This window comes from Neocloeon triangulifer, unplaced genomic scaffold (assembly GCF_031216515.1).
Source record: "Neocloeon triangulifer isolate White Clay Creek 2 clone unplaced genomic scaffold, ASM3121651v1 ptg000014l, whole genome shotgun sequence".
NCBI lineage: Eukaryota > Metazoa > Arthropoda > Insecta > Ephemeroptera > Baetidae > Neocloeon > Neocloeon triangulifer.
The window spans coordinates 9392894-9675822 of NW_026775556.1; the positions used below are offsets into that span (position 1 = coordinate 9392894).

Below are 282929 nucleotides of genomic sequence, written 5' to 3' on the forward strand. Positions count from 1 at the left end.
GCACTGATGAATATGCAAAAACTATGTAATAACATCGGTGCTAATTTGGTACGAATGTTTTTGGAAAGCTGTGAACGTTTAAATGGTTATAATAGCCACTGCAGAGCCAGACTTGTTATTAAAGCGAAAGAAAAATTCGTTCTCGCGCACGTGTGTAATTACAAAAAGAGCTTTTCTATATAATTGCAGTCCGCCCGTAATTAAAACACACAGTTGGGCGGAGGCGAGAGGAGCAAAACACGGACGGCAAATGGGTGCGTGGCGAAATTCAAATGTGCGAGGAAGGTGCGCGTATTAATGAACTACTCCATTCACGTCGTCGCCGGCAAAAGCCCTCAATGATTAATTGCCGTGAGAAGATATTCAAATGCGAACAAGCCCGCCGCCGATCACCAATCGGTGATCGCAAAAAATCCAGCGTGCTTTTGCGCAACTAGCAGCCTGATTGATTCGCGACGGTCCGAGGGTTAATGAGATGAAATTTAGCAGCAGGTGGTGTCACTGCTTGCGATTCGGCCAGAGGTGAATGGCGTGTAATAACAAGTGCCGCGGCCTCTCGCACGTTTTAATGAATTCAAACGAGGCCTGTTGCAATTAATCATCGTTGTTCTCTAGACCCAGCGCGAGAGAGACGTGCGTTCGTCAATCTGCGGCAACTGCGCGTTAATTTATGTACTTGGTGTGATCTTCTCAACTGCTTTTTGCATAATAAATCTAAAGGTTTAGAAAGCATACAAAATACTAAATATTTATGCATGCTTCCAAATTTTTTAATGTATCAGTATTTTGCTTATAGTTTTAATTTATAATTTTCCATGGTTCTAAATGGCAGTCTAATTCAAATGTTCGAATTAGCGATATGTAAAATAAATTACAAGAAAAATTAAGAAACAGGATAAATATTGATAGTTAGGTAATTATTGTAAACATATTGATTGCAATTTTGTTTTTTAAATGTTTTTTACTCTCATGTTTGATTTCAATGGATTTTTTTTTAATATGTATGATTCATTTCTGAAGTAATTGCCTCCTGATAAATCAATACACACACTTTGTAATTAAATAAAGCTATTTAAAGCTAGTATTATTTTTTTCATATAAATACTTGAATTTGATGAAGGAAAAACAATTTAAAACATTTATATAATAATTTAAAACACAGCTTTATGATATATTGATTATTTGGGGAGAGAGGGGGGTTAATAAGCGGTCAGGATTCTACTTGACGAAACAAAAGCTTTTGTCCTTGACCTCGTTCCTGCGATTTGACGACTCAGCGTGCAAATCATGTTGACGACTGTGGCACAAAAATCGATGTGCTCCGAGCCCTGCTTGCACGCCGACCGCGAATCGGACAAAACCACAAGGGAGAAGTCCAGCCGGGCCAAATCACTCCAACCCTTACTGCCTGATGGGATGGCTCTTGCAAATTCGTATGTATAATTTTGAAACTCATCATGCTCGGAAGTCTCGGAACGTGCTTCAGCTGCAATCAATGGGAGGCAGGGAGAAGGGCAATGAAGAAAAGTTTGCTTTTTAGAAGAAGCATTTAAAAGTGCTACCAGGATAAAAAGTTAAAGAACATTTTTGAGCCAATAAATTTCTCTCTCAATATTTACACGATATTTAATCAGACATAAAATATTAATTTAAACAAATTTTTTGATCACATAAAACGTTGAATGCATTTTTATATCCACAAAATAAAAGATGGGCAAATTTGGATAATTTTGAGTGTTCTTATGAGAACAAAACGTGCTTTAAGGACTTACAGCGAGTTATTTGGTTAACCTAAATGCACACCTCGACGTCCTCTCCATTCTGCACAAAATAATCGTCACAGGTGCAGCTGCAGAGAGGTGCAAAGAGTGCAATTATTTAATGGAGCAGTAACCTGTGGAGTGGAGAAAATGGCGAGCTTCTGAATTATGCAGACTATTTGACAAAGAACAACCCCGTGCAACCCCGGTGTGTGCGCCACCACCCTCCAGCCTGCACATCATATTGCTCTGTGTACTCAGCTATATGTGCAGCTGCACGGCATTAGCACACGGTCATAGCGGAACAGCGTGTCATACGTTTCGGTGTAATTTGGCTCTTTCTCCGTTTGATATTCACCGGCACCGAGCAAAATATATCTCGCAAAAGGCCCCCGCTCACCTAGCATAAATAAATAAATGTACCAAGTGGAGTGAATTATGCAGATGATGCGCGGCACTCCCTCTCTCTAGCCGTGGGCACCTTTTCATCTCGACCGCGCAACTTTTTGACTCTGAGTGAAGCGTTTTTTGCCTCCTTCCACTGGGCAAAGTGGTCTCGTGAGCAAATATTTTGGCCAACTTGTCCGAGAACTTCATTCATCTCTCCTGCTCAAAAACATACTGAACTTGATTACTTGGATCTTGGATGTTGTTCTGAATGTTTTTATTAATCACACAAATTGATTATTACTGCTTTATAAAAATTTATAATTGAATTATTTAAAAAAAAAACAAAATATTCATTTGAAAAATATAATTGAATATAATGAATGTTTAATCAACCTCAATAGTGAACTTCTACTACAAAAATAAAGAATAATAATTTAAACAATTATATAAAACTAATTTATTTTAAATATAATAATTTTCAATAAAATTTTAAATTTATAAACATTGCATTTCTATTTTTATTTTTTATATTTATTTTAAATTTAAGTATTTTAAAACAAATAATTATAATTATTTATTTAATAATATTTGTGCAAAAGTGGTAAAAATTAAATGAATTTGATTACTTTTTATACGTACTTAATAGGCAACAAAACCTAACAGCAATCGAAAGTCACAAAGACGGTGCTCGGCGCACGTTCGCCGGAATGCAGCACGGCAGTGCCATTCTGGCGCTTGACAATGAACACGCCGGCGCTATTACTTCGCCAAATGTTGATTATTGCATGTTGCGAGCGAGTTTGCGAGTGAGAGAGACGCAGCAACTCCGCATTACAGCGTTTAGTCGGAATGACTGACAATGAAAGCATCCCGAAATACTGCGCCATATGTTTAGTTGCCGGTGTAATCTTCGGAGCTAGGATGCTCTGTTCGCATTTTCTGTCCTCAGCTCCATAATACACGCACGTATTGTGTACTTGCAAAGGCTTATGTATATTTGTACTCTGTACTACGCCTAAACAACATTGATGTACAGAGCGGGATTGCTTATTTAGCGACGGTTCGCTGCGAAAAACGAACACACAACGTTCCACAATGGGAAGACGACGAGGCCTGGAGAAAAGCGGTCGTGTGTTTTGCTTGTGAATGGAAATGCGGATATATATTGGAAGTCGGAGGGACGGACGAGTCTAATAATGCCTAGCTGCTTTTGTACCACGTATCTCGGGTGAAAAGCTGGCAGGTCTTTTTGGAAACATGAACTGGAGGCGACTCGAATTTACGCCCTGGCCGGGAAAAGTATATAAAAAAACCAGACAAAGCGTTGTCTTTCCTTTACTCGGGAGTCGTATTTCAAAAGGCGCATCCTCGTTATTTTTCTAATTTTGTCTCTGCGGTGTATATGTTGAGGAATCAGATTTTCCACCTTCAAAAGAATATTGCAGGGGCTGGTCATTTTTTAATCATAAAGTGTCGGGTCGTCAGACGCGCGGCTTAATCCACTTACTGGCAGCTGTCGCGTTCTTTCATTTTCTCGGAATTTTGATTGGGTAATTTCCGCGCCGGGGGGACAAGAATCAAAAAGGCAATTTTCTCTTGGTATATTTGCATAAAATGAGATGCCCGTTTTGGTGAAATGAACAGAGGGATTAGCATAAGAATGTAACCCTTTTTCAGTGTGCTTCACTGTCTCCTTTCTTAGGGCGTGCTTTGAATTTTGGCGTTTAACAAAAGCACCGCATTTTTAAATTTCATATCTTTTATACGGAAAAATGTTTAAAAATTAATTGCACCCAAAGGCTGAATTTCAAATTTTAATGCTGATCGTTTATAATTAATGAGTGCAAATATTCACAAATATTTAGAAAAATAGAAAATTAATTGTTTTACGTCGTGATCTTTTGAAAACCAAATCAATATCTTCTGTTACACTGTAAACTATAAACTTGGGAAGGACGCCTCTGCTTTTGACTGAGCAGTATATTATGTTTGAAATTTAAAAGTGCGGCTAGTTTATTGTCAAACAGCGCGATTGAAATTGGCTCTGAATTCATGTCATGACATCGGACTCATTTACAGGGACAGGAATAGAAGAACAATATTGAGTGAAAAACTGCGGATATATGGATGGCACCCTCACTGTTGGCAAGGTAGGGAGCAACAAGAATAAAAGAACGTCACAGAATCTTAATAGGAAATTTGACGTCAGTCTTTGAATACAAAGGGCCTCCAGAATGAATTTAACGCCGTCCATCCATTTTGTAGTGACGTAATTGTCTTATTAAAATTGGATCAATATCTTTATTCTTCATTCGAATGACGTAATTTAGTTTTATGAATGAAGAAATACGAATTATTCTAGGACCGTTTTTAATCAAGATTAAGCAAACACCGGGCTCACGTTTTTTTTCTCATTGCTCGTCACAAGTAAATCCGCGAAATTGGAATTTCGCGTGGCAATTTCTCGCCCATGGTGCAGAGAAGTGCGTGCTGCTGGCTGGGTAATTAAAGTGTGCACGAGAGATGATTAAACTATCAACTTTTTATAGCCCAGTGGCGGCAGCTCATTAATAAAGCTCAATGAGAAACTGGCTTAGGCGCGCCTCTCTCTCAAATAAAACCAAGAGAGAGTCACTCGCTCCTCTTTGTTCTCCCAGTTTGTTTTTAATAAACGTGCATTTCACAATAATCCGCTCACAGGGCTGCGCACGTCAAGCAAAGCAAATTTCGCACGTTTGCACCAAAATATTTGGTTGACGGGCAAATACTTGGGAAGTTTAGTGCCGCCCGCGCATAAATAGTCCCGTTTGATGTGCCGCGCCAGTGAAACAATTCATATTGAAATTGAATACAAATTTGCACTCGACCGGTGATACTGCATTGTTGCATGCGATCTGTCGCTCGGATGGGGCGAATCGTTCCTGGCATGCAAACCCTTTTTATTTTTTGTCACTCCAAGTGGAGCACCACTGCATTGGGGTCTCTTGCCAATTTCAGCACAGGGCTCTATTGCGGCGCCGAGTTCAACAAACGGCAGCAATGACAGTGGTTTTAAAATAATACTGCAACACTCTCGCGCAGCAAAGAGACTAAAGAGTTGGAAATTTCTCAGCCTGAATGTTATAAATTATATTTTATTCCAATAACCTAAGTCTTAAAATTTTTATAAAATCCCTAAAATATAAAAATAAAATAAAAATGTTATCTTTAAGTACATTTGAAAAAATCTTAAAAACTACTAATATTGAACTTTACAGTGTTCTGTATACAAATAAGCAACAATTTAAAATAATATGTTTTTCATTTCTAGTTCATTGAGTAAACAGTATAAAGTTTTCTTAATTCCTTTGATAGAGAATTTCAGTCATTTATAAGAATCACTTATTTAAATTTTTTAAATTGATCAACAAGATCATCATTTTCAATAATGTCCCTATTCTTTTGAATTTATTTTTGGTTTTGCCAAAAAAATTCAGCATTATTCATCTCTAAAAATCAATGGCTTTGACACACCATTAAATTTCAGAATCAATTCCAAAATGCAATCACTCTCTGCCCGTATCACCGGATCAATTTGTGCAATTTGCATTTTTATAGCTGCCGATCTGCAGGAGGGCGGAAAATGCCTCGCCGTTCTCTCGAAGAGTTGCAACACTCGAATAGACGTCGGGCGATTTATTACGCGAGGGAGTTACGTTTTTTTACGTTCGTACGCGCGCGAGCTCCCTTTTCCCTTTGCTGAGAGGCGAATTCGTGTTGGAAACGCCAATAAACGAGAAATGGCCTTCATTTCTTGGCGCGCCAAACCACCGGCGCGAAGAAGAAATTAGGAAAAGCCTAATTCGTTCGTTTCTCTTTTTATGGCGTTATTCCGCATTGATCCGAGCGTTTGCGAATTTATACATCATGTCTCAACAACTTGGCTGCCTCCCCCGTATAATATGTGCGCAGCGAGCCAGCAACGAAATAAGAATATAAAAAAATACGTAAGGAGAGAGAAAGGGTTGCGCTCACTGCCAGGCTCTCTTGTTTGGAAAAACTGGCTAATGGCACTCAACCATTCGTATTTCCATATAACGCGTGTGTGTTGGTGCGCAGAATAAAAAGAGACACCCATGTATGTGTCGTGTTTATTTTTGGCACAAAAGGAGCAGCCTTACATGGCCGGCGAAAAGATGAATTTGTTTGTGGTGCGCATGGAAATCCAGCAACGAGAGTAAATTAGATTATGCGTCATGGGTTTTCATTTGAATTAATTTTGGTATGAATGTAGCCTGATTCACAAGTCTTGACTCACAGTTATCTTCATTACATTTAAATAAATTATATTATTCAATTTAAATAATTAAATCGAGTAAAATAATACAATAAATATTGCTTTTTAAACATTTTTGTTTATTAGATTGTTGATGAACTGCGATTCAATACCAATGAGGTGTTTTGCTATCCAAATTGTAATAATTTATTTTTAGCGATAATAATGGTTAGATTTTGGGGTAGCAAATATTTTGATTCTAAAAGTATGTTCTTAAGACATTTCAACTATATTAAAATAATAAATAAAAATAGTAGTCAAAGACATTACAATCATTAGAACAGAAAAAACCCGCACACTAACAATAATTTGAAAAAATATTAAAAGTTGAACCGAAAAATAAAAATAAAATAAATAAATAATTGGGTGGTGCCTTCTGTAGTTGTACCACCAATAAAGGGCACAGGCCGACAAGACTTTGTCTTGGCCTGACCCTAAAAAAAAAATCAGTTTGAGAATCTCTTAAGGGGAAAATAACTTAACTTTATAAAAATAAACTGAGCATATTGTTCAGATATGTTACAAATTTAACGGAATTCTATTATTATTTAAATAATTATAAGAATTTATAAACATTTGCTCATCCAAAAAAATTTAAATAATTTAAATCAACTATAATTAATCTTTAGCACTAACTAATACTAATTTGTAATATCTCAAAACCAAGTAATAAAAATAAATGAAAAATACTGATAAACATTAAAAAAAGGAATAACTAAAAGGCATAACACTTTAAGGGGATTTTCTCCTCCATAAATGAATGTGTCAGATCGTTATAATAAATTTCTTCACTCCAATAGCCGTCATTATAAATTTACACTTGGCACCTTAGGCCGAGCGAACGCTTGTGCACACCATAAAACAACAGCGAAAGTGCGTGGGCGGTTAAAATGAATCACAAAAGCGCAATCTGAAAATAGCCGCGGTTCCGACTAAGCCGTTTTTCTGAAAGCAAATATTTACTGTTTATAACGCGACGCGGCTAATTTATTTAAATATCGATTCTGGTGTGTGGTGGCGGCGCATTTCATTTTCTGGAACGGCTGCCTTCCGCACGGTGCTGAATTTTGAATGAGCCGACCGCCGAGAGTGGAGTTGCGAAATGAAAAAGGCATTTAATCGGCCCTTCGAGGAGACGCCGCGCGCCTCTAGGAACTCGGCCACATTTCCTTCTGTTTTATTCAAACGAATCTGGACGAGTCCGCAAAAATAGCCGCTGAATAAACGGACGTGTGCGAGCGGTTAATGTGCATGCAAAATTTCCTCGTGCATCACCTGCTGACTCGGCCCTCTAATGGAACACCAAGCCTCTTCTTCTTCATGTCAGACGCCCACTGACTCCGTGAGTGAGTGAGTCGGAGTCAATTTGAGAAAATCGAGATCATTCTTTTCAGCTGTGATTGCACTTTTCCCTGCTTTCAGATTTTTCGCTGACCGCGTGAATAAAAAAACTGTCTGGTTATATCATATATAGAAAGTGGAATTTTTTCGTTTATCTTTTCCTAGAAAATTATACATATTTTGTTACTGTTGGTGTTTTCGTTTGCATTTCCTTATTTTACTAGTATTTCACTCCTAACCGGAATTGGCTATATTTTTTCTAGTCCTATAGGCTCACAAAAAAATCTCATATTTTTCCAATAAATCACAATAAATATTATAAACTCTCCAGCATATTGAGCTGATGAATTTTCAAGAATTGTCAGGTTTTTATAACTAGCAGGGGAAAATTATATTTAGATTTTGTCTTTCCAGTGTTTTGAAAAATGTAACAACTTGGTGGATTTTTTACTGAAGGAAAGTGATCTCTTTTGCACGCAGTGATTAAATATAGTTTCATTTTTACGTTTACGAGATTTAAATTTTTGATTGTTGAATAGAGGCCGTGGTGAAATAAAAGTTTTGGAATTGAATTGAATTATTAATAAGATGAAGTTAAAAATTAGCACAACTGTGTTTGAGCATTCATTGTTTATAGTTGGTAGCTACAAATAATTAAAAAATATTATTAATTACATTATTACAATTATAAAATTATAGTATGTATATCAATTATATTAAATCGTTTAAAATTACTACTTTTTAAAATGTGCACCTCGAGAGCCCAAATTAATCTTTCTTCTAGAGGAATATTTACGGGCAATTTTAATGCGATGGATGGAAATCTGCGTCATTCAGAAGATCCAGAGGATGATGAAGTTTGATGGCTTATTTAGCCTAGCCATGTGCAATTGAAAAATCTATCAGGAAATTTCAAAATCTTGATCAGCGCCTCAACCATTTTTTTTATCAAAGAATTATATTGAAATTTTTGTTGATATATTTTTATATCCATGCATGATTTTCGCTTTTGCTATAGAATGTACTGGAATGTACTTTTTGCAATGCAATGAACGTACAAACAAAGAATAATCAAATTAATAAACACGAAACCCGTGTTTATTTTCTTGATGTACATAATTCTAATTGGCTTTTAGAATATTTCGCAAAGTCCAACAACTGCTGTATATGGTTGAGGTATAAAGGATTATACTTTATTATATATATTTTGCAAACGTCCAACTGCGTCAAACTTTGTGATATGGTATGGAAGTAGCGGTATAAAGGAAGTGAATAAATTAAACACAATAAAACGTCGAATCACGTTCACTATAATACGTGGTTTCATAGGAAAAAATTGTTTTGCAATATTTTTTCAATAATTTCCACAAAACAGATAAATTGAGGGAAATGACGTCAGTTAATTTTCATCAGCCATTTCAATTTATTAACTGTTTTTCAAACGCAGCGCTCATTTCAGCAATAATCTAGTGCATCATTAATTTGCCAACTCATCAAATCGATGGGATTTCAAGATGATATTTTTTAAAATACTTTTGTTCTTGGTTTTATTCGCTTTGGTAAGTGGCTGCTGATATTCATTTGACAATAAAAAAGCATGATTTTTTACCTATTTACAACTTTCAGGTTTTAGAGGAGTGCAATGCTGGGTCAGTAATTAAAAAGAGAGTTAAAATCTCAAATTCTCAAGGTCAGCTTTATTTGTTATTATTATATAATATTGTTGAAATAAATATTTAAAGGCTCACTGAGAGTGATTTTCAAGCAAAAAGCTCCAAGACGGGGTCAGATTATTAGATGTTGTGGCCGTAACAAGTGCTCATTGGAAAATCTTTCGCCTGGGAAGCAGAAAACTTCCAACAAGACTGCAGGCACTGACGGATTGCTGGATGTAATTTATGTCATTATTAAGTGTAGCTGATTTCCTAATCAAATAAATAATTAATAAGAGAGCATCAGTATCTCTAACAAATGAAAACGTGCAAACCAAGGTAAAATTAATAAAAATCCTTCAAATAATAATAACAACTTATCGGAAAGGCAAATAATATTGAAACTGGGCCAAGCGAAACTGTAACTTTAGACGGAGCAGCAGAAACCACTACAAATGCAGCAAGCCCTGAAAGCGAAACGGGCTCCACCAATATTCCTGATGGACCCACCTCTCAAATTTCTGATACTCCAGCAAGTGTTGAGCCGTTGACAACGATTGCTTTTGGAAATTCTCCAATTCCTACTCTAAACGATTTACAAACTGGATCAACTATTTCGCAAACAATTAGTAAACTTTTCGAAATAAAAAACCCAATCTTAACCATTTTAATTTAGCCAGTTATTTAAAATGCATGGCTGGATGAAGATGAAATCTAATATTTAATTCTTTTAAGCAGCAAGTGACTTACAAATCACAGAATCGCCTTCTGCACTGACCACTCTATTCCAACAAGTTGCCTTACAAACCTCCACTACAGCAAAGCCTGTAACACCTTCAGCTTCTTCTGGCACTCAAGCTACTTCTGGTGGTGCAACTAATAATGTGCCAACAATCGCTGGTTCAACAAGTAGTATGCAAGCTACTGGAACTACTGCTGCTGCCGCAACTACCTCTAAAGGTCCAACCAATGCTGTAACCACAATCTCTGGTTCTACAACTACAATACAAACTACTGCAACTCCTTCTTCCTCAACTACCGTAAAAGTGGGGGAAAAAACATAATAATTATTTTAATATTTAAATATGTCTCGAAAAAAAAACGATTTCTTCATATTATATTTTTAATATTGGCTGAAATGTTTTAAAATATTTCAGGCTTTGTGTTTAAAATCCTCGTGTGCCACGTATGAAGCAGCAAAATTGGTCAATATATGCCCGCATTCGGTGCAATTAAAATAATAATTTTATGATTTATTTTTCCGTTCGTAGGCGTTTCAAAGCGCTTCTAAAGGCGGTATGATATAATTTTTTCTTCTCCTATAAGGGTATTTTCATTACCAAGCTTCTGAAATAAGTAGCTGCTGCACCGACTGGAAAATTCACATCGGCTTGTGGTAGAAACTTTTTCGTTGGAGACACTGGCGTAATTATATATAAATATTGAATCTGTGTGCTTTTACTTTGAAACCAGGGCATAAAATATATGTTTCATAGTCTGACGTCAGCACGGCTGCGACTAACTGCCTAAAAATTAATCTCACTCTTCTCTCCATCGATACGATCGTCAAATTTTCCTGCATTTCAAAGCTACTACTTGGTTTTTTTATCAAGATTTTTTGCCTTTATTTTAATCGTACTAATAGATTCAACAAAAAAATACTGGACTTCTGGTTCTAACGAGGGAACTGGTTGCGAGATTGATCGAAAGTACAATTGGTGTTCCATGAATGGGTCCAGTTTTACTGGACAAATTATGAACACTTCACTCTGGTCCGCTCCTTCTGCTACAGATGCCACACTTGAAAGATGCATTTCATACGTTTTTGATAGCCAGAAAATTGGAATGGCGCACACAGCGTGCACAGAAAAGCTTTTGTATATTTGTGAGGTAAGAGTACTTATAATAAATTTAATACTGTATAATGCATATATTTAACATTTTATCTTAGCCAACTTGTGCAATGCCCGAAACTACTTGCACGCCAAATGTAATTTGATTAAAAATTTGAAACAATAATTGTACTCAATTATACATTATACTAGGCTTCTTTGTTTGATGTGGATGGAAAACTGAAAGGTAGCACAATGTTGTTACTGGAAGACTAAAATGTTTTCAATTTGCATTTAAAACTCTGTGCAGACCCTAATCAATATGGATTTTGGTCGGAAGCGTGTGGAGAAATGATCCTATTTGGAAACCGTCCAGTAAATACTAAACAATTAATATAAATTTGTGTACAATTATTCTCTTATTAGCTGACGTGGGAAAATAATACGCAAATGTGTTGCAATCTTGGGATGCAGTCATTTTACATCAATTCCAAAATTGACCAACTATGCATTTCAAATCTGACAAAATTCAAAACATGGAAATACAATTTTAATTATTGGCTTGGTGGTACGAAGCAGGGTTGTCGGCAGCAGTGGGCTTGGGGTGGTTCAATTACCGCAGGAATACCATCGGACCTAATTTGGGAAAAGGGGCAGCCAGACAATAAGGGAGGCAAGGAGGAGTGCCTTCACTTTAAGGTTAAAAACAACACCGAAGGGGCTGTCGTCACTGACAGGAACTGCACAGACAAGTACATCATGGCGTGCAGGGTACTTTAATCAAAAACTTTTAAGTTCAGATGAAACTAATCTGAAATAATCCAGGGAAAGCCTGCGTTAGGATCCTTGTGCCAGAAAGCGACCTGCCTTGCAGGGGACTGTATTAGAAACGTAATAAAATATTAGTGCCAGCTCATTTTAGTTGGATGGCAACTTAATGTAATTTATCCTCCAGGATTCCCTGTTTGCATTTAATGAAAAGGGAATTGAGTACTTGGTTGGTGGGTATATATTGAATTCAAAATGAAACATTTTTTTTTTATTAATTTTTACGAATTTTTATACAGATTATAGTAATTATGGTTTCTGGTTTGAAACATGCGGACGTCAATTTCTGTTTTCTACAATTCAGGCAACTATAAAGACCTTAAAAATAATTGCAACTAAGTTTTTTTTGCAGTTGAATGTGACAGAGGCAAAAAAGTACTGCTGCAAAATTGGCCTCACCATGCTGTCTCTAGAATCTTCAGAAAAGCAAATTTGCTTGAATAATTTTGCCAAAAGTTTGCTTCTTTTTAAGTCCCAAATTTTAATATTATGTTAATTTCATTTCATTGCCAAGAGCAAAAGTTAAGAATATCTGGAGATTACTGGACATCAGGAACAGACCAGAACTGCCCTGATAAATTTCACTGGTGCTCAGCACAAAAGAATTTTCTTAAAAATGAAATCAGATGGAAAAGCGGTCACCCTGATCCGAATTTCGACTGCGTGATGGCAAATTTTAACTCTTCACTTGCAAATTTCACCGAGTTGGCGACTGCCAATTGCTCAGTTCCAAAAAAATTTGTTTGCGAAGTTCGTTTGCAAAATTTATTTGAAAGTTTCATTTAATATTTCCTCTCAATAGATACGTCAAAAAAACACAGCGAGGTTAGCACTACAGGAAGAGTGCGCCGCACTTTGGAACGTCACTCCAGGTTCCAACTTAATTACAAAATGCAAAATCAATACATTTTTATTTCTCTAGAGGAAATTCTGCTATTCCAACTCGGACTCGCTGGCACTGCTTCATACTCTTACAGATTAAAGGTTGAATTGGAGCAACTCATTTAACACATGCTTACAATATTTTTTGTTTTCCATTTTAAGTGCTTCATTCGGTGCATTGGCATTGAAGTGGGAATGGTCAGTGCGCGAACCGCAATAGGTCAAATGGAGCAATTCAATTTTGTTCTGATTGCAGTTTGCAGACAATGCTCTGGTGACCGACGAGATTCTGCGGAAAATGGAAATTGCAGCAAACGACGACCCACCTACATTGCAAACCGGATTCAATGCTTTCGACGATTGTAGCCCATTGAGTGAGTCATTATGGTAAATATTGCAAATAAAATACAAGTTTTTTTCTTTTTGGAAAAAGGAAACAATGATGAGTGCATCACTGCATCTGAAATTTACAAGTGCGGATTGCAAAAAGCGCCCTTGCTGACAAACAGCATGGTCAACGAGGGGAGCACAAATTTATCTGTGGTAATTTATTTAATAATGAGAACTTGGCACAAAATATAATCATAAAAATTAATATAAAACATCTATAGTACGGTCCACCATTGGATTGTGTGCCTATTGAAAACTATTGCTTTGCCACTGGAGTGTTTCCCTGCGTACTGAACGTAATGAAAATATTTCAAGGAGATAACTAATGACACAAAATAATGTTTGAATAGTCCACAAAACGAACTATGCTTTTGAATGGAAACCGTAAATTTGCATTTAACATAAAGTTTCAAGAAAGCTTAAATATTTTAAAACAGATCCTGATCTAACTTATTATATCAATGGTACCCCCGGAATATCCTACGCCCTCTCAAGAAATTTCAGATATGAAAATTTAGTATTTTATTATAATTTTTTTATCAGTTAATTTTTTTCATTTTTTCATACTAGTCTTACCCTGATGCTTTCAATCATTGCTGTAGTGTCGGCATGAGACTAGCTCACCCAATTAGTGCAACAGAGCTATCAAGACTCAATTCCATTATGTTCACGAATGGTAAAGCACTTAAGTTTTCTTCGTAATTATTTATATTATATATATGTTATTAATTGCTTCACTTCAGGTTTCAACGAATATCTTCCTTTAGTTGGAGACATGTTCAAATTGAACCAAACTCACAACGCTTGGTGTGAAACAGGGAAAGTGGTGGATGACAGTTTGTATGATATAGTGGGACCCCCAGCATCATACGACAATCAAAATTACAATCCTGATTGCTATGTATATGCATATGGGTTGCATTATACTACGAGGAATCTCGCAAAATATGCACTCGATGCTAAAAACATTTATGGAGCCACTGGCGCTCCACTGTTTTTTTGCCAAGATCTTTAAAAATCCGAATCATATTTTTGAAATTTAAAAAATTCCAATTTTAAATACTTTGTAAATATTTGACAACGGATGTAAAGATAAAGAATATGAAAAAAATTCCTTCTCAAAATCACTCTAAATTAATATCAGCGGTTTCTCATTGGACAATCTACAACATTTAATCCATTTTGGGCTTTTTGATGAAGATTACTAAGATCAGGCAGACTCTTGCATTTTAAATAAGATAATGCTGCAAAATTTATGTAATCAGATTGTTCCTGACGTGATGACTGTTCAAAAATATTTTAGTAATACATATAATATTAATATTTAAGGGGCAAACTTCAACATCCTCATACACGTTTTGGTTGTTAATCACTATTGAAAAGTTGTTGGGCGTAGCACTATTGATTAAGAAAAATTTCATTCACGTTTTTTTTTTATAAAAATTAATTTAAGAAATTTTCCAATACTTTATTAATGTATTTACTTGAGAATCCTGTCTCCCTACCATAATGTAGCACAATAAACTTAATAATTATTCACTTATTTTTAAAGATTTTTGTTTCAATATTTTTATTAATTGTCAAGTGCTTATAATATTAAAAATAATTTAATGAACAACTGCAAATGAATGCTTTGCGAGAATTATTTTAGTTTTATTTATTTCTCAACTGAAATCTTGAAAACATTATAAATTTCTTGTATCATAATTTGACTGACACGATATTCCAGAATGTATTAGAAATTTTGATTTCATGGGTCCAGGGGCGCTCTGCAGTTTCACTTCTTGATGAAACCAGGATAAAACGTTGAGTTCTCTTTTTTTCAATATTTCAACTACGTTTTAGTTGAGACATTTCTAGACACGCAAACTTCGCTATTTTTTTCTAGGAAAATTTCTGATTTGGAAAAATACACACCCCTACTGCGCTGCATAAAACTTTATTTGGAGTTACTTAGGAGACCCATGAGATATGAGCAGAGAATAAGAGGAGCTTCTTCCTTTTTTTTGGGGGGGGGGGGGGGGTACATTTCGCTTTAAAATCTTCAAAGAGGCAAAGTTAGAACTCTTGTCTTTTTGAGAAACTTTCAGTGCGATTTAGAAACGACCACAAATGCAAATTAATGAAATTATTAAATAATGTTATTTTTTAATTCGGAGCGATCAGTCCTACCTAATTTTTACTTGGAAATTTAAAACGGTATTTAATTATTTTTGCTTGGCTCGCTTTGCTCGCAGCTTTTTCAAGTGTTATAAAATATGTAAACAAAAATTGAATAAAAGTTTTGTATGTTTTTTTTTTTTTTTGTGATTGCACAGTTGGAGTTCTTTATTGGGAAGGACGGAAGGAGTATTGGATTTAATGAAATTAAAGTAGTTTAGATACATATCATACTTTATGTATTGCGTAGAAGTGCAAATTAATTATTTTTTTTTTATACGTTTCTTACATTTTAAAATATGTTATATTTGATTAAGTATAAAAATTCTTGTAAAAGAATTACATTTCAAAGTTTTTATATATTTAAATAAACTTTGTATTTTGTAAGAGCTGTACAATTGAATTCATCTTGCTTTGTGAATTACTGAGTGCACACTCTGCGCCAAAGCTTTTGCGGTGGACAGAGAACCAGAGAAAGTTTTCGTATAATTGTTTTATTTAGCTGTGCGGTTCGCAGCAAAGTAAGTGTTATATCTGCCGCCTATATCTCTATGGGAACGTTACTGAAAGGGCCACATCGATTGCGTATTACATCCATCAGCGAATGCTAAGGATGATAAATCTTTCTCGGCAATATCCTTCATCATCGGTGGGCGCGCGCGTCGCGTCCATTTTTCGCATTAAAGAAATTGCTCATATCCATTATCTGCTGCTGCCGACGAAAAAGATTGCTCAAAATAGATAAACAGCGCGGTGGCGGGCGAGCGAGCGCCTCTTGAAATCGCCGCAATTACCTCATCGGGAAGGTATTTTTTTTCCTTTATGACGATGGGCTCCTTTATTGATCGTGCATAGTGGAATCGATAAGAAAGTTGCGATCTTCAAGCTTTGCGCAATTTTGTCTTGCGAAGAAGGTGCGGGTCGCAGCAGATTAGATAAGTGGAAGTAAGAAGACGAGTGGTGCAGACGCATTTTGGGGCTGTCGCTAGATTGGAAATTTGCACTGACTCAGCAGAGAGAACAGCTCTTGATTGATGATTGACGCCAATTAAATATGAAGTTTCCTCAATGGTTAAAAAAAATTAATAATTTTATTGCTGAATTAGACGGTTCCTCGAAACAAGGAAAATATTTTTTAATTAAGGCAAATCAATTCTAAAGAAATCCAATTAAAAAATATCTTGTTTTTATCAGTAATTTGAAAGTAAATTGATAACATTGAAAATAATAATTTTCACTTTAAAAACACGAGCATCAACTTGCTCCAGTCTTTTTTTTACAATTTCATTCATCGGTAGATTTACCAAAAGTTTATATAAAAAACGGCTCATTTATTCCTTCTTCATGAAATGAGCTGTACCGCATGCTTGGATTGTTCCACCCCCTACATTTTTGCTACCACCCTGTTGTTTCCAGGAGTTTGTTGCAAACCGTGACGTGGAGTAATTTTTGTCGCAGTTTCCCGCACCGCTCTGGCAAAATAACCCCTCATTTTTCCTAGAAAATCTGGCACTTTATTATTAGGACCGGCGCTGGCTGGAGGAGCAAAAGTGGTGCAATTCGTCTCTTTCCGAGGGCTCAACTCACACACGCCATTTGAATAACGAGCCAGAAAATGGATTCGGTGCCGTCATCGCGCACACAATAAAATTAAGGCAGCAGCAGGGTCGGTTAAAGACAAATTTCTTGCATGTTCTGCGCCTGCTGGCAAAATAAAGCGCACGTCAAATTGGTGCCGTACTGCGGAGACTGAAATGTTGTTTCTCTCTCGCTCTCTCTGTCGTCTCATTTCACATGCTCACTGATGCTCAATTTTTGCTTTCGCCTCTTGACGACCTGTTCTCGGCCGCCTGCCATGTGTTGCTGCTTGAAAACTTGGCGAAATGTACCGAGTCGACTACTTTATTTGTGCAATGTACCGAAATTGCAGATTTTTCAGCGACCAATAGTCATTTTGTTTGTTTCTACATTCACTTGCAATGAGTCAGTGAAATAAGTAATTAACAAAGTCGGCTCCTTTAATAATTATTTTGAAACTGGGTTTGCTAAATATCCAACCTATATTTTTCCTAATTTTATCTTAGTTAGTTAGTAAAATAATGTTTTATTGCCAATGTAATGCTACAATTTATTTTGTTTAAACCTTTAAACAAAAGGTCCATTTTTGTTTTCAGCTTTTTATTAATATCTTTACAGCTGGTCTGTAATTCTTGTTACCAATTTTCATTTTATTTTAAAGTAAGTTCCCAAATTGAAAAAGATTATGTCCTGAAAATTTTAGTTTCAATGTAGCAAAAAGTATTGTTACTTAGAATCACTTAGAATCAATCGTATCTTCCTGGTTTTCTGTTGAATTAAATTATTAATTTATTTATTAGCCTCATCATTTAAATTTCAAAGTAATTTTTTTATAAGTAGAGTTTTTTTTTAAATTAAATTTACTCTTCTGATTGTGAGTTCAATTTATTCAAATTTTTGTGTCTTAAAATTTTGTGCTTCTATTTCATTTATCTATTTTGTTAATGCGAATAGCAAAGAAATAGGGTGAGCGTGAAATAAAGCAATATTAAATTTAAAACACTATTAAGGACGACCCTCCCTTAAATATTGTGTGCCCAAAATTTCAAAAGTCACACAAATGTCAAGGTAAATTAGGATCGGGCATGGTGGGTGCATTTTATTAGTGTCCAAATGAAGGCCCGCAGCTGGCACTCGGGCTTAAAACGACCACCCTAGAGACCGTGTGTTTCATTTACGGCCCGAATGTTTCCAGGGCCGTATAATTTACTGGGACTCCTCCTTAATATTTCCCGAGTGCGAAACGTGCCGAAAGCCGCAACTGCACCCGCGGGCGTAATTTGATCAGACCCCGCTCCATTTGATACAACAGATGGGCGCCGTCGTTCGCATTTTCCAACTTGATTTGGGTCAATTTTCCATGATTTGGCGCGATCCGTCCTGCAGCGCGCCGATGAATTTTTTACTGCAACAACTCTTTTTTTGCACGTGGCAGAGCAAAGTAAGGGAGCGTCCTCTCGTCCGAGCTAGAGAAGCTCTGTGCGAAATGTTTTATTCAGCAAACGACACTGAGCTGCTCAGTAAATTGTCTGGGTCAGGGAGGCAGCCCCGCTATGCGAAGCTAAACTACACTCGAGGCAGCCTTTTCAGTGCCCACTCTGCTCTCTCCTATATACTCAAAAAATTGGCCCATTTCGCTCAATTGAACCGCGATTCTGGCGCAAAACTTAACTCCAGCAGGCTCAATTATCCCTGTAATATAGTCATTCTGCGGTTTCCTGCGTCGAGCTTCGGCTGGATTTTTTCAATTATATACTAAAAACGACTTCTTGCTGCTTGGATATTGCTCATTTACTTTGATGATGCAGCTATGCGCGCGGCGCCGTTTGTGGTTCCAGAAATGCTTTTTTTAAGTGCAGACTCGCAAACAGGAAAGGCGTAGGAAGAACCTTTGAAGATGCAAATTGTGTTGTATCATGAAGAGCACTTCCATAAATTGATTTGCAACACAAATGTAGATCAATATTATACCATTTTATTTTGCACGATTTCGATCATTTTATTTTCAAATTTTATTTTATAGCTTCTTCTGTACAGCTTGGATTGAAATTAGTTTAAGCAATTGATTATTAGATATGGAATTTAAAATACTAGAAATCAAACCGCACAACGAGTTGTCTAACTAACTATTTAAATGAATTAGAATAAATTTTGTTCGAAATTATAAAAGAATTACACAAAAATTAAATAAAAAAGTGAATTATTACAAATTGTACCGTTATTTACTTGCATGCAATTTTTTTTTAAAGGTATGAAAGTATTTTTTACTCTTACTCGTTTAATTAAAAATGTTGCCAAAAATGCTTTTCCTTATTTTCGGTTTGCCCAAGACAAAGCACTTGAGAAAACAATGTGCCGTGCTGGTTGCAGTACCTGGCGCTTCAGGCGATAATTAGTTTTTGTTCTTGGTCTCAAAAGCGTGCGCCACAGTTTTGCACTCTTGAATTAGAATTTAGCGTAATTTCTACCCACCGTGTCCTCAAGGGATGCAAGCAGGGCATTAGCGGCCAGTTGTCCTATAATTTTGCCGCATTTTCATCGCGGTTTTCTATATAATGTCAATACATACTGTACATTATTTTGCCTTTAAAGCCGCAATAAAAGAGAAAGATAAGCTTTTTTTATTCAAAATAAAAAGTCCCTTGTGCTTATACAATCATATGATTGAATAAAATGTCTCACTCGGAAGTGGCAAGGAATTGTTTTATCTCTATTGAAATAAAAATAACTTTTTTAATTTCAAATGGGTTCTATTTCTTTCTTTTTAAAATAAAATTCCTAAGCCAATTTTAAGTCGCTTCCGCTCATCAAAATTCCAACCCAGCGTGCTGCACAATTTGGCACAGTTTGATTACTTTTTCAAAAAGGTATGTTTCCTCGCGGTGGTAAAAAAGGCAATCGGAATAATTGAACGCAGTCCAAAAAGCGTATAAACACACACGATGGTGATGATGATGTTGGAGCAAATGTGCCGTCAAAAGAGTAAATAGACACCGGCCACTTTTCATCTCTCAATTTCAGCGCTCGACTGCTGTATGTGTTCTTTTTTTGTGATACGTGTATTGCGACGGTCCACCCCGTAATAAATATCAGCGGATAAAAATGCCCAGCAGTATCAAATGTGATTCAGAAGTCGAGACACACGCTCACATTTGAAACAATTTCGCCTCGCATGTGTGCGTCTCTTACATACAAATACATTTGTGTATATGGAATAATAAATGCGTACTCTGCCGGCTCGCACCAGCGGCCGTCGAATGAAGTATAGATTTTTCGGGCGTGCTCTTTCTCTGTTAGCACGGCGCGTGATGACGGCATTTAAATAAAAAATAACGCCGTCTAGCGCTCATGCAACCGGCGTCTGTCTATAATTCAAAGCGGCCATAAGAAGAAGAAAGAAACCGACCGACTAAGTGGCTCGTCGGTGAAAGTTAATTAAACAATGTGTAATCCCTTAAAGGCGGCCGGCATTAATTTTAAAATATCGTTATGATGGAATTCGAAACGTTAAATAATACAAGAAAGAGATTTTTACAATTGGATTAAATTTGCATAATTTCTTTATGCTTTTTTTTTAAAGTAAATTTTTTTTTTTTGTAAAATCTAGAAGAGCCGATTCGTGCTTGGGACATTTCCAAAAAGAGGTTAGAGGTTATTTTTTCCAAAACTCTCAGGGTCGGGGCCGATATTCGACGAGAGCGGTATTCCGCTCCCGAGGCGCATCACCAAGGCAATAATGCGCCTTGCCTGACCTTAGATTTCTTCAACACTGCCACCCCCTCTCAAATTCTCCAGTATTTTCGCGGCCTCCGCAATGCAGATATAGTGAGACCAATTGGAGGACGGTTCTCTGAAAGGCACCGAGTGTTCCGGCCAATCGAGGCGCGCCTAACAATGCCAGCTCTGTGTATTATATTATTTGAACTGCAGAACCTACGCCAGCTCAAGTAGATCCAATTTCTGAACACGTCGATTTCAAATTTGGAAATTTTATGACTCGGCTACCGTCGTGTTTCGGGGTCGGAACAAAATTTTGAGTTTTTCAAAAGATTGATCCGGTGCGGCAGCTTGCGCCGCATTTGGTGCGCATTGGAGCACCGGCGGAGGGATCGCTGCTTGATAGTACACCAAGAGGGAACTACTGTGTAGCTCTTTGAAAATGTTTCAGTAGAAATTGTGCAGAGCTTGTGACAAGTCGCTCCGGCTTAGAATATCTTAAAATATACAATGGTAAGAGCAACCATCCGTTTTTCCATCTAATTTTTCCTAACACTAGAGTGATCTTTCTAACGTATTCGGTGTATAGTTTTGACTTTCTGATATTCTAACGTACTAAAAATATTCACTAAATCGGACACTGTTAAATATGTAACCCTTGATTTCTATTTTTGATGCCTGTTGATTAAAAATAACAGGAGAATGCTCGAATACTCACTCGACATTGAGCCAAATTCGAATCCCTCCATATATCAGCCACCGTTCCACCTACTTTCGGTCCAGTTTTAATTCAAAATCGGCGAAAACTCTTCAACCCTCTGAACACCCCTATTTCGTTATTGAACCGACCAGTACCTAGAATTCTCGCGTTCCCCGTAACAAAGAGTCCCCAGCAAAAGCTCCCGCGAGCGTTGTCAAACCCATTTTAGCAGGTGTTCCGATCCATATCAGGTAAACTCGGAATAAGTGACTGGTACCGGTAACTGCAGTCCGACCACACACTCAAGCGAAAGTATGAGTCAGCTCGGAAAATTTCCCCGCGATTCTGTTGTGTCGGCTGCGATTATTATAATTTTTTTTTAACCCTTTTGTACTTTTACTCGCCAGAGCATATTAAATGTCAAGAGCAGGTTTTCGGTTTCACGGCTGCTCTTTCTTTCCCATTCCGACAACTCGCAGGACGAGCGATGAATAATAAATAATTAAGGCAATTATGCGCCGTGTTCCATTGAACAAGGTGTTTCGGTTAATAATTGTGTCATAGATGGCCGCATATGCTCTGCACACACACATGTGCGAGGCGGTCCGTTTAATATATCTAGGGCATCGCCGTATAAAACAACAACTTTGTCAGAGACTTTTAACAACACAACGCTGAGTAATGAGAAGGACTCGTTATTCAAAATCTCATTAATTTCATGTTCCCCTCATGTTTCGTTTTCTTTCTGTCGAAAATCATTTTGTCTGACCATTGATAATAATGCACACTTTTTTGCTCCTTTTTCTCAAACTGTCAAAAATGAAGAGTACATTGACAGTAAGTACACAGTTTTCCTCATCGAAAAATCTATTTTTCTCGCATACATTTTTTACGTATTTTTGTATCTCTATATATTCATTTATGTTCAGCATTAAATTTTACGACTCTATATATATTTTAATGCCTGCCATTTTTTCCGTATATTTGTGACTCTACCATATTTATCTCCATTTGAATATTTATACAACCCTATTCTGCTGTGCACGCAACAATTAAGATTATATTTTTTTTTACTGCTACGTTGTTTCTCTTTTTCTTCCAAATATATATAAACCGCCGTCGTTATTTTTTAATTTATTTATTTTACTCGAGCAAATTGCTCTGGTTTTTATTTTAGTTACGTACAATCGGCCTCTGCAGATTCTTTATAGTTTTATTGCGATATTTCCCTCTCTTTTTTTCTGTCTATATCTCTTGAGCGCCCTGCCGGTGTATACTTTTAGTTCGCAGTATAATCTCCACCCATTTTGTCCCGGTTTCCTTGAGTAAATATTCAAATTAGCTTATCAACTCATGATTAGCAGGTTATCTCAAATTAGAAACGTGGAGAACTGCGTACCCTAAACGGCTGCCCGGAAAAAATGTCCATGTTGACTTGCACGTTTTTCTTATCAATCATCCAATTAACCGTTCGGCAAGGAGAACATATAGTGCTTCTTTCAAAACGTATCTCGCCCTTAATTCAATTTAACCAAACCACTCTAGAATGATGGCAACCTTTTAAAGTCAGCTAATTGCACCACTCCCCTTTTTTTATTAATTACGGAGCCTGTAATATTTTTTCAATTTAGCACTAGAGTTACCGGTACCTCATTTTGTTGATAACGAGAGTCAGATAATTTTCGCATGACGCTCTCACATCATCATAAAATATTATTGCTATCTCGCAGAACCCATTGTTTGAAGTAATTACTGACACATGCCGATCCATGAAAAAAATTTCCATATTCACATCTTTAGTTATTATTTCCCGCATATATAATCTGTATATCATTACATCTCTCCTTAAAACCAATGGTGATTGTTTGTCTGCCTAAAATTAATATATTCTTGAATGACTTTTGTGGTGATTGCCTTGCATGATGTTTGACAAAAGCTTGTTAAAATTATCTTATATAAAATGCAGATATATTGATTAAATAATGATCTGATAAAAAAGCATTAGTCCGCCGTGATAGAAATTTAGAATACAAACATATTCAAAGGTTTTTATTATACAGCAGAAAAGTGCCTGTCTCGCGGTTGTGGAATTCGACGAAAAGTTTCATAGAAATCGTGTGGTTTTTTGTTCGCTATTTTTCTCGTATCAGTCGCGCAGCGCTCACACTCAGCCAACCCCGCGGGGGTGAAAATCCAATTGCAGTAAAAGCGAGAAAAAATGGCTTGGTCGGTGCCAGGGCGGCGAACCCGCATAAAATCGGGTGGAAAGTGATTGTTGATCGGGGCCAAAAGTCCATTCATTGCGTGCGAAAGCCCACAAAAATACAAAGCAGCAGCGCCAGGCTCGCGCAGCCACTGGTAGAGCTTCGGGAGCACGTGGATTGGAACTCCCCCTCGCAGCGAGAATGGGTCAAACCAGTGGGACGCTCTAGAAACCCCCGCGAGAGAGAGAAAGCAGCTCTCCGCTTTTTGGCATGCCCGCGTTTGTTTTTGCGCGGAATTCGCGACAATATCGGCCACTCTTTGGCGAATCTCGTGCCGAATGTTATTTCGCGATTTGTGTTTTTATTCGCGTCGGGCGCCGAGCACCAGGGGTGTGCCAGCTAAATCTGCATGCTCGGTCGTGTATCGATTTTGTGCTCGTCGCTAGCGGGCGAGCGACGAGCGAGCAGCGTTCAAAGCCTCAAACACACTCGCCGCCTCACCTGCTGCTGCTGCAAATCCCTCGACGCCGTACTTGCATACATATGGCCTTTTTAATCGCATCCACTGTGCTCCAGTTTTGGAAGGGACGAGACTGGTGTTATAATTCAATCTTGCCTAGTTTCTTTAAAATCAGCATTCAAAATTTTACAACTAAAATTGACAAATTTAATCGCCATTTAATTAAAAAATTAATTAATTTGTTATAAATTTATTTTTATTCTTATAATTTTTTTATTAATTGTTTTATTTATTTGTAAATTTATAATATTTACATTTCCATTCTTTTAGAATATTTTTGATTTTTTTAATGATCAAATATTACAAAAAATTTCAATTACGTAATTTTAAATATTACCAAATCAATTTATTTAGACCTGAATTAAATTTACATTAATTGAGAGTTTGTTCAGTTTGGCTTCATAATTATTCTTAAAGGCCAATTTTTATTAGAAAATGTGAACTTTACTAAAAAAATTACCTCAGCTATCAAAACTTGAGGCGCACTTCTTCCCCGGGGCAATTTCCTCCCTGCCTTCCACAAATGTCGCGTGTGTCCCTGGCCAAGAGTCGCCCCGAGACCCTATCTTGCCGCATGTGACAAGAAGCGACAAACAAGCAGTCGCGCCATGGGACTTCGACCGTCCTTTCTCTCTCTCGCGTCACATTATTATTATTACCATTATTTGAAAAAAAAAAGCGTTTGAAGAATTGGCAGAGCCCGTTCCGCGTGTGCTGACGGTCGGGGGGTCGTTTGCACGCGGCGGTTTCATTGATTAAACTGGCAGCGGCCCTGGCTCGCGGAGGACAAGCAAAGAGGCTCCCAACCCTGGCTGCATGCGAGTGCCCGGAGAAAGGCAGCGCAGAGCAGTGCAAACCTCATAAATTTTGCAACAAAACATGTAGAGCAGCGGGAGAGGAACACGGCGGGCTGAGAGATTTACGTCCGAATGAGCCTTTGCGGTTCCGAACAATAACAAAGAAAAGGGTTGGTGAAAATTTTAGTGCGGGCTCACCGCGCGCGGCCCCCGAGTGCTCTTTGCTGCCAGCCAGTCGTAATTGGGATCGATAATCCGCGTCTTTTGCATATTAATTCGCGCGCTCAGGAGGCTTTCAAGTAGCGCCTCTTTGCTATTAATAAAGCCGCAGAAAGCGAAAGAGCTTTTCGCGTCCATGTGTGTATTTTGCGGGCAAATTGATTCCGAGTCGATTTTTCTTCTTCCTCGTTCGTGGACGCAATTCTTCGTGCCGGTGCATTTTGGCGTGGCGTGCATAACGAAATTATAATTCAAATATTATACGAAGAGCGGCTTGCGTGCGGTAAATGTGCTGAATGCAGATGAGCCCAGCACTGCGGACAAAGCTGCTCAATGGGAAAGAATCAAATAAATTAAAATTAATCCATGAAGGAAAACAATTTGTTACTTTGTGATTTCGAATAAATATAAACATTTCTATAATTTTTTGAGAATTTTTTAACTGAAGTCATTCAAGTCATTCATATTTCTTGAAATTTTTTAATTCAACGCCTGTCTGATTTTTATTAGGTTTTCATTTATTTTAAACTTCATCAATTTTCTTGTATTCTACATAGCGGAAAAGGATGTTATTTCTTTTTTGGTTCAGATAAAACTTGTTATTCTATTAGATTAAATTTTCTAAAAACTCATTTGAAGAGCAGGGTAATTAATTCTCACTATAATCAACTTTGTTCCACTCATTTTCGGGTCAGGTATTTATAAATAGAACAAAAACAAAAGCGAGCGTTTATTGAGACCAATTTTTCTAAATAAAGAACTCTAAATTTAGAATCGAATCCGCTGGGCTAAGTAAAAATGAGCATTTCTGTTGTTTTCCGTTGCGATTGCAAGAGGGCAGGGTGAGATAAAATGCAACACTAAGACCATAAAGATAAGGCAACCGGAGCCAATTACGCAAATGAAAAGCGTCAAAAGTGGTGTTCCTGGTGGAAACCGCATGCAAGCAACGTAAACACGCGGCGGCCGCGCTCTCGCATCCACGCAGAGTCGATTTCTCGGCCTTTGACGTTTGCATTTTGATATTCGCGGATAAAGGTCACGCTAGGTGGCCGGCCATATAACACACACAGCGCGATAATGGCGGCAGGAATATAAATTTATTCTCCGGCCGGGCCTTATATAATAAATTGTTATCATTGCATGATGATGCAAGCGCCGATAAGCGCCGGCCAGGCAAACTTATGGTGCCGAGCCAAGGTTTGTGCGTCTCTTTTGAACGTGCATTTCCATATCCCGCGGCGCTTTGTGTGCGGGTAATTTCTCGTGCTAATAATTAAACAGCGCTCAGGCCACTCTCGCCGGTTTTTTTTTTATTTGCCTTCGTCATCTTTGTGCTGGTTGGCTAAACAACTTGCGGTCGGGAACACTATGCGAGCGAGCAGCGGCATTTTTCGGCGCTAGCGTCATCCAGCTCGGCTCGACGGCGACACTAATTCATCCACAATGTGCTTGCATTTCTCGTTATTATTATTACACGGCCCAAGGAAAACGCGCGCAATTTGGTGCTTATCCCACGCTGCGAGGCTTTCGTGGTCTCGCAGCTGCCTCGATAAACTTTTTGAGCGAAATTTCGGCATCGAGTTTCGCCGTCAGACACTGGCTAACCTTCAAGATAAAACAATAATAAAGGAGGCAGAAACTCGTTTTTTACACATCGGATTTATCTTATTTGCCATTTGGTAACGCTAATTTGTGAAGGTCGCTGGGCAATTAGGTAAATGAGAAGGACCTTTGTTGGGATTCCCAGGTTGTTCAACCGCATTTCATTTTTTTTCTGTCCTAATTTATTCTTTATTAAAAATGTATTTAATTTTAAATTTTAAACTGAAAAATGATATTATTTTATTACTGTGCAAATTAAAATTTAATTCCAATCATTCATATTAAATTTAATCAATTTCCTGTAAGCCCAGCACTAATTTATAGAGCTGTTAACTTTTTCCTTGAAAATTGTCCCTAAAACGACCTTGTTCTCAGTTTGAATACGATGAAAGGGTTAAACTACTTGTAAAGCCTCATCAAACCCCTCAACTTCGTCTCTCCTAGGGCGAGCAATTCGTCTCAACTGCCAAAGTTTTAATTGAAGGCGCGCTAAACGAGCGTCTAATTGTCAATGACTCGTCGGGGCGGTCGATTCTCAGTGTAAAGATAATCGGACGGCCTGGGCTTCCTTATCGCCGGCGGATATCCCGCAAATAGCACAGCGCCGCCCTCACCTCTCCAATGCACACACACCGGCCGCACAAATGATCAATACAAAGTCACACAAATCATGCGCTCGCTAGTTCGGAAAATAGCAGGTCAAACAACGCAGCGGTCCCTCGGCGGCGGTTTCGCGACACATTGCAAGCAAACTCGCGGCGAATTGGGTTTATAATTACTGCGGGCGCTGCATGAAAAGGGACCGACACGCGGCTCCGGCTCTATCTTTAGCCGGGGCGAGCTGCATTCGTAGAGAGGCGAGCGCAGCTGTGTGAAAAATAGAGCAATCCTCTCTCTCGCGCGCGCGGCCGCGGGTCCTCTCTTTCGCGTCACTCGATTTTTGATTCCGTCGGTGCTGCGAGATGCAGACGAGACCGCGCTGATTGATTTTTCCTCACTTGACATCAATCTCCGACTTTTGTTTCGCGAACCCTTTTGTTTCGCTTGCTGCATATTTGAATGGGATCACTCGAGGGGCTCGTGAGCCGCCAGAGATAGCGTCGGTCGCAAAAAGCTGTCCTGCCGCTGGATCTGCTCCAGATATTGCAAATCGCGTTCACTCGGGCGAATGAGATTCGATTTTTATTACATTGTAGAAATGTGTGAAAAGGGAAGTGGAAATCGTTTTGGAGAAACCAAGAACTTTTATATTTTCTTACTTTTTCATTTGTCTTGCAAATTTGCAAACTTTTTAATCAAAACTCTTGCAGTTTTATTCACTTATAAAACTCGGAAAAAGTAAAATCCGGCTTAACCCCTTTCAAAAAGCAGTTTTTAATCCGCGTTAAGGCAGATGGCTAAATTCCAGCACTCAGCTAATCTGCCTGAAGCTAACGGTTTTTACGTTTTGCTGAGTGAATTTTTAATGACTCTTTGACCTTTTACGGATTTTTAGAGGTAAATGATGGAATAAAGTAACAATTTTATGGATTTAACAACCTGTTAAATTATGAAAATGTCCAACCAAAAAATCAAGCAAAGCGTAATTTATTAAGCTCTTCCAGCCAAATTTGGACTGGTGCAAAAATTAACAACCATTTTAAGTAAACAAAGTCCATCGAAATCGGTGATTCAAAAATATTCAAATCATTTCTGCCCTGGAGGTAATTCCTCGTTTTAATTTTCAAGAGAAACTCAACTCTTGTGCGTAATTTATTCTCAAATCCTGGCATTTTCCAAAATCCATTTAATGGGAAGCGAAGCTGCGCGAAGGCTGCGGGCGCTCTCGCATATTTTCCCTTTTGCCAATGGAAAAAGAAACAAGCCCAATAAAGCTGCGGAAAACACGGGCAGCATGGCCGCGAGTGCGGCGGCGGCACACGTTTTCCCTCTCGCACAATGGTGCTCCTGTCAAGCATCCTGTTCCGTTTTTGCGTCGCAGAGGGTGCACGTCCCGGCCTATAATCCGAGTGCGCCCGAAATGCAGCCGCGCATTCGTGTATATCCGAGCCAGAAGCAGCCCTGTATGTGTACAGAACAGAGCAGGCAGGCAGGCGAATTCCGTGTTGGGGGGGAATTAAGTTGGAAAAATCGATATAGGCTTGGCTGGCGCTCTCCTTTGCTCGGCGGGTTGCACGATCGCAGGGGCACCACGACGGCGGCGGCCTGACGATGATGGGGCCCAACCCCTCTCGGCCGTTGGGTGCGCGCGGCCGGCGTGCAACCCTTTTTACGCGACGTGGAAGCCGGCCAAGTAACCGCCAGCATCATTTTGAAAGGCTTCTATGCCAAAGAATTTAACTGGTTTCTCTTGAAAAAATTCACACACGACTGCTGTTCCTCGTGATGCTCTCAACGCGGCGCGAGATAAATTTATATCAAGTGTGTGTGTGCGTGCTGGGCCCGCCACTGCCTTTGTCTTCCTCCATTCGCGAGCCTTGACTCAGCCCGTGAAAATTCTCGTCACTATATTAAAAGTTCACCAAGGGTGACGCACACTAGCAAGGCGCACCTTCAAATGCTAATCAATTTACTTTGTCTTCAATGATTTCACTTTGAAACGAAGATTCTTTGCAATTTTAAGCGATTCTCTAGATATTTATAAATCATAACAGGAAATTTATTTATAAATTCACAAATTTGTCCTCTCTCATTCCTTTTTAAAGCATATAATTTTATGTGAAAATATTTATCTAAAAATTAAAATAAATTGCATAATAATTATAATTTTTGCGGGCTTATAAATAAATATTTTTATTCTAACTAAATTTTTTATATTTTTATTGGAATATTTTTGTTTTTCTCATTTTATAAAATATTTCTTCATTTTTGCGTGTTACCTAAGTAAGGGTGGAAGGCCTTTCAAAACAGGTCCACCTCAGTGGCGTAGTCCTCTGGGAAATATTTACGAAAGTCGAAATATAAAAGCGGCTTTACTGCCCCAAAATTAGAAGTTAGGAGGCTATTTTCGCAGCAAGCCGCGCGACCATGCTCGTAAAACTCGCATAATTCAATATACGCTGCGTACGCGCCCCGTCGGCGCGGGCGAACAATGCGCGCGTACCAAGCGCTGCATTATTATTGTATTTTTAGCCGAGCGCGTGCATGCAATCATAACTGTCGCGCCTTAAATAATTGATCGCCCGGGCCGCGACCGAGGGAAGGAAAAAGTGGCCGAGCTCGTTGCTCTCGTTTGCGGTCGGGGCCAAATCGCAGTTAATTTATGTTGTAAATCTGCTTTTTATGATGTACTCTGGCGCGGCGGCGTGAATGAGAAAACGTATGGCGCGGATTATGGCACTTTTCTGTCTTCATCTTAGTTAGGCGAAACGCAATTAGAGGCAAAAAATGACCGGCGAATGCTGAAAAGCGAGCTTTGACTCGGCAGAGCGACTGGTTTATGTCTAGGCCAGCGTACGTGTTTATGAAATGTAGCCCCACTTGATCCCACGCACACCAAGATTAATGAATGAGAACTCTACACTTGCGACGATCGCTTCCTTGTTAGAAAATAAAAAGTTATGTTTTCGAAAATAAATGGACTAATGTTTGCATCTTGACTAATGTTGTATATTAAAAATTAATGGAAAATATCTGCATGCGAGTTAAAAATGCTTGCTGTCGACATCTTTTTACCCTTTTCTACTCTTCCCCTGACCATGGCGATGATGACATTTTGCTATGTTTTTGTGGTGCTCGTTTTACATGGTCTCGTCTCCTGCTCTATCTCTTTTCTTTGCATGAAATGGAACAACCCTTTCTCCGGTGGCGCCATTCTTTTATGGCCACTCGCCACCTCGAGCTTGCTCTCCAGCCCAAATCGAATCAAATCACCCCTCTGTTACAAATCCGTGTAGAGCAGCTCAAGCTCCTTTAGCGACCAAATATTTACTCTCTCTATTTTAACTCTTCCTCTCCTTTATCTCTATCTTTGTGCTCGCCCCAATTCATATACTACGCAGTTTGCGCACTTTTCTAATCGCGAATTTCGTTCCGCAGGCGGATCAGTTGACCGAGGAACAAATCGCCGAGTTCAAGGAGGCGTTCTCCCTATTCGACAAGGACGGCGATGGCACCATCACCACCAAGGAGTTGGGCACAGTCATGAGGTCGCTCGGTCAGAACCCCACCGAGGCCGAGTTGCAGGACATGATCAACGAGGTCGACGCTGACGGTACGAACCCTTCCCTATTTTGTCTTAAGATGAAGAGCAGATTTGGAGACCCTCTCGAATCTTCATAAATATTCATACCACCCCAGTTTAAAGTGGAACTGCTGAATTTGCGACGAGCTTAGGCGACCCGCCGGAATGGCGTTGCATAAGTAACAGGCGGCTGCAGTCTGATGCAAAGCGGCAGCTTCCGGCTGGATTTGCGTCTTTCATCAGCGGCGAAACGCTGCCGGCTGCTTTTATTCTGCGCGACGCAATGCAGCCCAGGAGAGATTATATACCCACCCCTTTAGAACGACGGGGTTGTTATCTCTCGCAGTGCGATGAAGTGCATTCTTTCGCAATTTCGCTACCTCGCAGCCGTCCTTTTTTTTCTTTTGAAATCCCCAGCTCTGCTCCACATTGCAGACAAAAAAAATTTTTGCTGCTCTTTTCTCGTCGAGGGTGTGTATTGATTTTTGTTGAACTCGCGAATGTTGCTTGCAGGTAACGGCACAATTGACTTCCCCGAGTTCCTCACAATGATGGCCCGCAAGATGAAAGACACAGACTCAGAGGAGGAAATCAGAGAAGCCTTCCGTGTCTTCGACAAGGACGGCAACGGCTTCATTTCGGCCGCTGAGCTCAGGTAACCACCCCTTGCTTACTTGATTAACTCCACACGGTGGTTGGAATAGAGGCCGTTAAAATTCAAATTACTCCCATAAAGTGCGCGCGGCCCATAAAATGCATCACCTCGGGCTTAATTGTTATTCATTAGGCGTGCTCATTGTGCCAGTGCCACGGTTAAAGAGCTGTTCAGATTTATTGCACGGCCAAAGGACCGTACCTGACTGAACGAGATTGTTGTAATTTAGTGGGTTGGCTTTGGAATTAACGTGAGGCGGCCAGTAAAAAAACCACCTCCGACTGATTTATTTGTCCGCACACCTGCCATCTAATTTTTTTCGCCGGCCTAAAAACGCCAGTGGCTCTTGCGAATTTAATTGGACCGCTTTTGACGTGGTGGTGTTCTTTGGTTTTGCAGGCATGTGATGACAAACCTAGGTGAGAAGTTAACAGACGAGGAGGTGGACGAAATGATCAGGGAGGCTGACATTGACGGCGACGGACAAGTCAACTATGAAGGTGAGAATTCGCAACTTGTTTGTGTGCCGAGTGCTTTAAATTTACTGATTGGTGGTTATTCTTCTCTTTGCAGAATTTGTCACAATGATGACTTCAAAGTGAACACCTAATTCCTAATGAATCAAAACTAATTGTATGCAAGAAGAAGCTTAAATGATTGGTCAGAACAGAATTTTGACAAATTCTCCTTCACGTACACGGGGGATCTTACCGTACATAACAAAACAACACCGAAATATAAAAGTGCTTATTTCTTTCATCTAAAATGCATCAAACAAGAAATCACAAGACAAAACCCCCTCTTTGAAATATAATATACTGATATGAACTTTTTGTATAAAATACGTGTCTCTGTGTATATTAAATGTTTTATTATAAATGAAAAAAGCTATACTTTAAGTTGTTCTCTCCTTATTCTTCTACTGTGTGTAGATTCGATTGATTCACATTGTGTATAAATACATTGATAAAAGAGAACTTTGGATTTTGTTACGAAGTGACTTGTTATGCGCGGACTACTTGTACATCACTTTTATGAGCAAGTCTGTGTAATTTTTAATTGCGAAAGTCAGTATTATATACTTGGACATAATAACTTTATTATAGTCAAGAAAATTTGGTTGTTTGGTTGATTGCTTCTGTTTGTTGATGAACTTGGAACAAGTAATAATTATTGTTTGTTCACACTTCTCGAGGTAGTAGCATGTTTAAAAGATTGATTACAACGGCAAATACGATACAATGCAAACATATAATTTCAAATTTCCCAATGCATCATCAAACACAATAAATTAAAAAAAGTTACAGATGAAAATGAGCGAAACAACATCCCAACAAATGCTTTGCCCTTAATCACTCTATTATACTTTGATTGTGTGATTGTGAAATGTATTTTGCAATCGCGGACACCCTCTTCATTTTTTCGATAAATTAATTAAATTGATCTTGCGAAGTTTACAGAAAAAATGTGTATATCAAACAAGCATATTGTGACTACGTGTAAGACGAAAGGTAACTTTTTCAATGCATTTTTCATCATTGATCGCAATCCAATGGAAGTAAATTTGTAGTCTTAAAAATTAAGAGGGAAAACAATGATAACCTAAATCATAGGATGCCTATAAATATAAAAACAAAAAACATTTTTTCCAATTTAAAAAAGGATACATTAAGAAACCTCCAATTAATTAACATTCCACTGTGCTATACTTTCAGCACATTTTTATTTCCTTTGCTGTTTGTGTGATTCTTCAAAATTCAAAGAAAAACCAATCAACTTTGTATTTGCACAATGCAAAGGAGACAATTGATTTTTACTCTGTACTTTAAATGAAGCATTCAATGATGATGACATAAAAAATATTGTTCGATTGCGTCTTGTTACTTCATTATGTACGATCATTCTTGTATGCTGTTCTTGAATAAAACAAAACTGTTGAAAACTCTGTGGTGCTGTCTCAAGAAACAACATGTTGCAAAGTAAAAAGATGACTTACAAACCATATAATACAATTATACGCTTGGTTGCATAAAGAGAGGACAAAAAAGGCGTCACTCTTCTTGTTGTCAACGACGAAAATTGCAAGCAATTTTCATGTCGGCTCTTTCGGTAGAGAAAACTGAGAGAGCGGCATTGCGTTGTGTTCTTGATTTATTTGCAGGGTAAAATTGGTTTGGTTCGCGTAAGAGAGCTCTGAACGAGACCAGGCGGTATTGAGAAAACAAAATTAAAGTCTCAAGTCAATGACAGACAATTTTCACGAAAATCCGAAGTGACAAAAGGATGACGCGGTCGGCCAAGTGTTTCAACTTGGCGTCCTCGGATTTATTACTTGTGTATGCTTAACAAAAATACTACAAAATTATTGTACCATAATTATTTATTATTGTAGATTAATTTTAAAACAATTAAAGTGTGAAAAATACAATAAAAATTACAAAAATCTCCAAAAGGCCAGTTTATTTTTTCTCTTGTATTCCAGATTACACAAATAATTTACTGCGCCGCACACCAATTTGGGATTGTGCAGCATGTCCATTTTTGGAGTATTAATTTTCCGTTGGCCATGAGCGCCGATTCGATCTAATCGGTGCGTCATTTGGCTGAAATTGCAGCAATTATTATTTCATTCTTGTCTGCACTGCTGCGCATTAGGACTGCGGCGAATAGAATATCGTGATGTCAGTCTTCAGAAAGCGATTGACTTTGAAATAGGGTCGGCATAATTTATTTCTCGTATTCCACGCACGCATCTAATTCAAATTCAATTTCGATCGACAAATTGGGGAAAATCCGGTCATCTGGATCTTGATCCATGAAGCGGAAAACCGTAAAGTCTATTACGTAATTTTTATAGATTAAAAGTTTCCTCTGGGTAAACCAAGAGAGTCATAAACCATCGCGATAAAAATTTGCTGGTCAAACTAATTTAATTTTATATATATGAATAAAAAAACCTAATGTTTTTCTATCATCATCCGCTATCCGGTCCATTCATTATTATTTCCTCCATTTAATATCTCTCTTCTCCGCAGCAAAAAATCGTCCGGCATTCTCTCTCTAATTTCCCCAAAATCCCATGAGCTCAATTCGACTGACCCGCAGCTTTTTGTCGCCGCGAGAGATAACAAAGACGATCCAGCAGGGCGGCCGTGACCTCTGCCCCAGCGGCGCATATAATGTGTAGTAAATCCCGATCATAAATAAGCCTCTTTATCAATCGTTCGCTGACCGACTGACGGACCGGAAACCTCAACAAAGTAATTTCACTTCGCCCGACGAGGAAAGAAGAGCAGCCAAAAAGCTCGACACACGCATTGCAGAATCCAGAAGATTTGGCAACCAACTAGAGCTATTTTATTGTTTCGCCGTACTGTTTCACTTTATATATTTTTTTAACTGCAAGAGGAAAAGCGAACGAAATGAGGATGAGCGACGTGATTTTCCGACTGCTGGCGGCGGCGGCCTGCTGCTTTTTTGCATGCGGTAAGTCGGTTTCATTTTGCTATTTACTTGACCCGCACTGGGTGTAATCCATCAATTTCACCGCGGAATGTGTCAAAACACGCCCCGAGCCGAAAACACTTTTGATATAGCCCAGCGCAAAAACAGGCTTTCTGCGCGGCGAAATCATTAACAAAGATTTTGTCTCGACGCGGGCGGTAAACAAAGTAATCGTAAATCATGCTGGCCTTGGATCGCTACGGGCCGATTTGTGCGTTTCCAGAATTTTATCACCGCGGGGAGGAAAGCAGTGAATTTGCATGCATTTGGGCCGAGCGTGTGTCGACAGCTCGTGGTGCTGCATGCAGGTGTATACTGAAGGTGCAGAGCTTAACATAAATCTGCACGCACGGTCGATTTCCCTCTCAACGTGCGTTGGTTCCTGCAACGGGTACAAACACTGGAGAGGGTTAGCGCGTGGTTAATCTTGAGAGTGTGGGAAGCGAGCAGCTCCATAAATCACTTTATTCACTTGCAGAAAAGTGGGTGGATAATTTGCTTTCACGATAAAGAGACGAAGGTGCTTCAAGATGAATTGCGCTGCATTAAGCAAAATTTATCTTGCAGCCCAAGTGCTTTCAGCTAAGATCAGTCAGTTTTTTTTCGCGTTTACTCGCACCTCTTGAGCCGTGGGCTCAAAGAAAAACAGATTCAAATTAGCATGCGCAAGTAATAAATTTTATCATGGATACACTTACAATTAGTAAATAATCATATTTTTCTAACGCTTAACATAATGAGTGTGGCAAATTTGTTTTTATTATTTGTTCATAATTTTTATTACTGAGAAAACAATTATGTATTACATGAGTGTATAATTGCTTTCAATGACGTATATAAGGCGCATAAAACGGAGTAAAAATTTATTTTAAATAGTTGTAATTAACAATAATACATTAAAATCGAGCACAACTTTAAAAATAAAATTTTCATTACTTTATAAATTGAATGTGCTTAAAAAAATTGTTAATTTTTATTTCATGTCAGGAAACAACTCACTAACAGAAAAATTTATAACCCCTGAAATTTCTTAATGTAGGCAACCTGTCAAACTCTGAGGACACGCATGTTGTATACACAACCATGATCCCTATTGTATTCATGTATCATATTTTCAACAAATTATTTTCATGCGTGACAATTCATAGAATTACTTTTAAAATAGGTGCAAAAATACTAACGAACAAAAATGTTTATGGCATATTCTGCAATTACGTCGTCCATGTAACTTCTTCGTACCGCATCTTTTTCGGTGACCTAATTATTTAAAAAGCGCTTTGTTCTATTGTTTCAGGCGTCGCAAATCCAGTGGAGCCAGACAGACTTGAAGCGGTACGTAACTAAAATACACGTTTGCAGACTATAGTAGCGTAATCCTGCAGACAAAGAAAGTGGCGTGTTCCTCTCCGGAAACTGATTAAACGGAATTGTCTTTTGCAGTTGTGCCCGGGCCACGCCAATCTCTCCACTCTGAGTAAGTGCAAAAACTTTCCCGGCCGCCGTCGCCGACGTTACTTTCCACCAGAGTAATAATGAACGTGTGTGTCTGCAGAGCAGCAAAATGTGCTTACTCGGCTCGGCGACAAATTTTACTACATCAGCTTCCACGATGCAAATCAGGGCGGCCTGGAATTTAAGGTACACATAAAGATTTTTCGCCGTCCTTTTACTACTTTTGGAGAATGTGAAATAAAGCGGAAATTAAGTACAGAGGCATTTTATGACGCAGAACGTCTGCAAATTTTTGACACACATACACAAAATACTACGCCTTTAACCGCGACCCAACTTTTTTAATCTACGCAACGTGTACCCTTTGTGAATTATTCCAACCCCAGCCACTGGCAAATGTAATTAATTTCATTCGTAGAGTAACTGTGAACTTTTTCTTTTTGTTTACTTTTATTGCGGGAAGGAACTTTTTCGAGGGAAAAAAACAAGATTGGAGAAGTTTTTTCTCCATGCAGGGGTGAAATAATATTTGCATTTGAGCGGAGATTAGATTTGCTGGCGAATTTGGAGCAATTCAACGCCTCCCATTGCAACACCATTTCGCCTTCCGGGGGATTTATGAGCTTGTCTAATGTTTCTTGTGGATTTAGTTGAGCTGGAAGGAAGCAACAGAGTGGTGTCAGCGACACGCCATGGAATTAGTCAGCGTGGACTCGCACACCGAATCAGCCCTTCTGCGGCAAGAGATGCTGCGATACGCCGAGAATCTAACAAGCCGTGAGAAGAATTAAGTTAAGCGGAATTGAAATTAATAATCTGCTTTCAGCCGTGCCCGATTTGTACTGGAGTAGTGGACGGTGGGATTCGGGCAATGATTTACCGCAGGTCGAGATTGGGGGCGTTGTGCGCGACAGGTTCAGGTGGACAGGTAGCGGCGACTGGATTAGAGACGCTGAGATCTTCAAAGCCACAAAGCCAGGCGAGTGCATCGTGCTCAATACTTACTATGTCTACATCAAGCCCGACGGACGGATTAAGAAATACGCAAGAGACTGCGAGCGGAGGTCTAGCTTTATTTGCGAACTGGAGAGGTGGAATTGTCTCGATTAGCAAACAAACACCTGAGTCCGATTCAAAAGCATTTTTCGCAATTTTTTATTCGTCAATAATATTTTCCGGCGAAAAAATGTCAAATATACAATCATAATCAAATCCTGTCCGGTTTTAGAATTTAGCAAATAAAATTTTTAATTATTTCTCCTTTTGACTCATCCTTCATCAACAGCAATACATTGAGTAATGAGATAGATCAATTAATTATGGAGGTATTTTAGTTCTGCTCGTACACTGCTTAAAAAATTACACATCTCCTGCCAGACAAACTTGGGAAACAATAGAGTAACGATCACTAATTTTACGTTTCTGGATCACAGATACTATTATATTCTTCAAAATTAATTAATATTATTAATTTTCTTTTAAGTTACGTTACACATCTAGGAAAATTGCTCATTAAAGAGGACATTGCATCGCTTGGTTGTGTATTAATCTGATACTGGCGATATTAATTAGATACAGTGATATCTTTCCCTACACAACAAGATTGAATATTATCATTATGTTATATGGTTTATGTACTCTTTGCATTTTTTTGTATATAATTTTACTTCGTTATTTTCATAATTTCATAACATTTCACTCTTGCTCATTTTTTTTTTTTTTAATTGATAATTTTAAGTTTAGTTAAATATTTCCCATGTTATAGCTCATTTTCAATCAATCGGATGAATAAATTGTGAAAAAATATAGATAGAGTGGGGGAGATTCAACATTATTTTCACTTGTTTTTTCAATCAGCTCAAATTGATACATTTTCCGGCATGATTGATTTTATGGTTCATAAATTTAATCGGTTGATGGTCACAATATTGCTCTTTTTATGTATGAACGCGCCTAGTTTTTGTTGCTAGGCCTACGTACTGTGCAATAAATTATAACAAGGACATTGAAATTTGTTTTGATTATGCCCTTAATGCGTTCTAGGCAACGCTCCAAAGCTTTTAAAAAGCCATTTCGCGAGCGCTGGTGTATATGTTTAAAACAACCGAGCGTAGAAATACATTTATACCTTGTAAAAGTTCCGTCTCTAATTGTTTTAAATTCAACGCACATTAAAAACACAAGCGTGCAACAACTCTGGCAGGTAATTGGATAATCGATGCCAATAGAATTCAAAATTGCACATTGCTGCAATTAGTTACATGAAATACATTTACATGTAATAATGTGACCTAATTCTTGTCTATGTTAATAAATAACGTTTATCGACAATAAATTTCATTTGCAAACTGTAATCTGCAATAATTAATTGGAAGCAGCTTATTTTTATTTTGTTTTGCCCTCACGCTACTGTTAATATGATATAACATTAAATATAGACAAACAGGCAAAGAGTGAGACAGGGATGAGTCTAATGAAAATTGACTCGCTGCTCTAATCGACGAACGATAATAAAGTGTCCTTCTTGCAGATGCTTACTTGGCATACCTAGCTTAAATTATTCTCAATACATCTGATTGAGACCGATATCAAGTTGCTCTTTTTCAGTGATCACCGCGTGGTAAAGTTAAAATTCACTTGGAGCAAAAGATGTTTTTGACATAACTATTTTATTCTACATTGTGAGGTTTAAATATTAACTGAAGATCACAGATTTTGTAATGCTAATATCACATGCATGTGAAATTAGCGCAATTAAAATTTGATTACTTTTACGTTTTAACCCTAATTGAACGCAAATATATAATCGAATGCACTTTTTGATGAAAATTGCCATGTATCATTTATGGCTTTTAGAAACTTTCCTGCTTATTTAGCCATTCAGAATTCCAACAGTGGAGTAGATTCTAAACTCATTAAAATACTGTCATGGAGGCTGGAGGAAAATGCATAACACTAGATAAAGGTTCGTTTATATGCTTCAGTGTTTCAGATCTTTTGAATATTAAATTACAAATTTGTAAGAGAATTGAGGAGATAGATTCTTTATACAATGGTTATGACTCGTTGAAGTGAGCTATATTTTTAAAACAAATTACAGTTGTAGGACTAGAAAACAAAACTATTTACAAGAGATTTCTCCTCAAAACTTCTAACATGAAGTCCTAAATCAAACAAAAATCACAATAGAAATTAGCAATTTTTGTATAACTAATTTAAGATAATATCAAATATAGCTCTCAAAAACAAGGACAACGGGGCCAAAACTGAATTGCTTATAATTAGCTTCACAAGTTTCTCTAATTCCTCCACCTAAGAACATACCTTAGTTGGCCACCTGAAACTGGTATACTGGCTGTGGCATCGGCATTCGATCAGCACTCACATTCCGGAAGTGCTGGACTACCCCCTGAACAATGGTCTCAGCATCAATCTCCGAAGTGTGGGTCAAGTAGCAGACGTCGTTTTGCTTCTTCCAGTGCATCTGGTAGCGCAGTTCGGCAATGAAGCGCTCTTCGCCCAGAGTTTGGTAGCGAAAGCCAAGGGTGGCGTAGTCGTAACCAATGGTTAGCAGGTCCCACTTGATGCCACCAGCAACCTTCCAATTGTTGATGTGGGCGACAAGGGGTTTCATATACTTGGACTTTTCAATAAGACGGCGCTTCCATTCGACATAGTAAGCCATAACTCGAGGAGTGTAGCAGTAACGTTGAATCTACAAATAAGTTTTTTTTTATCAGCAAAATGGAATAATTAAAAAAATTGTTTTCTTATGAAATGTCGTTTTCGAACCTGGGGGATGTTGAGTGTCAAGGGTGATCCAAATGCAGTTTCCAAAAGACGATAAACGGCCTCGGCATCGCTGGCAGCATCATGTTGTTCAGTCCGAGGTCCAACGATTGCCGTGTAAAGTGACTGCAGGGACAGCACAGGAAATTGTCCCCGCATTTCCATAGAGAAAGGTCCAAAAGAGTCGCCAAAGCCGATTACCTATAAAAATAATAATTTAAAAATTAAAACCCAAAATGCACATTATTTAAATTCAAACTATTTACAATTTCAAAAAATTTGCCCTCCAGTTTGTGCCTGGTGAGAGCCTGCAGGAGTACCGGGACATCCAGTTTGATGGTTGAGTGGCTGATGAGGACCACTCCGGTGTGGTTGCCCTTGGTGGTGTACAGCCAGGCCATGAAACGCTGCAAGGCCAGGCGCTCATCCACAGAGTCGAGGATTTGACGGGAGACGGTGTCGATAAGAACGCGGCGACCTTCATGCACCACCACCTTTAAGGAAATAATTTAACATTATTTATCACACACACACACACACACTCAAAATAAGTCTCACCTGAAGATGAATTTTGCCAGCGGCCTCATGGTTAATTGATTTGGCTGGCAGAACGTACTGGTTGAAAGGGTTGTGGCCCAGACAGAAGGCTCCAATTTGACAGACTAGATCGTCAAAGTGTCTGTCTGTGGTCTCTAAGTCCCAGGTTACAATGGCATAGTCGCCAGGCCTAACGGTCTCTTCAGGTGGTGGGAACATAAAGTCGCCATTCATTTTCTGAAAATAAAACCAAAGGGGTTAATTTAATTAATTATTTTTTATAATTTCACTTGGGCAAAAAGTATATCAAAACTTAAAAATAGTAGAGAATTTTGGCTTTTGGTTATTGATGAATAAAAAATACAATGTCAAGTAAATGTATCCAGGTAGAGCTCAAATCAAAACCACAATACGAAAAGAAAAAAGGTTTTAAAATAAAAAGGAGAGAAATATTAAATTCATTCTTGTTCCATACAACAGGCAGAATTTTATTTCTGTCAGACAAAAGTCAGACTATGTATTGATCGACTTTTCTGTTTGTGAAGAAGACGCAAAAAGAGCATTGAGCAATGTGTACACTTGGCGCGGAAAAAATTTCATCAGATTCACATCTGCTGGGATTTACACATTTTTACGAGTGCTTTTCCGTAAAAAAGCCATCACGCGTTTTATGCACACCGGAACATATATTTTTTTTACGACTCGGGTAAATTAGTCTCAACGAGTGTCCCGAGCGCGAGATCAGAGGCACGTGCGTCCTCCGTCCTCTCTACTGGTCCACATTCACTTGACGGTCAATTATTTGCCTGTATCCCATGATCAATATATTCTCTCCGCGGACAAACCACGCCCTACCATCGTCGCAAACAACATCAACAAACCCTTGCCAACCGTTCGGCACCTTGGCCGACGATGGTCCCGAGTCGAATTAGGCCCGAAACCAGCCAGAGAAGAATCGGCCCGGCCGGGAAAGCCGCGGTTCTCTTCTGGCTTGGAGGCGCTCGCTCGCGTGGGAGGGCATCGCCCTGGACCAAAAGCACACTTTTCCAATCGCGTTTACTCGGCCGGAGATTGCCGAAAGGTCGAAATTTTTCAACATTTCAGCGGAGGGTTACCTTGGGAAGCGGAGGCCCCTTCTGTAGCCGCCTTGTAGTTCGTCCGCGAGCAGAAAATCAAAAACAAAAAGGTCGCCGGCAAATTAAAATGTGAACTGGCGACAGTGGTGTTACCAGCTGTTCTCGACGGGTCTGGCCGCTGATTGGCTGGCGAGCAGCCGAGCCCGACTCTGATTGGTCGGCACAAGAGACGAGCACCAACTTTCAAACGTGCCTGGCTGGCTGCGTGGTGCTCTGCCCTTGCAATGCGTGTGGGCGAACGAGATGGGAAATAAACTCGTAACAACTCTGTGTGGCGCACTGCAAAAGTGCGACGAGACGCAGTTCTGAACAGGAAAATGGGTCGTTCCGAGTGCAGGCAGATAGATCACGTAACTTGCTGGCCTCGTTGCACTGGAACATTTGCACAAATTGCACTTTTGATTAAAAAAAAAAAATTGATTACTCCGGGATTACTGTTTTCATGACGTAAAAAGAGGATGAAGGCAGAAAATAGGATAATATCCTGCATTTGACCGTTTGAAAAGCTAAAACAAAATATTTAATGCGAGAGGAAATTTTATCTTAAAAAAATTCCGCACTCGTAAAAAACACATAAAGATAGTTGACAAGAATTTTGTATTAAAATTAATTTTTATCGCTTCATGGAAATAAAAAGTTTTTTATTCTAGTCTACAATCGGCTTTTCATTTTTAGTCATTTCTATGGGATGTATTGTTTTTTCTCTATGAAAAAAAAACACGGAGGAAAAGCTTATTTACTAGCTGTATTAACAGTAAGTAATGAAAAAAAATTGCGAAGAAATAATTTCAAATTTCTTTGCTGATTTGCAAAAAAAAAAAAAAAATTAAAATTTTTAATTCAATAATTAAACACAGACTGAAATAATGTAGATGAAAATAATTTGGAATCTCAAATCTCATTTTGCTTCATTTTTTTAAATTTATTCAAAGTTGATAAATTTTTATTTTACATTCTATTGTAGATGAACAAATGTTTGCAAAATTTCATATTCTATCAATACTTTTATTAGATTTTGCTGAAGTTTAGGTCCTTCTTTCCAAATAAAAACGTATTGTTTAGACATCAGTAATTGGCACCCACTTTATAGCATTGGTACCACTATTTTTTCAAGTTTGATTCATCACATTATCATCATTATATCTTTTCAATTATATCAAAAGTATTACAGTTTTACAATTAAAAATCATATGACATTTTTGCATTAATTTGAGATAAAAAGTAAATCAGATATATAACTTTTAGCCTTTTAGGAGTTAAGCTTTCGCGAATTTATATTCTTTTCGTAATCCAAAAATATCAAAATTACACATTTTAGAATTTTTTGATACAATATTATTTAAAAATGATTAATAAGAAGAAAAATATTACCATTTTTTTTTAAATGAGTATAATACACAGAGCAAATATGCTGGTGATCTCACGTTGAGTCATTTAAGTTAAAAATTTCTTTGACATAATTATTACATTCACAATAAGAGAATATAGTAATCGTAGGCCAGCAACTGTGGTTTTATCACAGATTGCGGAAAACGTTGGATTTTCCTAAACTTTTTCATGAACATCTTTTAATGATCGAACTTTAACTTTTTACTACATATAACTATTAGCTAATTACTCTAAATTTAACGAATTACTTGGTTCAAGGGCAGCAAGTTCTGTAAATTACATATTATGTTAAAATGACATCAAAGAGAACACCGTTTGTTTTTGCATTGGAAATTGAGGACATTTTAATTTACCGGGTCATGAATAAGAATTGACGTTTGCAGTCACATATCATTGGATGATAGCGGTACTCAATAGGGAAGTATATTTCTCTGAAAACATTAGCCTTTCTTCCCTTCATAATTTTATGGGTTTAATTCCAAATTGGAATGTTTCTAACTGGATAAACAATGCAATAACTTTTCTTGCTAATCACAAACTCATGGATAACACAAAACTTGAAATTTCTAAGAAAAAGGAATAATGTTTTACCGCTATTTAATTTTTTGCCTTTGACTTGATTGAGATCTTTGTACTAGATTGGGAAAGACTAATTTTATATTAAACTTTCAGATGCTGAAAAATGAAGAGTCCAACTAGATAATAACATAATTATTGCTCTTCTACACGCTAAATAAGTATGCACATAACTCAATAATTATTAAAAAATTGATCACTTTGCTTTGTTGATGTGAGGATCAATTTAGAATTTCAATATAATATCTAAAATTATAGTCATAGACAGCAAAAAATGTTTTAACAAATACCACGTGAACCCTCAGGGTGTACAAAAACATCCTTTACGAAGGAATAATTAAAAAGCATCAAAAATCCAAAGTGGCGCAGATCTTGCTAACACAACATGAGTGACTAGAAATTTTGCTGAATTTGAAAAATCAAATCGCAATAACTTGCGGGAACATCAATTACATTTCTTTTCGTGGTGCTTTCGAGCGTAGTGCAAGGCGATCTCCAAATGCTGGAATCCGTCACCAACGAAGGAGCAGAGTATGAAAAGGCTGCTGGTGGCCAAAACCCACATTTGGAACCACCACAAGTTGAAGATGGCGTAAACGGAGAACAGAGTGAGCGACGTCCATGCCAAGAAGGACAAGTGCAAAGAATTCACAGTCTTTGCTCCCGCCGGCCTGTCATGGATTCGCGGGCAATCCTAATGAATGAACAAAAAACATTATAACGAATTAAAAAACCTCTTAAAAAATAAACTCTTATTGTTGAAGTTAATATGTGGAATGATAAAAATAAAATAAAAAATATTAAAGAAATGGCAACACTAACGAATGATGAAATGAAGACGCACGAGTATTAAAATATAGGCTTTTTTTAGTTTTTTTACAAAATCGAGATTCACAAACTTAAATCTTACAATTTGATGGTATTTGAGAAGAAATTTTTTTAATCTTTTTTTTCACGAGACATGAGCATTTATTTAATTAATTTTTTACTAGAGAATTAGTGATAACTAGCATAAGAAATTAAACGAAATTATGATCATGAAATTGCAAGATAATTTTTAAACATTATTTGTTTTTATTCAAGTAATCAATTTTTGTTCTTGGGAACATGGGAGACAAGCAGGCCAAGCAGCCAGATTAGCCAGAAAGCAGACCAGACAGACACAGAGCGGCGGCGGGAAAAGATGGAATTGGCGTGGGAGGGGGAAGAGGGGGTCGCGAAAGAAGAATGAGCAGGAACAAGCAAGGTGGAAGGCGAAAACCAAAACAAACAGGACCGATTGACTGGAAGTGACAGCTGCGGACGGTCATAGTTAAAATGTCGCGGTTGGAATGAGCCTCATGCTCAGGTGAATGAAAACTAGAATGCCCGACATTTGACATTGAGATGGAAATCGTTCCAGTGATGCACCAAAACCGCAGTGCAGGAGGGAATTGGCTCGAAGCTCGGACCGTCCGCAGCTTTTCTCCAGTCGTTTAACGTCGTTGAAACTCACCTGCGGAAAACTTTGCGTTTTGTGGAACTCTTTGAGGCTCTCCTCCTTGTCTTTCCACACCTGGCACAGCCATTGTCTGTAGCCAACTTCGTCGAGAGGTAGCGAGTCGATCGGGTGTCTGCAAAATGAATATAAATCAGAGGTGAGATTGATTGAATATTTTTTTTTGTGGAATGAAAATTTTTATGTCATGCTTTTTATATTAGATATTGCCCTAAAATTAAAATTTTGCTTTTTCTTTCAAGTTTATTTAATTCTGTATTAAATTATTCTGCTTAATTTTTCCAGTGACATTTACATTCGTCTGGGGGATTTAATGGTGCCCACAGAATTGGACAAAGCCCCAAGGTATGTGAAAATTCCAATATTTTTTCGTCTGATTTCATTTTTAAAAGTCAGCTTAAACTTCATGTGATGATTTTCCCCATTATTTTTCGGCCCAATTTATTTTGCTACCTTTTAATTTTAAAATGAACCTCTTCTGGGAAAATGCCCTTCAACATGTCCTTCTCGGTTTGGGGCACCGTTTTCGGATATGCGATCGTCAAGTCGTAGACGGCATCCAACTGGCCATCTGCAAATGAAAATTCTCAATCAAATTCCCGGCAAGTTTTCACAGCGGAATTCCAAACGCACCGCCTCGCAATCGCTGGCCGAGAAATGCGAAACCCGTGGTCTTTGGATGAAGAACCTTCTCATATTTTGGGAGGTTGTGCTTGTCTGCATACCTGTCGCTACTCGCTTTGCTTTGGCGAGTCAAATCGGTGCCCTCGGGGAAAATCAAAAGCTGGAAAGAGATAAAAAAATATTATTTAAATTAAAAATTATCTTCAAAGTTTATTCCATCAAACATTAATGTTCATAAAAATTCATGGCGTTTTAGAAATCCTATAAAATTAATTAACATAAAATTTAAATAAGCGCCGAACCTGGCATGTGTGGCCAATGTCTTTAAAGTAGTCCAGCACTTTGTTCATTAACTTCTGATCCATTTCCCACGAACGGTGGATGTAAAGGAAGCAAGTCATTTGCATGACCCAGCCTGGAAAAGAGAGAAAGAATAATAATAATATCTCATCAAAGTGCAGTGATCACTCACTCGCGTGTTAATAAAGCATATTATATAAATGAGCAGAGATGAGAAATCGATTGGCTCGTTAAACGAATTCTATTTGGTCGAGTTCAAGCGACGCCAAAAGGCTGTTTGTAGTTTATCACGCTTAATTGCCGTCATAAATATTTTATGTTGAGCAGATGGGAGAAGTCACTTATTTGATCTATTAGGGGACATTTAGTCGATTTATTGTCTTTAGTCATTCGATTGATTTCATCCATTGGCATTTTTATTACTACGTGGCCTTAGAGATCATTATTTAATAAAATGCCTTTCTCAATATCAAGAAAAGTTGCTTTGGAATTTTGCTAATATTAGATTCATGTTGATATGCATGATACCATTTCAAGGAAAGACTCAATCGATGCCTAGCAAGAAAAATATCAGTCTCACGCCTTTGAACTCGTAATGAGGATGCTTTGATGTGCATATTGCAAATGAGCAAAGAGCCTCTGAACACAAAAAGTGACGCTCACCTGGCCCTGGAAAATGCCGCACAGCACTTTTTAGCACGAATTTGAGTCGGTGGGATGGCGGACTGGAGCCGTGAAACATGGCTGCCCACAGGTAGTTCCAGTCCAACCGGGTCCGGTGGTTCATCACAATTAGGGCCCGGTCCTCGGGGTCTACTTTGTCGCCTACGACCACTATCCTGGTGCCCATCATAATTTCCATCAGAGCCTGAAATGAATAAATATGGAGAACACTTAGCAAAGGACTAATTTAATTAATTTTGGGCAAATTATGAAAATAATCCGACAATTAGGTATCTGTAAATTTATATATTTAATTAAATTTGGTGGTTGTTAACAGCGGAACCAGTTTCAATAAACAGAATCATTATCCAAAAATAAATCAAGCTTGCGACTAACAAGTGTTCTGTGAAAAGGCGATTTGCTGGCCGAAGCGGGTGGGCAAATAATGAATGAGTTCTGCGACCCCTAATTGGCTCCATTGTGAATTGTCACATGCGACAATCAAGTATATACGAAGCGAGGACCCAAGAGCATTCCTTCTTTAGCCGCTCGCCGTCCAATAAGCTGACGAGAGATCCTTATTTTCTATCGAGGGCAAAGGGAATTCTCGTCGAGACCAATTCAATATAATAAATGAGAGGCAATAAAATTCTTAATGGGAGATCCGACCGCATCTTTTAAATTTAGAATTAATTATTATACTTTGTGGTACTTTTGGGTTTATTGTCTGTGCTATTGCTCGATTTATGTGAATAATCATAAGCAATCATATAAATCCTTAAAAAAGAATACATGAAAAAATTGAAGTTTCTCTTAAAAATTATTTTATATTTGTAGAAATGTATATTTATTCTGGTAGAATCTTAACTTAAAATTTGTTTTAATGCTCCGTTAAAAACTTTAAAAAACGCATAATTTAAACAAATTAAATTTTTATACATGAAATCTTGCTTTTTATGTTTAAAAATATTAAAATCTTATTTTAAAGCATTAGACTGATTTTCGCAAGAAATAAATTTGCAGAGCAGTGAAGTCACGTATTTTTTTTTTTATCTTAAATCGGATCGTTTTCGACGGACACGTCCATTATTATTTATGGTCATCCTGTCGATTTCAAATCCCCGCATCCCGCGCAACACACAGGTCGGGCAGGTTGCATGGCTCGACGTGGAAAGGGGTTATTTATTCGCGCATTTTTTGTTGGTCTCTTTATCTGCGTCCGGCGTGATTTATTGGGTACTCACCGTTGGGTAGGTTTCCCAAGCACCGAAAATGATTTCGGTAAAAGCTCTGTAGTGTCGCGGAGATAAAACCAGTAGCGGCAATAATGGGCAGTAGAGCAAATAAAATCCAGCCAAGATGCTGAGGTACCACAGCAGGCAGAAGGTGACGCCCCGCAAGTACCCGAGCGCGCCACCTGCTCTTGGGCCGGCTGCAAAGAAAGAAAGAAAAGTCGTAAGCGTTAGATAAGACACCGTAAAAAGCAAATCTGCACGTGCTGCACTGCGGAAAACATAAGAAAATGTGCACCGCCTGGCTTCTGGAAAAGCGCCTTGTCTCTTTTGTGCATTGAAGGCGGATTGTAGAGGTTTTGTGCCATATTTTTTCTTCTCATAACGTTTCTATCGCACTGTACAACAAAATATAAGTAGAAGCTGAAGGGCTTGTATGCTACGTTCAGGAAAGTTTAAGTTGAATAATTACTTTTACCATTTTTTTATAAAATTAAGATGTCTTTACCGCCAGAAAGCAATTTTAGCATTTCCCAGCAATGCCAACAATAATTTTGGTATCGCCAAAAATCAATAACTTTATTTTTCTTATAAACTTTATAAGATTCAAGATATTTTGAAAAGTTCAAAAAACTTTTTCAAATCTGCAGTCTGCACAAAAATATTGCTTGAAATAATCTAAATAAATTCAATGTTGGTTGGCCGTCTCGCCTTAAGTGTTGGCGTTCGCTTTCATCGAATTTTGATTTTTCATTCACGGACCATTGGAAATGGATGTGGGCAGAGTGATTGATCAAGCAATTGGCGCGGGCGCGATTGATTTCTTGAAATATCTCAGCACTGGGCGTGGCAGCGTATTTATTCGTGATTGATGCTGTTCAAAATTGTATCAAACCTAAAATTTCTGAAATAAACCTTCCATTGGCAGTTCATTGTGTGCGGTAAATCATCATACAGTGAATAATTAAAATTCCCCGTGTGACATTTTGCACACCCTGCATCCCTGCATTAATTAGCTTCGGCTGTTAACGGACTCCGTTTCAATTAGGCTGCAAACGACACGCGGCGGTAACAGCGAACAAAACCACACGATATGTTATTACCCGCGGGAAACCGCACTGTCAAACAGCCAGTTGTTGCCGTTCGAACTTCTCTATTCCTGTATCGGCGATATAATAATTCAAAATCGATGTAATCCCTTCTCGCCCCGGCCTATTTGCGATGCGCCCTTCCCCGCCTGGGGCTTCCTCATGTCCGCTCTCCCATCCGCCAGACCAACACGCTCGCAGCGTTTTCTTCGTGATTTCCCACTTCTTATGATCTTTCTTTTTTACCTGCGGAGTAAAAACGTGCCGCTGTATAAAAGCGGTGTTGAAATTTATGATGATCGCGGTCGCTTATCTCTGCGAATGTAAGACTCTCGTTAAACCACCCACCGTGCCAACGATTGCTAGCAATGGGTGCTAGTGAAATTCTATATCGCACCTTTTGCAACTGAATCCACACATCTGCATGGCTAACCAACCAACTTTGCGGACGCTAAATTCTCTCGCGTCACTGCTGCTGGAGAAAATGGCGCTGCCTGGATTATGAAATAATTTATTCCCACCAAGGTTGTTCTTGCGTTATTAATTCGCAACGCAGGGACAAACTTGTTGAGATGCAAACTTTTGTTTATCACCAGCCAACAGGAGAGAAAGTTGAAAATTCAATTTTCTTGGAAATCACCTACAGCACAACTGCGGCACAAAAGCGTTCGGTTATTGAGTTGGTTACAGAATTATTCAATATAATACAAAATTCGCAAAATATTTTTTATATTTTATCACCTATAACGCAGCTACAATTTTTCCTTTAATAATGGAAAATTCCGTAAGAAAAATCTTCTACCATATTAAATTTTGAATTGTCATGATAATTTTTATTACCTGACATAAAAATTTCCAAATGGCACAGGAATTGAACCTAATTTTTATATATTTAAAAATTTAGTGATGTGATTTACATCCTGCTTCGACAATTATATAATTCAATTCTGACTCATTTGATGTTCTGTTCAATTAATTTTTCTCAGTAACGTTTTTTGTTGTGCTACATTTTCATAGTAGTTCTGATAGTGCTGCAGTTATTGATTGTTAAAAAACGAAAATATTGACGGTGCAGACTTTTAATTACAGTTGATGAGCATCCAAACAATATTGATCCTGCAGCAAAAATCGAACATAATGGACTTTTCCACGTCATCAATCACGGCTCCTTTGTGCTTTTGTTGTTGTGCATGTCTGCTAGCCGGTCAGGAAAACACGCGCTCTCGTCCGCTCGTTAATAAATGCCATTATTACTTTTGCCTTTGGAAAACCAAAATACAGAGCAGGAAAATGAGAGAAATTTCCCCTGGAAAGAAGTGATGAAAATTTTCCGCGCCACCGAATAATTTGGCTCCTTGAGCAACCACGTGCGTTTCAGCGCGCGCGACGATACCACTTCGAAAATAATATATATGCAAAAACGTTGATGAGTCTATTTCTAAGCGTTGCCGTCTCGAATGATACCGACGGCAACGGACGAGACCTTTTTTCCGCGCAAAAAGCTTCATAGTGCGTCTCAAGTCTTGATTGCTAAATCTAGCAGACCCGCCATGTCTTGGACGTGAAATGACGCAAACATCAGTGAAAGAGGGATTGAGGTCGCAAATGCATTTTGAATGAGTTCAAAAGGGTCACGGTTTTGTTTCGAAGAGCCAACTGGAGCATGGAAAATTGTCTTGACGTCCAGGAAAAATCTTTGAAATTTCAACTAAACTCATAAAATTTATCAGCGGAGTTGAAAATTCTTGCTTTATTAAATTTAATTTCGCTTCCATTTAATCAAATTACTTTTTGTACTGATATTATTTTGAATCATACATAAAAAAATTCTGAATATATGAATATGATTAAATAAATATTTGTATTGAATCTGTCAGAATATTAGAAGTGTGTTTTTTATAGTGGATAATTCTCTTTAATCTGGTTAAGTAATGACTAATGAATGAATGCAAACTTCTTTCTTAGATTTTCATTTAAAAATTATAAGAAGAGTGAAGCAGAAAGTTTCATTTCTCTTTTCTTTTTTGCAAACTAGGAGTTGAATAACTTTGTATGGACAGAATCAGGTCATACTGCGGGTATATTGAAGAAGTATAAAAATATGCCTCTGTTTGCACAAATTCCATCAACATCCTATTCACTCTTCACTTTACTAAATGCATCAAGCAACAAATTATGCTCTATTCCTGGATCGCCGCGCTCTCCGAGAGTAAACCGAGAGCATTTAAATATGTGCATGCACGTAAGCGCACTTTGAAAGACTTGGGTACATAATTGTTGGCTGTAAATGCGATGTTTTTTCCTCCATTATCTGCCAGCGTGAGCACTACTTGTGCCAGTTTTTTTTTGTGCGGCTTCGTTCAACTTTTAATTTGATAAAACGCTTACAAGGCAGAGAGAGAAATTCTATTTTAAGCGCGATGCTTATTAAATAAAATAGCGGAGCCAAGCGGTCTCGTTTGGACTCGATCAAAAAGATCAGCCAAGCCAGTTTCAACTGCGAGCCAGAAACGTCTAAATTAATTGGGCGTGCACATATTTCTCTCCTTGTGGCACATTTAATCCCCCTTATCTCATCAAGCGGAAATTTTAATTCGTGTACTTTTCAGTGTCAGATTTTTTCCCTTTAGTCCAAAACGCATTTCATATTTGATTAAAAATTTATATTCCAATAGGAGCAAAATACAACCCGCCGATCCCTTTCCACAGAACGTTTCTTTGAGTTAGAGTTCAAAGGGCTTGCCGATTAATTATGAATGCAAAGAGCGGCGAAATTTCATTGCAAAAAAGCTCTCATCACCGCGACACCCATTCAACACCAGCTTAATTTCTTTTCCGGCTCCACTCTCGTGCAAATGGAACGGTTTCGTTTACGGAGCGGTGATTGAGTTTAATGCGCACCAAACAATTAGCACCAGATTTCACGCTCGATTTTGCACAAGTGTCGCTAATCATGAAATTAGCACTAATTTCTCCTACTGAAGGAGAACGCGTTATTGTAAATACAAATTTTTCAGTTCAATTATCGTCTCTAAATATGTTTGCTGTTGCAGGTCGCATAAACAGTTCATTGAGTCAATGACTTCTACCATAATCGATCGTACTTTTCAACTGTGAGCTGGTTTATGTACACAATACAAATTACCTAAAAGTAAAAAAAAATCCCATTTAAAACAATCAATTATTGATGTGTACAATTATTAATATTGTTTTTATCAGTTTTCTTTTAGGCAACTATTTAAACACGTTAGATTAATGCTGAAATAATTTCCATCATAAATTTTACTATTATTATTTGAAAAAAAACTCCTTTTTCTTCCTTTCTTGAATTATATAATTTGGGTTTTATATCATTGTAAAGCCCCTTCTCCGTGCTTGAGCTAAATTTCATTGCTTTATTACCCCGAAAAATCAAAAATAAATTTGACCTGCAAAAACGCAAATAAACGCCCTTGACAAAGAAAACTTTTTATGCAAACTTTCGCTTTGCATTCTGCACAAATAATTAGCCCGGGCGCTACTTTGCTGAAATTTGCAAAAACGGCGGAAAGTGGCGCGACACTAATTTGGAATCAGGCAGCGCGAGCAGAATTCGCAAACCGGCCGGTCGTGACGAGCGTAATCAGCATGCAGAGCTCATTAAGGCCGCCGATTTGCATAGACCAGCATCGACTCCCCAATCGGCGCCCGGATTGACCTCCAAGGGCTGCAACCGACCCGCAGGGAGCGAAATCACAACTCACCCATGCTGCTGGGCGATCAGCGTGTCATAATATTGGCGAATTGGGGCGATCAAATATCGCCCCTTGGTCCCGGCGTCTTTGAACTTGTTCGCGAGCTCAGCTGCCCGCCGCTTACTCACTCGGTGAAAGCCTCTCTCTCTCAGTTCGGGACGGGGAGCGAGCGAGCGGGCCAGCGAGCGGCCACCCCTCCGCGCAGCCATGGCGACCACGCTCGCTTCCCCTCCGAGTTATACACCCCGCTCAGCACGATTCCCTATTTTATTCGTTCGGCCCCGAGCGGGGGCGGCGTGCGGGAAAGTTGGAAAAGCTCGTGCGGAAAGCGACGTGCTTTTGCGCGATGCTTCACGGAAAAAGGGTTGCTTCTCAAGAGGGTGGCTTGTTTAGACTCGAGACGAGGCGTGCATTTTGCCCGGTCCAGTGCTCTCGTGATGTGAATGCTCTAATTTCTGGATTGTTTTTACTTACACTGGCAGAGACTTGATCTGCTTCGCAAAGTCAAGAAGCGGCTTTTTGCTCAACAATGGCGAACTGAGAAGAAAGGCTGTTAAATTTTATTCTCGTGCTGCTGCGAGTCACTCTTTAGAAAATTACCCCACTTTTTGTCGCGGACCATTTTAGTTTATTTAATTAACTCCAAAAGATTTCTCATTTTTTTTTCTTGCGATGGAAATTTTCTGAAGTCTTTACCACACAAAATGATTGAATGTATTATATGAATCTAAATAAACGTAACAAAATATTTCGTGTCTCAAATATAATAACTTTTCATAACAATTTCAATTTTTTTTTGTTTTTTTTTTTAATATATAGCACAAAGAATATTATATTCTCTGAGGGGCCATTATAGGAATTAACAAACTTTTCGGCTTTGACATATCCATGCCCTGGCTTGTTCATGCAGAACGACACCGTGCAGAATTTTTTTTTAAATAATTCTAGTTTTGAGTCCACTCAACTTTGACCCACTTTTTTCTGTATTCCATTTTTTGCGCAAAAATATTTTTGGCAGCTCTTTGTGCATCAAATTCGCGAATCTATCCCTCTTTTCCTCCCTTGCATGCATGGCGAGATGAAAGTATAATAACAATCATTCTCTGCTGGCACACAGCGTGAAACTGCAAAAACTAGCCGCAGCATTCAGCCCATTGTGTTTCGCCTGTCCATTGACGTGAAAAATGCGTTTTTACGAGTTCACATTTGTCGGCTGAATAAAAAGGGGTGCAAGTTTATTCGGCTTCTGAATGCTCGACTGTTGAAGCAGTTTTGGCAGCTTTTCTCGGAAGGGCGGAACAAATTTGCCCAGCTAGAGAAGTCCATTAGTCGGATGAATTTTGAATTTAGATCTGGGAGAGCGTGAGAGTGTTGCAAGTGTTGAAACTATATTATGAATTTCTCATCTGCGCGTCCCTCCAGTTTCTGGTTGGGTTGGATTATTTATTATTTCATAGAGCCTGAGAGAGGAAGCAGCGAAGCATTCCTCAAACAAACAGCCCGAACCGGCGGCGCAACTGGTGCCGCTGAAAGATCTCGTTTGATCGCGCTTGGTATTATCAGCCGGTTTTGCTCTCGCTCTCGTTTCCTATTAACCAAGGCACCTCTTCCTTGTAGCTACACAGACTGATGATGACGGGCGAATTATTCTCTGCCGCCCCAAGCAGTCGTTCAAGGGAGCAAAATTAATGGTCTCAAGAATTTGCGAAATGAGCTGTCTGCTGCGGAAATGGAGGAAGTTGGACTGCAAAAAATGTGTGCGTTGATAACGCGAACGGGTGCTTTAATAAACGCGTGATTGATATGGGACCTCAAAATTAAAACTTTTCTAAAAAAAAAAAAAAAAAATCTATATAAAAGCAAAAACAAAAGTAGGTTACATTCTTCTGCATTGGAAAATTAAACTTTTTATGTTTTAATACTTAAATAGTAAAAATTTATTCATGACCTTGCCGCTTGAAATTCAATTTCCAGGCTGATATTTCACCGTCTAAAAAAAATGCCGCCCGCCTTTACCTGCACAGCACAACAAATGGTTATGTGGCGCGCGCTCCAATTAAAAGTATATCACAATGGAAAGTGTGCCAGACCGACCAAAAGTGTGCCGAACATGCACCAGTTCAAGTTAACTGGCTCACGCGGGAGAAATTTCACTTTCATCCTTAAACTTGCGCCTGCTAAGCTCGTTATGCAACCGGCCAGGCTTCCAGCTCGCCGCTTTCGTGAGAGCGCAATGAAAGTGAGAGTCGGGTGGGCATCGCGAATTATCAAACCGCGCGAAAGCTGGGCTTGATTTTTTTTATTCCATATCCGGCGTAGTTAGGAAGATTTTTGTTTGCATTTTTTCTCATATTTGACCGTGCCTTACCAAAAAATGGTCTTTTTCTTGCTGAGACGCTCTCAATGGGAGGAAGGAGACTCATGCAAACACACGGAGGGATTGCGCGACGTATTATTTTGGCATGTTTGCAAGAGACGTGCTTGTCTGTGTTAGACCGACCAAATCTTATGGTCGGCTCCGTTCGGCCGCAAAACGCGCGCGTCAAAACATTTTGTGACGCCATCCGCACATCACCCCACGTCTTTATTGTCGCCGAAAGGGTTATTTCTGGAAGTGTAGTGTGCTTGTGACACCACCTTCCAAATAAATGTTTGGCAACAACCTTAGAATAGTTATCCTCAATTAACTCGCAATAGGAACTGTTGAAATAGCGCTGTATTTGCAACAAAACTTTTCTCTGTAAAGTTATAGATCTCAAAAATGATTTAAAAATCAAAGAAATGGCACTAGAAAACTTTATGTAAATGGTGTATATCGAAAATAATTTTAGCAGCGGTTAAATAAATAAAATTGTCATATATCATGTACTTTTATCAATAAATAAAAGAGATTATCTGCGAAATTGAGATCCCCTTTCAGAGTGGCTGGATTATTGAAAGAAAATTGATGATTTAAAAAAGATTTATTTAATGAAATTTGCTCATTTCTTGACCTCCATTAAATTTTTTATTGTTAAAAGTTATATCTAAATTTTTTAATTCATTTTTTACTTTTAAAACTAATCTGGAAAAAAATCAAATTTTATGATTTCAGACTTGTCAATGTAAGCTATGACATTCAACATCCCTATTGGCTGGACACACTGGAATTGCCAGAGGTGTCAGCTCAGTACGATGAACTTCATTCCAACTACGACCTTTGGCGCCGATTCTCTGACGTTGCCTCAGATGAAGAGCACGAAGAGGTTAGCATTTACTTCTAATACCAGATTGATAAAATTTTCTTTGCCCCCTATATATTTTTTTACCGGGGCGGCCTAGTCTCTTTTGATGTTGGGTCAGGCGTTTAAGCAGACATCTGATATTAGTTTTAAGCCATTTCTTCTTCTTTTATCAAATTAATTTTTTTTTGTATTGACCCCAAGAAGAGTAAATAATCATAGTAAATTTTTTAAATGAATTAAAATATGCTGAAATAATTCATATTAAAAAAATATTATTCTTACCTCTCATCCGTTTTGATGGATGTATTGCTGTTCTAGCTGGACTTGCCATTGGGCACCAATAAGCGGCGCAAGTTGCACAAGTACCGCCAGGTCTTAAAGGAAAAAAGCAAGCGTAGCCTTCGCGCAGTGCCAAAGCACATCAGAGACTACAGTAACCGCAAAAGGCTCAGTGAGTTTGAGAGGGAGGAGGAGCACAGAAAGAGGTTCAAGCAGATGCACAGGGTCCCCACCGTTCCCACCTTCGGAGAGAGCAACGAGCTCGTCTATGATTCTGACGACTCAACCAAAATTGTCAACGCCACTCAGCAGACAGACTCGGCTGAGTCTGAGATGGAGATTTCTGACCACTCTGATGCTGATAACGAGGTATCCAATGATGAAGATGACGAAGGGATAGACGACGAGGAAGATGATGATGGAGCAGAGTAGTTAGGAAGCGCGGCACTTCCTACATTTCCCCACCTGATATTTTTGCTCACGCGTCAGCTCAGTATCGAGGTCGGGTGTTGTTTTTTTAACCTTCCGTTCGATGCAGCAGGTTCGTAGCTGAACTTGCACTTTTAATTTTTCCTTTCTTTTTGCCAAATGTGTAACACATTCACCTGTTTATTTTAACTTTTCATTTCTAGATAGAGTTTATAATTGATTACTGTTGATTAACTTAATAGTTTATCACTAAGGTTCACAAGACTCATGTATAATGACTTATGCAATATTATTTCAGTTACCTCAAAGATGCAAATTATTGTTAACTTAATGAGAATTTATCTACTGTTAATGTATTTAAAATATATTTGTAAGCTGCAGTTAATGACAAAAAAATTATTATCAGTTTTAAGGCCAAGCGCATTCAGTCAATATAATGTGTGATGATCCAATAGCCGGTGTACCTCAATAAGTTATGCTTAATAAACTTATGCACAGAGGAAACTTATAATATCAGATAATATAATATAGCATATTTACAAATAATTATATTTGCAACTAAGCTGATTATAAAGTAAAAAGTAATAAAACCTATTAATGTTAAGTTTTTCAAATTCATTTAACCTAATATTAAAATATTAAGTGAATAATGCAAAATATTATTTCTGTAATGATCTGAGTGAAAATCAATAAATCAATAAAACTATATTGAAGTTTTGGCATTTTTCTTTTATTAAAAAGAAAAAATCCATCAATATAAAGAAATAACAAATATCTGAAACATCTTCTCAAGCTGCTCCAGTGATCAACTGCTTAAAATTAGAGGAATTTCGAGCATGACACGTTCATTGCCATGTTTATAGTTAAAATCTTAGTATCAAGTCTGTCCACTTAGCAATTTTAAACCCGTCCTCTGGCAATAAAAATATGAGTTGTTGATAGAAAATGGCTGAGTCAGCAAAAATAATTGCACCAAGTATGTTTTGGGTCAAGAACAGTCAGACTAGTGGTGATGGCCCACAGCTAACATCAATGGCAACAATGTGCCGACAACAAGGAAGAAGAGTTCTCGAAGTCTTAAGGTTTTGCCATGGCTTGCCGCGGCACCATTCTCAGGGCTGACGGGCTGATAAGCGTGCGAGTGAGATCGCTGAGTCAGCTCGGGCAGGACGTGCACTGTGGCCACATAGAGGAAGGTCCCCGCACTGAACAGCATCGCCAGACCAGTGGCATTCACAGAAGACAGAGTTTCTTTGCTGTCCTGCAAACGATAAATAAATAAAAACTTCAAATTTGAGCCGAAAATGAGGAAATTCATATTATAGGGTATTCTTTTACCAAAACCCACCAGCTCTTTCTTTATCTGAAAGGATTGACCCTTATTTATTTGTATGCCAATTAACTGAAGTAACAATTTCAAACTCTATATCAATCCGTAGTAATTCAGCATATATTCAATGTTGATGAGACAAGAAAAAATGTCCTCGTCAAAATCGAGGAGTTTACGAACCTGTCCTAGGCCAAAGTAAGTCACAACAGCCAGGAGTGGCGCAGACACTGAGAAAATTATAAGATGCTTTCTGATTCTGTTTCTCTCCAAACCCTCATGCATTAGGAATGTAACAAGTCCAAAGGCAGCCGGTGCCTGATGGGAAAACAATTAATAAACTAATCATAGCTCATATCCTCCAATTATATACCTTGTGCAGCATTATTGCTATGAACACAATCATTTCAACGTCTGTGTGCGCCGTCGTTGCTGCAGCTCCCAGAGCAATACCATCAGCTACGAAGAGAGTTAAAATTTTAGTAGCCCGAAATTATATTTAAATCAATTTCTATACCTGCTGCGTGGACAACCAAACCAACAGTTGCTGTCATGCTCTTTTCGGTTTTGTTTTCCGAATCACCTGAAGGAGGACAAATAAAAAAATTTAATAAAAAGTAAAGGACGAATTTAATTAAGAGCACCTCTTTTGGCTGAGAGTTGATCTACTAGTAACATGAAAACAAATCCAAGCACCAGAGAAACACCTATTAGGGAATGGACATCGGCTCCTTCGTCAGAGTGCTCGTTAAGATTTACAACTCCTCCCGAGCCTTCGTGATTACCCTCGTGGGCTAGAATTTTTGAGGATTTAAATTAATAAGCTCTCTATTTTCTCAAATTATCTGTACCGTGAGGGACACTTAGTAGAGACCTGACACCTTCCGGGATAATAACGGAAAGAGCCGTTCCGACCAGAAGACCGGCCCCAAGAACAGACACCATTTGAAGACTCTCCTAAAAATAATATTTAAAATAAGACAATTGTACATATTTATGTAGTTTCTGCCGGGAAGAAAATTCACCTGCGAGAGTGACATGGTGAGAGGTATGGAGCCGGACAAATAGCTGCCCACCAGCATCAGCAGGGAAAGGAACACGAGCTTCGTGGTCTCATCCATCTTGCAGGTGCGAAAGGTCTCTTGCGAACTGTTGGTTCCAGGACTCGAGAATCGAGAAATAGAAGTTTATGCGCACATTGTCTAATAAATGTAAAGCGTTGGCAAATTCCGGCTTGGTATCGCGAAGCGCTGTTATCACGGCTAAAGACTAAACATCTCTGTTTTGCTTTTTGTAAAAAAGTTCTAACTTGCAGAACACAAAACAAAAATTATTTACATCCGACTGTCCTTTTTGCCACAACATCGATCGAGGACAGCTGACAGGTGATGAAGCGCTGCCAACTTAACAAAATAATTGCTGCAGTTTTACCAAATTAGAGTATTATTTATAATAAAAAATACGGATGACTAATTTATAATTTATATCCAATATTATTGCGAATAATGTTTAAATTGAAAAATATAAGAAAAAAATAAATAATATATCCCATGGTGTGGTGATTTGAATTTAAAATCGGCTTTTCCTCGATGGGAAAGCCGATTTTAAATTCAAATCACCATGAATCAACCCTCGATCGTGAAATTCTACCACAATATATTTCCCATGTTTTCATGATACGCTTAGATTCAAAAATATATCTCAAGTTCTTTGGAAGTTTTCTCATAAAAAATTTGTTACTTAGGAGAAATAATTATTTTTATTTGAATTGATTTGCACATGATCCTATGATTATGGACATTCACTCAAACTGCTCTGGAAACTTGTATTCAACTTCTCTCATGACTCTCACTGCAGCCACACATCGACTTAAACAGGTCACTTCATTATAAATATACAGTGTGATTCTTCCTAAGCTAAAAATTTAATCCTGAGCCAAAATAGGATTTTTCTACAGCAATATATGTATATAACACAAGTTATTTATGTTTTAAAGGCGGTTGATGAAATTTTGCTGCATGAAAACAACTCTGTACTTCACTCATTATCAATTATTCGTCCAAGGTACTTTGGGTGTGTCGATATTGTTAACGGTTGCGTATTGACAAACATGAACTAGACTGTGTTTGCTTTCAAAACAAAATTAATTTTGCAAAGAAAGATTGAGATAATAATTAGAGATCATTCCATTCCAATGCCGTCAAAAATTTAGTTTTAGTTGTTGGTTTTTACAGTCTTGTTTTATGAAAATCCATAATATTTTTATAGACACTAAAAAAAGTACAGCCTACTCTGTGGCTTCAGAAGTTAGACCAAATAAGATAACTTCATCCAAAAAATACAAAAACAGTACTTATATACCACCATTCAATTATTTTCAATCTTTCTTAAAGCATTATTTACATAAAGCATCGCTCCAATATAATAATATGAACTGCAGCTCTGCAAAAATGCAGAACTGCGGCATTTGTGCCGAACATTATATTTACTGGTAAAATCTGCCTGTCGTTCTCTAAATAAATGATCAAACATTCATCTAGAACTTAAACAATAAAAATCCAAGAGAAACATAAGCTTTCCATGGCGTGCAAAGAATTCTCTTTACCTCACTGAACAAAAATTGGACACCTTAAAAGAGCTTTAGATAAAATTCTCCCACAATCACTCGGCCCATACGTGCAATGAATACACACAGGGGTATTACGAAGACGTAGCGCAACCACCAGCTGGTTGTGCAAATTTTTGGTACAAAAATGTTGTTTCTGGCTTGACACAGGTAGACAATGTTCAACTCTAGTCCCACTCACACAAATCCCGATAACTGTTTAGTCCGTATAAACAATATACTGTGCATCGTCTGCGCTGCCTACGTCCACACTGACAAATTGAGGTGGCGTTATATTCTGCACCTGCATTGCCACTGGTCTGGTGGCAAGACTGTTTCTCGACCTATAACAAGTAAGTCAAAATTAGATAAGAAAATGAAATGGTTTAAATTTAAAACAAGAGGTGTGTTTAATTCATAAGCATAATCAAGGTACAATAAATTTTAAGTTAAAAAACACAATTTGTTTCTAACTAATCTATTTTTAAAATCCAGAGGAAAATAAATTTGCAAAAATTGAACACAACCTCCGACTCTTTTTCAATCTCACAGTTACTTGATACAAAGAAAGTATTGAATATTAATTATTACTTGGCCTTGGCGTGAGTTAGAATATGGGACTTCAGGTTGGTTGACTGCGCAAACTTCTTGTTGCATCCATCAAATGGACAAACGTAAGGCCTGTCACCGGTGTGAATGCGAACATGCGTTCTCAGGTTAAAGTCTAGGGAGAATCTCTTTCCACATCCCTCAAATGTGCACTGCAAGAAAGTTTGGTCTTAATAAATATTTCTTTTCAATTTTTTCCCCGATTATTACCTGGAAAGGTTTTTCTCCAGTGTGAACCAGTTGGTGCCTCTTCAGTTTGGAGCTCTCGACAAAAGCCTTTCCGCACTCAGCGCAGACATGAACTCTGGGACCGTGTGTGTGTAGATGCTTTCTCATGGCCGAATTATCCCTGAACATTTTTGTGCAGCCTTTGTGGGGGCAGGCTATGGTGCGGTCAATGCTGTCCTGTGTGGCCTTTTTAGGTTTGACCTTGTGGCCAGGCCTGTCACAATTAAACAATAAAAAGAATGGCTGTTGGGAACTAATACGCTTAAGTTATTTTTAATAATAATAAATTAAGAACAAAAACAAAATAAAATTATTAAAACGAAGCCAAAAAAACAATTACACTTAATTATTAGCCCTTAATTAACTTGCTGATAGTTGGCAAATTATAAAAACTTAAAAATATCTTACAAACTAAAAAGAAAATAAAATGAAACCTTCCGTACATTTCATACCTGGCAAATTCTGCCAGTTGTTTAGGGTCGCTGAGGTCAAGACCAGGAATTCCGCCTGCCTGGATCTTTTTGCCAGACATATACTCTGTGTAGTCGGGATCAGGCTCTGGGTTGCTGACATCGTCCATGACATCATCTGTAGAGAAAAATGAATGGATAAAAAATGTTCAATTTTTTAACAGAAGAAGTGATAGTACAATAATATAAATATGTCAAGATAATAGCCAAAGTTGCCTTTCTGCGATATTTAAAAAAAAAATTGATTGAAACCTGTCAATTGAATGATTGCATAAATGAGATAATTAACTTTTTTATATGAATGATGCATTTGTATTTGTAAATTTATATTCATTGCATAGCCGTTAACTCTGAAATGAAACGTATTAAAAATAATTTTTATTTTGATAAACTGCTGAAAGAAACAGTGTTTCTGATTTTTTTTTTCATTTTTGCTATATTAAAAAAATGTGTAAATTTGTTATTTAATAATAATAACAAAATTATTGTTTTTTTTCCACAGAGCTAGTTTTTGTAGTAAACATAATTTATGTATGGAATTATTTCGGTGGTGGGAGTGGGAACAACACCCTAATTTACGCGGACGGCTAACCTTCGGGGCCACAAAAACACCGGTCGACCTTGAAGAGCTAACTTTCAAGAGATCGCGCCTCGCCGGAAGTGACGTCACGTACTGGCTAAGCAATTTAATGGCGTTACCCGAGAACAATGAACAAAAAAGCCAAAACGAAAGCCGAAAATCGGCCGAAACAATAAAAACCACTTTTTGGCGACAGCCGCTTCGGCAGCGAATGCGCGAACGATCGAGTTAAGACGGGACGTGTTTTATTTCAAGGTCAAAGGGACACAAAAGTCTAGCAAGTCGGACATCGACGGCTCCTTTGCAAGCTCGGCAGCGACCATTGTATAAAAATGGCGTCTTCGGCGGCCATAGTCTCAGTGGCCATATTGTATAAAATATGGCAGCCACCGAAGAGTTTACCTATGGCCGACAAAGAATCAAAACAAACACCGGGACACCCGGTAGGGCCGACGATTAGGCACGGAAAGGTCGGATTCTGAGGCGAATCCGGCCTGGCCGACCCCCTGGGCGTCCGCCATCTTGAATTGCCGCCGCAGTCCGCGATAAAGCCAAGCCCGAGCTTGGAAATACCCTTTGCGCCCAAAAGCCGGCTTTCACCGACGTAAACAAACCCTTTGCACAGGCCGAAGTGGCCGAAAAGTCGGCCCGGATAATCAATCGGAGTGACAAGACCCCAATTAAACGGAAAACCGCGTTGGCACGATCGCGAGCCCCCTCGGAGCCCCAGAGGCGCCTCCTCTGTTGCTAGGGAACCAATTTCGGGCCGAATAGGCCGAAACTCACCGTCGTCAGTACCGGAGGCCCACATGGTGACCGAAAACTCGCCCTCCAGCGTCTTGATTTGCACCTGCTTCTGCTCCCACTTGCGGTTTTTCGGCTCAGAGGCGCCAAAGTCGGTGATGATTTCGTTGGCCCGCAGCTTCACGGCGGACACGGCGTTCTTTTTGCCCTTTTTCTGGCCGCGCCGGGATGGTCCTGGGCTCGATTGTATGTAAATGTCGCCAGCATTAGGCACCGGTATCTGGTCGTAAGCCGACAAATCCCCGCCGACGATTTCTTCCTGCGTTTGCAGGATGATTTCCTCGCGTCCGGGCTCCGGCATGGCCTGCAGTGATATCATCGGCTGCCCGTCCATGTCCGTCTCAACTGTTTCCAAAGGAATTTCAACCGGCACGGATTCTATTTCCACTTCTTGCATTTCCGGCTGAATTTCGACTTCAGAGAGATCATCTCCTGATGCCATCATCGTGAAGACTGAACTGAATTTAATCGCTAGTGCGCACGTTTTCTGCGCATAGTGTGCTCGCTGCATGATTCCCATTGGCGCTCTCGGGTCACATGACCAGCAGACCAATTGAAATTAGGAGAGCTTTGAATCCTTGCGCGAAAAACACGCAATTAAAAGTATCCGTAATATAACGCGAGGAGTTCTCAATATGAGTTCAAAGTTCAATGTTCTATTGTGCGACTGCTGCGACTTATAAACAAGCAAACAGGTATACACACGCGACACTTAATTATGGGTTGAAAACCGCATGATTTGAAAGTGTTAAAAACATAAATAGTTTCCATAATGTATCTTTACTAAAAGTTTCAGTTAATGAGTCTTTTCGTTTTTTCTATTTTGGTCTAAATTGAAATAATAATATTTTTCAATAATCATCATAATAAACAGTTCATTAGGAGTGAAATCATGAGTGATTTCTTCTCGGATATAATTTCTTCCCAATCTCTTTTATTTTATTATTTTTAATTATTTTGATAATTTGCCCTAAATATGGAAAAGAATCCTCCGAGGAAACTCCTTTATTTTAATTTAAATAAAATTTTTACATTTTTATATATTTATTGTATTTTTTTATAACCATTGATTTTTTTAAGCTTGAAATTTTTTCATTTTGTCATTATTTTATCCTGTTTCGCACGCTGGCCTTGGTTTCGGTGGAAGTGGGTAAAGAATATTTGTGAGTGGTGAATTTTCCCACTCTCCAGGAAACCGCTCGCCGTTGGACTGATTGCACTGCATGGACAAAGGTGATTCCAAGTACATTTGATGAAGAACGTTTGCTCTGGCAGGCGTCCAGCGAATCGAGCCGTAATTCTTAGATATTGCACCTTGAGGCTCGATTTTAGATTGACCGTCCCAGCTAGCAAATATTAAATAATAAAAGTTTGTCAATAAGCTGATTTATTAAAATTCTTACTCTCTCATGAAACGGAAATAATCCCACAGGCTTTCGTAGCTGATGGCACTCTTGCAAACTTCTAGCCGAGATTTTGGGTAATAGTGAACGTAGTTGACGCACATTTCATCGCTTATGGAAAATCCACCCAAAGTTATATTTTTCCTATCCTTTGTATTGTAGTAACAGGTCGTGATGAGAGCGTCACCCTTAAATTAATTTATAAAATAATAAATTAAACACTTCTAAACACACGAATATAAATTTGCATAATAACTGTTAAGCAAAAAAAGTTAATGGAAATAATAACCCTATTGCGTGTGCAGAGTTGTTATCCACATGCACAGCACTCCAGCTCTACAGGTTGCCTATACTCACAGGCAGTACGCGAACAGGCCGCTTGAGTTTGCGGATCTCTTGGAAGTGGGTGCTGTAGTGGCGGTCTTGGTTGAGCAGCGGCAGCTCCCGTCCGTCCCTGATATGCCTCGTTTCTACCCTGGTACCTGTCAAGTGGGTGTGCAATTGGGATGCAAAAATCACGATTCCATCTTGTTGCAAACTCTAAAATTAAATATTAAATGAAATTTTTAAGTTTCTCGTTGAAAATTTTTAATTGATGACTGAATAATTTTTATTTATAGCATTTAAATTTTACCACTGCAGTACACTCGCTAATACAATAGCCAGAAAGAGTGAAACTCGGCTGCATGGGTGGAATAGCCATTTTATCGATATATTCCAAACCAAGCTCCATAACACCGGCGTCTAGTGGGCGCAGTGTTGGCGTGACGAGAATTTTAATTCCTGAGCTATCCACCCAGTCTGCGGAAAGATATTATTTATTCGATTTAATAAATTGGTGAGATAGTATAGCTTGAAATATAAAATTCATACCAGACTTAAGTTCTGGGTTATTGTAATGAACCTCGAGCATGACGTAAGGATTAAAATCGGGCCCACCAATAGGCAAACCAGCTTCCTGTAAATAACAATGGCAAACATAAAAGCTAAAATTTGTATCTTATTATTCAACTTGAGGGTAATCGAACGGCTGGGCTCCCATTGCCCACGCTGAGAGAACCCTTTTGCAGTGTTCGAGAATGGGTGGCTTGTCTTTGGCAAAGCAAGGGCCTTGGTAACTTGGCACTTTTTGCTTGGCAGGAAGTTCACAGTGAAAAAGTTCCATGTGGTGCACCAGGGGCTCATTTCCGTCTTGGATGGCAGCACCAAACTGCGCAAAATTTTCAGCTCGGTATTTCCACCAAAACTAAATTAATCACCTGCAAAACGTGATGTTTCTTTTCCTGTAGCGCTTTTGGCAGCAAGTGGATGGTGCACCAGTAAGTCGTTTCGTCCGCGGGAACCTTGGCACGGTCCGAAGTGAAATGCAAAGCGCGAGCGTCGGCTGGAAAATCAGGCTCGGGCAGAAGGGCTTTTAAAAGCTGCGTTCTTTGAAAGCCATTTTTTCCTGTAGCTATATTGAGGCCGTTCACTCGATACAGAGGTCCTTCGCCTACTGCCCAAACCACGTGAGTTGTACCGTCCTAGTTTATTTAATTTAAAATTGATTTCAAATTAGACAAAAAAAGTGAATTTTACTTCAATAAGGTAATCTTCCTCATCGCAAGTGTCAAATTTGCGACTGAATGAAAATTTAATTATTTCTCCGTGGTTGGCAATTTTAAAATTGGCACAATTCTGCAAATCATCTTCGTGAATTTTACCCGACTCATCAGACCAAGTATCCTTAAAATTCATTTTTTTTTAAATTAATATATATTATTTAATTAAATAAGAAGTAAAAAAGGTTGTAAATTTTTATTTTTTACCGTGAGATGAGGGTTTCCTTTCCAATCGACCCAGTACAAACAATAGTCTGCAGGAGTAATTTCACCGTAATTGGAAAATCCGAGCGCCAACCACTGCCTAGGGCTCTCCGTCCTGAAATGTATCTCAAACGACACCTTCTCGTCAGGGTAATCGGGCAGCCAGTGAAGGGTAATGTTGCCTGACGGATCGAGTGGAATGTTGAAAACTTTTCCTGACGCCGAATTAATTACTATGGCGATGAAATAAAACACGATCCTCAGTCTCATCCTGGTGGCTGCACAGCTCCACTTTGGCAAATGGAGATGCGAAAATGCGGGGGCACCCTTTTATAAAGCAGGATGTGTATAGGGTTGGTGGGATTGAGGCACGTCGTAATCACCCGAGGGCGAACAAGAATGCGCCTCTGGTATGTCTTCATATTCGCATTCCTTAATCGATTCGCGGCCTCGGTTAGGAATTAATAAAAAGTGGAGCACAGAAGAGAATTTTGGTGTTGCAGTAATGACGAAAAATGCAATTAAGAACGGTGTACATTCTGAAATTTTTGTCGTCTGCATATGCAAGAGTTTCGTGTATGTTTGCCTTGGGGTGAAAGCCCTTAATGGGTGTCATGTTTTGCGGCACTCGCGATTTCACTTGCTCATGAATTATGCATGACATGGATAAGCGGTGCTTCCTGGGAGGGGTGCAATAAAAAATGACGGCGAGCAAAAAATGAACAAGTGTCAAAATTTATTCTGTGACTGATAACAATCTTGTGTTTTGGAAATATGTCAAGTGAATAAAACTGTAAAATTAATATTTATAACTTTAAAAATATATTTAAAAATAATTTCTGCAAGCACATAATGAAATTAGGATATAAATTAATGAATTTTTCCAGTTAAACAAATTAATAAATAAAGGAGCTCATTTGATTTGAGTAATAAAAGATGAAACTATATTTTCCACTGGTTTAACCCACTTCGATGTTCGAGATAATTTGAAGTGCGCACACATTCCCGTACACAAAAAAACACCTATTAGGCATAATAAATTACTTTCGCCTTTTCCTCTCCTTTCCGGGGCGCCAATGTAGGTTACACTCTGACGCAACGCGAGATACTATCTACTACCTCGAGCTACAGCAGCCATCGGACTTTCCGCGGTCGCTGTATAATGATAAAGATTCGGGCCAAAAGCACCACCAACCGAAGACTGAAGTTAGGCAAATTGTTGGTCAGCCGTGTCACGCACGTCACATAACTTTCATCGCTAGCGCTTGGATTGTGGCGCCCTCAATACGGTCCTCTCGCGCGGTGATCGCACCTGACGGTAATTTAATAATTTATAGCGTGTAGTAAAGGTTATTGTTAATTACACGAGTTTAGCGACTCGTGATGCTAAATGGAGGCAGTTTGCTATAAACTGCTATAAACCAATGATGATAGTAAAATTTTAAGGTGTGCGAGACAGAAATGAGACTTTTTGCGTAAGTGGCAACCTCATTCAAATAAATTTGAAGGTTCTTTTGGGAATTTGTCAAATTTATTATCCAGTTTAGACACGTTTATTTGTTGATTCGTTTTAATGGAAAAATATGTTTTAGCAATATTATTTTGTTAAATGGTTTAGTTCAGTGGTTTTTATTTTGACCGATAATTATACAAAAGACGTTAAAATTCCAGCGTACGAGGAGAGTAAACAATCAAGCTATGATTTCGGCCTTTGTCACTGAATGTCAACAGCTTGTTGAGGGAGCACGCAACAAAAATGACAGATTACAGCTATTCTCTCCGGGCCGTCGATACCTTATCAATAAAGGCGTGCGCTGGATACACCTGCCCGACACAATTCCCATTCATAAAAATGCACGGCCCGCGTGAAATATTTACTTATCGCCGCATCCCCTGCGGAGGGGGCGCAGGCGCTTCAAAGCAAACAACACCCCAAATACACGTCCATCTAGTTGCTAGGTGACCGGGACACCAAACAATGTGCTCTGAAGATGGCAAAAAAACCTCTTGGCCCCAATTCTCCACCACCACCTCGAGGGAGGGGTGAAAATAAGAGTGGACATGACTTGACCATTCTCAAGACCGAACTGGAACACGAAAAAAGACTGAGGTAAAATTGCTTTATTGAACGGCGGGCCGTTTTATCGCATTGCTGCACCGAAGCCCGAGCCGAACACGCGGAACTCGTTAGCTCATTTTGAGACTCACAAACGGTTTTCAACAGGAGGACAATATTGTGGTCCAACCGCGAACTGCAAAGGATTGTTTACGAATTGGAAGATGAGATAATTCAATTGGATTCAGAAGGTACTCGCCACTTTTTAACTAAGCATTTTTATTAATTTATGGATGACTTTATTTGTAATCCGCACTTTTCCCACTTAAAAGAAAATATTTTAAACTCGTGCACATAGGAGAGCACAATTTACTTTTCATCATATTAAATTAAATTAAACAAATAAACGTAAAAATTCCAGTTTAAAATTGATAGGCTCTGGTATAAAAACCTGTATAAAGCGAGATAAATTTCTGTGGTTTCGCAATTTTAACATATTTCAGCTATAAGAATTTAGCAGACAAACCCAGAGTCGACACAATTGTGCACAATTATCTATCTGTGATGCTCAATTGGCCATCTGCATGCCGTGCTGTGTTTGTTTATGTGTGTGCGTCGTTCAAAAGATTTTCTCACAGCACTCCCACGATTTTGATCGGGCCGTCATTTCATTGTGTGTGTGCTCAAATTAGACTATCCTCCTCCTCCGTCTTTGCTCTTTTCATTCCGCCTCGCTTTTTATCTCAAACTCAGAGCCTGTGCGAGAGAGAAGAAGAGGAACAGCGATGGGGGAGTCTGCCGTGTTCCATGCCCTCTTGGTTTTTCTCAGTCGATCTCGTGCATGAACTTGGGCTCAATTTAACACAATCGCCCCTTCGGGCAAAACTGTCATTTATAATAACATATTTGGGAATATATAGACAGAGCGCGGGCAGCCCTGTGATGAATCAGAGCCATTAAATTAGGCTATGTCTAGCAGAGTTTAGTAGTTGTAAAATATATTATGCTGGACGCAAATTTTTGTAAATTTATTTTAACAAGTTTTAATGATGTATGTCTAAAAAATGTGTTTTCAGAAATAATGGGAATTTCACGCATGCTAATTTTTTTTTATTATTAAAACGGATCTAGAATAAAATAATTGTAAATAAAATACAAAAATTATTTGTTGTATACATTTTACTGTGGAAAAAACATTAGATTTTTATTAGAATATAACATTTTAAAAATTTTTAACAATATTGTGGTCAAAATGGATGTTCAGCTGAATAGTTTCCAAATGTAATGTTTGTAATGACAAACACGTTTGAAACTTTGACGGCAAAAATACTTTTAAAATAGCAAAATATACTTCGAGTTAAAAAAAAGACAATTATATTGTGTTAAATATTAATTATAATTTTTTTCTTAATAATAAGTATTTCTTAAAATTGAAAAAAAATTCTTCTCCTTGCTGACCTGATCAAAATGTTGCTTGAATCAGCAGGATGTGAATTTGGCCTGGGGCGTCAAAACCAATCCATTACGCATTGTGTCAAAGAGAACAGCGCAAAGCTTTGGGCCGTGATATCAAACAAGCGGCTGCGCGTTCGCCCCGAACTCAATAATTATCCTTCTTACTTTTGCATATTATTTCTAACATAAGTATAGAGGCACAAGAGGCAGGGAGCGGATATATTTTCCCCGAGACATGGTTGCGTGCAGATCGGGCGCTTCGTACGCAAATTCCTCATGGATTCCAGACGGAACAGGGCCCTGAGCGATCATTTTCGAAGAACCATAAGCTCTCTCGGTCGGCTTGACAGACTCATGTCTGGCAGAATTACTCGTGTGCTGCATAGAGAACAATCAAACGCATTAGGCAGACCAGTGAATTTGGTGTTAAATTTCCGTGGGAATCGCCGCTCTCGATTTGCGCTATATAGTTAAGAGATAGTGGGACGGCAACAGCGTTTGACTTTGACACAAACCTTCCTTACCTTGCTTTATGGTAGTTCTCGCATCACACCAATTACAGACAGCAGCCATGCAAAAGCCGGAAATTGTGCTAGCTAAAAAGGCACATATTGCAAAGAAACTGCAAACTCTAATTATTTTATTTGGAATTACATCAGATTGTTGCTGATAAGTAAATCAGCTGAAGGTTTTCAAATTTATTGCCATCATTTACAATTCACCAAATCGGCAAAGACCAAAAGAGCAAAGTAAAACATCAATCAATTATTGTTATTATTGCTTCATGAAGAGTAAATTTAATATTTTTCCCTCTTGTGTAAAGAGACAGATTTCTGAATTGAAATCTTACGAGACTTTATGTTTTATAAGCCTTCTTCTTCACCGTCTCGAGGCAGAGCTTCTCATCGTAATTTATTTTTACTTCGAAGAGAGAGGAGAAACATCTGCGTTAAGCTTTCGGCGTGTACGCGAAGGCAATATTTTGAAAGACAAGTGATTCTTGCAATTTACCAAGCCGAGTACAGTTTTAATGGAAAAAGATGGAAAGATAGACGCAATGCGAAAAGAACTTACAGGAGGTCCACGCCGAGCATCGAGGGTCCGCTACTTCAAGATAATAATTTAGGAATCGTAAGAAATAAGTTAAAAGCAAAAAACGTGATGCGGCTGAACTTGTTAAAATTTATCCCTGATGAAATCACGCACAATTATAGAACAAATCTACGAGTTATTATGCTATTTACTGTGAGCTCATTTGCTGAAAAAATAGAGAGAGAATAAAAATTGTACTAGTGCTCAAGAGAGAAAAAAAGGAAAAATAAAATCGCGGTGTGTGTTGCCGAGAGAGATATAATATTAAAAACAGGCTGACTATTGATTATGCAAATTTGACCTCCATGATCCAAAGGGGGCTTCCTGAAGCGGCACATCCAATTTTATTATCTTTTAATTCATCACCCCAATGGAATTTCTTGCTGGCTGCTGCGAAAAAGAGCCCGTGCAGCCATTACTCCAGCAGAGGGCCTATATATTTTAAACGCGGCGGCCGCCACCATTATGTGTATAATTTGCCATCCTCTTTTGATAATTTTATGCATACGTGCGTTTTAAATATTATTTATTGATTTCTCCTCTCGCACACACCTGCGGCCAGAATTAAAATTACAAAAACGAGAATAAGTAATACCACGGACGGCAAGTGGCAAACAATTTTTGGCATTCCCGGGTGTTTTAAAATAATGTGCGTTTTCCTTCAACTCATAATACACGTTGGTTAAAAAAATATCTTAGAAATACACGCAAGCAGCAGGCCCGTACGTTTATAAAAAAAACACGCTGCTTTCGTGATACAATTATGTGCGATACCGCGGTCGAATTATTCAACCGTGTAAACGTACATTAAGTTAATGTCAAGTGAGCTATTATGCTCTGCTCGCGATCATCGAGCGATCTTTCCTCTCTTAGTTCTCTCTTAAAAGAGCTCTTTTTCTTTTAACGTTTTAACTGAACGACGAGCGTGGATAGCTAATAAAAATAAATCCGGCCTCTCTCCTCGCTCTTTCACGTGGCCATGCACACGTGCACTCATTTTATTGTTATTTGAGCATCAATTTATCTCCCGATTTATGTTTATGGCCGCCGTAATTGGCGCTCTTTAATTTATTCACATCATTACACGCGCGATGTGTGCTGCGTGCGACATGGGTTTTATTTAGCTCTGCACAGAAATGGCGGCGATTTTTGTTTCTTTTAAAGACACGTTTTAACACACCGACAATTTCCAAAGCTGATCCATCGATTTTAAATTGATATTCATGAGATTCGTAGAGACGAAATGTATTAATAAATTATTATCATAATGTGACGAGAATGACGGATCGAAGAAGAATGGTACAATAAAACTAGCGGGTGGCTTATCTTGATTTAACAGGCCTCAGTTTTGTGTGTGTGTTCTCTGACCTGGAATATAGATGGGACCGTAAAAAATCGATGGAATATTAGAACTGTTTTGCTCTTCATGCTGTTAGAATTTTATTTTGTGCTAGTTTTGTACGTTTCCAATGCCTTGAACTTTGGTTAACTCCACAAGCACAATAGCACACGTTTGCACAACGTGGCAAATAATGGTGTCACAAAATTATAGATTATCTGGAAAATGCTGCGTAATAATGTCGTGATGAATTACTTTCTTTGGCAGATCCAGATCTGCCCGACCCTGGTAATGAGTGGTGGGTTAGATTAGTAGCGCAGAACGAAATCAACAAACAACTAGAACAGCAGAAAAAGTGGCTGGAGCTGGAGTTAGAACAAATAATTAAACAGAAAGAAGCCCGTCCTCCTAAAACCATGAATTTTGACTTAGATTTGCTCACTGAGGTAAAAATTTCAAAAACTATTATACCGTGAGATTTTTATATTCAAATTAATTTTTTTCAGACTGAACTAATTAGATTAGTAAAACGGCTTGAGAGGCAGCGCACTGACATGTACAGCACCTTAAGAAATTTAGAATGGAGACTTGATCGTGAAGGGAGAGTGAGTTAAAATTAAGGAAATAAAAATTTTACTATTTATTTACTTTTGTCTTACAGGAGCATCAGCGCTTAGCAGAAATGAAAACGATGCAGCAAGCTGAGCTCTATCACTACACGAAGACACTAGACCGGCTCAACAAACAGTCGCAGAGGGCAACAATAAATAGCAATTTTGCACCTTCCATCAAGTTGATATCTGACCCAAAATTGCCTCCATTAGATATAGTTCAGCCTCCAGCATCAACTTCAAAATGGGGGTACTTACAAGACGTCGTTAAAAACTTCCATAAATACCAAAACAAATTAATAGTCTTTTAGAACGCACGTTTTAGTTTCTGCATTATTTAATTTGAAGAATTTTCCACTTATCACACCAAATTAAATCCACCTAATATAAAGACAAATTAAATATACATATAATATTTTATAATTAGTTCCTTATTTATGTGTGAAATTATTATTTTAATTAAATTACTCTTGTCCGTTCTTGTAGTCTAAATTTGATGGCACTTGTAAATAAAATTTATGATTAAAAAATTTTTAAACTTACCAGTCAATCTTCTGAAACAAAGAGAACGTTCAACCCAAACAAGGGACCAATTAGAAGAACCGCGGGAGTTAGAAATTTGCCTAAACTCCAAGATAAGAAATCAATTATAACGACACCCAGGGGAAAAAGTAAGAAATTAAAATTACTGCGAATCAGTTTTTTAATATCAAGCAATTGCAGTTGACAAAAGAACGCGCAGAATTAAGTCGGGGAATAAGCAGGAAAAGAGAAAGGAAGATTCAAGATCAGCAACCAAAACCAATGAAGAAACCCCAAAAGCGGAAGAAAGCAACTCTACCAAAGGCTCAGCCTCAACTAACCGAGAAAAGTCGGATCAAGGTGATAAGGAAAAGGGCAAATCTGAAGTTGCAGATGCGGATCAAGAACTATCGAAACAGTTATCGGAAAAGCTAGAAATCACGGAAGACAGTACAAAAGATAAAAATAGCAGTAAAGAGGAAAAGTCAAATAAAGCTGGCGGGGATGGAAAGAAAGGTGGGAAGGATAAAGACCAATCGGGGGAAAAGAAACAATCAAAGGAAATTGAATGTAATTAAATTTGCACAATTAATGAATTTATGTTATATTTAAGTACATACAAATTATTGACCTTTCAAAATCAATATCCTTGATTCCTTTCAAGAAAAATACTAGAGGTCATGATGTGATTAAATTTAAACTTAACCTGATGAGCAAATCAACACAATAAAAGAGGGAATTACTTCGCATATTTTTACTCAAGGTTGTCAAAAAAATTGGCTTCCTGCCCCCAAGCAAAAATGATGGAAAGTATGTAGGAAAAATACATTTTTACTATGAAAACTTGGCCGAATGTCTTTTTCTGCAGAAACCCACCGGTTCGAACTAGCCATTCCACATAATTACACCCTAATTAAAACAAAACAACAAATTGGAATCTCGACTTTTTCGCCGTAAATGCCTGGGCGCAGGAGAAAGAAAAAGGCCGCGCGCTCTTTTCGGAGACTTTTTCGCCGTGCGTTGATATTTTTCATAAGAAACAAAGAACGAGTTTTGAAGGTATTTTTACCTGTCTGGAATTTATGAATAGTTTGGAATCGCGCTGCTGCTGTGCGAGAGCGCGCAGAGGCTGTTGCCGAGAAAAAGTAAGGTTTGTTTTTATGTTGTCAAAAGTTGTCTCCGATTCTGCTCTTTATATTCGCGGGGGGACTCGGCACATTAGGCAAAATGAACTGGTTAAAAGCAGCAGCGAGGCTGATTTTGACTTAAATTACACAGCGCCCATTCAGACCCCCAATTCTGCCAAACGCGACGTCAAATTAATTTTCTCGGAAGCTAGAAAACCTATTTGTGGTTTTTATCACCAACTCATGTATATGCGTTTTTTCGAGACGTGAAAATTCCACTCTATTTCAAGAAAGAAAGAGTGGACGCGCGGAGCAGGAATTCCTTTCGGTGACGGACAAGTTTGCCTCCCAGATCGATGCATGTAACAAAAGTGGAATCGTTACTCTTTATTTGTGTTATAAATATCAAGTGCGCGCGGCACTCCATTCTTTGTTTGCCTACGTGGCTCTTGCGGTGATGTAAAACCAGAATGTGGAATGCGGACGACTCTCGCGATTTTTCTCCAACACTCTTGTGAGCGGCAACTCCAAATAAAATAAATAAATCCTGATGGTACTAAAATTTTGAAAAGTTTCTCATGCTGCTCAAAAGAGTAGACAAATTAAAACTTTTGAAATTATTTTTTTTACATTGAAAGGTTTAGACGATTCCTTTATTTTTTTAAATGTTCTCACCAAAAAGATCCATTCATGAAAATTTCGTCTCAATTTTTGCGTCATTATAGGACAATTACCAGAGATTACATCGGCACGTCTAATCCGCAGAGATCAGAGCACAATAAAGCTCTTGGTCCTCGCTGAGGCACTTTTTCAGCTCAACGGTGGCCGATTTTTTTCGACCAGCTCGCAATCCAGCACTCCCAAGCGAACAATTCATCGGAATTTTAAGAGTTTTTAACACACAATAAAATCATAAACCTGCTGAGAACGCGGAGAGGCTCAAAAAGCTAGTCGCGTTTTTTCCCTGGGCAGTTCTGTGTTCGCCGTCCCCGAGTCGCTCGGATGGCATATTATGGTCTCTTACTTTAGCAGATCATTAACTACATTGTTCAACTGGTAAGTTCATTTACTAATATGGTTTCATAAAGGCGCTCACCGCTTTTGGCCGAGCTGCTTTCAGGCGGCCGCATCGTCATGAGAATATAATTGTTATTGTACCCGGCCGGGCTGCTGGGCAGCTTCGCCGCTGGATTTATTCATTTTGAACGTGCGCGCAAAAAGTGCACTCGTCAGCAATGACACCGAAAGTTAAACTTTCTATTTCGTGCCTTTTGAACTGGTCATTGTTTGCAAAACAAGGTCAAAGGAACTAAGCGATTGAAAAAAACCGATGGGATGCGTTAATTTCACCTCTAGAAAAAGTGAAATTAAATCAAATTCTGCTATATAGCATTTCAAAAGTTTTCATCAATAATCTTAAAGAAATAATAGAAATTGGAAATATTATTAAAAATTTAATTTTTCATTAATAAAAAAAGTCATATTCATATTTAGAATTGCAGATTAACAACTGGAATGATTTGAATATTACCTTTTTGAGTATTTATACTAAAATTATATGTTAGCCAAGTTCTTTTAAATTCATCTTCTAAAATAAATTTTTGTGTCATTGAAAATTAGGAAATATTTAAAAGGGAAGTTATTTACTCGATGAACCTAATTCATCTTGTGAATTTGTGTGAAATTATTGACAATTCATTGGTGAAAACGCTAAACAAACACGCGTGTGAGAACATCAATATGCTGACAATGGAGCCGGCGTGATCACTTCTTTTGGCAAAAGTGGCGCAAGCAAAATACAAACTCACTCCGCGCATCAGCCTGGCCCGCCAGCAGAAACAAAAATCTTATTTATCTCTTTAAACGTTGTCGAACACCGAAGAATTCATGTTCTCCATGAACGAGCGAGAGAGAAAGAAAGAAAGATGCTGGTAAAAAGTCGGGCGATCAGGTTTTTGACAATGGCAGCCGCCGCTCGACAGACATGTGACAAAAAGTGGACGGACTGATGCTGCTCCCTCGGCCGACCAGCTAGATCGCTCTCCTCTCTCTCTTTTGCGTTGCTTGCGTTCTTCTCGATCGGCAGCCGCACCAAACCCGTAAGCCACCGATCCGAACGGGACCGCCAGCCATTAATGGACCACGACTTGTACATAATAACCTTCACTTTTGGCCGCTTCGATCCTATCTCGATCGCCTTTGATCCACTTTTCATGCTAATACGGTCAGGAACTGAATTTCTCATTTCCTTGAAGACTAAAATAGCTTATTCGCAGGAGGAAATCAAACTTCATGAAAAAGCTGAATACTGGCTCATTCTCTGAAATTGCATAATGATTGAATTTCTCAGTCTCATAACCAAATACAACAATAAATTGAACAAAAAATATCAGGATAAAATTTCAATATAAATATTACATTTAATGGAAATTGCATTAAATCTGTAAGGATTATCAGACTTGCCCTTAACCCCATTCAATTGCTCCACGGCAACCAGCTCAACAAGAGTGCGTGACCGGTTGCCTAACTATAGTTGACAAGGGGTTCTAGAGGTCTCTCATGTAATGATTATATAGTATTGAAAACACAATGTCATTTTAAGAATCCACAGTCCATTATATCCCAGAGCTTCAGAGGCTGAATGTATGTTTTAGCTTCCTATTCCTGCCATTGCATATTTCATTTTAAGTTACATTTAAAAGTTGTGGTACATTAAAAACACAATTTGCAACTAAAAGTTGTGTAAAGGAGAATAATTATTATTTATTAATTGATACTTAATTTATTTTTTAAAATATCATAATTATGAGTAACATTGAAATAAATTTGTGTCCTTTTGTATTAAAAATTATTTATGAGCAAGATAAGTATGAGCATTTTTTGAAATGGTAATTTAGTAACAGGGCATTTTTATTTGTAAAAATAACATATTTCCAATAATATCATCTTTCTTTTAATTTTCCAACAGCAAAGAAGGACCACCGATGCAAGGAAATGCCAGGAAATAAATAATGCTCAATTTGATTTGAATAACTCTCTAAATAAATCACAAAATTAGGCGATGCCTTCTGCAACACCCATAAGAGAGCAGACTTCCCACTGACTTCCCACAAACCATATATTTTTTGGAATTTTTCATTTATATTATTTGTAAAGAAAATTATCAGCAAAATTAAACGTTTTGGCAAAGAAATAAGCAAGAAATAACTGAAATGAGCATTCTGCATTGTCGAAAATATAGATTCTTATAGATTAGAAAACCACAGGCAGGCTTTTTTGAGAAACCGATTGCGGCAGGTGCGGTAGCAGATTAAAAAGGCGAGAGATGAGTCGGAAAGACTGATATTATGCTAATATAAAACGCGGCGATTGTGCGGCAAGCCGAGGAGACACCGGCTCGGCGGCGGCACTGCTGCGTCAAAAAAGGGTTGATATCGAAGTCAAAACCACGCCTCAGGTGGGTGATGTGATTGGGCGGTGTTGTGGACACGAATAACGAGCCAATCAAAATGTTAAGACCACTTCATTTCCTGTCTGACTTGTTTTATTTTCCAATCCTCTCTAATGTGTAAGTACACCCATCAGAGACAGAGCGCAGAGACGGCCTCTATAGTTTAATAAGCCCCTTTCGTGCAAAATTTATTACATATAATGCGTACGTGTTTTACGTGGGCTTGTTCCTGCGACTCGGCCAAAAGCATAAGATTTATGCTCTATTGGCCAGAATATCACTGTGTAATTTGATTTTGAAGTGAAAAATGATTCAACTTAAGTTATGAATTGAATTTTTATCACGGCAGTGTTCGTATGCGTGCATAACCAGGCCGCGGTCTCTGTCATTTAAAACACTTATTAAAATTTTATGACTAGGACTTCTGGGAATTATGCTTTATTGAATCTCCGCTCTCAAACGGTGAACTGCAATTTCTATGCTTGGTAAGTTGGTAGCTATTGAAATTAATGCAATTTAATAATATCACAATTCGTTGGTTTTATTTTTCATTTTCACTGAAATTTTTGGCAAATTTTTTGTGAATATTTACAAATAAATAAAATTAAAATGTAATTTTAAGAAGACACTTGTTTACTGTCAAATATGTATATCTTTGGATTAAATTAATTTAGGTTGAATGAGAAATTATTTATTTTGTAAATCTACAGCTTTCATTTGCAAATATCCCAAATATCAATACTACTATTTACCTCTATATAAATTTTAAAAAAATCTGAAAGCATCAAGAAAAAAAAATATTAATTTTTTTTTAATTATTATTTATAATAAGATTTAAAAAAAAAAATGAAAAGTAAAAAAAAAATTATAATACACATTGTAATAGCTCTAAATAAAACAAAAATTTGTTTCATGTTTCACGTGTTCTGATGTAGATAAATATAAAAGCTTCTCTTCTATCCAGTTTTTAAATGCAAAATGCAACAATAACAGAAAGTGGGTAAGAAGTAAAAATTTACTACTGAAATAAATTATTACATATCTGTGAATGTATCACCTAAAGAGAGCGAATTAACACTAACTAAACAGCTTCCATGGAAGGTAACAAATTTTACTTCTACCTATCGACAGATCTTTAAAACTGTTCTTATAACGATGAATTATAACATAACGTTTTGCGGTCGAATTATGTTTGATGACTGATTGGTAGCAAAGTAATTACACAAAACCAGATCAGGTGAGTGATAAAATGAAGCCAAGGTCTTTAACAAACAAAACTACATCATTAATTTACTAGTAAATCATCACCAACGAGAGGCTGCGATATTAATTAAATTATCTCTCAGCCGGTTGATTAGTTTGTATATTATGATGAGAGAGAAAAAGAGAAGTGTTAATAGCACCCACCGTTCCAATTGTGCAGGGCAGCTAATCCCAAAAGGTAAGAATGTTTTGCCTTTTGAAAGTTATCTTGTGGGTGGTTATTTCACAGGCTGAAATATGAACAATTAATTATCAGTAAATTGGTATTTGTGTTGGTTCAGGACTCAAAGGTTGGGAAGTTCAGGTGTTACCTGTCAGGTTAAGTCGGATCTGAGACGACTGGTTATTAATGAGATGTTAGCACGGTCACAATCCTATCAACTGCAATTCATTATATCTATTTGAATTAAAAACAATATAATATATGAGTTTGAAAATTCTATTTAACACAAAAGGTGCACAAGTAAACCCATTTATTATTTTAAATTTAAATTTTTATGAAAAAAGAAACAATGAAAATATTAAATAATATTGACAGTAAAGGTATAAAGGTACTTGATCGTTGCATATTTCGCTTTTATGTTGCAAATAATAAAAACAAAACTGAATGGCAATAATTCTCCCTTTTAAGACATTGCAATTTTACTGCAGGCGGGAGAGCGAATCCTGTTTTTAAATGCAATAAATCGTAAGCACATCATAAAATATGTGAATCGCATTACACATTATGTGAGCAAGCAAGCGCTCCACTGCACAAAACACACGACAGTATTAAAGATCAGCGGGGAACTCGCGCGGTGAAATTAAAATAAATTGTCAACCGCGTTTGGTCAAGTGCGATTGACTCCACTGACCCTTGCATTAAAGGAACACGCAACATTTGTGCAAGAAATGTGCTGTGCGGCGTGTGTAAAATGTGTATGTGATGATTGTCTCCTGTGCAGCATTTATTTCTGCCGCAAAGCTGACGCGAGAGTGAAGTAAAATTATAATGATTTATTTTGAAGCAATATAATTGGAGGAACAACGAGCGGGATTATTTAAGTTACAAGATATTACACATTGCTAATTTTATATTATAAAAAGATTTAACACCCTAATTAACAATAATTGTATAAAGAATTCAATCTAAACACTAATTTATTCTACAGTGAGTAAAATGGTATGTATTTACAATTGAAAATCTATGCAAGTCAGCAAAACTGAATTAGACGAATCTTGAAATCACTTGAAATTAATAATTATTTAAATAAATAATAATAATAATAATAAAATATTTATGTATTTGAATTAATAAAATAAATATTATGCTATAAGTAGCAAAAATATTCACGTACAAATGGAAAAATTCACAAATATTGTTTATAAAATATGATTTTAATACAAAATTAATTAAAATAAATTTTAATATGTACAATATAGAAGCCAATAATTACTGCATACATGATCCGGATTTGGCGATCTCCTTTCTCATATGCTATTAATTCATTCTCTCAAATTTGGTCATCGCGGCACACCAAACAGGGTGGAGCTGCAGCCTTTGCAATTACGAAATCGTTTCGCGTCTGCAATAATGAGCGACTGCAAATTATTATCTTGGAATTATATAAAGAACCAAGCATGCGCTTCGAATGACAAATGCATCGGGAGCGTTACCGAGAACTGTGGCAACAGCATTTCAGCGTCGGCTCAGCAGCAGGGGAAAAATGACGAGAAACGACAATTTCGAGGCGAGTTTGTTGTATTAAATAATAAACACGCAGCGAGCGTTGGGCTTTTTTATTGTGTCTTCACGGGAAATAACTAAATCAGGTTTTGGTCTCTCGAGTGCGCCGCCGACGACGACGACATCGGCCAGGTAAGTTTTCGTTTCTCTCCTTCTTCTGCCGCGCGCACTTGTTTTTCTCGCGGTGGAAAAATTAATAGTGTATTCACACAATGGGAACACTATCGTTCACAAAACAGAAAGGCTGTCAGTGTCAATACGGACACACTGACGGCTCCATATGTATGGGACCACTTTTTCTGACCGCATAAGAAGTGCAACCTTTTCGTATGTATATTTAAAGCAGATGCACTCTCTCGGTTCTTTTCTTTCATCTTTCTTCGGCTGCAGCGTCGACGAATGACGCGAGTGTCCGATCGGTTTATTGATGTTTAATTCATCGAAGGACGGGTTTTGTCTTAATAATCAATCACAAGCAAATGATAAGATGGAAAAAAGTAGTCTGTGCAGCGTCGGATCTTTGCCAGTTTCCATATTTGGCGTGATTTTGCTTATTAAAAGTGCAGCAGCTGCAGGTCTTTTGGATTGCAGCTTTTTCCAAATCAAGCAATGTTTCATGAAGCCATGATCCTTTAATATGTAATATTTTTACAAGCAGGCTAATTTTGTTGGTAATAAAATTTCACTATAGCTGCATCAAAGTGAAAAATATAGTTCACCAGAATTAATGAAAAAATGTTAATACTATAGACAATTTTTATGGAAAATATGAAAATAAATCAAAATTAGTAAAATAAATTGAAATAAATAATTCAAGACAGTGTAGTTCACAATATCATTTTGATGTAAATTTTAAATTTCAAAATGTTACATAAGAATGATTACTGGTTTTAAAAATGATTATTTAATATATGGTTTGAAGAATTCAAGAAAAGCTAATGAGTTTTTGGAATTTTGGGTGTTGAAATCAATAAAAATAGAGCAAGTATGATTCACTAACAATTAAAAATCATTTTTCCCAGTTTGATTAATTAATTTCAATTGGTTCTATTTAGTGAATCTTTTTTTTTAGTAATTATTCAATTCCATATTGGCCTTATTGGATGATGATATCTATAATTAACGCTTATAAATGCATTTTATTAATTTAATGAAACATTTTGTCAAATCAATGTACGTTTGCACTTTGTTATTGATTGTTTGTACGACAAGAATAAGAGCACTCGTAAAAATATACAAATAATACAGGAAGATAATTTTTTTTAATTAAAAATATGTATAATAGTTTTATAAAAAAAAAAATAAAGTAAAAATACATTCAAATTATTATAAAAATCAATTTTTTTTATAACAAAAATATAAAACTTTGTTAACAATACTTTAATTTGATTTGAATAACAGTGTTCATTAATAAAGTCCATTTTTTATTTAATAAAAAAGTTATAATAATTTAAAATAATTAAATAGACTGAGATGGAGACTTCATAGCGATTGCTATAAAATAAAGTAGACGGCGGTGAGAACACGGTGACTTTTGTTCTCAGCTACACACTATGTACCTCATCAAACGCTTGTCTTTTCGCGTAAAAGCGCAATGAACTTATTGCCGCGCGGCGCAAATGGCTTCGTCCTTTGTCATTTCAATGTTCGCACGAGAAGAGAAGCCACTGACCAGACAAGTAGGAAATTACATCATTATTTTGCAAGTTGTGTCCCGCCTCGCGTGAAATATCCCCGAATCACCGTCGCGCCGCCGTCGCGGCGAGAAAACCTGTCATTCAAATCGCTGGCCGATTGAAACGTCCCCCGCAAAAACGACGCTGAGAAAATCAAAGAGCACTTCCTTTTATGGAAGCGGCGCGAATAATATGTCTCTCGCCGCGACTTCGACCAGCTACGAGTGAGGAAAATTCAATCTTTCAAGCGTCATTAGCACGTCCGGACTGCGACTTGCAGAAAAATTGGCTTGCAATGATTTATATTTTGAAATATACTTGAGATGCGTTGCGAACAAAAGGAGGATATGTGGTTGAATTCACCTCTTCTAAAAAAAATTGTTCCGCGGTTCAAATTTAATTTCTTGCTTTTTTTTAAAGATGCAATGTATTTCATTATATTTGCACGTTTTGCTAAAGAGATTGTGTTATATCTCATTGTGCAGTACAAGTTTTTCATAAAAATATTTTAAAAATCAAGGGCTTTGGCTTAAAACTTCCAACAGACTAAAAATTCCTCGATGCCAATTCAAAATCAAATTAGTCGCATTTCATTTTGCTTTTTTTCCTTTGCAGAGATTTTCATCACAATAGTTCTTGTAAAAATTAAAGAGAAACTTGTAAAAGTAAATTTTTAAATCAAACAAATTTGAACTGCAACTTGAAAAATTTTAATTTTATAATGTGTTTTATATAGCCAAAAATTATCCAACAATGCTATATTTAAAATACAAAAGTGGGGGAAATATTCTTGTGATTCTGCAATTTATGGAGAAGGAAATTTTAATTTCAAATGTTTGAATTTTATCTCATATATAGTATTCACACTCAATTTAAATGGAGATGATAGTGATAATAAAATGCAAATTTAAGTAAAGTCTTAATTAATTATAATCTGTATTATGGTTATTTCTCATATCCCTATATATAAAAATAAAAAAGATTTGTTGCATAATAAATTATTTAAATCAGCCCCTAAATATTAATTCAGAAAAGTTTGGTTTAATCGGGTTTAATATGATTCAGTTTGTGATACCCAATACAAAACTCACGTCAAGTCGTTTGAATGGTTTTAAAAGATCATCCTCTCCAAAAACGTTAAGCGTTTTTTTAGCAGATGCGGTTTCCGGCTCTTTGGCTGATCTTTGGCGCGAAATAATGTTTGCGTATTGCGCCCTGCGCTGCAAAATGACGATCTAGCCATGAGTTTTATTTATAATCATCTCTCATAAGTGGGACGTCGGGCAGGCAAAAATATTTTGGCCTTCACACTGGGCGACACAATAAGTACTCACTTATCCTTATGCATTATTTACTTTTAACTCGCCAGCCGTGATGCGCGGAGAGTGAGCCGTGCTGGCCGCGCGGTGTGTGTATTTTATACGGTTTGAGAATTATAAAAAAATTTATTTATGATACAATAAGAATAATAAAAGGTGTCTGGCACCTCTTTAAAATGTTCGAGTGCGGATGAACACCTTTCAAAAGTTTGTGCAAGTCACTTCGCCACGGCCGCGTGTGTGGAGAGCCAAGAGTGCGTATGAAATCATTAGAATATCTGTGAAAGACCTCCTTAAATAAACTGTTGTCTGCATGACTGGATGAATTAAATTTATAACACACACACACTCTGCAGCAATCACGTAGATTTTTGTATTCAGCGTTTATTTTGTTGTTCCTGCTGCCGCGGCGTGGCTCATCTTTTCTTTTTCCTTTCCTTTTTTGCCTCTTTCAGTTGCTGCATGGTGCGTGTCTACTTAGACAAATGGGTGTACACCCTTTGATTTCTTGCAGAAGCCACTTGAGTTGGGAAATTAAAAATCAGTATTTTCACAGGTGGCCTTGGAAGATCTCTTTTATTATTGCGATTGCAAGAAATGAATTTCGCTAAGGCCATGCTGGTGTTTCAATAAAATCAATTCAACAAATATAATAAAACAATATTTTGCAAGAACTAAATAAATTATTTTTAATTGAACCTTTTTAATAGAATTTTTTCATTTATTTGATGAATTGGCTTAAGAAGGTATAATGGTATAATGTATAATAAACAAATTAATTTCAAATTCCCAAATTTAGATTTTTTATTGACCAAGAAGATAATAAATAATACTAATGCATGAAATCTAAAAATTTATTTTGTATTTTTGTAAATTCTTTTTCCGATCCTCACATTTTTTACATTTCCATCAAGAATATTAATCAATTTATGCATTAAAAATAAATATAATACAAATGGTCTTCCATCAGTTCTATGTTGGTTGAGCATTTAAATTTATTTTCTTTTTAATTAAATTAAACGACATGCTTTATAAAACAATTTCAATCATTCCTGCATTTTTATAATGTTTTCTTTCCACTTCATTAATCCTTTAGGATGATTCGACAAATGTGTATCATTTTCTACTTAAGCGTAATTGCAATGCAACAAAGTGATCCTGAATAACGTAATGAGTGGTTTCGTGCGCCGGACAATAAAGTGATATCCAGCAAACGGAGCTCGGATGGGTTTCGAGGAAAATGACAGTGTTTGTGGCCGGTGCTTTTTACCTCTCACCATCTCTGGCAGGCGAATTTATTTATTCCCCTCACACATATCCACAGCCGTAATAACGTCGCGCGCGGCGTATCATTGTAAGGCGGGTTCACAAACGCAGCCAGCAGAAAATGTGTATCTCTGTCGGCGCAATTATGGCGGGCGGTTCGGTCGAGGAAGGATGGTCATTTTATTTAATGACAGCCTTTTAGCAAAATTACACATCGCGCAGTGGCAAACAATACTGAGCGAGGTGATTTTATTTAACTTTTTCACCATCGCCACGTGTTTGAGCTCTAGGGAAAATTTCTCCTCAAAAACATTGGAATATCTGTAAGAAATTGCAAATTCTCTCCATATTTTTAATTAGTGCAAATTTGGGTAAATAATTAAATATGAATTAATGGTACATTTAACACTGAACACTCAAATGCAACAAAAAAATTCACAAAGGAGAGAGCCCCCCCCCCCAAAAATAATCTTGACCTGTTGTGAGAGAATAGACAAATTGAAGTACGTGTTCTTTTGTTTTATATTTGCTGCTTTTACAACAATATGTAATTAATTTTAATAGAATGTTAATAAAAATAAATAACTTATTATAATTACTAAGTTTATTAAAATAAATAAATAAATACCTCTGCAATAAAAATTGTAAAAATTAAATTAAAATAAGTTTTTAACATTTTTTATAATAATGTTGTCTTTGAAATATTAAATAAAAATTATAAAATTTAATAAAAAAATTAAATATAAATTATATACAAAAAATATAAAATTCTGTTTGTTATGCATATCAATAATATTTTAAACTTGTTTTTAAACAATTTTTTAAAATTTTCAATCGTTGAAGTAGAGGCACAAACCTACGCATTTATCCCTCTTTAAAACAAGTAAAAGCGTGCTGTGCAAAAGTAGATCAACAATTATATGGGACTTATGAGACAAAAAGAACAGTTAAATATATTGGCAATGCCCTTAGTTAATTAATTTCTCATTAAAATTAGGTTAGGTTTTTTACATTATTTCAATTACTTATTATTTTTAATTTAGAATTTTTAAAGATTCACTTTATAAAATTGATAGCAAACTAATTTAGAGCAAGGTTGTTGAAGATCTTGACTTTTAAGTTGAAAATTAAATTCTTTGGCTTGTATCCAACAGCCCCCATGTGCGATAATATCATCCACACATTCTTGGACTTGTAGTCATCATCTGGGAGTCAATGGTCACCAAGTGACGTCACCTGGAGTGAGGATAAATTTTTTTGACATTTTGCTGCATAAAAAATTCTATTTTGTGTTCCTCACATTAATCTTCAGTTGATTAAAAAAAACTTACATTAATTTAAATGAAACAAATACACATAAATGTTACTGAAAGTGAATTCAGTGGAAAGGAGACGTGGACAAAAGGGCACCTGGGAAAAATGTGAGGGCATACAAAATACCGAGGCAGCAGAGAAACGATAATTCGTCTTCTTATTTTTATTGCCGCGCGCTCCTCATATGTATATTCATGAGCATCTATCTCACGAGAACACAAATAGAAAGAGTGAGTGTGTTTTTTGTGTATCGCTGGGCTGCGTAAGGTGAGTTGAGTGACTGCAGAAGAAGAAGAAGAAGTAACAAGTTTGGTTTGGAACATGATCGATTAGGAGCCGTTGTGAGTATGACACATGGAACTGCCCAATGTATAAAAATGGCCCCGGCTGCCTTTTTTATTCCTGGCCTCGCTCACTGCGAGATGTTGCGTGTTTCGCTCGGTTGGGGGTGGCACTCTCCAGACAATATGATAGATTTGTGACACAAAGCGTCAGAAAAGCAACACGCAAATCTTATTACGGAACAATTGGAGTCGCCGCGGCGCGAAAGTGTTGCCAGAGTCGCGCCCCGCGAGCGCCGAGCGATTTTCGGGCGATGCTGCAATAAATTGCCGGATCGGTTGCTCGCCCGCCGCGACCTCCGACCCCCAAACCTCGCGAGCGCTCTCGTGTTGATGATGTATTGTTTGTTTTATTCAAATGTGTATTTTATTTGCGCGCCGTGCCGTTTTGATGTGAAGGTGTTGCTTTGGTTCGCGGAACTTGTCAGTTTTATCGTCCGTCGTGTCAAATATATTTGCATTATTTGCATCTATTCGTTCTGCGGTTACCTCATTGTTACATACAAAAGTTGAAGTTGACAAATGCTTGCTAGGAAATTTTGAAGTTTTGTTCATTTTATAAGTGAGTTAGTTTAAAAATTTTAGATTGTATGCAAATAGTTGTCGAGTTAAAAATTGGATCCGTGTTAAATGAATCATAATATTAGTTAGCTTTTTTTACTTTGCCGAAAAGAGTAATAAATATATTGATTTATTGTCTATCGAATTAATACACTTAATATTTATCTCCATGTGATGGTTGGGTTGATTGGTTTCAATTTTTAATTTTATTTAGCAAGTATGTGGAAACATTGCCTGATACTTGAAAATCATAAATTTATATTATATGTATTATTTACTGCTAGAATAATCTTGACTTTTCAATAAAAATTTGGATTTTCTTTTAATTAAAGGGCCTCTCATTGACTTGTTTCATTTAAAAATAACATCAATGTCCAATGTTTTTTTACATCTTGGCCATCATGAATAAACCCTCGATCGCGAGAAAATTCTATATAAAAATATTTAAATATTCTTTGGCGGCGTTGCATAATACATATATGTGCTATTTTCAATGTTGTCTGGAACATTCGCAGCCTCAATAACTCATCATGACCCAATTCCGCCGGACGTAATAATTCAACATGCAGTCAGAGAAATGCAGTTTTGCATTTGGAAAGTAATAAAACCGCGAGATAAAATCTTTGAGCTAGATTTTCCCCATTTCCTAATGCCATAATTTTCAATGCTTAAAACAAAAGAAAAAGCTTGACAGGAGACTATATAAGTAAGTTGTATTTTTCATGTCATTCATTCCATCAGTTCAACGTCGATCTGATGTATGTAGCGATGAAGAGCCTAATATTATATATGTTATCAGCACAGGTAAGATTTTTTTTTATTTTTACTTTAATTTCCATGCATGTCTATTTTGAAAATAGTGTACTTCTTTTAAAGAAGTTTAAAATCAAGAAATGTGGTAGATAAAATATTGTTTTCCCAGGGAAAATTTCTCCTGAAACAGTGAATGTCATTTTCAAAGAAAAATGAAAAATTGCATTATAATCGGTAGTTAAAAATGTCAGAATCAATGAATAAATGGAAAATAAAAATAAATAAATCTGGAATAATTTTAATTAAGGGATATCAATGAGCTCTTAATAGAGCGGAATTTTTTTAAATTCGCAATAAAATTGAATAATGAATGTTTTTCGTCGCAATTTCAAGCTGGCTGTGCTGGCTGTTACAGCATCTGTAACAAATCAGCAAGCCGTAAAAACCGATGATGGAGCTATGTCGCCTGACGTAAAAAACAACTCAAGAGCTATCGTTTGTAAAGACAAAATATTTCACAAAGAGTCCTCAATATTGAGCTATATTACCTTAAAATCACCGCACGCGTCAACAGAGTTATGAGCTAAAATTTTCATCAACCAAATCTCGTCCTCCTTTCTTGCGCCTTGTATGCATTTCTTAAAAGTTTCTATAAAAGAAACCCAGATGCAGTTTGGCTTGAAAAATTGAAAATTAACTTGATTTCATTTGGGTCAAGCCTCAGATCTATAGCCCGTGATCGTTGACGCGTGATGGATTTTGTTCAAGAAAATGGATACTAGATTAAACTATTATTATTATAATCAATATCAAACGTAATAATGATTAAATTAAATAGCTCCTCAAATCGTTGGCGGCTCTTTGGCCACCCTTGGGCAGTTTCCATGGTACGGCTTACTCCGCGTTTACGATGGTGTAACTGGGGATAGTGCGGGGATGTGTGGAAGCTCACTGATTTCAAGCACATGGGCACTGACTGCTGGTCACTGCGTTCCGTAAGCTTTTTTCGATTGAAACTTACTCTGTAAATTAAATAACTGTATTAAAAAAAATCACCAGTTGGGAAATCGACACAAAGAAATTTGATCTCTTTGTTGATTTTGGAACGATAGTGCATTATCCAACATCCCCTGGATCAGTTACAAAGAAGGTCACTCCTTACCGGCACGAGGAATTTGTATCATCGGCAGCTTATAATGACATTGCACTATTGAAATTGGAATCAGCTGTCACCTTTACCGGTTAGCATAATATATAATGTTTTAATTTAAAATTGCATGTTTCACCAACAATAACTCAAATGTGATATAAAAATGGCAGCCAACATCAAGGTGATTGCACTTCCGTCAGCGTCGGTATCGACTGCTCCTGGAACAACTGCCGTTGTCAGTGGCTTCGGTTGGGTATCAGATACTAGTACAAAAATATTTTTTTACAAATCCAACAGATTTCATTACTTATGTTCCAAATTTGAAAATAAAGCTCAGGCAACCAGTAACGACATGAAGTATGCCACAGTTCTAATTATTCCTAACGAAAACTGCACCGCCGAGTACAAAAATGCAGATAAACCATTTGAGCCTGCAAATATGATTTGTGCCAGAGCACCTCTTAATGATCAAGCGCATTGCAACGTAAGTTAATTTGGCAATATCGCCTACTGTTTTTGTGATTATTTTAGCTGACAATTTTGCGATACCTTTTTTTATAAATACAGCCTATAGAAAAAATAGTCAAAATGAATTTTTTACAATTTCCACCCATATGACCAGTTTTAGCCAACTTTGTAACTCTCTCTGCCAGACAATCCTTCAATTAAAAACAATCACTATTAAACCCCACCAATGTAAAACATATTGGAAAGATATTTATATTTTTTTCATTATATGAAAATGTGCAATCTTCTGCATTATTATTTGGTTTAAAAAGAAATGTCAAATCCGGTTAATCAGGATTAATTAGGAAATTGAATGCACTTTTGTATGCAAGACTAACATTTCATTCCAATCAAAGTTTTGCAAAATCCTATCATCAAATTTATACATCACTCATATAATACATATTTTTAAAATGGCACAGATTATAGCAATATTAGTTTTAAATTAAAAAATAAATTATTCCTTTGAATAAAATGTTCTTGAGGTAAAGCAATATTATTTATAAATAAACACTTTTGTCCTAACAAAATAAATTCAGAGCTATTTGAATGCTCATTGACTTTGAATCATCAGCAAACATTTGAAATTTTTTTATACATCATTATGTTTAAAACTTACAATGTATTATTAAAGGGAGACAGCGGTGGCCCATTTGTTATAAATGCTGCATCAAGTAGTCCAACCCAAGTTGGCATTGTGTCCTATGCAGGAGTTACTTGTATTGGGACCTCATCAGTCTATACCAGAGTCAGTTCATACACATCTTGGATTTCAAAGACAATGGCGAAAGGTAAAAACGACGCATATGAATAATATAATAACAACCAAGTTTTTTTACTAAAATATCTTGATAAAGTCGATGCTACCAAAACAACCACTACCAAAAAGACCACCACCAAAAAGACCACCACCAAAAAAACCACCACCAAAAAGACGACCACTAAAAAGACTACGACTACCAAAAAGCCAACCACCAAGCGAGCCTAATTGTAGTGTCGATTAAATTGAAAAAAATTTGCAAAGTATGGATATTTTTGTTTGTCAAATAAACTTTTTCGGTATTAAAGGTTGGCGTAAACTGTTATATTTTTACTTCAATTCCTTCTTGTATAGCAAATATTGAATACACAGGAGAATTATTATATTGTTCCTCTCTTTTTTACTTCTTCACGTTTAAAATTGTTCTAAATGTTAATGAGTTGTAATGAGCAATCCAAGTTTTACTTCAAATAAAAAAATATTATATTTGATATTAAAGCAAGCAAATTTAATTCAGGAAAGATTTTTCAACAAGAAATTGTTGCAGAAAAACACTCTAAAACTTTCCATTTTAATTTTTTTTTTCATTGCATGATAGTTTATTCAGTAAAATCTAAAATTATTTTTTGCCAATCATTTGCACACTGGCTGTAGTTATTCCAATATTATTTCAGCGAAAAAAGTTTATGCCAGCGAAAATAAATGATGCTTGATTTCAATAAAGACAAACCCAAAATCAAAATAAAATTAAAAAAAGACAAAATTGAGTGGCGCCTTCTGCGCCACTAAAAATGGCACAGGCCGACAAGACTTTGTCTTGGCCTGACCCTAAAAAAAAAAATAAAAAAAATTCTAAACATAGGCAATTAATTTGAATTGATCGTATTTTTCAACAGCTTCTGAAAACCTGAAAACAATAGCAGTTTAGGATATATACATAAACTATTCATCCTTTTACAATGTTTTTTTTTTATTTCTTTAAATATGCATTCTGAATTTCATGGTAAAATTCTATGCAACGCACAGCTTCACAGCAGTTTTTTTTTTAACAAAAACTAAATTTGCTGCGGAGCAAAACAAATAAATGTAAGATTCTTCCTGGTTTCAATTGAATGCCTAAAGTATAGAAAGTCGTGGTGCTGAACACAAGCAAGATCCAGCAGCAGTGCAGTCCCCCAGGGTAGTAAAACACACACTCGCTCTCAGCTCTTCAGACAAAAGGCAAAGAGCGTGGCAAAAAGGAGGAAGCAAAGCACATGCAGCACATTCAGCACAAAATCGGACGGACGCGCGCGGCGAGAGGGCCAGCCAGGCAGCCGCAGCAGTTTACCTGCTGCTGAATAAATTAGTCTGGCTAGCACAAAAGACGAGATTCACAAAAGATGTTCCACTTGCAGAATTAGTCATACAAAGAGAAAACGAGAGATTTATTACTCTCTCTCTCTCTGGGGCTTATTTTACCTGGGCTTCTGCTTGGCCGATTGTCATCCTTGAATGTTCCCTGCTTTTATTTTCGGAGTACTCACGTGTTAACCGTACTCCTGAGAACAATATTTTCATGCGTGTGTCCTTGCCTGGTTGAGAGCCAACCCAAAGGGTTGTAAATCAATAGCGCGAGAGTGGCCCTCGCACATTTTTAAATTTATAAATCTGCGCCGCGGTTGGAATGCAACTTTTCATTTGTGGAGGAGCAGAGGCCACCTTGTGAGATGGTTGGTTTTTGGTAGCTATGCATGCCGAACTGCTGTCGTTTCGCCTCTTTATGCCGTGAATAAGTGGCTGGAAGATAAATTATCATTATTTGCCTGCGCTGCCTCTTTAGCTGCCGTGAGAGCAAAGCGAAATAAAAAATTATTGCATGTTTAGGCTGTTGACCGCTCAGAACTTAAATTTTGAATTAAAGAATCTTTAAAGAAGTATCATATTATGAATTTCATTTTTATACCTTAAATAAATCAAGGTTGTTTATACTCAAATATTTTACGAAATGGAAAGATAATGAGAAGATTAACTGAAGAATATTCAAAATTGCAGTGGTGACAAATTTTATATTGAAACTTTGCATAAAATTATTCACAAAATATATGGAGTGTTTTTGACTTAAAATTTAGTTCATTCAACATCGTGCTAAAGTTGAACATAATAAAAATTACAAGGAAAAATTAGGAAGCATGAAATCTAGCGTAACATTGCACAGTGTGTAAATTAATTTTCCAAAATTTTGGATTTATATTAATGTAGTATTTGTTACTATTTGTAGTAAATGAAGATCGTTATTCCCGTTAACAATTATTCAGCTTAAAAAAATTGATATTTTAAAAAAGTGAATAATTGTTAAAAAAAATTATATGGATTTTTCCCCTGTATTCACAACTTATATTTTAATTTTAAGATTTTAATTTTTATGTTAGGATGTGGTTTTCAATTTTGCTGATTTTTTGTTCTTTCTTGCTCATGAAACAGGCAGACTGACCATAACTGGTAGAGCCATTTGTTTGTGAATAAAAACAATTTTTGCAACGAGGAAAAGCCTGGTCCCTTCATTTCCATCAGATTAGCAGATTATAATTTAACATTTAATGCAGGGGAAAAGAAAAATTTATTTTAAATTTTAGTTGTAATTATTTTTATTGGCATTTTCCCAGTTTTTCTGCTGCCAGTTTGCCTTAGCTCTATATATATAAAATTTATAACTTTAGATAAGAAGCTTTAAGCATTTCATTATACAAATATAGACACAAATGGGAATGCGTGTAATAATTAAAAGGAATCCCGCCGAGGACAATTCAAACGTGTTCGTATGCATATTAAAACGTTGTTGCTCATCTTTACGACCGCTGATAAGGTATCTGGACGCAATAAAAATGATAAAGTGACTGTATATCGGCCAATAAAAATGTCTCCGCGGCCGATGAGGAGCGCGGCCTCACCCTGAGCAGTTTCCAGGGCTGCGCAGGTAGCGCTCGGGGACCTCCCACATGAGCTGGCAAACACACACATGCATGGGAACACGCGTGATTTATTGTCGGGGAACGTGAGAACTCAACCATCTTAGCCATAAGAATTCTTCCTCCGATATATAATGCAGCTTCAGTCAGCTGAGCTCTATTATTGCTGTGTTGGTGCATCTTTTATATTATGCTTGCCTTTCACCTCTCACGGGTGCATTTCTGAAAAGGGAAAACTCCTCGGAGAGTTTTGACAGGTCGGGATTGATTTGCATAAACTGGTTTGTAAATAAAATTCACCGTTTTACTCACAGGCATAAATACATTATTTTGTAAAAAATAAAGGATTTTTAACGTTTCAATGAGCAAGGAATTTCTGGCACATTTTTGTGTGTCAATGTAGGTGACAATCCGTGAGAATCATAATTTGTTACAAGGACGAGTTTATTAATAATTCTGGATTTTATCAAACCAAATTTGTTTACACGTTAACTTGCACATTAATTAATATAATTTTTTTAAATGTCAAAAATTCATTTGAAAATATGCTGTGCTGGTAAGCATGTTTCACAGGAAATTCATTTATTTTATTATTCAATAATAATTTGATGGATCCTTTATATAATTTTTTTTTAATTCAGTGAAGAATCACTTTTTTATAAGTTATAAAAAAATTATTTATTTATTTTCTATTTAGATATACAATGAAATTATGGTTATAATTTAGTAAAAATAGCACCTGAAATTAATTTTTTTGTGCTTAAAAATTTACATATTAAATTCTAAATTTTTAACTTTATTTAAATAACCAAGTAGGTATGAAAACAGCTTTTAAGCCTCATGAATTAGCGCCGTTTATTGCCTACTGAATTTTATATCTTTCTTGATGGATATTATGCTTTGCAAAAATGGGCCTCAGAGCGGCAAAATCTGCGTCTACTTCCTTATCACGACTGTTCATCATGGCCAAAATATGTCGTGGGCAGTGAGCAGGCCAGAGCTCACGCTATCCACCCATGAGGGCATCACAGAGCTATTCGCGTTTTGTATTGAAACGTCGTCTGAGAGTCGTATTCACTTTGTCAGTCAGTGGGGCACACAACAGGCTTTTGATTTTTATTTTTTAGTGCTGCGCTTCTTTTTAGTGCGTGTTGGCCGCGCCGGCTAAAAGGGAAAGTCGCCGGTTTTATTGACAAATTTGAAAAAAAAAATAACGCTTCCTCCTCTTGGCCGAGCATAAATTCTCAGGTTTACGAGGCCGGATTTGTCACGCTGCTCGCCGGCGTGCAGTCAAAGGTTGCCCATTCGGCGGCGATGCGTTTTTACGGCGCGGCGACATCGCACCGCGCAGAGCTGCTGCCATCCGAATATATAATCTCATTTCATCTCTCTCGCGCTCGCGTTAGTTGTACACATTTTTGATGGCGCGCCTCCTTTTCATCTAATCCAAAAAAGCAGCAGTCAAGGTAGCTGCGGAGACATTAAGCAAGACAGATCGCCCGACGAGAAAATCGAAAGGACCTGCGCTCTGCGTGTAGCTCTGAACGGAAAAAGGGTTGCTTCAAAGGACGACGCAAACCTCCAAACAGATCGAGAGAGGCGGTCAACCCATCTCATAATTCTGGTTTAGCAGTGCGGGAAAAAGGGAAATATTAAAATTATTATATGAATACCCAAAGATCCTTTACGGAGCCCCTGTTTCTTTAATACATTTTTCTTTGTATCATTATCTCGTGCCTATAAAAAAGGATCCGCGCCACACACATTTCGTTGTAGAGCTTTTCAGTCTTTATGGAAATCTTTCATATAAATTAGGTATATTTTATACCATCATTACATAGTCAAGATTTAGACAATAATTGCACATGATAATTAACCTTAGGTAAAGGATCTTCACAAATATTTTATCTTTTTTACCGAGAACAAACACATAATTTAATTTTTACTGAAAAAGATATGAGACTTACTTAAGAAATTAAATATCAATTTTCTCTGCTTCCATTGTTTACTTTTAATTATATATAAAGATTGGTATACATTAATCAATTGATATAAATATAAGACACAATCATTAATCTACAACTTTAAAGGAGGGGTCATGCACATAAAGGAAGTTTCTAACTTTTATAAACATTTTTTAATATAATTAAAGAAATATATTTGTGCAATAAAATTATTAGAACAGAAATTTGCATCTTAACAACATCTTGCAAGGATGCGTTGGCGTTTTGCCTTGTACGCAAGATTAAATTTGTAATTATAATAAAATAAAAATAAATTTTTAATTTTTTAATAATATAGAAATTTTTAATATTTGAGAATAATCAATGTATCTTAATAAACACACATTTTTATGTGTACTAAAAATGTTAAAATCAAGAGAAATTTTTCCACCTATTTGTGATTTGCGACCATAACTGTTTCATCAACCTCTCTTATTTGCTTGATGAGAAAAATGTGTGCAAAAGATGAAACGTTTTTTCTCCACTTGCGCTCGTCTGGCTCTTTTTTTACCCATCACTGCAAGTACGTGTTATTTTGCTTTATCTTTATCGTCCTTCGTAATTTAATTAATTGTGTTGTCTGTAATTGCGGCGTTCTATGATGGGCTGTCGCATAAATACAAGGCACGGCCTGTTGCTGCCTGCCTACCTGCGCGCCGGTGCTGTTCGGGGCCGGTCTGCCTGAGTGCCTGCCGGACCAACTTCTTTTTTATCAGCCAGATTCATCTCAAATGTTTGTAATACGACATCACTACGACAAGCAGTTTGACATAGCGTTTTATACATAGATTTTTCTTGTTGAAAATAGCGTGCATTAGAGCAGAGAGACGGACCGAGCTAGGGTCGTTCTTGCGCGCAAGAGAGGAAAAAGGCGCGGTCGCTTTTTGATTAAAGTTCTACTTATATCATAGCGCAAAAATTTGCCGCTTATTAGCGCAGACCATATTTGAAAAATCCAAACCATTCTTTTATATATTCTTTATATTTTCTTGCGAAAGGAAAGGGAAAAATATTTGACTCTGCGCTTGGGATCGAAATTATTATATTTTTTTTGCCCTCTCTTATTGAGAAAAATGCCAATGGCCTGCAACGGTATATAATATCCATAATGAAATTTGATTTGGTTGCGCATAAATAATTGCAGGATTTTATATACAGAGTGTCGTTTGAGTTACGAGTTGTCCGGCCGGCGCTCCGTAGAAACGAGCTGTTGTATTAGCTCCTTGATATTTAAATGAGCCAAAATTAATATTTCTTTTTATCTGAGCGGACGAGGAGAGACTCCTCTCTGGTGCGAGTCGCGCAGCAAAAGAAAAAGCAACATAAAATATGATTGGTGTGTGTAAGGGTTTTTGATGGGGCCCTCCTTTTCTTGTAGAGTGTGAATTTACAGGCACCATAAAAACATTTTGGACAATTTTAAACCAACCGGTTTATTCGTATTGATATATAAATGATATTATGTGAGTGGAGTGCTCTTCGGAGTGTGCATGTCACTCTGCACGCAGAGAATATTATTTGACTGCTGGAATAACTGCGATCCTTAATGGGGCTAGGTTGCTTCCCCTTTGCTGCAAGACTGAAAAAAGCGTTTATATTTTTATTTTATTTAATCTATGATATGATTTTCTTCAAAAATTACCTATTTGCAAAATCTCTTAAAAGATTTTTTATTTTTAAATGGAACGTCTTTCATTTCTTGAAAAGAATTCTTCATAGCTGAATCACTTGCCAGACTTTTTTCTTCTTGTTCAAGAGTTGAAATTTTTAATATTTTTCCTTCTCCGCTGCTCATAGGACAAAAATGCCGCATTTGATGCAATTAGCGCCTCTTTCCGTTGTCGCCCTGTGTCAAAAAGTCTCTCTCTCTCTTTCACGCAGGTCGACTCAAAGGTATGCGCGTTAATTTTTGGACGAAAGGCAACAAGTACAAGATTTTGGGACTTTTGCCGGGCGGTTCCGTGGAAAACGACGAGTCTCGTCACATAATCACACCAACTCGAAAACAAACACGCCGCGTTTGCGCAGCCAATTAGCACTTTAACAATCATCCTTCAGGGTGGGCATTTGACCCGACAAATTTTAAGCCTGTGAAGTTTCCAAGGAAATATATTAAAAAAAAAAAATTACATTTAAAAATGCCTTTGAATGAAAATCTCCTGTAATATTCTCAATTTCAAAGGACAAACAAACGAACCACCCCCGCAGGAGAAATAATTTAACCCCTTTTTAAACTCGCTTGCATTGTTTAACCCAGCATGTTAATGCATAGAAAAACGTCTCACTTTTCTAATTCCAAATGCCCGCACCTGCTGATCGCGTTATTTACAAGCTGAGGCATTCAAGGGTTGGGAGACCCTTATCAGGCAGCGCCGCATATTTAAAAATCGACTCCTCGAGATAAGGGAACAATGAGGTGGTCATTACCATTCAAGAAAAAGGAGGCAGCAGGAGAATAAAAAAAAATGTATAATATTTTTTCATCCACGTCAAGAGAGCGCGGCAGCGGATAAAAATATTTTCCGCCCCTACCTGCATTTTTATTTTGTGCAGCTCAGTCAGATGTGAATCAGCCGCGCGTCTCTTACTAATACTTCTTCTTACCTCAGGGTCTCTCTCTCTTCGAGTTTTCTTTCTCACTCTTGCTGCTTTACTCGCCAGTGTGCATATTATGTGTCCGGAATAAAAATGCAGTGAAAAAAGCAGCACGCGGGCATAAAGATGTTTGCCCTGCGCATTCCGATTGATAAAATCCAGGAACGACGAAGGTGCGCACCACCTGAGTGAATCCACCTTTGTATTGTTGTGTGCATGTCACTCTGGCTGCAACTATTTTAATCCACCGTCCCAAATCTGCTTCTATATCTGTGGTCGACTTTAAAAGGGCATTCGACACTTTTTCCTAATCCCCTGAACAATTGGTTCAAAATGATGCTAGCATTTAATTTTTACGTATTTTTTGAAAGCGTAAAATTAAAAATGTAAAATAACATTTAACCAAATAATAAAACTTATATTTTATTTACACGGTTTATTTAATAATTTAATTTTTATATTTTATTTATCAATAATTTGTTCATAATATAGTATTATAATAAAATTAAAAAATTATCTGTCGTATTTGATATAAAGGTTACAATTAACTTACTATAAAATAATTATATATAATAAATTAAACCCAAACAAACAAATTAAAATATCTATGTTTTATACACACTGAGTCAGCAGGTTGCAGTTTTCTGCATTATTGCATGAGAGATTAAATCATATCTTATTTGAATTTTAGAACGGATAATGGATTTGAATTTGAATTTGACAGCCAATATTAAGCGTTAGGCGGATCTATTTTTATTTTTTTATGAAACTTTCAAAACATGTAAGTCAGATCTATACAAATTAAAAGTCGTTCTTCTTTAACCGTTTAAAAAAAAGAAAACTATAATATAAAATAATTTAAGAAAAATTGAAAATTGAAATCAGATCTGATATATACATATTTTAAAAATTTAATTACTTATTCTTTTTTTGTATAATAAGTATGGTACATTTTACCGCATAATTAAATGTGCGGTGTATATGGTTAAAATCTTTGTAATTCAGTGCAGATCGAGTGTTAATTTCCTGCCATACAAGTGGTGACGCTGGTGACAAATATAATTTAATTCCAATCGCATTTCTCGGCAGTTTTTTGTTTGAAACAAACCGCTCTCGTTCAGCACCGATATATCGCCTGCTGATTTATTGAGTGCCGCGCCGCTTGTTTAGTTAATCACTGCCGCGAGAATGCATGCCCTTGCATTGATATAATTATAATGTGTTAGGCGGGCAGGCTCTCTTTTTAATGACCACTTGTTGCCTGACCTATGATTACGTTGCGCCTTTTAAACTGCATTTGCCCACGCCCAAGTACAACACACCATATAAACCCGCTCTCTCTCTCTCCTTGTGTCGCTCTCCCGCCGGTAATTTATGGTCATCTGATTAACAATTAAATTTTCCAAATAATTTCAATAATAATAGGCAAAAGACCTTACGATAAAATTTAAAGAAATCAAATATTGAAAATGATTTTTATTTAAAATATTTTAGAAAATAATGTTCAATACTTTCAAGAAATCTTCTCATTAATTTGTTCTTTCATTATTTATTTCATTTAAAGAAAAATATTAAATTTTATGAAATTTTTAATTTGATATGTAATGCTGCCGGATACTATTATTAGCTCCCTGGAGAAACTGTTAACCACCTACATCAATCAGTTTCATGCGCGCTAAATTTATTACACTAAAAGCATTATAGGTGATATCAAAACCTTTCTACCTTTCAGGGGTGACCTGTGACCTCATGCGCCGCGATTGTTTGCACAGGGAGCTCCATTAGGTCCCCTATACACATTTATGTGATGCCTCATGCGCGACCGAATTATTCCTATTCACTCCGGCGGCGCTGTTGGCCCCTCGCTCGCGGCCGCCGATATCTGTCGGAATATTAATAAAATCAAAAGGAGAGAGGCGCGCAGGTAAAGATCTCGTCCGTCCAGACCTGATTCTCTCTCTCTCACTGTAGCGGCCGGCCTGAAATTTTTTACGATCCGCTCACACAATTCATTTTATTAAAAGGTATATATGCGTGTATGTGCGGCGGGGTTGACTTTGTCTCTTAATTCTTGATATGATGTCCGTGGGTCGGGGAATGCGAGCCCTTTTGCTCCGCGGGCGGCCCTGGCAGTCACTTCTTCTTCTGTGTGTATCGAGAAAAAGGAGCCCCCGCTCGGGAAGAACCATCATTACCGTCAAACTGGGCTCTACCGTGAAAACAGTAATATGATAGAGTGAAATGGCCAGATTTCAATTATTTTTAAGTTGTACCAGTTTTCCAAATAAATTAACTTAACATAAAATATTTAATAGTTAAATGTATTAAAAATAATAAAATAAGAAATTAGTATTTATGTACATATTATATTTTTGTTTGTTTTATGTTAATATTAAAATAATTTTAATTTAAAATTTTTGCAATCAATTATTTTTACAAAGATGATCTGAGATTAAAATATAGTTAAAATCTTGACAAATTTTAACAAAATTCAAGTTGCTGAGGTTAAAAATGTATAAATAATATTTAGAAAATATCAAATAATCAAGTGTAGATATAATTACACAATAAATTGTCTGACAAAGTTATTTTCTTGATTATTTATTAGTATTACAATAAAAATATATCACAAATAAATGGACTATTTATCGCCAAAACTAACTTGAGATAAAATAAACAAGTGTTTTATAATTAAGAATTCTATTATGTACCAATTTTTTCTAGAAGTTAATTAGAAAACACGGGTTTTTAATTTACAGTAAATTATGTAGCTATTTTTGATAAACAGGTATAAATTGGTGATTGGTGTATTAATTTTACTGGCTCTAGTATGACATGCAAGCTTCTCTTGAAAATTCTAATCTTTTAGTCAACTCAAATTAATCTATTGTAAGAAGAAGTTGATTTTTTTTTAATAAAATTTATTGTTTTTTTATTCTTAATTTATGCCAAAATATTGATCAGCTCAAACCGTTTCCTACGGTAGCCGTGCAGCTGAGCTGGGCTGGATGGTGGCTCGAGTGCCGGCATCTGCACTCAACATCCCCGCCAGCTTGTCTGCGTCAGTGTCCCCGCTGCGCTGATGGCCAAACGCGAGGCTGGCTCACTTTTTTCAAAGCAGCACCTCGGCTCTCGTTCGCTCGCTAACTCGCTACGGGTTTTATTCTGAGGCTCAAAACCTCCGGATGGGAATTGTTACGTCATCGTTCGTTTTTCAAACCACCTCGCAGGTATAGAGAGAGAAGAGAACAGAAAGAAAGGTGGTCATTGTGGAGGAGCGCAGCAGCGCTGCTGCTCTTTTCTTCGCTGCGCCCCCGAAGATATGCATCGAGCGCAGGCCATGATGCTGCTGAATGAATGAAATTTGATATTTGGTCCTAAATGAGCAAGCCGAGGAATGAAAAGGCGCGGTGATTGAAAATTATAGGCAAGGGCCTGACCAGCGATGCGCCTCTCCACTGCATTGTGTTTGGCCAGGGTGATTTGGTGGAATGCACCTGGAATGCGTGGAGCGCGCTTCCTCCCGCCGTATTTGCTTTTGGGCACGACCCACGGAAAGAGACTTCAATGACCGAAGCAGCTGGAGTAGTCAATGAGATCATGAAAGTGCTGCGAGGGCCGAATTAATTCAGACGAAAAAGACGATCAAATTTTAAAATTAGTATTGAAATTTTCAAAATTTCATAATGACTTAAGTATAGTAAATACTAATTTGGAAAGTATATTAAAAAAATTAAAGAATAATTTAGGAGGTAAAAAAAATGTTTCAAATCATAACATAATAATAATTTCCTACACATATCATTCATGCGTTAAAAAAAATTGCACACTTTAATTTCAACTAACTGTATTAAAAATTATGTGATAATTTTTCTTAACTCTTAAAGACCTTTTGGCACTGCTCGCATATAATTTATTAACACATGTGCTAGCAGTCAATAAATTAATTTGAAAATCACAGCCGGGATTTTTAGCCGGGCTCAAGCATTCAAATAGATTCTCTTAATGATAATTGTTGCGCGACACGCGATCCCCGAGCCGACGAGCGCCCAATTACATGCATCCTCACTCGCTCACACACGTGTTCGAGCGTTTGGAGAGATATACGAGAAAAAAAACGTACACACATCAAACTAAACGGCTATTAAATAATTTCTCACGTCACGAAATCCAAGTCAAACCGCGAACGAGCATTAATTCCAATGCGCGCGGACGAGTCATTAGTCTCCGCGCGCGGCGAAATTAAAGCTGGAAAACGTTTTGCTGCCTTGCACCGAAGGGCGATATAATATATAAGTACTTTTGTACACGGTGAAAATAAAGCATGCTCGCCCGCGGATAATAAATCTCTCGGCGCAGGGAAAAGATGCCAAAAACAATTACCGGCCGCGGTGCGAGAGCGCTGCTGCAAATAAGCTGCCGCCGAAGTAACCAAAACAAATTAGCATGGCGCGGAGCTGCTGCTTCGTAAATTTAAATCCGCTAAATGAACACATACGTATTATTTAATTCAGCAGAGTGCGCACCGCCGCCGCCGTCGAGAGAGTTATATAAATTTAAACATCAACTTGCGAAACGTACGAATGTAAATTTATTTGTGTATACCTGGTGCTGCTGCCGGTGCCCGCGCGCTCTCTGCCATTTAAATACAATTGGCTGTGTAAAGAGATGTACACGTTTGTGCGCGTGCTCTTTTCGCTGATCCCGCAGGAAAGACTGGTTGCTCTTTGAAGTGCGGATTGCCCGCGAGAGAAGAAGCTGCGCGATATAATTCACCCTCGCACTCTGCCCGTGACTGGAACAATGTTAATCGCAAGTCTGCAGTGATGCTCCTATAATAATGACTACTGCTGAACTCTTTTAATACGCAACTGATGAGGGACTTCGCTGACACTTATTATACAAATCACACTCTTCATATCTTTTTATCTATTAAATCAAAAATATTTAATTACTATTATTATATTATGAATAGATTATATTATATTTTTTTTCTTAGACTAATACTTTTTTATAATCTTCAAAAACTATATAATTTAATATGAATTTAATGTCAGTGTTCATTTATTAAAGTAAATTTTCATTTTAAAAAATTTTTCATTTCATAAAAATAAAAAAAAATAAATTCGATTTTGGTTTTGGAAGAGAAAAGTAAACAATTTTTTTTTGCTAATTAATTATAAATATATTGTTCATCTAATCATCCATTTACATATGAATACACTCAATGTAACACAATTTACAAGGTCACACAAAAATCATTAGCGGAAAGATGCATAATTAATTATCGTTCACATTTCTATTTTTTGTTCAATTAAATTTCTCAAAAGTTGAGCATAACACAACAAATAATGATCAACTAAATGGAATCACGAGAATTTTTAAATTGTGCAATAAGGATTGAAATAGATTTGACAATAAATCGTGATTCTTCTCTTTTTTTTTTGTATCCATTCACATTTTCTCGAAAGCAAAAGACTAGAGTTTCTTTCTTTTTGCATCAATAGCTATCGGCGTGTATAGCCATAAAATAAAAGCATCGCGTAAATCTCGCTGGGGAAAATGAGTAGGAAAAAAATATGATCGCGCGCTGTGATGGAAATATGGGAGAAATGAAGTGGCTGCGGCTGCCGAAATGAACAACAATCTGTATGAAATGAATATAACCGCCGGGGCCGTGCAGAAAAAGAAATTGAAGCAGTTAAGTGCGCAATTTATGTGGCGATCGGGCCGAAAACAAGAAGGCTTGCTTGAAATTGGTACTGAAAGAATTTTCCTAGCGAGAGAGTGAGTGTCTGTGCGCGATAAATAAAAGTGCTCTTCATACAAAGGCCCCTTTGAGAAGCAAAATGTACGCGGGTTCAAAGAACTTTCGTTGGCTACCGCGCACGGTATAGGTAAATAAGGTAAAAAATAGCGAAAAAGAGCAATGAAGAAAAAGGAACGGCGCGCCGTTCTGGGGGCAAAAAAGAAGAAAGAGAGGCCGTGAGAAGGAGGTGCGCGTGGTGTTAATAATACATAATTATATATTAATTAATTTCACGGGGGGTTGGGTTTGTTGGTTGATTGATTTTTGGTTATCACAATTGGTTGTGATGTACTCACTTGTAATCCACCCAGAGTGACATTTAATTACAACAATAGTTAAAGTCACGCACATCAACATTTTTTGTTTTAACTAATTAAATTTCCTATACACACTTTCGAAGTTTATATTCCTCTCTGTTTTTGTAAAATATGTCTCAATATCACAATCTTCCGCGTTGCCGGGCACACGAGTCTTTGATGAAAAAAAATCTGCGCGTTCGCAAAAGTTCAGCAAAATAAATTAATAGTCACTAATTATTTTTTGCACTCGATCACGTCGACTTGTACATGGACTCGCACTTGACGATCTGTTCGTGCACCCGGGCAATGCGTTTGTTCAAAATTTTCACATTCTTCTCGGGCAGGGAGGGCAGAATGTCCACGAACTCGGGGTCGGAACTTTTGAACGCGCTTCGCAACAGTTCACCAACATTGTTCTGTTTATAGAGGCGCTTGATGGCGTCGGCCGTCGACCGCCGGAAGATGCACACCGCGTTCAGGATGGACTTGTGGTAATGTTCGTACTTGTCCAGCAGTCGGTAGCCGTGCAGCAGGCCACTCTCGTTGTCCAGGAAGAGCAGCAGCCCCGTGGACGCGTCCTTGGCCAGGTTGTGCGCCGGCGCGTCCATCATGGTCGGATTCCACTGCAAATTGTACATGTTGTTGATCATGCGGTCCATGTTGGCGGTGAGGTAGTCGAAGACCACCAGGTCGGACCACTGCGCCAACTCAGACGCGTCCACGTCCGGGGTGTCCTGGACGTCCGGCGGGTGCAGCCGCCGGTCGTACGGCCGCAGGAAGGTGGGGATGTAGGCGGACAGCAGGAGGGGCACAAACTTGGTCATGACCACGGCCTTCTCCTCGGTGGCCCACTGGGCCAGACTCACCTGGGCCTTGACCGAGGCCCACTGTCGCGACTGCGGCTTCACCCTGGACAGGGTGGTCGGCGTCAGGTTGGGCAGCCCCAGGATGTACCTGCCCAGGTAGAAGCCGAAGATCTCGCCCTGGATCTGGTCGACGTTCTGCCGGTACCTGCAGCAGGACGTGGAGCCGTTGTCGAAGGTCACCAGCCGGTTCTGCATGCGGCCGCAACCCTCCTCCATCTTGATGACGCGCGCCTTCCGGACAAACTTTCGCCACTCGGAGGCCGAGGTGGAGTCGTAGCCCTGCGGCAGGGCCATCTCGACGGTGTCGCTCCAGTAGACACCGTTCGCGATCAGTGACGAGTTGACCGCGGTTGACTCCGCAGACGGCTGAGCGGCCACGGGCGGCTGCTGCACGGCCGGGACGAAGGACACGGTGTCGAAGACTGTCCGGTCGAGCACCACCGGAGGAACTACTGTGCTGCTGGAGGAGCGGTTGAGGGGCCTGCTGCCGGCGGCGTGCAGAAGGGCCGAGGCGGCCGACGGCGGCAGCAGGTACATGGGGATCATGAGACCGATGATGATGCCCATGACGAAGGCCGAGGTGGCCGTGCAGATGCACACGAGACGGAAGTAGCGCGGCCGGTTCGAGGCGACCAGTTTGTGTTGCAGCTCGGCGTACCACGACGGTAGCACGCCAGACGCGCACATCCTATGCAAATTGCTCCGAATCAGGTGGGCAGCGCCGGTGTGCTTGTGTCTTTTGCCTCCATCGTACATGGCCGCACCACTACATGATCCGCGTCGGACACTCGCGGGACGCGCCACTCGGCTTTGCTCTGCTCGCTGCGAACGATCGGTGTCAACTGGCCGTCTCTCTCTGCGCCTTCCCACCTGGAATTTTTTCGGCTCGAGCCCCACCACCGTTGACTGCTCTTTGTGCTGCGTTAGTTGGCCGGCCGGCCGCCGGTACCTGAGTGGCGTTCCAAAGGTAGCCCCTGCCGGCTCTACCACCGCCGCCGCCGCTGCTTTCAATATCGCGTTTTTTTTATCCAAAAGCGAGGAGCGAGCGTCGTGCAAGTACAGCACAAGAAGAAGGTACCACGATTGGTTGCCAACTTTTGTGGTTTTGCTCCCACCAATATTGTATGAAGATAATTTCTTGTCTCTCTCGCTGCTGCTTGGTCGCTCCGTGTCCGGTGTACAGCTATTCGGCTGCCTTCTCTCTCTCTCCTGCTTGCCTGCTTGCTCGTGTTGTTTTTATGCCGATGTAAAAAAACTCGATGTCATCTTAACGTCAGCCGTATCTTGTAAATCTGAAACAAAAATTTTTTATTAGAACCCCGTTGTTTGATTTTGATAGTTGATATTCTTGTGTGCACGACGTATGCGGAGGAAGGTGCGGTCGCGATAATTCCCTTCGTGCTCAAGCACCAAATTTTTCATGCAAATTTGCAGCACCACATTGGCCATGTTTAACAAATATTTTTAGCCTCTCAACTCAAATATAGTTTGATTCAAGATTTAAATTTAAATAATTCGATAATTTAATAATTGCATTTTACACATAATTCTAGACTAGAATTTCTAGTTGTATTAATTTTCCAAATAAAAAGTAAGAAAATTAATATTTTAATGTCTACAAAATTTTTTGGTTATTAAAAAAAAAATAAAATTAATTAATGAAAAAGGGTTTGAAGTTGCTCAAAATAAATATACAGAGCCTTTTTCTATATGAAGATATCTCACTGCTAGCCGTTTGAAAAATAATCCAGCCGCGAGTGTGCTGTGCATCTCATTGTCCGCGGCACACTCGCACAGCATCAGGAGCAATGTTTTATTGTCTTTGATTTAATCTCAATCTGCTGCTTCTGTGAAACCTCCAGCAACTGGAATAACTCAAACCGCTGTGCTTGGTGCGACCGCGTGTTCCTCCATACGACTTTAAAGAAGCTGCATGCACTTGAAATAGCCCGACGACGACGAAATTCCCCGAGCTCAAAATAAATATTTTTCCTCTCATTGTGTGCTGCTGGCCGGTGGCTCCAAATCCTCTCGGCCGCTTCACAGTATTTAAGTGAAAAATATCTCAATTGTATTCTTTGTCCAATTGAATAAGATGATTATGCACAAAATTATTTGTTTTCCGGGCTCCGTCTCGGTATTAGTGTCAAAAATCCTCTTGGATTTATCCTCCAAAAGCCAAATTTATATTTATATTTGCCGCATCCGTCCGCCCACCAACGAACTTATCATGTGCATATGTGCGCAAGAGGTGTTTTAAGAGTTAATCTCATTGTCGGTAAACAAGAAGTCACCGCGTCTCTCTCGTATATTATAAGCAGCCGCCGCGGGGACATTTAAATATTAAACACAAAGTCGCGCAGGAAGTGACGCAACCTTACCTACCGCACGCACATCTCACATAATCTGCTCTTTGTATCCCGAGAAAAGGGAAAAATGTGAAAAATGCTGTCGCCCTAGCGAGCTCGGTTAGCTCGATTTATGTTCAAAGCGCGAGCGGCACAGCAGTCACCTGGCCCGCAAAGGATCGAAACGCCGCTCGCTCTATTCAAGCGCAACACACAAAATCTCCTGTGTGACTCGTGCAGAGGCGGACAAATAAATGAATTACGGGTCCGTGACATTTTCTATGAAATTCTGCCACACGGAATCAGCCGCGCGCTTTTTAACTCGCAGGTCGTCAGGGTCGTTTAATCGGCAGAATGAATTCCATTCCGGCCCATGGGGGAAACATAATAGAGCGCGAGGAGATTCTTGTGAAAAAAGTAGCAGCAGCAGCAGCACCACGGCACACCAGTCAATAAATATTCTAGCGGCGAGGAATCCGAATAATTCTGTTCTAATGAAACCCTAATTGCTTCTACAAGCACTCAAGTCTTTTATGTTATTTAATATTTGAACAGGCTTTTTCTTCTTCTCTTTTTCAGACGAATTCCACGCGCTTTCTCTCGGCCCGCCATTCATGCGAAACGCTAATTAGCCTGGCTAATTATCTCGGAGGTATGCAACCGGCAGAGCACACATGCGTCGTTCGCTAGAATTGGCAGGGTGGTCTAGTTTTTGTTCCAGTGCTCGCTGTTTCCCATAAAGCTGAGAGGAAAAAACTGACCGCTGCGGAGAGACAATATTAAAATGCGTGTGCTGAGGAGCAGCAAAATAAAAATGTGGTCAACAATGCGCGCTGGTGGCCCTGCTCTCAGGAGAGCGGAAAGAATGGGCATTCCCTCCTTTTGGCCGATGCTGCTTGGGAAAGTTTGCATTTCAAAGAAAAAAGGATTTTTCGTTGTAAGAGGCTTTTATTTTGGCCGTCAGGTATGTAACGAATGCCACAGGGGGTGGTTGTAATGTGAGAGTCGCTCAGTTACTCCTTTCTTTCCTTTTTATACACAATTTGTTTTTGACGTTTACGTTCAAAAGAGCATCCTTCTGGAAACTCATTTTTACTTGAGCCGCGTGAGAAACCGCGCGTTTGCGAAAGTAGTGTTGTTTATCGGTGGGTGCATTGAGAAAAAAAACACTACCTGAGATGCTGTTTTGGTCTCTGCTATTTTTGAAAAGCAACATGGCAAAAACTGTAAATTTCGAGATACATTTCAGACAGCTACTTTTCTGTTCTTTTTGAAATAATTTTTGATTTTCTTTCTTCATGATTCACAAATTTCTGTTCCTATATTGTTTTTTCTTCTTCTATAAGTGAAAAAAATTGTAAATTGCATTGCAAACTACTACATAACAGGATCAATAAAGCCTGCATGGATTACCATCATGACAGGGCCCCAACGTATGCTTAATACATTATGGAAGGGATATGGACTATTATTCATTATTTGGCTAGGTTCAATCCATCATGTTCTGAGAAATAGATCATGACAAATTGACCCAAAATAAGATTGTCATTACACAAGATTTAAAATTTATTAGAGAACTTTTAGCAGTACATAAATTCTGAAACTAACAGAGTAGAAAAAGCAAACAGCATTTAATGAAAATAATGGCAATAACATTAAATTATTAAAAAATATATTTAAATTATAATCAAAATAAAAGAATAAAAATTGCAATAAAGTCTTTAAAAAGTAATAATACAATTATTTAATTTTGACAAACTTTTTTATGCTCTTTTTAAATTAATTTTTGAAGCACATCATATTTTTCTAGTTAATGAATGCAAGCTTTTCACTTTTTATATTATTGTTGGCTTTACAAATAATTTCCACCTTCCCAACATACTCCAATTTACAACCCACAATAAAACTCCATAAAGCATTAACCACAAAACATCAAGCGCGTTGAGCCACAGGTATAAAAATATACTCCACAGACACAAGACAGGGTGAATCACTTTATTGCTCCTCTTGAGAGCACCATGAGCTCACCTAAGCTTGTTTTCCCCGAGAGAGCCGCGAAGGTTGGCCCCTTTTGGCTATGCCACGGTTATAGGGACACTGGGAGTCTTATGTGAGCAAAAGCTAAGGTGGAATGTGCGGAATGTTGCGCACAGTAGGAACCTTCTCAGACTTCATAAGTATAAAAAAACGCGTCTCTCTCATGATGGGTATTATAGTTGTATATTTTTATAATTCAGATTGATAACTATTTAATTGTTGCAATCATATGTTTCTTTATATTCTAAAATAACAAAAATAGAACTTTTTTTTTAACAAATGATCAAAAGATTGTTGGAAGTTATAAATTAACGAGACCAGACTGGATATAAGCATAAAAAATGAATGCAAATTGAAATATACTTTAAAATACTAAATTTTTAACAAAAATATTGCCAAAATTACATTGACAATTTTTATTTTTCTGTATGTGATATGGGCTTTGAAATGATTTAAATTAGTATACATATAAATTAAATAATTTACTGACTTTTAAGGTTTTAAGAAACTTTTCAAACACAAGTTCGTAAGTTTCTTGCAGCCGCAGACATGTGCGCCGGCACCGTATCAAGAAAAGAGAGAACCCTATCCTTATAGCAAATTAATACAGGCCTAGGGCATTTTAAATAACTGTGCTGCACGCGGCGGCCGGCTGCTGAGCAGCACACACGGTCTATTCACTCATGATATTGGACCAGATCTCTATGAAATGCCTATTCTTGCATTATTTAAATACCAAGCGCCCTTTTTTGTAAGGCCGGCGTGTATCGCTCTCACATTAATAAACAGACGTCAATAGAATTCGGAGACGCATAAATAGACGCGGGCATTTAAATCTCCACACAGATGCATCTCTCTGTTCCGAATGATACTGCACTTCTAAAAATGCAGCGAGGGACAGGAAGCCGCGAGCTGCAGCTGGAAAGTTTTCCCAAAATGATTTTTCATCGCGCAAAGGCGCATGAATGGCGCAGAATCATCCTCTCCTTGGATAAAGGAAATTCCTCGGATTTTTCTCGTCTAGCGGGGGATGAAAAAATAACACACCCCTTGTGTTTTCTCACCTGGGAGAACGTGCGCTTCTCTCTTATTATCTGTGTATCTCGGAGGTGTTATTCTTGAATGAGTGCGCGCGGCTCTTAAAGAAATCCGGCGCGGATAAAATATATACGTGTGATGCTGTTTGTGTCGGTGTCGTTTATAGTATTACACAAGCTTTGCACACTTTTCACAATGAAATATTTTCTTTCCTAATATTCCACCGCCATATAGTATGAGAAGTGACCTTTATGCTTTTGAAAAAGCGTCTCGCTCTGGTGTATTAAGAGTGATAGATAAATGGCTTCCTCCCGTTCCGTTTCTTTTCAAGCAGAAAAGCTCCTCTCTCGCTCGCTTGCCTTTTCAAAAATTCACAAAAGCCGGTTTAAATAGGCGTGTTTTTCTTTAATTTCTTTAAACTGGAATGAGGCTCGGCTCGGCGGCGGCTGTGTTTGTGCGCGTAAATGCTGCTGATTATTTTGATAATGCGCTTGAGAAAAATTTGGCTTCTTGAATTGAAGGACAGCGCAGTAGCGGCTTGTTTGACAATTAAGCGTCTCTCGCAAACGCTCATGGTAATGACGATTCTTTGCATATTTGAGTGGCGGGTATGAGACATTCTTCAGCGATAAAAGCTGGCAAGAGTGCGTTGGCTTGTATGCACCGCCGTCTCTTTAACGTCAACCAAATTCAAATTTGAAAACTGGCACAAGAACAATTTAATAAACATTATTTATTAAATTTGTATAACAAAATTATTATTTTTTGATTTATTCAATAAAAAAATTAAATATTACTTAATATTTTTACAAATTTAATAAAATTCAATATTTTTTATTATTTTTGTACTTAAAATTATTGTATTATGTTATTTGTTTTAATCATATAATTACTTAATTTAGCGAAAGCATAAATCATAATATTACAAGTAGTGACTACTAATCTCTGCAATTTGAATAATTTTGCAATATTTCTCTTCTACGTGGATTTCTACTAATGATAAATCAATACAAATAAGTGTATTTGTTTGCATTGACTTAAAGAATAATTTCATAAATTTTTTGAAACAATAAAAATACATTGTTATTATGGCTTTTCCGCCTAAATTTTCCCTGCTCCAAAGTGGGGCGCCGTTTTTTTCACTGAAATTAGGCGCGACGAAAGCATCACGTCAAATGCGTTTTGCAGATTTATCCAATTAAAAACTTAAATTTTGGGAAGTTTTTTAATAAATTAATTATGATTATTTTTTAAATTTTATCTCCGTGCAATGAATAAACGTGGATGGCGAATCTTTTTAATTTACAACAGCATAAAAACGACTAAATCTATTTTCCTCGAAGCACCAATCAACAATTTTTATCTATTTTGTACCTGGTCTATTGATTTCGTTTGGGAATTTATTTAAGCTAAACGGCGGAAACCGTTTTTTACGCTGATGCCTGCGAGTTGTTTTGTGGGCATTGAAATCTTGCAGGATTGCTCATTTTATCCATCGACCTGAAAGGCGCGCAGCCCTATAGGCAATAGATCAAGATTATGGCGCAAGCAGTCCTGACATTGGCTGCTCGGTTTGCCTTTTTTGAGGCTCCTCTCCGCTGGCTGTCAGAAATAAGAGAAATATCTCTGGAAAAATTAAAAATATAAAAAAGCACAGCGAGGCTTGCTGATCGTGTCTTTCCTGCTTTGTAAGAACTTATTTAACAGCCTAAGCAGATTAAGTTCAGCGCGCAGCAGATTATTTATTTCTGATAAATTCGTGTCAAAAGAGGGTGCTCTTTTTGCTGCGCGCGGACAAGTGAGTGTTGGGCCAAACTCGCTTACACAAAGGGAAGAGGCGTTGAGAAAATATTTACCGAGAAAAGAGCAGTGAGATCGAGAGAAGGACAAACAGGGATTTGAGGTGTCGAATGAGAGGGCTTAGTGCTCCTCTTCTCATTGACAGGTGGCCCAAATTTGGTCAACACAAAATTTTCCAAGCGCCATCCGTCACAACTGGACTAGTTCATTTGAGCTTCCCTGGAGACGCAGAAATTTACTACAAATTCCCAGACGGTTAAAAACTAACTAATTTTGAATTGATAATGAAATGAAATTGATGATCATGTTCAATTAGACCAAAATATGTTCCATCAAAAGATAACAAATGGATTTTTGATGAAGTGCGGTAATGCTTCTTTTTGTACATTATGGTTCGACGAAATTCTCATGGGAGTCGAAAATGAACCCAACAATGATTTCCATTTTCGTTTTTGTGAGGCTAGGGTTTTTGTTCGCTGCTCAAACAATGGAGGTCACCGGAGTTAAAGCGCACACAATCAAGAATTTAATATCTGTTGTTGGGCATAATCAATCATTTGTTTACGAATGTAGGTGCCTGTGTAGCTCGCGGACTGAATGTGTGTGAGAGAGAAAGAAAGAAAGAAGAGCTCTCTGGTATTTATTTTTCACCAAAGAGGAGCTCGTTGTCCCGCCGGGTTGCAGCGCTTTCATATCATCACACGGACGCACAAAGAGAAACGCATTTATATAAAGTTTTATATCAATAATATAGATAATTAATTTTGTTACAGTATCATGTTTGGTGACCTCCAGGTATGTGACCTTTGTAGCCTTTTTATTATACTGTATCGCTGCTGCATGCAACTCACTGTCAAGCCAGAACCAACCAACCATATGGCATGTGGGCTTTCAACTTAGCATTTATAAGGTTAAAGATATTTTTTTAAAAATTTGAAACTAATAGTTATTTTAGTTTCCTGTGCCTATTGTTAGCGTTTAAGCTATTTTTTTTTATAAATATTAAATAATAATATTGATAAAAAGTACCTCCGTATATGTCTGAAGCATACTTTTATAGTAAATGTTTGATGAAAGCTTAGGTTATGTAAAAAATTTATTTTTTCAGAGTAATATATACGAGCAGCTATGATTCTATCATTCAATGAAATAATCAAAACACGGAAGTTTTTAATGATAAAGTAATTGAGTTAGTAATTTACAATTCGCAGTTGAAATTGTTAAAATTTGTTCATTGCGTCTGTGTCTTGTCTCTATTATTTACAACACTCAACGGCATCTAATAAAATATTTAATAGCTATCAATTTTAAAATATTGTTACAAAATATCATTTTATAAAAAACTTTATTGCTAAATCAAAATAATTGTATAAATATTATTTCAACTTAATAATTGTTTGGTTATTAATTTGTAAGCAAAAATAAAAATAAAAATTTATGTTGATGAAAAAAATATTATTACGTATATCCTTATGTATTACTTTTTGTTGTAATTGCTTTTTTTTTCTTTATATTTGATTATTCTGATATTGCATTATGATATATAAATGCCTGATTGTGAACTCTGGAATCGAGTTTGGCGATGATGAATGTCACTCAAACGCAGCACCTTTCCAGACGTAAATCACGCGGCCATTATTACATTGTGTGTTATAATAAATAAACCCCTTACTTAATATAAGATGGATGATACTTATCATTTTGTCCATTATGGTGGCCCAGCTCTCTCGCGCGCAGCGTGAGCCAACCTCAATAGTTGGCAATTAAATGCGGCTAATAAATTGATAATACTCTCAATTAGGTAGTTCTTGGTCGACCCGCGGCTGCACGGCCACTTTGTGATGTCATCCCCGTTCAAAAATCAGCCGGCCATTGTTTGATCAGCGCGGCATCCGCACCGCCGACCTTCCAGCCGAGGAAAATCGCGTGCCAACATCCATCATTCCCGGTAGGATGTGCATTGTTTACCCGCGGAAATTCCTCGCGAGTTAATTTAATTACGCGCGCATGCAAACGAGCGGAATTCATCAATTGACGTGATGATGAAAGAGCTCTCGTCCGTTTGTCTTTTATTTTTCGCTTCCGAGGAAATTTGTCGCTGAATGCGGTGAAATTATGCAACACACTTTGTATTGTGCGAGCGAGCGAAAAAGGAAAAGGTCGGCTCACAATAATAATCACCTGAGGTTGAAAAACTTGTTTCGCGTTGGTTCCTAGAAATTTCAGACTTGCTGAAAAATTTCTTATGTGTTCGTTGCACTTTTTCGGCACGGTTATATTTTGTGTTGCGCAAATGTTGTGAATTATATGAATATTTCATGTAATAATAACGCAAGTGAGCGCAAATTAACATTCTGGATAGACACGTGATGTTAGAAAAACAACTCCTGCAGATCAAACAAGCATTCTTTTTTAACATCCGCCAATTTAGGAATTTTTGTGGATTTTAATTTTTTTTTAATGATGGAAATGATTTTTAAATACCCTATTAATATGCACCCTTATTGTTTTTATTGTTAAATAATTAAAAAAATTTAATCCTGAAAATGTCTCTGAAATAACAGACAAAATGTGAAATTTGCTCACTTTTTTTTATTGAGACAGTAGAAAGCACATACTATTATTCTTTTAAATATTTCTGCGTGAGTGGAATCCACAAGTTGAAAACAGTTTTAAACTTTTCGCCAAAATATGCGGTTCAAAAATATCTTTTTGTATAAATCCATTAAACCAAATTAGTGTAAAATAATCAAGAATATAAAATTCACCACTTTTTCTGCAGCTGGCGGGGAGCTGAAAATCTCTCTCTTTTTTAAATCTTAACCCTTTACCTCAAAATTATAAGCGGAACTATTACAATTTTTCCTTTTTGGCGAATCCTCTTTGACCTTCTCTGGTTTCAACCTCCTAAACGTTAATGGTTGATCCCCGAGTATGGTTGGATTATTGCAAAAGGCTCTCATAACTCATATGAAGTAAAAACATTTTGGAGTGGCGCGCGATTTTGCATGCCGCGCAAAGCAAATAATCAGCGCTAATTGTTTCTCTGAATAGGCGCCTCTGTTTAGTTTCGGTGCTCAATCCAGAGGTTTCTCGCGTTTGGAAACGCTAAAATGTGCTGTCGAGACTTTTGAATGAAAGGAAAATTCCATCTTTGTTAGCACGAAAACGCCTGCTGACAAACAGCAGCTAGCAGACACTCACTCTCGGTACAATTTTTGAGTCAAGGCTGCTGCAATTATCTCTGCATGCGTTACTTTGCCAAAGCTATAAAACAAACAATGCTAAGGACACAAAACTTCCAAAGGTAATTTCCAGTTTTAAGTTAAATTAATACTTATTGATTGTTGGGAGTTATTTTAGTAATGTCATTTGAAAAATTGTAAAAAAGCATACAATATATTAATTAAATGGAGTGAAAAGCTAAAAAAAAAAAAAATACAAAAATTATGCTAGGTAAATCCACATTATTTTATAATTTTATTTATTCTGCTTTGTCAAAACAACGTCACAGCTGCAGGCGGACTTAAAGTGATTTTGAAAGGCCTTCAAAAAATAAACGATTCCAAAGAGAAATAAAGGACGATTTCATTATAATAAGAGAAAAGAGCTGACCGTGAGTTGAAACACAAACAGTAATAATAATACACGGCGAGCTAAGGAGAGTGGCCATATGATTTAAGAGTGGCTATATTCACAAGTGTTGGGGAATGCTTAGCATGGGGTCCGTCTCTGCGCGCCTCATGCTCCTCTCCGCTGGCTGCCGTAATAGAAGAGGCCCTTCTTTCTTAATATTTAAAATACATTTATTTAACTATTTTGTACGGCGCGCGGCTTTGAAAAAGCTGGTTTTTCACTACCCGGGCATAAATCATGGGCTAAAACGCACGGCGGCGGCACCAAGTTTAGTACTCTCGAAAGGCACATAACAGAGGTGTGTTTTCGTGCAATAATCATCATAATAATGAGGACAGAGCCGAGACTGCTCGCTGATGTGAAATGTTTTTGCGGCACAAAATTATAACTGTACCCGGCGCGCCGAATGTGGCGAAAAGAATGGCCGGTGCATTGCCTGTCTTTCTGCTGCTGATTATATGCTTTTTCTCTCTCTCGCTCGCTCGCTCGCTTTGATGATGGAGCACGTTGGTTCGGATTGAGGTGCTATTATTTCGTGTAATACTCGCCCAGCAGCCTCTCTTTCTCTCGTCCATTTTGGAACGGAACAGAATGTGGCAATCGCAATTGGTCATGCGAAAGAGGGGCAGGCTCGGCGGCTTTTTGCCGGCGAATTCGCCAATTTCGCATCGCAGCCGCCTCTGCGCTGGGCAGGTGGCGCGACAAGTTCATTTGAATATTATGCAAATGCGCCGGTGGCAAATTGATAAATGGAACTAATTCTCTAATGTTGTTGCTGTGACAACCGCCTCTGATGCGAGAGAGATAATCTAATTTACTTGCGGCGAGCCTCGTGTAAATAAAATGAATTCTGCCGTACAAATTGCAGTAATTGTACAAGAAAACTGATGTATTTATCCATCACCAGCTGCTGTATACATAAAATATTCAAGATTTTGCTAAAAAAGAGTGTCATTCAAAAGCAGCACTGCTTTCTGAATACAAAAATAAATAATAATTAATATTTAAATCTTCCTAATGTTAAAATGATTATTTTTATTGTGAAAAATAGAAAATAGCGTTTAGAAATCGTATAAATATTTTAATTGATTTTTCACATGATATCACTTAATCTCATCTTCTCTATGCAACTATTTAGAAAAAAAATGGATGTAGAAAATTAAGGAAGGTTTATTTTTAATTTCTCATCAATCTGTACCTCACATTGATTTTTTTTTATATTATATTATTTTGTAGTATTACTTTTCTAGTTTAGAATTGTAAAAAGACTCTCAATCAAAATATCTGGAGGTGTATAATCACGAAACTGAAGTTCAAAAATGGTGCTCTTCGCCCCACTGACATTGCATTTTCTATTTTTAAACTCGATGACCCCTTCAAAAGAAGAAACTGTGTGTCCTGAACGCCCACACGGCTTGTTCTTGAAAAACAGCAACGTCTTGTTGTTCGTTTATTCGCGTTCGTAGACGGCGGAATATAATTTTTTCTTCGCGAGAGAGAGCGAGGAGGTTATGTTCATGAATCATTGGCTATGGTTTATGGATGCGATCATCATTATCCACTTCACAGATGCCCAAAATCAATGTGCGGCACATAAAGCATGCGCTTTTTGCCCATTTTTTGCAGCGCAGAAAATATGTATACGATCGCTTTCCATTCTTACGTATTTTATGTGAACGCGGAATAAAATTATGCGCAGCGAGCGAATAAAGCAAAGGCAGGCGGAGAGGCAACCGAGCATGAACAAGCAAATATAAAACTGCTGCATGGCATCAGCCGGCGTTTATTTATTGGAATGCGCGGTGTGTAAATAAATAAGAGGCAATTTATATAGATGTAGTGGTTTGAAATTATGGATGTTTTATGAAATAAGAATAAGTTATTGCACATTTGAACGGCTCGTTCTTTTTATTTACTGCATGCGCTGCCTTTGTCGCAAATCGCGCATGAATTAAATTAATCTGAATGAGAAATAATCGCTTGTGGATTGAGATTTCACATGAGAATATTTTAAAATTTTCAAACCATTTTTGAAACAACAAGAGGGTATAATATTTTGGCTCTGCAGCTGGTGCTGTTTCTTTTATTTAATTAGCAGCGTGGGAAATCATTCAGCTGCTTGAGTGTTTTATTTATTATAGGAATTCACTATTTTATTTTTCTATTGAAAACGTAGCTGATTAAGCTATAAATTTTAATCTTCACCATTCAAAATCACTCTGCTGACTTTATCAATGGTCAATTAAATGTTACTGCTTTGAAAAAGGTTTCGCTTGAAACTCAACCAGGTGTAGAACGCACGAAGCTCATCAGTCATTTTGCGAAATTGAATGATCTCCAAAAAAATTGAATTGAACTGTTTGGTTTTCCCCGGCTCATTTTGTTTATTATACGCGTATGGTTGAAGGCAAATTTTTGACTGTGGTCAAAACAATTTGCATTTTTCATAGTTGGAGGGGCATCACCGGATTCCTGAGAAAGATAATAACACCGGACAGTCTCTCGCCGTTTCGAATTCAGAGTACCATTAATTTTGTCTCCGCAACGTCGGATAATAAATTTTTGATAGCAGAGAGTGCGCCTGAAAAATATCAAGTATCAACGTGCCACAATATTTCTTGCCGCGTGTAATTGCTCAGGAGCTGCAGCATCCTGCGTGACCGTGCCAACATAAACAAAGATGCAATTTAATGGGTAAAAACTAAATGTAGTTTTGATTTTTTTTTTTAAATAATTAACTTGAACACAAAATCAGGAAAGCAATTGCGAAACGTTTGGAGTAATACTTAAAATTTTAGGGGAAAATACTTTAATGTAGAACAGCTCTCAGCAACAAAGATTATAAAAGGAAAAAAAAGGTAAGCAAAAATTTTTTAATTGACAATTACTATTTTTATTAATACATTTTTTAATTTTACGTTAATTTACTTTTCTGAAGCCTCATTGATAAATGTGTATAGGCGCAAAACACTTTTTCTCATTATTTTTGCAATTTGCCACACACAGCATCGCGAGAGAGGTCATATGACGGCCAGCCGGGCGTCTGCGAAGAATTCCATTGTGTGCGTCGACTAGAAAAGAGAAGCGGAGCAAAATGTGCAACAGCGGCGGCGGCGAGACCCGATTTCTCACAGCTCCTCTTTTTCGCGCATCATCTGCAGCCAGCAGAGTGTTGCGTCGGCCCATAATATAGCAGCTTCCGCCAATTTCGCCGCGGCCGAGAACAAGAACTAGCCGCGTGGAAAAGCAGGTAGCAGCGAATTTCGGAGAGCGCACTCTATTTTGGCGCGCCATCTTTGTGCTCTGGCTTGCGCGTCGCTCTCTTCATTATTGTGCCGCCGTGGTGTGTGTGTGTTGTTTTTTTATGGAGCAGAGAACAGTTTGATAGCCTTCGGGTTGAATGCACTCACCTGCTATCTGTATATAATCTGGTTAGTTTTATATCATCTCTCACTCGGCCCGCCGCGTGCACGGGTATATTTTTACACTCGTCTCCGCCGGCCAGCTCGCGATTCATTATGCTGATCATAATGAAAGTCCCTTGCATGGAAAGAATGTAATGAGATGGGTTTCGCAACATTCGCAAGAATAAGTTTTCAGAGCACACTAAACGTTTAAACATCTGGTGTTTTGAAATAATATTCATCACAGAATAATCAACAAAAAATATAATAGGGTCCTAAAAGAGGAAACATTTTGATGGCTCTTTGTGTTACGATGACTGAAAGGAACTGATGACAGAGTTTAACATCGAAAAAAATTATTTAAATTTTATTAAAATTCATTTTTATAATAAAAATTTAAATTCCTGCAATTGTTACAACAGTTTGGAATTAATTAATATCTAGTGGCTGACAAGAATCTCAGTTTTCCAGAGCCAAGGCCGAAATTAATTAATCAAGAGTCGAGTAGCAGCCGAGTTGTGAATGGCCGCGCAAGATGAAAGGTCGGGGGCTGACGTCAGGAAAGGGCTACTGTTTGCCCGCTCCGTTGATTGCTTTTACGGTTTCGACGTCTCTCTGCTTTTTATTTGGTGCACACCGCGCGCGCGACTCTCTCTATGCTCAACTTATATTCTCGACTCGCTGCTGCATGGTGTGCTACCCAGCAATTATTCGGAGATTATTATTATTTGGTACCGCCTTCTAATTGCAGGTTAGCTCTCGCCAGGCCGCTTTGTGGTCAGGGAGCTGTTCTTCCTGTGTCATGTAATTGGCTGAAATTTCGCCCGAGATGCGCTCGCCGCGATACGGATGCACACACCGTGTTATGGGACTCTCCATTTGTGCGCGCCAGACCCCCTCTTTACTCCTCGCGATATGCGCTCCCACATTGCCTCTGTGTATAAAATAGTGTGAGATTTTTTACTGTATCATTATAGCATCGCTCGTTTGCCATTTCGGTGCTCAATGTAATTGTTGAGGAATTAGAACATTGGAAAATATGGCAATAGTTTGATGAATTATTAAATAATTAGTTTTAAAAACCACTTTTTTATTTTTTTTATCTTTGAGCTACTTATTTAAATATTATTTACTTTTATTTCTATTTAAACTAGGAATAATATTATTTTGTGTCAAATTAGAATTTATATTAAGATTCATACAGAGTCTGCAAAGTCATTGTGAAGTTAATATATCAATAGTCAGATTATACATTCATAGTGACAAATAATTTTTGCCATAATAAATTTGAAGAAAAAAACTTATTATAATATCAAAGTCTAATGAAAAATGCAGTTGCCTCATCTGTTGACACCTGTTGCAAAGACGGTAAATTTCAAATGGCTGTAGCTAGACAAATATAATTATATTTTTTTTTATTAAGTTTGTCTAATTCAATTTTTAGTAAAATATTTCTTACAATAATTTTCTGAACTAACTCAGTTATTGCTAAGATTTTTCATCCTTTTGTTAATGACTGATGCCATTACAAACACCTCTCTTCAAAACAGAAAAGCGTGCGCTCTTCACAGATTGACACGCGATTGCGAGTCATAAAAAGTTCCAATGATAAGTGGGTATGCCGCTGCTGGGCGCATCGATTATCACCTAATGTCATTTTTAAAAACGCAATCGGCACGCGATCCTCTCGCATTTTTTTCCTCCACACGCCGCCTGCCAATTTGAAAGCTCTCATTACTGCTTATTGCACCTCCCAGGCACTAACGTGTCATTTGAGTAATTTATTGTCTTTGCAGAGGGGAAATTATTATTTTTTTTTTTTCAAAAATTTTCACTATTGTCAGAGTGGCTTGTCCAGCAGTTAAATCTGGTCATTGCTCTGTGGTGATGAGTGCTCGACCTCCGTCGCTCATTTGCTCTTTTTATATATTTCTGCAGAGCTCTCTTTTTCCAGCGAAAAAAGCGCGCGGCGTGTGAATTGAAAAGCCGCTTTTGCCAGAATGCAACGTCCTGTCTCTCTTCTTTTTCGTGTTGTCGGTTAGAGACTTGAATGCATGCAAGGAGCACTTTGTACATAAAGAACGAGACACAAGTGCGCGCGCTGAACGTGCAGGAAAATCGCCGCCGCCTCTGCTGTGTGACCCTTTCGCGAATATAAGAAGCGCGCTCGTTTTTATTTACAAGAGAGAAAGAGACACGGTGCATAGTTGACCATGCATGAAGCTCTCTTGATTAATTGCACAAAGCGTCTCAGACAATTGTCTGGCAAGAAGAGGCTAAATTGAGGAAACCTTTGTTTAAATTTACAGGGAAAATCTAAAAAAAAGTAGCGCGGGTTGCAGGTAAAATCACGAGAGACTGGGAAAAAAAGTGTCAATCAAAAAATTTGCGGAAATTATGAAATTTTTGGTGCTTTTCTTGCGAAAGCCCGCATTTTGTGTTGAAAATAATGGCAAAAACTCTTGACATTCAAATATAAAATATCACGGCGCGTTAAGATACAAACGCAGCAGTGCGCGGGCCAGCGAGGCGGGACGTAAAAAAATTAGATTACGAAGCTGGATAGGAAAAAATTGGCGAGCTATAACCAATTTTCGTCCGCTCTCCACGGAGAGCCAGAGGTATGATGCGATAACGGGGCGTGCTTTTTATATAATAATATCGGGTAATAAAACTCGGTCTCTTCTCGTCTCTCATTTTTTTCCTCCTCTCTGAGCGCGAATACATATGCGATCTATATAATATTTTACACTCTCATTGTATACCAATGCATGTGTTGCTCCTTTTTTCTCAAGCGCGAAGCATATATTGTGGCAATTTTCAATTCATTTTCTGTTATGCCTATCCATCAAAAGCTGCGGAGCAGGGCACCTTCTCTTTTCTGCGCTCTTATGAGGACAAATCATTATTATTCTGCCGGATTTATTGGTGCGTGAATCTAATTTAATTTGGAAATCGAGTTTCCTGCTCGCAGCGTGCTGCGCTTTTGTCCCAGGTGCTCTACCACTTTTCCCTTTTGTCCTTGGCAGACGTATTATTTGCATTCGAACCGATCACAGTCGCGACTAACAAGAGGAAAAGGAGATCAAACCAAAGTAAATTGCAAATAATGCCTTGGATCACCTGGTGCGATTTTGTAAGTAAAAATTTTGCTGTGACATTCTAATTTTGTTAAGATCTAATCTATCAAAAAAATTTTACTGATAGTTTCATTTGATTTGGTTTTATGAAAGTTCATTTAGTGTGAAATCTATATTAATAATATAAATTTTATGTAAAAATTTCAAATAACATTAATTAAGATGACGAAGGAGACATAAACTATCTTCTTTTTTTTTAATTATTATAGCAAGATAGATTAAAAAACTTTTCATAATTCAATTAGATGCAACGATCTGCGCTCAGAATAAATAAATTACCAAATTAGTTGATAATTGCCTATTGAGACAAAAATGTCTTATCATCGATATCGATCTTTTGAAACACGGTTGTCAGTGTATTGTAAGCGAAGTGGCCGCCGAGCACAAGGGAGAAATTCAATAATTCGAATTTATCTTGATAGGCGCGCAGGCAACAATTGCGGCGACCGCGCGCTTCGGTGGTAACCAATAAGCAAAAGAGTGTTGATTGAAATGTTCCCATTGAGAGGTGGAGATACGAGAGAGAAAAGGGTTTCGGCGGCGGCCGGATAGATTTCATAGGTGAGGCCATCAAGTCTAATGAAGTGACCGAGTGCACCTTTTTATGGTGCCGCCGCCGCCACTTCGAGAGATGGTGTTGATGAGAAAAGGTGATAAATAAAACAGGAGAGCGGCAGAGTATACGCCGTGCGCTGCCAGACGATGGTTATTTCGAGGCCATATACCTTAGACCGGGATATTGATTCTCATCCAAGTTCCTTACTGGTTTCCAAAAAACTTTTTATTTTCTACTTGACTTGATCAATAAGGCAAGATTTTCTTTATTTACATTTGTGTATATTGAAATTTTACACTATATGGAAGAGATATAAATTTTTCAATGAAAAATGATGGTGTAAAATTGGTGAAATTAATTATTATGATGCCAACTTTGTTCTGCAGTTTGTTGCAGTTTTATGCTAAATTTATGAAATAAAATATTTTCTACATTAAAAGTCTTGTAAATTCCTAATTTAAAAAAATATAAATAATATTTTTTTCTTTTGATTGGCTAATTATAGGTTAATGGAGATTTACGGGCTCTTGTCCAGTTAATGAGCAGTTACGAATATGCTAATAAGACCATTAAACAAGCTTTTTAATGTGCTTGAAACGGGATTTAGTGATCAAAATGTTAACGACGAGATCAAGCCCAAAATCATTATTCTCACTGCAGAATTGTTGTTTAAAGTCTGATTTTTGATAATGCGATTTTAAGAGGATTTTTATAGAAAAATTCTTAGTTCTTTTGAGTGGATTTGAGTAACGAAAATTTTAGAAATTTGTTTATACACAAATCTTTCCTGAAAAAAAAAATATAAATAAATAAATAATGCTATGAGGCCAACGCAGATAATTTTTCAGTTTTGTTTGGGTCATTCTGCGTAATTAATTACTGGTAAAAAGAATTCAGAAAAATGTCCACTAAAACATAAATTTTAAACTTAGATTATTTGGTTATGTATAGGCATTGCAAAAGTCAGCTTCAGCAGGCAAATTGTTGCATGTCACTCTTTTTTCGACGCGCCCTTTTCGCTTAAAAATGGATTTGACTGCTTGTAAATTGAAAAACAACAAGGGCCTGGAATGACCATAAAAACTGTATAAATCTTATAATGAGAGGTTTAAAAAGAGGTGTTGATTTGCTTGTAAACATGCACGCGGTCTTGAGCGGCGGCGGCGGCGGCGGCGCGAGCACAGAAAGAGTCGCTTGGGTTTTATAGTGGCGCGCCGCTCGCCGGTTATTAACTCCTTAATGATTAAAAAATAAAATGGGAAGGAGGCTCTTTCGCTCCATCTCGTCTCACCTGCTACTGCAATTTACAGCATGGCCCAACAACCAACACACACACTCCGACGCGGCGCGCTCCTGTAACAAATGGCAAGCACGCTTAATTAGAAAAATAGGGCCAGATCACACACGCGCCAACTACAACACCTGAGAGCATGCTCATCAGCAACAGTAATTTACCGAACAGGTAGATATTGCCTAAGGTATATAATTCATTGAATTTTAGATAATTATAAGCATTTCTTTAATTATATAGTAAACAAAATTTATTTATTTTCTCTGTTAATAAATAATTTTGTATATTTTTAAATATGGATAATAGTTTGTTTTCAACTTTAAATTTTTAATATTAAAATTTTAGCTACTTTTTAACAATAATTTTGAAGTATTATGCATTTATGAAGGGGTTCTTAATTTTTCATGAATTATTTATTCAATGAAAGAAGTAATGTTTGCTGGATTTTTTTGAAGCCACAAAATTAAATATCATATGATTTGCTTTCACTGAAAGATAATTGCAAGCAATTGGGCGTGTATTTTTGATACCCTCCTTACCTTAATGGGAATCGAGGGCCAGAAATAAGTTAGAAATTGCTAAAGAAAATTAAGATTTATATTATATTAGATTCAAATTCATATTATGTGTTCATATGCAAGATTATTTCATTTACTCAATTTTTCTCTTTAAGAATTGAACTAAATAAATTATTTTATGCAATAAAAGCTGCGAATATTGTTTGGTTCAGGCAAAGATTATAATACATAAATTTTGCGACTGAGCAATGTGGCGGTGCTGGTATTAACATTATAATGACTCTCAAGCGAAAATTTTTCAGATCACGGCAAGTTTCGATTCACATAAATATCTTTCTTGAATTTTGTTTTACATATTGGCCTGTGAGACGTGCAAGAGAGCAGTGCGAGCACCGAGAGAATATTTGGAGGCTTTCAAAATATTAAAGGGGGGCCATCGAGCGACTCACTCTGCTTTATAGATTTATTGGCCCGCGCGCGTGTGACAGATTTATTGCCCTGTATGACGAACCTTAACATAATCATAATAATTATCTGTACATTATTTATACCAACGGCGCGGGGAAAACTCTGCTCTTGACGGACCATTCGCAGGACAGCTCCGCCGGCCAAGATTTTCTCTCTCTTTTTGATATTTTTGTTTTTTAACATAATAAAGATCGCATGGGGCCCTCGCGCGTTACCAAACATGCAAAAATTATACACTCGCCTTTGCTTAATGCTATAACTTTTCATTTACATTATCCGCCGCTTTATTATATTTATAATAGCACGGTTTTTTTGTCGGATTCTTCGGCTTGGTCACCACGAGACGCGTATTATTGCCTTTAATTATAGCTGCACACAACAATCATCGAGCGAGAGGAATTTCCTCTTTTAGTGCCGGTTCGGAATCAAGGCTTATGACGGATATTTGCAATATTTTATTATTCTTAAGCTTGAACTGACTTGCCTTATTTAGGAAAAAAATTAATTTAATTTAAATCCATTTAATTTTTTATCTTTTTAATTTTTTTTCTTTTGAACGATTTTATGACAGGAAAATATTTAATGTATTAAACATATCACTCGATTAAATTTTAATGTTTTTTTTATTGTGGATATAAAATAATGTAAGATTATAAATAATTCACTATCATACAAATCAGACAGACTTTGGTGTGATTTTTATTAATTCCTTTCATCTCACTTTTGGGTTATTAATAAGTTTTTTCAATTTTTAAAGGGCCTCTGAAGTCAAAATTTTTATGGTTTTAACGTACCTATTAATTTAAGTAATCCGAACATCACATTTTGCTGGGGGACTGAAAATTCCGCGCTTGTATCGGAAATTGAAAAAATCGACGTTGGACTTTCTCTACGCTTTCGCCATGTTGGCCCACTCAATATTGCACCAGAGGAACAAAGTCTCGGAAGCCTCAACAGGAAGACGCGCAAGAGGGGTAACATGTTACCTTGGGGCTGTGGCGATATTCCCTGGTCCGTTTAGGGTTATCGGTAGGTCGGCGAAGTCCTCCGTAGGCTCAAATTCGGCGAGGGCCGCCGAGGCACCGAGAGGTGACTTTTGTAATGCACAGCTCACGCCTCACAGCACACTGCATTCTCGCTCGATTATGCTGGTGGTGGCTGCTGCTGCTTGTGCCCGAAGCTCCAAGACCATAGCGAACAAGTCAGGACGTGAATGAGAGACGCAACGCGAGAGGCAGGCAGATAAATAAAAATGACATCGTGCCTAATCTAAAAATCATTTTTGGCGCTGAGTTTAAAGCATTGTGTGGACTTTTTTTCAAATAAATATTTCTTACACAAGGAACATTTAAAAAAAAAAAACAAAAAAATTCATAGCAAAATGTAGCCAATTAAATTATCTTTTCTTTTTGCTAAAGTAAATTTTCAGAATTTCAGAACATTGCGCCATTTCATCGCCCTTTATATGCTGCTAATATGAAGATTACTCTAAAATGTTTAGTGCAGAAAAATGTTGTCTAGTATGAATGTAAAATGGAAACATGATTGCGTGACTTGGTGCCTGCAACTTTGTATATTTTACTTGTGTTGCGTTGCTTCCTTTGCTGGTTTTGTATAAGGTCCAATTTTAAAACGATACCTTTTGCTACAAAGCTGAACGTATTTATAATTTTATTGCGGTCGCTGAATGGGACAAGAGGTTTTTAAATAATTCATTAGATCTCCAGAAATTCTGCGTGGAGAGAATCGAAGCGAGCGACATGCAAGCAAAAAATGCTTGGCAGCGATTTGCGGAAGAAAACCAACAGCTTTATATAAAAATTATAGCGTTTCCGTGTGATTATGGAATTAATGATCCCTGTGGTTTTATTGCTGAAGCACCATTCGGTATATTTTGGATCAGAATAGATCACAAATGATCCCCATTCTCAGAACATGATTGGATTTTTATGATGGCGTGTCAATAATTTTGCATATTTATGCTTTTACTGAGGTTTTGTGGCCACCGTTTCAAAATTACTAGAGCATTCCAAATTGTTTTTTTTTCAGTTGGCAATTTTTTTCCTTATTTTGAAATATAATAAAAATGATTCCATTTTAATTTCTTTTGTTTTTTGCGTTTTAACTCAAGACACTTGCTCACATTTAAAATTGAGGATATTTTTAAAGGGGAAAATAATTTTCCTCATTTATGTTTTTGATTAGCTACGTTTTTTTATAAAGATGGCTTGATATTTTGCTCGAGTTTATTTAAAGGGTAACAAAATGATTCATAAAAATGCAATTTTGTTTTGAAGAATCGAAACAGTTAAATTTGGCAACAAATTTATCACATAAAAATTTTTGTGCATGGCTTTTAGGTGATATTTATTCGATTTATTCCATGTTGAATGTTGCTGTCTCAAGTTATCAGAAGTCAAAGTTTATTTTGCAATGTACTTTGAACTCGTTTATATGTATCTTAAATTAAATTAATTTCATTAATTTGAATTACCTATTAAACGCCAAAAATGGAGACAATATTTAAAATTGTCAAGTTTAGCATTTTTATGAATGTGACCATCAAAGGAATTATATAACAATAAACAGGCTGGGCAGCCACGTCCGATTTTTCACTGCCCCTAATCGCCGATTAATCATGGAAGCACGGCATAAAAGCGGCATCTCTCACATAATCAGAAGCAGCGAAAGTGCAGGCCATAAAATTCATATGCAAGCTGCCATAATTTTATGCCTGTCTCGGGCATATTAAAAATCCTGTGTGCCTCTTAATCGCCGTGAGCCAATTTCTTTCTAAGCCACACGAGCGTAAGTTGCTTGTTTTTCCTGTAGAGCACAAACCAACACACAAAACACATCTCTCTGTTGCTGGTCGGAGAAAAATCTCCGCGGCTCGTATATTAAAAATATGTATTCCCTGGGCCGAAAAGAGTCGGTGTGTGTGTATGAAATATCAAGCTGGCATCTCTTCCAAAAAAGCCTTTTAAACGTCGCGTACGTATAAAAAAAATATGATTATATTCAAGAGCTCGCAGAGAAGCAGCCATAACAGCCGAGCTAGCTAGAAAGAGAGCCAGTGCGCGCGCGAGATGCTGCTTTGCTGATGAAAAAATTTTTATAACCGGTTCTCTTTCTCTCTCTCGCACTCACTCGCTGCGTCCACCAAAGAGTTCTGTATGTGTGTGCGATGATCAAAAGATAAAATAACTTGGCTTATGATGATCATGTACGTACCTGCAATTTATTAAAAATATTACACACTCGTGCAACATTTTCATACATTTTGAATTTCACGACGGTTTTGGCAAGCGTTTTTGAATACATTTTGCTCTTTCTGGTGTGGGTGCAGCGCTATATACTTTTATTGCTACTAAATGTTCTCCTTGGGCGGAATTTCATTTGCAGGTCGCGGAAATTTGGCTCAATTTTTTTATTGCTCGCTCGTGTCCACGCTTAAATTATTATACATGATGCAGCACACATAAATAAATTAAGAGACGAGAGTCATTTGCACTCATGCATATATTTTTGTACATATGTATACTGTTCGAAACAAAACGCAGTGTTTTTTTCTCTAGAATATAATTTCAATAGACCAGAAACTCCATTTCGCGACCGGATGTTCGCTTGTTGTAAGAGCAGGAAACAAAAAAGCGGTGACACAAAAGAGATGACAGAGACAGAAACTCGCGAGCGTGGCGGTCTATGAGCTGAGGGTACTTAGCGAAAACCGAAAGACTTTTTGTGCACCTCCATTCAAAGTCAAGGCGGTGGAAAAATGCGACCTAAAATCGCCATTATTCACTGTCAAATACAGGTGAGCATTATGCATTCACAAATTGTGCGTCAATGCACCTTGCTTCCTGTTCGAGGGCAGTTTTTCTTATTTCTTAAATAGGTGTCCCCATCTCCCCAAGAGAGGCGTGCAGAGGCTGCAGTCATGCCTTTTGAAATCACTTACTATTTATCAGCTATTTATATAGCCATATAGTGGAACATAATGCTACGATGCAAAAAACTTCTATGCCATATAAAGAGAAATAATCGAATCTGTTTTGAAATTGGTACATTATATTGTGCGAATCCGTGTGATTCTCTAAACAGTTCAAATTTGTTATAGAAAATCCGATAACAGTTGTTGAAACTTACAATTAGTTATGTAGGAGGCGTTTGTAAACTAAAATATTAATCAAAAAAATTTTATGTGTCTGCTTCAATACAGACCCTGCATGTGAATAGTGGAATAATCCTGGATTTATTATACTCAAATAATTATTTCTCATTTTAATTCAAATCCACACTTTTACCCTAATTTATTTAAGAGATAATATTAAATTGTATTAGAAATAAAAAAAAAATAAAATTATTTTAAAATTCTAAATAGGCTGTAAATTATCAGAAAATTTATTTTGTTTGCTAAATTTGGAAAATGTTGAAAATAAATTGATCTTAAAGATTAAAAAAAAGTTATGATAATACGTGATAATATGTATAAGATGTATATTATTTTTACATTGAGAGTAAATATTTATTTTATGACTAAAAATAAATATTTTAGAGCACCACAGCAAGCATCTCAAATTCAGCAGCGTCTCAAAAAATGAATATCGCCTGCTCTCCACCCAAGAATCAAGGCTCAAGGCCTTCTTTTTGCATTGTGGAGAGGCGGGCTGCGAGCGAAAGAGTTACACGGCGAGTGTGTATGCCATTAGAAGCAGCTACAGCACACACCACTCATAAGGTATAGCTTTTCGAATTCCTCTCCTCCGCCGAGTGCATCTCTCGCGCTTGGATTTTTGCGCCAACAATGGCAGTGAAAATTTAGAATTTCGCACGGCCACGAGTCAAAAGGCGAACGAGAGACATAATGGGATTTTGCGGTAGAAAAGAACAAGTCGGATAGACAGCAGGGTGCCTGCGCGCTCCGAAAAAATAGTCAGGCGAAACAGTTTTCTCACTCAGTTCCAGATAGGTAGCTGCCTGAAATGCAGGTGCGTCCTTCCAACCGACAGCCGGCTTGTCCATCAGTCTGCAAGCCAGACTCCGCCACCGTGATCGATGCATCCTTCTATTGTGCGCACTTTTCAAAACAGCTAATTTTTTTGTTCCCCACGCTAATGACTGATATTGGCATTCAACAAGGCAAAGAAATGGCATGATAAAAACAATTAAATTCTTAAAAAATATATATCTATAAGGTGTTTATTCATGAGCTACATATTCATCATTTCGTTATCAAATTCAATTAATTTTTTCATGATTGTATAAGTTAAAGAAAAACTATACATGAATATGAATATGGTTAGACACTAGACATCAATAGAACATTCAACTATCAGTGCTATCATTTTAAACTGTTTTATAATAAAATTTGACATCTAAATGTGATATAGATTTTTTAATTTAAATGGTTTATGGCTATGCTTGAAAAATATTTTATATATTGAAAAACACATCAATAATAAAATAAAAATAATCGCAAAAGATAAAAAAGTAAAATTAATAAAAATAAATAACATTATAAAGAAAATTATAAAGTATTAATAAATGTTTAAATAAATGTGTTTTAATTTATTAGTTCATTTGTCTTTTTATAGCACAATTTCTTTACTTTTTTTTTTTTAATTTGAACGGATGAAGACGTCTTTGGCCGAGTTATCAAATTATCATCGACGTAGGTCTCCCTCGCACAGAAACCGACCAACTCCGGCAATGATCCACTTTGTTAATAATAACCCACTGGGCTACTGACTTGATTGCCTTCCTTCCGAGTAAAAAAAATGGAGCTCATGCATGCAGCAACCCTTTGGCGCGAATAGGAATTCTTCCTCCACTCTTTTATGATCGAGGCGGCTGCATTGTGAGCGCGTTTCGGCAGCACTGTATACGTGTGTGTGTGTATTTATTTTTTAATATTACATGCAGCGAGCTAGAGGCCATCAAATTACGCATCACTTTCTTTCAAAGTGTAACTAATAATATCGCGGCAGCCTAAGAGTGTGGTCCCGGCAGCCTTTAAGCTATTTATCAGCCGCCCCACAGGGGGTCCGGCCCCATCGCAGTCACTTCTTCTCTTTTCGACCTCAATCGCGCATCGCGGGGCAGGTGTGAAGATTATTGAAGTGCCGGCCGGCTCCACTTTTTTCATCTGTATGGTAGCCACAAGTTTCGCTTCGGTAGCCACCGCTTTCCGAATTGTTGAAGAGGAAAACAAACGATGCGAGCGCGAGACGGCCGTGTTTGTCTGTGATAAAAATAGAAACCGCCCAGAGAAAAGAGAAATAATTGAACAGCTAAAATTAAGTGAAATTGTTGCAATTCAGAGGTATTTCCAAACGGAAAAACGGCTATGAATAAAAAGTTCATTTACAGAGCAACACAAAAAGTTTTAAATAAAATCAATAACATCATCAAGTTTGGCAACATAAAAAATAATTTAAGCTCATCTCAAGTTTTAATTATACACAATTTTTCATAGTAAACAGTTTTCTTCCCAACAAAAAGTCTAAATTTCGATATTGATATATTAATCTTGATTATTATAATATATTGAAGGATTGTAAAATTAGCAAAATCATTTACAAAATCATCATTTTTATTGCCTTGACATTATGAAAAAAAAAATCATTTCTTCTATTTATGAATTAAGTACAAAATTAATTTAATTTATATCAAAATCATAGGTCGCTTTGTTAATTCAAATTTGCTAATTTTTAATTTTGACTCTAGTAATAAATAATAATTTTTTAAATTAAACAACTCAATGAATTAAATTTAGATGCTATCAATTTTTGCTGCAATCTGTAATCATATTTTTTTTTTTTTTTAATTTAGAGTCAAGTGACTCCATATTGATTAAAAACTGTGAGCCGACAAAATCTCTGCGTATCATCAATACAAACAGGCTCGGACGCCATCGCGATTCCGAGCCAATTTTTTGTTGGTTTACTATAACGGTGCCGGCGCGGTAATTGCAGAGAGCGACGTGCACACACAACGAAAAAGACTTGAGGACAGACGGCGAGCAAAACGCCCGAAATTTTGAATAACAGTATTTATATCTTTTGGAAAGCGTTGCTGCTATTTTATTATTATTATTTTTTCCCGGCGAGCTCGGACGTCATGCACAATTTCAGCCGGGCATCAATTTATCAATATAATTGCTCGGGGGCCTTATGAGCATGTACAACGCTGGGCTTACATTTCTTATCTGCGCGCGGCCCGGTGACGTAGGCATTAAGAGCTCTCTGCTGCTGCCTTTGCAGATAAGATCGATTGTTAGAAGGGCTTAAAGCTCGCCCAACACCGTCGAGCTACAAGCGAGAGAGAGAAAGAAAGAAACCAGCCCGTTGCTCGCTGCAGCCCAAAAAAGATTATCGCACAGCCAAATGCTTTTTAACTACCTTTAATCCTCCTTTTTATGCCGTGTTTCGCTCGCTTTTTTCCTCTAGCTCTTTCGTGCCCGCGTTTAAACGAGCTCGCAGATTCTGATTCTCGCCGAGCACCATTTGCCATGGCAGAGAATTTCGCTCAGAGGGTATTGTGGAAATTGCGCACATTGTATTGAATTACCTGCGCCGACTCGATGTCTCTAAAATGTTTTAATTCTTGCTTGCAACAAGTTAAAAAAGAATAATTAAATACATCTTTAAGTAAATAAACTGATGCATAAAAATGGAATTGCGCTTTTGATTATGCTGTTATTTTAACAATTCACAAATTTAAAATTTTATGATTTAAAAATATAAATATTTTAATTTGTTCTAAAAAGAAAATAACTACATGAATAATAGATTGAAATGATCTTATTGTGTTTGCGGTAATAAATAAGCTTAGACTACCCCAGTTCCGGCTTTCAGTTGCCAAGTACGCACGTCTGTCCCGCGAATTAATGCGCTTCATTTAACCTGCCTGCAAAATGGAGCGACAGGCGGTCGGAGCGAATCCACCCCAGTTGGCATAATTTGACGAACGCCGCCATGCTTGACTGTAATAATTACTTGTGAAGTTATTTTGCTTCACAGCCGCCCGTGTTTGCTTTTCGAGGGCATAAATTATGTGGAATGCAGTCGAGGAGACAGGAAGACTCATTTGTAACGCGCGGCAACAGGTGTTGCAGGGCCGACTGGTTACATTTGAATTCACGACTCGCCCCTGGCTCGCACCTCGGGCAGACCATATAAAATAATAAAAGTCGCGGGGTGGGTCAGAGGTATGCAACCGGCCGCGTGCGGCCAACGAACTGGTTGCATACTTTTAAGATGTATATTTACGAAGGGTGGCAACTGCCATCTCTTGGCATATTTGGATGCAATTTAATGCGAGGAAAATAGACGGATTTTTTCTCTTTAATTTTAAACTTTTTCCTTGAAATATTTATTTTGAATCTTTGTAAAAAAAAAATATAGCACTGAAGGAAACATCCATTCATTTCATTGCTCCTGGTCAATTCTTTCTTGACAAATTGTTTTGTACAAAAATATTATAAATAATAATTCTTTATAATTTTATTTCCACAGTTTTTTATTATTTCCTGTGTCTTATGCTCTATAGTGTTGCAGTTACTTAAGTTCTAAACTCTTTGTTTTGCAATAAATTAACATTTTATTTTTTCATCTGAGACAAATAAGGAAATTGAAGTTTTGGAAATGAAGTTTTGGAGTTCCTTGATTTTCTGCATCATATTTTAAAGGCGTTGATTTGGAAAGGTAGACGTCTCAAATCATCTGATTATAGTTTGATTTAGTGGAGACAAACAGTTGCAAACGCTATACATAGTCTTAAATTGTGTATATTATAATAGTCTCTTTCAGTTTAAGATTTTGAGATTCCGGGCGCAACACGATTTGAACCATGTCGAGCTGCAAAATAAGAATGTGTACGCTCATGTCCGCACTCTCTTGGCGATTTCGCCTGATCGACACCTTTCCATAAAATCATGCAAATGCAGGCGGCCCCAGGGCGGAATTGCTGCTGCTGCAATAAACGCTGCTCGCGTACATGCGAAATTCGCCGGGCCCTTTTCTTCTTATAATATAAGCATAAAATCACGCGGCATTATCATCACTATATGTGCGGCGAGAAGAGACTCGCGTTCGGATGCAGCACGCCAGAAAAAATACGCTTTATATTACTATGCACTCACGGGGAGGTTAAAAGAACAGATTGATCTCTGGTCGGATGCAATTGGAATTTATTGTGTGCACTATCTCGTCGCATCTCTCTCTCTCTCGCGCGCTCACAGTCGGGGCGAATGCTTTATTGTGTGCTTTGCATGCACGGTGCGGCTGAATCAATACATAAATTTACACAAGTGCATGCATGTGGCTGGTTGGCGTGCCTCACTCACTCTTCTTTATTCGCTCTTTATTTTAATACCACCGCAGCGTTTTCTCTCCCATTCCGTGTAACAAAAAAATAAATAAGTTCCAGTGTGTGTGTGTGCAATATAAGAAATTGCTCCGGAGAAAGAGAGATGTAAAAAGCGAGGGCGCTTATCTGCGTGTCAGATTGTTTTGCCCTGCACTCGGTCAGTGAGAATTCCGAGAATGCGTCGTGTTCGCCGCAAAAACGGGCCGCGGCCAGTTTTGCCCATGCAACCGACCGACACCCACGACCCTCCAGGCGAGACTTGGCTTGTGCCAAAATTTAATTCTTTCCTTGAAGGTTTCGCAGAGGTTGCTTCGCATTGGTTCTCCACACGGTGAACGGTTCGCCAACTTCCTTGAAAGTCTCTTGATCTCACAAGAGATTTGCTAACTTCAATCATGCAAATTTTATGTCTTATTGAATGCAGATGTTTAGCCAAAGTATTAATTTACGCAAAAAGAACAAAAAAAAAAATCAGGGATAACTAAGCATTTACGGTAAATGTAATAAATAATTATTTCCGTTTAGGTTCTCAAAAGTGAGCTTTCTTTGAAATAATTAATATGTATTAGATTTTTAAAAATTTCTGCATTTATATATAAAGCAGACGTTTAAATGAAATGATGAAAATCCAGATTTATATAATTAACAATTGCATTTCAAATTAATTTTTTGCTGTAAACGTGAACATTTCTCAAGGCTGACAAAAACATGAAAGTCTCTATTGAGGTTAAAGATTGGGAATGGAGATAATTTATTGTCAAATCGATTTCCGAGCAAACGACTCGAACGCACACTTCCAGAGATTGCTCGTCCGATATACATAAAGCCGCACGTCTGAAATCTTGATTGCCTTAAACTGTCCTGAATACGTGAATTAAAAATTAAAACGAATGTACGCAGCTCTAAGCGGTGTCACTTTGAATTAAGCACAATGAGCAGTCGATCATTATTACGAAAGCGCAGCTCGCTCTAATGCCGACCCGACCAAAATGGACATCTCTTTCTGGGCGAGTCGATAAATCATTTAAATTTCAACACGTGAGAGCGAGAAATTAATTTCGAGCACGTTTTATTGCAGTTAATTGTTGTGCTGCATGAAAACGGAGCATCGAGGCTAATTCAATGAGACGCCGCAACGCCATATTCGGCGAGAGATCGCAGCAACAAATAACACCGGCACACAATTTGTCTCAATACAATGCACTCGCAGAGAAAGATACACACTGGTGTCAAAAGCAAAACTCGGGAATGCGCACGTTATTTTACAAACAGCGTTTCGAAAAACGACTTTTTACTCGGAAAATACACACACTCGACACTATATTCGCCCGCAAGAGATTTATAACGTGCAGCAGCACGTTCGAATGCTTGTTGAAAAAGAGAGAAGTCGGTTCGCCGCCGCATTTGGCTTTTTGTCTGACGGAATTAGATGCATTGAGCAACTCGAACAAGTTTTACCAGTATTGCTTATTATTTCGCTCTCGCCGCTTGCCAGGCAAATTGCAGATCAATAGTTCAACCCGCTCCGAGCAATTATACATATATTAATCAATTGACATGCAATTTATAACAGCGTTAATCTTGATGCTAATAAGTCTTTCTGAGCAAACCAGAATTCAATTATTGCTAAGAATTTTGAATTATCAAAGAGACATGCATTAATGAGGCAAAGAAACATTTAATTAATTTAATGCTGGATAAAAAAAAAAATAAAATCTTTATATAATGGGAAATATCTTGTAAATGAAAAATTGCACTTCCTTTTTTTATTTCTTACTTAATATTAATATTGTTTTTTTGTATTTAGAAGTACAGCCGAGGAGTGAATAAATAATTATTTTTAGTTATTCCATTCATATAGATATACCATGATATAAATTTATTATAGTGTTACCTTCAAAATGACTTTAAGTATATTTTTCTTCAATAATTTAGTTGCCACTCAAATTTGCAAAATTCTTAGCAAATATGGCCTCCCAATCCAAATTAATAACATAGTAAAGTTGCACCTTCAACATTTTTCATTGAATTCCATTTTTCTGACACACCCCTTACTGTTTAGAATCAAGGAGTGGTCCATATCTGAAAAATTCGGGGGCAGTTCTCACAATGAGTTTCGCATAATCTTTCATATTATGATTCAAGTATACGCCGAAAAGTGATCTCGCGGAGACGCACCTGATTGCATAAATTACGAATAATTAACCGCCTATCGACGGAAAAGCCGCTGTTGCTGCGCATTGATGATGACTAATGACAAAAAGGCTCAGTAGCTGCGCGTCGGCTGATTAATTCACTTAATCAAACGCTTGTGACTCAGCAAGGTGAAATTCTTGAGAAATCAGTCTACATAATGCGCCATGGCCCTTTTTACCTCGCGGTCGGCGGACGGTAATTGAATTTTCGCGCTGCCGAATTTGCCAAATCGGGAAAACGTTCCTTTTGTGGCAAATCTCTTGGCAACGTCAACGTTCAGGTTTATAAAAAAATAGCCTCTGACAGATACAATAAGAAATTAAATAGTTCTAGTATGTAATAATTTTATAAAAATAACCACACTATATAAAATAAGTATGTATTTATTTTGAATATTAAGATGACATTAATTTTTTTTTACATAGAAAATTATTTCTTTAATTTATATTTTATTTTATCTTTAATGCATCATTTTATATTTCTGTTGTTATCAATTAAATAAATTATGTTTAACTAATTTATATTAAAATAAAAAATTAGGTATATTAGGTACTTCTATGTGGCAACTTGCAACATTGTGATGAATTCTAATTCAATCTGGTCATCAGTTACGATTTGGAGTTACATGTTTTAAATTTTTATTATATTCCGCATCAATAAAAAATAACAATATCCTGAATCATCATACAGTAATGAAACTGTAACTCATAAAAATAATAGTTAAAATGAAGTTTTCATGGAATCATTTAATATCAACTTGCTTAACGCTTCTGATTCTATTGTATTTTCGGTTTTCGAGTAAAAATATAACTGAATCCATTTTTCCCTCACACAATTAAATTATTTCTTTTTTCTGGTACTAAAAAATTATTTTTAATGTGGCTGCACCACTATGTCGGCTAAAGAAATTTCAATTTAGAGAGAGCGGCGTTCACCGAGAGAGCCAAAGAAGATTTTATTGAGCGATTATTGAGGCTGGGCGCGTTTTTGAGCGGCAAAGGGAGCGTTATGGGCCGAAAGTTAGCTGGGAATTTGATGCCCGCAGACATGGCGCGGCCGCTTGCTCGCTCTCTCCATTCCCGTCGTTTTTATTACGCCGATGATGATGAAGAGAAAAAACGAGACGCTTCTCTCTTCAGCTCTCTCTCCGTGTAATATCAAAAGGCGGAGTAGAGGGGGTCGTGGGTGTTTAATGCAGAGCAATGGTTGAAGAGGAGCAGCCGAGCGAGCCTTGATTACATTATGCGCCGATGATGATACGGCAACAAATGCGCGGCGACTCTATGATTATTATTATTTTAGAGGGAAAAGATATAAATAAATGTATTCGCGGCGTCCGCTGACAAGCGCAAGCGAAACTCGCGGTGGGAAATTCGGCCGGTCGTGAAAATATATTGGCATTTCGTGATTCACCCGTCGATGGGTTTTTATTTATTTTTAATTTGCTGCTTTCCGAAAAGACCGAAGCTGCGCCTTTTGTCTTCCGATAGCCATCGCTGGTGCTTTGCTTTGTGCTCAGTCGCTCCGTGTGTCTGGAATAATTAATTAGGCGTGATTCGGCCGCTCGTAAAGAATGCTAAGTGACGGCCAAATTGGCCCCTGATAGGCCGGTAAGTGCATGTATTACAAGCAGATCATTTCTGCTGCTGTGGAGATTTCAATGCCAGATTTTTGATCCACCTTTATTTATCTAATGGCAGTCCCAAAATTATTGCTCATGAAATCGTTTTTCGCAGGCCGTATAGTACTATATATTGAAAAAAATATTTCATTAATAACAAAATGAAGTTGAAATGAACTGGGTAAAAAATAACAATTGTTAATAATAATTGCATGCTACTGAAAAAATCTGTGTTAAAAGCATGGAATTGAATATTGCGAATATTGAATGGATTAAAAAAAGAATTATCTTTGCAGCTAAATTTTGTTTATAATTTTTATGGATTGAATACGGGCTTCAAAAATTAACTATCAATTAATTAACAAAAATCATAAATTTTTATTTTAGCTATGCCCAAAATTTTTGTGTTGGGGAATTTTCATGGATTGATCTTGCTGTAGTTAGTTTTAGACCTTAGCTTATTTTAGAAGAATGCGACATTTTCAATGAAACTGCTTGCTAAATCTGAATAAAAACCAATGATAAGGCAAGATCAAAATGCTTTGACAAAATATTTTACAATTCAAACCGTTAAAAAGTTGATTTCTAATTTTTATTATTTGCCGGTTACTGTCAACCCTAATGTGTGTTAAGTTGACCTTATTTTAAGCAATTCTGGAATAATTTATGTTTGATTTTTTCCTTCCGAAAACACAGAAGTAATTTTTATACAATTTCCTGAGGAAAAAAAGTTCAGTTTTTGCATCTTTAAATCTTTAAAATAATTTTATACATCTACTTTGCAAAGTTGACTTTTGAAATAATTGATAATTTTTTTAAGATTCTCTGATTGTAAGTGACACTTAAGACGTTAAATGAAAGCAAGTAAAAATCGAGGAAACGCTCAATTTGGGTGCTGCCAACCAATTTTCGTTTGAGCAAGGTTAGCTCGATTGCCTGCCACTGCCGGTCGCATGCATAATTGAGTGCGAGAGTGAGTTGTGTGTTTGTCTGCCGAGCCGAGTATACAAAACTCAATAACGTTTTTTGCCGTATGGCATGCATGGACCAAAACAGGGAAAACAAAGCAACTGCGGCATGAATACTCAAATATGAAAATTAGGAGGCTCAATCCCTCCATCATCTCTCGCCGTTGTATATGAATAAAAAGCAGATCTCGCATGCAATTCTCTGAAATCCCGGCACTTTTCCCAATAGCTTGAGTTCCTTTTCATTATAAATAAATGCTTTTATGATGCGCCAGAGCCGTAATTTTGGTCAATAATTATCAATTTTCCCAGCCTCTCGCCGACCGGCCAGAGAAAAAACTGTTTATCATGCAGAAGATGTTGATTTTGGGTTCCGTATGCATTCCAAGGTGCATAGAACACGAGCATCGCCTGGCAGGCAAGGAAAGTCGGCTACATAATACAACTAGTTCTTCTTCGGCGGATAAAGGCGAGCACTTTTATTATAAAAAGTAGGCTCTTGAATTAAAAAGCAGGGGGCGGTCGGTCGATTGTAGCGCCCGCAGCAAGAACCGCGTTCGCCGCTGCGTCTGCAACTAGATCTCACGGTGGGTGAACCCAAAGAGTTCACTACATGCAGGGGAAGGCTTTATAATTTCAAGGAAGGAAATACAGGTGAAAAGAAATTGAAAAATTTACCAGCAGTCAAAATCCAAAATTATTGCCGTAAGCAGATTGCTTTGTGCTAAATTGAAAAACAGTTTTTTTTATTATAAAGGCAAATTTTATGCTTCGATTTCCCTAATTACTATAGCGTTTTAAAATTCCTTCCTGCCCAATGGCAAAAATGTAAAATATATATTTTGAATTAGCTTTTCTCAAAGTTAACCCATAATCATTTAACTGAATGTTTTATCCGTTTTATCAGTAAATAAAAAATTCATTATTCATCAATTTGCCATCAAAGCATTGTTTCTATATGCTTATGAATTTCAATCATACTGGCGTAAGAGAAAACTCATCAAAAATATAATAATAAATTGAAAAAATTGCTCTACTTTTAAGTAATTCACAAACACACACATTTGTCTATTTTAAGTGCCATCAAATTCGCCTTCCAGTAATTCAGTCAATAAAAGTTCGCCTAGATTTTCTATAACATTAAAAAAAATTAATTTAGCGAGCGTGAAAACAATTTATGAACAGTTTTGCCCAAAAATTAGGCTCGTTTAAAAGTGAATTAAGTACCGCACTTGCATGGTATTATGGAAAGAGTTCCGCAGCAAACGATAAAAAATAACTGCTGCCGCGCGCGGTCTCTCCTGCTAGGCATACTTTTGGTGATGGCTGCTGATGTATTGCGAATTCCTCGAGCAATGAGTTAAGTGCTGTACGTTGTTTTTAAATGCATTACCAGCCCGAAGTATTTGGTTGTGAGCAACCTTGCTCATAATATATTATTCCCAACACACCGGTGGCGGCTACTCTCTTCTAAATCGGCTGTGCGGAGCGTGCGGTTGCGCGCGAAATGACCACATCAAGAATTTCAATTAAAAGAAAAATACAAAGTGAGGGCAAATTTTAAATTAAATAGACATTTTTGTAAAAAAAAAAAAAAAAAATGATGAAATTTTATCTTGATTTTGTAAGTTTCATACAATTTTAATAGAAGTACATAATACTATGAACTTATTAATCCCTGCCTGCATGTTTAAAAAGATTTTTACAAATAAATATCTCCATTTTTTTATAATAAATTGTAGTGTATTTGAATAAAAATTAACTTAAATTCATCTGCAATCATTGATATAATCATGTTAAATAAAAATTCCCAATCTTTGGTCTCTCCTATTTTTTTTTCAATTTAATCAAATTTTAAATAAAAATTGAATACTCGAATACATTTATTGAACTTTATAAAATTGTCATTATTTTGGAATGTTAAAATTTCACATTGTGTTCAAATTATTTCCATGGAATGAAACTACTAGATTTAATTTCAAAATTTTCGTACTTGAATTTCTGGTTATGTAGTAGGCCTTAAAATATGTTTCATCAGTTCCAAAAAATCATGTTGTTGTTCGTAATTTTGCGCGGAACCACTTCAGACGTGGCTGATCTCTGGCCGTGAAAATGCACAACGCCTTGTTTTATAATTCCAATTTTTCCGAAACGCTGCACTTAGAATGCAAAAAAGCGCCGGCCTGCCGGTTTCTCTCTCGCCGCGATTATTTCATTTGAAGCGCGTTGCATGCATAAATGCATGGTTATTACGATGGCCAATCGGTGCGCCGATCTGCACACATATCAAAACTGCTTTACATTCTGCCACTTTTGCATTCATGATCGGAGGTCGATTTTTTCCGTCTCCATCATGCGTCAGTGTGGCGACCACTTTGGAGCGTTCATTATTCATATCGGCAGCCATCATATTTCATGTACTTGTAATTCACATTTTTCATTTTTTTGTACACATACATAATGAAAGCAGCGGCAGAGGAGAGCAAAGAAGAAGAAGAAAAGATGCCGAGCAGGAAAAACGTTTTCTTGTCGCTGTAGTACATATTTATATTTCATGGCACTTTCGCCGCTTCTCGCTCTGCGTTGGCCTTTGTAATTAAGGTACTACAAGCAATTAATTATGGTAATTGTGTATTAATGACCGGCAAATGACTTGCGGTTCGCGGACCACACAGCAAATTCTTGAGCAATGACATAAGTTTGTTTCCAATTTCATGTTTGCTTTTTGCATCCCACGCACTTGCTCTTATGTTATTGATAAATTGACCAATTGATGTATTTTTACAATTATATCCCTACTCCATTTATCAAGAAATCTTTTTTTACAAAAGTTAGGTGGCAAAGTATATAATACAAAATAAATATATTTTGCAAGTTGTAAGTGTTCACGAGTGTTCAATAAACCTGAAATTAACATAGTTTAAGTAATTTTAGTTTTAAAATTTACCAAATAAAATTTAATTTATAAATAATTTTTATATTTTAGCCTAAATAAACTTTATTTCAAACTTTATAATTTTTTTTCATTTTTTCTAAATAAACTAAATTCTTTATTTTAAAAATGATTTTACAAAAATTTACTTTTGATGATTATTATTTTAAAATTAAATTATTGCATTATGTAATGTTTTTATCAGTTTTTATAAATTACGTGCTTCATACATAATTATTTGTACTGAACTTTTTGACAAATAATCATATATTGTTTACGGAATTTCTTCCGCTTCTGGTGTTGGCTTGTAGTTGAATTTAAATGCGAAATGAAAAAAAAATTGAAATTTGTACAAATATTTATTGTCACTCAAAATATCCGCGAATAAGTGCGCAGAGAAAATAATTCCGGACGAAGCCTGGCTGCCCTTTCTCAGTCAGCGAGGAGCTGATAATCCCTTATCGAGTTAAAGGAATTATATATTTATTTCCTTAATGAATACAATTTTATTCGAGAGTCGCATTTTTTGCGTGTGCTGGGACGCACGATAATTTTATGTGTATGTGTACGCGGCGCAGACAAATATCTGATACATAAATATTTAATGGGTGTGTTTTAAAATTAAGCGGCGCGGCACAGCAGCAGCGCGGCAGATTTTTAGCATCGCGGCGTTCGCTAGCCGGCTCGAAATAATGTAGTCGGTTAAAAGTATTCGTCGCTGAATATACATAACTCATTTGACTCTTAATCTTTTTCGGTCTCGTTTGCCTTTTCTTCCTCGTCATTCCATTATTCGCCGGCAAAAGAGCATGCGAGGGGTACAATCATTAAAAAAGCGGCCGGCGCAATATATCATGTCGGCGTAAAATTCGGCCAATAAAATAATGTGCTCGCGCGTGCACGGTTTTGCGAAGGCGAGTGACACACTCGCTCTGCTTCTATACGCAGATTTCTCGCCGCGGAATTCGGTTTATACACCATTTGTGTCTTGGTGGCCAGATGTCAGAGAGACGGTTTTTGACGCAATCATGCTGATTAATTGCTCCAGAGTGGAAATTGGATGGAAAACGACGGAAAGTGCTTCTCAAAGGAAATGATTATTTAGCAAAATTAAAAAAAAAACATTGGAATCTTTCATGCGAGATTTTTAGAGGAGCCTGTGCAAAATTTACATCTTCTGTTGGCCAATAAAAACCATTTATTATCGAGTACTTTAATAAGTTGTAAAACCTGCAAATTTTATTGGTAAGGAAATTCCGATTTTGTTTAAATTTATATTCGGTAGCTTTTTTATGTTTCATTAAAACTTTAACTTCTTTTTTTTTACGGATTGACTGCAATAATTGAGGGACAAGAATGCGCATGTGCTTTAATTAGCTTCATTAAGAAAAAACGGTCAACTTAAAAAATGAATGGAAAAAAATGGGGCGCGGAATTAAATTTATTACAGGTAGCCTAAAAGCGGCCGTTTTATGTAACAACATTCGAGAGATAGCCCTCGATGGTAATTACTAATTCTTTAAATGCCGCTCTGTGTGTGCGCTCTTTAAATAAAATACACAGACACTCACTGCTCATTTGAGTGCTTGATAATTTACAGCATTATAATAAGGTACGCTCTCGTCTTTTTCACCGGCCGGGTCCACTCTCGCGGGGCTTGCTCGCTCACTTGCTTATTTACAGTTAAATCTTGAGCCGCCGCCGCCGCTTCTTCTTCTTCTCTTGTGCAACTTCGGACGAGAACGCGTCTCGCTCGCTCACATGGTTAGAAAAAGGCTCGTTTAATTTTATTCTGTGGTGTTGCTTGCCGAGCCCTAAGACGAGAGGAAAAAACTCAAAACAACTAACAGTAGCTGGTAAAACTTCATTAATCAAGCTCGCACATTTTAATGTTCACTGGGGCACAAAACATTGAACTGGTTACTTAATTTATTTATTTAGTATATTATTTTTTAATCATAGTGTAAAATCTTATAATTTTCAACTATTTTACACTCTATGATTAAAAACTTAAGAAATTTTACTGGCCAGGTATATCTAATAAAAAATGCTAATATCAAAACTTATGTTTCTATACGTTTTTATGCAATTTAGAAGTTAATATAAATTTTTGGCCACAAAAATTTAGCAGGAAATCAATTTGATTAATCTGTAAACTCATTTTAATTTTAAACTTCCATTTTTTAATACTATTTTTTAGATTTGATGAATTCAGAATTTAAGATAATTCAAATTTTTCTCGTCAAATTATAACTTGCGATTTAGTTCATAGTTCTGCTCGAAAAATTTATTAATTATCGATCTTACTTTAATTATATATCACAATGCAGTTTTAATTAGCGACATAGCGACGATCGATCTTGATAAATGACATGGCACGTCACCGTGTCCGACCGCCGTCAGTAAAATTATGCTGAACATATAATTTATTAGCTGGGAATCACTCACGGTTTTTCTATTGAAGTGTTTTTTATTAGAAAAATACTCGCTTTGTGAGCGTTTGTTGGAACAGCGGCGTGATCTTGGCGCAAACAAATATCGACCATTGCCAGCTAATTAAAAGCGCAATAATTTATAATTTAATGTCGCACGGCATGATCGTTTCTGCTCGTGTTACACACATTTCAAAAACAGATAAATTATAATTAATATAATGCACGCGGGAGAGTTATTTCAGTCGGCAAATCACTAGACCAGAAAAATGCTTGGAACGCTAAAACGCACCTACAAGTTACTTGGCAATTAACTACCCTGGGTATGAGTTTGCGATTCGTGCAAGAGAACCGCGCGCTGTCACCGCTGCACAATTATGATAATCTCCTTTTCTTTCTTCCATTGTCTCATAAGCAAACAAGGTGCATTCAGGGCTTGCATTCATCATAAGAATAAGCCGCTGTATGTAACACACATGCGTACACAACGTAATGAAATTATAAATAAATCTTGATGAGAATGAGACACCTCAAAGACCGCCTCCTCGTCCTCTTTGTTCTCCTCTTTTATGCGCACTTAATCTAAACACATTTAAACGCAATCGCGTAATTTTTAAAGGTTAGATGGAAGATTTTTTTTAACATACAGTTGGGAATTTTAAACACAATGACATATTTATACTATTATAGCAAGACCAGGAAATACGTAAAATTTGAAGCTGCAATATATGAAATGGTAAATAGTAACGGAGATATATTTACAATGATGAGGACCGAGCAATTAAATACACATAAATAAATATCCTCCAAAAGTTATTCAAATTATTTTGCTTAATTTCCTTTTGATAAAATTATGTTAGCTTTCAGCACACCTCTATGTGTAAAATTAAATGTTTATCGGTTGCATTATAATTGAATTTCAACAAATATTATTATTATTATTATTACAAATTGAATAAAACTACAGTAATATAAATAATAAAAAGTAATTTCTCAATTCAGATTATCATATTCCAGATCTAATTCTTATACATTGATTAATTTCAAATTGAAGGAAATGCAATTAACTCCAACTGCAAACACACAAACAGCCATCATTCAATATTCAAGGCAGTACGCATTAAACGTTGCTCAATCACCACCTTATTCATAACTAATCTACATAACTCTTGAGTGCAACAATGTGTTAAACTAAGTGTCTGTTGGCGCGGCGGCACTGAAAGGATGAAAAATGCACAAGCCGAGTGAATTCACGCGCGAGCAGAGAGAGAAGCTCAATTTGAATTCCGCATATCTCATGACACAGTCACACTCAGCCTCCTCATCAGCCTCAGAGCGCGTGTGTGTGTGTGTGTGTATAAAAAGAAGCGGCGGCGGCATTATGGTAATAATAATATGAAAAGCAAGCAAAGGTCCCTCGGCGCGGCGAGATGCATTTCTATAGTGACGATGATTAATTGACTTTTAACGGAGTGCGAGAAGCGGAATACATAAATGCGAGACACACTCCTTCACATCTATACAGTTTATAAGTAACCCTTTGACGCTCTTTCTGCATTTGATTCGGGGAAAAAGCGCAACTCTTAATTCCAATTTGAACATTGGTGGGGCCGCGTTATCGTGCCGGCGCGCGTGTGTGGTTTTAATTTAATTATCAAGTGCGCGGCGCAGTAGCTGCTCTCTCTGTTACACTCTCTCGGGTAATTACCTCAACACGTATTATATTTGATAATAACACGTTTGCACCACGGCCTAAACTCAATACCGAGATAAATGAGTTATGATGATGATGATGGACCCTCTGCTCTCCGTTTTTTACGACCTGCTACGGAAAGAGCAAGCACGCCGACCAATTACTGATTGGTCCCGACCCATTCACTCTTGAACTCCTCCAAAGTTAAGTTTACAATCAGAAACACAAAAATAGATAACATAAAAACAATATTTAATAGGACGAGTACTTTTCATTAATATTTTTCCGAATTAAAAGCAAATATCTTCCAAAGTATTTCGGAACTGAAATTATTTCTAAGCCATTGATTTTTTTTTTAATAATTTGAAAAATCCTAAATTCATTAATTTAACCCTTTCGAACACACAGAAAGCATTTTTCTTTTTGAAACGGACCGCATGCACCATGCGGCGGATAGGAGACGACAGCAGGTGCTGGCGAATAAAAATTGCAAATGAATTTCGGTTTTGACCCTTTGGGCACAAAGACTCTCGCATTTTTGAGGCGGATCGTGCGTCCGAGTCTGTGAATAATCCACTCTTCTTTCTGGCCGTGCACGAAGTGGCCTCAAAGTCGAGAGAAGTGTGCATCCAATTAGACGAGGCAACTTGACAAATGGTGCCTCGCCTCGCACGAAAACTTTCAATTTTTGCCAGGCTCGTTTAATGCGAGGTGAAAAAGACGAATAAAAAAAATGGTGCACTGAATAATTCAAGCCAAGAATTCCGAGACGTGAGGAATTTCAGATGCAAATTTGTGTGAACATAATTGTATAAGTAATAAATATTAAATGATCATTAAAAGAAAATAGAATTCTAAAAATAAGAAAATACTGCCTAATAATTTAAAATTCTCTTGTAATATTTAAGGCTTTAATAAAAAAAAAAAATAGATTTGGCCTGAAATGAAAATGTTTGAATTTTTAAAAATATTTGCTCTGGTTAATTTTTTTTAACTGATCCAACTTGAATTTTAATAAATGTAATTATTTAAAAGTGTAGTATTAATCAAACATTGGTAATTAAATAACTAGAATATTTTGCAACATTCCAGAATTGGTACTGCCTGGATTTTTACTTACCGAAGTGGCGTGGAAACAGTTTGGATGGTCGAAAAAGGGTTCTCGCCGCGTAGAAACAAGCGGAGTCTCGGTGTGGCAAGGTAAACAAAGGCGCACAGAACGAACACGAGGCGCAAATCACGCAACAATTCGTGAAATCAAATGCAAATGATGCTGGAGAAAAGAAGCAACACTCACAATCAGTCAGTGAAACATGTGAGAGGTGCGAGTAGCAATCTGACTGTAACCAAGAGGACGGAACACTCCCTGGGCCGACCTTAGCGCCGGTGCTGCCACCTGCATCCCCACCCTTTCCCACACCTCGGACTCGACCCTTCTGCCGCTTCTCCTCTCTCTTTCTCATTATAATAGCACGGCACTCACTCAGACACCGGACCGGCAGCATTGTCTATTAATTTTATTATATTGCGCTCCGCGGCCGGCCTTCTCGTGATAATTTATTATTTTTTGCTAATCGATAATAATTACTTAACACAACAATTAATTAAAACAACATCAATCTTCCTCTGCAACAACGGGCTATCAAATTGCTGATGATTTTGAGCGATAATTGATTTGTTCCGTCGTTAAAAGACGGCCGTTGAAAACTCTTCAATAAACCTGCCATTTATTTTGTTTTTTAAAAAATCCCCAGGTTTTAATTTTAATCTATTTTAAGTGCGGGCAGAATTATCTCCAGCCAGGAGAATCGAATTAAACTTAAGTTATCAAAAATCACAGTGCTTCTTTTCATCATGCTCTTAGCTCATCTCGAAATGTAGATCGCCTAATGAAAATGGAGCCGCGATGAAATCTCGAAATAAATTAGCACACTGGTGGAAATTATATTTATGTATATAGGAGGTTGCGCGCGTATATGTACGAGATCTATAGGTCGCTCTCTCGGGTATATGTATTTGTTCTTGGCGAGCGAGCGGATAATGTATGTAGCTGGCAAGAAAGAAAACATCTTGTAAGTGGTTTGAAGAGCGACAATTTAAATTGTGAACCCATAGGTTTACCCACAAGCTGGTTCTCCTTGGTAGCATTTTGGCTGTGGTAGTTCAGATAAGCATCAAAGAATTTATGATATAAAAATTTATTCTCCATTGCTCGGAAACGTTCGCTGCTTCGGCCCCGGCAAATAATACTACTACTTATGAGAGAGAGGAGAGCGAAAAATATTTGCGCGGCTTAATATTTTTACTGCGAGTCGGCGGGATTCCAAAATTTAATCCCACACGCTTCTCACCTTCTGCTGGACCCGCTCTTTGACAAATTGTGCCCCGTGGACGCAAAATAGTTCACCGATTCCCTATGCTTGTGCTGTGTTGGGACAAGAGTGACCTCATGGGATTTTGTCGATGATTGATTTTTTAGTATTTGGGGCAACGAGGTCTGGTTGGGCACCAATGATCTTTTACTGGCGTGAATTTTGTTAGCAGCAATAAGCGTTATTTGGTTATTCCTTTCGTTTTCTCCAATTTTATCTGTTATATTGGCAATATATTTATTTAACGTGATAATATCAACGCTCGCAAATAATCCGAATTAGTTTTACTGAGAAAAATTATTTTAATTTTTAAGAGAAATATTTCTTTATATGGTGCAGTATAGTTCCATTGTCCAGAGTGAGAACTTTAAACTATTTTACATTAGGACTAATCTCAATAAGCTAAACTTTCATTGCCGCAAATCATTTTAATTTTAAAATTTAATTTATATTTTGAAGAGATTCATCAGATTTTACATTACTGCAGGATAAGATACTAGATCATTGGTTCTGCATATTTATAAATATAAAATAACTAAAATTATAAATGTCTACAAAATTAAAACTAAAAAAATTAAACTTACCCTAATACCAAATAATACCAATTTTATCCATTATGAATTTAAATAAAAACCAAAATTAATATAATTATTTTTGTTAGATATAATTTTAAATAGAACAACATTTATTAAAATCAATAAAATATACAATTATGTATTTTTGATTATTATTTATAAAATATAATTGTTAATTAGTTTAAATATTAATATTTAGCTTTTATCACAACTATGACAGCGACTTGCTTTCGGGTAACATTAGACATGAAAGCAGCCTCAAAACTGGATGCCTCCGACATAATATTAAGCGCACCGGTCGTATAGCATGGATGGCTGTTTTATTCTCTGATAAGGTTGACATCTTTTACACGTCGTTAACTCCCAAAACAGATATTCGTTCATCTCATGAAAATCTATCTGCGCTGTCCCCTTCAGCAGGAGAGACACGCGGACCGCATTATATAAAAAAGCAGGCACGACCGAAAAGCAGGCTGCTCATCTACCTGCGCCTCATTTAGTGTTTTTTAATAACTTTATCGGCCGACATTTCGTGTCCCCTGATACGAGACGACATAACATTTTGTTCTTCGGAAAAACAGAGGCCGAATCTACGCGGCTTTTGATGTTTCCTTACACCCCTCATTAATCAAGACACACACGCGCTGCTCCCGATAACGACCAACGTCTTTTTGTCAATGAATCTGAAAACGTGATATCCAATTGGAGATGGTTACAAATCTATAGTTTAGGGAAAACGCAAACTTCTGTTGTATCCTTAAATATATTTAAATATCAACTGTTGCATACTGAAGTGAAAAATTTTGTTAATTTTAATTTTGCCACATACAGAATTAAATATTTTTTTTTTTACTTTACGAATGGTTTACACTCTTGATAAGCATCAGAGATCACAGAGGCTTGTGGATAGTTAAAAACTTAAAATTATATTGTTATACATACTAAAACTATAAGCTCAGTACTAAATTTTTGTTAATTAACTTAAGGAAATTTCCACAAATCTCCTTTGATCATTATGTGCCTTCACTGCCTTCTAGCACATTGTGTTTAAAATTGAAAATTTTACTAATCAATGTTCACATTCAAATCATAAAGCTAAATTGCATTAAGGAGTGGCTGTTTTTTTTTTATCTCAATTTAGCAAAATCTCAGATGAGTTTCAAACTGACCTAATAAATTTTAAATAAACATGTCTTTTGCTTAAATCTATACGCCAGGGTTGTTAAATGAGCACATCGCTTTTCTTCTATACCTTACCCCACATAAATTTTAAAATTTTTCCCACCCAGTTCAAGCAAATTGCTTTTTGCTGGCGCACATTCTCTGCACTGCACATAATTTCGTGATATTATTAAACTGTCAAAGTGTTTACGGCGTGCAGGTGTAATTTATTTGGCTGCGCCTCGGAAACGACACGCTGCATCAATCATCGCAATGTGCATTATTTTAAACACACGCCGCATTAACGACGCGTTTTATCATCGACCGTCATTATAATATTGTTATTCGCTCGCCCTGGCCGTATATCCTGTTGTTCCGCAGCAAATTTCATTGTAAGTAATTACATACAGTTTGAGAAACTTTGTTGCCAGCTTCATAAATTCATTTAAAACAAATCATTCAAAAGAACGCTATCATTTTTTTTTTTTCAAATTAGACTTGCTCTTGCCCCTCACATTTTAAGCAACCATCATGGGATTTTAATGAAAATTATCCACAGTTGAACACATCACAATAATGCGAACGGAAAATAATATAATAAAGACCCCTTACATACTTATCATTAAGTGTAATTGCGAATTCTGCAGCTCATACTCTCGCAATTTCAGAAACTGATTTCAGACGCTGATAGACGATCGGAATTATACACCGTGCGCGGGAACATGTAGAAAAGTCTTGCCTCTCGGCCGGTGCCTAAAATTTTATTTTGTCTCAATTTATGCAAATTATTGAGAAAATATACTTGTGAACGTGTTTATAGCAAAAATCGAATTCAGAACAAAATGGAGAAACTCAAAGCTAAAATAAATTACAGGTTCGGCTGCTGCCAGTCGCGAATATGTATATTTAATTTAAATAATTGCTGTGCATGATTTAATTAAGGCGGACGTGGCTGACAAGTAAAAATGGCGGTGAAACGCTGGCACGACACGATTAGTGATTAGCATCAAAATTTAGATCCAAGGACGTGAGTTGTTTGTGAACTTCTGACACAAATGGCACATTTAACTCGTTAACTGACGATTAATTACAATTTGCCTTTTTCAAGTAAATAAAGTTGCAGGAGAAATTTTTTTCAAGTGTGTCAGAAAAGTTCAACATACTCGGCGCAAACGGAGAGTGTAAAGGAATTTTTGAAGAAAAAAAAATCTTTGTATAAAATGCATTGTTAACATAATTGTCTCGCACCTTTTATTTGCAAAGGCATCGACGGTGTAAAATAAATGGAAAATGAAGCATGCCGGCGAGATCTGCTGATTTTATTCATCTCGTCGCGGCGCAGCTCATTAATTTTTTAGCGCATCTTCTCTCGGCGGCGCGCAGAGATTTATTGGCAGACTGTGTAAATTGACCGTCACACTTGAAAAGATCAGGGTTCAAATCCCATGCAACTAGCTCTCTCAAGCAGAGAGAGTGAATGCAGCCGGGGCCGCGTGGGCGGGCAACTATAGTTTTTAACACGGGAGGCTGGAAATAAAAATTGCAGGTGAATTTCACGCGCGGCCTTCATTCACGGCGAACAATAAAATGGGAAAAAAAAAGTGTCGCGTTGCACTTTTCTTATTATTATTCCCTTTTTTATCTGCCTGTATATGTGCGAGTTTTATTATGACACACAAACAATTCAATGCCACTGCGTCTCTCTTTTTCTTTCTCTCTCTCTTGACCACATGCTCTCTTTTCCCAGTGCACCACACTGCACACCAGCGTTTCTGCCTCCCAGGTTGGCAATCTTTCAAGCAGATAAAGCGGCGGTCCGTGTTTGTCGCACGGCCCTGCACCGCAATGCAGACGACATACACAGCAGACCCAACGGTGAACTCCACGCCCCTATTCAGGTGACAGAGTTTTATGTTTTCAGAAAAATAAATAATGTGCTTCGCCTCAAGGTAAAAAAAAATTGATTCCTTAACTTTAATGTAAATTTGCGCGGCTTATTGTTTAATTTTGAATATTTATATTCAAAACTTCTAAGTTGAACATAATATAAAAATTAATATCTGACAAAATATCAAATATAATTATGATAGTTCAAATTTTGTACATTGTGGATCGAAAACAATTTTTTTCTTTAAAATAGTGTTTAAGTGTTTATTTATGTCACTTCCCAAAATATATGCATCATCCAAAAATTTAAAATTTAGACAGGATTAAAATTTTATTGTTTCATAATTTACGCTCGATATTCATGATCCATCATTGGGTATCAAATTAATTCACAATTTTCTTAATATATAACATTATAATGCCCACTTCGTCCCTAATATAAATTTATAATAATTTTAATAGAACAGCAAAATGCATGTGGATGCAGATAAATTGATTACAATTAAATTCATTCAACAAGGAGCATATCCGCTATTTAAAATAATTTTAATTCTCCTACATAGATAAAAACCATCAACATCAAGAGTTTTGAAGTACAATATAAAAATGTTTTTACAATTTAAAAAATAAAAAATATTTATTAATAAATAATATTGTAGAATGTAAAAAAATTAAGTTAGGTAAAGAGAGTTTTGATGCAATTATTTTAAATATATAATGTTTTAAATGTGAATTTAGTAATTTTGCAATGATGTGGAATATAATTTTTATTTTAGCATATACACCAACAAACATTTTTTTTTTTAATATGTAAGAGCCAATTTGGACATGTACGAAATAAAACAAAATTATTCGCTTCAATCGCGTTTTTCAACCTCTAGAAATTGCATTCCATGTGAGCACTATCACGTGGCGTCAGAATCACGCAGTGTCATGCTCTCAAATGAGAACAAAATTAATTATTTTACAATGAAGCGAACACTATTTGTTTTAAGCGTTCGATTCTTGGAATTGATCCATCAGCGCTGCGTGGCTAATGCTCGTGGAACAAAAGAGACTTCGCTGGCTGCAGCAGCCTCGGCGGCAGCTGTGCCATAGGCATTTCCGAATGGTTCCACCTTGGGTCTTCACAGCGAAAGATTCAAACACACAACAATTAAGCAAAACTCGCAGATGCAAGTGTTTTATTTCAATTTGACGAGTTTTGTTCTTACTTTATTTTTTACGAAAGTTTTGTAGATTTTTATTGTATGTGTGAATTTATTTATTTTATATATATGAAAAAAACTAATATGTGAGATGCAGTATAATTATGTGAAGGGCCTCTCTCACAACTTAGGGTTTATTCAAAATACCCTTGGGACTGTTAAGTAAGATATCAAAGTCGGCGTCGGTTTCCTCCTCTTTGTAGTAATCACCCGCTTAAAATTCCTATTGCCAAAAATAACTCAAGTGCGGAGAGAACTTGCCGCGCTGTTTATGAATAAATAGTAATTAACGTTATCTGAAACTAAGATTGTAAATAACGTCATTATGAGCTGGTCGCACTATACAGAGAGGCGGCCGTGTGATCCACCCGGATATTTATTACCCCCTTAAATAAACAGCATTAAGCGCAGCGGCCTTTTTGTAGCACAGCCAGGGATAAGCATAATTATGCCTCCTTTCCTGCTCTAGACAAAGCTCGCGTTGTCCAGATGAAAGGGCAGAGTGCGCCGGGAATTTCGCCGTTGGCCAAATTTCTTCCGGGTTTAGTTTTCCTAAGCATTGCACAATTGCACCTTGTTATAGAGTTATCAACCTACTTCTAAACTCTTATTCTTCATTCACCAATTTTTAATTATTGTTTAAATACTATACACAAAAACATTAAGTCTGCATAAGAGTATAAAGAGTAACGAAACAATCGGAATCGGACAATCTTGAAAACCTGTTATATCATTCAACAGGTTGTTTAAATAAAAATGAAATTTATTTACAAAATTTCTGTTTTGAAATTGGGGCTTAAAAAAAATATTTAGTAGAATAAAGTCAGATTAAATTTATAAACAAACGAAATAAAATTAATAAATATACTATCAAAATAATAGCAATGAATTATTTAATGCAAGATTGCAGAGTTATTTCAGTTAACAATTAAAAAGCTTGTTTTGCTATACATTTTTTATTTGTTTTAAAAAGTAAATAATACTATTTTATTTATTATATAGAGTACCACTTTATTGATCTATGTTTTTGCTCTGTATACAAGTTCAGATAAATAAATGGGGCCCAAACTTCCTTGCAGGTGTATACGACACAAAGCAAAAATATAATCCCGAACATGAATCGGAGCCCCGAGTGCGTAATTACAAAGCACATTATGCTCTCACAAAGATAATTGTGCGCAGCTGGCATAATTGAATTGTTTATTGGTAATCTCGATAAAGAGCCGGGGAAGGAAAATGTGAGATGCCACCGCAGAGAGACAAAGGCGCAGGGGGAAAGAGTTTCGGTGCTGCAATTGCGGGCAAAAAGGAAGAAAAAGGTCGAGAGGAATGAGGCAGATCGAATATCACACCGCATGCTGCACGTATGCGCGGCCGATTTCCACAATCATTTTGCCGCGAGTTAAATTTATTGTATAATTGGATGATGTTATACAATATGAAATATAATACACGGCTCACAAAGCACACCTTTGCCATATTACTTGGGATGAGACCTTGAATGTGACAAATATTATTCTCCGCGCTGGACCACTCCATTTAGCAAGGCCGCTGGATTTATCAGGTAGGTCTGGTGATTCCAAATAGGAAGAGCAAAATTGCACATCTGAAAAAATTTTGACTGTTAATTATGGTTGATTTAAGTTTAAAACTATTTTTTATGAGTAAAAGTGATTTTCAGCGGACAAAGGTCAAAATGCCCCACACCATATCTCGCCTGCGGATTTTCCGGCCATGGAATTCGCGTTATGAAATATGACGGCCTCTCCGAAGCAGTGCTGGGTTTTTGAAAGTTGGGCTAAAAGGAAACTACAAGCGAGTTTGTCGGCTGCGAGATGCCATCCCGCGAGTAACGTTTCTTTGAATTATGCTCTTACACGCGGCTAAACCTACGACATATTGCGGCCCGACACTATTTATGTCTAGGATACATTTGCGCCTTTTATCTGCTTGCTAAATGCGATGCCCTTTTCTCAGTGAAATCAAACGCAGAAATATTATTAAATATTTACCTGTACATAAATTGAAGAAAAAATGAATGAAATTTTTTACCTGACAAAGTATGTGTAATAGACCTAATAAATTGAATATACTGTACCTTTTGAGACTACTCAGATTAGCTCAATAAAAGAGAATAAACAGTTATGTTGTTATAAATTATTAAAAATTAAAAAAATAAATATAGACCTAAAATTTAGATATATAAAATTAATCTTTCATATATTATTATTAATTATTCACTAAGTCACTATGCTTGATTGTTGCTGCTGCTTCCTTAAGCATTATTGGTAAGCAGCATAAAGTAAAATATAGTAAATTTTTTATATTGCAAAACACACATTGGAAGATTGAAAACGCCAACAATTTATTATCAGATACAATAAAACCTGCCGTTATGCTGATGCAGAATTGTATCAGAGTATTTTATTTTTAAATTGTATTGTGTTTATTAAAAAAAACATCATAATGTTATTAAATAATCACAAATTATTCTTTGACAAATAAAAAAATTTATTTATGACATTTTTAAGTAATAATTGAAGCTTTGACATGTAAGAATTTTATTTATTGAATGAATTGGAAGCTAACCAAGGTGGATTTTAATAGAAAGTTAAAACCAGTTTCCAATTTACACAAATTTGTTGACTTCAAACTTTTAATAATCTGTTGAATGCTTTTTAATTTGGTTACAAAAAGGATTTAGATGAATAAATTCAATTTTTTAGCAGACGAAAATGCTTCTACCATTAATAATAAATCGATGCCTATTCAACGTGAACTCGCTCTATTCAATGTACAAATTTGTATTCTTTTAATTCTCTCTGTTATGCTTAACACCCAAGAGAAGGGACCGCGGCCTCTTGAGTATACCAGGAACAGATTTGCTTCAGAGATACACACAAAGTAATCGTGCGCGATCATTGGCCAGATTAAATAAATTTCGTTTTGATCAATCAAACGGCATTTGTATGTTTAATCGCATTTGACAGAATGATCCTGCGTTTTGTGACGGCTGTCTGCTTTTTGAAGGCTCGCCGCGCGGCCGTCGAGCCAAAAATAAGAAGACCAACATTCCTTCCTGGCCTCGCAACTTTGGCCGGATTGCAACTTTTCAACTTGTCCACCTGAATTGCGCATCAGTTTGTTATACGCGCAGAATTAATCCGAATGTATCTCTTTTTAATTTGCGATTGTGATCAGAAAATTATTACTGCCACTCTGCGGCTGCTTGATTTTCGAAGAAGTGAAACACACGCACACGTGACACCTTCATTTCAAAATTCAGGAGCTGAAAGAATGTATTGGGCGTGGGAATTTGTGCACACAGGAATGGCGGAAAGCGATCAAACGCAGGCGTGTTTTAATTAATGCCAATCTCGCAACTCATCTGCTGTGAAATCGATTCCGAACTGCCTAATGAGGAGCCTGGACTGGTATGACAAGCAAAAATTCAAAGTTTTAAATCAAAGCTAAGCTGTCGCATATTTTCCTTCCGCAATGACATTAGCAAGGGAAGTACTAAAATTAAGAAAAAATACTTTAATTTCTTTTATCAATTGTTAAAATGGTTTTCAAAGAATGAGCAAACAAAATTAAATATACTTCCAATTTAATTTACCATACATTTTTTCCTGAATTTTTTTCAAATTCTATTTTGAAATAAAATTAATTTGTTGCATGAAACTTTCCAAGTAAACTACAAATTTTTTTATTTTAAAATTCATTTTTACTATTATAATTATATTTAATACCTAATTTTGGATTATTTTCGATTTCAAATTCAGCGGAGCTTCATAAATTTGAGTTTATATCAACTGGAAACCTACAAGATAAGCAATGAGACCATAATTTTTTCGTACACTGCCCTGAGAATGACGAGCCACTCAAGCAGTTTTGAAAAGGCGGCCAGAAAGGCAACAGCTTCGAGATAATGAAGATAAAAATTAAGGCAGCGTCTCAGGTGCTGTCATCAGCCAGTGGTCGTCACTTTGTCATCATCAAGATGAGCTGCTCGGCAATCACTGGATTCCCCTTTGTCTTTGCCCCTGGAACGCGCCCTATCTAATTCAGATCGCCGACTCCACCAATGGTGGCAGGTTTCGCCGTCTTTTATGAAATTAAGTCGACCAAATGATTAATATCAATGCCGAGCTGGTTTGTCGTTCTGGCTACTGATGGAGCAGCTCGTCACTCAATCTGCCTTGAATTTTCTGCACTGATTGGAAATTATTCCAGAAATTAAAGTCGCAGGTACAAATATTGATATATTTTAAAATATTACATAGACATAGAAATTTATTCTCATTTGAAAGAATATGAATCGAGTGGTGTGTAAATTTGTAGTGGTGTGTTGAGGGCGTCCCACGAGCAGCTGGAAACAATGCTTTCTCGATCACAATGGTACAGCGGGCAATAAATTATCGGATTCTGACCAATTCACTCTCTCTCTGCCTAGTGCTGTGCACCTTCTTAATACGCCCTATATTTTCCTCCTCATATTTTTATTTTTTAATAAATGCTAATGCCGCTCGCAGCAATTTTTCTTTTCGAGGATATCAAAGAGTAATTGAGGAAGGATGTGTTTCTTTCGGCCTTTGTGAGACTCAAATTTCTCTCAAGCCGAACTGCGAGGCGCGCAGATGGAAGAGCATTGTTTTATTCCAAGCAATAAATCACTCAACCTCGTAATTAAAACACCAAAAAGCCACTCTTCCTACACCACTAACAATTTTTGAAAGTTATAATCGTTTATTTTTTATTTGAAATAATTAATCAGAATTGCAAATGTGTTTGGAAAATCAGCAGCTCAGCAAAAAAGGATAAAAGTAATTGTTGTTCAGGCGGTTATATTGGAACAATGCGCGCGGTAAATAAAAATAATAAGGTTGTCACGAGTGCGCAATTAATTGCACCGAAGATCTTTGACAACAGAAATGCATTTTCTTGGGCTGTCAGTCGGCGGCAAAGAGTGCGCTGGATGATGATGTGAGACTCGCGCGGTAACGGACAATTTCAATCGCCAAGCATCACTCACGGTGCTGCTTGGAAATGCTATGCTATGAATCCACACGGCGAACCAGTTTGCCAAGAGTCCTATTTATTTATGATATTTTTCGCTCCCGATGTGGGTGTCTGATAAATTGATAGCGCGAAACGCAAACAAGGGAAACCGACTTGGAAATATGAAACGACTGCGCGAAGTGGTTCAAAGTGATGGAAGGCTGAAAAAAGATGGTGAGTCGCCGAGTGTGAATGTTAAATTAATTAACTAGATGTGACGCCGACCAAGGTTAATTCATCGTAGAGATTTCTAACGCCTACTAATTTTGTTCAGATTTTTTTTCTGGAATTATTCATTCAGTTAAAACGTTGTGTTAATTAAATTGAAAAATATTTTATTTGGATTTAAATCAACTTTATATTTTAAATGTGTTTAGTTTTCTGATGATTGCATGCTTGAACAGCTTGAATTACTATTTTCTTTAAACAAAGAAATTTTGTGTGCTGGTTTTAAATTGTATTTTTAACTTTTTATTTAATTTCGGCTCTGCATAAGTAATTATGATATTTATATTGCTATATTTTTTTTGTTCGATCTCGATGGATTTTTTTAGCGCAGGTTAATCTTACACGCGAAGTAATATACTGATCGTGAGATGATTGACCACTACGATGCAAAAAATATATCCACGCATTTGAATGGCTTGTGCATCAAACGCATAAATTCTTTGAACGTTTTATGCACCACAGGTAACAATGGTGAATTTATGAGTGTGTATTGTTAGCCCGGCTGTCGTCATCAGAAATATGATTGCCGCTGATGCATAATGCTTTAATAGTGCCTTTTTAACAGCACTGTAATTGTGATCTGCCTTTTATTTAAGTACGCCGCGTGCAGGGCAAGCCAAGACGCCCACGACCTCTTTATGACACTTCCTTACATATTGTTCGTGCGCGCCTCTATTTTATTTTATATACATTTATCCGCCGACCACATGATTTATGACTAAGAAAACAATAATTCTGGTGTATTTAGGGAGTGTTTCTATCCGGCACGCATTTGCCTTTTGATTCACTTGGTCACGAGATGAATTATGCAATTTTCTGTGATTCCGAAAGTAAATAAAAAATTTAAATTGGTACTAAAAAAAACATTGTTCAATAATGTTATTTAAATTATGTAAATTGAAATTTTATTTTTTGGATTATTGGGAATAAAACCCTTAACTTTAGAAAAAAACTGAAATTACATTTATGATGAAATTTAATAATATTTTAATTTTGGTTTTATACACTTGTTATTTCATTTAAAAGTTTCGTTCCACAAATCCACAAATTTTTTTTTGTATCCAATCGAAAATTAAGGTTCACAAGCAAACTGAATGCTGGGAAAATTTTTTTGGAAGCTGAAGAGAAAAAATTTAAATTCCACCTTTATATACTGGCCTTGCTGATTGTATCAACTTCAGCCTCTAATTAAAAGCCGCAATTCCAGGAAAAATTAAAAATGGCTTCTAACAACAACAACAAAAACTTGTGTTGGCCAAATAGTGAGAGACTCTGTGAAATACCTATAATAGGCGCACATGAATTTTAATTTGAGGAAATCACCACAAATTTTCCATCACTCACCGCCAGCTCAGAGCAAAATGGAGTTTTTTTTTCAAAAGGCAGCGTCTGCAATTAGTGGATTCCATGTTAATTGCGGCAACAGCTCGCGTTGAAAGCGGCAAAACGCGGAGAGCCACGAGTTTTGCTGCCGATTACAATCTGCTCCGCCTAAATTACGAGAGTAATTTGACGTGAGGCCGAGAAATACCGAGAAAAACAGCATGCCGGCAGATATTTCATAATTTCCCGTCCGCCATGTTTCAGTAGCTCCTCATTAAATATTTTAGCACAACATAAAAAGAGAGGAGGCAGCGAAATATTCCGTTTTATTCATTTTCCACGGAATTTCGTGAAAGAATGACATCTTTGTTGCTCCGGGACGTTTTTATGGCACATGTGTCGGTGCCCACCATTATGCGTGCGCGGCGCTCGTATGACGTGCTTGCTGACTTTTAATTAAGCGAACTAGGCCGTTTATGGTGCGCATTTGGAATCATTAATATCGGCAGACACTTGAGTGTGTGCGCTGTGTCGGCCGCTGCGGCCATTATGACTGAATTTCGGTGCTAAATTTCAGACGCGCGTGATTTTCAAAGCGGCTTTTTAATTTTTTTGCATTCTTCGCTATGCCCATCTTGCTGTCATCCACTGAGCACGTCTTCTAGCTTTTGACAGTTTGCCAAAACTCTTAAGTGAATATTGCAACTCCAAAACAAAAATGGCGTAGAATAAAAAAAATTATCCTCAAAAAATAGTCCTTTACACAAATCATTATTCCTAATTGTTATTTATATTTATACTTAAAATGCATTGATTAAAAGATTAAAAAGCATTAAAATGTCACCCTTTTCCCTTTTATATCAGTAGTTGCAATTATTATTCATGTGTTTTTCAACCATTTGACATTTCTTATGGTGTCCAGATTCAACCTTAATGTTTTGTTTTATTGCGTGGCCAGAGGACATTTAAACATTGTTAAACTCGGTTTAACTTCTTGCAATAGAGAAATTTTACAATTTTACTTTCCTTTCCCAACTTTCGTGGTGTTAAAAAGTCCAAAAGTCCACTGACCAGAAAAAATCACTTACCGAATATGAATAAACTTTGACCTTTTTGGCCAGCTGATGATTGAGGTTTAAAACAACCTCCAGTAGAAGTATGGCAGGTGCCTAACCCATAAAAATAATATCCATTGTGGTGGTGAAAATCCTTTTAAATGATATTACTTGAATTACCAAATTTGCTTGATTTGTTATCATTTTAATCCAGTTTTATAAATCAAAACGTTCTAAATAAAATCAATACTTCTTGTGCCAGGAAATACAAATCATGTTGAATCTTGGCTTGCTCTCATCATAATATTTAAAAGGTTTAAAAGTCAAATGATTTTATTATATATCTGAATCAAAATCTGTAAATTCAATTGTAATTAGTGAAGTTATGTCTTAAGATTTTTTTTGCCTGTAGGATATAAAACAAAAGATCAAACACTTCCAATGATATCATCATTGTTTTATTTCTAATAATAACTTATTGAACAAATATATAATATCCGCATAGCTTTATTTAATGCTATTTTGAAATCCCTTTCATTCACTCAAGCAAATCCATACATAGAGTTTCCGTCAGCCAATTTTTTACCAAGCTCTTTAATCCTCGTCGTGTGAGGTTTGGCGGAAATCTTTGACGAGCTTTTTCGATTGAAATTAGAAATGTTATTCCGCGACGGCAATGTGTCAAGCTAATAAAATGTGAGTGTCATTGCGAACATGGCCGCGCGGTCTTCCTCTCTTGGGCGAGCACCGCACTTACATATTCTTATTATTATTATTGTACATACGCGAGAGAGAGAAGAAGTGTTTGCATTAACAGCGAGAGTGAGTGCCATAAGCACGCTTTTTATGGGTCTGAACAAAGGATTTTGCAGCGCGCGAGAGAGAAAGAGCGACCGGCGTGTCTGTCGCTGGCCATAAATTATTGAGCCAAATGACAAAACGGCAAACAAGAATTATACGCCGCGCGCTTTTATTATAATAAGCCCGTGGAATTTGTAAATATAAATAAAAATAGCGACACGACAACTTGCGCCGAGGCTGTGCATGCTTTTTTTCTCTCTATACATTTTATTTTTCAGTTCCTGTGCGCGCGCAAATACTGCAATATTTTACATATCACATATTCATGCTCGGCGCAAGAAGAGAGATGAGGAAAGTTATACATACAAGCAGGGATATTCTATGTTATCTGATTTCCCATTTTTCTTCACGGCCGCGTCTGAGTGTGGAATGTCCCTTCTTTGCGCGATGCATTATCAAGAGAGTTTGTCTGTACAGAGAGAGAAAGAAAAGGAACAACTTTTAAAGACTCAATTTTGCGTCGAATCCAGGGCCGCCGGTGCTCTTTTCTTCTTGCGAACGAGCGTTTTATGCAAATTACTACACATACACACGACCAGGCCACTGTGACATTATTTTTCATCCACTTGGCAATTCATTCGGTTGGATTTATTGTGCGCTTGATTGTGACAAATTTGATAATTCAATAATGTGCCTCTTTTAGGTACAGTAATTGTTTTGAAGTGACGGAAAAATACTGCAAGCAAATTATAAGCATCTTTTGCAGCATTGTTTTTAATTTGTTTTAATGCAAAAACAATACATATAAATTGAGTAAAGCATCTACAAAAAAAAAACATCAATTACTAATTTTGTTGTTTTTATCTTATTATTTTCACTAATTTTTTTTTTAATTTTATTTCTTTTTTTATTTAAAATATTTATTTATGGTTTTATTTTTAAACTTCAAGTATCATTTTGATCAAACGCACTATAAAAAAATTTTGATGTTTGTTGTTTTGATGAATATTTAGGCCCCTGAGGGCTGAGGCTGGGGCCAGCAGAAACTTTCACCCTCCAAAACGCTTATTTCTGCCACTATTCACTCTTATATTCAATTAAATTCACCGTAAATTTCGTAAATTGAACCATAAATAAATAACACCGGATTTTGAGAGAGAAATTTCCCCATTCATTTTTTATATTTATAAAATTCATTTATCCAATTAATATTTATCATCATGATCGATAACATACAATCACAGCCTTTCTGAAAATTTAAACATATTATAACACAACTTATTTATAATAAGTGATCGTAAATTAAATATTAGAAGTAATAGAAGTGAATTTAAAATTACATTTGATAGGCAAATTTATGCTTTCTTCTTTGTTCACAAGTCGTACATACTTCTGTGAAAACCGCGAGGGGTTATTTGAGGACATGAAATAATTATAAATTATATAGCCATATTTAATTCCAGTATAAATGAATAAGTTGTAAATTTTAAACCATAATCATAAATTTTGTGTCTTTAAAAAGGAACAGCGCGAGTCGTGGTTGCTTTAATAAGAAAGCGCCTGATGGCAGGGCCGTTCTGGAACGCGCTCGAAGTTGCGATAGGAAGGAAATTGGGCATGCCCGTAATTATGTAATATAAACTTCCACTCTTCAGCCTAGTAAAGCAGTAAAAAAATACGTAAATTTTGAAAGCCTATACCAAACAAAGAAAATTATAAAAACGTTGACTGAATATTTATGAGTATAATAAGTAAAAAATGTGAAATTCAAATTATTCTTGCATAAAACAACAAAATATTAATTAAGAAAAGAGAAAGTTGGAATAATTCATAGTTTTCTTTAAATTCATTGACAAATATTGGTTTCCCTAAAATAATTAAGTTAATATCAATTTCCGAAAATCCAGTAACGTTGAGAAAATCTGGTATTTTTCCAAAATATGGTGTAATTAAGAAAAATTGTATTTTTTTAAATTTCCCGCCTTGTGCCACGCCCACATATACGCCCACTTTTGCCTTGCAAGCGCAGGCGGAGCTCAGTTGACGGCCAGCCTAGCTGGAAGTCATCTTGGTTGTCCGCAGTGCCGCAGGAGTCGAAGGTGTCCCGAAAGTCGGGTGACCCCTGGATAGTAAATCGTCGACATCCTTAACTGGGGGGCGTGACCGGGAACAAGGGGCCCTTCCGGAAGGCCCGGAGACGAGTGCGGGGCTCGAGTCAGCCCCTCCGCCACCCAGGACGACGGAAACCTGCCCTTTGTTGAGGAGGGTGAGACGGGTGGGTTGCGTGTCCTGGCACGTTAACCTTGCGCAGTCCGAGAAGGGCAAACCTCCTGGATCCTGAGGGCGGGGGACCCCCCTCCTCTTTCGCCCCAAGCTCCTGGTTTAGGGTTAGGGCGCCTGAATGAGTGGCCTTCGGGCCGGGAAAGCGGTGGGTGATCAGAGCCCTTTCCCTTAATCAGGAGTTCAGGGCAGTGTTTCAAGTGTTTAAGTGAATTTGTTTAAAGTTTTGAGTGACCGGTGAGGAATTTCTGACGATTGCAGATTAAAGAGGTAAGAGCCACAAATTATTAGTTTTTCGTGTGTAGTAAAATAAGATTTGGCAATGTCATAATTTTCATAAAGAAGTATTTTTTTAGTTTTGACTATTCGCTCCAGATAATTAAAATCTTTGAATTTGACGGGATCTTACGAAAGATTTGATTTTTGGTGCAAATTTAGTTGTTTCAACCTCTATGACTTTTTCCAGTTTTCCTAGAGGACCTACATTGAGCAATCTTAATGATTATTATTCAAATTACATATTTATGCAACAAGAAGTTTTAGGAGAAAAATCAAATCAAATCATGATATAATTTTTTAATTTCAGCAATATATTAATTTTATGTGCGCTATGTATGGCTTTTTACATTTATATGCTAATTGTCATTTCTCTGAACAGATGAAATCATAGAAACGCAAAGATAAAAAAGTTCACTCGCCTTTGGTTTTTGAATCGTCTTAATTATGTATTTTAGTCGCCGTAAATTATTAAAATGTATTATATATTTTTTCTTATTTATTAATACCAAGTAATACAATAAGTAATTAAAATTAAAATAAACTCTTGCATATTTTTTAAATTTTTATTTTTTTTTTAAATAATATTTTACATAAATAATTTATATTCATAAAGTTATGTATCTGCATACTGTTGATATTTAATAAAAAGAATTATTATTTTAATTACAATTTTTTTTATAAAAAAACTATATTGGGAATTTCACACGGGCCCCAGCCAGTGTAAGTGAATATTTAGCTAGTCCAACATTTTAATTTGGAGCCGAGTTTAAGATCGCAAGCATAGCAAGCAGTCCGGCGGAAAGAGATTTAAATTCAAAACGACTTAAACTTGATCTGCAGCAAACAGTACAGGGATAAATGGTGTGTGCGGTTTAGTGAGATCACCCGATGTTGTAAATCATTTGCATGGAAACAATACCAAGCAGCAAAAGCACACGGCCAAGTGTGTACACCGGTAATATGCATGTATGGCGCGCTCGCTGAGAAAACCAACATCTCCATTATTTGTCATCCATGAGTGTGAATGGAATAGATTGCATCGGCTACTTTTTGCTCGCAATTGTTCAATCTTTAAAATAAACTTTTTGAATACATTTTTATCCGCTAGAAAATTTAGGCGCAGGCGGAACAGTAAACATTTTGAAGGTCAATCGTCGGGCTGAAAAAATTACCCGGGGTGATTTTCTGGTGAACAAGGAGTCGCGCGGGCAGAAATTGGCAAGCGAGAGAAAGAAAGAGCACTTTGAAATATTATAATAATGAGGGTGATGCTTATCCTAAATAAATCTTCTTTATCCACTGCCATTAAAGTGCCTTTTATTGTTAGCTCAGCCATACGTATAATATTTGCAGTGTACAACTTGTGAGAGTACAATAAAAATCATGCCCTGCAGCACGGCCAGGGCAATCATTTCGGATTAATAAAAAGAGTTGGTTTTGCGCTCACCATGCAAGAAGAGCTCTTTGGGAACCTTCACCCCCAAAATAGCTAGTGCATATCTGTTCACTGCAATTGGAAATGTTTCATTGCATTAACCGCTTCTGTCAAATTTTGACACCCACTAATCCAAAGATATTACAAAACATTTCCCACTGCCATTTCTGAATGACAGTGAGAAGGTATGAAATTTAAAATATCAAATTTTTCACAGACTGCAATATGAAATGCTATGGCGCTAGTTTTACCTGCAGATACTTTGAACTTTTCCTTCAAAAACTGATTTTTAATGAGTAAATTGTTTTTACAGCAGAAAAATCTTCATTTGTACTTTGCTTTTATTTAAGACAGCTGTGACAAAGCAAAGATAATTCTACAAGATAGTATTTAAAATTTTAAGAGAAGGATTAACTTTACAAAAATAAAAATAAAAGGCTACATTGTTTGAAGGCACACAATTATTCACCACAGCGATCTGTTTGTTTAAAAACATTTAAAAGTAACCCTTGAATTTTTATGCATTCGCAAAAGTTCAAAGTTGCCAATTGTTCATTTTAATTCTATTGTAACAGCTTTGCAAAAATTAGTTTTAACCGGTTTTTAACAATCGCCAATAATAATATTAAATTCTCAATTATTTTCATATTTTTTTTTCTTTTAAATTTATAAAGATTTGTTTTCTCTTGGCGCGTTTGCCAATGGAAATTGATTTCATCAATACGGATGTGCACTTGATTTACATATTGCATCTGGAAAAATCGAACTTTGAACATTGTTATTACTTTGAGAGTGCTGAGCACTGCAAATAACTATGATCAGAGGCGACCATTGTTCCAACATTACACGAAAAATCAAGCTTTGCACCCTCAGGCAAATTGCCTTCTCATAAAAATTTACTACGCAAAATCAATGCTTGTAGACATGCAGTGTCACAAAAACTCTTATTAATATCAACATTCTCCCTGTGGATGAAATGAAAAATTTAGATTTATTTTTTACCTTATTTCTTGAATTTAATCAAATTCAATTAAATTTGTAAGCGCAGCTCAACTTTCAACAAGTTTCGCTCGAGATGCAAAATGTAAAACCTAAATGAAGTCAAGTCGAGACTGAATTAAGGCAGGCTGATAGGAATTTTCCCATTAAACAGAGCTGGTGGCGACTCCTCGAGACCTGCATGTGTGTAATTTGAAGATTTTTATCAGCAATCACTGTGCATTGCGCAGTGTTTTACGCTCCGTGTCGAGAGTCTCGCCGGGCAGTGAATTATACGCGCTGCATCACGGAAAGAGCGGCGTGCGATTTAATGTGTGGCGTATTTTATATATAAAAGCATCGCTTGCTCAAATAACATCTCTATAAATAATAATTTTCATTAATACGCCGTGCGGATTTGCACATTTACGTTGTAATATCTATCGTCAGGCTGTTGTTTTCAAGGGACTTGTCTCGTTCTTGCAAAAGTCAACAAGGTGAACTTTGTACGCTAGTAAAAATGCTATATTATTACAAGTAAAGTATTAAATTTTAAAAACACGATATTAATTAAAAAATTATTTAAGTAATTTGATTCATTATTTAATTATTAATTTAAAATTATATTATATTTATACTATTTAAAACTATATTGCTTTTAACACGTTGTTAGGTTTCAAAGATTATCGTTTTTGAGCACAGTCAATTTTTGAATTTTCAGTCTAATTTCTGACAGCAAATTTATAAATTGCTAGGAGAATGATCATATTCCAAACATAATTAATGATTATAAATTATATCGTATATCTTCATAATTCTGATTAGTCTGATAACTGATTCTATTGATAAATGAATTTAATCATGTTGATACAATCGCTTAAAAATGTAATTTTGAAAGTTATAAAATAAATAATTAAATATTGATTTAGTAGCCTTAAGAACTCTTTGCTTTATTGGAAAAAAACCTGATTTATGGAAATTAGTTACTACCTGGTCTATTAATTCTGTCGCTTTAGAAACGAAATTATTTATCAAAATATCCGTCCAATGTGCAATATTAAGCGCATCCGTGTCTTGCTGTTGAGGATTGGTGTCGTCCCCTGCGAAAGTTGACGATGAAGAATGAACGTGGAGAAAGACTTGAGAGGCGCTGGTCGATCTATCTTTCGTCCGTTTCTCGTTCACTGGCTGGCTCAGGAGCTGGCGAAACCACCGGGTCGTCGCTGCTGATCTCGCTTTAATTAATGTCTCAGCGAATGAATTGTGTTCTACGCTGCTTGTGGTGATCAATCAAACTAATTATGGCAACCCATGGGAGTGCTCTTCTCTTATTTAACCTGCCTCGCCGTTTCGGGCACAAAGGCTTATTCAATCATCGCGCAAATCTCTCTCTTCAACGAGAGAGATGAGGAGCCCGGACGCAATCTCTCTCTTTCGCCATTGTTCTCTTTTTCGTTGCGCCGCAATTATTTAGAACCGAAGATTTTTTTCTAATGTCTCTCAAATTACACTTATTACACCTAATTTTTTTAATGCAAGAAAATTTGTAGAAAAACGTACTTCTCAATTGCAGTTCTTTACTTTTTAGAGGGCAAAAGGAAATGAATACCAGGGGTCTAATTCTGTAAGCTTTTTCGTTTCTATTTCGATTTCTATATTCATTTTCCATTTGCTTACCCATTCTATTTCGTCGCCATTTTCGATTACGACTTCTATTTCGCAGCCTATCCATTTCCATTTCTAATTCCTCGTCAATTATAATAGTTGAGCCATATTTATATTTATATATATATAAATATAAATAAATATATATATTTATTTATATTTAATTTAATTATTGCATATGCGCTTACAGTAATTTTCAAATTATTTTTAATATACTCAAGTCAATTAAATGTATAAAATATTATTTGAATAAGGCGTTTAGTCAAAAGTACCTCAGTGTGGGAGGAAATTGTGGTACCTCAGTGTGGGAGCAAATTTTGGTATCACATTGTGGGAGGAAATTGTGGTACCTCAGTGTGAGAGCAAATTGTGGTACCACATTGTGGGAGCAAATTGTGGTACCACAGTGTGGGAGCAAATTGTGGTACCACAGTGTGGGAGCAAATTGTGGTACCTCAGTGTGGGAGCAAATTGTGGTACCTCAGTGTGGGAGCAAATTGTGGTACCTCAGTGTGGGAGCAAATTGTGGTACCTCAGTGTGGGAGCAAATTGTGGTACCTCAGTGTGGGAGCAAGTTGTGGTACCTCAGTGTGGGAGCAAATTGTGGTACCTCAGTGTGGGAGCAAGTTGTGGTACCTCAGTGTGGGAGCAAATTGTGGTACCACAGTGTGGGAGCAAATTGTGGTACCTCAGTGTGGGAGCAAATTGTGGTACCACAGTGTGGGCGCAAGTTGTGGTACCACAGTGTGGGAGCAAATTGTGGTACCTCAGTGTGGGCGCAAGTTGTGGTACCTCAGTGTGGGAGCAAATTGTGGTACCTCAGTGTGGGAGCAAATTGTGGTACCTCAGTGTGGGAGCAAATTGTGGTACCTCAGTGTGGGAGCAAATTGTGGTACCACATTGTGGGAGAAAATTGTGGTACCACAGTGTGGGAGCAAATTGTGGTACCACAGTGTGGGCGCAAATTGTGGTACCACAGTGTGGGCGCAAGTTGTGGTACCTCAGTGTGGGAGCAAATTGTGGTACCTCAGTGTGGGAGCAAATTGTGGTACCACAGTGTGGGCGCAAGTTGTGGTACCTCAGTGTGGGAGTATATTGTGGTACCACAGTGTGGGCGCAAATTGTGGTACCACAGTGTGGGAGCAAATTGTGGTACCAAACAGCGCACGCGATGAATTAAATAATATAATATAAAATACTTGGTTGCTAATTTGCTAAAAAAAATATTATTATTGTATTTGAATTCAACCAATTTTTAAGAAATTGATTTAATTAACTTCGTGAAAGGAAAAATTATCTTGATCCCCCCTAATTATGAGCCATAAAAAGATTCGATTTAAAGGGGGTGCGAGAGGCATATTATAAGAATTATAAATATACATTTTCATTAAAAATTAAATAATTCATATAATTTTATCAACCTGAATATTAAAAACCATACGAAGAGCACTGTAAGCATAGGGAATAATTAAATTAAATATAAATAAATAAATGACTCAACTATTAAAATTGACGACGAAATAGAATTGGAAATGGATAGGCTGCGAAATAGAAGTCGTAATCAAAAAAGGCGACGAAATAGAATGGGTAAGCAAATGGAAAATGAAATAGAAATGGAAATGGAACGATTCTATCTTACAGAATTAGACCCCTGAAGTTGAGAAAATATTTTTTCAACATCCATAAAATGTTTTCAAGATTAATTTTTAGATAATGGTTTTTAGCTATAAATTTTTTTAATTTTAGCCTTCTTTCGAAACTGTCTATTTCAAATTTTTTTCTCTGATGAAAACAATTTAAATATTATTGATAATGCAAAATTCACAATGCGATGCAAAATACGCACATGTTGTTGAGAATGAATAAATTGAGTCATATATGCGAGCAAGTTTAATCGTCGCCCATATAAGAGCTCGTAAGTGTCAGACCTTCTTGTGCGCACACAAATAAAATGCAGCTGCACTCGGAATATCTTTTTTTATCCAACCGTGATGTTCGCTGCAATTAAATGAGCATACAAGGCAAAGGAAAACGTAATCGATGTACCTGTTGAGCGATAGCTGCCGCTCACGTCTCGTCTATTTTGACATATCGTGAGGCATTAAGGGTAATTAAACAAAAGGACAAATTATAAAAAAGCCGTCGAGGCTGCTGATTTCAACTTTGATATACCAGCAAACTGGGAATATTTTTCTATCTTTGTGAAAATACTGTCATCTCTCTCGAGACTGCGCGCTGGATTGAGTAAGTAGGTAAATTGCACTTTTAATCTGTTTGCTTGATTAGTCTCATAAATTATCAAGATAGTTGCGCGCAGAGCCAAGGTGATTTATTCGCGCAGCTTCTTCTCTGCTTTGAGACGGCGCATACGTGTAATAACATCATAATGCTCATAAAAGCTCATGTTTTCCATCTTTTGAAGTATTTATCAGTATTTATGAGTATTTATGAGTATTTATATATTATACAAGATTAAATGAATTTTTATTTGCCTTGTGGATATTATAATATTAAAAACATCAAAACCTCTAATGCAAATTATATTATAAAAAAGTTAAGATAAAAAGGAATGTTACAAATTTCAAAAATCCATTTTTTCCAAAATTTTTCCATCAAAACAATTAATTTACTTTTAAACGAATGATCGGCATTTTTGAAACAATTTTAATAATTAAAAAAAGTAGAGAATATAATTATATTTTATCTAAATGACATTTAAAAGTACGAATTTAAAATTTTAAAAGCTTGGCTGCCTAGCTGAAATACAATTCTGCAGCATACAAGTTAAAAAGTCTTTTGAAACTTAAAAAAAATTATTAATATATAAAGAAAGTGGTCATTGAAAGTAAAAATAAAAATAATTGTAATGAAATATACAAAGGCGTATTGCAAGTTCTCCCTTCTTGGAGCAGCGTGAGATGCGTAACAACAATTTAATGAGCACTTCCAGAAGCGCAAACCAATATAAATGCAAATGAATACCTCCCCGGCAGCTGCGTAATTAAAAGGTGTTTCTTCTCTCGGCCGCTGATTGAATTTTGAGACTTTCAATCGGCCAATAAAAGTCGCGTTTCTTGAAAATTCCCACTCTCGCGGACCGAGCGCGGGCCGAGAATGGCGAGCGAGCCGATTTCCAGAGCACCAACCATCGCCAATGCATAATTACCAGGGGGAGCTGCGTGTGTAATTGCGCAATAAATTACGGTACCATCAATTACGCTTCTGCCGCGGCTACAACTTTTTCTCCGACCATAACAGCACTGCTCGGCAGGCCACGCACGCTAAAAAAAAACGCGACGTGATGTTGCAAAAGTAATTCCTGATTGGCTCCGAGTCATCTCCGGCAACCCGCAATTTTCGAGAAACAACATGGCGCGCACTTTGAGTTCGTGTGTGATTTAAGTCGCGGCCAAATTGCTCTTGAAACAAATCGAGTGAAAAACACACGAGCGCGCCCACGAATAATTTGGGGTCGTAAAATTTAAGTGCCGGGCCAATATGCCACCTCGGAGAGCAAATAATAAAATTGTGTGTTTGATCGGCGAGCGCTGCCCCACATTATGATTTTCCACGTGGACACATTTTTTTTTCTTTCAGTCCGAGCAGTTTGGGACGCACGATTTTCCTGACTTATTGGTGATGTCAGGCGGATTCAAGAATTTATATTTTCTCGGCGCAACTGCCACTTATATGCTGTGTGCCTTGTTATAATGTGGCATTTTCAGGTGCCTCTCGGCGCTTTTCGTGTGTGTAAGCGGATGACTGAAATATTTTGAAAGATTAATAGTGTTCAAATTGTAGGACACGAGCAGCTCTCGGCCCGGCAATTTTATGGCTTTCGTATTAAAAATATTGTTATTGGCTTCATTCGGTGCTTCGTGGGCATATGGTCGCGCAAATTTTCGGGCAGCTGCTGCTCCCCATCGAAAAAGTCTAAATTGATGGCCAGAGATTGGCACATTGCGATAAGAGCAAAGATCGGAAGATGAAATTCTTTTCTTTGATCGATTAAGAATGGAAACATTTTCACACGTAAAAAATATTACTAATTTTTTGATCTATTGGACTCAAGAACTAAAATCATGTGCAATTTATTATGTTATGCAAATTATCGTGCCACCCTTGTCTAAGAATCCGGTTAAAAAGTATAACAACTGTTAAAAAAAATATGCGAGGCTGAAACGAAAATCGTTAGCTTATCACAAACCATGAGCAAGAGAATAAATAATCAATGCTAAAATTTGAAAATTTCTTTATAATGTTTTCAGTTTTACTTTAACAAAATTATAATGATTTTGTGGTGCTAAATTTTTTTTTTTCCAACCTGCATTAGAGCCTTCGAAAAGTTGAAAAATTGCATCTTAATTTATGTAAATAAATTAGCAATAATATTATGCTTATTAAAATAATTAATATAAATAGAATTTAATTATTAGCAATTTAAAAAAAAGTTAATATGGTATTACAAATTTAATTTTTGTAGTACAGGCTGATTGGATTTTAATTTGACGTTGTGACACCAAGAGTAAATATCGTAGTTGCCTTTCCCAAAAAAAGTGCTCGAAGAGCACAACAATTTTCCCACTCCATTTCAGGAAATTTGTAAAATATTTATTTTTTTATTTGTTCAATTACATTTATGTCAAGAAAATATCACAAATTCTTGTTTTTAGAATTTAAATGAACAAAAAAAATCTAAAGAAATAGCAACAGTCTGTTATAGAGAGTGAAAATTAAAAATCTATTTAGGCGAAATGGCTGCTTTCCTTTTTTTCCATCTAACTTTCTGTCAAAAGTGCTGGTCAAGAACAAAACGACACATTCAGTCTCGCAGAACATTCACAGCTACGCAGAGACGAAGGAGCCATAGATGGGCGCGATAAGAAATAATAAAATTGAAAACCCTTGCGCGGTGCTGCGAAATATCTGTAGCGCGAGATTTCGGGCCTGGCCACTTCAGTTATTCATTTTCAGCTCTCTTACGAACGCCGCGGTGTTTGTATTTGAATAAGCCTCGTGCGAAATAAGATTTATTCACATGACAAGACAATTTACTAACTGGAGTTTATCTTATTCCTGCGCGCACACACGGACACAAAACCAAAACCGAGTTTATATTATTGTGTGTACCGCGAGCGACCGGCGAGTGTAACACACATCAAGTTCTGCCCAGTAGGAGGCAAACACCCAAAAAAGTAAATTTATGAAATTTATAAATGGAAATGCGTGTTCTAACAACGTGGACGCGCTCTCACAGTGTCTTTGGTTGGGAAAAAGCAAAGATGCAGATATATTTTATCCCTGTGTGAGCATAAAATTTTTTTATAAAATGCTGATGGCATTGTTATTTCAATGAGAAAGGCACTCCTAATTTTACTTTGGCCTCGCTTTTCACTGCGAGATTTGCTACCATGTTGCTGTTAATCAAATATTTGGAGAGAGAGAAAAAAATGTATATCTGTGAGTTTTAAATTTAATATTAAATAAATTTTGTATTCTTTTAAAACAGTTTAGTGCCTTTTATTGTGTGGATATTTATAAATATTAATACATATATTTATTAATGCCGCTCTGATATTTTTACGCAAAGTAATCTTCAAAATGTCTCATTTCAGTTTTCTTTCTATATTATTACTTTAAAGTTGCTTCAAGATTCTTGTTCTCTCCTATGCCCTTTTTTGCGCTTATTATTAAAACCATTAAAACCGTTGCTCACTCAGCTAAACACAAAACATTCAATTTAGTCGCATTGAGAGTGGGACTGACACCATAAATTAGCAGTTGCCGGTCGTTTACAATGATTTATGTCTGAAACATTTTCTCTAGGAATCTATGAATGGATTGCTAGCAGCCATTGTTGCCGGGCACTAATTTTAGCACAGCCTTTTACGAGAAAGGTATATTGCAGTGTGGGCGTAATTTTATTGGGAGCGAAATACACAAAAACTCATCCCACCATTCCTTTTCGGGCTCATTTTTACAACATTTGAAGATTTGATTCATGATTCAATTCCAAAGGTCGCACCACCTGTTAAAAAATCCTTTTGAAACATTTCGATTCTCTCGCTTTACTCTGCACGCGAGGTTTTTGATTCGGATCGGCCGCAGAGGTGTGAAATCATTAATTCGACCTCGCGAGTTCTAGGCCGGCAGGAGAGAGACTCTCATTGTTACTAATTGGACAACACCTCGACGCCATTGTTGGGTAATGGTGGTGCATTGTTGCGAGCGATCGCGCGGTTACGTCAGAAAGGGGCATCTCGTCGAGGGCCCTTTTCTTTTCTCAAGAGAGCGCCGAGTTACGGCCATTAAAAGTGAGAGTCTCTCTCGGCGTTGCACGCGGACGACGCGAATTCGACTTGTGTGGCCAACAACAATCTAACACTCTATCTGGAATCTAGTCCTCTTCAGAGAAGTCGTTTTCGTTCGCATTCAAGTGCGCCCCTCTCTGTACTCAGCCACTCAACACTGTTCAAAATTTGGCGTTAGGAAAACTATAATGGGCTGCCCCTTTTTATTTACTTCAATAATTAAAATGCGAGAAACATGCATTAATAAACTACCTTAGCTACCAATCTTTTGCATTGCATAATTCATAATTTTATATTTGTGTTTTATTTATGCGATCTACATCAAGCAGGAGCTACAACTTAATAAATTTTAATTAATTTTTTCTGATTTTTTTATAAAAATATTTAAAAATATTATTTAGTAACTTTTAATTAAAATATAAAATAAAATATATAAAAAATAATTTATATATTTGAATATAAAATCTAAATTAATATTATAAATGTAGCAAAATTTAAAATTAAATGTTTAAAATTAGAAAAATTAATAATATTATATTTATTTTATGCTTGTGTTTTCTTTTGTGCCAAAACCACGGTCCTAATTATTTCTCAATCAATTTCCTCATAACTCAATAGGTAGCTGGGCGTGTTCCTAAACCAGTCAAATGGTAATTAAATCGACGATGATGTATCAGCAGGCGAGCGAGCGAACCAAAAACTATTAGCAAAACCTGAGCCGCGGCCGATTCCGCAGAAATCCTGGCAGCGGCGAGCGCTAATTTGAAAATGACAGGCCTCAGCCGGCAAATTAGCATCTTCGCCAGCGCTTAAATCCCTCTTTCGCACGCGGAATGATTTAATTAGAAGCACACGGCGGCATTTTTGTGCTACCTGAGAAATCCGCGTCTGCAAAAGAAAAGAAGAAAAAAAATAGCGATTTAAGGTATTTTGCCTGCTGACGTTCAACGCAAGCTCGATCAGTCTTTGTCATGCCAGATAAAATGTCAACCGGGATATCGAATGAACACGACATTTTTTTTTCATGTGCGCCGAGCGTTTTTATTAATCAGAACACGGGTATATGTATGCTTGCTTGTGTGTTTATACCAGCAGCAGCGAAGAGGCTTTTTGCAGACGGATCGGCTCTCGGGTGTGTACATGAAATATCATATTGATGCATGCTCGGCGGCGGGTTATTCTTGTGTGCGACCGACATTAAAAAAATAAGTAAAAAAGTAACTCTCAGTGCGGTTAATGCATGCTGTAATTATGCCGCGAACAAGACCGCCTGCATTTTTATTGCTCGACTATACTGTACATACCTGCACGGACCCTCTCGCTTTAGCTGCTCTCGAATGTCGTCTCAATTAATCTCGATCCCCATCGACTCTCCTGATTAATAAGTTTCTCGTGAGAATTTGTGTCTGGAAGATACTGCCAACGTTTAATTGCATAAATTATATTTAATTATTGGTTTTCTTGTCAATGCAGACTGAAATTAACATTCTGCTTGGAAGTATATTAATTGTTTCCTCTCATTTTTAAATGATTACATTAAAATTAAATACCATACAAAAGGTACGGCCATTATGAATTATATTAAATTTGGTAGACAAAAAGAATTTAAAACAAATGGCATTTGGCCAGTAACAATATAATGATCATTACAAAATAAAATAAATAAAATCTTTTTATGGTAGAAAAATTACAAAATTTCTATTATCAAAATTAATTAACAAAATATTTTTGTTAAAAAGGTAGATTTTTAAATACACTTAATACATGTTGGCCAGGTTGGGCGTTGGTCTGGATTTTTTTCCACAGCCACGGGTTATAGCCAAGGTCTAAATCCTGAACCCAAATTTGAACGTCTCATAAAACTCAGAGCTATGGAATTATGGGAGAAAAATATATTTTTGAAAACGCGTAAGGTCCTTGAATATGGTTACGCTTGGAAGTTGCCCTGGCCTCTGCCAAAACATTGCAAAGTTAAAATAATTTTCCCTAACTTTTAGCGTTGAAATACCATTTTTGTATGAAACATATAGCAAATATTAACAGCTGACAATTTTAGATTTGAATGAAAGCTACAATAACAGAATATTAAATTAAACTCATAATAAAACTTTTCCCAATAATTATAGCTTAATACACTCAATACTATTGTGTTGCTAATTTTCTTAAAATCAATTGCTGAACATCGAGCTTTATCTAATGCTATTTTATTGTATTTATATCGCGAGAGCAGTGGAAATTATTACTATTTACAGCTAATAATAATGAACATTGATTTATTCATATCTAGAAATACTTTATTTCTAACTTATGAAATGACACATTCATCATAATACCAATTTGATATCTGTGCCTCTATATTAAAATCATTTTGAAGTATTCACTGAGAATTTAATGCCATCGATTTCTTTGCTCATTTTCTCGCGATGCGAACATTAAGTGCATCATTCAACCCGTAAAGCAAAGACTCTCAGGCGGAATGTGGGCTTGAATGTATTCAAACGAGCCGTTTATTTACGAGTGGGCATGCATCAGTGGTCACTCACACACGCATTTGTTCTCGCGCCGCGATTCACAGAGAGTAAGACGTCAAATTGCCTTATGAATATTTTTATGTGTTTATAAAATGGCCATCCGCTCGCCAGTCGGCCGGCCGAGCAGCATGGCAGTGTAATTTAATTCTGCATTATTTGCTACCTGACTCGAATGGATCGTTAGATGTAACTGTTCTGAGGTGCTTTAGTCGTTTCTCATAATATTTATAAACCATTGGCATGTGATTCTTGAATGAGGCAGTATTAAATTTATTATACTGCTTCCGGCAAAAAAGGTCAATTATTGTATTGCAATCCGAGTATTTTATTAAAATTAATTGCCTAATTCAATTTTGTTTTACTAAATATTCATTTTATTATATTTTTATTATCATTTTTAATTTTCATTAAGTACTGTAAATTATAAAATTAGACATTACACTATATTGCTTACGTTATTAAAAAATAAATAATATGATATTAATTTTTATAATACATTCAAACATCAGGTGAATTGAAGATCAATAATAAAATTTATTGCTTTTTTTATTTATTGCCAAGTAAAATTATTTGTAATCATGTTTGAAGATATTGAAGTTGTCGCGTACACAAATTAATTCTAATCATTTGGCTTGGCCAGGAATCTTTCGGGCGGTAATTTATGAACGCAAGATAAATGTTTGGGAGGGCGGTGGACGTGTGTATTATAGAGATTTCGACTGCCTGATAACCAGTGCGCGGTAGATAAATAATAATTGTGGGAGTGGCTGGCGTAATTTTGTCGCATGAATTAAGAGGTGCTGCAGGTAGGTGGACTTCGGCCTTAGCACTCTCCGATAACCTTTTCCGCCGAATTATATATATTTTCGCGTGGAGACGAGACTTTTTGTGTGTGCGAATTTATGCGCTGGCGGAACGCGACAAAAAGAGACGCCGAGTATATTAATTGTGTGTGCGAGACGGGATAAACCTCTGGGCAAATGCAGCAAAAGTCACGTCCAGACGGACCAAAGAGCACTTTTGAGCCGCGTGTCCTGTTTGATTTGTGACTTTGCACAATCGCCGATATGCTCAACGGGCTTCTATATTTTTCTATCGTGCTCAAAACCAAGACAAACAAAAATTTGGATTTCGCTGCTCTTTGCAATAATTTTATTGCTAGATTTTGCCACACGTGTAGCTGTAGCATCCTTTTGCTAAAATATTTATTCTCCTTCCAAAAAGGGGAAGCCTTTGCATATTTTTATTCATTTTTAATCATTTATCTTGGAGTTTCAGTAAAATAGTAAAATTGCAACATTGAAGTTTTGCATATTTCAAATTAATACAAATAATTAGAAATTTTCTATTTCATTTCGTTTGTTGCGTGTGGATAACTGTCTAATAAATGCTTATTATAATTATTTTAATTTTTTTCTCCAAATACCTTACATTATCACTCCGTCGAAAGAAATGTCTGCGTAAATTTAAACTGCCGTATTTTTACCATCAAATTTACTTACGATTGTGTTTATTAAGGTATCATTGGGCATTCCCTACCCAAATACATATGAGCACCTAGCACCTCAAATGAGCACCTCATATGAGCACCTCAAATGAGCTGCTCAAATGAGCTGCTCAAATGAGCTGCTCATATGAGCACCTCAAATGAGCTGCTTTTATTATTATATTTAATATTTATTATTATAAGTATTATATGATTACAATAAATGATGATAAAAATTTGATGATTATAAAGATACAATAAAAATAAAAATTATCCAATTAAAAAAAAGTAAGAGCTTATTTATTTATTTATTTTAATTTTTTTTATTTATTTTTTTTTCCATTCAGATACAATGAAATAACATTCACAACATCTTACATCAAGTCAAATGAAATTCTGCAAGCTCTATGGACACATGCCGATAATACACTTCGTCTTGGCCTGACCATAAAAATTTAAATAAAAAAAAAATTATTTCTAAAAAATTTAAAATAGTAGTTCAAATTCACAACGGGGGACATTCACTAGAAATGACCTCCCGGGCTATCCATGTTATAGCGAGACGTGGAGGATATCTTTAAAATGAATTTCCACTAATAATCTCTCCCGCAATTGAAATAACAAATATTTAATAATTAATGTAAAATTGTATGATTAAGAATTAATTTTAAAATCATGCTTAATGAAAAGAAATTTTGAGGTTTTAATCTCGTTGGTCCTTTCAGATTAATTCCTCTCCTCACGTTACACAAATACACAGTCTGATGGACTTTTATTAGAGCTCGACTGTTGCACGATTTCCAAGTTTCCGACCGGCGTTTGATGAGCGAAGAGCGTCTGGAGAGAGACAGCCCGAAGTGTGTGAGATACCGAAAGTCGATAAACAAAGAAAAACATTGTATAAAAGGCGCTCACCGAGAACAATGTAGATTTAATGGGGCCCCTCGCGCGGCACGGAATTTTTCTGACGAGAAGAGGAGCAGTGTAGGAGTGAGACCAGCTCGGCTGGGGCAATATATGGCATGGGCACATCACCAGCCGCAGCCACCCTCGGGGCAACTCTTCTAATAAAAATAATATACATATAGGCAAACGCGCCTTGATTTGGTCGGGCGGTTCTTGAAAGAACGATGACTTTTATAGATATCATCGACGGACTCCACTGACTGGGAAAGAAAAACGGGGTAAAAAAACTCGGTCTAATTATTCGCTGCCAGCGCGCGTGGATGCTGCGCCTAGACAAATTAACTGACGTCAGCCCGTCCGTTGAGACTCTAAATTATAAAGTATAAATATCCTAAAATGTTTAAATAAAAGAAGGCAATATTCATATATTAAATTAATCTTTAACGTTTATTATTTATTTAGAATGAGATTATTTTTACCCAAGAAAGAAATATGTTTTATATAAATTTTAATAAAATTATTGGTTAAATTATATTTTTTCTATCTTATTTAATACTTTAATTACTGATTGAGAACAGATGATCACCTGTTTAACAATTTGTTAAATATGTACTTGAGGACAAAATATATGATATTTATTTTTAAATTGACTGCCTAGAATCATTGCGTGTAGCATAATTTTGGTACAAAATCACTTCTTTTATTATTCTTTACCTATAATTCAAATATTGAGAGGAATTAGAAATCGATTTTTACCTAAAATCACCTACTTTTGGATTTTCACCCTTTATCATTTCAATTTGTTTGTATCTTCAATCACTAAAATCACTCATTTTTATCAGCAAAGCCTTTCAAAAATTCATCTGAAAAACCATAAAAACGACATATAATTTTGATCTAGAGAATTTCCAATGATCTATTTTCTTCCCTATTTTTTTTTTTTCACCCAAAATCACCCATATCAGTCCAAAAAATCATCTAAGTATTTGTCAGTAAAAATCACCTTTTTTCAAAACCTAGCCTCAATTTCAATAAAATTGTAAAAGAATGAGAAAATCCTCTCTCTTAACCTTTGTCAAAGAAAATTATACATAAATGCATATCAACTATTCAACTCCCTTTAAACATCATCTGAAAACTTCCATCACTGATTTCCTAATCCCTTTTGCGACTGGAGTTATGTCAATTGAGACTGCCCGTCTGACAAAAGGTACAATGCAATATTTTTCTTTGGGCGAGAGAGGATCAGGAGTTACGGGTCGGCGCTCGGATCTTAATACTCTTTAATGCGTCAATCATGCGGCTCCTCGAATCTTTCCGATTTAATTCCAGCGCCATGATTTCGTTCTCGCTATCACAATCGTGGGTCTGAATTCGAATCGGATTCTTTCGGTTAGACAAAAAGGTCAGAGTGACTGTGGGAAAAAATATCTTTTGCACATACGAGAATTGGCTGCTTGCTTTTGAATAAATTATCAATTTTCGGCCAATTATAGCGAAAAAAAAAACCATGAAACGTTTCCACCTCAATAGATCACCGTTTGGACGGCCGGTTTGAGTCTCGGAGAATATACCGTTAGATAAAAGTTTTAGGGATATATTTTATTATCTCGGGATAATAATCCGCGTTGTTAGGCACTCTCGTTCCGTTCGCGGTGTTGAAAATATCAAGGCAATTCATCAGAAATAAAAACTTTTCCCACCTCCATCGCTTTAATTGGCATATCTTTTTAGTGGCCCAGCCATAAAGCAAAGTTTTGCGCGCTCTCGCCCATTATCTGATGAGCGCATATTGTTTTAGAGGTTTTATTGCGCCCATAATAATTCCTTTTGATCTTCCTCTCTCCAGCCTCATTCGCAGAAATTAGAACTGACTGTGAAAGCCGTGTTTGCGCCGTTCCGGCCGAGCGACAAATTCGACGCGACACTCGAGGCTCTCGTCGGAATGTGTGTAATTGGAAATGGGTGAAATTAAAACAAAATTATCTGCAGTCGCCATCTATAACTACGCATTAGACGCGCAGGCTACTGGAAAAATTAGACTCGAGGTGCTCCACTTCTTCTAGAATAAAAAAAGAGATAAGAAAACGATGGGCCGAAAATTTGCATGAAAAGCGGGCGAGCGACGGGTCGGGCGGGGAGCAAGGGACTTGTAGAGACAAATCGCAAGTGAAAAGCCACTCATGCAAAAGAGTCTCTTCTCCGTTTCATCCAAAGGGCGAGTTGAACATGTTCTTGCTAATCGATGCTTATGTTAGCCACCTGATGCGATTATGTTTACATTTTGCCAGGCAGAAAATAAAATACGTATGGTGCTTTTTGTTTTCGGCAAAAACAAGACTTGCATCCGTTGCATAAGGGCAGTGCAGCATTAAAAATTAAATTATTTAAATGAAATTGTCACAGAAAACAATTTTTTTAAGACGGAAACTTTATTTTACATTAACAAAACTGACCCATGGGCAGGAGGTAACAACAAAAAGTAAACGAGCAAAGCAATTGATATTTTGTGTCCAGTTAAAATTTTGAAGAAGCACTGGTAATTAGTTCAAGAAATAATAAAAATAATAAAAAATAATTGAGGCAACCTGCTGTGCTTAGGAGTAAATCTCGTTGCCTACCTTTTTACTGCATAAAAAAGAAATTTTTCTAAAGTATTTCGATGTAAAAATTTCACGGTCAAACCAATTTTTTGCAATTAAGCATTTACAAAATAATTAAAAACAAATGAGCAAAAAGTTTGTCACAATTGCAATTACCTTTCAAAATTTGTTTTAATTTTTGATCATGTTCTTCTGTCAGTGAACAAAATCGGCAGAATCCTTTTATCACTGCCCCCGATCCAGCCGAAGAGGATCTCACGATCAAAAATGGCAAGTCAAGCGTCTCCGTTAATTACTCACTCTCGGCGAGCGCGCTCATTGCGGCGTAATTGACATTTTCGAGTGCCGGTGTCTTGCACATGTATTGGCGGTAATTGATGGACCTGCACGGAGGCGGCCGAAACGCACGGCCCCGGCATATACATACAACTACTTTAATATAATAGAGAAGTGCGCCGGCCGGGTGGAATGCCGTTCTCGATCTGCCGCACGCTCGCTTGACTCCTCTCTCGCTGTGACTGCTCCACGTAAATAATGCAGAATGCCACCAACCGCTCAATGACCGGCACGGCTATGTTTACAAGGACCACCTTGTTTAGTTTTTCACTGGACCCATCTGAGAAAAAAAATTTGAAAAGCTCAAAAGTGAAAAAATAAAACAATAAGTAAAATAAATTTGTTTTTGCAGAGAAAATTATATAATTACATATTGAAATGCAGAATGAGAATAAAAAATTAAGAATTTGCTTGATAAAAGCTTAAAAGCATAATAATATCTTTAAAGTTTTTATATGCGGTCATTTTAACCAAAATTCAAAAAATCTATCATTGTCCTTAATAAATTAAGCTCCTAATTAATTAATAATTTATTTCTTAATGAGATTTTACTACCGCACAATAGAATTAAATTTTTCCAATAATTTTAAGATCCATAAAATTAGATTATTTGGCAAATCACAGCATTGAAATGCAAAATTTGGGTACTTTTTAAGTTTAACTTGTTTTACGTTAAATTTAGTCATTATTAAAACATTTTTGTAATAAGAAGTTAATAATGAAATATACAACTATTCTAGCCAAGCATATAGTAAAGATATCTCTCTAATTAATTACAATGATTAATGATCAAGAAAAGTGGGTTTCGATTTCTGCCTCTCTCTCTCTTGTGTGCATTTAATTTGAATGTGTATTTGTTGGAGTTGCACTACATGAGCGCGCCAGCATTATTTCCAAAGATCTTAATCAAGACAACACACTGCGCACGAGATCTGCATCTCGCTCAACCTGACTCACTCCGCAGCTCAGTTTCTCATTAATGGCTAATTAGCCGTTAACAGCGAGGCGAACTCACACCTACCACAGTCCAAAGAATCCAACTGACAGTCCAGTTATTGCTTTCGAGCAAAGGCGAGCGCGTGCGTCTCTTTTGTAGATATGAAATTTCATAACGCGCTGTTTAAACAGGAAAATAATAAAGCTCGATTCATAAAATCACTCGTAAAATCGCGAGCCTATGATAATCAATTCTGTGTTTTATTCGCCCCTTGGCAGATACATTGTCGTAAAGTATGGAGATTTCTCTATTTATTTGCGTCTATACTTGTAGGAAAATGTTGTGACTTTTAAACGTAATGCTTAAATAAGCAAATTTATGAGCTGTGCTTATGGAAATTTACATAGTGATTTTCACATTCCACGATCATAAACGGACACGATAAAAACAATAAAAACAAAAATATGTACAAGAACATCAATAAATTTGTAACAATAAAAATATTAATAATATTTATCTTTTTTTTTCATTTTTCGTGGAAATTCTTTTATTTGATGTGAAAATTATGTTATGTTGTGAACAACTTAAAGAAAAATCATTGTGTCTCGATTCTGCGTCCTCCATATATTTTCAAGAAACTATATACAAATCACTTCAGAATCAGATTTAGGCAATATTTTAGCACCGATGGCATGCGGGTTGCATTTGAGGAAATATGAAAATAAAATAAAATATATTACATACGAGTTTTCCTTTTAGTACACCAAAAAATTAGTTTAAAATTAAACTTAATTTAGTACAAGCTAAAGTCCAGCAAAAGCTTGAGGTTAATTTTCCAGAAAATAGTATATCCTTACAATATAGAAGGCTCTATACAAAATAAAACTCCCTCACAATATTGCAAGAGAAAAATTATTAGAGCTGTTCTCTGGAGAGGGCATGGGCGCCGGTGAACTGCTCCATAATCTTTCATCATAAACCTGGTCAGCGCTCCTGCGGCCGCACCACTTAAAAGTTCAAAGTGCAATTGTCCCTGTGTGTGCGATTGTTTTTCTGGCGCATGCACATCCACATCGGCCATCACTAACCTCGGTCAACAAACGCCAATTAAAATTCCAGCAGCGCGGTGCTGCCGGCACAAAAAGCGCGATGATTTATCAGCGCTCATAATGAAGGCGATAATGATTCGAATTAATCCGCCGGCCAGTGACGTCACAAGTGCAACTTGCACGAAATTCGTGCACTCTCGGTGCCGAGTAAACAAAAACACACACACACAGCTCGTTATATCTGCTGCAGAGAAAGAGCTGCGAACGAGGCCGAGCCAGCACCTTTCTTCTCTCCCAGGATTTATTTAGATTTAATAGTGCTCACGGGAGAGGAATCTGCATGAGGTGTTTGTTATCTTTGTGTAATAAAAAGCATGTCATCTCGTGGCCGCTCCAACGGCCAATTAAATTAGCGCAGAATGTCGTGTCTCCGTTAAATGGTTTATATATTTAAGGCGTTTTCTCAAGTAGTATGTGTTCTACTCTCAGCACTGCATCATAAAACTCATTAATTAATTGCTAAGACATTGTTTCGCAAGAATTATAAACTCATTTTAAACAAACCGATTGTGAAATCGCTCTGATCAACTCATTTTTATACAACTCGTACAGAATTTCCAAGGTTCATTTTAAAATGTGAATTGAGAAAAGTAATTCATTCCATGATATTTCGCTAAATAAATCCGTGCACGTGTATTACTTATTGTTTTGAATTTATTTGAGTCTTTTGCATTTTTATAATTAAAAATAATAAATCTGTTAATAAAGATTTATGACTTACGTGGGACTGATGCTGTAATTGTATAATAAGGCTGGAAATTAAATTTGTTGCACATTGTAAACGTGCTAAATGCATTGCTTGGAAGAGCGTATGGTAAGTTTATGGAGATGGATTTGGAGGATAGGGGCGCGTGAACATGTTTTGTGCAGGAATCGAAGAGACCAATTAGCGTGGGCTTTTTTATTGTGCGCGAGTTTTCAGAGCGGGAGGGACGCACGGAGGCGGCTGAATATAATTACCCAACGGCGGCTTTTATAGAAACTGCATTCATAACAGCAAACTGGTATTGTGTCAAGAGTGTCAACTATGCAAACCAATATAATTATTTACACACTTCTTGATCATTTTTTTTCCTATAGAATATATACAATAAATTAAAAAATAATCCCTGATGCAAGCAAAACAATCATGTTATTTTAATTTAAAAAATTATTTTTTCAATAAACTTAAAATTATTTTAATTTAATAAAAATTTACCACGCTCTATGAAAATTAGTTTAATATCTATTAGTTCTCCGAGACCTTCAGAACTCTGATAATTATTTTACCAATCTAGATCTTGAAGAAATTGATAAGAAATGCTTTTAGTTTAAGCACAGTGCTAATACAGATAATGATCAGTCAAGTACTCACTTAAATCTTAAATCTGACTCTAAATTTAAAAATGACTTGACTTTAGTAAAGCCAAAATTAAATTTTCTTTTAGATTTTATTTTCATATCCATCTTCTAAGCTATTTTATTGAATGGATTTATTTTGCACATTTGTCCTTAATAAAAAAATGAAAAAATCTTACAATTTTTACATTAAACTTTATGCTATCATTGAATAAAGTTGCACAATTAAAATGCTTCATTTGGCCTGTTTGCCAAATACTTGCTGATTGCTGGCAAAGCATCGACCTTAGCCTTCAGGGCTTTGATTTTGGGGGCCTCTGCAAAAATATCTTCACCTCCTGTCATGTGGATAAGGTAGGGAATAATTGCTGCAAGCTTAATATCGGCCCAAGACAACTGCATCGGATTTTAAATTTCAGATAATTATCTATTTAAAAACAAAGTTAATTTGTTCCCTCACCTTCTCATCCTTCAAAAAGTGGCCCCCATTTTTGGCGAGGAATCCTTCGAGCTTGTCAACAAAATATTTTGCCTTGGTCAAAGCCTCGTCTCGTTTCTGCTTCTTTACCTCCTCATTTTTTTCATAAGCAAACGGGGCAAGAGCTGGGATTTTTTTTTAATAATTTAATTTTTATTAAATGTCGTAAAAAATTACCCATTCTCAAATCGGTAATGGTGTCAGCAGCAAGATCACAAGTCACCCTGTCCCATTCATCATCACCTACCAGGTTGAATCTATTTCCAAGAAAGCGGGCAATTGAAACCGCGTGGAAAAGTTTTTTGCCTTCAATTTCGAGAACGGGAAGTTGACCCAATGGAAGTTCTAAAAATTTTCTCGTCTAGATAATAAATTTTTCTTCCTTATTTTACTAACTGTCTTTCATTTTGGCAAATTCGTCCATATTTGTAGAGACGCGAAAATCTTCAAATTCAACGCCACCGTAAGAAAGCAAGTATCTTATGTGCTCTCCAATGCCAGTTGCTTTGAAGTAGGTGAGCTTGACAGGAGCCATTGTAAAATACGTTTGCTTCCCTCAGAAGATCGAATTAACAAAGAGAACATTTTTGGTTGAGGACACAAATTTATAATGCACTCACTAGCACTCTACCCTCAAAACTGTTGAGATAAAGACAAGCAGGTGCTCTTTATAAATTTAAAGATTAGTCAAGATAAAAAGTACTTAAATTATATTTCAACTAAAACTGCAATATCTCTTTTAATTACGCGTATTACTGTTCACAAATACAGCGGATGGTTGCTTAAATTAAATATATTACAATTTATATGTGACAATAATAATAAATAAAAATATTTTTAATTCAGTTCATTTGACTGAGGCTGAAAGCTGAAAGGGAGCTGCGGACTCTCATTGGTAAGCGGTTACTTCAAAAATGTGAAAAGCATGTTGGTCGCTGGCAGGTAAATTTAATTTCAAGGATATCGATGTCAGCGGCATGACTGTCGCACAATAAATTGAATGCATCTGGCGGGCATTCCGAAAGATCATCCAGCAACAATCAATGTGTGTGTACGAATTAAATAACCAGGATAAAGGGTCACAAATTTCATGACAAAGAGGCACGCCGCGGCAAAATCCTATTGATTCGCATTCCGCTTAGAGAAGTCGGCGAACATAATGTATGATAGTAATGAGAGACGACAATGAAAAATAATTGGCGGACATTGAAATAAACGCGCGCTGAATGGCTCGGACCGGAGGTTTCAAGAATTTGCAGATCATGCACCAAAATATTAGACTGGGCTGCAGAAAATTTGCCGGTTCATTCATTTTAAACAGTCTTTAAGTTTCAATGTTCCTTTTTTACAGAATGCGTGCTTGGACTTTTTGTCGACATATTGATTATTTGCACCACCCATTTAAAGCAAAGGTCCCGTTTTCTCAAACTGGAGTTGAAGCAACGCTGCAGTGCGCGGTGTCGGTAAGGTGATTAGATTCCACCGACCCCTGCGACGAATTTGAGCAAAAAGCAGCGCATAGCAGGTAGTTTATCTAAATTTATCAAAGCATTTCTATTGTTCGTTAATCACCGAACAATGGCGGTATTGTTGGCTTGCTTTCCTCAACCAGTCGTGACCCTCCGTCTTGTCCATGTGCGAGTCTATTTATTTATTTAGAGGTGCGCGCAAGCTGTGTGTGTGTATGAAGGGATAGCCGGTCGGGGACATCTTGCTGCGATGGACAAGCGCAATTTATCATCCTTCGACTTGGCCGCCCAATCCCTCGGGGAACACCAGCACATGTCTTACAGTTAGTAAATATTTATTTTTTATTAAATTTTCAAATTATTAGGAATCATATATAAATTTTCCAAATTTTCATTTAAAAAATATTTATTCAGGCCAGAATTTAAATATTTTCATATACTTTTTTTCACTTTCCAAACTTTTAATTTATATTTAATAGGACAGTTAAAATTTTAATATTCTTAAATTTAATTCAAAACATTTTCATTCTATCTTTTGATTTTTTTTATAAAGCAATGCAAACAGTTCTTATTCATGCAATGATAATCCAAATAATTTATGCTTCTGATTTAAGGATATTTTTAGATATGAGGTCAAAATTTTGAAATAATAAAGCAGAGGGATAGAGAAAAAGATAGCACTGTCATTTGTGATTAATTAGATATAAATATAACAATGATAACTTTCTTCAATATAGGACAAAAAGCGTTCTCAAAATTGTGCTTTTTAGTATAAAACCCTTACATATCGGTTGCATTAAATTAATATTTATGGTTTTTTTTATAGACAATTGAAAATTGTTGTCATCTTTTTTAAGACGATAATAATTTTTTTTATTTGAACATACAAAAAAATAGACTGAGACCTCGTATCCATTGTGGAAGTTCCCTCTGGCTGAAAAAAAGTCGGTGCGGAGGTAGTTCTGTCGGGCCTCTCATTAAATGCACACAGTCATGCTAAAGCCTGGCTAAAACAAATAAATCCGCTCTCATTATTTCAGTCTTTGATATCGCGCGTTCAGATCCCCGCGAGTCATGCAAATGATACAATATAATACTCTGGACGCTCCAAATGACCAAGCAGGACTAGTTGCTTTGATAAGGGCTAGAAGATGCCATTGTCTCTTTTTACCTTGTTCTTTGTCTCGTAATTGAAAGGTCAGCGTTAGAAATACCACCGCTTGGAAATATTTATTCAATCAAGATCATGCTCATTAAAATTTATTTGTAATTATAATTTGTTTTTGAACGATGCAAAATTGGCTTTTTTATTTAATTTTTTATAAACGCTGATTGTGAGCGTCAGTGATGAATGAAATTTGCAAACATTCCGCCCGTTTTTCTATTTGCAAGCGAGTCGTGGGTAAGTAAGTGCTGGGTAGAAAACGAGCTATGGGTATGATTGATGTCAGAGGCGGTTGCTGATAAGCGTAGCCGCGCCGTTCGAGAGCAGCGTAATGATGGTGACTGTCGGCAAAGAGAGCAGCTTCCATCAAAGGGTTCATCGGCCCTCGGCAGGCGCAAGGAACGCTTCACGTCCTCCATTGTCCCGCGAGCACTCCTCCAAAGTAATTCATCAGCTTCATCACACATGAAAATCACTCAAATAACAAACGGCCGGTCGTGCGCTCTCGCGGGGTCTCTCAAATATTCGCGCTTGAGTGGAAAAAGGATAATATGCAACAAGACCTGATTACATTTTATAGTATGGCTGGCAATGAGTTCAAAATGCTCTTTACAATGGGATTTTAGTCTCAAAAAGAGATATGAAATCGGTTAACCCTCTAATGAAAAAAATACAGACTTTTAAGAACTAAAATTATTTTTTAAATTATGCATGCAACAAAGTTCATATTTTAGAAAAATTTTAATTTGAACCTGACATCAAATTTTATTTTAAACTCAAGTGATTATGATTTTGATCAAATTAATTATTTGACTATTTGCCATTAAGAAGTCTCAACTTTCAATGAACATATCTAATACAATTCTGTTAACTCTGAATAACTGTGATTTGTTAGGAGAACAAAAGCTTTTTATTTTATTTGCCTATACTTGGAAAAGTTTTTTATAACAACAATTTTGTAAAACCAGTCTTTGAATTTGTGTAGCAGTTGTTTTTATTGTAAATTTTAAACGATTTTAATTTAAATTACAGAAATTAGATTATAAACATTTTAAAAATAACATTTCTTACCTTTAAACAATGTTTTTGAATTTTATGAAGTCAAGAAAGAATGTTTATTAATCCAATTTTTTTTCTATAACAATTAAACCAGCCCATTGAAGCGCTAATTGGAGTAAATTTTCCACAATCTTAAATTCTTACAGAGGTTGATTGTTGCATTTTTTTTTTTTTTTGCGAAATATTTGTTCAAGAGACAGCAATTTACATTTGCAATGATAAAATTCACTCTCAAAAGTACAGCTCATAATAATTTCAGAAAGTAATAATTTCCAATGCTTTATGGCAGAGCTCAAAATTTCTTGAACCTCTAAATCATATCCAAAGTTATAATAATATAGCAACAAAATATATGCGGAGTAACTTGAATGGCCGATCCTCTGCACGTTGTTTTTTGGAAGGGCGCGGGTGTGGGCCCCAATAAAACGAGCAATTTATCTAATCACACGAGCGCGACCGAGGCGTCGCATAAATAACCAAAGTTACACAAAGAGCAAAGCACTTGTTGCTCGGCGCGTCACTCTCCGCGCGGCCGAATATGTATTCATAATTTAGAATATGAGCGTGAAGTGCTGCGCGACAAGAGGATAATATTTTAAGCAGCACTCCATGCACCGAGCGCGCCCACCCCTAATCCGGCCCACACTTTGAACAAACAGCCGAAATAAAGGGCAGTGACAAATCGCCCGGGCTCTTCGCCCGTTCCATTTTTCATCCGCGAGCACATGAAGGCAAAATTCTTGTCGGTGCAAACACGGGCCATCGTGATTGCCGGAGACAGTAACGGGGTTCGCGCCGTTCTCAAGCTGGGAATATAGCATTCGATATGGCATATAATAGAGTGGGAATGATGTCTGACTGCAAACGTCCATTATTGTTGTATTGGCGATTCGCGAGAGTCATTTCTCGAGTTCTATTTTTGGCGACGCCGACAATGACAGCGCCGTCCGAGAATTGAATGGAAAAGTACAAAGCGCAAAAATGCATTCAACGCCATATCTCGAGATATATACAATTCTGCTTACATTTCTCACGACAAAAGCTATAAATACTTTATGTATTTTTACAAATTTTCAGTAAGAAATTAATTTCAATAAAGGAAATACTGAAAATAATAGATAATGATAACACGGATGTTTAAAAATGGTATGATTCTGCTTGTTGAATATGTCAAATTTAGTACAATAAATTTAAGCAACGAGGCAGAAAAGTCTCTTGATAATTTTTAAATATTTCCCAGTTGTTCCTTTTTTACTAAGATTAGTAAAAACACATTACAAACAATTTACTAACGCTTTGTAGCAAAATGGATTACAACGTTAGTAATTCCATTTTACTAACATTAGTAATTTCCATTTACAAAGAACTTACTTACATTTTACTAACCTGTTTGTCAGTCTTAGTAATTTAAATTTACTATCATTTTACTATGGTACTGGAAAGCTTTAACTAAAATAATATTGATTCAATTTTAATTGATCTCATAGATCCTTTTATTTAAAAATTTTCAATTCGGTATCACATTTTTTTTTTAAATACAACACAATTACAGTATAGAAATCATAAATAAGGATAATAATTGCACTGCGTGGATCTGCGTGGAACTATCTTCTCCCTCAAAGCAAATTGTTCTAACTTGGCAGGTCACGATGTCTGAAAAAAAAAATACAAAAAAATATATTATTATACACCAGATTGAATTAAATATTAAAATTGAAAAAAAAAATTATAATTATCATTCACGTGTATGTACTCTAATTTAATTGGAATTTAATGATTGTATTATTAAATATACAAAAACAAATTAACTACCTGTAATAGTCCGTAGCTTACAATCAGAGGAGGTTGAACGGAGTTTCCATTATAGATGATCTTATAGAAAGTCTCTCGATCGAGGAATTGACTTGAACTGAAAATTTTAAAACACAATTTAATATTTTTTGGGTAGATTAATATTTTCAGATAACAATTTAGTGTATCACTGGATCTAAATTATTTAAATAGAGCTTACCTTAAATAATTTCAAAAAATCAGTCCGCGAGCGCAGAGATGACGCGAGTGGAAAACAAGTCGGCTGTCGCTATCGCCTTTTGCTACGACGGGGCCCGATGATGATGGAGGTGCGCTCTAGCAGGGCAGACGCCGGCGTATTTTTTTACTCGTCTTGAGCTAGCTTTTGGCCGAAAACGGATGCAAAGCAGTTCATCGTCTTATGGAAATTTTCTTGCACATCGCACGTTGTATTAAAATGACCATCCGCGTTTAATTCACCGCACAAAAGAAGAAAAATAACACTGGCTGCGGCCATAACACACCCACTCTGCACACTTATCAAAAATGTGCTCTAAAAGTTCGTTGGGCGCTCAGGTGGAGAGCAGCGCCGATCTTGTGCGGGGGCGGACAACCAAATGTCCTTAGTAAACTCAAATTACAAAAAATTTACAAACAATTTTACTAAGAGATTTTAGTAATGTGTTTGTAAACACTTTTTACTATCCTTAGTAAAATGTTTAGTAATTCTTTAGTAAGTTTTGTAAAATTTTACTTACCGGGCCACGAATTACTATCATTTTACTATGTTAGTCATATGTAAGTAAAGTTGGAACAACTGGGTTATGTATTTAATCTTTTAAAATGCAAGTGTACCTTGTAAGTTTTATTCAAAAACAAGACATAATATATAATATAAGTAATAAAACTCTGTAACTAATTTCATTTTATTACATTAAATAATTTTATATATTATATTATTTGGTTTTGATTCATGTAAAGTTATTTATAGAGTTTTATTTGCAAAAAATCTAGATTTACATAATATTTTAAAGTACTTTATTTTGAAAATATTAAGATATTTAATATAAAAAATTCAAAACAAAATTTTCAGCAGCTATTGATAAATTCTACCATCTTTGTGTTGCTTTTTGCAGCAATCCCATCGCATTTAATAAATATGTATCTTCAAACTATTTATAATTTCAATTAATAACTATCAATATGATTCTATGTACTTTATGCTATTGCATTTTACTCATCTGATTTAAAATATGGTTATCTTTCAAAAAATGTGCATTTTCTACACTTCCCTGGCCTGGTGCTCTTTTTTACTAACTTTGTTCAAACAAAACAGCGCTAGAGACAGAGAAAGAGGACAAAAGGCACCTGCCATCCTCGTCAGCTCAAAATATTTTATTCCATTCTAATACGTGTTTACTCTTCGGACCTGCCACGCAACGAACGAGATAGAGAGAGTGAGGAGCACCGGGCGAGAAGAAATAATATTGACACAAAGGTGTGAGCACCATTCCTCTTTTTTGCTCCGCTCTCTTGTGCATATGCGAGAATTGTTGTTAAGGCAGAGAGGAGCGGCAATAAAATTCATATTGTGCACGCCGACTTGTAATAGAGAGCGTTGTGATTTTTTCCTATTTTTTATTATCCCAGCGCAAAAGACACTTCTTGAATGATGTCGGCGTAGAAGGACGGTTAAGTGCGTTTGCCACCCACCTTCCTCGAAAGTGATTTCATTCCAGGCGGGTAATTACTATCGACGGCATTTTCTCGGAATACTATAATGGAATGCAAATTGAAGTTTTGCTCTGTGAGACATGTCAAGCGCAAGAAAACGCATTTTACTTATTTCTCCTTGCAAAACACTCGTTACATGAAATGAAAAGTATAATAATTTCTACAAATAATTTTTAAGTTTTAAATTTAGCGAAGGGAGTTAATTTTTTCACTTATACAAAGCAAACTTTTTGGAAATTTTTAGTAGCGGAAATCCCAAGCAAAGTCGATTTCAAGTAAATATTCTTTTCTTACGCGCAAGTTGTTTAAAATGCAACTCATTTATTTGAATGAAACTATTAAATTTTAATTAAATTTGGTGATTTCAACAGAAAAATTTTGTTGATAAGTGTAATTGTATAATTATATAATGCTATATAGTGGATATGGGATTTGAAGTCTGAAAAAATTCGTTATTTCGACTAGATACAGATAATTTGAATCAGCATTACACAGTCTTTGATGATGCACTGTTAGAATTAGCTTAGCAAGAAAACAATTTGTCTTGTCACAAAATAATTTCTTTTTAATGCCGAATGTTTATAATAATCTCAGCGAGCCATAGATTTTAATTTTTCTCGTCAGATCTTTTTGTTGCTTGTCTCTCGCACCAAGTCTCATATCAATATTATTCGACTGGCGCAATCCAGCCCGTGGGCACGTGCGAACCTATCAATTACTCGTCTCGCAAAATTCGTCGGCGCTCGTCCTTTTTGCTGTTTTTATTCTTTTTCTCCGCCGTGGGTGTTTTCTCTCTGTTCTTCTGGCAGCCGCACAGACTATGCACGCCAAGGAAATTCTTGGTGGCCAATTTGCTAAAAGGAAAAAGAGTATAGATCACTTGAACAATATGCTGCCGATAACAATTATGAACAAGGATCGGTAGAAGAAGCACCTGCGGTTTAATTGTTTTTGACGTTAATTGGACACAAAATACTCTTTAAAAGATAAATGCTATCAAATTTATCTATAAAAAAAACATACCAACCTGCGAATATTTTAAATTTTTTTAAACTGTATCTAATATAAGGGATTATCACTATTTGAAATAAAAAGCAAGCAAATAAATTTGTTTTACATAATATCATATGTTATAATTATTATAATCCTTAAAAGAAAATAATTTATTTTCCATTCTTTGGAATAATATTTATTCAGAATTTCAGAGGGTCAAATGATTCCCAAATTAATTTATACCTAAATAATAATAACCTCAAAAATATTAATTACTTCTCCTGCAAAAGACAAAAGAAAACAATATATAGTGTCTGGGGTTGATCCCATAATAAGAAACTCTCTTCCACAATAGTGGTTAATTGTATTATTCAAAATAATTTGACCGTCTATAATAGTATCTTGCCTATCTTGTAAAAGTTTTTCTTATTACTTGATATTTTTTAATTCCGATGGTTTTTTTTTTCTTTCCAATTTTAAGAGGAATTTTTGAACGGGTTAATTAAACAACTAATTAGAGAGACGGATCCCTAGAAGCTTACAAAATTATTTTATGACAGTTTTTTATAGCTATGTTGGGTCCAGATTTTTTAACTATAAGACTTATCTCAATTTTTCTCTCCAAAATATGTAAGAAACTTTGAGAAGATTTATTCGTGGACTATAAATTGGTGCTCATTTTCATAAAAAAAATCTGAAGTCGATTTTGAAGCGGGCGCTGTCGATTTTTATGGCATTACCCGCCAATGGCGCAGAAAAGCGCTTTTTGAATCATGCCTCCGAAGAATTTAAAATCAAAGATTTATGAGTGAAGCACACAGAAAAATCGACTGGAAACGTTTTTGCGCGCGAGATGCCCGTATTATCACCACTATTATTTAGTAAAGTACTTGATGGTATGCTTTAGCATCATTTGAATAGAATTTGGCTGCCGGCCATCGCGAGAGACGGATGCGAAATTATACATTTTCCCTTTTGACATCGTGATCGCGTATATTAACATAATGTATGGTGTCTGCGGCGATGGAGGAATATTATTTGCCACAATAAATATTAGCAGCATGAAACAGAGAGATTAATACAATTACGCGGGACTGCATTCCTGCATCGGCAATACACAGCGCACCCCACTTGACCGGCGTCTGTACGCCAATCACAGCGCTAAAATTCATCTTGGAAGCGTCAATACCTCAATTGATTAACAGACGGGAGGGGTAGTGATTGATTGCGAAATAAAAACACATCAGGAATTTCATGATGTACTGAACTTATATTTTTATCTCAAAAATGAACTCCCCTCATTTACATTATAGTTTTTCTTCTTACATTTTTTTACACACTCGCTTTTTATTTTACAATGGGAGACGTATCATTAAACTGATTTTCTTTCATTACTCATTAATAATAAATCACATTAATTAATGATTAATAATTACTTAACAGCACGAATGTGGACAGAAATAGGGTGGGCACAAGGGAGTAGACGAGAGAGGAAGTAAGTTGAAAAATAAATAATGTCCAGCCAAGACGCTCCTTCGTCTCGAGTACACAATCATTAGTTTTGAGTGACAAAAATAAAATTATCATTTTAAGAGCATGATTCGACGCAGAGTGCAAATGATTACAAGTAGGCGTGTGGGGGAAACAATGGGGTGAATTCGACTGAAAATCATCAAATTTCTCTGTCGATGTCATTCAGGATGAGCACATTTAGATAAATAAACAAGGCGATTGAGAGTGAGAGAAAAAGTATGACTTGGTGCTAAAATTACAATTATCATGAAGCAAAAATGGTGAAAGCACATTTTCATCTTCCAGTTTTGTGGATAAACTTATGCAGCTTAATTGAAAGTTACAGAAATTTGTTTCAGTGACTAGCATTTTCTTCTCTTTCCGGTGTTTGTAAATACATGATTTATAGCATTTCCCTTGCCCTTCCTTCTTTTTTTCATAAAAAATAAGCAGATTGGATTTTCTTCTTGTTTACAATTATTATCATTATCAGTATTCACTTGATTTAGACCAATACAAATTTGACATATTTTTATGTTGTTGTAGTTGTATTTCCATAGTAAAATTACATCTTAACTGTTTAGCCGTTTACTGTCAGCATTTATTACTTTTTTTTTAAGTATCAAAAACTGCTGTTCCACATTTAAATCACCATAGAAAAGTTGTTGAGTGACACGAAAATAAACAGCAAATTTTTCTCGGTTCCATTCACGCTTGAAAATAATCACGCGCTTCAGCAGAAAAAGGTGGCCGAATTACAAAGTCAAGATTTTGCATGCATCTCGGCAATTTTGATCAAGCTTGTAAGCAGTGACAAGACCAAAAAGGGAGCTTCGTTGATTCTGCTACACGGTAGCAAAATACTCCAAATCAACAAATTCCTTGCACAATGGCAATTTGGCTTCATTTGGCTTTGCCTCATCTCAACCAAAAGCGGAGTATAAACCATCAGGCGTAATTCTCTCAATACATTCACATGTTAATTCAACCACTTCGCATTTCACCCATAGTAAGACTATAGCAAAAATAAATAATTAAATAGGACCAGCTGGAAGTCCTAGCAACTTAGTTTCCAACAGGAAAACCATTTCACCCTTGAGGAAACTTTGGATCCTTGCACGAGAGCTTTGAATTTCAGTGGCCATTCCGGTCTAAGCAAAAGCTTATGTTTCAATATGAAATCTTTGGCTCTCAAAATGTAAGCCAATTTACACCCAAAGTGTTCCTCAAAAATGAAACGGTGTTTTGTTCACCAAAGTGAGTGGCACTAGCTGCAAAACAGTCACTTTCCAAGATGGTCTTCCTTGTTCAGAGGAGCAGTTTCGAGTGAAGGTGAGTGTCAAGGTGTGTGTTTCTGTGTGCATCTTTCTCTGTAGTTGTGTTCGTGGTTTTGCGACTACACATTCAAAGCTAGTCTGCTCAACTTCGAATGAAAATCATGAAAGCGGCTTCAATAACATTTTTTTTTCTTTTGAAATTGTTTTGCTAATAATGATAATAACTTTCAAATACTCAAACTGTGTTCAGTCCCGCCAGAGCAGAGCTGCACAGACTCTTTTTTTCAAACTGGTTTCACGACGAAATGCAGGTGGACTCTGAGCCGAGTCGCCTCAAATACTGTCTTAGGTGGTGATTCAGGGTGACCGCGGATAACTGCTGCTGTTGCTGCTGCTGGGGCTGCTTTTGACGAGGGGTCGGCGGGGGCGTCGGGGGGACAAGGTGGCCTTTTGCTTGATGCTACGGTCAGAGGTGCGATGACGTGCTGTTTGTGTTCGACGAGGCCAGCTCGTAGAATAGGACATAGGCCTCAGAACTGACTACACTGCGTGCTGAGGTGCTTGACACCCTGAAAAATTACAATTGATAATTGAAATCTTTTTTTAAAATTATGCAATAAATAGATTTATAATTTTATTTCAGAATTCAGAATATATTTTTTCAAGGCAATATTAAATTTAAAAAATTAAAATAAACAAAATAATTAACAATTATTGATATTTAAAAATACCTATTATATTTTAATATAAATTTTATATCTAATAAGATTGTGTACCTTGAGTCATTGTATTCGTGCCAAGCACCAGAGTAGGGATGCTTGCAAGCTGCCACATAGTGGCCGGAGTAGGTGGTGCCAGAGTGGTTGGCCACTCCGTAAAGGTTGTATGCGGTAGTCTGGCCGAGACTGTTGCCCTTGCTAGCAGAGGCATAGGCGCTCAGGTCCAAACTCTGCAGGGGGAAGTCAACTGTGCAGCTCAGTTTGCCTCGGAACCTCTCCATGGGCGAGAACCTCTTCAGGTCTAAAATAAGAAATAGATTTCATTGTAGGAACATATAAACAAACAAAAAGACGCATCAAAGAAAATAAAACAACACATCAAAATTTATTATTATTTCTACTTACGCAGAACGAGAATTCTAGGGAACTTGTGAATCGAAAAACTCTTGGTGCATTTCTGTCTGGTCTGGCACCGGGAGCAAGTCTACAACAAACGAAGAGGGTTAATTGATTTGGACATAAATTTTGATGTAAAATCCTTTGGAGTTTTAAAAATATGGAAATAATTTGTTTTCTTTAGATCAGTTAATTTTTTATTTTAAATATTGAAATGAGTGAAAATTGCATATAGAATTGAATTGTTAAAAAACTAATTTAAGTTCTTACAGGTTTCTCATCTCCATCGAGGACTTCCTCCTTGGTGAAGAGGTCGAAGCACTGGGAAAGTCGAACCTGTCCGTGTCTCTCACTGGAAGGGATGGGCAGCGACAGGTCCCAGAAAGGATCGAACGTGACGGAGCAGTGGCCACACACGGTGCACCGTAGCGTCGACTTGAGCTGGCCGACGAAGATGTCGACAATCTTGCTGTCATCCCTGCGCAGGTAGCGCTTCCACGCCTCCATGGCCTTCTGCGAGTCGCTCAGGGAGTCATCAATCTCGGTCAGGATGGGTTTGGGGCGGGTGGTCACGCGATTGACATCCTCGTGCAGACCCTCGAGCAGGTAGCGCAGAAATTCCTGAGCGTCCTGCTGCGCGTAGCCCATGAAGCGCGGCGCAAAACGCTGCACTTGGCTCTTGAAGGCGCTCGTGTTGACCACGCGCTCGTCACTGTCACCCTTCCAAAGTTCTTGCAGCAAAGAGCCAAATGCTGAAATGAAAATTTTCATTTTATAAAAGTGTCATAATTTTTTTAATAAATTAATCAATGTGCTATTTATTAATATTAAAATTTTATTAACAAACACAAAATATTATACCTTTTATGAGTGCACCCTTCATTGCTGACGTGGTTGTGTTGATTTCCGAGAGGTAACCCTCTGCTAGAATGTACTCCAAAAGGGGCCTGGTATTGCTTAAGCATTGCAGCACAGAGTTCATGAAGCACTGAAAAAAAATAAAAGGCATTTATTTTTGATATTTTATTTTATTTTATCCAGTTAATATTTCATGTTCAAGTAGAACAATTTTAAATCGCACTTAAGTTGCTTCCAAACAAAAGCAAGGCCAAAAATATGTGATAAAAAGACAATTTTAGTGTCGACATTTTAATTGATAAAAAACTAACGTCATTAGAAATTTTAGTGGCTAATAATAAATTCCAACTGTTTATTACATAGCTTAGATTGAATAACTGATAAGAATGAATTGCGCAAAACTATAGATCTACAATCGTCATCAATCCGTTCTTCTCGGAACATGTCTGGCGCGAAGGGAAGCATATTGGCGATAAGCAATATCCTTTCCAACAGGCGTTATTTCCAGAGTGCGCGTGCACCGCGGAAGTGCCATAAAATTAGGTGGGCACCACAATAAAATGCGTGAAATTTTTCTGTGCGACCGTTGCAAGAGACCCCCGACAAGGGCAGGGCTTTCTTCTAACTTGGCAGTATCAGAAGCCGCGTGTTTTGTGTTTGCCGAGTGACGACGCCCTTGCGATTGATTCGCTTTGGCGCCCCCGCACGCAGCCGACAATAAAATAGAGCAGTGATAAGACGGACACTTTGCTAATAGCTGCTCGACGGTGAATAAAAAAGCAGCAACAACAAGCGCATTTTACGACCACTGTTGTGAATGCGAGCAGAAAAATGGTTCCTATTTTTAGTTTTTTATGCGTCGTTAAGTTGTAAAATCGGTATTAAATTGATTTCTAATCTTAGGAATAAAAACAATCCTCAGAAAAATGCGTTTATGATTTTCTCATTTTAAAATAATCAAAAGGATTGTTAGATATACCACCAATTAAACAAGATTACAGGTATTCAATTTCAACAAAAAACTGTCTACATTTTTTGTGATTAGAACAAAAAAAGAGGTCAATAATTATTAGTGCGAGTGATAAATTTGTTGTAATATATTTGGATGAGTTCATAAATGGGTTTATACTTGCCCTCATAAACATTCCTTTGAACTAAATTATTAACCATATAAAAACGATACTTAAAAACGGTATGTAACATCTTTTTGGAAATTTCAGGTTATTTAAAATTCTGTAAAATAAAAGATTACATTTGTAAAGAAAAACTGGAGGCTAGTTTGTGCAGCTTATTTTACAGAGTATTTGTTTGATTTAATGAACGTGGCAAAATTTAACAGCAGAGGAATACGAGATATAGACCAGCATTAACAAAAGTTTTAACAACCCGATAGAATTTTCCTGCTTTGCACTAAAAAAAAACGAGGTTAAAAGCGTAGAGCGAGGCTTCACTTCTAGCATGAAGTTGAACATGTAACATGGCTCGCGGTGTTTTTGTAGAAGGGAAAATGTCAAAAAATGTGTATACTCACTGTGTTTCCAATATTTCGCAGACCGACGAGTCCCCCTCGTTCATTTTTGCCTCGTCCTAGTCTGGGAGATCCTTCCAGGCCAGAGCTTGATCCCTCCTGTGAAAGAGAAAAACACGTGGATCAATAAAAAGGTCAGCAGTCACATCATGCAAATCGCATTCGGCGAATTAAGACAGAAAAACTTTTTATTCGAGTTTTTATTAACCCAGTGATTCACGTCGGGCTTTTGTGAAAAGTTTTATCGTTTTATGGTGCAACAATTTTCTGGTTTATCTGCTTGGCTAAACAATAATAATCATCATAAACGTGCTAGAATGTATTACTATTGTTATTGTTACGACAGGACAAAGTTATTCTCCGGCTTTTATTTCACGACGGCACAAAAAAGTGGATGGGGAAAATGTTGTTTGAGGAATAAAGGCGCTGCAGCCAAGAGAGTGAGTGTTAATGTAGCGGAGATGCAAAGCGAATATCAATGAGCGCAGCGCAAGCCTTTGATGCATGTTATGTGTACTGCACTGAGAGATGGTTTGTTAATTATTCAGGAATTTAATCTATCTCGAAGGCGGCGTCTGCTCAGCGAGAGTCACTCGATCTGTGTGCTTATCGCTCGAGAAAATTATTTTCCTCTCGACTCGCCTCTGCGGTGTGAATTTTTAACGAGTGTGCTGGAAAGAGAACGAAATTGATTACATACCAAAAGGGCAGAAATAAATATAAAATGCAAATTGTTATTTTCCCGAAGGATAAACAGATCGACCTTTTTCCTGATTCGGCTAATTAAGATTTCACACAGGTCTGATCGCGTATTCAAGGCAACGCGCAAAGTGGGCTATGTTCCAAGAAATTCGCAAAATTGGAGTGCCGCGTGAAAGGATAGAGCCCTATGAAGGTGAAATTTCATTGATCGCGGGTCGGTGGCGCGAGGGCTCAATGTCAACAGCTCCTTCCTTCCTGCACGCGGCAGCTCCATTTGCCTTCGACGTTTTCTGTCACTTTGCCGCGCCGATCGGAATAAATCTTGCGAATTCGCTTAATGGATTTTGGGCGGATAAAGAAAAGCCTGGGATTTCCTATCTCTCTAAAAAGGTCGCCGAGTGCGTGTTAAGGAGAAAAATTGCAACCAATAAACCCAGTTGTGATAGAGAGGCAATTACACAATCAGCACGGCCGACGCGTTTCTTGCACTTTGAGCTTTGTACTTTTTACAGGACGACATGATTCGAAGCTGATAAAAATTATCTTTTTGACTTTTAGAGGTGAAAATGACTATTGCTCTGAATTAATTTTGAAGTTTCATAATGGCCACATTGTAAAATCAAGCGTGCTCTGGATTATCCTTATCTTTTAGGTATAAAATTTTAAAATTATCTTTAATGAAAAAAAAAAAGAAAAGGGCCGATAAAGGCATTGGGAAGAGTTGAATAAAATGACTAATTGCTGCCTGTGAAGTCAACAACCTGTCAGGAAATTTCAAGTATTTGGAAAGTTGAAACGAATTCCTTTGCTAACAACAACACAATTTCAAAGAATTGCACGAGTAAATAAATAAAAATGTTCAAGAAATAGTTTACATTCACGTTCAAATGACCATAGCTCTCTATTCATAAAATTGTGAAATCGACTAAAAATCCGTCATCCGTATGTGTTTATTCACGTGCACGCGTGTGAATCATTCGGTTCCCAAGACACGCACGTAACGAGAAATAAACACACACTTTTAAAAATTATTTTAACACCATAATGGTCGCAGCGCGACGATGCATTTGAACATCTCATTGTTTTTCGCCGAGAGCAGAACGAGAGGGAAGGCGAAGGTCAAAGAGGATGTCGCACTGATTCAATTTGCCAGTCATCACAATGCCCTTTATCACCGCTCTTCATCAAGGGCGAGATGACGAAATTGCGGAACAAAAGCCCCCTCCCCATGCCCGTTTCTCATTGTTCATTGCAAGCCGGCCGACGGACGATTTTAAAGAGACGCTTTGAACGCGAGAAAAGGAGACTTGTCGCAACGATTATTAATGAACAATCTCACGATTCAAATGCTGGTGAAATTGCGCCCCCTGCTGCGCCGCCGTAATTCGAGTGATCAGACGGATTAGCGCGTAATTTGATTTATGATGTGAAAGAATTCCAATTGGGCAATGTGAAATGTACTTCAAAGACTGTGTTGCCGCTTGAGCAATGCGATTTGACGGCGGCGACGGCAGGGGTAAACATATGTTGCTTGTGTGAAATTGTGATTAATTAACTGTGCAGCAAATTAAGATATCTACAGCAACTTTCTTTTTAATCTTTTAACTTATAAATTATAAAAAAAACATTATACAGAAGATTAAATATTTCATGATTTCAATGCAATCCTTTATTTAGGTCATTAAAAATTCGATTTTTGTTGTTTAGAAATCAAGGAAAATACTAATATTTTTCAATTATCAAAGAAAAATCAATATTTGTACATACATTCTTTTTGCCCTCATTTGTTTCAAAAAGAGAACAGAACTGATACAAAAATTCCACGCAGAGCTTCTGTGAAGTGGCGTGTTCCTAAACCCAACTTTTTAATAATCCCCGAATCAACATCACCGCAGGTCTTATGCAAATATATACAGCAGCTCCAGCGACGTGCTACCACACGTGACGTAAGAAAATTTGGTTCTCCACGTGACAGGGGCCAACGGCCAAACATTGATCGCCTTATTAAAGATACGATTTCTCAAGCCCGCGCTGATGTAATTGTTATCATGTGCAGGCCAACGGGACCCATCTAGGACGAGCAAAGACAAATGTTTCACGGCGCCCACCGATCGAATTGTGAATGGTGAAGCTAATCAATGGAATCGGAGAATCAATGGGCCCTCAAAAACGGAACTCCCAGCCGTCATATGACGAGGAAATGAAAGAGCGGCGGATATTTAAAGCCCTTTATCGCGTGAAAACAGATTCACAGATTCGGCTTTTTTCCATGCTGTTGAATGAATAACGGGAATTGAAAAAAACAGAATCAAAATTTCTGATAAAATATAAAATCGAGTGCACAAAGAACTGTTTTCCTCATTGATTTTCTCCGATTCAGACGATTTCATAAACAAGCAGTGGTGAAATTCCCGCTCACAGACATGCCTGTATTGACCCAAAAATCCGTGCTGGTGTACGCGAATAATTCCGTCTGGCTTGAGCAAGGTATTTGGCCGCCGGCGTTTTGGAATATAATAAAACGAATTCCGAGGCAAAGGCTTTGCTGCTGGTCAAACTATCTCTCTGTGTGCTATTACCCGGCGTTGTTGTTTTTGTTTTCCCATCAAACTACGTACACACACATCACAGGTGTCCCACTTATTGAAAAACACGATCGCATTCCTTTTAATAATCAAATGCCGTCTGGAGATCAAATTATACGCATCCTCAGAACGGGTAATTACTCGGAAGGCAATCAGAGAAATTTCCATTTCTCCGCTTCCGGTGGCTTCTGTGAAGTATATAGAAAAAAACCCGACGACGCATCGGAATTTCATTAGTACGTAAATAGGGCGTGCTCTTGAAATTGACGTGTAAAATCGGTGCGTGGACTTGTTATTATTTATGCATTCGTTATTGAGTCCAACTCGATTGCGAGCAAGCGATAGAAAGGACCTTCGGATAAAATGTGTTTCTGTCGTCGAACGAAACAGGGTGCAATTTATGCGCGCGGAGGCCAAAGCTAAAAATAGCCTGAGATCGGTAGTCAATATTTGTTCCGAGATAAAGCCACAGGGTGACGGTCAAGGGGTGCAAGGGGTGAAGTTCGGCAGTCGGCGCAGCAGCTTTGTTCAGCGGGTTGCATAAGTAGTAACAATGCGACAATATTAAAATAACTCGTGTCAAGTTCAAAGTGAGCAAGTGAAAAAATTTTAATTTGTCATTTATTTCGGAATGCTTTGCTGAAATATGGTTTGGAAATGAGCTTTTGAAATTATGAAAAAATGGAATTGTTTGCGTAGCCGCGTTTAAGTGCTGTTTGTAAAAAAAGCATTTGTGACACACTGCCTTATCAACTCTTGTTTAAACGCTCAAAAAGCCCCGTAAATATTGTACGTAAAATTTAATAAAAATTAAAAATCGAGTAGCTCAATCAATATATATAAATATTTAATTAACTGATTTATAATTTATGTATGTGCCAAAAATTGGTAAATTATTAATACGATTAAAACAAATCGTGAATTTTACTTTAACCTTGAAAATGTTAAAAGTTCTACTCAATCAAGCTCAACAAAGTATGATTAATAAATTCACTGTCAATTTTGCCCCATAATTTTTTTGTCTCACCTCAGAATCATAATCGCCGGATGAGGAGGAGCTCGAAGAAGCCGAGTCCAACGACTCCTGCGATTTGAATTTGAACGACTCGATTTGCTGCACATAAAAAGTCTGTTTGGGGGCAATGATCCAGTACTTGAGGTTCATCTTCATTTTCATAACGTAATTTGGCGTCGGTCGTCAGATGCAAAACGTCTCCAGAGAGTCCAGCAGCCGCATGAATATGTATCCGAACCAAGATCGGAAAAAGTCGCGGATGCCGGCGAGCGACGACTTAAAGAGAGTGCCGCGCGAACGAAAGCAAGACTGAGACTGGCGCGCTCGCCACCGCGGTGGAGGCGACTTGAGGCGCACCGATCGCTAATTGGTTCGGCCTTAAGCCTTGCCTGCCGCGAATACGGCCGAGTATTGTCATATGACGATCGCGGCCTCGGCTACCACACTCGGCCTCGCGATCGAATGCAAAAGTCAAAAACACACCGGGGTGCAGAATCTCGCGGAGGATGAGCCGAATAATGATGATTGACGGGATCCCGATATGTTATGTGAAGCGGAACGCAATTTTTATAAAATGAAATCGTTGCGAAATGTGCTCAGCATGCCTTTTGCATAACGCCTTGTCCGCTGCGGTTGTCCCATAATCACGTTAGGTAATTTTTTTTTCTCAAGACGTATTCGGTTTCGGAGATGTTGTTAGAAAACTTTCGGAAGAAAATTTCTACATGACGATTAGCGGTTTAAAATATTTTGGTATTATGGAGATGGAATTACAGGTGACAGTGTCATAATATGATAAGAATTAATCATGTGCCTTTCATGACACGCAAAGGCAAATAATAATTTGAAAATTCTGGTCACTGACCATGGAATAAATCGCGAAATTAAATTTAAATTAAATATACAATCTCATTAGAAAATATCAATTTTTGCAAATAAAAATTATTTATAATGATAGTTTGATGGAGTTCCCTGTGAAAGTGTGAAGTAATTAGTATGTATTGCAAAATTTTCATTCATAAATTTTCATAATGAGGTTCACAAAAAGCTTCGCATGATTATGTATATTTACTCAATTAATTAAAGTTTTCAAAGCCTATTTAACATTTTCTCAGCTTGTCAAACATTATTTTAGTGAAACGTAATATTTGGCATTGAAAATAAGTATTGAAACAGTAAATCAAAGGTCTGATGTGCGAAGCATTGTGCGTATACATTAAAAGGGACGACACTATGATGTGACCTCAAAAATCCCCAAAAGTGAAGGTCGCGCTACGCACACCTTTGGCAGTGTCAAGTGACACTGTTTCTATCGCTTGAAATAATTTTCCTCGAGCAATTTATTCTTACTTCACCTTTAGCGGCAAATAATTCAATGAACCCAGGTTGTATATATTATTTCTCTCATTAAGCAACGATCTTGCATTGCAGGCTTCATTAAAGTGCAACAAGCGCCAGCGCAGGTAATGAACAAGGAAAACCGATCCAACGTCATAATCTTGGATTTATCCACGTGGAATTTCCCAAGAAACTGGCACAGAGAGGAAAACTGCGCTGACATTATATTATAAAACGAAAAAAAAATCATACATTTCCATTTACTTTGACCAACACCTCTGTGAGATCAGAGGCTTGATGGTAATCGCTATTTATCTCACGCCCATAATGCGAAAACAAAACCAAGGTTTGTTGTTTGTTTACAGTTTTGCATTCCACATTCTGACGCATTTGTGAAGCGACAAAATATTAATTTTCACGCGCGAATAACAGTTTAAGCAAAATAAATAAGCACGAATATGCGCCTTTTAAAAAGGGTGACCAACAAAAAACGCAATGGACACGACAAAAAAGCGTCTACGTGTGAACACTTGCTAATTCAATCAAAACGTAAACTGCAGACGTAAACATTGTATGACGCACTTTGAGGATAAGGAAAGTTGCACAGGTGAAAACTAGTATGAATTAGGATTGAGGGGTCATGTATGGTTTTCGCTGAGCCGCAAGATATTATTAAATGTAAGCAGTGTGGGTTGCTGACAGCGCTGAATACACAAGGAGGACAAACCAGAGAGGACCGGATTTGATTATAATAAGAGGAACAGCCGATCTCTTGGCAGTTGTTTTTGTTATGACACGCAAAGAAGCTTCTGGTCGGAAGATTTTAAACTAAATTAACCAGCTGTTTATAAATAATATTTGTAAGATGAAAATTAAATTTATTTTTATCCTTGATATTTGGCGGAAGCGATTGGCAATTATAAATTTAGCCTTAATCGAATCAAGTTTCGCTTGCGACTGAACAAAAGCTACAGGTCAAATTACGGTAGTGTTTTGAAAATATTTTCCGCTTCACTAGAAGTTTATAATCGTCGCAGTAAAAAGGCGAACCGTTCTCCATTATATGTATCATGTTTCACTTGGCGAGTGATCGCGAACAAAAATTGCAACTCTCCGTTGCTCTCCTTGCGCGCGCATTGTGTGTTATACATTCAAGTTGGACACGCACAACAAGGACCGTACGTCTGAAGTCCTTCTAAAGCAGTGCGAAAACGGTACAGCAAAAAGCAAGAGTGCACACACAGCGCAAAAACGAAAAATCTCTCGTCAACACATCTGGCTCGGATTTATTGTTTCTGAACGTTCGTCTCGCTAACTGGAAAGGAGCCCTCAAGAGTTTTGCGTCACCCCCCCCCCCCCTCCTGAGTGCGTCGCGTCGGGCCATTATATCGCGAGAGAGCACCTTATTTGCATTGTCATTTGCCGTCATATTATTTGCTTAGCTCGAATTCACGCACGGCATTATAGCAACAACCGACTGCAATGAGTACCAAGTGCGCTCTCACTTTGTTCGTTCGCCTCCCTCGCTTGCTCTTGTCTCCGAGGCGGGCTTGAGCAACGCGGCGGGTCCTTGAGGCAAATTGGCTATTTTCAGCCGGTCGACTGGCTGCTGATGGGTCTTGCACGCCAGATTAAATCTTTTCATTGAGGGAAATTGCAAAAGTTGGGAGCGATAATGGCGATTAAGCCGAGTAGAGCTGCGGGCAAACAGAGAGTGTGTACAGTATGCGACAAGAGCGATCCTTGACTCTGATTGCGGGAACGTGTCAACGCAGATGACAAGCGAGAGGAACATCAGAAGCTACTTTGGCCAAGATCCCACTACACGACAAATGGAATGCAACAATTCGATATTATTTATTAAAGCTCTAATATGGCAACAAAAAGAACTGTAATGAAATAAATTATATTTTTCACTTATATAATTGTGTATATTTTTTTACTACATTTTTCGTTCATTTGCTTCAAAAGAAATTATAATGATCAGGATTTTAATGTAATGATATTTTATATCGTATTATTTGACTACTTCAAGCAACTGAATTAACTCATTCATTTGAATGTTGTGAAAGAAGAAGTAAAAGTATGTATGATTTTGTGTTGATCTGGTATATTGATGGAAATGGACGGCAGTAAAAAGTCAATCATTATCGAAGCTGGATAATAAAAAGAGCAGATTATTTCCAAATCCAATAACCTAGCAACCGATAAAGAGGAATTGTCTGATACAAAGGTTGAAAAAGTGCATGCATTTCGATAGGGATGCAATTTTGCGCGTCAGCCAATGGAAGGAGAGACTATTACGCAAATTCAATCTTATTGCTCCACTGAGCGGAAACCTAGGTTAAAATCGGAAAGTTCCACTGGCACGCGGTGCAACGTCTTGCGGATGCAAAAGCAGCCGATTGAGTATCGATCCAGTCAGAAGCTTCTTGTCTTTGCAGGGCAAAGAGGTTAAGTAATTGTGTCGAGGCAACGAACCGAGAACGATTCGCGCCCGACCAGGAAAAAGAAAGACGCGGAACTGCATTGAGCGGTGCATTCATTATTTAAACGCACAATATAATCTATTATTATTTATTTATTTATTATGCCGGGGAGCGAGCTAGCGAGTCGCGCAGCCGGCGCTGCTCTCTGTTCAAGGTTCGAGCGGATAATTGCGAAGGTAATTCCTGTATGAGTGACCGGCGGGCGTTTTCGCTATTTGCAGCACACCACATTTTAGTGTAAAAAGGTGCAAGGAAAGAAGATTTTAGTCGCGAAAAGGAGCGCCGAATTCAATGTCAGTGCCAAGAGATAAACAAGCAGTCTGCGTTTTGAAGGTCAAAAATAAGACCGACTGTACATTAATTTATCTTGATAAAAATTAATTTTGAGCTCTTAAAAGTTTAACAATGATTGTTTTTTTTAATCACTTGTTATGTAAGTCAAATAGGTGGTATTAATATGATAAAAAATCAGGGGTCATAAATTTTATTAAATTAAAATAGTCAGCCCGAGTGTTTTTATGTAGTGATTTAAGGAGACTCACAAAATTACTCAAACACCTCACGAAACAGAAAATTCCACAAATGGCTTTTTCAGCCAAACTGCAATAATTGTTTGAGTGGCATCCGTATCAGCGCACGACCCTCCAATTACAAAATCAAGCCGGAGCTGGAACTCTCGCACTCCAAGGGGCAGCGAACTGCAATAAACACCTTGAGAATAAAACCCGATTGCTTTATTATCCACGCGCATAATTTGCATTCCGAGTGGAAATTTATGCACGCACAACTGTATCCTGATTTATTATTATTTATTCTCGGCGCCGCAAACCGAGCATCAATTTCACTTTTGGCGACGGGGAAGTGAAAATGAGACTAATTTACTGAGTTATCACTTGCACTCGCTTGCAGAGGCAATGTAATTATTTTAAAAGCAGGAAACCATGTAATAAAATTTTTCAGTTACAGAATCCAATGGCTTGGGAATTGCAACAAACCATTGTTTGTTCAATTAAGTCGCATCCAAACGTGACTTTAACTGACTTGAGTGGAAATAATGTGGTGCGAATTTTCGCGGAACAATTATGTCCGTCCACGAACAAAAATATCGCACCAAAGGGAATGAGCCACCCACGGCGGCTTTTCTGGAAATAACCAGTCACGATAATTGTCATCTTGATTACGGCACGTTTTGCACTTTTCCAAATGGCGTTTTCGCAACAACGAATTTAAGTAAGAAAACAAAACAAAAAGGTCAAAGTTACGCGCACAGACTACGCCTGCCTACTCTGCGAAATTAAAGAGTCGGGTCACGCGAGGGACTTTTCGAAGGGCGAACAAAGTACGGCACCACTGAAAAAGATTTTTTTTTTTGCGCCCCAGTCCAGAACAATCTCGTTTGTATATTTTCACTAATTGTCACGAAAATGCATCATTTGCAACGAGCGGCTCGTGTCCTTGGCGCGATGCATATCCTAGAGTGACGTCACAAGGTTGAATGCACCAGTCACGGTCAACAGAGGTCACCGGCGTTGCATTCCCTGCGGGGGTGCATTGCCAGGTGAAAAATTAATTAAAATGCGAATAAGACCGGCAGAAGTAAATAATATGTTGATCGATGGAAAGTGGAATTAGACAAACAATAAATTTAAATTCATCTTCCTGCTTATATACTCGAGCCGTGGCTTTAAGTAAATTCTTAATTGATTCCATTACATCGATTGACTTTTCATTCATCACTGTCAAATGAAATTAAAATTACGTGACTAGATTTATTTGCAAGCACGGATGTGCAGGTGTTTTACTGAGTAGAAAACCAGCACGTTGAGCGTGTCGAAACCGAGTTGCATCCTTCTATCACTCATTCCTTAGCATCAAACTCGCATATGGGTGATTTGCATTGCAACCGAGTTCGAGCGCGCAGCAATGCAATCGAGTAACCCGTTTTATTTTGCCCAGCGTGTGGTTGAGCGAAATGCATCGCGCTTCTTGCGGGTAGGAAGGCGTGCACAGTGGTTCTTGGGTAAAACGGTGACGCTTGTTTGTTTCCTACCATGCTGACCACACCGACGCACATTCTTGCCAGGCGGCACTTGATGCAGTCGGAAGACTTGCATAGCGGCGTTTGGCAAAACTTTAACGGCTCCATTGCAGTCTTGAAATTTTTCGGATGAATTTAACAAAAAAATTTAAGATTGGCTGATTTAAATGAATAAAATAATGCAACAATATCCTTGTGATAGGATAACAGGGTTCTTTAAAAACGTCATTGTTGGATTCGTTTATTTCAGTTAATTTGCAATTGTTATAAAAAAAATGAGGAATTTGAAGACGCAAGAAAAGTTCTGTACAGATACCAAAAATATTTAAAACGTGTCCAGGAATTAAAGAAATGTTTAGTCACGGAGCATAAAAATCAAATGAAAGACTTTCTTATTTATTTTTTTCCGCTTCAAATAATTCATCACTTATAAAGCTTTTGTTGAATAAAATTAAAAAAATAAATTTAAGTATATATTATTATTAAATTAAAATTATATTATTGAAATTAATGAATTATTGAAATAAATTTAAAAGCGGCCTGAAACTAATGTTGCGTTAAAATTGCGTTGGTGCTAGTTGTTGAACTTGATAAATTAAAAGTTATTCAAAAAAATTTAATTGGTATCTTTTGAAACCAACATTGCAGTGAACACTGTTCTGATAACAACTACATAATAAAAACTTTTTAAAGCGGATCACATCTTATGACTTTATTCTTTATTACTCAAAAAAAGGCTGCACTAATTCCGTAGTCTGATATTATCTTAAACAAGTTTCGCCTACTCCATTTAAGCTCCTTATCTTTTACAGCATTCGCACAAAAAATTGCGAAAAAATCTCAGAATTTTCAGAGGTACTTTACAATGGGTGAACTAATTGCATATTATAAAGCAAGAAGGAAAAGTACGACCCTTTCACTTTTTCCAATATTACGCGAAACGTTGCTCAGAATAATTTGGCCTCATAATAATTACCACCTAGTGCTTCACAAGTTTAATTTGTATGCAAATACCTCATCAGACGAGGCTGGTGCTGTGACCCTGCGTGGCTGCATCAGCGGGTAACAAGTGGTCGCAGCACCTCCAGAGAGCCTGGCGGCCGCTTCGTGGAATGCAGGGGACGCCGAGAACTTCGGATTGCGTTTCGGCGCGGATTTGTCCCGTGAGGGTCCACCGCTGGATCCCTCGATCAGTCCGACGAGGAAGACGACGGCCATCACGGCGCATATGGACAACGGCAGCCATGAGGACAGAAACTCACCGCCGTACATCGTGCGTTTTTCGGACTGGAATCGCGAGCAGTCACATCGCTTCTTTCTTTTTCGTCAGCACGCACTTTTGGAAAGTTCACGGTCCGCGCGAATGGGCTAAGAGTACGCACGGTCTTGTTCTTGGTCAACGTCCGACTGTTGGCCGACAACGGCGCTCGGATTTTTAAATGCAGGGTGTAAAAATAGGCTTTTCTTTGAGCATGCCAAAACACACCGAGGCGAGACTTTCAGCCGGCTTAGCAGTCTTTCTCTATATCGCGCTGATTCGCCCCAATCGCTTTGCATCGCGTCGAATTGGTTGAAATACGGTGTTTTTGCTGCGATCGCAAATTGGTCTAGCAATTTCGGCTGAGAAAATAATTGCAAGTGGAATAAATAGATTTTCTAAACAACGATTTCATTCATAAATTGATTAGGGGCTTTTTTAATTGCTATTTACCTGTATCCAAATTCCACAATAATACTTGTATTTTTAATTTTTAAAACTTCTTAAAATTATTTTGAGCAAAGAATTGTTGGAATTATATTAATCACCGTTAGTTATTGCAATCGCAATCAGAGATCAAATTTGAAGGCTCAATCTATTCTTGAGAACCCCCCCCCCCCCCCCCCCAAAAATATCAATAATCTTTGCCTGTAAAAAATATTATTTTCTCTGTTTAAAAATGTTTTAATTTTTAAAAATTATAATAATATAAATAAATTGGAACATATAAACCCAGATACAAAATGAGTTTTAAAGTTAAAGAATGCTGCGTAATGCGCGTGAGTCAAGATGAGTTATTTGAACCAATTTCAAAATTTCTAATAAAATTTAATCTCTTTGCAATGTCAACAACGCATGATTCATTCTGTATCAGATGCACATGTCAATCTTAAAATCTGCTGCCTGTCCAAGATGTTATGTTTGTGATCACACACTTGAGATCAATTATCATGAGTGAAAAACAATGATATTCTGCAGAGATCACAATCGAAAATGTCAAGTGTACATTTTTACAGTACGTTGATTTAAAACCGCGTGCGAATGATTTGTACAAGGCAAGTGGGGGGTCGGTACTTACATCATTCTGCTCAGCTGCTGCGCCATCTTCACTGCCAGCAGGGAGACCGGTGCTTGTGTTGGCCCTCGACCTCCTGGACGATTGATTCTTCGTGTCTGCGGTGGCCACTTCTTCGGTACTCGATTCTTCCGACTCTTCGCTCTCCTCACTCTCAGAACTTTCATCGTCTGAGTCCTGCTTAGATGGCACTGGTTTCTGCTGATCGGTGTTGTTCGAGGAACTGCTTGCCGCGGCAGAGGTGGTCACAGAACTGGTCACAGCCTCCTTCGAGCCCCGATTAGAGTCAGACGAGGTCAATAAAGGGTCAAATAATCGTCTCATCTCTAAGACTGAGGGCCGACGAGCCTCATCTTTGTCTTCGAGGTCAGGATCCTGGTGGGGAGGGGAGCACAGGGGGAGACAAACACATGTGTTAGTTTGTTATAGCATTTCATGCAGGTCTATTTTGGCAGTTAAAGGTGCTCTGATATTATAATATTTTACTTCAACATAATTAAAACAAAAAAGCTGTCGTTGGTTTGATTGTTAGATTCAAGGGATTACACACTGAAGGAAATTGTAATGTTTGTACTACTTGAAGGTTCGTAAAATCTCTGGAGTTTTGTATCCTGTTTGCGGAATAAATATAATACCTGTGTGGTTCGAGATCTCAGCGTTGTAGGCCTGGCCACAGAGACATCATTCAAATATGAGCTTTTGTATTTACTTGTTGCCCCAGAACTGGAAATAAAAGTTAATTAATGTGCTGTTAAATTATAAAATCTTGAATAATCTTGCAATAATGAAATTTTGTTTGAAATGTCGTACTTGTTGGTCAAATAGAACCGGTACAAGTTTTATTTTATGGTACCACTTCTGATTGGCCCTTAAACAATGAAAATTGTTTTTAAAATAGAAAAAGGTTTTAAAAAAGGTACAATAATAACTGCAATAGACAAAGTAAAAAAAAAATGTACAAATATTATGAAATCCTCAAAGTCTATTCATTTAAAACAATAAATAATATTTTTTCATAGCTTTAAAAGTCTCCAACTAATTACACTGTAAAGAAATTTAAAATTAAATTTTTACAGAGCGATGACTAATTGTCAGACTTATTTTGAGAAACTGACGATATAGGATATTTTGCTCCTAGCCAAACATATAGTTGCTAACCTGGTGTCTTTAACTGCAGACAACTTTGCCGTAACAGCATCAATGGATTCTTGAAGAGTTGGTCGCTGGAGCCTGCCAGCATTTGAGGAGGGAGAGGAAGTAGATGCAGAACTAGTCGTTGTCTGCTGGCCTCCGTCCAGTCGCTTGCTTGATGGTAAAGTGGAATTCAGGGTTGGATCATTGTAAACCCGTGACCTCCAGGATGAAGTGGTACCATTTTCACGTTCCCTGCGAAATTTGTGAAATTATTAACGTGAATTTGAAATAATCGGCTTAAATACACTGGATTTAAAATCTTGCAAGCATAATTAAGCATTCATCCCATTTGTTTAAATGAATGAGATTAATATTACAGATTGACATTCATTACAATTTCAAAGAAACTCCACAGAAAGGTTCGTGCATCACAAAAATGAAACATAAACCAATTGTTGTTTGAGCTCTTTGATAGGGTAAAAGTTAAATAGAAAAATTGCATCCAATCAGAGCGTTTGGTAACAAAAAATGAATAAAACAATAAACAAATTGTTGTGATGCACAAACGATATTTTTAAAAATCTACTCCAAAATTATTGCAAAAGAAAAAGGCCTTGTTGAGGATAATATATTGTCTACCTAAGGGTAGCACCTCTTTTGGGAGAGTTGAACTTTAATTTTTAATTTTTATTTAGTGTTAAATATTGACAATTTTTTAGTTGTTTCACTTTGATACAGAATGCAAAATTTTTCCCAAAAATTCTATTACACAATAAAAATGTTAATTTTTTTAAACCAGTTAAATAGGGTCTTCCGTTTTATCATGTTCCCATTAACTGATGTTCAAAAAATTCATAAAAGTCCAGTTTTTTTACACACACGTGCATTACCTATTGTCAGTGTCAGTAGTAGTGGAGGAGGTCCGAGAGTAGCTGGAGGAAGAGTAGCTGTTCGCTGAAGAAGCGCTGCTGGTGGTCGAGGACATGCCAGAGAGGCGACTTCTGTAGCCACTGCTAGGGGTTGAGTACGAACTGGATGATGTAGATGATGAGTTGTAGATGGAGCTCTTGTATTCCGAGGGCTTGTAATCGTTTAGACTTGTCGAGATTCTGGTCGGTCTGTTGGTGAGGTACGATCCAGTAGCATTCACTGAGTCTGCAAGATTAAAAATAAATTAATATTTAGCCACTAAATACTCCTTTTTAAAATACGGAGTACGAATAAGCTTTTTTTCTTACAATTAAACACAAGAAAGCTAAAACAACAACAATTCATTTCAATAATCAGAAAATATTTAATCGATTGTTGGAATTTTAAAATCAATTTCACTGTTTTATTTGTTTATTTTCAAATTTTTATTAAAAAGGTTGACCTTGTAAAAATTAAATATTTATCTCAACTTCTAATAAAAAGGGAGCGTTAAATTATTTTAAACATTTAAATTTGAATTCTACTATCTACAATTGTTACTCTAGTAATATTAAACACAACACAATAAAATTAATTATCTTTTCAATCTTAAAGGTAAACAACTCCTCTATTAAAATTATTCAAATTATTACTGGATGAATATTTGACTATGCAAAACAGTTTGATCTAAAATTTGTGCTCATATTTATGGATAAAAAAACAATAAAAATTCTTACTCAGGTAAGAGGGTCTTTCTATTGTCCGGTAGCTGTAGGATCCAGTTGAGGAAACGCCAGAGGTCGAGGAAAATGATCTTCGAGTGGATCCTGAAGATGATGGCACGGGCATTATTCGCGAGGTTCCGCTCGAGGGTAGCACCGTCACGTCGCCCCGAGAGTATGACGATGATACCGGCATCTCACATCCCCTGCAAAAAATCAAAGCCAATCAGAAAAATTCAGTGAGAATAAACGAGTCACAGAAAAAGTATTGATTTCATTCTACGCACTTATTCCCGAGCCAAACCAATTTTCTTTGTGACAACTCGCGCCTATGCCCCAATAAAACGCACAATATTTACCAAAAGAACGTCGGCCTGTAGGCCCTGTATGAGGAGGAGGTCGTCATTTTGGAGATTATTGTGCCCTAAAAAATAAGCACGGAGCCAAAATGCGCTCGGAATGAAAGAAGAGTAGCGGGCGGATGGACGGACGGGCACTGTGAGCTTGCAATAAATAGGCAATGATGGTTTTGTAGTATGTAAGAAAGAGGAACGTGACGATCATGGCAAAGAAGCTTCGCACTTGGCCATAGGCCACGAGCGACACACAACGTGAGAAAATGCATCTGACGGAATGCAAATGCACGATCTCCTCCCCGACTTTGCACCGTCATCGCGTTTTTCAAGCGCGGTGAAATTCGCGAGAGAAAGAGAAGAAACCAGCCACGGCTTGGCGGTCACAGACTTCGCGGTCAGGAGTATTTTTGGGCATGCAGATTAATTGGTGCCGGCGATAAAGGACACAATTAGTGGCTGTGAATGAAAAATCGAGCTGCATCTGACGCGGCAACTGTTAAGTGAAAATCTTTCTCGCGAAGCAATCCGTGACTGTCACAGTGTTTTTCAACTCTAGCGGAGTTAATTTGAGCTAATTCGATTCTCACCAAATTACAAAAAGGTAAAAAAAGAAATAGTGAAAACTAAACGATCAAAAATCAGTCCCAGTGACAGAACAAATAATTTATATTTTAAATTTTAAAATTGTCTAGACGATTAAAATTCACGATAATTTTTAAGTTTAATTATATGCATACATCATTTTTAACAATTTTAAACCCCCACATTGTTTCAGTCAAATAACAATTAATAATTAGTATTATTATATTATTTTGCATTATCAAATAGGCTTAATTCTCTTCATTTAAATTCTAGGAACGTATATAATTTCCACCCAAATATCTCCCAGAAGTTAATTTTAGGGTCCAACCACATCTTGTCGGCAGTCGACCAGAATACGGTATGCACGCACCGACGCCCAGCAGCAGCGCCCACTTTTATTTAAAATAAGGCGAGGCGTTGTCATTCCGGGCAGACTAGAAGCTCGAAAAAATTTGAGGACCCAAAAAGATTGGGCAATAAATCAAGAGCTACTGCAACGGCGTGTCCCAAGTCACACGCACCGGCTTTCTGCCTTGATCAAAATGCAACGCGTCGTCTTTGTGTGTGCGGGAGAGGCGAACGAGAGAACACAGTGAATGAATAAAAAATACACCGGCACGCAATCATGCAGCAGCATTATCCGCGGTTAACGGTTATTTCGTCATAGTCTGGTCACAGCGATCAGCCATAATTTTATGAAAATTAATAATTTTGAAAAAAAAATCCGAAAAATTTAAAATCTAAATTAATGAATGAGAAACGTTATTTCATATTGAAAAGCCATATTTTCTAAACATATTATGAAATTAAGCAATTCAAAAACAAAAAGGCAAATTAAACATTAATGTTTGAGTTTAATTTGAAAATAGAAATTGAATTAACTTTAATTGTGTCACTAAATCATATATCATATTTTGGGTTTAGTATTTTTTTAAATCTCTCGTACTATGCTAGCTTTTTAAGTTTTAGATATTTTTAAATTTACTATTATATAAAATGAAACTTAAAATCATATGCCAAATAATATACAAACGATGAGACACGTGACTTCTTCGGATGACTGATCCTGAGACTCATGATTTTGATGAACGGCAAACACAATAGAACGGATTCTGAGAACCCCTGGCCTTGTGCAAAATCGAGGCTAGCGAATAAGCCCCTCAGTACCCTCTCGCGGTACATTGCTCGTCTGATGCTATATGTGTGAAGAAAATAGGTCAGAGTGTTGGTGCGCCTCTGTTTTTACATCAAACTCGAAAAAGCCTCTCGCTAATGACAAAGGCAAGTACAAGCAGCTCTGAATCGAGTGCACCACAAGCAAAGATGTGCTCTCTCGGTGGTGGTTAAAGGACGCGTGCTTCTGCTTTTATGGGCTATAACTTGCAACTAAAACAATAATATAACTGCATGCGCCACACAGATGCATTTCTTGACCCGCTTCTCTGAAGCCGCCGGCGATGAATCATAATTTGCGCATCGGAGTCGACGCGATTTATGGTCTTTCTCGGCAGAATTAAACTCATTCGTCATGGCTTTCTTCGGAGCTGGCACCGTGAATACAAATCGCTGCGTGATGCATTGTTGCTGCACTTCGCCGGCCTCATTATTCACAAATGAAAAATTACATTTTTCGTCTTTCTGTTGAGGAATGGAAAAATCCTGCAACTCGCAATTCAATCTTTGGCACTTTTCTAGTTACAATTAGCAGTCCACTTTCTTCAAGAGAGAGTTGATGTCAAGTGCGATTTCGTGCCGTTCGCATTTATTCAGGAATAATTCATTAAGGGTTAAAATTTGGCACTACGTGACTGCCTCTGCCAACCCGGCGGATGGTGGCGGCGGCCAAGAGTTTTACATTTATGTTTTTCGCCGCGACGCACGCCGAGTCACGTCTAATTGGCCCAAAGCAGCGGTGGCGTCTGATCTAGGGGGTTGCCCTTGCACCTATATAGTAGGTGGACGAGTGGCTGCCCGACTTTTAAAAATAGCTACTCTCGATATTATTTCTCATAATAACACACCAGAGAACGAGAAGAAAGAGGAGAGAAGCGCTGCCGCCAAACTGATGAGATTCTGTGCTGCTGAGAGAAGTTGAAAATAGTGAAACGGGTAAAATTAATTAAGTCGCGACACACGGAATCAAAAGCAACTGTGTCAGACTGAAAAACAATAAAACAAAAGTAAAAATCATTAACTGATTAAGTCTGCAATTAAAAAAAAATCAGAAATTACTCTGAATAAAGAAGTTAGAACTTGAGGAGACGTACAATGAAGTGGAATAAACGGACATTGTCCTTGTTGAAAAATCAGTTTTCAATCAAAGTAATATTGATATTAAAATCTTTTAAGTTTACATTGGAAATTAAATTACATTATTTGGCCTTTTATTGAAATACAAATTAAACTGCGCATACTATTAATTTAAATAAATACCGCAGTTTCAAAAAAGGGACTTCAATTTTAAAGATTGTAGTTTTAAGGTAATGAAATTTAATTTTTGTTTCCTATGGCAATTTCCGTGATTTCTGTTAGAAACGCCCTTGGCCAAGATTTTATACGAAGCCGAGACCCCGTGCCGCAATAGTGAGCCACCCCCATGCGCTACCCTATGCCGTTAGCGGATAATCAATATTTTCTCATCAAACCTTGAACTTGGTGGGCCTCGTGGTCTGAAATAATTCCAATGGACGATGAGTCATTTGCACGGTACCCAGTCCAAAAAGCACGATCAGATATTCAGATCAGAGGAAATTCACGCGACGGAATTTCTGCGTGGAAAACACAACGATTGGGTTTCGTGCAGATTGCGGTCTGCGTCTGGATTGATACTGGTGGTCACCTTCTGTGATGACATTGTCGTGACGCATTAATTAATCCAGCGACTTATTTGCACTTTTCATTCAGAGGCAAGTGTATATATAACCGAGCAACTAATAAGGCGTGAATGGCTCCGGTTGCATAATTAAAAAAATAAATCAGCGTGCTGCCGTTGGTCGAGTCGCAAGGTTGCGTCTCTAACCAAAGAGGTGGGGTGATTTATGCATTTAATCGGTTGCAGTTTGCGTTGCACATGCACGTAATTGCTTGCCGTATGGCCGTGATGATTAATGAGCTGCACAAGATTAAAATCATGCACGGAGAAAATTAAATTGCTCCCAGCATCGACTGTGCGGCCGTGGGTGTTGGTGCAGAAGTTAACCCATTGAATGAAATGTAATGTGTATGGATTGCTAACTAAGTACAGCATTCTAAACTGAAAATAAACGCCAAGTTAGTGATGGCTATTTAAATGAAAAGAATAAATAATGAAAAGAATAAATAATTTCAATATGAAATTTATTAATTAATATATGTTGTGGACAATTAAACAGCAATAATAATAATAATAATTATAATAAATAAAAAAAAGTTGAAACATAAAATTTATGTATTTGTAATTAAATATGTAGAACAAGGTTACAATTTTCTTTAGATTTAATAAATACTTTTGGTTGAATCCAAATGTATTTTAAACAAAAGTGAGAGTTTCTTTTAAATATGCCACAGCAGACCGGCCAAAAGAGGAAAGTCGTGGTCGATTCACACCTGCCTGGGTCAGTTAGCCGGTTTGTCCTCGCGGTCAAATATGGGTTATCAGCTAATTAGCCTCAAAAAAGCGAGAGTTAACTTTGTTTGCATGACCTGTCACATAAGATAACAAGTATATTGTGTCGTGGAAATGGGCTTGGCCGAAACAGTTCTCATTAAGATCCATTTAATGTGACAGAAAGTTACTTTCAACCCACGAAATTTATATATTTTTTTCTTCAACCCAGAAAGTTAATCAGCTTGGATTCCTTTAATCTTGTTTGTTTCGGTTTTTTTATACTCAGTTTGGTGTAATCTCTGGAATGAGCTGGTCATCGAGATAAACAAGAGGAAAATACATGCAACTCTTTGAGTCCGCGCAGCATAACCGTTAAAATGTACACAAATAGCACAATCCACTTATTTGGAAGATAAATTAACCATTGATGCGATGTTATGTTTTTAGAGTGAGTAGAAAATGCACTCTCGAAAACTAATAATAAAATGACGTGCAGGCGTCCTCCGCTATTTTTATGGCTGGTGCGCGCGAGAGTCATTCTTTCTCTCTCTGCGATGCTGCTGATGACGCAAAAATAGATGCATAAAACTTAGAAATTACAGCAAACGCGCTCACCGAGAGCTGTCGTGGCTGACCTGAATTTTTTGTCCATCATGCATTGAAAATTTGCCAAGTGAAAAGTATCAGAGAGAGGATGCGCAGGAACACTTGAGACCCTCGACAAAGGAGTTAATCGTCCGTGTCCGCTGTGCAAAAAAGCTTGAAACACGAAGTGGCGCCCCGCTCGTTATAGGCAATTAAAATTTATTCACAGCGCAAATCACGACGTTCATCACGGTGACAGATTGGAGACAGTTAGGAATACGCCTACTTACGACAACAGCACGCGAGGATGTGAGTGGGAATCCTAAGCCATTAACGGAAACAGCAAATTGATAATAATTTAATTTAATCATCTAAGAATTATATTTAATGATTAAAATTAGTTTTAAATTTTCTTTAGTAATTAAAAATGAACATATTATTAATTATAAAAACCGAGTCAAAGTGAGTGTTTTTAGAAAAGTCTGCTTTTAATTATAAACTAATTTCTTTTTGGTTTATCAAAATATCTATCTTAGTCACCATAATTCATCCTACGCATTTCTATAGAATTATTTATAAAGCAAATAATATGACATTAATAATTAATGGCACAATTCCAAGTTAAGTAATGTTCAGTCGTCCACGCACAAGCGTCTATACGAAATTTCGTTGAGGGTCTTCAACCCGACTATGTGTATATTGAGTAAATAGGGCGGTTTTCCCGCTGCATCATGACAGTATAAGATAATATTTCGCCAAGCAAGTTACATAAAGGAGTCGATCTAAGTTATGTGAACTTCAGAGCAAATCTTGTTAACGTCAAAAAGTCACGGCCTCAGTAATAATCTTTGGCAGCGAAACGGGCTTGCAGTGCGGTGCCATAAAGGGCGCAAAGTTATGGATGATGAAGGCCAGCGAGGCTGCACCCTTTACATTTATCAACGCTGTCTATAGCTGACCATCAATTTCAATCAGATTAAATGGGCCAATATATAAAATGAAAAGCTTATTTTCAGCTAAAACCAATAAATAAAGCATATAAATAAGTATTTTAATAAAAGTAAACGATATTTTAAACAGACTTAATAATTATATAAATTTTTAATACCTCTTTTAAATTGTTACACATCATTGCACAACTGCTTCTAAAATCGCCACGTGAATTCGACGGAGATCTCGTATTTGTTTATCTGGTTCGTCTCAACAACAAAGGCCGAAAACGTCAAAAATAAACCAACGGCCGGCCCGCCCGCTGTTGTGCGGTCATTTCACTTCCAAATCTAAAAATACGCCCATTTGGAAGTTGCGCAGCGTCTGCAGTTCAAGTGCCTCTATTAAAAGTGACATTAATTTCAGCGGGCAGTGCCAAATTAGCAATTGAGCCGAGCGAGTCTTCTCGACTCTTTTCTTCCTTTCTTGTGGCCGCGCAGCATCTGCGTTTGCAATGGCTTTTGGTCTGGCGCGTGGCAAAATAAATAATAAATTATTTTGTGTGCAGACTTTCTTGGTGAATATCGACCCGGCCGGACGGTTTGTTCCGCCAGGGCCTCCCTGTGTATTTCACTCTCGGCGGCGACTTATGTATATGTGCATGAAAGTAAATGTGCACGCGCGCCTCTCTTTGGCCACACAGCAGCCGCCTGTGTTTGCACATACGGCACCATTGCGCAAAAACCAACACATACAAAAGTTTGCCCGAATAGCTCGGTATCATCCTCATTCATACGTGATGTGCCCAAGTGCAAGCAAATCGCGAATAAAACGGGCTTGGAAAAAAACTCTGTAGAGAAGTCAAGCCGGGAAAATGAAATGTGGGTCAACGGCGAAATCTGCCACGAGTCGTTTCACACGCGAATTTTCCACGAAATTTTGCCGAAATTTACTTTCAAGAGATTCAAGCTTTGCTTAGCAATACACAAAAAAATTAACTTGTATAGCTGTAGCGATAAAATCATATTCTAATATTATTTTGTAAAATCTATAATTTATGATTTTCTCTCACTCTCAATAATTTGTTATAAATAGTCTAAATTTTAATTCTAAAATTTTTAAACATTACGTTTAGTTATGTTTGATTTGAAAGACGTTAAGTGAATGAGTTAAATAAAAAATTACTCTAAAAAATTTACGAAAACATTAAATTTAAAAGGTTTTTACATAAATGTGGTAAAAAAATTAAATTTTTCTACAAAAACAATTAATTTATACTGAGTAATTATAAAACTTTTCTAAAATTTGTTGTCTTAATGAAGTACAATCTTGATTCAAGGTTGAGCACAACATACAATTTGCTGGCGTGTGCAAATTGCCAAGTTGCGGAAGGTCAATATTCGCTTATTATTATGCATGCACGCCAGCAGCGGAATTTCATTTTGCAGCGTTTTATAATCGCAAGATAGAGAGTTGCAATCAACGCAGTAATCACAAAGGAGTTTCTTTCTTCTTGCTCAACGCCGGCTCTGTTAGGGCGTTCTGAGAAGAAAATTTGATCGATAACACCCGACCGATTTGTGCGCGCAACCAGCTGGAAAAATAAGCTTCCCTGACTGAGAAGGAACAGGGGCGAGATTCACAAACTACATAATAAAAATCCAATATGCCGCGAGCGCGGCTCTTCTTTCGCGTGCGAGTCGATCAGATTTTCTGTTTCTGCTGTGAAATATCGTTTCTGCCGGCGCAAGTGTACGCGCAATTACCAATAAATTTCGTTTTCCGATTATAATCTAGTCTGTTCGATTGTGTTTTGACTGCCGTTTATGATAAAGAGGCGAATAAAAAGCTGGTGTCTCCGGTTTGCCTGCCTCGAATAGAAAATAATTTGACGGGTTGTTCGTTTTGACTGCCTCGCTTCAAAGGGCTGCCCAAACGAGCGGAAAATCGGAACATATGGCTGCTCAGTAAATGCAGTTGTATCTAATTAAATGTCTTTTGCTATTCACAGCTTTGTTCCCTGATTTTGTGAAAGTTGTACCCCTTAAGGGCGATCATCCCCTAACTTATAAATCTTCTGAATGCAACAAAACCATTAATAATTTATAAAATTTTATTTATTTAAAAACAGAATATTAATTTACTGATGTTATTAATAATTTATGCTTGGCCTTGACCTTAAATTTACTCTTTAAATAAAATAATAAATCAAAGTAAGTGAAGTGTTAATAGTGACTCGATTAACATCAGAGGGGGTTACTACAGGATTTTCCCATACAAAAGTGATTCACGCCGCGCGTTTCGTCGAATCCCAAACACTGCAGGTGTTCGACTTGTCAAAAAGTTTTGCTCCACTTGCGCTGCCGGTTCTAAAAGAAGCTCCGACCTGGGCGAAAAGTTCAAAAGTCCGCGCGCCAACTCTTTCTCGAAAGCGAACGGCAAACTTTGTCGGCGGCCGCAGTTGGATTAATTAGCGCGGCTGGGCAAACACGTCCAGCCGTGCCGTCGCTCACACGGCTGGGGCGAAATCCGAGCCAGGGGTAAGCACCCTACCTGAAGTCGAACTGCATCATAATGAAAAGCTGCGAGTGGCCCTGCCAGCCTCGTCGGTGCTACGTCTCTTCCTTTGCTTGGCAACTCAACAACAAAGCAAAGATATTTATGTGTGGCCCGCGTGCATCCACTTGCTTCTCGGTTCATTGGTGCCCTCCCTTCCCTAGCGTTCACCTTGGCAACCCCTTCCCTTCCACCCCGTCAACTCCTTGGCCGAGGAAAGACCACCCCCAGGGGTGGATGACTTAGAAATACGTCCGTTCGTGTTGTTGTATGTAACTGATATTAAGCAAACTCTGGCTAAATTTGCGGTCGGCACATAAGTGGATCAGGAGTCGCTCAAGTTGCTGCGTAAGGTTGCGGGGTGTTATAAACAGTGGGACTGCATTCAAACTTTCGACCCCAATGCGGCAGGCTTTTATGTAATGAATAAGAAGATGTTACTGAGTCACAGAATAAAAGTTAAGTCGCATGATGCAAGCCATAAGTTTGTTGACCTGTGACTCAGATACTTAAATTTACAAATAATTTAATTATTATTCAAAATCCAATTAAGCAATAAAAACAATTTTTGGAAAATTTCTCTCTTATTATGTAACAAGTCAAATAGAACCTACTAAAATTTTACTCGTATGAGCCAGATGCCAGATTTTTTCTCATTATTAATAATTTATGTTTTTTCTTTATAAATAAATATAATTAATTTCAAATAAATCAAAAACATATTTTTTTTAAAATATATACTTTTGCGTCACGTTTCAACCAGTAGGCCGTGGACTTACAGCTTTAGTCAATACTTCGTTTCCTTTATAGGCAACTACAAAATTCCTCAAAAATTGCTTTAGTGCTACTGTGTCATAATTTCATTCCTCATCGACCTCTCAACAGCCCTAATGGTAAGCACAAGCAAGCCTGTGGAGAAGTTCTTGCTCCTGTTTTATCTCTGTGGCTGCCCCACGCCTCAACACTATCTCGTCAGTGTTTGCCGTCCCTGGTGGTGTTAGTGGATCTGTTTGCTGGTGCACCAAAATGGATTGTTGTTGTTTGACTAATTTATTAGGCGCTGTCTTGTCTGCGGTTTGATTTGCATTGCACGTCGAAACGGCTATATGATTTGCATTAATGTAAATGTGCCCGGGTGCGATGAAAGCCAAAGCGAGTTACATCATCTCTAAGCAATTACGTCAAACCAACTTATCCCTCAATCTCAGCGACTTCTTTTTTTGTTTTACAAAGTGAATTAAAATGAGACTGCTCGCAAAAAGAGACAATTTGTTTGATAAATCGTAGCTCTCTGTTTCCCACAATTGAATTGTTGAGTTGTATAAAAACGGCTTTTGCATATTATAAAGTTTTTTGTTTTGTTATTGGTTCAAACACGAATCTTCCTGGAAAAGTCGAGGGCAAAAAGGCTGACGAGCATGTAAACAGAAAATCCATTTACGATCGTCATACCCGCGAGCGGATAAATCAATCGCACGTGTGCGCGACGGCAGCGACCAAATGTCGTGTGCAGTGAACAAAACACACAAATTCAAAATTGACGGCACAGTTATATCGCGTTGACGAAATTAAGAAACGCCGACGCCGCCCAGCAATTATCATCGTCCCGAGAGAACAAACACGCGGCGCACAACAATCATCGAATGCTGGAGCGCGAATTTGCATGTCAAGGTGAAACAGATGTCAAGCCGGCGTCGAGTAATGGGATTGCGGCGCACGTTAATGCCGCGGCGCTCCCTCGGTACATAATGTAGTCATACGCGAAATTCACGCACGATCAAGCAGCAAAAAACAAGAGTGTTTATATATCAAGCTTTCTTTTTTTAATCCTTTAACTTCGCGGCGTCTACGCTGAATAATTTGATCTTGTTTTTCTCTCACGTATTGTGAGCTTCACTGCGTTGCAGACTCGTAGATAACTTAGAAGTTAGAATTATTTTCTCGCACTTAAATTCAAACTAAAATAAACCATTGTCAGATAGAAAAAAGCGACTAAGTTTTTTGCTTCGGTTGCATTACAAAATATTACTATTAGAAGTACAAAAAATTAATTAAATTTGTTGCTTCTAATTGTTTCAACTTTCGTTGCTTTTACTAAATAACTTCAGGATTAAATAAAAACTTTGAAATAATTTAGAATCAAGCTTTACTGATTATTTAGAAATAAAATTTGCTTTCAATTTACACAATAATTTATCTTTTACAACAAGTTTATTTATTAATAATTAAAATTTATCCTCAAACATTTATATATTTTTCATCAATTACATTATTGCTAGTGTGTAGTTTAAACTCTAACACACTAACTAGCAATAATTGCTTCCACTCTCAGCTACAATACAACTAATTATCACCGTAGCTGACAAATTTGAAAACCTTGGTTATCAATCCACTTTAATTATTGAGTACAGCTCGTGCGAATACACTGCGCCATTACGCAAATGTGGGTCGCTCGCTCATCAAATTTTTTTATCAGCGTGCTGCCGGCGTGGATTATTAATTTGAAAATTTCCAGCAGCAGCTCACGGATCGTACGTGCCGCGCGCCAAATGCGTGCATTCACTCCCAACGGCTGCTAATTAAATCAACCGAGCCGTAATCAAATGTGCGTTAGTTCTAATAACAAGGCAACGGTGCATCACGTGCAGCGCGACGAAATGGCAGATAATCGCCCACCGACGCGCATTAATGAGAAAAGGAGGTGTCTGATGATGAGAGGATTCAATGTTTATGCAAAGGCACGGGAGTCTGCAGTAAAATACGATGAGAAGAGTTCGGTTCGTAATGCAACGCCGGTGTAAGCTTTTACTCATTTTCTCCGCGGGATCAATACTCGCGCCGTGTATATCGGACGGCAAAGTTGCGCTACTTTTGCACGGTGCGCTCTGTCTTGGCCGTCCGCTCGTCTATCCGCTGGTTTGCAACGAGAAGGGTTCGATTACGCCGCGATGCAAGTAGTGCTTCTCCATCCCCAAAGAGCCTCCTCGATTTTGCAATTTATTTCAGTATTGCATGTCGGACATTAAAGCACGAAACTGCGCCGCCTTTTTTTGTGAAATCCGAGTGGTCACTTATTCAAGGCGGTACTTGCCGTTCTGTACCCAGTAATTATCCTTTAACGACCCTCATACTAGTTTTGTCGTTGAAATGTTGTGCAATTTGTGCGCGATTAGGGTTTCACTGATGACGTGAAGGGTTGTTGGAATAATATCAAGGGGATGAGATTGAAAAAAGGAGGAAAAAAAAAATAAAAAAAACGAGGAAAATAATATTTTAAATGCAAAGCAGCAGAATTTAAAAATAAAATAAGGATATTTTACGATTTAATAATTAAATGATAATAAAAAAATTGTACATCTTTACAAACAATCAATTAATTATTTCAATGTTTTAAAGTTTTAATTTTTAAAGAAGTGCATATTTTTATATTTTTGTAACGAATTAGTATACTTAGATTGAAAAAAATCCTTCTAGCCAAGTAAGTGGTTTAAAGAATTTTTATTTGTAATTTAGTTAATTAAATTCGTCTTTGTTTAGCATGTAAAACGTTTCTCCCACTTGGTATGGAACGGTATTAAACAATATTATATGAATCTGTTGATTATTTAATAATATTAACTTTTAGTGATTAAAAGCATGATCATCACCCCTTTTCAGTATAAAGAGGATACAGAAAACATTTTCATAGGACTTGAGTGACAAAGGGCGAAAAAATGCAAAAATCGTATTTTGCGAGGCCGAAATCGGCGCAAGTCGAGTCAAATATAACTTGGCATGTTGGCACGTAGAGTGAAGTGCAGGCAGTCGAGGCATAGTCAAAACCAAAAGTACAAAGTGGCCAGCGCTAGCGTTGCGTCGCCGAACAACTTTTTTGTTCGATTCGCTGCCAAGAATAACACCTTCATTGGCCGATAAAGTGGGCGAATAAGCTTCGAAAATCACATGGCCATTATGACATCAGACGATCTCGCGTCGGCAGTCCGTCGATTATCGCGTTCCGTAAATAATTTCGCCGCAGCAGGCGCGTGCGTGCCCATTCCATGCACGCTCCATTCATTTGCTTTAATATGAATTAGAGCCGGGCGAGCGAAGATCAAAAGAATCGACGTTTGCAAAGCACAGCTGATTTTCGCTCGAGCTTGCTTTTATATTGTGTCGTTCAATGAAAATTTATTCGGCACGGAATTAATTGAGTAATTAATTAGCGAGAGCGCTCTCGCGTCTGCTTGAGAGGCCACGAGGGACCGGGTGGGTCCGCCACCCGAGATCAGGCTAAAAATAAATCTGCGAGTAAATCACCCAACTGGCTAACTGCTGCTATAATACGCACTCTCTTATTTAATTGCGTCACGGACGCCGCCGCGCTATCAAAATCGGCTCCGATGTGGCCGGGAATTGTAAACAATTAACGCGCGGGATTTAGCTGGTCCGTTCCCGAGAGCGAAATTTATCGCCCTTTTGTTTTGCTGCCGCCAGTTTAGTCTACCTTTGAAACGACCGACATTTCGCCCCTGGAGGTCAAATTATTCAACCCCGTCCCGTGCTGGAAAAGACTCGTAAGGGCGCGGGGGCAGGTTACATGTTTTGAACCCGATTGGGCGCATCGCGCAGTTTCGGCAGCAAACAAGGTCGCCGCGCTCGCCCAGTGTGAAGTGTTTTGTGTGTGGTGGTATATTGGAGTATGTTGACCTAGATTGGCACAGGTACAGCGCGCGGAGCAGACCCCTCTAGCGCGCGTTGGATTGTCACCACCGCCGCCGAGGCTGGCTACCTACTTCTCTCGCCACTGTTATTGTGGGGTATCTCTTTTAAATTTTAGTGACTCACGTTAAATGAGGAACAACAACCCTTAAACGCGCCAGAAATATAGCCAACTAAACAACATCGCCGGCGTCGATAAAAAAAAACAATCAAAGCGTTCGCGGAAAACGTAAATCCGAAACAGACAATTTCGACTGACTTGTGACCTCAGTTTCTGCAAATAAAATCAGGAATTGCTTGTATCATTTTATTTCATTTCAGTTCTAGCCACGTACAAAGTTGCCTCGAGTTACAAAGTATCAAAGTTCGTAGAGCAATAAATTCACATAATATTTGGTGAACTAGAAAGTTGTGTGAGCTATTAAGCTTTAAATTATAATTTTTTTTAATAAATTAGAGAGATTAGAACTCGACTGACCAGATCAATAATTCACAAATTCATGGCTCCATGTTTTCTTGCTTCTCTGGTTCCTCAGGTTCAGTTGGAATTACTGGAGCTACAGCAGCTATTGGAGTGGAAACCGTAGGAGACGGAGTGTTCTCTTCAGGTTTGTCTTCAGCAGGAGGAACAACGACAACCTCAACAGGTGTTTTGGCCTCTGGTTCAATAGGCTTGTCCTCCTCCTCTTCGACCGGAGTGGTGTCTCCGGCGCCAATCTTGCTGCTGGAGCTGCTTGGCTGGAGTTCAGACCTCTCTGTATTGTCCAACTGAAGACACACAGGTCTGCAGTTGGGAGGTGGCAGCCTTGTGTAGTCCTGCTCAATGCGAACTTTACGCACAATGGACAGATTCTGGCGGGCAATGTTGGCCCAGTTGGGCAGAGATCCCTGGCTGAGAGGAGATTTGGAGCACTGCAGCAGGAACTCCCTACTGTAAACAAGTCTGGCGGGACAGGCAGGCAAATCTTCTTCTTCCTCCTTAGCATGCACAAATGAAGTGCTCAGAGTGCTGGATTGAGGCTTCTCCTCGGAAGGGCTATTTTCGGGGTCAGAGAGAATTTCCCCTTCGTCACCAACCTTTCTGGGCCACTTGTTCTTTGAGAAGTACTCGTCCAACACCAGTTTGGCTTCGGACACAAGTTTAGGATCAGCACCAGTGATCTTGATGGGGTTGGCACCTACATTCACCGTGTACTTGTACTCACCAGCCAGCTGACTGTTGGGAGTGGCCGGACGTTTGTCCAGAATCATATCTTCAACCGACAAACTTGTTGGACGGTCAGGACTGGCGTTTCTACGAATGGTCTCTTCAATCAGCCGTCTGGCGTGTTCAATGTTGTCCTCGTTTGGTCCTGTGATCTGGACAAGTCTCTCCTTGGCACCTGGGTTGACCCTCTCAAACGAGATGATGGTCTCGCTCAACTCCTCTATCATGTGCACCCTGCGGCCTTTGATGCCCATCACCTTGCCAGAGTCCGAGTTGCGAATGACAACTTCGTCCTTGAGGAAGTTCTTTCCAGTCACCTTGGTGGCGCCAGCGTATTTGCCAGAGTTCTTGACTAGTTCAGCAGACTCAAAGGACAAGGCTGGCGGCTGTGTAGGGGAAATGAGATGTGAAGAGACAGGGGCGGCCAGAATGTCACTGGACGGAATCAGATCTTGCTCGCTTTTGCCGAATTTCTCCTGAGAAACAAATAAGGAGGGGGGAATGTAAACTAATTTAACTTAAAAGAACACTAAGATGAAGATCATGATGAGTGATTGCTGAAATTATCTTTAATAATATTTGATATATATAAGATAGTTGCAATCAAAGATTTATTTATTGAAATTTAACTCTAAAATCTGCAAGATTATCAAAAATGATGAAATGGTAACAAATTTAAATCAACATGAAAAACTAAAATAATTATGGTATTTTCTTTGGATAAATTAAATTTAAAACACCATAAAAATAATTTCATCAATAAACTAAATCCATTCCATTATTGCATTGCTTCCAAATTAATCATTTTAATATTTAATATCAATTTTTTTACTTTTTTTCACAAAATATTATTTTTAAAGAAAAGTTAACAATTCGTTTTAATTTCATTAAAAGATTACTTGACTTGATATTATTTTTAATGAAGCAGTAAAACAAATTGAAAATCATTTTTGTTAAATACAGTGACAATGGAAAAATTATAAAAATAATAATTCCCAACCTGGTAGTATTCAGCACTGTCATCAGTGAACATCCAGTGCATGGCCCTTAGTTCGATCAGCTCCAGCAAATGAAGTCTAGTCAGGATGTCGAGCTGGTCGTTGTTTGCAAAATTCCTCAGGGCTATGAAGCTCCTGTCCAGTTGGTCGCCATAGATACTCTCGAGCTGCTGGCCATTGAGTTTCAGGTGTGAAGCCATAAGGCTGATGTCCTGCCGGACGTTCTCCTCCTTGTTGGTCATGCGGTCCAGGACGACGTCGACCAACTTCATGACGTCGTCGTAACTCTCGCACGTTGACTTTCGCAGGTTGGTTTTCAGCGGCCGCGGCTTCTCAACTTTCTTCGTCGTCCTTGTAGATGGAAGTCTGGCAGCTCCGATCGAAGACATTTTTCACGCGATTCGCTTTCTGCAATATTCACATTTTGCAAATTAGAAACGCAAGTTTAGCTACGTAAAGCAAAGTGACTTTCCATTCTAGCAAACTGCAGGCCCCGCGGGTGCAAAGGGCCTCTGGCCGCTCCTCCGTCTCTGCCGTCAAATTCACGGACGAGACCCCAAGCTTGCCACGGGGCCCAAAATTTTACTTTTTGCACTGAATTTAATTATTTTAATTTCCATCACCTTTTTCCGTTTGAAAATGCCAGCTTATAATTTGTTGTAAATGATAAAATAAATTGAAGGCGATATAAATTAAAAAATTATCAGAAATCAAAGTAACTGTCTATAACTACGAAAGCAGGAAATGAAAGCTAATTTAAATTCAAATGAGAGAAGAAGAGAGGATTTCAATTAGTCAGTTCGTTGAACCATTCTGATCCAAATACGGCGAGTTTTAGTTGCGAGTATAGACCGTTTAAAAAAATACATTATTTTAATACTTTAATTTTTTTACGTTTAAGAGACGATGTGAACCAAAGAATATTGATTCCCATTCAAGTTGGAAGCAGCCGGAAGCCAGTTTTAATTCACTTAACATATTATCGTAAATTTATAACATAAACTTTTACATAATCCATCCACCTCAAAGGCAAGAACGGCATCTAATAATTTTAATTTCCTTAAGCTGTTTACAATTAAATATAAAATTATCTGCTGAATTTTTTCTTTTGCAAAGTAAACAATTACAAAAACTTTGCTTTATCTGAGAAACTCTCTTTTCTTTACAAATGCCATGGAGCTTTGAATAATTTAGATCAAAATGAGCAGATTTGCGTAAACAGTCGTCTGTGTGCTAATTCAGCGCGCAAAAATGTTTGAAAAATTAATGCGTATTGATTGCTCTCTGGCATGCAGTCGACTCGAATGGACCGACGTTCCAAGTGCAGCCTTTCGCGCCGGTCGGTGCGTGCGACCCCTGAGTGATATTTTATGATAAATTTCCCCCCGCGAGCCCAAATTTAGGTCGGTTTCTCGCAAAACAAAGGGATATCGGCCCAAATATACATTGACCCATTCAACTGACGTCACAATTCAGTTATTTTGGGCGGAGTTGTCACAAATAGTGGGTTTGGCACTCGGCAAAATTTCCATTGTACATATGGAGAAAACCGAGGCATGCGAATTTCGATCAATTTTTTTGTGAGTGCCGACGAGAACGGGCACCCACCGGCGGCCAACTCTCACCAACATGCAAAGGTCAAAAGTCAAAAGTGGCCAAATTTTGGCGCAACATACCTTCAGACGACGAATAATCCGCTAAAACTTAAGAAAAACTGAAGACCGTCCGCACTTCGCCCATTTTACGGGGTTCCACTCTTACGTCACAGTAGTAGGGGAAAGGCTCGCTGGCTGGCTCCTGTTCCAGCGGAGCGCCTGCAAAATTCAATGATGATTTCGCGGGCGAGTCTACGGCCGACTGCAGAGTAGCACGTTTTGGGTTACACGTCCGCCATCTTTGAGTTGTTGTTACGAAATTTTCTCCTGCGGCAACCTGCGCATATTCATACGTTAGCGCCAGCGGCCGTAAAGTGAACCTGTTTGGGCTTGAAAAGGGGGGCGTGGCACGTGTCAGAAAAGAAAATAAGGCGCCGGCATGGACGTGGAAATGACCGAGGTTCGTCATGGGAAAAATCCGAGAAAAACGGTGGATTTTCCTAAGAGGGAAATCAGCGAATATGGGGTGAAGGCTCTAGTTGACGGTGGGTCGATAACCCCGAAGCAGTCGCCCTGCCATTACGATCACCAGCTTAGAATAACACGGTTGGTATGATTCAACCATTCAACCCCTCTACGCAACTTGATTAAACTAAACTTAAATTATGTACTTTAAATTAAGTGAAATAGAACTTTCGTATTTCTGTCACATGTAAAAAATTGATTTTTATCTTTTTAGTTGAGTCGAAGTTGTACATAAGTACATAATATGTTCATACTCAAATCAGAAATGATTTTGAAAATAAATAACATTACGTAACTTTTATGTCAACTAAACCTGTATTAATTAGTTTATCATGTATTTAATCATATTATTTTAATAAATATGTATAAATTGTTCTTCTTAATTCAAGTTTTATGAACAAAGCATTCTCAAAATTACAATAGAATAAATATGTTTGCTATTTAATTTTTAATTTTATTTTCCTCGTCCAGTACGCCTTAATTTTTTTTAAACAAAAATTTAAAATTAATATTTAAAATATTTCAGAGCGTTGGTTTCAACAAGCATTGCTGCCTATGATAAGTCAGCACACAGTGTTGAAAGACCCATGCAGTGCCTGGAGGCCCTTCCGTCCACAGGTGTTCCAAGCCTCCTATGGACCAAACACCTCTCTTCTGAACTCACAAAATTCCACTCGAACTGCAGCTCAGACAAACTTATGTTGGACCGCGTCACAGAAAACGTGAAACTGAATCATCTGGATGGCAAAGTGAATCTCCTCAGTTTTGATCCTTTCTCTGTTAACAATGATCATTCATTCTTCAACTTCATGTAAATTTTAAAAAATACGTGTAGTCCGTTGAATATTAATTTCCTTTAAAGTTATTTGGAAGGTTTTGCCAATTCGGCACAGTACTTGGACGGAATATTCAGGAGGATGCCAAGGAAAGGACTTGTGGCCATCTCGACTGTGGACGACCCAGCACTGTCATGTAAAACTCCAGAAGTTGCCCAGCGTCTTTATGGTGGATTGACAGGAAAGACACTGTACTATAAAGAACTGGGCGCTAGATTGATTTTGTCTGCTGTTGCCAGGTAACTTTACATTCTTATTCAAATATTTTTTACGATATCCCTTCACATATAACTGAATTAAAGACTGATATTCCATTAAATTAATAGATCTGCTGCTCGAGCTAACAGAGGAATCAAAGTTTTGTGGTGCTACTGCTTCAAATCCTGCCTCTCTATGCTGGTTCAGGTCGACAAGGGTCCTGCTAAAGCTAACGAGTGTTTGAAAAATGTCAGTCCTTTGATCCACTGCAATATTTGCGAGGAGCGAGTTTTCTACCCCAACTCGATCTACGTCATTGGTAATATTTAGCAAATTGCATAAAATATTACTCTAAAATAACGTTTTTTTTATAGAAAATCCTTACAGTCTGTTGCCATGCTCTTGCAATTCAAAAGTTCCTGGCAAGACTGCTATCAGCATTGGCCCGGTTTGGAGTGGTGAACTCAATGACCCGAGTTTCATTAATAAAATGATCTCTGAGTCGAGCAGTTTGCCATGGAACTCTGAAATCAGTGAAGTCTTGAATCAGCTTTTAGAGGAGGGTGTGTGCTCTTCAGCAAATCCCACTCTAGAGGCTGTTGAGGTGCCACCAGAAAACGGAGAGGGGGTCATCCAGGATCTACCAAAGAAGAAGGTTCGCCGCGAAATCCAGCTCGAGAACAACATTGCTCCTCCCTTTTACTTCAACCTGCACACCAATCGACCTAAAGACTCAAAAATGGTTAAGGCTGACAAAGTTGTTACATTTTTGCGCAACACTGGCTTCCGCGCCAGCAGGACACACTTTGATCGCGAGGCAGTCAAAACAAATGCTTCGGTAGAAGAACTCTTGAAAATTATAAGGACTGGAAGTCACACAGTGCATGAGTGAGTCTTTTCTCACATTTTTACATCCTTTGTATCAAATTGCTATGAAACAAGAAATAAATCCATGCTACAGATTACGTGTAGCTAAATTCTTGAACACAAATAATGTCTCAATCATTAACACCTGATAACTTATGAGTTTTGTTTTTTATTATAAAACTTTGCCGACTTATTATGAAATTTAAACTTAACAGCCTTAATTCAATGCAACAAGAAAAGTAAATATTTTTGACGCAAACCATATCAATTGGGTTGGGCACTTTGATAAGAATAGTGTTGCAATTGCTGAAATCTATCTGCGGTTTTCCCATTAATGTGGATTAGCCAACAATATATAGGTCTATTAATATCTGTTTTAAAATAAAATTACGGGGGTAGAATGTGGATTAGTGTGAGATTATACTCGACAAAGGATATGAGAACAAGTGCTAATTTGTTTTTGACGTAAATCAAGCCAGTGTGTCGACAGCAACTTGCTCAGTCTGCGACATGTGAAGTGATATCAGCCCAGCCGATTCTCCTACACAAAATGTTAACCCGCACATACTTCAGCGCTTATCATCTCCTTAGCAAAAATCAAGCTTTAGAGTGCAGTTGAGTTGTGGCGAAGCACTTGCGAACAATGGACTTGAATGACTTGATTCCAAAATGGTTTGTCACAAATTATTTAAAAAAAAAAAAATTATTGAAATTACTTAAAAATATTTTTTGAAAACTGATTTAAAATTAAAAACTTGAGTAATTTTAACTTCATTGTATTTTTTTAGCGCCTCTGAAAATGGAGCAGAGCAGGATAAGGCAGTTAAAATTCCAAATGGTCACCCACCTTTAAGTAGTAAGCGAAGCGTTTACTTGAGGAGTCCACTTTCTCTGACAAATCTTGCAATGGATATTGTTTTGAAAAATAGAGATTTTTATGAAAATGAATACGAAAATTTCAAGGGGTTTGAATTATTAGGTGAGAAAATTTGTAACTAAATTACTGTCTTTTGTTTTAATTTTATTTGAAGCTCCGTTCGTTCTTCAAACGCTGATTGAGTACATTAACGCCAGAATAGATCGTTTCTTAACGGCAAAGTTTACCAAGATGCTCTTGAATGAAAATACTCACTTTGCATGCATTGCAAATGTTGACGAGAAGCACAGAGAGGAAGTCTATAAATATATGATCAGACATTGCGGTCCGCGCTTGAAAATAATAGAAAACCTCTGGCTGGACTCTAATTTAAAAGTGTCAGTGTGTGACCTTCTCAAGTTTAATAATTTAGTAAAACTTGAGCTACTACAACTAGAGTGCGACGACGAGATTCTAAAAACCATCAGCATCAGTTTTCCGGAGCTGAGGTACTATCATTAATTACTATATTACAAAGAAAGAAAACCAAGTTTGTACCAAACAAGGTCTCTGGCCGTGACGTTTAGAGAAGATGATGTTTCTGAGGAAGGATTAGCTTTTCTGCGAAATCTGGAAGTGCTTGAAAAACTAGCCTACCGGGTGGATGAAAATGATCACACGGATTACTTGCGAATGCTTCAGAGGCTTATGAAAGACTTTGAACTGAATTGGGAGATTAAAACATTTTATGTGAGTGGTATTAGAAGAAAAGTTTCTGTGGAAGAGGATAATAGAAGCAGTAGCTCGGACAAAAAACCAGTTGCTGGCCGAATCGGTTCGTACATTAAGAAAAAATTTGTGCGAGCATTTTCAAAGGAAGGCGGGATGTGAATAGAAAAGCCATTTAATTATCTGTGATCCAGATTTTAGATAATGCCATTTTAATCCCTCTAAAAGAGCAGTACAGTCAAATGAGTATTTATGATATGGCTCCACTACATAATCTTTCAATTTAATTCCTTAAAATTTGTGTACAATATTAATATTTTACTGCCAAACATCAAACACTTTGTGCTCATTTTTGTGTTGTGCATGAAATATCTCATTGCCTTACAGTTATTACATTTATTAAAGAGATTCTCAAAATTTAACTTGAATAAAGATTGTGAGTACAATAAACTATTTTCTTTTGATAATATTTTATCATAATGCAAGAGTATTTTAACATTTATCCACTTTTGCAAAGCAGTTAACAATTCTAAATTAGGAAACGTGCAATACATATTTTCCAGTAAACATTAATTAGAGGAACATTAAATTTAAACACCAACATGCAACACTACAAGATTTTAAAAAAAAGTTAAATGCAAATAATGACTATTATGCTGTTTCAGTTTTTTTATTAATTCAATATCAACAGTTACTTTTCAATTTCATTGAACATTGATTATATTTCCATCAATACCAATGAACGAAGCATTAACATTAAAATATAATAATTTAATATCAACTGAAATTAAATTTCCTTCTCATAACCAATGTTCTATGAAATAAGATATTAAAACACTATTCAAAAATAAAAAATTTCTCAAAAAGACTAGAATATAAAATATGGCTTGATAAAACGACTAGATACATTAAAAATTCATGCTATGAAAATGAGATGTCAAAAAACCCGAAATCCATAATCTCTCGTTCAAGCTGAGTTGAGGTTAGCTGAGTTTCGTGCCCCCATACCACGACCTAGCAGAAGTTAAACAAAGGTTGTGAGAAGGAGACAAACAACCATCCGTTTAAATATATGACAGTAATTTTTGTTCTGCATGTATTGTGCCTTTGGTTTCATTTCTAAATGAACTCTTTGTGCAAGTATAATTTAGCAACGCAAATTTATAATTTACATTTTTAAATATGTATATAGATTGCTACTTTTTAAGATTAAGGGTCAAATTTTTAAACTTGTGATTCAAGAAGTGTTTTATATTTTTATACACACCATAAAGGCGGCTACCAAAGTTTTATGAAAATATAGATAAAATATGACCTCATCATGTATAATAGTATTTTAGAGATAAAAATAATGCCAATGATTGTGTGATTACTGAGCAATGCGAAGTCCAGAATATTGTTCCCATGATAAGTAACTTTTATAGATATGATTCTGAAAATTCAAAGTCTGATTGGGAACTTCTTGTGTAGCCAGATATAGGGCCAATTGCAGAATCTGAATTTGCCGTTAAAGGATCAGGAAGTATCAAACCTGCTGGTTCCAGCTGCCCTGGAGCCGAGTTTCCATGGTGAATGCGTCCCAGGATTAAATTGTTCCTCACTCCTCCAGCACCAAGACCGATTGGCTCATTCATTCCTTCAGCAGCAGAGGGTGCCGTTCCGTCAGTGCCCAGCTTCATAGCATCACGCTCTTGTAGTTTTATTTTTAATATCCTTATCTTTTCCTCTTTCTGTAAAATTTTTACTATTACAAGCAATATTGAAAACAATTATATACACATACGGTAGCAATAAGTTTTTGTAGTTCGTCATTTTCAGCAAGCAAACTGTGGTAACGGTCTTCATCTTCCTTCGAAACTCCAGCATCTGTGTTGTACTTGGCCTCCACTTTGTCCCTAGGGTGCTCAATTATTTCAGCAATCTATCAAGGTAAAATTAATGTTTGGAAAAATTTATTTCAGATGAAATGTGGTGCATACCTTTGGCACAAAAACTAGAGCCATCGACAAAAAGCAGCAAAATATGATGGCAAGTGCTTCAAATGCAAAGCTCGCGTCCTGTTGTGATGCAATGACCATGATGACAGGGGCGGTGATCAAGCAGAGTACAACCACATTGTAAATCGCCATTCCAACGTACCGTGAATCATTGATTTGCTTTACCTAAACAAGATAATTGTTCAAAAGTGTAATATAATAAAAAAATCAAATAATACTTTAATGCTCCTTGTTTCGTAGGCGAGGAAGAGTCCGAAAATGAGAATTAGTCCTTTGTATCCGCAGAGTATTCCTGATAATATGAAAAAAAAAAATTTGATAAAAAAAAGCTAGGTTGAATTTAATTGGTAATTACCAAGCCAAACAGCATTGTGCTGACTCTCGCAGTGTTCCAGTTCTGGTCTTATCTTGATATCGTCGTCAGTGGATGGAGGATCTTCCAGAGGGAAAACCTCAATGCTCCGTTGCAGGGGATCAATAATTTGCCAGCAGAGCATCAGTATGATATCTACGACAAATAAACCTCCAACCATCCAGTATAATTTCCAAGGTTCAACTTTTTTCTAAAAATAGGAGATAAATATTTTATAATATGTTATGGAAAGACATTTAGAATCAAACCATTCCATTTTGCTTTGACTTTGTGGTCAGTCGGTGGACCCTCCAGACTTTAGAAAACATTGCTCCGTATCCTAAGGTAAAGCCAAGTGTCAGCATCCATGCACGCGCCTGACACACAGCAGGGTAACCCTCAGCCTCTACAAATCTACCATCCAAACCTATAATATTTTTTTTTACAAATTTTGGAAAATTAACAATCAAAAACAGCTTACCAAGCAGAAAAACTGAGCCCAGGCAGAGGCAAACGCCTACAAGCATGATGGTATTGCAAACTGGATGTGATGTTTCGATAACACGACGATGGCGGTGCATGATATTGAACACAATCAGAGCAATAGCCCACAAAATTCCAACCACTGATACGGTCCCCATTGAAATGAAAAGACCAAGCGAGACAGTTCTTAAGACAGTTCTGACAATTGTCCGATCTTGAGGTATTTTTCCGCCTAGATAAGAGTTGGGATATTATAAAAATCTTTAGCAAAAATAATATAAACATACTAATCCATTTCTCCTTATTGTTCCACGTTAGATTATCACTTTGTGTGTCATAATAGCCTAACAAAACGTACTTCCCATCAGTCATTTGCTCGATCTGGGTTAGAGCAATACGGTCACCCTGAGAGCTGAAAGCCACATGACCCTAAAATGATTTCTGTTCTAACAAAAGTCTATAATTATAAAATTAATTAATACAGAAACTCCAAGAAACTGAGTGCTGTTAATAGCTGAATAAATGTCATCAGCAGTCTCCTTGTCCGTGTAAGTAAAATTCTTTAAGCTTTTGCCCACACGATCCAACTTTTCCATAGTTTTGTTGAATGCTGGAATTTCATTATATCAATAGTAAAAGTTTTTACAGGAAAATAATTCACCTAAAGCAACAGCCCAAACGGCATCATATGCCAAGGGAGCCTCTTGGTAGCCTTCTGGATAACGCATATTGTCGATATCATAATTTTCTTTTTTCAAAGCCTCATTCAGTCGCTCACGAAAATCGGCAGAGGTCTATTGGAGAAATTAATTATTTTAATGAGAAATTCAAACATATATTTGAATGAATACCATTCCAGACAGTGTTCTTTGATTGTTTTGATTCCACATTAAAGCCTCAGTTGTCAAGTGACCCTCGGCTGCAATTCTCATCTGCTCTTTTGTGCAATTTATTTTTTCTTTCTCCAGATTTTGCTCAAACCAATCATCCTCATACCAACCTGGGTAATTTACTTACAAATTAAGTTTCAAAATCCAATTTGTTAAAATTACCTATGAAGAACCAGACATATGACTTTCCATACAACTTGTGCTTGTACACTTCGCAGAGGACCCTTCTCGCAGCAACAACATAAAACAGTCCAACTATCACTCGAGCATCTTGACGCCTTAAATTTCGGACGGCGTCAGTAGGATCAGAAAGAAAACTTTGGCGGGTGACAATCTCTATTCCAGCCTCTTTGCATCTTGCTTCCAAGTCTTCAACAGTCTGTAAGCCAAATTTCGTGAAAATTCTTTAAACAATTTTTTATTCAAATTAAAACTTACTGAAATAAAAACTTCCTCAGCTTGTTGGAGAATTGCAACTCTGGACCAGCCAAATTTCTCCATCAACTTAATCCTAGTAGGGTTGTGCACCGTAGCTGAAGGGTGGGTGCGGAAAAGAGTAGGGAACCTGTTACGGTCCGACAGTGCAGGAGAGCTCGCACCATAACAGAGCTATAAAAGAGCAAAATGTATAAAAAAATTTAATTAATAAAAAATTGAAAATCGCACCACAACAAGATTCCACATTTTTGCAGCCTCTGCCACAGTTGTGCAAACTGTACTGCATCCAGCCAGCAACATAAGTTTTTGAGGTTTGTTGTACAAAAGGTTGTACATGACAGAAGCTCCCAATCCAGGTTCACACTAAAATCATTGTAATTAATTTTCATTTTAATTATATTTTATATTTTTACCTCGCTGTCATTCCAGTGCAATTTTAAATTCAACCCTGGTAATAAATCAGTCCTGTTGTTCACATCTTCAAGCGCCAATCTAGCAGCCGGCTGACAGGCCTGATAATTTTCAAAATTCCGTAATTATTACTCGTGTTCTTAACAAATGAGTTTTCTAATTACCTGTCCACCTTGCCAGCCTCCTTTGCCACCAATTGGGAAAATGCCAGCGATGTGCAACACGTTGTCATCTTTGGGTGAGAGTGCATTTGACACATGGGGTGGCCCGAAAACGGCCACGGCCAGTCCAACAGCGACGGCCAAAGACAAAAACAACTGAAACAAGGATATTTTCTCTCAGATTATAGAAATAATAAAATTTTTTAAATCGTGGAAAAAATCATTTTACTATTATCTGTGCATCCCGAACGGAGGGTAAATGAAAATGGTACCCAAAGGGGTGCGCAGCTCGAGCGCCGAGCCCTGGAGAACAGTTCAGAGAAAAATATTTCCGCATTCAGAGCTCGAATGGCTTAAAATTATCGCTGAAATTGTGAAATTAGTTGTCAAATTGCTTACCAAGTTGACTTTCATGCTGTTAGGCGGTGGGATTTGAGAAATTCCATCTCAAAATAGAGTATTGATTATGCAATTTCCAGGCCGCCTCCCATTTTTCATCAATCAAATATAAATCCGTGCGCGTGCGCCGCTGTTGCTTTTGCTTCCCCGAGGGTAGGCGCTGCTGGAACTGTTCGCCCTCAAGACGCGGCAACGGCACGCGCCTGGAAATACATTGAATACATGGATGAGAAAAAATATTATGGCAAAAAGGATTTTATTAATATTTATTCGATTTATTCTTCTTAATCGATATAAAAATTAGAAATTTTAAAAAGAGAAGAAAGGGTTTATGACTAAAAGATGTCTGCTAAAACGCTTGGTATCCGATATCAAAAAGAGAATCAGCCGCCGCGGTAAACCCACAAAATTATACAATTTTAATTTTTTTATCTACTTGAGCGAAAGGAAAATGCAAATTAGTAGGGGGTTGGAAGTTGCAATGTATTTTCCGCATAATTGGTTGCGCTCTTGTGATTTTGAAAATATTTTAATAATCCGTGTTGAAAATATGTAAAATATTTTAAACCGTTAGCATCAGGTTGGCATTGTATAATTATATATCTCGTATATTATAAAACTTTAAATTGTAAATAATTGAATCGAAAGATTCTATAATAAAAATAACTATTTATAACGCTAGAGCAAAATTCATTTTTTTTTTGCTTTATAAAAGATTATCTTAATTCAATATGATAAAATTGTCAGTTCACATTTTTGTTGTAGTTACTGGGAACTGAACCTTTATTCATTTGTATCTGATTAGAAAAAATACAGGATTTGCCTAGCATTGATGTGCGGATAAATTTGAGATGGCTTCTTCGCAGCTAGGAGAGGAGAGAAATTTATTATAATGCTTCTGTGTAAAAAAATAATGTGAAGGTCGCCTCTTACCTTTTCAGGATAGGCATATTTTACAATATTTGCCAGTGGCTCATATTTTGAAAAAAAAAATGCATTATCATTGAGGAGCTTTTATGGCTGAGGATAGCATTGTATTATCATATTTGTACAAATAGAATGAAAAATCCTCACTGAAAAGTGAAAAAAAATCTTTTTGCATGGTCACAGTTTTTCCGACTGATATGTACAAGCGAGCAGGAATCTGCAGTTACAACCGCAATTGTTGGTGTGAATTTATTTATTTATGTATATTTGTGTTTAGCATTCGAGCGATAATAAAGTCTAAAATCATTGTTCTAGTCCAAATTTAATTCGCTGGATTAAATTTGTAGTTTAATTAGTATTATATTATTGCAATAATAATAATAATAACAATACATCAGTTCAAATTTTCATTAGCCATCAATAAAGATAACCCAAAAGATCCACACGCCACAACAGAGTAAATTTGGATCGTTGCTAAAATTCATGATTGAATGAAAATTCTCTTGCACCAAATAATAGAGCTCGAGCAACAATTAATTAAATTCAGTTTCATTGTTTGTGACGCGCGGGCCTTGGGAAGTATCTATTGCAAATCTTTAACATTAATTTCTTAAATCAAATTTTGAATAACGAATGTCTAAAAAAAAAATTCAAAAATCATTAAAACATACATGACTAGATGAAAATGATTGTTGGATAGATAAAGCAAATGTCTTATCATCCTAGAAGTAAGAAAAAAAAATACTTTTCACGGCCGCAGGTTTGTAAGGTGCTAGGAGGAGGATAGACTGACAAATTATTGTCACATACTTTATTTATAATTATTAGGCATCATGGGACTGGCAGAGTTAGACCTACGCGATGTTGTGGTTATTTTGGTTGCTTTGCCGCTGATTTATCGCTTGGTGGTACCAATTTATGTGCACTTCATCTGGGTGATTTTGTGGAAGAAAAAGGACTTAGTCAAGGTCTATGGAAAATGGGCAGGTAAAAATACTGATTTCTTTAAGCACATGAAATGAAAAAAAAAATAATATTCTTTTTTCTTTTCAAATTAAGTTGTCACTGGCGGTTCAAGAGGCATTGGCAAAGGTTACTCTATAGAATTAGCAAAACGCGGCATGAACATTGTTTTGATCAGCCATGGGCTAGAAAATTTGAGGAAAGCTGCAAAGGAAATTGGTATGAAAGTTTAACTTTTTGGTCTGAAGTGTTATAAAGGAAATAATTAATTAAAAACAGAAGCTGAAACTGGCGTCGAGACGAAAATAATCTGCGCCGATTTTAGTCGCACTGAAAAGGAGTATAAAAAAATATTCTCAGTCATTGACGACCTAGATATTGGCATTCTTGGTAATTATTTAATTTTTTATATCGAAAAATATTTAGTCCTTCTTTTTTCATTTGTAGTCAATAATGTTGGAACAGCTGAAGGATTCCCGAATTATTTTGAGGAGATGCCTCGAGATAAAATGTGGGCTATAATGATGATAAACATGTGCGCAGCAGCGTCAATGACGCATTTTGTTTTGCACAAAATGATAAGGAAACGCAGGGGAATGATTGTTAACATGGTGTCTCTTACTACTTTAGGGGCAACTCCTTTTGCTTCCATATACGGAGCATCAAAAGTATGATTAATTTCCACTTTCCATATATGCAGGAAATAAATATATAAGAAAATCTTCAATTTTGAGGCTTTCATGAGGAGTTTCACTGAGGCTTTGATTTTTGAGTGCAAAGGGACCGGCGTGGAATTCCAGATTGTGTGCCCGGGATTTGTGGACACGGATATTGTTGAGAGCAATGCAAGATCTTACCTGCCATCAGTTTTCTTTCCTAAACCAGAAAATTTTGCTAAGAGTGCGACTGCAACTATTGGGAAGGTCGTCACAACGACTGGATGCTTTGCTCATGATTTGCAGGTAAGGGATATTTATAATTGAATAACAAAAATTAATAATTTTCACTGGTAGTTTACAACAGGAGAATACTTGCCAAGAAGTTGGAGGGCTTGGATTTGTTCAAAGTTTATCAATGTAAAAGATCGCAAATGCAAAAAATAGAAAAATTACGCTCCACTCTCAATGGCACCTTAAAAAAATATTATCTCTTGCGATAAAACTTTGTTCATTGTTACAAAAATATTATAATTAACATAATTTTGTTCTAATTAGTGAAAAAAATGTTGAAGAGTACGAGATTGGTATAAATTGCATTATTATGGTATTAATTTTGATTGAACATTTTTTAATTTAAATGAATTAAGAAAGAAATTGTATTTAATTAGACTATTATTATATGAAGTATTTTTAGGCACGGATCTTTTAAAGCAATAAAATTGCACAGTTTACATTTCTTCATCCTTTTAAAACTATCTCCACACTTCACAGAATGAACTTGCCTGTTTTCACGCTTTTACGCACCACAATTGCAATGGTCTTGTGGCTTTGAATAAAACATTATGAGAACATCTTGCATCTGTAGGCAACCATTTCATTTTCAAGTCAGTTCAAGTGAATTGTAATGGGTAAGTGCTGTAGTCTGGGGCGTTAGTCACTCTTCACTGTTTGTCGGAGATGGATCTCTGGGACGTTTATTCCTTAATGGCCCTCGTTTTGGTGACCAGAGCTTTGCTGCATTTTATGTTCACCTGGGCGAAAATTCTCTATTTGCATTTTCTCTCCAACATCCTCTTTAGCCAAAGAGACTTAGTAAAAGACTATGGACTCTGGGCAGGTAAAAATTTAATTTATCTTTTTTTCCTCAACAATTATTTTAAAATTAACCAATAAAAGTGAGGAAATATCTTTAAATATAATTATTCTGTTTTTTTCTGCTTTTTAATTTTTATTGAAGGCAAAAACAATTCAAATGTATGATTTGCAGTGGTCACTGGCAGCTCTAGTGGAATTGGAAAGCATTATGCAAAAGAGCTTGCAGGGAGAGGCATAAATATCGTTTTAATTAGCAACGAGGAAGAAAATCTAAATATCACCGCTAAAGAAATCGGTATATTTTTTTTGAAAATAAAATCAAAGTTTCTAATAAAAACAAAAAATATAAAAATTTTAGAGAATGAGAGCAACGTAGAGACAAAATTAATATTCGTCGATTTCAGCCTGGGAGATGAGGAACACCAAAAAATTTTCAAAGTCATAGAAGAACTGGACATAGGCATTCTAGGTAAAAACGTTTTCTGTTCTGCATATTTTATTAAAAAAATCCAAGAGAGTACATCAGCATAGTAAGAAGTACTTAACTTAATTAGCTAATTTTTCTAGTAAATAACGTGGGAACAGCTGCAGGACTTCCTAACTTGTTTGAAAACATGACTCGTCATCAAATGTGGAGTCTTTTGATGATCAATGTGGGCGCAGCCACCTCCATGACTCACTTTGTTTTGTCCAAAATGAAATCAAAGGGAAAAGGACTCATTGTTAATGTAGCTTCATCTTCCGCAATGGCACCCACACCCTTTGCAAATATTTATGGAGCCAGCAAGGTTTAAATAAAATTTATTTAATTATAAAAAAAAATTAATTTTCATAAATTTTTACAAGGCTTTTGTGAAACATTTCTCTGATGCCCTTAAATTCGAATGCAAAGAAACGGGCGTTGAGGTTCAGACGATTTGCCCTTTCTTTGTGGACACAAAAATCATCGAAAGCAGAGCAGGACTCTATCCAGCATTTTTCTTTCCAACGCCAGAGGATTTTTCAAAAAATGCTGTTTTGACTTTAGGAAAAGTAGGAAGTACCGCAGGTTGCATGGCCCATGATATCCAGGTAAGCGTTGAAGTAAAAGTTAAAAAAGAATATACTATCTTATTTAATATTTTCCATGTTAGACGGCCTGCGCGGAGCTTTTACCTCGCCGCGTTCTTGTTTGGCTAAGTGCAAAAAGTTTTGAAGTAAAGGACTTTAAAAGCCAAGAGAAAAAACAAGAGTGATGTAAGCGCTGGTTGCGCAGATATAATATTAATCCGTTAAAAATGAGAACTCAAAAATTGCTTACAAAATCAATGAAACCTTGAAAATGAAATTTTTTAATTGGAATTCAATGATATAAATTTAAAATAATTTCATTTATTGTGCTTGTAGCTTCTATTGAGAGCCTTATTATTTCATACAAATAAGAGCGATTTGTTGTACATATTTAAAATTTAATATTAATAAATGCCAGTATATGAAAAATGATTTTTTTTTATAATTATTTTGATAGAATACAACAATACAAGGAAAATTATCTTTACTTACGGAACACTCAAAACTTCACTATAAGCATCAACCCTATCATAATAATATTTTTCGTAATATTATTTGAAGGGAATAAATAGCAATGTGGAAGAAGCACTAAAATAGGTACCACACTTGCGAGTTCAAAATTTTTTATTTTACTCTCCTTACTCTATTAAAAAGCGTATACAAATTAATTTTGCAATTCTAACGCTGATTTTAATCTGGCCAAGAAAAACTACTCAATGACAATATTGACTTAAATTTAAATTTCCACACTGGAGTATTATGCAAACTTGTCATTATTGCAATTTGATTTATTTCTTATAATCATTGCTCTGTCATACATTTTTTGAAGTCTATATTGTAGTGTCTTAATTGGTATGTCCATTCGCCTTGAGACATGTATGGCCTGAAAAGTGGATCATGAAGAGAATTGACGTCAATGCTGCTTTTTCGATGCCCCCCATTTCATTTAACCCGAAACATTTCTGTCTGCAGCAATTGCCCTCTTCTGGACCTTATATTCATGCGGCATAGTGTTTTTTTATAATTAAACGTAAGGGCTTGCAAAGAAAACCTGCGAAGAAATTTACAAAAAAAAAAAGATCTTTTTATTCAGTTTATTCTTTTAAAATTCTTGCACAGCTGCAGAAGTATTGCGATTTCTTTGCAAAATATGCCCAGCTTTTTTAAGAGATAAATAAAAACAGCATGAAATAAATATTCTAGTAACCTACATCAATAATTATATGTCTCGCCTCCACTTCAAATCATGCAAACTGCACCTTCATTTCCATACAAAATGTAGCCCAATCATGCTAATTTATTAATATCATGCTGTATAACATTAATTTACAATATAAAAATTTATATAACAAAGGAACGTATTTATACGATAAGAAAATTAATATTATTATTTCAAAGTAAAATTGCAGTTGATATCATTGATTTATTTTTTTATTTAAATTCTTTAATTCTTTAGTTCTTTAACTAAAAGCATTCCCATTTACTTCAATTTGGAACACCTTTAAAATTATAATTGTTGTTTACTTGTGCAATTGGGATTTAGAGAGTAAAAAACTCTTTTCCCTAGGTTATGCTCCAGAATAGAAGATTTTGCTAGTAACCATAATAATTAATTATTTTCACGGTTTTAACAGTAGGCCTCTTGTTGAAGAGCCAAACTTAATCAGACAACTAAAATTTAATAAGTCTTTAATTAATCGTAAATCACGAATTATTCTAATTAATACTTGACATTATATCGTCTCAATTAATATCAGACCTCCTGCCGCTGCGCTCTTGCTTTTGAATTGTACAGAGTTAGTAAGCTTGAGACTTAAAAATCATAGTAAAATTAACCAAAATTAAAAAAAAAAAAAAAAAAAAAAAAATGGGTAGTGCCTTCCGCACCACTAATAAAGGGTACAGGCTGACAAGACTGTGTCTTGGCCTGACCCTAAAAAAAAAATAAAAAAAAAAAATAAAAAAAAAATAAAAAAAAAAAATAAATAAATAAATAAATAAAAATAAACTATCCGAACATTTTAATCCACAACCACAATGTACTATATGGTCTAATAACGATTTCTTGCAGAGTGGCGCGAGGCATAAAATCAAAACATACAATTATTATCTCCAATGATCCAAAAAATAAAATATAAAAAAATTTGCGCCTAATTCAAGCATCGAGTTTAGCCATTGCAGCTAAATCTCTCCCAGAAATGGTTTTTGTATAAAATCAAAGCTTATAGACTAAAAAATATATTGTGGAAATTGATATAATAATTATTCTGATATAGGCTGCCCTTTCACTGACAGATCGTGTGCACTTACGTGGCATCCCTTTAGTATCTTTCATAAAATTTAGGAGGGGATTCATCAGACACAACTGTCTGGTTCCACCATCGCCAGGGAAATAAACCCAATTTTACGGCAGTGACCCAAAAGAAACCGACCAAAATGGATCCACTCTGGCTCTTTTACAACATTTTTGCTGTGCTGTGCATTTTGATTGTAGTGCTTCCATTTGTTTCAAGGATTGCTTCCTTCATTTACGTTTTTATCTTGGCTAAGTTATGCTGCCAGAAGAAGGACTTTTCACAAAAATATGGAAAATGGGCAGGTAAGGCCCTTCATTTAGTACAAAGACTCTAAAGACTACTTCCAAGACGACGGGAAATTTTATAGGAAATACCACTTTATATACATTTGAATTTCCGATTAATCAAATTATTAAATTTGTCTTCAATTTAAAAGTAGTTCACGATTTGATCTTAAATAAAATGGAAAGAACTTGAGGGAAACGTTGTGTTTACTGTGAGAGAAAATTCTCGTGTATTAAAAATGAATATTTACATTAATATTAATTTTATATTTAAGTTGTCACTGGTGGATCCGATGGAATTGGCAAATGCTACGCTATAGAATTAGCCAAAAGAAAGCTAAATGTTGTTTTAATTAGTAATGTCAAAGATGCATTGAAAAGCGTTTCAACTGAAATAGGTAATGAATTTATAAATATTGACATAAATCATTTTAATAAACAACAATAAATTCGCAGAAAGTAGCTTTGGAGTTCAAACGCGAATTATCCTAGCTGATTTTAGTCTGGGTGAAGATGAATACCAAAGGATATTTGTGGAACTAAAAGATTTGGACATTGGAGTGCTAGGTAAGCAACCAGATCATTTATTGTAATTTACTTATTCTACCATCGGCCTTCCATCAATTTTGCTCAGTCAATAACGTTGGTGTCCGATTTGGTGTGCCCAATCGTCTTGAGGACATGACCCGCCACGAAATGTGGACCATGATGAAAATCAACGTCAGTGCAGCTATTTCAATGTCCCATTTCGTATTACCCTTGATGAGGAAAAACGAAAGGGGGCTTATCATAAATATTGCGTCTGCATCAGCCCTCTTTCCTGGACCTTACGCTATTCTATATGCATCAAGCAAAGTAAGATTTTTTTTAAATTATCATAGAGCTGCTAAGAGGTATATTTTATCAATTAAGTATGAATAAAGTAATCAAATTTCGGCGGTTTTTTAAGTTTTTTATTCTTTTGATTACGTTCACTTTTAATGCAAGCGTCGGCGTTGATCTGTGTGTGACACCTGCCTTTCAAGAAAAGTTGAAAAAATCTAGCTTATAAATTTAAAACCGGTTTAACTGTGTCAGCACGAAGGTGGCTCTTGCAAGTATTTCGCCATAGAGCCGCTCAAATTAACATTTTTTTTAGCCTAGAATCTAGAGTCATAAAACTATTAAACCAAATGCAGAGTAGCTATGGGCTAAATCCATACATTCGTGTTAAGACAAATTTGCAACTTTCTATTAAAAATTTGACCCATGCAAGCGTAAAAATTTTTAAGTTTGTCTAACAAGTACAAAAATAATTATTTATTGTTGTTCGTATTTAACTTTATTTTAAATGCATCAGATACTTGGAAATTCTTTAAATGTTGAAAAGATGAGAGAGATCGAGGAAGCAAAATCACGATGAATCTTATTATTGCTAACTTCTACACCAATAAGAAACGACGTTGTTTGAGAATGGATTAAAATAACAAACTGTTAACTGCTGGTAACTAACTTAAAAAAAATTGTTTTTTACTTTATTAATTTTAAACAATGTTTAATAATCGTTAAAAATAAGTAATAATTTTTATAAAAAGAAAGTGTCATTTTGGCTTCTAAAATTTAATCCAACAGAAGTACTTCTAACATTATGGTTAACATTTTCCTAATAAAATTAATTAATTATTAGTTTAAAAAATAAAGCAAAATTAAATAGTAAATAAGTGACTTAGTGAAATAAGATAATAATACAAAAAAAATCTTTTGCCCATTTGAATATTAGGCACTAGAAATAAAATTGATTATTTTTTCACGAAAGGCATTCATCAAAAGCTTCTCTGAAGCTTTGCGTTACGAGTGCAGAAAGTCTGGAGTAGAGGTGCAGACAGTTTGCCCCAGTTTCGTCGATACGCAAATGTGCAAAGGGAACAACGCTTGGAAGCTAATTTCGCTGCTTTATCCATCACCTGAAAACTTCGTCCGCAGCGCAGTCTCGACGATTGGCTTCACGAGCTTGACTACCGGCTATTGGCCCCACCAGTTGCAGGTATGCAAATTTTTCGCGTATAAAAAAAAGCTATTACGCTCTAATTCATGAGATTTGGTAAACGAAAACAATTTTTTCTGCAAAAATTTATAATTTGATTTTAGTTCATTGCCATGGAGAGAATTTTCCCAAAGTGGTTTGGAATGAGAATGATGATGTTTTACATGAATACGAATCGACGAAAGGCACGCAGCCATCCTCAGCAGTGTTCTATGAACGTTTAGAATCAAATTTTTTTCACATCTTTTGGCCATTTTGATCTTGTTTTTTTTCGCTTGCTTCTGATATGTTAATTAACAAGATCTAATTGCAAATTATCTTTATTTTTAACTAATTTTTTGCAGCATGTTTTATTTGTTAACATAATATTGTAATATATTTGCAAAATTCTCGTGTTTCTATTTCAATTTGTGAGCAGTGTATCTTTAGAAGCAAATACATGCCTCTGTTTTAGATTAATAAATACTTTTATTAGCAACTAACTTTAATGATTAAAAACGTTGTTTGAAAGTTGATTGATTATACGGTGTCTGAACTTGGGCGGGAGATTTTTCTAGCTCTGGCAGACAAACAGCGGCGAAGGTCAAAAAAAGGCATAAAATATTCCACGCGGTCTGCCTTGACGTTTGCAGTCAGGTTTGCACACAGCAATACTTTGGTAGGGGATAATTTGCCGATTAACTTTTTTGTAAACAAAACAGAAAATGCAATATCATGTCAGTCGGTTTTTGGTACCAGAGCAGAATGGAGCTAATTTGGATCCTTTACAACATCATTGCCCTGATCTGCATTTTGATCGTTGCGATCCCACTCATCATCAGAGGAGTGCTATTCTTGCACGTTTTTCTCATCTCGAGGATATTTTACAAGAAAAAGGATTTTACGAAATGCTTCGGCGAATGGGCAGGTAAATGCAACAGCATCAGTTATTTAATTTGAAATTAAATAATTTGTTTTGAATTAAGTTGTGACAGGTGGATCAGACGGAATAGGAAAAAATTTTGCAATTGAATTGGCAAAGAGGAAGGTGAATGTGGTTTTAATCAGCAATGTGCAAGAAGATTTGAAAAAAGTTGCAAACGAAATTGGTAAAGTAATTCTAGTTATTAAAATCAAATTATGCTTAATTTTTTTTTTTTTTTATTAGAATGTAATTTTGGCGTGAAAACGAGAACAATTGTGGCTGATTTCAGTCTTGGCGAAGAAGAGTATCAACGAATTGAATCAGAAATTAAAGATTTGAGCATTGGAATATTAGGTAAAGCAATATTATTTTAATCATAAGTATTTTAGATCAACAATCAAAAAATAGAATTTCATTTAAAAAAATTTATTTGATTTATTTCAGTAAACAATGTGGGCATTGGTTTGGGTTTGCCAAATAAGTTTGAAGACATGACCCGCCAGGAAATGTGGAATATGCTGCGTATTAATGTGTGTGCTGCGGTTTCAATGGCTCATTTTTTGCTGCCTTCAATGAAGACAAATGGAAAGGGACTGATCGTCAATATCGCATCCGCGTCGGCACTTTTGCCTGCACCTTATGTAAACCTATATGGGGCTAGTAAGGTACAAAAAGATAAAATATTTAAGTATGAGGAATTTTTAAACATAAAAAAAGCTTCTAATTTACAAATTTTTTTAACACTTATTATTTGGTTCCTGGTTGTAAAATCTGCCTTGAGGGAGCCATTAAGTTAATAACATGCACACATGGGAAAAGGCTGCGCTGGCTGAGGATTAATTTCCCTCCCGACCTTCAAATTAATAACCTAACGTATCTTGTGATTTTGTTTGTTATTTTGATGTTTGCAGGCATTTATTAAAAGCTTTTCGGAGGCGCTGCGATATGAGTGCAGGAAAACTGGAGTCAAAGTGCAGACGCTTTGCCCGTGTTTTGTAAACACCAGGATTTGCAGCGAAAGCAATGCAAGAAAGCAGCTCAAGCTTCTCTTTCCAACACCCGAGAAGTTTGTCAAAAGCGCCGTGGCCACAATCGGCGTCGCGAGCACAACCACTGGCTATTGGCCACACGAGATTCAAGTAATTTACAAATTAAGTGTTACTCAATTATAGAATAATTGTACTTAATTGCAATGCCGGTTGCAAAGTATATCATAATTAAGAGAAAGATACAAATTAGCCTTGAGATAATTAAATTAATAATTTGTTTCAGTATATTGGCGTGGAAATGGTTTTACCTAAATGGATTGGAATGAAACTAATGATGCTTCTGATGAATACAAATTTGAGGAAGGTTCGCAAAGAAAGTGCCTAATACAATGAAGGGCAGCTAAATAGTTGATCAAATTTAAAAACATTACTAAATGAAAATAAAATAATTATTAAATGTGCTCAAGCAAATCACCATATTTACATAAGGCATCAAACATTGTAAGCAATAAAAAAGATACGAAATCCTCTCAGAAAAAGGCTGTTGAAGTTGTGTGAATAAATTTTAAGAATTTTTTACAATCAAATTCCAAATTCAAGCTTGTACATTGACCTCTCTATTGTATGGTCACCAAAGGCGGCAGATGGCCAAAATTGACTAATACGTGAGGTTCATGGCGATTTGTAGGTCAATGTCTTGAGGACGCATTATGTATACATGTGAGAATCTTCATCGAGTGGGGAACTCTCGCTGAAGAGAAACCACCAGCCTAATCTCCCAGCAGTCGTGGCACCAACACGGTGCAACTTGGGTTCATTTTTAAATTGTGACGATGGAATTCTTACTATGGTTAGGGTTCCAAATTCAGGCATTTTTTGTTCTGTTGATCCTGTATATTTTGGTTCTCGTCCTCATAATCACTGTGAGGTACTATATTTGTTTTTACGTCAAACGGGAGAAAGATCTGCGTGCGCGATATGGAGAGTGGGCAGGTACGTTTTTTTCCCTTCTCAATGACTTTCTGAGTGTGAGCAAATACAATTTTCCAGTGGTGACCGGCGGGTCTTACGGAATCGGAAAGTGCTATGCGATGGAATTAGCGAGAAGAAATATGAATGTAATTCTGGTCAGTCGCACTAAAGAGAAACTTAAACAGGCGGCACTCGAAATAGGTTTAATTTTTTTATATATCGTCATTCTAGTTAAATTTCTAAAAAATACTTTCAGCTTTAGCATACAAAGTGCAGGTGAAATATGTGGTTGCTGACTTGAGTATGGGTAAAGAAGCCATTGGCAAAGTTTATAAAGAGATCAAACATTTGGATATTGGAATCTTGGGTGTGTATAGGAAAAAATTAATAAAAAAAACCTGATAAAATTTACTTAGGTTTTAAAAAGCCTTCATTATCATTCTTTCTCATTAAAATTAATTTTATTAATTTTTTGCAGTTAATAACGCGGGTTCGTCCGGCGGCTTGCCAAATTTCTTTCACAAACTAACGCGTGAAAATATCTGGGAGTTGATGTCACTAAATATGTGCGCCCTTACTGACTTGGTCCATTTGATTTTGCCGGCAATGCGTGCTAAGGGTAAAGGACTAATTGTGAATATGTCATCAGTGTCATCAATTGCTCCAATGATACACGCCTCAACTTACGGAGCTAGCAAGGTAAATTTATTATTTTGTTATCAATAAATTGAAAGATATTAATACTTTAATTGAATGTGTTTTATTGATAGTCGTATGTGGTGAACTTTTCTGAGGCGATTCGCCCAGAGTGTGAGGCCGCAGGGATCGACATTCAAACACTAACGCCTGGTTTTGTACAAACGACACTGCTTAGTTGCGAAACAAAGCGCAGTAAACTTCCAGAGTTTTTAAACCCAACAGCTGAAAAATTTGCCAGAAGTGCTGTTACTACAATTGGGCACATGAAGATGACTTCGGGAACATTGTGGTTCGATTTGCAGGTTTGAAACTGAAATGTTTTCAAATAAATATGCATTTTAAATTTTAATTGCATCTTTCAGAAAACTTGGCTTGAGCTTTTGCCGTACAGACTGCGGATAATCGTAATGGCTTACTTCCTTAAGATGACATGAGACCTCCATTGTTTATTTTACTAATTGCAATGGAGACAGACTTTATAATAATGAACTGTGGAACTTTAAGTGAAATAAAAAGCTTCCGTTTGTTTACAGAAGAACGTGCTTTTTATGCAAGCTCTTCACTTTCGCATGGTCATCATAGTTAATCAGGACGCTAAAAAAAAAAACTGCAAAACCATTGCGTTTTGTCACACGCATTATATCATTTAATGTGGAGTTTTTTACTTGAATTAAACGCTTTATCTTATCGCTATTGTAAATTAGCTTTTTCGGCACTAAAAAAAATATATTTGACGTCTCTTAAATTTCGTGGTGCCTTGAAAAAAGAGGAGAAGCAGGATTATAGCAAATTGTAGGTCACTGGGTGACCACTTGCAAGTGAGAAGAGGCGCTGCTCTCACTGCATGCAGAGGTAATTTGAAAGGTAGGGATTCGCTCTTGTTGGACGGCGTGGTTTGTTTCAGTGGATTTTGTGAGATTGAGGAGGATGGAGTCGCCGATTTCCATCCACTTTTGGATACCACTCTTCATATTGGCAATTTATTTTTTATTTAAATTGTACATCACGCTTGTGGTATTCAAAGTCGTTTTCAAGTACCTCATTTGCAAGTATTGCAAAAAGGAGAGAGACCTCAGAAAATGCTATGGAGAGTGGGCCGGTAAGAAATACTTTTATCCTGGAAAAATCTTAATTATAAATCATAAAAATTATAAAAAATTTTAATTATCTCCGCTCCTTTTAATTTTAAAACAAAAATTATTAAATCCAGTAGTTTTTATTTTATTTTCTGTTAAATAGTTAAATTAACTGGTTGTTCAATTCAAAAAAAATTTGTATTTTATCTGGATATAATAACTGAAATAATTGATAATTAATTGATTATCGCGACCTTTTCATAAAATAATTTAAAATTGCGCTGAAAATTTAATAATTTAGTTTTATATTGCTTCAGGCAAAATATGCAGATAACTTTAAATTAAGCTGCCTGTTTCATCAATATAAACTCTTTAGGATACTAAAATACACACTTTTCTTTTTTAGTTGTGACAGGGGGATCATACGGTATAGGAAAGTACTACGCTATAGAGCTCGCAAAAAGAAAGATGAACATACTTTTGATCTGCCGCAACGAAGAGAAATTAAAAATCGTCAGTCAAGAAATAGGTTCGTAATTTTATTCTGTGTGTGCCAATTGTACGCACACAAAAATCGCAACATGAAAATTATTGATTTCACTTCTTGCAGGTGAAGCCCATGGCGTTGAAACAAGATATTTTGCTGTGGATTTAACCCAAGGTCATGCGGCTATAGACAGAGTAGAAACAGAAGTTCAATGCCTGGATGTTGGAATTTTAGGTTGGCAGATTTTAAATGCATTTAATATTTAATATAAAATTCCTAATCAATCAAATAATAAAAATTTAATTTCAGTTAACAATTCTGGGTCACTGTGCGGTGTTCCTGGTAGCTTCTACAAGTTGACTCGCGAAAACATTTGGAATTCGCTGTCGTTAAACATTTGCGCGCTGACGGATCTAGTGCATGTGATATTGCCAGGGATGAGACAGAGAGGCCGAGGACTGATAGTGAATGTTTCGTCAGTGGCGGCATTGAGCCCGAATCCTCATTCTCCTATTTATGCAGCCAGCAAAGTAGGAAAAATTAATATGTGGAATAATATAATAATCAATCAAAAAATTCGCAGGCTTTTGTACAAAGTTTTTCCGAGGCGATTCGCACAGAGTGTGAGGAGGTTGGAGTGGAGGTTCAAACTCTATCTCCAGGATTTATGAGAAATAGCTTTGGCAAGGGCAAAAGCTATCGACTTCCCGCCTGCCTCAATCCTACACCTCAGGCTTACGCCGCGAGTGCTGTCGCCACGATTGGACACATGAAATGCACCTCTGGAAACGTGGCGCACGAAGTTCAGGTAGTTTTTTTTATCACATCTTTTACAATTAAATTACCATATTCCACCTTATTTCTTTGTGATGGTCCGTTATCTTTTCAGAGTGCGATATTTCAATTCATGCCCATGAATATGCGGCAGAAAATCATGGCTTACTTCTTGGAGAATTTACAAGACAAATGTGGAATAGAGGTATAATTAATTAAGGAGTCTATAAACATCATGAAGAAAAAATACAAAAAATCCTACATCGTTGTGCTTTCCTAAAAAAGCTGGCAAACTGAAACATTTTATTCCTGTTTTATTCCAATATTTCGCATCATTTGCCATAATCTCATTTTCAAATGTAATATTAAATAATAAATTATTATTTCAACTGTTTAAAAGTACCTCTTGAATCTTATTTTCATGAATCATTGCTCTGCACGCATAGAATAACTTGCATGGTAATAATAGCAATGCAGCAGAACGATTACCAGCCACTACATCCAAACAATGGAAAAGTGGGGAGTTTATACTTTCTCTCTGCAGAGCGGTGCAGGATGAAATTTCTCTTTCCTCTCGAAGACCGCGCGCCAGTTAATCAGGCGAGATCTGACACGATGGAAGTGTTATTTTGGATAGCGTTTATTTCAATTGCACTTATTGTGCTGGCTGTCGTCTCTTACTTTGGTTTGGTCATCACTTATATTTTGTACCATTATTTCGTCTGCGCGCTTTTCAAACAAACCAAAGATCTAAAAAAATGCTATGGCTCATGGGCAGGTAAGGTTAAAATCTTTTAAATTACTTCATACAAGATTTTATTATTAAAAAAGGTTTTTTTTGCTGAATATTATTTTTCGGATTTTTTTTCAAGTGTGATTTTGATCATAGAAAAAAGTATTGTTCCATTCCAGTGGTCACCGGCGGCTCTTACGGAATCGGCAAATATTACGCAATTGAGTTGGCCAAGAGAAATATGAACATCATGCTTGTCAGCCGCAGTGAAGAGAAATTGAAAAGTGTTTCCAAAGAAATTGGTAATATGCTTGATAAAACTTTTTTGACGAAACCACATCCAAACTAAGAATGTAATAATTTTTTACAGCTGAAACTTACGGCGTTCAATCTAAATATGTGGCTGTTGATTTGGGTTCTGGTTTGGAAGCCACGCAGAAGGTCGCAAAGGCAATAGAAGGATTGGATATTGGAATTTTGGGTAAGCCATAAAAGAGTTATAATTAATATAAAATAATATAAATTCAAATAAAAAAATTAAATTCCTTATGCCCAGTGAACAACGCAGGGACTTCGGGTGGACTGCCGAATTATTTTGCAAACTTGCCTCGCGAAAATATTTGGAATCTGCTGAATTTGAATATTTGTGCCCTAACGGATTTGGTGCACATTGTGCTACCACAGATGAAGTCGCGTGGTCGGGGGCTGATTGTGAACGTTTCCTCTGTAGCCGCCCTTGCACCGAATCCCTTTTCATCAATTTACGCTGCCAGCAAAGTACCAACAACAGAATAAAAAATTAATTTAACAAATTTTACCATATTTTTTTCTAGGCCTACGTGCACAGCTTTTCAGAGGCCATTAAAGTCGAATGCCAAGGAACTGGAGTGGAAGTGCAAACTTTGGCACCGGGCTATGTAGACACCGATTTCATTCAGAGCAACGTTCACTTGTTGCCAGGACTGTTCAACCCTTCACCTGAGTCATTTTCCAAAAGTGCCGTCGCCACTATAGGCCATATGAAATGGACCTCTGGCTATTGGTCTCACGAATTACAGGCAAGTAGAGGAAAATTTTAATTTTATATTTAAAAAAAATATATATTAATAAATATTTTGCCTTCAGAGCGCTTCTCTTCAGTTACTGCCAGAGTTTTTGAGGCAAATTGTGATGACTTTGTTTGTAGACACAAAAACTTACAAGAGCTAAAAAAACTACTGCTGCAAAAATGCCAATTAATATAAATTAATTTTTAGAGACTTGCACTTTCCTATTAGATAAATTAGCAAATTCTGTGTTATTTTCTCAAATTTATAATGGGAAATGTTCTTATGCTAAGTTAGTACCTGCAATTCCCGTAAGCTAACTTAGCGTGTGAATATCCCTCATTATTTTTTAGCAAATAAAAAATATTGTTGATGTTAATAAAGAAAAAATATTCGTGTGCATATTTTCAAACCACTGCCATTGTCAACCTACAAGAAGTGACACTCGACGTATTAATGCGTGTGTCAGAGGAAATGCTTTCAGTGTCCGTGACCGGCGTGCAATAACAGTTTGAGCATGGCCGTTGAGCAACTTGACGCGCTTTTGTATTTTGATACGCCAAGTTATTTGCAGCATTTTTTAACTCGTTTTTGCGTTCACTTGCCTCCAAAAAGAGCGTATCGCCGCACTTGTGTGTCATCATCATAGACACAGACATTCACCGAAAAAACACGCGGGCGCAATGTTAGGCCAACAGCAGCAGCGAGACGATTACAGGAGAAGAGCTTTCGAAATCTTATCTTATCAAAACCGAGAGAGGGGCGTCATCAGCACCAGAAAACGCGAGTTAGTGAGTTCCTGAGTTAATGACTGGAAACAAGTCGGCGGCTGCTTTTGTATTTCTCACGTACGGTGTCCCTAGTTTGTTTTAAACCCGGCTCGAAAACACACGAACGGTGACAGGGGCTCTACAACCAAAAGGAGAATATTAGCCCAGCCGTTGCAAAATGGGAAAATTCGCGGCTCCGCAGAGTGATTGGAAAGTCTAGTTTAGCTATCTGATAACATGGAGGAGTGCCTGGACGATTACTCAATGTGACAGCACCATGGATCAACTTTTTGAGAGTGGTAAAGACTTTGAAAAAAAAATCATTTTAATTTTAGTTAAATAAAAATAGCAAATCGAAATTATGCATGTTGCATAATATTTGCATTTGTTTTATAGTTACAAGACACCGAAGAGATGATAATCTTGGTCGCAACATCACATTTCACTATTACACTCCGCCCAATTTCAACACGTTAAAAAATATTTTGTGACAAATCCAGCCTCATTGTTTGCCCAACAGTGTATTATTTTTATTACAATTGTCTTTATTTTACAGAGGCTCGAGTAAGTGCCGCGTGGCGATCCACTTTGATGGCGTTACAATTGTTCATTTTCATCCTGGACATGGTATCGGACGTGGCCGTGTCCATCGAGCTTTTCAAGAGGGTGCCGTGGGCCGGAGGAGTATGCCTGTCGTTCGTATTTGTGCCGATTGTTGCGTATGGAGTTCACGAAACTGTGAAATTGTTCACTTCCGAGGAGGAAAAGACATGGCAAAAGGTCGTGGGAAGAGTGCTGGACATTTTATTCTGTCCAATGTTTGCGTTTATAAGGTAATGCTTAATTAATATTGTTTATTCCGTCTATTCCATTAAAATAAGTAAAAAATTGAGAAAATTAAAAAAAAAACAGCCAGAGAGCCGCAGAGTGGATACAACGAGCATATTTATTTAGAAATAATTTAAATTTTTCATTGTGCAGCTCAATTTTATTTACTAAAATTTACGCAAAATATTTTGCAATTAAAAGATATTAAAATAAATATATAAATTTAATTGTTCTTCTTTAGGTATTTGGAAAAGCTTTTTTGGCTAATTGAAGCGAGCATCTCAAAGAGCAAAGAGCAGCGAGAGTTGGCGGAGCGAAGGGCAGAGGAGCCGAGACGCATTGAATGGTACATAGCGTGGAGAGCGCTTTTTCAAGCGGCGCCTCAGTCTCTCCTGCAAATGATGCAGCTCCTTCTCATTGCGGACGTCAATCTCGGTAAGAGTAATTGCACAGTCACTGAAGATTATTTCAAGCTCGTTTTCATTACTGCAAAAAATGACGATCGCGTCAAATCTATTAAAAAGAATTTGACGTGCTAACAAGGAAAAGAACTAATGTAAAATTAAACTTTTACATTGTGTGTATGTAACAAAGGCGTTGATTCCAAGCGGCCCTCTTATTCTTTTCAAATCATGCATGAAATGTCTGGCAATGAAAATAAAATTTATAATACAATAGAATTTTTCAATACACGGAATAAAAAATAAAAATTAATTTTTTTCAAATTATTCCTTCTCAGGCGTGCTCCAGGTGGTTTGCGCATTTACTTCAATTTTGTCTGTGACGATTTTCGCGAGCAAGTTCTCCCGGTTCGAGTCGCAAGACGCAAACGTCGCCCCCTGGCCGCACCAAAAACTGATCTCGGACAAGCATTCTAATTCACAAAGTCGACCTCTTCTGAAGTCATCGCCGCAAGAACAAAGGACAAAGAAGACGAGTGACGTGCCAGACTCGGCAAGGGCTTTGAAATTCCCGCCCTTGACTATTGTCCTGCCTGCCGGAAACACAGACAGCGGCATCGAAGCTGACGTTCCTCAGTCGCCTCCTCCGCCCCCGCTGCCTCCAAGGGCGTCCAGCCTACTGGCACCTAACAGGCCCCCGTCTCGTGTGCTCCACTCGAATGAAATGGATTCGATTTTGAGCGAGAACGATTATAAGAAAATGCCCTTTTTGCGATATTCTTATGTTGAAAGAAGTGAGCGAATGGCGGCAAGTATGGACGCGGCCAACAGAAGGTCCTCTTATCACTATTTGCAAGCGATCGAAAGTGACGGAAGCAACAGAACTTCGATTGTTGCGGCTTCAAGCATCATCACACCACCTGACTTTCCTGCCCCTGCTCCTCCTGAATTTACTTCTCTTAAACCCCCGCCTGGCAAGTTCGACACCGTAGGGAGGTAATAATAAAATATAACAATATAACTACTAAAATTAGAATTTCTTCCTTCAACTTCAAATTTAAAATATTTAATTAATGAATTTAATTAAATAATTTAATGTATGAAATTAATTAATTAATTAAATTTATGATTTTAATTGAACATATTGATTTATTTTCAATTTTCTAGCAGATCAGCTCTGCAGCTCCCAACTCGAAAAAAGGGTCGGAAATATTTGGAAAGCGACTCGACGGCTGGCATAGGAATTCTCCATCTGCACTGGTTCCTCTTTTTCATTTCACGCACCATCGCCCTCGGCGGGCTATTGACCATCGTTCCATACATGTTAGTGGCCGCTCTCGTGGCCTTAGGTGCGGTAGTTGGCCACGTGGCCGCCATGGCCGCCGTCATTACAGTCAACAGCGATAGGTCAACTGTGAAAATATGGCGCAGCATTTTAATTGCTGCTTCATCGCTGTATTGTTTAGTCGAGTTCGGAGTCAAGTTTGAGAAAATCACGCGCATCATGGTAATTTATTGGCCGCTCATTTTCGTCGAGAACTTCGCGGCCGGCTTTTTCGTTTATAGACCAGACGCCACATCAGTTACTGAAAACTGGTGGTCGATTTATTTCTTTTACACAATGATTGTGACCTATGTTCTCGCCGTGGCTTGTCTCATGTTTTACAAGTTGGTGCTTCATCCCAGAAGATATGTGATTTATTACGAGTGAGTTTATTATAAGTGTTATGAATATTCAATAATGCCTGCTGCAATCAAATAAAATTAATTTTATGTGATTTAAATTGCTTTTCTTAACGCATCATTTTCTTACACGTAAAAAATTATGCGGTTTTCGTTTCATAATAAAAGGAAGATTCCGCGATTGCGTTAATCATTTTAGCCGTGAAATTGAGATTCAATTTTCTTTTTGTTCGTCTTGACGTCAAAAGCGACAATAATAATAGATGCGGTGGGAGTTGTGACTGAACTCCATGTAGAGGGAAACTTCACAAGTAACTCCAGAGTAAAATATTTTACACAATAAACTTTCATAAATTTAGAACAAAAGTCATTTTGAAAAAAAAAATGATATTATATTTTATTTGAAATTATTTTAAAATCAATGGAAATTCCAAAGACAAAAATATAGCAATTTTTTAATTGCCCGGTTATTTTGCATCGTTAAATTATAATTGAGCTAAATCGCGGTTCAAGTGTGACTACTGAGGACGCTACTACGATTACGTACCAACCTCGATGCTTGCAATTACGGGGCTGTTAACCGAGTGCACACGTTCTCTTAGCGGCCAAGGTTTATGAATTTTAATTAGCGGATATGATCTGCTCATCATGACGAAGGTATGGAAAGTCTCAATAAAGCGAGAAAAATTTATGACGCAAGGCTGGGTTTTGCACGTGCGTTTCTGATGTTGCCACAGTTTTGGAGGAAAATACAACTGTCAATGGCTTACATTGAAAAATTGCAACATTGCGTAGTCAGTAAACGATTGATTTAATCAAACCATCAAGATAAAATCTCGGAGTAATGTCTTAAGCTTTTGATGCTGGAGTTCAAGAAAATGGCAAATACGTGCTTGGCTTACAAGTTACTAATTGAAAACTAGAGAAATAACTCATCACATTGTTTGAAATGGAATTGTGTTTGAGTGAGTCAACTAAGTTTTTGTGCTAATCAATACAATTTGTCACTATGCATGTGAGCGACTGAAGGTCAATTAAAATATTTTCTTAAAACAAATTAAATAAAATGAGAGTAGATTGAGCTTTCTGAATCATCCAATTCTAAAATTTTTGATGGTAATAATATATTTTATGAACCGAATTTGGTTTCATTTATATTAAATATATTTTTTACAAAAAAATTTTTTGTTCAAGCTTTTATTATAAGGTTAATAAGTTTTTCCGTGCCATAGCTTTCAAAGAAAACCCTGACAAAAAGGAAAATTATGTAAAGCAATTGAGAGGTTTTCCCCTGACAATATACAGCCCCTTCTGTCAACATACTGCTCTTCACCTTATGTAAGTAGCGGGCATTATCCTCTTCTATAATAATTTGCAGTCGCACACGTCAGATATTATATTGTTATTACATAGGCATGTACATATATATAAGAGTACCCTGAGGCATCAAGGTCTCGTGTTCATTCCCATTGAGAGAGGGAGTAGAGCAGAAAAATACTTTGATTTATATTTTTATATTTTGTTGTATCAACCTTGCGAGTCGCCCCCAACTTGGCACAGGGAGGACTAGCAGTGGGGGAGCGGCACAGCACAAAGCATAATTTATAATAAATCTTGGCGTCTTTGAAATTGGTTGGTCATTTGCAGCTCTGCCTCATTCGAATCAACATAGGGTGCGCTGAGCAGTACCGAGATGGATAAGCCGGAAGAGTAAGTACATACAAAGCAAATAATTATTAATTATTACTCTTTTAATTTTTAACTATGCTTTTTTTCTTTTATAAAAAAAATAACAATTTTCTGAATTAAAATTAAGTAAATATAATATCTTAAACTTCTTGTGCTAACTATTTATTAAATTTTGAAAAAAAAAATTAATTCTCCTACATATTTTAAATTGCAGAAGTTTAGTTGCAAATTTTTACGAGGGGAAAACTGTATTCCTAACTGGAGCCACCGGATTCTTGGGAAAGGTTTTGGTTGAAAAAATCCTACGCTCTTGCCCTGGAGTCGATTCCGTGTACTGCTTGGTTCGTCCTAAGCGAGGACAGGATCCCAAAACCAGATTCGAAATCTACATAAAGAATCTTGTAATTGCACCAAATAATATTTTTGCATTCAGTGCTAACGTTGGTACCTCTCTAGGTTTTCGATAGAGTGCGTCAGGAACAACCGCAAAATTTGAGCAAAGTCCACCTAATCTGCGGGGATGTCACGGAAGACGGGCTCGGAATCAGCCAGGAGGATCGCAAATTGCTATCAGAAAAAGTGGATGTGGTTTTTCATTCGGCAGCGACGGTCAAGTTTGTTGAGCCGATCGAGGTTGCTCTGCAAATGAACACATTCGGCACCAGAAAAGTGGTCGAGCTTTGCAGGGAAATGAAAAACCTCAAGGTTGTATGAGCAAAAAAAAAAATGATAAATTTAACTAAATTGCATTTCTGCCCACAAACAACAGGCTTTCGTCCATGTGTCTACGTGCTACTCAAATGCGGTTATTAAAGACATCGCGGAAAAAGTGTATTCACCACCAATGGACCCAGACTTATTGAAAAAGTTGCTCAAGGAAATGCCAACCGAAGAGACAAAGAACGCCAAAAGGTATTTTGGTGTAATTATTTACACATCAGCACTTTTTTGTGGTTCTAAATAAACTAAACTAACTTATCTGTGGGCAGTTTAATAGGCAACCACCCAAACACTTACACCTTCACCAAAGCCATGGCTGAGCATATTGTTTTGAACGAAACAGGAAACATTCCTACTGCAATTGTGAGGCCCTCGATTAGTAAGTATACCAAAGTGCCCAACAAAAACACGCTAGTCGTGCCCTTTTAAAAAGTGCTTTAATAATTTTGTAATTTCTTATTAATAAGTAACCGGTTCGCTGAACGAACCCTTTCCGGGATGGGTGGACAATTTGGCGGGCATCACTGGATTGACCACGGAAACTATGAGAGGAACATATCGTTCTGCGGTTTGTAACGTTGCCTGCCGAGTGGACTTGATCCCGGTCGATTTGGTCGCTAATTGCATAATCGTCGCTGCAGCTGAAGTTCACAAAAACAAGTGAGAATTTATTTATATTCGCAAGAATGATGAAAAAAAGTTTTATGTTTCCCTCCAAGTTGACAAATTATTCTAGTGTTATTTTTACAAGCACTCTTTTTTTGTAATAATTTTATTAAATTCATTGTGATGAGTTTTGTGTTTCTATTTTTTTTTCAACACAATTTTTAACAAATTTAAGCTCATAAAATTTCTAATGGTACGACAGTGACAGTTAATTTTCATGTCTTCAAATGGAATAATTTTTCTTTCCAGGCCAGCGAATGGTCCACAAGTGTACAATTGCTCAACTGGTGAACAAAACCCCTTAAAGTGGGGCCGCCTCCGAGATCACATCATTCAAGGCGCGATCGAGACCCCGACGAAGTACATGCAGTTTTACCCGTCGTGCACCTACCGCAAAAGCAAAGCCGTGCACCTTTTCATGGTTTTCTTTTTGCACTACCTGCCGGCCTTAGCGCTCGATCTTTACTTGAAATTAGCGGGAAAGCGACAAATGTGAGCAAAAATTTGTTTAAACTTGAATTTTTCAACTGATCATATAATGCCTTGATAAGGGCAATGAAAATTTTCACAAATACGCGAAACGCTGAAAAGATGGGCGAGTATTTTGCAACGCGCGAATGGAACTTCAAGAGCGCTAACTTGATGCAATTGGTGGAGACGCAAAGTGACGCCGACAGAAAAAGGTATACTTGTTGAATTGGCTTCCTGGATTTTTTGTCTGACGCGCGCAATTATTATAGGTTTAGTATTGACTGCAGACAAATCCACTGGGAAAGCTACGTCAAGAGTTACATCAAAGGGATCGTTATGTTTGTGCTCAAGGACGATTCTTTCACGCAGTCAGTGACAAAAAATAAGCTTCAAAAGTGAGAAATATAATTATTTTTCGCTCAATTTTCCGTAACTCATGCTTTTGATCATTTTTTTGGCAGGCTTTACTGGGTGCAGTTTTTCTGCAGAGGCGTTGTGCTGGTGCTCACATTGGCTCTGCTGTTGTGATTGTAACTTATTCCGCTTATTTTACTTTGGGACAGTGAGCATTATATTAACATTTTTAGTTGATCATTATTTAACCAGAGTAGTAGTGAATATTTCTAATATTTTGTAATTTAATTTTTGAAGGAATTATCACGACATGTTAAATTTCAAGTATCATTTACCTGATTGAGAGTAAATTATTTGTACGGATACAGCAAATTAAAATTCTCAAATCACAAAAAGGCAGCTGTTTTATTTTGATGAATGGTTTTTTCCCAAACTTTCCTCTTATTTTTTACCATGGCATGTTAATATTATCTTCTCTACTTGAAAGCCTTGAAAGCTCATATTATAAGACGAAACCAAAAACTTTGATTATTAAAATAGTTAATTAATAGAGATGCATAAAAAAATTATACTCCATGTAGAATGATGTAGAATAAAGATTATAATTTATTTATTATTATTTTTATAAATAAATTAGATCAATCTTTACTGTTTTAAAGAAGTGTTCCTGCTATATAACATTTTTTCACGCCATTTCAATTTTTTGGCAGAATAATTTGCAATATAATTTTATTGATAATAAAAAATGAATTACGTTAAACGAATCGCAGTTCACTTTGCTCTTTCATGCAGGTATGTATGCAACTTTCACAGCACATAATTTGAGCTGGTTGCATAACATAGGCTTCATGGAAAATGAAAACAAGTGGTGCCAAGACAAGAAGTAAACCAAAGCGAAACGAGAATAACTTGTCGTTGAAATACAAATTGCCATTAATTTCTTGAGCCAGACTTTACAATTGGTTACAATTGCCTGAATATAAACTAATTTTTTTTTACCTAAAACGTTAGCAATAGAATGAACTGTTTTTAAAAATATAAAAAATGTGAAAAAGATTCACTTAATAGAAACAACTAATTTTGGAGTTAAAATGAAATATTTTCTTTTTGAATCCATTTTTTTTTTAATTTTAATTTAATTTAAAATTTAATACATGTGCCAAGTTAACGTTTAAAAAAATCAGAGAGTGTACAAAAAAATATTACTTTAATTTTTATATTATTTTGTCAAAAATTTTTACTCCTTTTAAAAATTTTCCTTCTAATTCCTCTTAAAATTAAAATGTTCAATGTTAGTCAAGTGATATCAAGATTGACAAACTTGCCTGCAAAATTAAAAAAAAAAATTGTAGTACACTTCTTAATTAACATCAGTCAAAATTAAAAAGAAAATAAAATATTTATAAAAATTCAAGCATAACTGTAAATTTAAATCGAAACTCACATTATTAACATTAATAATTATGAATGAATGTATGGTCGAACTTTGATGACAATACATAACCAAAAACTCTTGATCTCACTCAGATCTCTAGTGTTTGTTCCAAAATGAGTTAAATTAATTTTTTTTTTAAATTTGAATTTTCGGTAAAAATTAATTGACAAGTTCAGGCTCAATTTCTATGATTGCATCAATGCAAAATCTCAATGTCAAATCAAACATCCTAACTTGACGGGAGCGATCAAAAGTTCCAGAAGTGTTTGTTTACGTGTGTGTTGCACGTTTTGCGTTTTAGAAATGCGCATAGCTCGCCAGGGCGTGAACCTTTCAGAATGTTTTCAAGTTGACTGTTTCCTTACCTGGCCACGTGGTGCCCAGCGAGGGAAAAGCCCTGGTCGACCTCGTCGTCACGTCGTCCGGCGAATTATTATGCACGCGTGACATAGCACGCCATCAGGTCTTTCCTCAAAAAGATCCAGAGGCCGCGCCCCCTTTGTTTTGCCGAGGAGAGCGCAGCGCACTCACTTTCTCTGATCCGCCGAGGCTCACTGCTGCTTCGCTTGAACCCCATTCAGTCCGCCGACGGTGAACGAACGCGACGAGAATTCTGCAGTCTAGTGCCCATGTGTAGGAGGTGAACTTCGACTGCATTGCATTTCTGTTCTTGACATTTGCACCAACACCTCTATCAAGGTAGGAAAATCTTACATTTTATTAATTTTCTTCCGTTTTCTTCCTTATATTAAAAACAGCAAAATAGGATGATTATATAATTAAAGAAATTGCATTAAAAAAATCACAAAAAGATCAAGATGTTGAAAAATTGTGATTATTTTTTAATATCGATCGAATATACTTTAAATTAAAAAGATGAAAATTATTCACATTAATATAATTGGATAGTTTATTGCGCTATACTTAAAAGCCTTAAAAGTAAGTCTACTAGGAGCACTTTTATCCTACACCGGCCCGTTAATTTGCGGCAAATCAATCAGTATTGCTTTTGAAGTATTTAAATTTTAAATACAATAATAGAAATTACAAATTTTTTTGGCCGTCTTCTGATAAAAAAAGTTCTTATTCGACTCTGAAAAATTTAAGCTTCTTATAATAAGAATCAAGAAGCAGCATATTATATATTATTTTTAAATCAAACCCCAATTTATATCTATTCATATATGTAAAAAAAGAAATTCTCTCCAAAACAAACAGGTAGTTTAAAGAAAGAAAAAAATTAAAACTCTCTTTCGTATTCATTTTTAACTTTTCTTATTTAAAATTATATCCCGTAAGCTGTCGGATAACTTTTGATAAATTTCAAGCTGTTGGCATCGTGCAAACCCAAGCGAGAAAATTCATCTTTCGCGTCCCTGCATTCTTGAATGGGCGCACTTACACTTTCTTTTCTCACAGCACAATCGCGATTTATTTTTATTTATTGTTGAACGCACCTATGGGCGATCACACTCGATGATCGTGTGGTAGAACGGCCAGAAAGACGAAACGACTTGCACATGTCAGAGCGAGAGAGAAATCAATTAATTACTCTTGTGGCGATGCAATTAGGCCGCGGCTCTTTTTTGCAGCCACGTCGTATGTGAAAATAATTTTTTCCAGAGGTAATGAGCAAACAGAGTCATTACCAGCAAATGTAGCCTTGCGACTAATTACTAATTGCACTTCAAAAAATTTCACTCTTCTCTCTGCATACATAATTTTCTAACCCTCTTTCATTTTTATTATTGACACATATTAAAATTTTGTAATTGCCCTCATATAGTTAATTGGCGATTGATTTTCCAACTAGCTGGTAATTGACTCTTTATTACTGGAAGATGATCGGGTTGATTATTTGACACGAGATGAATGGAGAGACAAAGAGCCGCAAGGTGGGAATGTGAAACGTACACACAATCGAACGGGATCAATTATAAATATAAAAGAGACGAACGCGCAGAAAAGAAAATTGCTAAAAGTGAGTGCTGGCGCGAGTAAATGTGTCAATGCGGTGGATGCTCTTGTTGTAGCAGGAAGGCAGAGAGTTGTAAAAATATCGCGTGTCTTGAACGACGGCTAAAATTTTTATATTTATATATCATCATGATACGGTGCCTATTGCGGGTTAAAGTGGAGAGAGAATGCTCGCTCAACTCTCAAAACAAAGCCACGAGATCTGGTTATTAAATTGGATATTTGTGTCAAATGCGTCCTTGAAAGTGTCTTATATTCGCAAGAAGCGAGAGAGAAAACATCGTGTTAGCAAAAATATTTTTAATTGCGAACACAGCGTGAATATTAAATATGTCTGTTTCCCTCAAGTCGCTTCCTCAATTTGCCGCTACAAGAACAAAGTGGGGTAATTTGCAAAACTGAATAATTGTTAAATTATGCTCTAAATTTTGAAATGCATTTCACTACAACTTGTAAATGTTCCACTCACTAATTTTTTTTCTAGATTCCAATCGCAATAGTGTGTTTTTAATTTAATTACTCGCTTTACCTGAATTTACGCGTGTGTGCTGCAAAATTAACATGCGGTTTTCATAGCCTTACTTTATTATCTGATTGTTATACATGCAGCTACTATAAAATTTCTGATGCTGCCTTAAATTTCCCGAGACAGTTACTGATATCTTGATAACTAATACTCTGAAAGCACTGGAGAATAAATAAATTCAAAAATGTAAATTGGCTTCTTTGCGTAAATTGAATTATTTCGACCCCAAATCTTCAAACCTCTGTTCTGCGCGTCTCTTGAATTATTCATGCATGGCGCAATCACAATTGCAAATATCACCAGTCGACAACCATTCGCATGCTTCATTGCGTCATTTGACACAGAAAATATATTGTTTACTCTCATCCCAAATATATAAAACAAGCCAATTCAATGTTAAATATTTCCCCGAATTCTATGTTTTTCGTCAAAGAAATAAGCCGCTATCTTCAAAGGACAGTCTGTGGTCATCCAATTTTTTTCCCTTTCACCTGGCTCCTTAATTAGGCTGATGACCGGCAGGCTAATTATTCGGCTCACACGCACGCTCAAGGTCTAGATTATTAGGCCAGTGTGCGGTATGCATTATAAAAATCGTTGGCATGCACCGGATCTGACGAACGAGAATGAAAGCCTGGAGTAGAGAGTGAGAGCACGCGCTTGACTTATTATCATTCTAATTGTCATGCAGATAGGACTTTTTGTCCTCTCCACCGCATTTCACTTTGAAATTAATGCATTTCGTTGTGAGAATCGCACGCGTTGGGCCCACGTTTTGTCTTCAAATCTATGTGAGCGCATTGTTGTTGTTTTTTTTTTGCGGTTTTATACGCCGCACATTTTCGCTTCTTACCACTCTTCATTTTGAATGCACGCCGACCCGTTTTTAATTAATCTGACTCGGCGAGAGTGAGTATGCACCTTGAAAACGGGGACAGCAGCAGCCCTGCGCGTTTGACTTCTCTTTCGCGAGCGCGTAATTAATCAGAGCGCTCGCTGGACTTTAAAGAGGATGGACAAATGAGATTGTGTCCTCTCTCTTTAACAAAGATATTCAGAAGAGAAATCTGCAATTCTCCCATGAAGTCGTCTTTTTATTTATTTGAGGATGAAATTGAATTTTTAGGTTTTTATATATTTTTTTCTCAGTGGTGTAATTTTTAATACAGTATCAATTTTCACCTCGTAACACTTGCTTGCTTGCTTGCAATGAAAGTATAGATTGAAATGCGCCTATCATCGCTGTCTGCTCTTGCAGAAAGTTTTCTGTACCTTTTATCGTTTCGACCGCACACGCAGCGGAGAATGCATTTTTATTCTTTGAAAAGAAAACGCCTGGTTAACCGACGTCCGCGGCGAGATTCGCTGATAAATGTTTCGCGAGTTTAAGACAGGACGCTGAGTTACTTCCCTGTTGAAAATCAGCATTTTTTTTCGTTCCTTTGCAACCGTGCCCCATGGAAGGGTTATGTAAACGCGGTAGTAATATTTTTAAAGATCAAACACAATGCCAAACGACTATAAATTTACATTCGCGGCACCTGCAACTTTCTCGGCGTGGCCAATGCGCGCGGCAGCTCTATGGGTCTCACAATCAGCCATTTATTTTGATCCTGACCATTATCTCTAAAAATCTAAAATCGCCGTTTTCATATAATAAATGGCTATAAAATTATGATTGAATGGTGAGAAACGCTTTTTCATGTCTTTCGGATGAAATTTATCTCACTTGCAGAAATAACTTTTACTCTTTGATTACAGGGAAATATTCTAAGGTCTCCAGCAATATTCGCAAGCGAGTCATTTTTGAACAGGGTCTCTAAAAAACCTTCTGTCAGATTTCGTGAAATTTAATTTATTTTATTTTGAATTTTCCTTTAATAATTTTCCTCATAGACTTTAACAAGTACTAAAAAACTTATAATTGAATAATATTCTTAAACTTCTTGGAAGTTGTGCTGAAGCAAATAAGATTTGAACTGGTCGAGGCAAATGGCAGAGTTCAACATGTGCTTTTCCCCAAATTAACTCATGCTGCAGCAAAATCCACTATTCAAATGACATACCAGCTGCCGGCCATCCAAAAACAAAACAAACAGCTTTTCCCTTTCAATCGCAGAACGCAGGTTGCAAAATAGAAATTACAAACTCGTGCGTCGCGCGCCGGATCGCCCTTCCTATGTTATGTCAAAATATTTCCCTTTTCATAATCATCCAGACATCAGCACAATTTTAGAAACGGCATATATACCTGACCGGCAACTTTCAGTTTCTATAAAAGGTTCCTCACGTCCTGGCCGGTTCAGGTGTTTTAACTGTTTGACCAATGAATCAAACTACAAGCGAGGGCTCGGCCAAAAAGTGCCTAATGAAATTTTTCACGCCGGCGACCTGGGCTCGCTTGAGGCTACTTTTTCATTCCAATTCCGGCTGATTGCGTAACTTATGTAAGCCTGGGTGTCCCTCGAGACATGCAAATTGCCAAAGTAGCAGGAAGGCTTTAGCATCAAGTGAGCGAGATAAATGTGATGTGGATTTTGGCGAAATGAACGCGCTCTCTACTTGACATCTCGCTTGCTGATGGGATTAAAATCCGAATATTAGCTTCCAAAAAGAAATGTTGCGCTCGAGATGAAGTTCACTCACAATTTTTAAGAAATTAAAAAAAAATACAATACGAAAAATTAAAAATCAAATTTCCAGGTATAACTTTATTTTTTAGTTTTATACCATTTGTATTCAATGCAGCGATTAAGTTTGTCCTTCAAAAATTTACTACTCAAATTTGCAAATTGGTCGCGTCCTTATTGATACTTTAGAATTCTATGAATATAAACTAATCCTATCTTGAATTTGTATGTAAATGAACAGGATATTGTCGATTATTTACCATTCAAAAACCAATGCAATCATGGGAACTATGTTAAATTGACTAAGATCCTTTGAATGTTATTTTATTCATTTATTTTTTGCTATGTCCATGGGAATTTTGTTCTCTATTACCATTATTATCATGCCTGTATAAACGGAAATATGTTATTAAACCATTGTAAGATGGAAACATTTACCATTTACATAACAAAACGCTGCACGATATGAAAAATTTCAAAATCATGCAACTTCTTTTCATCACGATTGAACTCTTGTCTCTCAAGGGCGGCTATTCCATTTATTATTGGATTGTGCGTCCCCTTTGTGCATCAATGGCTAATACGACTTTGATGAAAGTCACTCAATTTGAGAATTCCGTTCGCATGAAAAGGTAATAAAGTTGCTCTCTCAGGTTGTAAAAAGAAGCCTCGCACCAGTGGTTATAAAAGAGACACGTACTCCATCAAATAATGTGTGGGTGCCTGCGTTTCGCATTTTAGTCAACAAACGAAACGTCAGCCGAAGACGCTTGGACAGAATAGTTTTCGTTCATTCTTAAAGTAATTAGTTTTGGAAATAGAGCAAGATAAACTCACAAAATCCACTCTCAAGGCTCATTTTCATTTTAGTTTAAGTTTTTATTTTTATTTTTTTTCCTTTTTAACATTATTTTTTTAATAAAAAAATAATTTAAAAAAAAATTCTTATCTTTATAACAAAAAACTGGCTAAAACAGTTTAACAAGATGTATTTTTATATTTCTTCAGATGTGTAGCGAATCGACTGCGCGATTGCACAGACTTGTAAATAGATACATCATCCAGTTACCTTCCATGGGATGTTGGTGCATTTGTATGCGGCTTTAAAACGCGGTGTTCGGATAATTCAGAAAATCAATACGGAGTGTGTTTGATTACAGTCTCACGACCGCAACATCGTGGAAAGGTGCATTGCAGCACTCATCGCTTGCGTCTCGACATGCTAATTTTTAAAATTTGATCGCAACCCTTGCTCGTCAAAGGGTAATTAAAGAGACAGACTAGAGCAGTCATCGTGACGCGTTCACACACAAAATGTAGATCTTGGCCCTGATAAATCCACACGCTTAGTTTAACTAATTTATATTTAGGAAAGTGAAAACTGCGGGAAATGGGTCTCTCTGCGCTGTAGCTCATCAAAATACGAGTGAACTGCTTACAATGCGGAGCCCCCTGGTTACATTAAGGTTGTGGGAAAACAAACTCACGCACACACGGAATAATAATGCCCGCGGAGTGTGTAAGGATGTGTTTTGTGTTTTAAATAAGTGTAGAAACAGAAAACCACCAAGGACAACCTCAAATTTTGAATTAATGTCAACTGAGTCAACACGAACCAGTTAACACTTCTTTCGACATACATATCAATTACTTTGGCTGTTATTTTGACTGACATGGAAATTATTTGCGGTTTACCATTGACATAAATCACGTAGCCCTGGGCAGGTTACGTTAAAAACAAATTACATAATTTGAATAAGTCTGAATCTGGTCAAAAAAAAATATCAGATTTGAGCCTAGGAAAAAATTTGTATTAAAAAGATGCAGTTGATAATTTTTTTTAACTTTTTTAAGTGAGTTTGTTAGGAAGGGAAGTTTATTTGTCCTGCAAGTCTTGAGAGTAAAATAAAAACAAGAAAATTGCTGCGGTGTCTTGTTAGAAATACTTCCAAGCAAATGTCGCAGCCAGGCACAAAGAGATAAGGTCAGGCGACACTCTGCAGCCCACTCTCAAGCCATATGACCCTCTCGGGCATAAGGCAAAATTTCCACCGTCAAGAGCAATTTCTTCAGGCGCAAAACAAAACAACAAGCGGCGCACAAAGTGAAATATTGATTCAGGCCACCTTTGTTTGTGGTTTTCGCATCTCTCTTTCTCTCCCACATAATACGTAGTAAACTCCTTTACTAATTCGGGTCCAATTAAGGTCTCTGGGGAAGATGCACCTTGTGGCTCCGGTTGCGAATTTGAGAAATTAGTCTTGCCCTCCAGGAGCTACTGAAGGGCAAAAGCGGCTATTACAAAAATAAACCGCCGCAGAAACAAAGGAGAAAAATCGTGTGCGTGACTTTTTCTCTTTATACCTTTTATCTGACTTTGTGTATCGATCTGCGGAAAAAGTATACCCTGGTACGTGCAGGACAATGTGTAATGTGCATTATTCGCATGCTGCATAAATATTGTAACGTGCGCGCTGGCTGATGTGGAACACGATTGGACTCGGTGCCAACTTCGTGTGAGCACTCAACAGAATTATTTATTTGCACTTGCGGCTGCTTTTAATGTCAGTGCCCTTAGAGACCGAGAACAAATGGAGAGAAATGCCTTGCCCACAAGTAAAAGTAGCATTCCTTTACGTCTGAAAAATTAAACAGTTTATATCTAAAATTTAATTAAACAATATGCTTTGCTACAATTATAAAATTAATTGGGGGATATTCTCTTGCTAAGTTAGAAGCTAACTTAACATGTAAATATTCCCCATTAATTTTTACGTTTTTTATTATTCTTTACTTATTTCTTTCAAGATAAAAAAATAATCATATTATTTGATTGCCGGGCCTTTAAGAATAAAAATATTATTTTTCTTTCTTTCTTAAGTTCATCTTAAGTTTCATTTTTTGGCAAAAGACAAAATATAATTTAAATATTTGTATGCATTATTATTTTTCTTTAATTGGAGATCCAGTAATTTAATATGAATATACCAGACCAGGTCATTTTTCAGAATTATAAATTATTTGAAACCTGCAAAAAGTTGTTCCCGCAATAAAACTTGGCTAATTCGTGGCACTGATTGAGCAACAGAGTGCTCCAGATATAATTTACAGAGGCTGCTTAGCTCCGGAGTTACTGCACGTTATTTCCTCTTTTTTGTTTGTCCCAAAAGATTCTCTCAACTGATCCAGAAAACTTGTTCTTTGTCGGGTGCAAATACAATGCAGGTGCCCTCTCCATTCCATTGTCTGCTGAAATGATCTCGTCACTTCTCTTGAGTCATGACGCAAAGTAACCTCTTCTAGTATAGTTATAATATTCGTTTTACTTTCATCTCGCGACCTTGCGCCAACTCGTAATTAGATCGCACACGAGTATTTGAGAACTCTATCAGTTAATTGCGAGATGGGCTAATATTTTATAATTCGAATCGCATCCATATCTGCCGGACAATTGAATTTTGATGGGAAAAAGACCTCCAGCTGAGCGATTTTGCTGGCGTTTTGCAACAAGTGGTTCCAATTACATATCTTTTTCGACTTAATGCGACTATATTATTATTAAAGCGGATTATAACTTTCAAGTAATGGATCAAGAAGCCCAACCATCTAAAGTGAGCCCCTCTTCATATTTTATTTTAATTTTCCTTTTATTATTTTTTGATAAGCTTAACGCAATTTTAGGCAATTTCGACGCTTTGATTAATATTTTTTCAAAAGAAAAGAAAGCTCTGAAAGTGTGACCGAGTTTTAAACACTAAAAATATCTTCCAGGAAAAGTCCAATGCGTGTTTAATAATTTTACAAATGAATAGAACTTTGGCGAAAATTAAATTAGTGAAGAACCCGCGAGCAATTAAATAAATGAAACTTTTGCTGAATCAATTTCTATTTCAATAGGGTTAGAACAAACGGCATTATCCAGGATCTCACAGTTCCTGCTGAAGCCTTACATTTTCTGCTGAGAGCTTTTGCCAATCACATTCCTCAAGGTGTATCACTCGAGTGCTACGCTTCTTACTCGAGTATTAAATTCACTACTCTCTTGGTGACTTTCACTGACAATATCGCATTCAGGTCGAAATCAACCGCGCTCTCAGGTGCTTGCCGGGCTGAGCAAACACGTAAATTGCAACCTGTGAAATACTCCCCACCGTGGCGCCTGAAATTTTATCGCGCTTTTTGCACTCGAGTAAATTTTAAAAGCAGTCTTCTCTCGTATAATGCACATTTAATTAAAGAGATACAAAAGCTACTTGCAGCTGCTGGCTATTGCTCTTTTCGGCGAATTGGCTCCCAGTTCCCACAAACACGCTTGTGGGAATAAATTTCTAATGAAAATTCCTTTCATGCGTACACAAAGGTGAACAAGAGACGTGCCTTGAGTATAGAATTTATCATCATTAAATGCATAATATAATTTGATATATATTCTATTTGATAACATTTATTGATTTTTTATTCTTTTTATTTTTAACTGTAGTGTTTTTCCGTGGTAATAAAAATGAATTAGAACAAAATATTTTTTTGCTTTACTTTTTCATTCTTCCAATGAAAAAATGCAACAGAAGATCATCCTAATAATAGTAATAATCAATTTTGAAGTACGCCTCTTGGCAGGTGTCAAACAAGCTTGATACATAATGTAAATTGAACGCAGAGAAAATGAATAAAAATAATTCATTTATGAAATTTGAAGTCATTCCCGGTTATTCCATGTTCCAATTTAGTTAGTAAAAAATTGAATTAGTTGGTATTTATTTGTTTATTAAATTATTATTTGATTCATAACAATTAATTCTTACAGATAATTATTAATTAAATAACATTTACAAAGCATTTACATTTTTTTATTAAAAAGTTCCGTACAAAAAATATAGTTGAATAGAACATACTTGTACATTTTTTGGCCTTTGATAATAATGTATATAGCTTAGATTTCATAATTGATTTGTTTAAATTAACGAATCATTTGAATTCTAAAAATAATATACCATTCGCATTTAGGAGAAAAACAATAAACTTAAAAATTAACGAGTGAGAGAATCATACAAGAAGACTGTTTTGGTGTTTTTTTTTTCGTTTTTTTTTTTTATCACACATTGATTTATACAGCGGCTGAGCGGCACGCGGTCAGCATTCGCGCCGAAATCGCGAGCGCTCAAGGCCTCAATTCTTGGCCTACTGTAAAGCAGCGCTGGCAGCGCCATACGCCGCCATTGCCAACCAGTACCAATTGCAATTGCAGCCGAACATGGCCGCCGACACAAACAACTCGTGCATTTTATGCGAGTCAATTGCCGGCGAAAATAGCCTTCTAATCGCCGACCTAGACAAGAATAAATTTGCAAATTGGTGGCTTGAGAACTTCGATGTCGAAATAGAAAAGTCTGTGCTCGATGGAAAGTCGGCCCGCGTCTGCAAATTCTGCATCCACGATGCTCGGTGAGTCAAGCTTTCGGGTGAATTGAAATAATTGAATTTTTTTTCAACGTTTTCTTAGCCCGCCGGATATAATTATGTATTTGTATTTATTTCCAGAAATACTGTTGGTTCAGACCGAATCCAAAGAGAAATTCCAATTGATTGGTGGACAGTCGCTTCCTGTGATTCAAGTAACAGTGGTCAAGGTGCATAAAGAAATAGATAAATTTGAGATAAAATAACTAAATTACGCTTAAATAAATTAACAGAACATCAACAATTCTGCGACCTGGTCTTAGAACCACTGAAAAATGATGAAGTTGCGCTATTTTCAGCTACAAACTCGTCAAGCAGGACATTAGACGGACACTCTTCTGGCTCTGGCCAAGGTATAAAAACAAATTACATATTTTATAATATCTCTTATATAAAAGTTATAAAATAACAGAAGTTCCAAAAAACTGCGACGTGGTCTTGGAACCCCTAGGAAACGATGGAGTCGCCATATCTAGGGCCAGAAAATCATTAAGCAGGAAATCAGACAGACACTTTTCTGGCTCTGGCCCAGGTATAAAACAAAATATTTTAGCACAATAACTTATAATAAAAATTTAAAATAACAGAATTTCCAAAAAACTGCTACGTGGTCTTGGAACCCCTAGGAAATGATGAAGTCGCCACATCTACGGCCAGAAAATCATCAAGCAGGAAATCAGAAAAACAAATACACTCTTCTGGCTCTGGTCAAGGTATATTAACAGAAAATATTGTAACTCTACTTGAATAACACAAAATCAATAGAAATTCTAAGAAACTTCTACGTGGTCTTGGAGCCCTTCGCACACGATGAAGTTGCCTCATCTTCAGCTACGAACTCATCAAGCAGGACATCAGGCGACCACTCTTCTGGCTCTATGAAGAAGGCTAAAAGTAAATCATTTCCTGGCAATAAATCACCAATCGCTAGGGCACCAAGAGATAAGGATAAGAAGTTATATTACACCTGCTTTTACTGTCATCGTCGAACTGCCCACATGATTGATCATTTGAAAATTGTTCATAAATTGAAATGTGTGGCACAATGTCGTCAAGGCCTTTGCCGCCAGTATCTTGCACCACAAGATTTACAGCCCCACATTTCAAAATATCACTTCGGCGGCAATGTCTTGATTTGCGAAGTATGCAAATATGTTTTCACAAATAGTATTCACCATAAACTGCATGTTAAATATGCTCACAGAGATGTGAAGGCAGAATATGAAAAATTGATAAATGTCATAAGGGAGATTAAATTTTACAAAGCTAAATTAGTCCGTCCTGAAGCATTTGCAGAGTGGGAACAGACCATTCAAATTGTCTTTGTAAAATGCGTCTTTTGCAATGAAGAGTTCAAGTGCATCGATGCGCTAAAAAAGCACGTAGAGTTCTCTCATAAGGACATTGATGCAATAATGTGCACTTATCCTGACTGCAATGAGTTTTTTGATCTCAAGGATGACTTGGTGACCCATTTGAAAACTGCACATCCGTATCTTACGGAGGGAAAGTTAGAAATTGGGGGGGAAAGCAAAACGGCCTACTTTAAATGCAATTTTTCTGGGAAGTGTAATACAATTTTCAAATCAGACGAAGAAGTGGCAGAGCACATTTTTAATGAGCATACAGACAGTTTGGGTATGAGAACTGCTTGCTTCTATTGTAAAATGTTTGTGTTTCATAAGTCAATGAGCACCCACCTCAAAAAAGTGCACCATGCCACTGACGTATTGAAATGCCCTGCTTTTGACTGCCATCAAATGTACTTAGAATATGCTGATTGGTGGACGCACCTTGAATCTTACCACAAAGACCAGTTCAAAACTGCGACCGATGTCAAGACATCACATATATTACTTGACGGTGAAATTTGTTGCCAAATATGCAACAATAAATATAAATCTGATCTTGCTTTTTTATTGCATTTGAAGCAATTTCATAAATTTGAAACAGTTCTGTCGGAAACATCTTTCAAGAACATTTTTAGGAAATGCACTGAATGCCCACTTTACTTTCAGACCAAAATGGCCCTGAGCATTCACTTGAAGCATGTTCATGAAAAAGCAGAGGGATTGCCAAGTTTTTTTAATGCTTCCGAGTCTCTGATGCAAAGTGAGGTCCCTGTAAATTCCCAAAGTAAGGACGTCTTAGATCCAAAAAGATTAGCTGAACCAACATTAACCCCCGTACCTGCCGAGCAAACTTTGCCACTGACATATGTGTCTGAAGCTTCGGAGTCTCTTTCCCAGAGTGCCTCCAATGAGCTAAATGCAGAAAATGAAACACAAACAACAATAGAACAGACCGTATGCGTTTACTGTGATGTTGAATACGAAGACTTAAAAGAACATTTACTCTCCATTCATAAACTGAAAAATGTGGCAAAATGTACTCACAGTGGCTGCAGCCAATACTTGGCATGTGAGGATTTGGAGTCGCACATTGAAAATCAGCACACAGTCCAAGACATGTCTAGATGTTTAATTTGCAGAATTTGCAAAAAACTATTCATAAATCATGTGTATCACAAGTTGCATATGAGGTATGCTCACGAATTGGATTCTGCAGAAATAAATTCAAGTTGTTCCAAGGAAACAAATCAAATTAACAAACCAGATGTATATCTGAGGCAGAGAGCAAGTGGAGCAATCCTAGTTTCTTGTATCTTTTGTAACAAACGTGTTGCTGGTCACTTACTAATAAACCACATTCGACTTGTTCACAA

At 37.1% G+C, this 282929-nt stretch overlaps 25 protein-coding genes and 1 long non-coding RNA gene across 42 annotated transcripts in view; 16 read left to right on the plus strand and 10 right to left on the minus strand.

Annotated features, from left to right (window-relative positions):
* Positions 1-9251: 9251 nt before the first annotated feature.
* On the plus strand, positions 9252-12317 carry LOC132201683 (uncharacterized). The gene is made up of 15 exons (XM_059628043.1): positions 9252-9365; positions 9433-9496; positions 9549-9697; positions 9756-9797; positions 9847-10087; positions 10197-10504; positions 10616-10663; positions 10730-10754; positions 11104-11348; positions 11410-11448; positions 11504-11537; positions 11601-11665; positions 11717-12061; positions 12116-12181; positions 12246-12317. The coding sequence occupies exons 1-15, from the start codon at positions 9321-9323 to the stop codon at positions 12315-12317; spliced, it is 1788 nt and encodes a 595-aa protein (XP_059484026.1). The 5' UTR covers positions 9252-9320.
* Positions 12318-12387: 70 nt separating this feature from the next.
* On the plus strand, positions 12388-14600 carry LOC132201014 (uncharacterized). Its single transcript, XM_059626872.1, has 12 exons — positions 12388-12573; positions 12633-12868; positions 12921-12990; positions 13041-13102; positions 13163-13198; positions 13257-13374; positions 13434-13543; positions 13612-13686; positions 13741-13774; positions 13828-13907; positions 13961-14066; positions 14134-14600. Exons 1-12 carry the CDS (start codon positions 12519-12521, stop codon positions 14403-14405), a joined length of 1254 nt encoding a protein of 417 aa, XP_059482855.1. The 5' UTR covers positions 12388-12518; the 3' UTR covers positions 14406-14600.
* Positions 14601-21213: 6613 nt separating this feature from the next.
* LOC132201419 (calmodulin) lies at positions 21214-33673 on the plus strand. Of its 2 annotated transcripts, none has more exons than XM_059627580.1 (5): positions 21214-21358; positions 30929-31103; positions 31587-31728; positions 32128-32228; positions 32302-33673. In XM_059627580.1, the coding sequence occupies exons 1-5, from the start codon at positions 21356-21358 to the stop codon at positions 32328-32330; spliced, it is 450 nt and encodes a 149-aa protein (XP_059483563.1). In that variant the 5' UTR covers positions 21214-21355; the 3' UTR covers positions 32331-33673. The 2 variants fall into 2 exon arrangements, with proteins under 2 accessions (XP_059483563.1, XP_059483562.1); XM_059627579.1 differs by lacking the exon at positions 21214-21358 and adding an exon at positions 22350-22382.
* A 737-nt stretch (positions 33674-34410) lies between these two features.
* On the plus strand, positions 34411-38689 carry LOC132201418 (uncharacterized). 2 transcript variants are annotated; one of them, XM_059627577.1, is made up of 7 exons: positions 34411-34558; positions 34764-35214; positions 36527-36564; positions 36673-36706; positions 36785-36870; positions 37335-37461; positions 37511-38689. In XM_059627577.1, exons 2-7 carry the CDS (start codon positions 35151-35153, stop codon positions 37792-37794), a joined length of 633 nt encoding a protein of 210 aa, XP_059483560.1. In that variant the 5' UTR covers positions 34411-34558; positions 34764-35150; the 3' UTR covers positions 37795-38689. The 2 variants fall into 2 exon arrangements, with proteins under 2 accessions (XP_059483560.1, XP_059483561.1); XM_059627578.1 differs by having other exon boundaries at positions 34424-34572.
* On the minus strand, positions 37811-42281 carry LOC132201417 (uncharacterized). 2 transcript variants are annotated; one of them, XM_059627574.1, is made up of 5 exons: positions 42126-42281; positions 41032-41247; positions 40740-40967; positions 40477-40674; positions 37811-40399 (listed from the first exon to the last, which is right to left on the minus strand). In XM_059627574.1, exons 2-5 carry the CDS (start codon positions 41242-41244, stop codon positions 40010-40012), a joined length of 1029 nt encoding a protein of 342 aa, XP_059483557.1. In that variant the 5' UTR covers positions 41245-41247; positions 42126-42281; the 3' UTR covers positions 37811-40009. The 2 variants fall into 2 exon arrangements, with proteins under 2 accessions (XP_059483557.1, XP_059483559.1); XM_059627576.1 differs by lacking the exon at positions 42126-42281 and adding an exon at positions 41892-42109.
* Positions 42282-43045: 764 nt separating this feature from the next.
* LOC132200094 (lysocardiolipin acyltransferase 1-like) lies at positions 43046-56904 on the minus strand. 2 transcript variants are annotated; one of them, XM_059625292.1, is made up of 8 exons: positions 56757-56904; positions 48441-48628; positions 47197-47401; positions 46536-46648; positions 46243-46393; positions 46063-46180; positions 45607-45724; positions 43046-44805 (listed from the first exon to the last, which is right to left on the minus strand). In XM_059625292.1, exons 1-8 carry the CDS (start codon positions 56803-56805, stop codon positions 44557-44559), a joined length of 1191 nt encoding a protein of 396 aa, XP_059481275.1. In that variant the 5' UTR covers positions 56806-56904; the 3' UTR covers positions 43046-44556. The 2 variants fall into 2 exon arrangements, with proteins under 2 accessions (XP_059481275.1, XP_059481276.1); XM_059625293.1 differs by lacking the exon at positions 56757-56904 and adding an exon at positions 53260-53402 and having other exon boundaries at positions 43047-44805.
* LOC132200096 (uncharacterized) lies at positions 45444-57538 on the plus strand. The gene is made up of 5 exons (XM_059625295.1): positions 45444-45459; positions 45514-45748; positions 45895-45954; positions 56345-56495; positions 56793-57538. The coding sequence occupies exons 2-5, from the start codon at positions 45732-45734 to the stop codon at positions 57183-57185; spliced, it is 621 nt and encodes a 206-aa protein (XP_059481278.1). The 5' UTR covers positions 45444-45459; positions 45514-45731; the 3' UTR covers positions 57186-57538.
* Positions 57539-57890: 352 nt separating this feature from the next.
* Positions 57891-59898, minus strand: LOC132200095 (zinc transporter ZIP9). The gene is made up of 7 exons (XM_059625294.1): positions 59535-59898; positions 59361-59466; positions 59154-59303; positions 59027-59092; positions 58883-58968; positions 58693-58827; positions 57891-58443 (listed from the first exon to the last, which is right to left on the minus strand). The coding sequence occupies exons 1-7, from the start codon at positions 59628-59630 to the stop codon at positions 58186-58188; spliced, it is 897 nt and encodes a 298-aa protein (XP_059481277.1). The 5' UTR covers positions 59631-59898; the 3' UTR covers positions 57891-58185.
* A 597-nt stretch (positions 59899-60495) lies between these two features.
* Positions 60496-64273, minus strand: LOC132201186 (transcriptional repressor protein YY1-like). Of its 2 annotated transcripts, none has more exons than XM_059627151.1 (5): positions 63788-64273; positions 62404-62539; positions 61934-62165; positions 61706-61875; positions 60496-61458 (listed from the first exon to the last, which is right to left on the minus strand). In XM_059627151.1, exons 1-5 carry the CDS (start codon positions 64248-64250, stop codon positions 61335-61337), a joined length of 1125 nt encoding a protein of 374 aa, XP_059483134.1. In that variant the 5' UTR covers positions 64251-64273; the 3' UTR covers positions 60496-61334. The 2 variants fall into 2 exon arrangements, with proteins under 2 accessions (XP_059483134.1, XP_059483133.1); XM_059627150.1 differs by having other exon boundaries at positions 62395-62539.
* A 580-nt stretch (positions 64274-64853) lies between these two features.
* LOC132199995 (dopamine beta-hydroxylase) lies at positions 64854-67788 on the minus strand. The gene is made up of 9 exons (XM_059625141.1): positions 67017-67788; positions 66787-66933; positions 66468-66731; positions 66221-66418; positions 66082-66166; positions 65843-66009; positions 65566-65748; positions 65209-65396; positions 64854-65151 (listed from the first exon to the last, which is right to left on the minus strand). Exons 1-9 carry the CDS (start codon positions 67281-67283, stop codon positions 64914-64916), a joined length of 1737 nt encoding a protein of 578 aa, XP_059481124.1. The 5' UTR covers positions 67284-67788; the 3' UTR covers positions 64854-64913.
* An 811-nt stretch (positions 67789-68599) lies between these two features.
* LOC132201420 (uncharacterized) lies at positions 68600-74896 on the plus strand. Its single transcript, XM_059627581.1, has 8 exons — positions 68600-68625; positions 68685-69123; positions 69238-69320; positions 73223-73401; positions 73462-73560; positions 73617-73816; positions 74113-74237; positions 74290-74896. Exons 2-8 carry the CDS (start codon positions 69005-69007, stop codon positions 74664-74666), a joined length of 1182 nt encoding a protein of 393 aa, XP_059483564.1. The 5' UTR covers positions 68600-68625; positions 68685-69004; the 3' UTR covers positions 74667-74896.
* Positions 74897-88876: 13980 nt separating this feature from the next.
* Positions 88877-91681, plus strand: LOC132200800 (chymotrypsinogen A-like). Its single transcript, XM_059626530.1, has 8 exons — positions 88877-88936; positions 89279-89384; positions 89724-89880; positions 89945-90126; positions 90206-90301; positions 90368-90519; positions 91177-91333; positions 91400-91681. Exons 1-8 carry the CDS (start codon positions 88889-88891, stop codon positions 91528-91530), a joined length of 1029 nt encoding a protein of 342 aa, XP_059482513.1. The 5' UTR covers positions 88877-88888; the 3' UTR covers positions 91531-91681.
* A 12337-nt stretch (positions 91682-104018) lies between these two features.
* On the minus strand, positions 104019-148613 carry LOC132200979 (extracellular serine/threonine protein kinase four-jointed). 2 transcript variants are annotated; one of them, XM_059626814.1, is made up of 3 exons: positions 148393-148613; positions 125073-125134; positions 104019-107114 (listed from the first exon to the last, which is right to left on the minus strand). In XM_059626814.1, the coding sequence occupies exon 3, from the start codon at positions 106576-106578 to the stop codon at positions 105208-105210; it is 1371 nt and encodes a 456-aa protein (XP_059482797.1). In that variant the 5' UTR covers positions 106579-107114; positions 125073-125134; positions 148393-148613; the 3' UTR covers positions 104019-105207. The 2 variants fall into 2 exon arrangements, with proteins under 2 accessions (XP_059482797.1, XP_059482799.1); XM_059626816.1 differs by lacking the exon at positions 148393-148613 and adding an exon at positions 127045-127180.
* Positions 148614-187242: 38629 nt separating this feature from the next.
* LOC132200443 (glutathione S-transferase-like) lies at positions 187243-188206 on the minus strand. The gene is made up of 4 exons (XM_059625909.1): positions 188012-188206; positions 187793-187960; positions 187598-187740; positions 187243-187533 (listed from the first exon to the last, which is right to left on the minus strand). Exons 1-4 carry the CDS (start codon positions 188148-188150, stop codon positions 187363-187365), a joined length of 621 nt encoding a protein of 206 aa, XP_059481892.1. The 5' UTR covers positions 188151-188206; the 3' UTR covers positions 187243-187362.
* A 4506-nt stretch (positions 188207-192712) lies between these two features.
* On the minus strand, positions 192713-193675 carry LOC132200784 (uncharacterized). Its single transcript, XR_009442193.1, has 3 exons — positions 193320-193675; positions 193121-193217; positions 192713-192961 (listed from the first exon to the last, which is right to left on the minus strand). It is a non-coding gene; the product is annotated as an uncharacterized LOC132200784 (long non-coding RNA).
* Positions 193676-197076: 3401 nt separating this feature from the next.
* On the minus strand, positions 197077-234769 carry LOC132201385 (ubiquitin carboxyl-terminal hydrolase 2-like). Of its 5 annotated transcripts, none has more exons than XM_059627526.1 (12): positions 234559-234769; positions 217397-217587; positions 216641-216905; positions 215775-216002; positions 215252-215339; positions 214620-214991; positions 202120-202215; positions 200592-200718; positions 200001-200482; positions 199740-199818; positions 199392-199635; positions 197077-199184 (listed from the first exon to the last, which is right to left on the minus strand). In XM_059627526.1, exons 2-12 carry the CDS (start codon positions 217575-217577, stop codon positions 199082-199084), a joined length of 2265 nt encoding a protein of 754 aa, XP_059483509.1. In that variant the 5' UTR covers positions 217578-217587; positions 234559-234769; the 3' UTR covers positions 197077-199081. The 5 variants fall into 5 exon arrangements, with proteins under 5 accessions (XP_059483509.1, XP_059483508.1, XP_059483507.1 ...); XM_059627525.1 differs by lacking the exon at positions 234559-234769 and adding an exon at positions 225974-226115; XM_059627524.1 differs by lacking the exon at positions 234559-234769 and adding an exon at positions 217741-217908.
* On the plus strand, positions 218083-237042 carry LOC132201389 (TRMT1-like protein). Of its 2 annotated transcripts, none has more exons than XM_059627533.1 (5): positions 218083-218338; positions 235529-235813; positions 235865-236077; positions 236165-236355; positions 236411-237042. In XM_059627533.1, exons 2-5 carry the CDS (start codon positions 235590-235592, stop codon positions 236926-236928), a joined length of 1146 nt encoding a protein of 381 aa, XP_059483516.1. In that variant the 5' UTR covers positions 218083-218338; positions 235529-235589; the 3' UTR covers positions 236929-237042. The 2 variants fall into 2 exon arrangements, with proteins under 2 accessions (XP_059483516.1, XP_059483515.1); XM_059627532.1 differs by lacking the exon at positions 218083-218338 and adding an exon at positions 234600-235083 and having other exon boundaries at positions 236411-237041.
* A 144-nt stretch (positions 237043-237186) lies between these two features.
* Positions 237187-238954, plus strand: LOC132201391 (uncharacterized). The gene is made up of 4 exons (XM_059627543.1): positions 237187-237575; positions 237692-237882; positions 237935-238268; positions 238326-238954. The coding sequence occupies exons 1-4, from the start codon at positions 237547-237549 to the stop codon at positions 238648-238650; spliced, it is 879 nt and encodes a 292-aa protein (XP_059483526.1). The 5' UTR covers positions 237187-237546; the 3' UTR covers positions 238651-238954.
* Positions 237963-270121, minus strand: LOC132201384 (gamma-aminobutyric acid type B receptor subunit 1). The gene is made up of 18 exons (XM_059627523.1): positions 269980-270121; positions 243620-243822; positions 243224-243376; positions 243062-243160; positions 242877-243011; positions 242649-242819; positions 242373-242589; positions 242172-242320; positions 241982-242114; positions 241803-241930; positions 241608-241749; positions 241319-241552; positions 241107-241264; positions 240841-241048; positions 240704-240777; positions 240468-240650; positions 240272-240409; positions 237963-240218 (listed from the first exon to the last, which is right to left on the minus strand). Exons 2-18 carry the CDS (start codon positions 243632-243634, stop codon positions 239907-239909), a joined length of 2649 nt encoding a protein of 882 aa, XP_059483506.1. The 5' UTR covers positions 243635-243822; positions 269980-270121; the 3' UTR covers positions 237963-239906.
* On the plus strand, positions 245346-248723 carry LOC132200551 (hydroxysteroid dehydrogenase-like protein 1). Its single transcript, XM_059626087.1, has 11 exons — positions 245346-245533; positions 245606-245728; positions 245792-245899; positions 245957-246177; positions 246244-246471; positions 246523-247285; positions 247436-247558; positions 247622-247732; positions 247831-248051; positions 248110-248334; positions 248397-248723. Exons 1-6 carry the CDS (start codon positions 245380-245382, stop codon positions 246610-246612), a joined length of 924 nt encoding a protein of 307 aa, XP_059482070.1. The 5' UTR covers positions 245346-245379; the 3' UTR covers positions 246613-247285; positions 247436-247558; positions 247622-247732; positions 247831-248051; positions 248110-248334; positions 248397-248723.
* Positions 250434-255642, plus strand: LOC132200595 (hydroxysteroid dehydrogenase-like protein 1). Its single transcript, XM_059626190.1, has 12 exons — positions 250434-250912; positions 251170-251292; positions 251351-251461; positions 251529-251749; positions 252690-252917; positions 253022-253553; positions 253619-253824; positions 253883-254005; positions 254065-254175; positions 254266-254486; positions 254733-254960; positions 255094-255642. Exons 7-12 carry the CDS (start codon positions 253632-253634, stop codon positions 255193-255195), a joined length of 978 nt encoding a protein of 325 aa, XP_059482173.1. The 5' UTR covers positions 250434-250912; positions 251170-251292; positions 251351-251461; positions 251529-251749; positions 252690-252917; positions 253022-253553; positions 253619-253631; the 3' UTR covers positions 255196-255642.
* On the plus strand, positions 257014-260925 carry LOC132200594 (hydroxysteroid dehydrogenase-like protein 1). Of its 3 annotated transcripts, XM_059626187.1 has the most exons (11): positions 257044-257580; positions 257964-258086; positions 258168-258278; positions 258354-258574; positions 258628-258852; positions 258934-259596; positions 259731-259853; positions 259922-260032; positions 260108-260328; positions 260385-260609; positions 260677-260925. In XM_059626187.1, the coding sequence occupies exons 6-11, from the start codon at positions 259275-259277 to the stop codon at positions 260758-260760; spliced, it is 1086 nt and encodes a 361-aa protein (XP_059482170.1). In that variant the 5' UTR covers positions 257044-257580; positions 257964-258086; positions 258168-258278; positions 258354-258574; positions 258628-258852; positions 258934-259274; the 3' UTR covers positions 260761-260925. The 3 variants fall into 3 exon arrangements, with proteins under 3 accessions (XP_059482172.1, XP_059482171.1, XP_059482170.1); XM_059626189.1 differs by lacking the exons at positions 259731-259853; positions 259922-260032; positions 260108-260328; positions 260385-260609; positions 260677-260925 and having other exon boundaries at positions 257014-257333; positions 257386-257580; positions 258934-259220; XM_059626188.1 differs by lacking the exons at positions 259731-259853; positions 259922-260032; positions 260108-260328; positions 260385-260609; positions 260677-260925 and having other exon boundaries at positions 257014-257580; positions 258934-259220.
* LOC132200593 (uncharacterized) lies at positions 261367-264374 on the plus strand. Of its 2 annotated transcripts, none has more exons than XM_059626186.1 (5): positions 261367-261666; positions 261924-262200; positions 262437-262630; positions 262935-263592; positions 263767-264374. In XM_059626186.1, the coding sequence occupies exons 1-5, from the start codon at positions 261645-261647 to the stop codon at positions 264305-264307; spliced, it is 1692 nt and encodes a 563-aa protein (XP_059482169.1). In that variant the 5' UTR covers positions 261367-261644; the 3' UTR covers positions 264308-264374. The 2 variants fall into 2 exon arrangements, with proteins under 2 accessions (XP_059482169.1, XP_059482168.1); XM_059626185.1 differs by having other exon boundaries at positions 261371-261666; positions 263764-264374.
* On the plus strand, positions 264908-268563 carry LOC132200552 (putative fatty acyl-CoA reductase CG5065). Its single transcript, XM_059626088.1, has 10 exons — positions 264908-265989; positions 266183-266369; positions 266425-266673; positions 266738-266880; positions 266958-267067; positions 267156-267348; positions 267604-267846; positions 267906-268037; positions 268095-268220; positions 268287-268563. The coding sequence occupies exons 1-10, from the start codon at positions 265973-265975 to the stop codon at positions 268351-268353; spliced, it is 1467 nt and encodes a 488-aa protein (XP_059482071.1). The 5' UTR covers positions 264908-265972; the 3' UTR covers positions 268354-268563.
* Positions 270122-270155: 34 nt separating the features above from the next.
* The window catches only part of LOC132201382 (mucin-2), a 37410-nt gene continuing 24636 nt past the window's right edge, over positions 270156-282929 (plus strand). The window contains exon 1 of the mRNA XM_059627519.1: positions 270156-270313. The gene's annotated coding sequence lies outside the window, so the exon portion shown is untranslated. The remainder of the gene's footprint in view (positions 270314-282929) is intronic.
* Positions 279998-282929, plus strand: part of LOC132200747 (uncharacterized) — a 5902-nt gene continuing 2970 nt past the window's right edge. Inside the window, exons 1-6 of one of the 3 annotated variants that reach the window (XM_059626431.1) lie at positions 279998-280189; positions 280286-280374; positions 280438-280557; positions 280603-280736; positions 280792-280917; positions 280970-282929. The exon at positions 280970-282929 is cut by the window's right edge and continues 2970 nt beyond it. In XM_059626431.1, coding sequence (XP_059482414.1) covers positions 281083-282929 — 1847 coding nt within the window. In that variant the 5' untranslated portion in view covers positions 279998-280189; positions 280286-280374; positions 280438-280557; ... (1 more) ...; positions 280792-280917; positions 280970-281082. The remainder of the gene's footprint in view (positions 280190-280285; positions 280375-280437; positions 280558-280602; positions 280737-280791; positions 280918-280969) is intronic. The other 2 variants (XM_059626429.1, XM_059626430.1) reach the window with 2 other exon arrangements.

Coding starts and splice junctions, on each gene's coding strand:
- LOC132201683 (XM_059628043.1), top strand. CDS start 9,321: ATGATATTTTTTAAAATACTTTTGTTCTTGGTTTTATTCGCTTTG. Junction 9,497..9,548: donor TAAAATCTCAAATTCTCAAG/GTCAGCTTTATT, acceptor AAATATTTAAAG/GCTCACTGAGAGTGATTTTC. Junction 9,698..9,755: donor GCACTGACGGATTGCTGGAT/GTAATTTATGTC, acceptor ATAATTAATAAG/AGAGCATCAGTATCTCTAAC.
- LOC132201014 (XM_059626872.1), top strand. CDS start 12,519: ATGCTGTCTCTAGAATCTTCAGAAAAGCAAATTTGCTTGAATAATTTT. Junction 12,574..12,632: donor CTTGAATAATTTTGCCAAAA/GTTTGCTTCTTT, acceptor TTCATTGCCAAG/AGCAAAAGTTAAGAATATCT. Junction 13,908..13,960: donor ATTTCAGATATGAAAATTTA/GTATTTTATTAT, acceptor TTTTCATACTAG/TCTTACCCTGATGCTTTCAA.
- LOC132201419 (XM_059627579.1), top strand. Junction 31,104..31,586: donor CAACGAGGTCGACGCTGACG/GTACGAACCCTT, acceptor TGTTGCTTGCAG/GTAACGGCACAATTGACTTC. Junction 32,229..32,301: donor CGGACAAGTCAACTATGAAG/GTGAGAATTCGC, acceptor TTCTCTTTGCAG/AATTTGTCACAATGATGACT.
- LOC132201418 (XM_059627577.1), top strand. CDS start 35,151: ATGAGGATGAGCGACGTGATTTTCCGACTGCTGGCGGCGGCGGCCTGC. Junction 35,215..36,526: donor CTGCTGCTTTTTTGCATGCG/GTAAGTCGGTTT, acceptor CTATTGTTTCAG/GCGTCGCAAATCCAGTGGAG. Junction 36,871..37,334: donor AGGGCGGCCTGGAATTTAAG/GTACACATAAAG, acceptor TTGTGGATTTAG/TTGAGCTGGAAGGAAGCAAC.
- LOC132201417 (XM_059627574.1), bottom strand. CDS start 41,244: ATGAATGGCGACTTTATGTTCCCACCACCTGAAGAGACCGTTAGGCCT. Junction 40,968..41,031: donor CTGGCAAAATTCATCTTCAG/GTGAGACTTATT, acceptor ATTTCCTTAAAG/GTGGTGGTGCATGAAGGTCG. Junction 40,400..40,476: donor TGACACTCAACATCCCCCAG/GTTCGAAAACGA, acceptor ACTTATTTGTAG/ATTCAACGTTACTGCTACAC.
- LOC132200096 (XM_059625295.1), top strand. Junction 45,955..56,344: donor GAATTGGACAAAGCCCCAAG/GTATGTGAAAAT, acceptor TTATGATTTCAG/ACTTGTCAATGTAAGCTATG. Junction 56,496..56,792: donor CAGATGAAGAGCACGAAGAG/GTTAGCATTTAC, acceptor TTGCTGTTCTAG/CTGGACTTGCCATTGGGCAC.
- LOC132200094 (XM_059625292.1), bottom strand. CDS start 56,805: ATGGCAAGTCCAGCTAGAACAGCAATACATCCATCAAAACGGATGAGA. Junction 45,725..46,062: donor GTTCATTTTAAAATTAAAAG/GTAGCAAAATAA, acceptor TTCATTTTGCAG/ACACCCGATCGACTCGCTAC. Junction 44,806..45,606: donor AAACGCAAAGTTTTCCGCAG/GTGAGTTTCAAC, acceptor TTCATTCATTAG/GATTGCCCGCGAATCCATGA.
- LOC132200095 (XM_059625294.1), bottom strand. CDS start 59,630: ATGGATGAGACCACGAAGCTCGTGTTCCTTTCCCTGCTGATGCTGGTG. Junction 59,304..59,360: donor TCTACTAAGTGTCCCTCACG/GTACAGATAATT, acceptor CAAAAATTCTAG/CCCACGAGGGTAATCACGAA. Junction 58,828..58,882: donor TAGCAATAATGCTGCACAAG/GTATATAATTGG, acceptor TTTTCCCATCAG/GCACCGGCTGCCTTTGGACT.
- LOC132201186 (XM_059627150.1), bottom strand. CDS start 64,250: ATGATGGCATCAGGAGATGATCTCTCTGAAGTCGAAATTCAGCCGGAA. Junction 62,166..62,394: donor GAATTTGCCAGGTATGAAAT/GTACGGAAGGTT, acceptor TAATTGTGACAG/GCCTGGCCACAAGGTCAAAC. Junction 61,459..61,705: donor CTAACTCACGCCAAGGCCAA/GTAATAATTAAT, acceptor TACTTGTTATAG/GTCGAGAAACAGTCTTGCCA.
- LOC132199995 (XM_059625141.1), bottom strand. CDS start 67,283: ATGAGACTGAGGATCGTGTTTTATTTCATCGCCATAGTAATTAATTCG. Junction 66,732..66,786: donor AGGAAGATTACCTTATTGAA/GTAAAATTCACT, acceptor TAAATAAACTAG/GACGGTACAACTCACGTGGT. Junction 65,749..65,842: donor TTAGCGAGTGTACTGCAGTG/GTAAAATTTAAA, acceptor ATTTAATTTTAG/AGTTTGCAACAAGATGGAAT.
- LOC132201420 (XM_059627581.1), top strand. CDS start 69,005: ATGGCAAAAAAACCTCTTGGCCCCAATTCTCCACCACCACCTCGAGGG. Junction 73,402..73,461: donor ACTTAGATTTGCTCACTGAG/GTAAAAATTTCA, acceptor AATTTTTTTCAG/ACTGAACTAATTAGATTAGT. Junction 74,238..74,289: donor AACGACACCCAGGGGAAAAA/GTAAGAAATTAA, acceptor AAGCAATTGCAG/TTGACAAAAGAACGCGCAGA.
- LOC132200800 (XM_059626530.1), top strand. CDS start 88,889: ATGTATGTAGCGATGAAGAGCCTAATATTATATATGTTATCAGCACAG. Junction 88,937..89,278: donor TATATATGTTATCAGCACAG/GTAAGATTTTTT, acceptor CGCAATTTCAAG/CTGGCTGTGCTGGCTGTTAC. Junction 89,385..89,723: donor CAACTCAAGAGCTATCGTTT/GTAAAGACAAAA, acceptor TAAATTAAATAG/CTCCTCAAATCGTTGGCGGC.
- LOC132200979 (XM_059626814.1), bottom strand. CDS start 106,578: ATGTACGATGGAGGCAAAAGACACAAGCACACCGGCGCTGCCCACCTG.
- LOC132200443 (XM_059625909.1), bottom strand. CDS start 188,150: ATGGCTCCTGTCAAGCTCACCTACTTCAAAGCAACTGGCATTGGAGAG. Junction 187,961..188,011: donor ATTTGCCAAAATGAAAGACA/GTTAGTAAAATA, acceptor GAAAATTTTTAG/AACTTCCATTGGGTCAACTT. Junction 187,534..187,597: donor ACTTTTTGAAGGATGAGAAG/GTGAGGGAACAA, acceptor AATCCGATGCAG/TTGTCTTGGGCCGATATTAA.
- LOC132201385 (XM_059627524.1), bottom strand. CDS start 217,787: ATGACGACCTCCTCCTCATACAGGGCCTACAGGCCGACGTTCTTTTG. Junction 217,588..217,740: donor TACAGGCCGACGTTCTTTTG/GTAAATATTGTG, acceptor GATTTTTTGCAG/GGGATGTGAGATGCCGGTAT. Junction 199,819..200,000: donor TCGATGGAGATGAGAAACCT/GTAAGAACTTAA, acceptor CGTTTGTTGTAG/ACTTGCTCCCGGTGCCAGAC.
- LOC132201389 (XM_059627532.1), top strand. CDS start 234,917: ATGGACGTGGAAATGACCGAGGTTCGTCATGGGAAAAATCCGAGAAAA. Junction 235,084..235,528: donor CACCAGCTTAGAATAACACG/GTTGGTATGATT, acceptor AAAATATTTCAG/AGCGTTGGTTTCAACAAGCA. Junction 235,814..235,864: donor CATTCATTCTTCAACTTCAT/GTAAATTTTAAA, acceptor TTTCCTTTAAAG/TTATTTGGAAGGTTTTGCCA.
- LOC132201391 (XM_059627543.1), top strand. CDS start 237,547: ATGGACTTGAATGACTTGATTCCAAAATG. Junction 237,576..237,691: donor AATGACTTGATTCCAAAATG/GTTTGTCACAAA, acceptor GTATTTTTTTAG/CGCCTCTGAAAATGGAGCAG. Junction 238,269..238,325: donor ATCAGTTTTCCGGAGCTGAG/GTACTATCATTA, acceptor GTACCAAACAAG/GTCTCTGGCCGTGACGTTTA.
- LOC132201384 (XM_059627523.1), bottom strand. Junction 242,115..242,171: donor AAAGAACACTGTCTGGAATG/GTATTCATTCAA, acceptor TTTCTCCAATAG/ACCTCTGCCGATTTTCGTGA. Junction 240,219..240,271: donor TACAAAAACTTATTGCTACC/GTATGTGTATAT, acceptor AAAATTTTACAG/AAAGAGGAAAAGATAAGGAT.
- LOC132200551 (XM_059626087.1), top strand. CDS start 245,380: ATGGGACTGGCAGAGTTAGACCTACGCGATGTTGTGGTTATTTTGGTT. Junction 245,534..245,605: donor GGTCTATGGAAAATGGGCAG/GTAAAAATACTG, acceptor TTTCAAATTAAG/TTGTCACTGGCGGTTCAAGA. Junction 245,729..245,791: donor GAAAGCTGCAAAGGAAATTG/GTATGAAAGTTT, acceptor TAAAAACAGAAG/CTGAAACTGGCGTCGAGACG.
- LOC132200595 (XM_059626190.1), top strand. CDS start 253,632: ATGTCAGTCGGTTTTTGGTACCAGAGCAGAATGGAGCTAATTTGGATC. Junction 254,176..254,265: donor TTTGAGCATTGGAATATTAG/GTAAAGCAATAT, acceptor GATTTATTTCAG/TAAACAATGTGGGCATTGGT. Junction 254,961..255,093: donor ATTGGCCACACGAGATTCAA/GTAATTTACAAA, acceptor AATTTGTTTCAG/TATATTGGCGTGGAAATGGT.
- LOC132200594 (XM_059626187.1), top strand. CDS start 259,275: ATGGTAATAATAGCAATGCAGCAGAACGATTACCAGCCACTACATCCA. Junction 260,329..260,384: donor CAATTTACGCTGCCAGCAAA/GTACCAACAACA, acceptor ATTTTTTTCTAG/GCCTACGTGCACAGCTTTTC. Junction 260,610..260,676: donor ATTGGTCTCACGAATTACAG/GCAAGTAGAGGA, acceptor TTTTGCCTTCAG/AGCGCTTCTCTTCAGTTACT.
- LOC132200593 (XM_059626185.1), top strand. CDS start 261,645: ATGGATCAACTTTTTGAGAGTG. Junction 261,667..261,923: donor GGATCAACTTTTTGAGAGTG/GTAAAGACTTTG, acceptor TTTATTTTACAG/AGGCTCGAGTAAGTGCCGCG. Junction 263,593..263,763: donor AAGTTCGACACCGTAGGGAG/GTAATAATAAAA, acceptor TCAATTTTCTAG/CAGATCAGCTCTGCAGCTCC.
- LOC132200552 (XM_059626088.1), top strand. Junction 266,674..266,737: donor GGGAAATGAAAAACCTCAAG/GTTGTATGAGCA, acceptor CACAAACAACAG/GCTTTCGTCCATGTGTCTAC. Junction 268,038..268,094: donor AGTGACGCCGACAGAAAAAG/GTATACTTGTTG, acceptor CAATTATTATAG/GTTTAGTATTGACTGCAGAC.